This window comes from Phaethon aethereus, assembly GCF_964289735.1.
Source record: "Phaethon aethereus genome assembly, contig: HAP1_SCAFFOLD_108, whole genome shotgun sequence".
Lineage (NCBI taxonomy): Eukaryota > Metazoa > Chordata > Aves > Phaethontiformes > Phaethontidae > Phaethon > Phaethon aethereus.
In genome coordinates, this window is record NW_028113960.1 from 1,098,561 (window position 1) to 1,344,507 (window position 245,947).

A 245,947-nucleotide genomic window follows, 5' to 3' on the forward strand; every position below is an offset into this window, starting at 1 on the left:
GATCAGCTCAGAGGCTCGACTGTGCAGCCATTGAGCGATGCAAAGCATTCGATGTGAGTATTTGACTGAATTCCAGGGGGATATTGAATAGGTACCTTGGTACATCTCTCTCTCTTTTCTCTAGATCTCTTTATGGGTCTCTGTCTCTACACCTATAGGTGTGTGTGTGATTAAGGACTTCTAAGTTTCAGTGGATTATGCTGCTAAGTTTTATATGATTTGATACTGTGACTTATCTCGGCATTGTTAGTGAATGTGATTGCTGCTATTTTGTATTGGATAAATTGCCATTTTTAAGTTACAGGAAGCACAAAATCATAGTCTGTATCACTACACCAGAATCCCCGATACCCTGTCCCTTTAGTCATAAACTGTTGACCAAATCTGGGAATAGGAGTGGATTCAGTCGCACCTAGACTCCTCTCTGAAAACGACTTTAGAAAGCATGGGGGTCCTCTCTGAACCTCGTGACTCAATGGGAGGGTCTCTCCTACTTTCCCTCCTGAAATATACACATTAACTCGATTTGATAGACGAGTAAATCATTCCAGTTTAATTGTTCTATCTGCACAGCTTTTCCACCTTGAATAAGGAATAGAGTGGACCTTGCCATCGCCTTCTGTTAAGTCATCCTTTTTACAAATCTAGATTAAAATCATGCGCTTTCTGGTATCTTTGGTGGTGATTCTTCAAGCAGCCTAAATTATCCATTCGTGACAGCCCAGGAAGCAGGGAGGGATGGGGGGGATATGTTTTAAGATTTCGTCTTATTTCTCATTATCCTACTCTGATTTTGGTTGGCAAGAATTTAAAATAATTTTCCCAAGTTGAGGCTGTTTAGCCTCTGATTGTAATTGCTGAATGACCTCTCCCTGTCCTCTGCTCTGAGTTGGTTTCTTTTGGATAGTCTTTCTTTGCCTGTTCCTCCACGACTGGTCTAGTTTCTGGGTGATCTTCTGTCACTTTTGGATGAATTTTCTGTGGGGTACCAAGAGTCTTCGCATCCTTTTGAGAGGAAGATGTTTAAACATTGTCTGTCTTTGGCATGTCCTCCTTCACTTGTTTCACAGGAGGTTCCATTTGAGGAGATTTTTCACGCTCGCTGTCCACCTTCACTTGGGAAGCTTTAGCTGGTTTTCTTCTCTTGTCTTTCTGAGGAGGAACAGCCACTTCTACTTCCCGCTTTGTCTTGCCAGGTTTTGCTTTTCGCTCATCCTTCTCTTTCTTCTTTTTAGACCCTGGCTTGAAAGCCATAGAATCTGCTCCCAAATGCTCATCCCTCATCTCAGGGGTGGCATCATCTCTGCTTGGGAGCATGAACAATGAGTCCCTTTGAACGACTTCTCCTGTAACTGGCTCTCTTGGTTTTCTCGCACCTTCTAGCAACTCAGCATTGAGAAAGCCTTCATTCGCATCCTCTTTCCTTCTCTCCTGGTGTTTTTTAGATTTATTTCCTTTGTCATCTCCACGTGGATTTTGCATCTCCCTCTCTTTGTTGCCACGGCTCTCTCTTCCGGAAGGTTGTTCAGGGTAATTTCCAGCTCTATTACAGCTGTGCTGCCTATGCCCCACAGGATAATCCTCCCTATGTCCCCGAGCATATGGCGAATACTCTCGTCTGGTCCCAGGTGGACCAAAGCAGTCTGGAGAAAAGTTCCCTCTCTTTACTGGAGGATGAAGTTGAGCACCAACACCATTGCCCTTGTAAAACTTTTCACACCACTCTCTGTAGTTCCTTTCCCATTCTCCGTATCCTTGCTCTCCAAATGGATCTCCAAAGTCAATAGATCTGCCATCGGAAGCTTTCATATCATACGGTGGAACTTGTCTGTATCGGTTAAAATACTCCCTTCCTCCTTCCCCTTGAGGTATAGTCCATTTCCTGGGAGATTGGCCTCGGACTACTGGAGACCTTGACCGTGAATGGTGTCTTCTGTGTGGGGGTGACTTTGACCTCGACCGGTGATAACCATGTGGCCTTGACCAGGAATGATAGTTCTTGTGACTCTTCCCTTTGCCTCTGCTTGGATATGGTGGTGATCGTGAGTAGGAGCGAGAATGGGAACGACTAAATGATCGAGAGTACGAGCAAGAGTAGGAAGAACCTGTTCTTGACTTGGAGTAGGTATGCGAACTTGTAGAGGAAGATGAAGTACTACAGGGAGAGTTGGACCTTAAAAAAAACACAACACAAAAAAATTGATCAAGTTAATTCAAAACAGTTACTCTCCTCAGCTTTTTGGAGAGTTGGACCTTAAAAAAACCAGAACACAAAAAACCAGATGAAGTTAATTCAAAACAGTGACTCTCCCAAGCTTTTTTCCTCCCAGATTTCCTTTGGCTATTGATTGATTTAAGGTGCTGTATACTGGCCTCTACTGGGACATGAACGTGCACATTTTTCACTCCTCAACCACTACACGCAGTGCAAATCCCTTTTGTTGCAGTCAGATGCAAAAAGAGCAAGTCTTCATGGCTACCGTGCAGTATCAAACATCGAGAGAACACGATGTAGCATTAATACAGTAAAGATCAATGTTAAAATACTGCTTGGACTATTTAACTTCACTACTTCTTTGGCAATTTGTATGGGATGCAAAATTCTTACGTCCAGTTGTCATTAATCAACACTTCTGGCCAGATGTGCTAGCAAAATCTTACACATACCTCTAGCTCTAACCAGGGATAGTGACTGCATTTCAAGAGAAATCATCTCGAAAAGCTTCTGAACTCAGCCTCGACTAGGATGACTCAATGCCATTACTCTAGGACAGATACTGGCAGCATGAGCAAGAGAGAGCTTTTCAGCACTCCTGCCCAAGTGACTTTTGGGGATAGAAAACATCAGCTACCCTGAGGTTTTTCTTCACAAGGAGTTCTTTTATTATTTTTTAAAGAACCCTTTCGCATCATTCCGCAGACGTTCATGAGCATCTTCCCTCCTCTATAAGTCCTTCAGCAATTCAAGATTTCCTTACAAACAAGTCTGAGTCATGAGACAAATTTTACAAGGTCAAAACCATACTAGCATAAGCCACCAGTTTGCAGTCCAGCTTGAAATCTCTCTGTGTTCCCACATGTGGTAAACAGAAGAGGAGATGAAGACAACGTCTCTCACAGATCTCCTCCAAAGTGCTTTGAGGAAATGGTTACAAGCAGAATAGGGAGATGCAGAAAATCCAGCAACTACACCTCTTCAATTTCTGGCCTCCTCAAGGCTGTCAGGCGGTGAAGGATGCCATTACAGAGAAGCTTTACTAAAAGAGAAACCTGTTCCTGAACAGCTGTTGCCAAATTATAACTGCCAGTCAACTGTAATCTCTGCCCTATTTAAGCTAGGAATGCACACATGAAATTCCTGTCGCTGCTAATCCCTGGGATCATCCCATCCGTCTAGCAACAGAGCGGTGGAGTGGAATGCCTCCTGATTCTTCCAGACAATCTGCTTCTCCATAATGGACATGTAAAGCACGTACCTGGAAACCGAACGCTCCTTTCGAGCCTTGTTATATTCCATCACTTCCTTAGCAAACTCATCCTTTGTAAACTCATCAGGTTTGGACTTTTTCTTGTCCCTGTGAAAACAAGTTTGACCTTTACTACCATTGTAGTTTGACCTTCGTTACCAAAAGACATCAAGAAACACAACATGGCCACTAGGAGAAAATGCCTACTGCATGCAAATGCAAAAGGTGAACAGCTAACATCGAAGGAAGACCAGTTTAGAATACCTACAACTTTTAGCCAATATTTTAGAACTACATTTGTCTTGTCTCAGTTTTGCATGTTTACCCTTTGCAAAGAAAAAGGACATGACATTATGACACCGTGACGATTCTTGCATTTTGTTGATGTCAGGTGCACTGTGGTGTAACTGCAGTCTGATATGCTACTGAAATACAACAACGAAAACCAAGGCAACTTCATTGAGCCAAATACTTACTCCTCTTGCAGTCTCTGCTGTTCTCGGTAAAACTCCTCCCTTGATAAAGGAGGTGCTTGTGTCATGAAGATGGTATTTGCATGAGCCCTTGGCACTGCTGTTGCTACCCAAGCTGATGACATGTTGGCAGGAGCTGGAGGATATCCTGGAGGGGGAACAGCGTACCCAGCAGATGGAGGCTGACCAGGTGGAAAGTGAAGAGGAGACTGTGCTGGTGGTAGCCCTGAAGGAAGTGCATGGGGTGGTGGAGGGTATGAGGGAGCTGGAGTCACAGGCACGACGACGGATGTTGATGCTGCTTCTGTTGGGGCATGAGTCCTTTGGGAACGTCCACTGCGCAGGCGTCCTCGATTTGAACTTCTGAAGAAACCCAAAAACATGTGTCACTCTTTGTCACACTCTGCCCTGATTGTAAAGAGGAAAGCGAATGAAGCGGCAGCCTGGTGGCGAGCACTTCCTACCCTCAACTTCAGCATTTTTCTCCCTGCTTTCCCTTCACTTGAGACTACACTCCCTTCTTGATCCTCATGCTTGCCTTCCAGACCCTCGCCCCCAACAGCTCCCGCAGTCTTCTCCCCTTATACTCCGCTTTGTGACCGTGGATGGAGGCTGCCCGTGCTTAAAAGACACTCCCATGTCCCATGTGCCAAGCGCCCACCGCTCCTCTGCCACTCCTTGATGTACTTACTGCTTATACTTACTACTGAAGATCACACTTCTGATCCTCAAAGTACTGCACAAATATTAACTAATCTTCTCTCAAACTTCTTTTAGCTTCTTCCACAGGCATCACCTGTGGTCTTGCCTCATGATGATGTCTTTGGCCTGTTCTTGTCCCTGAATTGTTATTTTCTTGCTTACTAAATTTGAGAGTTTTAGGAAATCTGTGGAATCATCCTGGCTTTTGTTGTGCTTTATCTTTAAGACATTATAAACACAATGCACGCTTACAACCGATCTCTAACAAAGGCGTACCAAAAGGAAGGACTAACTTGACACGGCAATAATAGATCAAACAAACGCCTCTCTCTCCCACTGAGAGAAAGCACCTTGGCTTGTTGAGATGAGAACATTGAAGAAATTCAAAATTGTCATCAAATAACAGCCTTGACTTTTCCAAGAATTTGCTCCACCAGTATCCGCTAAGTTGTGAAATAAAGAATGTTGGAGGCTGATTTGTATTGGGGAATCAATGTCTTCAGGTCTGTTCAGCCAGTAATCAAAAGGGTGGCTTTCCACCCAATCCTTTAGTTATATTTCATTTTTAGATGTACTGCTGGTTCCCTCAAAAACTGTTCCTTTTTCAGAGTCCTCTTTTCAATCACGTAGTGGAGTTTTACTTTAAATACTCTACTGCAAGCACAGATCCCCTTTGTCAAAGCCAAATCAAATTAAGCCCTTTAAAAATTAATCACCGCTTCTATTCTCCACAACTATCTGGGCATACTTACTCCATTATAAATCAGCTGTAGTCTAAGTTAAGTGTTACGGCCTCGTTGAACAGGTTACGGGTCGTAATATACCGGATTTCTGTAGAATACTTACCGTTGCCAGCCTGGTCTGCCACCAGCTGAGCCAACTGTGCTGCCTGTGATTGCATGAGCTTTTGGCGTAGGGAGAGGAAAAAGAGAAAAATCCCATTTAGTTTATCTCAGGACAGCTTTTTAAAAGAAATTCTAAAGTTATAGTGACTTACCGGTTGAGGGTACTGATTGCCCTTGGGGGCCCAGAAGCCTTGGGATCGCTGGTTGCCTTAGTGCAGGAACGTGATCGCCCTTGTCAATACATGCAAACAGATAGAAATTAAGCTCCACTAAAAGGCAACAGTCACTGCATCATTTGAAAGAAAACTGACCTCCTCTTCCAACAAGCTGCTGGTTGACAGAGAGGGAAATTTCAGAAGTTCAGTAGCAGTCACCAGAGCAGCAGGAGGTAACACAGTATCAGCATCACTACAAAAAAAAAAAAAAAAGTTATTATTCAAACAGCGTTTTCAAGTGCTACTGGAAATAGCAAGTCCAAGGTGAGAAAAGGCTGACTACTGTAAACAGGAAAAAAAAATTTAAAAATCTTCATCAGATTTACAGATGTGAAGTTGGCCCATTCTTAATGAAGACTGGAAAGAAGTCGATTTGGACTACTGGCATGCCAAGAGAAAGCTCACTGGAAAAATATCTTCTTAAGCTAGCTGCACGTGAAAGGGTTAGAGCACATACAAGTCACACACTGAATCTCAGTTTTGGAAGACGCAAGAACTGAAATTCTATGAGGAAATGTTTATGTGCGAGTGCAGAGGCTGCCTTAGAGGTTCTTCTGAATTGCGGTTCTTTGCATTCAACGCTACAGCTGAGCCTGACAGTCTTCTGGACAGAGAGGCTATTTGCAGCCCAGGCATAAAGCTGAAAGGCCACAAGCCCTAAACAACCGTACCGATCTTTCACGTCTTTTCATGTGACTTCACCGGGCTGCAAACTCAGACTTTCATGTTTGTAAATACTTCAAAGTTACGGCGTTTCAGCGTTTATTAGCCAGGTCAGCACGCGTCACCGACTGCCCTTTGTGTTACTGAGGATGACTCTGACTTATTGTAAGATTGATGGTAGAAATACCGTAGAAAAAAGTAATAGGAAAACACCTGCTCAGTTTTAGCTCTAATTGTGCTTTTACAGGTTTCATGAAACTGTTGCTTCCTCCGTACTAGAGAGAAATTAATGCACTCAAGAAGCTTTGACATAACTAGAGGGCTCCTTTAGGAATTGCTAGCCACATAAAACCAAAGGGCCCCTGGGCAAAATGTGCCTCTTTCAGGGTAAAACTCATAGACAATGACTGATAAGGGAACTGAGCAAGAAATACTTCTGAGAAAATCCTTGCATGAGACACACTTCCGAGTTATCAAAGTGTCCTCATTCAAAGTAAATACAAAAACCAGAACTTCCACTAGTATCGGGAACTGTCACTACCGATAGATAAATAGCTAGTGGAGAAGCTCAACAAGAAGAAGAATCTAACTTGAGCATTTTAGTGTCCTTTATATCCCTGTTGATCTACAGATTTACTTACCAAAGAGGTCCGTCCGGCTGTTCAGCACAGAGAGACAGGGACACTGCTGGAGGGAGACCAGAGGTGACGACAGAAGACGGATTTACTGGCAGCCCAACGGCCACAGAGGACTGACCAGAGGCCAACGATGACAAAGCAGCAGCAGAATGAGGAGCCAGGGATGCTAATGGAGTCATTAGTGGGTCCTGCTGTCTGGAAACTGCTGGCCGGAGCTGAGGCTGCATGTTGTGCGCTCTTGTTTGTCTCGTTAGTGGTGGTGGAGGTGGTGGAGGTGGCGGCTGCTGCTCATGTTGCTGCTGAATCTGCTCTCTGTAGCCAGTTCCATTATTGAAGTTGTTCACAGCCTAGAGGCAGAAAAACACATAGAGAAAGGCACTATGAAACTTCAGTAGATGTACGAACAAAAGCCTCCCCAGAGCAAAATTACTTGTGTGTTCCTGTAAACATTATCAATCCTAAAATCAATCAACATACAGGTATAGGAAGACATCAGGTGAAACACTGACCCTAACGATGGGTAACGCAGAGTATCTCTATTTACAGTACCTCAGTGTTAACACCAAATTTGAAAGTGAGGCAATCACGTTAAGCAAAAGTGTGACCTGAATTTGCCAGATTCTCTCTAAAGAGTTGTAAGCTTCTCTAACACCAGATAACGGCTCTGAAAAGTAAATTTAGCCTTATTCCATTTAGCCTTGCTTAAGGAGATGTAAACGAGTATTTTCTTCCCTTTCAGCTTTTCGCAAATAGACCTGTCTAACAAACAGTTTACATAAATGTCAGCATGTCACCTGGCGTAACAACTTGTTGGCAGTTAAAGCATCGGGAGAAACGTCTGTTTGATGACACGTTGGGCATGTATGTTCCTCAGATTCCAGTAACGCTGTTCTAATACCTGTGAATAACGAGAACCGTCAAAAGAGTTTTCAGCAAAACTAAGGAAAATGTTGGGGTTCTAATCAATTATAAAAACACGTATATGATTAATGGGTGAATACGGTCTTGAACTGAGAGCCTGAAGCGGTAAATGTCCAATAGTGTAAAAAATGTCCAGCATGCAGCAAATAACTAAGCAGTGTTGATATTTCACTGTTGTTACTTGGAAGCTGTAGAGTAGGCTGTGTCTTGATGTTTGGACTGGTCTTTCCACTGTGCAGGACAGTGAGAAGTCACCAACCTCAAGGTTGATGAATAAAACACATCTCAAAAAACCGTTCATAGATTCAAGTTCTGAAGGATTTCACCAACTCTCCTGTGGAGAAGAATGTGGATTAAACGCCCAACTCTCCGTTTGTTGCAGACCACAATAAGTCACCAGAGCAGGCTATAGAATTTTGCATGAGAGAAAGGGCTGGGGACAAACTAAATGCATTCAGTATCTCATACTGTAATCACCTGCACGGTTACACATTCTTCTCAGAGTCATCCTTCCACATGTACAGAGGGTTTAACTAGACACGTAACCAGGGAAAAAAGCTTTCTGCCTTTTTTTTCTGCCCTTTGCATAAGAAGGGTCCTCTCCCGTTCTGGGTATACTCAGGTATCAAACAGAACGGGTAACCAAGTAATTTCGTTCTCACCCAGTTCTGCCTTCGGAAGGTCAGATGCCATGTTTTGAGTTAACAACCGTGGGAGTAAGACTTACATTCGTCACAGTAACTGTTTCCACAGCAGGGAGTAACAGCTGCGTCACTCATGACCTCTTTGCAAATGAGACATAACAACTCCTCTGGAACAGGAGCGTCTGAAGAGGAGGAGGAGGACGGCTCCTCTGGTGAAAAGGGAGGCTTTTCCTTCTTTCCTCTAGCATACGCTTCCCTGGAGGCGGGGCGGGGAAGGAAAAACAACAAGTGAAAGATGGGCAAAGGAGAACTTTTCCAAGCTTTGGATTTTCCGCAAGGAAGGTAAAATAGATGGCATTCTTCTCACTGCACATTAGCCTTCTAAAGCGTAGGCATTTAGTTTCAACTACTTCTCTTTGGCCACCACACCAGAAGAGGGAGGGGGAACAATTTTCCTTCTGCAGAACTCTCCCATTCATGGGATCAACTAAGAGATTGGCTCAGACTAGAAAAATCATTTTTCGACATCCAGAAATCAGCTGAAATGAATCCCACCTCTCCTCTGCCAGAGGGTCAATGTAAATTGCAGGCTCAGGATCAAGTGAGTCTCCGATTAAATACACTTTATGAATAAAAGAAAACTATGTCTCAGCTTCTACACAAGGAGATCCATGACAGCCACAAACAGAAGTGCTATCAAGTGCATTTCTTCTCAGCCACTCTTGTCACCACACAGTAGGATTTTCTTAGGGTAAAGCAAAACAGGAAAACATCCATCTGGTTCACACATGAGATTTGATCAAAGCCAGAGGGGGAGGAAATCTCAGTCACACAGCTATTTGCTAAATTGGGCAAGAAGCCTTTGAAACGTCAAAGAGAAGCAAAACGAGCTTTCAAGGAGAATGACTCCAACGGTAAGCACTAGTGAAATCTTTTGCAGACCTACAGATTCTAGGTGTACCACAAGTTGAACCAACTTCCAGGGGTGTGAACAGCAGGACCAGTCTATTTCCATATTAGAAAGTATCACAGATTTTAAGGCAACGATACAATGACGGTGCTTCCTCCCTCGTAATTACAGATGCTGGCCAACTTGCTTGCATTGCCACTCAAACACACACGCATGGTTTCTCTCGTTCCCTTTCTGCTCAGTCCCATTAATCCCATACTTACGCACTAATAATTGGTATGGCGTATTTCCCAGTGCTTGTCAGCATAGCGCCCTTTATACTGGGATCTTTCACCTCCATCAGGAAACTCCTCGGAATTCCTGTGCTCCTTTTAATTCTGGGAACAGACTCAAAATTTCTGTCCTGTTAAGAAAAGAAGTGCAGATATCTCTCATCTTAAGACCCACCCTTAAAAGGACATTTCAATGATGATTTTCAGCAGCAAAAGCCTTTAATCCTCTCCTTTTACCCAGCATAAGGCTTGCTCAACTAAAATACCCTTCTCCCTAAAGGAATATAGCCAGGATGTCCCAAAGGCTCGAGCAGCATTTTGAACTCAGTCGACATCCTTTGGCTTAATGTCAAGTTCCTTAAGGGTGAAATATCCCTTGGCTCACCATCCACTCGGAGAGGAGACACAACCCCGCTCCTCCTCCAAAGTGCAGTTCAGAGTGAGAGCTTAACTCGGTGCTCTGAATCCGACACTGAGAAACTGAGATTCACCTTCTCTAGTGAAGGTGGAATTCGTATCTCACGCATATACATTCAGCAACTGATGTCAAATGGCATGGCTACTCAGCCAGGTGCTTGTGTAACTAAAACACGCAAACATTGAACGGATGTCGATAGAAACATCTTGGGTTTTTACAAAATACTGAAAACTGTGAACTGTCATTAAAAAGCATTGAAACCAGAAAAATTTCCAATAAAATTGAAATGTATAAAATATGCATGACAGTGTGTGGAGAAAGATCTATGGACATATGTAATGAATTGTAAAGGGCTTTGCAACATTGCCACATGACCTCTGCGTTTCACCCCAAAAGAAACAATTCTTAACATGAGTATTCATGTATTTGTTACGGAACTGCCAAGGGAAAACAATTTAAAAGTAAGTCACACCAGAAGTCCCCTGCAATCTTACCCCCTTTGTTGGGCAGTTCTTTACACAGTGGCCAGGTTTTCCACAACCAAAGCAAGTATATGATGTTGGAGGTGGACCCAAGGCTTTCTTCGTGTAACTGAAGGTGTTTTGGGGAAAAAAAAGAAAAAGGATGCATGTGTTAAATCCATGTTTGTTAAAACCAACAAGTTTACAGGTTTTCCATCGTCGCCAAAGATCGGATTTGACATTATCCACACTTACTTGGCTGGATCATATTCACGGCAAGACTGGATCATCATGGCTTTTATTTTATCTTCTTCGGCAGCATTGGCTTCAGCCAGATTGGCAGTCTGTTGTTTAACAAGTAATCGTTTGAGAGGCACATTAGAAACACAGCCAAAGACAACACCACTCACCCAAGCCTGTACAGAGCAGCACAACACTAGCTGAGGTTGCCTGAAAACAGTTGCTTATATAAAAAATAGTTGTGCTGAAAGTGTTCTGGGGAGTCCTTACACCATGAAATGATGCTTATGTGCCTGTTAACCTACTTGAAAAGAGCATTCTTGGGCACTCAAAACCTTAGGCTCAGGTTGGACCTTATAAAGACTTGTGCACCTACTCCAGTTTTCTTCCAAGTGGACTGAAGCTATGCACAGAAAAAGTTAGACCTGCCGCTATTATTAAAGGGATCTTTAAGCTCCAGTCTATTTGAAGGAGAAGACAGCCACTGTACATTGAATTGAGAAAGATGAAGGCAAGTACCATTGTTTACATTTGCAGCATCAGAAGGATACACAACTTAAAGGTCAGGGAAGTTGGTTTTGCTTGCTGAAATTCAGCTTCACACACAGAAGCATTACAGAGATTCAAGCTTTTTAGAGCCCCTCAGCAAGACAAAAGACTCTTTTCAGTAGAAATTGGACCACTCGTGCTGTAGGCAGTCCAAACTGCACGTTCCCCCCTGCTAAATTCTTCATATCAACTGATGTAACTAGGAACATTTGCACAATCTACACTGTCTGTGCCCCAACAAATTAGACCGTGTTGTCCACTCTAGATATACTGCAATTTATGAAATTGTGCAGCATTCCAAGAACGGATCTATAACTATAATGACTAGAAATTCAAAAATAGCCATGCCATTGCCCATGCGACAGAAACGCTTCTACTTTGGCTGTTGCAACCCCCCCCAAGATGTCCATAACCAACAGCCAATTCAATTCTTTTGTGAACATTGTGTTCGTTTCCAGTGTAAACCTAACGAAATGTGTGAACAAGTCAACAGCTTCTGCAGGGCTGCTGCTTTGTGTCTTGAAGCTGAGTCATACTGCAACACTATGTGGAGGCTGATAAGGTGCTCCCCTTCGATCTTCCCAAAGTGGGAACTGCTCTTCACAGGATACTATCAACAGCTACACAGGCTTTAAAGTTAAAATAAATAAATTATTAAAAACTACATTAAAGTTTTCTTCCCATTACAACAGTCATCCTGCTATAGATCACAGTGTACAATTTAAAAATTTGAAGCAAACACTTTTTTTTTAATGTATTTGACAGGAAAAAAAAATATATATACCTTAATCAGCTGGGCCAGAGAAAGAGGTGCAGAAGAGTCATCACTCTGTTCACAAAAAATTAAAAACATCTTTAAGTTTTACAATCAAAACCTAGCAATAGTTAACCTCTACGGTAGTCGGAAATTCTGCACTATATCCTCTGAGCATCACTGAAATAGGCATTTCCAACCTAGTGTCATTTGCCTGTGTTCAAAACAAAGTCCAAACCCACGACAGCTTAGGAGTGCCTATGTGGTTAAGGAGAAGAAACTAAAACAACCAAAGACGCTTGAGATTACGTATTGCTCCAGAATGTCTCAGCCTTGTCAAATGCTCACAACTGCTTAAAAGTCCAAGGGGTAAGGAAGCTGTCAACTGTCCGCTAAAAGGGATTCTAAAACAATATTTATGTTTCTTGGGGAAGGAAGCATCACTACAGGAAACTTATTTTCAGTGTAGTTTGTAAATCAATCAGTTAGCGTCTCATCATTTATAAATGCACACAGCTATGCCTTTATGAACACAGCCTAGTTGCCTGTCAAAATCAAGCATGGGCACATCAGCTCTGAAACAGGAACTCTGCCTCTCCTCTCCATAAGTTTAAAAATGCCAGGCTCACCACACCCCACAAAACCCAAATGCAAACACCACTCCAAAGCATCCGCCAAAAAAGTAACCCACCACTTTATCAAGAAAAAAAATAAGCTGCTCAAATTATTGAAATTAAGGTGTCTGCCATGACAGAGTAGCCTATAAACACTGAGAAAATGGATTTCTTGTCGTGTATTAGACCGCAGGCCACACTACGCAAATTAGTTTGGGAAGTGTGAGAATTTAATATTCTTCTCCTTGCCAGCAGACCAAAACCAAGTCTTAATGATGACGAAAACATGGATTCAGAGCACAATCCTGGGATTTTTTTTTTTCTCCTTTGCAACCACACTCCTCCCTCCCAGCTACCTCCTGCAACAGCTTGCAGGAATGAAGTCCTCAGGCCATCAGTCAGCAACGGACTGCGGCATTTACTGGGAACTAAGATGACATGCGGTTTTTCCACAAGTCAAAAGGGTAGCTCTCATCTGGTTCCTTTTCCGGGATATTGAATTCTATGATGCCACAAGCAGCAGTTAAGCTGACACTAGTAAAACATCATCAGAAAGACATCCGAATCACTGCTTAGTTTTTTAGAAACGTAGAATAAAATTTCTATGATGCTGAATCAAATACATTGTACATACAGCATCTATGTTTTAGTGGAAAATATATTAGGTTAATGTCGGGGAAATTAACACAAGGCTACATTGATTGGAATTAAGTGCAGTGTGTAGAAAAAAGTGTGAGATGGTGTTTTACATACGCCTCTTGATATTCCACTCACTGGCTCAGTTTGACATCTGGAAGAAGAAATAAAAGTGATCAGAACTTAAAAGAAAGCCCTTGTGCCCAACATACAGCAGTGACAACAGATTACAGAACTTGAACATCAAAACGTGATGTGCTGATAGTCTAGTGCATGTGGAAACGTATTCATATACATAAACGGCTCTCTCTTGGTACCTTCAGTGCAACTAAAAAAACCCCCAGAAGCCCATTTCTACTTTGTCAGAAAATTACTCTAAGACTTACAGAAATAGAACACCAAAGTGCCTCAGATATTTTGTCTCTGCTACGAAAGTATCAAAAATATGAAGTCTGTACTACAGTTTTGTGTCTTAAACATGGTGACTAAAAATAGTAGTAGAAATGTCACCTGAAGGCAGTGCCTAGGATTTTCTGCGATTTAGGAGTCCTGTAGGGAAATAAAAAAAAAAAAAAAGGGACTTAATTGCCAGAATTTGCTTTAAGATAACCTTGAAAATGCTACAGTATTTGGGGAAATATTTATTACATCTGGGAACTCGCTGAGATTCCACATACTCATTGATCTGTATCTGTATGTAGATCATCATGAATGAGACATGCAGCCATCGATGTAGTTAACAAATTATTCCAGCATCATCCCAAGTGTCCCATCAGCAGAGCTGGCAACCCTTGGTCTTTCCCTTCTAGCTAGTATGCAAAAACACCAGATTTGGGGCATAAGGATACCTGCCATATGCCACCCCCCCTGCCCCAAATGCAAAGAATAGACGGATTCGCAGAAACACTGAGAATCAGACTCTTCTGAGATGGGAACAAATTCTAAGTTTACACTCCAGTGCGTACCTGTCTTCACTCTAAAAGCAAGACAAGCAAACACGTGTAACAAGGAATCTCTCCACGTAGAGGAAACAGCATCGAAAACTTGGCGCTCAGAAAAAACAACCCCAAGATCAAACCAAATAGAATCATTCTTAACAGTTACCGTTGTTGGAGTTTGAACCCCATGTCCCAGCAGGCCGAAAAGCATAAGTTTACTTTGGGACAGGAACAATAAAATCTACCCCATTACAACAAAAAGTAACAGCAGCTTTAACCAGAAAGATACAATCTGAGTGCCTCTGGAAATGAACATCAATTAGAAAAGGTAACACACCCAAACCACTAACACAGAACACAGTGCTTTATGGATACCTACAGAACGTATGTTTTGCTGGTAGCTTTAACTGCTCCGACAGGGATTCTTCTCACAATTACTGATGAGTTCTTAGGAATCAGGGCATTAGCCTCTGTGTATTCTGAAAACAACATAAATGCAGAAAAAAACATTAGTCAATTCATAAGAATGTATATGAATATGTAATTACACAGCGCGGCAGAGAGGGAAGCCCTTTGCAGATAGAAAAGCCAGATTTCAGATGTAACGGTGCATTTTTATCGTCTCAGCACACTAGCAGTACATTCCAAGAAATCTTCAGGTTTGAGAACCAAACGCAAGCAGCACAATCTTTTCCAGTTTTTTTTGAGAGAGCGTGAATGCCAACAGCAAAATGCTCCCAAAGGTCACTAAAGGAGAGTCTGCTAGCGCATGAGGTTCTGTCCTGATCTAGCTTAAGTGGCTTTTGCTTCTGTTAGGCTACAAAACCAAGGGATCTTTGGAGAAAAACAAAGCACAGCCAAGTCTCACCTGTGTAAAGCAGATCTGAAGTCAGACAAGCTTGCCCTGCAACAAAACAGGCCCTTAGCTAAAGCATGAAATCTCTGCGCCGTTGCTTTCATAGCTGTTCACTAAAAGCGATTCGGCCACGCTACTGGTGCTCAAGGCCGACAGAACACAGAAGACAGCCTCCCACCTCTGTCTATGGCTTGCAGCTTAAGACTGCAGACTTAAGACTTAAGGGATGTGGTACCAGTGGCTTTAATACATTTCTATTTCCTTTGCCTCGATTAATTGAATTCATTTTGGTTGATGGCACCTTAATAAAGGTGAAGTCAAACAACGCAGACTAAAAAGTTAACTTTCTTTTTCTTCTTTTAATAGGAAAGGATTAAAGCTGGAGCACTATTCCTGAAGTGCCTGGAAATTTTTGTTTGCTTGATTTGAATTTAACAGATGCCAGCTTAGTCTAGCAGCTCTCGGACAAAACTGGCATCTCCCAGCAGGAACCTTTTCCTCCTGGGCAGCAATATCCCCGAGCAGAGACATGGCAACAAATCTTTCTATTTCTGAAAAGTCACACCCCAAGGCCTGTAATCACATTCAAACCTGTCAAGACAGCAAGAAATATCATACTAAGTACCACGAAACCATTATCATCTCTGAGAATCAAGCACCACTTTTTAGGTTTAAAAGAATTTGTATAGATTCAAGACCGCTTGCCTTGGAAAAGGAAAGGAATGTGAAGAGGCCACTTTAAACTGGTCACTACAGGGGCTGTCAAAGCTAACGCCGCTTTCCTTCAAGATTCGTTTCTCACCCTCCTGGCCCCCACTTCCCTGCGAGCACTTCACGGGCTGTAATGGGCTGTCACCGACACCAGACTTAAACACGACTGTTTGGTTTGGGAGAGATCTTTGCTCTTGATATACTTCTTCTACACTGACAGACATGAGAATGATTTCTAAACCAACACATTGACACTGGCAATAAAAATGATACTGTTTTTATCAGTCCCAAAAGCTTGCTGGGATTTCTGAAGGCTGAAGACAGCAGATGATTCATTTTGCCAGCTGACACTAGCCTGTGCTTCAGAGGAACCGCCTTGGCAGTAAAGATCTACTGGCCACCCAAAAGCCCCATCCACCTTCGCACCAGAGGGGAGAGCACTAAAGACCTGCAAAATCGGCTGGGACTGTAGACACTTACCTCTTGTCCTGTGGTGATGTCCATCGCCATGTAAACAGTTCCTGACGCCCTAGAAGCAAAACAGCAGCAAAGAAAGGAGCACTTTAGTCCCTAGGAGTGAAAGCAAGCCCAGACAGGAGATCGTTGCTGCCTGTAGGGTTTAAAAAACACCTTTGTTCACCCACTTCTTCAGGCAGCAGCGCACAGCGCAGCAGCCCACCAGCCCTCTGCCACGCAGGGTATCCAAGAGAAAACTTATGCCCAACGTGAAGAACAAGGGATGTCCAACATGAGGAAAGGATCCACACACAGCTTTCTCCAGCATAGCAAAGCAAGGAAACTATTCTCCAGCCATCCTACAAGGTCACAGCTAGAGCAGGTTAAGGCATGTTGTGCTCCAAACACGGGATCCTTAGACAGCTTCTTTAGGTGTCAAGAGCCATCAGCAGCTGCTTCTGTTAGGTGCACCGGACACGTGAAGGACTCTTCATGGTATCTGTATTTTCCTCCTGTGGCAGACACGGGTTGTGTTGTAGAGCCACCAGAAAGAAATGGTGCTCTCATCTGCGGACTAGGCAGTGTGGCGTTTTGTTTGCCATCTGCCTCTTGTTAAAAGAGGTTCTTCCCCTGTAATGATGTGAAGGGCCTGAAAGGCCACGGTCAGAGGAAACCCCTTTGGGTTTAAAGTAACTGCAGGCTTGTAAACCCCATTAGTGTTCCTTCTGAGCTAAGCACAGGTTTACACTGCCATCATGTCAAAGCTGACGTCTGCACGGACAGTGAGGCAACGGAGAGCCAGCGAGGGAATTCTGAGAAGTGGGAACACCCATCCGGCAAGTGTCCCACTGACTGACAATGCCAAAATCAGTTTGCTCCTTTTCACCTGATCCCCTGGCTTGTTTGTGTACCTGCAGGCTGAAATATGTCTGAAGCACTGCTATCCAACAGGCACCAGGGACGATTTTTTTCTGGAGGATTTTTCCCCATCACTACAAATTGACCTGCAGCATGACAGTCACGAGCTGGTGATGGCAGCACGCTCACTGCTCTGTAAGAAGGGCGTGCCATCTTCAGGCTGCACTAAAAGCTGGAGGAAATCAGTTCAGAGACCCTTTCAGGCCAGATATTAGCCACTTCTCTTCCCACCAGCTGCTGAGGCACCTTTGTACAAGCTCACTCCTAGGATGGGCAAAACAAAAGACGGTGAGGGCGATGGTCATACTGTCACGGTCACACGTGCGTCACACGCATGTTTCTTCTGGCTCTCACTTCTTCAGTCGACACATATCTTGTGAGAGCCTGGCACAGCTCTAAGTGTCCACTGACATTTTACAAATGACAATGAGAACCAAAACTTCGGGTACAACGCAAGCGGCAATCCCAGAAAGGGTTTTTATACAACGAATGGAGCAGAAACACCTTCCCACAAGTGCCCCACCAAACAAGAAGTGTCTACGATAAAGCCTGCCAGAGAAAGAGCGTGAGTGCGTCTGGCTTTCTGCAGCATCTATCAGTTCTAGGTCAGCAACGTGCTACCCTGACTCCAAACCTCACAAGCAGTCACGGTTTCTTTACAAACACTAAGGTCACCTGCCTTAACAGGCAGGAAAACATCTCCCGATGTCAGTGAACAGCTTCTGTCAGACACTGACAGCAGCATGATCCTGGTGCTACACAATGGCGCTGGCCCTCCCGGAACTACGACACAGCCACGGAAACTTTGACCGAGCAGGGAGTCTGTCTGTATTTAAAACGCAAGTCAGGTACCTAGTTTTGATGCCATTTCTTCTTGCCTCCTCACATCGGAACCATTTCAAATCAATCCTAGTTACAGTAAGCATGGTTGGGCTTCAAAGGGAAATAGCCTGATGGGTTTTTTTCTGTAAACTCCTAAAACCTGCAGGATCCACAAGTGGTCTGCCATCAGGCAGATGATGCATGTTCTCATCAAGTACTTTGTGCTTTAACTCTCTGTTTATTACTGAATTTTTGTTCTTTTCTGCCTCTGCTAGAAAAGAGAGCTTATTATTTAATCTCTGCGTTCTGTTGCTAAACTATGTGGTTATAATCCAGATCACTGAATATCTTTTTAGAGCAAAATATTCGAAAGAAATGGTATTGAGAACTGGTATCTATCTCACAACTAGCAGGTGCTAAGTGGCTCTTTTAGGCAACAAAGTTTTTTCGCCATTCTTTAGCGTGGCCAGATTATTTTGCGACATACAAAAAACTATTCCCCCTTCTCCCCCTAAGAACATAAGCAAATAGGGGCCACACACTTGAGGGACAGTAGACCTTGCCGGTCCTGCTCCTTGCTGCAGACAAGACATTGGCTCCACCAGGTTGTCTTTGGCCGTGCCTTCCGACCGCACTTATAAATTTGATCGGTACTGAGAGACAGGAGAATCTAAATCCAGGGTTGTCTGAACATGTCTGGAGCTTGCCTGACTTCACTCTTGATATTACACCAGCAAAATACCTGGCCCATTTTTCGTGTCAGTAACTGTGGTCGGACTTACCCTTGGCCAATTTGCTCCAATTCAGTATATTTCTTCTTAGGATCTCCCATGCTCACAACGCTCCCTGAAAGAAACAAAATTAAAGATGCTCACTGCAAACTGGAGATACCAACTTCCAGCAGGTCAGAAATGCAGCTCCACTGTCTGGGCTTGTCAGTCGTTTGTAGCCACTTGGGTAACAACAACAACAACAACTTCGTCATACAGGCAGCTCCACAGCACAGACAGCCTCCACAAAGACGGATTTTCTACAGTCCTTTGGAGAGTTACCTTGACAGCAAACTAAGAGCATGGAGAAACATTCACAGCAGACAGGTATGTCCTGGTTTCAGCCAGGATAGAGCTGGTTTTCCTCACAGAAGCTAGTGTGAGACTGTGTTTTGGATTTGGGATGAGGAACTGTTGATAACGTGCTGATGTTTTGGGTTGTTGCTGAGCCGTCAAGGACAGTCCAGCTTCTTGTGCTGGCCGGCCAGCAAGCAGGCTGGGGGTGCACGGGGAGCTGGGAGGGGACACAGCCGGGACAGCTGACCCAGACTGGCCAAAGAGATATTCCCTACCATCCGACGTCATGCCCAGTACATAAACTGGAGTTGGCCGGGGGGGCGGAAATCGCTGCTCGGGGACGGGCTGTCGATCATGGGGTGGTGAGCAATTTCTGTATTGGGCCTCACTTGTTCTTGTACATTCCTTTGTTGGTATTATCATTATTGTTCCCTTCTTTCTTTCTGTCCTATTAAACCGTGTTTATCTCAACCCACGAGGTTTTTCCTAATTCTCTCCCCCGTCCCACTGCGGGAGGGGAGTGAGCGAGCGGCTGCGTGGTGCTTAGTTGCCGGCTGGGGCTAAACCACGACAGTCCTTTTTGGCGCCCAACGTGGGGCCCGAGGCTTGAGATAATAACGGTTGCAGGTCACAATATCAGTTTATTTGATTTGCATCATGCTCTCGTCTTTGCTGTACATGTTAAGGATCGGTGTTGGTTTCTGCGGGCTGCTGTACTCTGCAATGATTAGTAATGTCTCGCCTGTGAATTTTGTTTTTAGAGCACTGACCTTGAGCTTAATGTGGTATCATCTGAGCTCTGTACTAAAGCCGTTACTGTATTTTGGCTACAGTTTTGTGGAGACGATTAGCAATTATACTTCTGCCTCTGAAAGGTTTTTTATGGAGGAAATGCAGAATGGTACCTTTGCTACCCTCTATCATAACATTTCCTCCTTCATCACAATAATTTTTCAGTATTTTGAACACCCTTGGCTGGTTAAAATACCTCTATTGCTACTTCTGGGGAACATTGTTTCGGTTTTGTCTAAGGTTGGCAAGCAATTTAAGAATATCACCCGGAGATTTGCCCCAAGGCTGGATAGTTATGAAAGGCAGGGCGTGTGGAACAGCATGGGCAGATGCCTGGGGCGGTGGGCACCTCCGGTGTTTTGGAGCTTCACTCCCGAACAAGTGCAGAATCCTGATAAACTAGCAGAATATCTGGAAGAAGTATGCTGTCAGCCTGGCACCTCCAAGGAGACACAAATCATTGCCATGTGCTGGGGCCTGGCCCATGCCTACCGAACCCTATTTAACACTGTGCAAAGGGGAGAGAGGCTCTCTGGGTCTGATGGCAATGTGGCAGGCACTGTGACTACTCCAACCCCTGTGGCAGGCACTTTCACTACTCCAACTCCCACGGCGGGCACTGTAGCTACTCAGACTGTTGCAGCTGAACCAGAGAACCAGCCCATCCCGGTATCAGTTGCCCCTGTACAAAAGAAGAAATCTTGGAAGCGGAAGTCAGCTCGTTTAGTAAGGGAGGAGGAAGATTCTGCTAAGAAGGAGCCAGAGGAAGAGAGTGAGGAGGCAGAGTGCTCTGAAGCAGGGCCATCACAAGCACGGAAGAGGGAAGAGAGCGAGTCATCACTTGAAGAGGAGGAAGAGGAAGAACTTATAAAAGAGACGGTAACTACCCGATCTCTATCCCTGAGTGAATTGCGAGATATGCGAAAGGATTTCAGCCGTCGTCCAGGTGAGCACATTGTCACCTGGCTGCTCCGATGCTGGGATAATGGGGCCAGTAGCCTGGAATTAGAGGGTAGGGAAGCCAAGCAGCTGGGATCCCTTTCTAGGGAAGGGGGCATTGACAAAGCAATTGGAAAAGGTGCACAAGTCCTCAGCCTCTGGAGACGACTCCTGTCGGGTGTGAAGGAAAGGTATCCCTTCAAGGAAGATGTTCTATGTCACCCAGGCAAGTGGACCACCATGGAGAAAGGTATCCAGTACCTGAGGGAGCTAGCGGTGCTGGAAGTGATTTATGGTGACTTGGACAATGGACAATCATCCAAAGATCCAGATGAAGTCAATTGCACGCAACCTATGTGGCGGAAGTTTGTACGGAGTGCACCATCATCATATGCCAACTCATTAGCAGTAATGGCCTGGAAGGACGGAGAGAGACCAACGGTGGATGAATTGGCTGGCCAACTCCGGCAATACGAAGAAAGTCTCTCTTCCTCCCTACGGGCCTGCGTCTCTGCTATAGAGAAACTGTCCCGAGAGTTCCGGCAATTCAAAGAGGATATGCCCTACCCTCCACCCATACGGACCAGTGTCTCAGCCATTAGGAGTAAGCGCTCTTCTGTTCAAGAGAGAAGATACAGAGGATACACACCACGAGCCACCCTGTGGTTTCAATTGCGTGACTACGGAGAGGACATGAGGAGGTGGGATGGAAAACCTACCTCGACCCTAGAGGCACGAGTACGCGAGCTGCAAGGAAAAACAATTACAAAAGGGGGTTCAGGTTCCTCGAGGAAAATCGTCGCTCCACTTTCCAGTGGGCAGCTTCCCAGAAAGAATAGAAGAGCTGATCTCACCTCTGATCCTCTTGAAGGGACTTCTGATTCCTATTTACAAGAAGTGGGTAATGACTACTATGAGCAGGATTAGAGGGGCCCTGCCTCCAGCCAGGCGGAGGAGAGGGACAACCGAGTTTATTGGACTGTGTGGATTAGATGGCCTGGCACATCAGACCCACAGGAATATAAGGCTTTAGTGGACACCGGTGCACAATGTACCCTGATGCCATCAAGCCATATAGGGGCAGAACCCATCTGTATTTCCGGAGTGACAGGGGGATCCCAACAGCTGACTGTGCTGGAGGCCGAAGTGAGCCTAACTGGGAATGAGTGGCAGAAGCACCCCATTGTGACTGGCCCGGAGGCTCCATGCATCCTGGGCATAGACTACCTCAGCAGAGGGTATTTCAAGGACCCAAAAGGGTACCGGTGGGCTTTTGGTATAGCTGCCTTGGAGACAGAAGAAATTAAACAGCTGTCCACCTTGCCTGGTCTCTCAGAGGACCCTTCTGTGGTGGGGTTGCTCAGGGTCAAAGAACAACAGGTGCCGATCGCTACCACAACAGTGCACCGGTGGCAATATCACACCAACAGAGACTCCCTGATCCCCATCCATGAGTTGATTCGTCGGCTGGAGAGCCAAGGAGTGATCAGCAAGACTCGCTCACCCTTTAACAGCCCCATATGGCCAGTGTGAAAGTCTAATGGAGAGTGGAGACTGACAGTAGACTATCGTGGCCTGAATGAAGTCACGCCGCCATTGAGCGCTGCCGTGCCGGACATGCTAGAACTTCAATATGAACTGGAGTCAAAGGCAGCCAAGTGGTACGCCACCATTGATATTGCTAACGCATTTTTCTCAATCCCTTTGGTGGCAGAGTGCAGGCCACAGTTTGCTTTCACTTGGAGGGGTGTCCAATACACCTGGAATCGACTTCCCCAGGGGTGGAAACACAGCCCTACCATTTGCCATGGGCTGATACAAACTGCACTGGAACAGGGTGAAGCTCCAGAGCATCTGCAATACATTGATGACATCATCGTATGGGGCAACACAGCAGAAGAAGTTTTCGAGAAAGGGAAGAAAATAATTCAAGTCCTTCTGAAAGCTGGTTTTGCTATAAAACAAAGTAAAGTCAAGGGACCTGCACAAGAGATCCAGTTTTTAGGAATAAAATGGCAAGATGGACGTCAACAGATCCCAACGGATGTGATCAACAAAATAACAGCTATGTCTCCACCAACTAGCAAAAAAGAAACACAAGCATTTCTGGGTGTTGTGGGTTTCTGGAGAATGCATATTCCAAATTACAGTCTGATTGTAAGCCCTCTTTATCAAGTGACCCGGAAGAAGAACGATTTTAAACGGGGCCCTGAGCAACGACAAGCCTTCGAACAAATCAAACAGGAGATAGTTCATGCCGTAGCCCTCGGGCCAGTCCGGGCAGGACAAGATGTTAAAAATGTGCTCTACACGGCAGCCGGGGAGAATGGCCCTACCTGGAGTCTCTGGCAGAAGGCACCAGGAGAGACTCGAGGTCGACCTCTAGGGTTTTGGAGTCGAGGATATAGGGGATCTGAGTTCCGCTATACTCCAACTGAAAAGGAGATATTGGCGGCATATGAAGGAGTTCGAGCTGCCTCAGAAGTGGTTGGTACTGAAGCACAGCTCCTCCTGGCACCCCGACTGCCGGTGCTGGGCTGGATGTTCAAAGGGAGGGTCCCCTCTACGCATCATGCGACTGATGCTACGTGGAGTAAGTGGGTCGCGCTTATTACACAGCGGGCTCGAATAGGAAATCTTAATCGCCCGGGAATCTTGGAAGTGATCATGGACTGGCCAGAAGGCAAAGATTTTGGAATATCACCGGAAGAGGAGGTGGCGCGTGCTGAAGAGGCTCCACCATATAATGAACTGCCAGAGAATGAAAGGCAATATGCCCTGTTTACTGATGGGTCCTGTCGTATTGTAGGCAAACATCGAAGGTGGAAAGCTGCTGTATGGAGCCCTATACGACGAGTTGCAGAAGTGGCTGAAGGACAAGGTGAATCAAGTCAGTTTGCGGAGGTGAAAGCCATCCAGCTGGCTTTAGATATTGTTGAACGAGAAAAATGGCCAGTACTCTATCTTTATACTGACTCATGGATGGTGGCAAATGCTCTATGGGGGTGGCTGCAGCAATGGAAGCAGAGCAACTGGCAACGCAGAGGCAAGCCCATCTGGGCTGCTGAATTGTGGCAAGATATTGCTGCCCGACTAGAGAATCTCGTCATAAAAGGACGTCACGTAGATGCTCACGTACCCAAGAGTCGGGCCACCGAAGAACATCAAAACAACCATCAGGTGGATCAGGCTGCTAAGATTGAAGTGGCTCGGGTGGATCTGGACTGGCAACATAAGGGTGAATTATTTATAGCTCGGTGGGCCCATGACACCTCAGGCCATCAGGGAAGAGATGCAACATATAGATGGGCTCGGGATCGAGGGGTAGACCTGACCATGGATGCTGTTGCACAGGTTATCCATGAATGTGAAACGTGTGCTGCGATCAAACAAGCCAAGCGGTTAAAGCCCCTCTGGTATGAAGGACGATGGTTGAAATATAAATATGGGGAGGCCTGGCAGATTGACTATATCACACTTCCACAAACTCGCCAAGGCAAGCGCTATGTGCTTACCATGGTGGAAGCAACCACCGGATGGCTGGAAACATACCCTGTGCCCCATGCCACCGCCCGGAACACTATCCTGGGCCTTGAAAAGCAAGTCTTATGGCGACATGGCACCCCCGAAAGAATTGAGTCAGACAATGGGACTCATTTCCGAAACAACCTCATAGACGCCTGGGCCAAAGAGCACGGCATTGAGTGGGTGTATCATATCCCCTATCATGCACCAGCTTCCGGAAAAATTGAACGATACAACGGACTGTTAAAGACTACACTGAGAGCAATGGGTGACGGGACATTCAAACATTGGGATAAACATTTAGCCAAAGCCACCTGGTTAGTCAACACTAGGGGATCTACTAATAGAGCCGGCCCTGCCCAATCAAAACTTCTACGTACTGTAGAAGGGGATAAAGTCCCTGTGGTGCATGTGAGAAACATGCTGGGGAAGAGAGTCTGGGTTACTCCTGCATTAGGAAAAGGCAAACCCGTTCGTGGGATTGCCTTTGCCCAGGGACCTGGGTGCACTTGGTGGGTAATGCGGAAGGATGGGGAAGTCCGATGTGTACCTCAAGGAGACTTGATTTTGGGTGAAAACAGTCAATGATTTGAATTGTATTATGTTAATTGTTCAGTATGACATTACTACTATGGTTGCTATCTACCATATCAATGGTATTATAGTAAGAATCACCCAGACTGATGAAGAAACCAAGCAACGTGCAGCAGTGATGAAACCAGAACTGGCTTCAGCAGCTTGCGCCCAACAAATCCCTCGAGATCGACATCTTCGACCTGCAGATCATGGACATGGACCGTGCCAGATGACAATCCAACACCACATACCATCTCCCCTGCCCTGAGAGACTGCTATGATGGATGAAGCCCAGAGTCATGGACTGACTGAACTCCATAGACATTTTAAAGTGATGGCCCATGGACTAAGAGAGTGATATCTGTGTGTATATATTAAAAGACAGGAAGAGTAATAATGAATAATTGGAATGTATTGAAAAGTATAGGACCTGGGCATGAGGTAAATGGTATGGAATAAGGGGTGGATACTGTCCTGGTTTCAGCCAGGATAGAGCTGGTTTTCCTCACAGAAGCTAGTGTGAGACTGTGTTTTGGATTTGGGATGAGGAACTGTTGATAATGTGCTGATGTTTTGGGTTGTTGCTGAGCCGTCAAGGACAGTCCAGCTTCTTGTGCTGGCCGGCCAGCAAGCAGGCTGGGGGTGCACGGGGAGCTGGGAGGGGACACAGCCGGGACAGCTGACCCAGGCTGGCCAAAGAGATATTCCCTACCATCCGACGTCATGCCCAGTACATAAACTGGAGTTGGCCGGGGGGGCGGAAATCGCTGCTCGGGGACGGGCTGTCGATCACGGGGTGGTGAGCAATTTCTGTATTGGGCCTCACTTGTTCTTGTACATTCCTTTGTTGGTATTATCATTATTGTTCCCTTCTTTCTTTCTGTCCTATTAAACTGTGTTTATCTCAACCCACGAGGTTTTTCCTAATTCTCTCCCCCGTCCCACTGCGGGAGGGGAGTGAGCGAGCGGCTGCGTGGTGCTTAGTTGCTGGCTGGGGCTAAACCACGACAAGGTATTAGAAAAGAACAAGCACCAATGCAAGTGTTTGTTGTCGAGAAACACTAGCGAGCGCTGGAACAACAGAGCCTTTATTTCCTTAGGAATAAATACTCTGTGTGATTCAACAGAAGGTTTAATACTACCAAAGATTACATGCACCTTGGGTTCTGGAATCAATTTTGATGAACAGGTGCCATTTTCAGAACAGGAAAAATACTGCAGAGTGTTTCCAGGAGGGGATCTTCTCAACCTTTCAGGGGGGTTGGACTGGACGACCTTTAAAGATCCCTTCCAACCCAAACTAGTCTATGATTCAAAGAGGTGGAGAAGGAAAAACCTGCACTGGCCTGCAGACAGAGAGAGACAGAAAAAAAGAAGCACAGGGAACAGGAAAGAGGGGCAAGAGGGAAAGTAAAGGGAGAGGGAGATGAGAGAGAAAGAGAAAGACTTGGAGAAAAGAGAAAGGGGAGGTAGGGAGCAGAGCACGGTAATAGAGGGAAACAGAACCAAAAAAAAAAAAAGTTACACAGAGGGAAAGGGGAGCGGGCAGGGAGGGACTGGGACACAGAAGAGGGGTGACATGACCCCATGGACCCAGCACTCACCGGAGTTCCTGCCCTCTGCACTGCCAGGCCAGTTAGAGAATTCAGGCACTTCTGTCTCTGTCTGCCCTTTCCTCCCTTCCTCTGCTGTAGCTCCACTCACTTGACTGTCCACCTAAGAGAACACATTGGTGCCTTACAGCTCCGACAACATGAGGCTGCCTAGATGCACAGCCACGCACCCGCACGCACGCACGCACGCACGCACCCACACCAACCCCCCCCCACCCCCCCCCGCCAACACACACTACGTGGCCGTACTGCACTTTTCCTTATTTATACAGACCCCGCGGTGCACATTGGAGATCTGGTCTGCTGAGAACTACTGAGAGGGACCCTTCCTCACCTGGAGAGGCCGGCTGTCTCTTGTCTGCAGCTGGAGGCAGCAGCTGCTGGGATCCTCTTCATCTCATTCTCCAGCTGCTTCACCTTCTGCTGAGCTCTTCAGCTTCAGCTTCAGCCACGGCAGCTCCTCTCCAGAGGCACTAAGTGTCCATCTGCCCCTCTGCATCCACGTCACCAGGAGAGCAAGGCCAGAGACAGCCCACGCAAACCCGAGCCAGATGCAGGCTGAGAGGCCCCGGCCCTCAGGGCAGCCTCGCTGCAGCTGGAGCAGAGAGACTGGGCCTCCAAGACCAAGATGGCCGCCTGGCAGCCCCGAGCCCAGGACTACAGCTCCCGGCATGCCCTGGGGCACGCCCTCCTGCTGCCTGAGCCTGCATCCCGCCCCCCAGCCAGGCCCCGCCCGCCCACAGCCTCATGGCCGTCTGCCTGGGGTTGCCCAGGCCCGGGCCCGGGCCCAGGCCCAGGCCCAGGAGGAGCAGGGAAGAGGAGGAGAGGGGCACAGAGGGGCAGAGAGGGGTGACAGAGGGATGTAGATGAGGACAGGGGGATGGAGAAGGACAGAACAGCGATGGCCTCCAGGCTTTGTCCTCATTTTAGGCCCGCTGGTTAAAGACTCACCCATGGAGCGATGTCTCAGGACCACTTCATGGCCAGTGGCGCTGCTTTCTGGATCCCCTGGTGGTGATGGGCAGAGGGCCAGGTTGTCAAGTCCCAAGGCCAGGTGCATATGTGGGATGTCAGGGTCACCCCTGCCTGGTTTTTCCCGGCGAAGCCCCAGCTGGTGCCGTCCCTGTGCTGCAGCCCTAGGGCTAAGGCTCCAGGAGCCGGGCATTTCTGCGGGCACTGCATCCTGCCGGGCCCTGCTGCCGGCTGCCCTGGGCTTCGCCCCGTTGCCTCCAGCTCTGCTTTCAGCCAGCACCGAGGGCACCGCAGATTGGCTTGCCCGCTCCCCACAGCCGTCCTGACCCACGTCTGCAGCTCGTATGTGGTGTCCACGTCACACGGCTGATTTGGGGGTGGCAAGTCTCTCTTGTGGCACCCTGGGAATGAGGGCAAAGCAAACCCATCCCTCCCTTTCGATCTTTGCCCACAGACTGAGCAAGTGGAGATGTACCCTGTGCTGGAGAGTGCCCTGCAGGGAGGAGACAGCTGCTTGCAGAGCAGTGCTGAGACCTGCCTGACAGCAAAGGTGGCCACAGAGCGGCCCAGGTGAGCTGGTTGTCTTGGAGGCTATGAAAGCAGCCTTCCTCCACCCCTGGTTTTGGTGAGATACGGAGCAGCACAGAGATGTTTCTCTGGGATCCAGGAGGGCTTCCCAGTGCCCCTGTGAGGGATCCTGCTCCCAGAAGGCGCCTCCCCATAGAGCAAAGGCCATATCCAGCCACCTGGCACTGGGTACGTCTGCCCTGAGGAGTGTCTCCAGGAGGATGGGGTCATCTGCCTGGTGGCTCTGACACAGCAAAGATGAGCTGAAGCCCCGTGGCTGTGGCTGTCTGGTTCAATGTCTCTGAGTGCCTCAGCCTTTCTCCCTGGGAGTGTTTAACCTGGGCCCGTTATTGGGGTGTGACGGATGATGTAAAGATGGATGCTGGTGACATCCCTGTGGCTCTAGTCCTGCTCCCACTTCCAAGTTGTGATGTCTGAAATCCGGGGCCACCTGAAGGTCCCGGCAGAGATTTCCAGAGAGTTTGTGTTCATTTTGTTGACATCCTAGAGCTACAATGGGCGAGGGTTATGGGAAGCTAGGGCTACAGTTTGCTAGGTTGATGGGGTGGCAGGGTTATGGCATGCCAGAGTTTCAGCGAGGTAGGATTAAAGCGTGTTCTTGCTATGGACAGAATCTGGGTTTGTTGCCCTGGGTTCCTGGGGTTAGGTTATTTCTGCCTTGCGTTGTGTTCTGTGTAGCCTTTTTTTGTGGAGAGTCCTTTTTCAGCTTGTCTTTTTAGTGGTTGGACAGGCACCTTTGGTTTGTGTACGATGTTTCTTCTGGTTGACTTTTTTGCTGCTCTGGTGGATTGTACTGTGTTTTGTGTCTTGTAAGCCACTTTTCTGGTCTAATATGTCTACAGCAGGTTGGGCAGTTTCTTGTACTAGAGTTACCAGGGTTCTCTTCCATCTGCAGTTTCTTTGAAGGCATCTCTTTAAGCCACTTGTCTGTTTTGTGAGGGGCAGTGGACTTAACGGGAGAGCTTTTCTTCCTCAGTAGTGCCTCAGAGGATTACCCGTCATTTTTGGTGGGTTTGTCTGCTTTTTATTGGCTGTACTTGATTTAAAAAGCTTATTGTAGCTCTTTGGATTTCTGTCATTAAAGGAAGTCTCTGGGCTTTCTGCCCAGGAGTGAGATGTCCAGAATGTTGTCCTTGTTCTGGGGAGGCAGGGTAAAAACGGTGTGGCCGTCACAGGCACGGCTGTCCTGGGCTGTGAGCTGTGCAAATGCTTGCAGGAAGCTCTGGGAACGCTTTTTACCTGTGCCAAAGTGTTCCTGCTGCTACCCCAAGAGTGACCCACCGGAGCCCTGACATCTGGAGACAGTGGAAGGTAGAGCTGCCTCCGGTGTGACAGGAGGCTGCCACGCTTTGGAGCAGGTGCTTTTGCTGACTTTTAGACTTCATGTGGTTCTCATGCTCATGGACAACCCCATCTCTGTTGATAGTCCTTCATAAATTCGAAGGATGCCGTGAAGTACATGAACTCTGCCCCTCCACTCCGCTGTGGCAAGACCCCAGCTGGAGTACTGTGTCAGGACCCTGCACTTGGCCATGCTGAACCTTAGAGTTTCACACGAGCCCATTCCTCGAGCTTATCCAGGTCCCTCTGGACGGCATCCCATCGCTCAGGCGTGTCAACCGCACCACTCAGCACAGTCCACAGTCCATCAAATCTCTCTCTCTCCAACTTAGAGAGAAGGCTGTTGTGGGGGACTGTCTCAAAGGCCTTACAGAACTCTGGATAGACGACGTCGGTTGCTCTTCCCTTGCCCACTAATGTGGTCGCTGCATCACAGAAGGCCAGTAGGTTGGTCAGGCAGGACTTGTCCTAGGTGAAGCCGTGCTGACTGTCTCGAATCGCCTCCCTGTCGGGAGGTAAGTTGACATCTCACTGCGAAAGAGGCAGTGTCAGGCCCCAAAATGAGTCAGACCCACGTTCAAAAATCAGGTGGTCAAGCAGCAGCCTTAAAAACTTCCACCTTGTGGAATACTCCTGAAATGAATTCTCTTTCTGCTTTTGTCCCCTAAATGGCATTGAAACTGTGACTTTTCTTCTCTTGCTTGTTTTTACAACTAAAGCAGACAGTAGATGGAGCAATCATGACCATTTTTCCGGAGAAGCATTAGTGGCCAAAGGTCATGTTTACTTTTGTTTCTTTGCATCCTTGCTCCTTCACGCTGTTCAGATTGGGGTACAGGGTATACTTGTTTTGTGCGTTTTATGAGTTATTCTTGGATCCTTTGAGCAACAGGTTATGGACCCTGAGGATTTTTTTGTGGTGTTTTGTGATAGAGGGGAATTTTCAAGGATTTCTTGCATTAGCTGTAGAGAAGATGTGGTGGGCTGACCTTGGCTAGACGCCAGGTGCCCACCAAAGCTGCTCTGTCACTCCCCCTCCTCAGCTGGACAGGGGAGAGAAAATATAAGGACAAGCCTGTGGCTCGAGATAAGGACAGGGAGAGATCATTCAGCAATTCCCATCACGGGCAAAACAGACTCAACTTGGGGAAATTTGTTTAAGTTCTTGCCAATCAAAATCAGAGTAGGATAATGGGAAATATGATGAAATCTTAAAACACCTTCCTGGCACCCCTCCCTTCGTCCTGGGCTGTCACGGATGGATAATTTAGGCTGCTTAAAGAATCACTGCCGAAGATACCAGAAAGCGAATGATTTTAATCTAGATTTGTAAAAAGCGCGAATTAACAGAAGTTGCTGGCAAGGTCCACTCTATTCCATATTCAACGTGGAAAAGCTATGCAGAGAGAAGCCAGATTACAATTAAACTCGAATGATTTACGTGTCTATCGGATCGAGTTAATGTGTATCTTGAGGAGAGAAACTAGGGGAGACCCTCCTCTTGAGACACGAGGCTCAGAGTGGACCGAAATCCACCCCTAGTCCTGGACTTGGTCAACGGTTTATGACTAAGGTTAGGTAAGGAAAGTAAAGGAATGCCCTCCCGTTGAGTCACGAGGTTCAGGGTGGACCCCCATGCTTTCTAAAGTCCTTTTCAGAGGGGAGTCTAGGTGCGACTGAATCCACTCCTAGTCCCAGACTTGGTCAACGGTTTACATGACTAAAGGGATAGAGTATCAAGGATTCTGGTGTAGTGATATAGTCCATGATTTTGTGCTTCCTGTCACTTAAAGATGGCAATTTATCCAATACAAAATAGCAGCAATCACATTCACTAACAATGCCGAGATAAGTCACAGTATCAAATCATATAAAACTTAGCAGCATAATCCACTGAAACTTACTACGAGAATTCTTTTTCAAAATATTTGTTCTGCAGTCTTTTTCTTTATTCTTTTCTAACAAGAGCTTCCATGAACTTGTGATACCTGTTTGGATAGGTACACAGTTCCACTAACAAGCTGAAAATAGCACCTGCCAGACACCCACAACACGGTGTTTTTCCTGCTGCCCAGCCCAGCCCAGGGTTACGGCAGTGGTTGGTTTAGTACTGCAGGGTCCCATGGGGATCCCTGTCTGGGGGCTGGTTAAGCTCAGCAGTGTGAGCAGGAGGGTACGCTTTCTCATCTCACGTCCCTTCTTCCAGTCAGTTACGAGGGAGTCCCAGAGTCCTCTGGGCATATTCTTCTGGACTGAAGGGTTCTTTTGTAGTGGAGACCCACCATAGAGAAACAGAAGGAAAGCTTCCTCTTACGCTATAGGTTTGAGTGAGATGAAACTACAAAACGTTAACCAGGTCCTGAAAGCGTACGGCCCTTGGCTTGGAGTCCGGACAATCCAGTTCCTCTAACCCTTGCAGGCTGGCACAGCAGGGCAGGATCACGTCAGGCTACGTGAGACTGTGTCGGCATCCTCAGGCAGGCTCCAGCCTGGGCCCCAGCCACAGGGTGCCACTCTCCAGAAACAGGCTGCTCCAGCACGGGCCTGCCACGGGGTCACGGCCTCCTTCGGGCATCCCCCTGCCCCGGCGTGGGGTCCTCCCCAGGCTGCAGGTGGACATCTGCTCCAGCGTGGAGCTGCATGGCTGCAGGGGCACAGCCTGTCTCACCATGGTCTTCACCAGGGGCTGCAGGGGAACCTCTGCTGTGGCGCCTGGAGCACCTCCTGCCCCTCCTTCCGCACTGACCTTGGTGTCTGCAGAGCTCTTTTCACATGTTCTCCTCTCTCCGGCTGCAAATGCCACGTGCCGGTTTTGTCCCCTTCTGAAATATGTTATCCCAGAGGTGCTGCCCCCGTCGCTGCCTGGCTTGGCCTTGGCCAGTGGTGGGTCCGTCTTGGAGCCAGCGGGCACGGGCTCTATGGGACACAGGGGAAGCTTCTAGCAGCTTCTCACAGAAGCCACCCCTGCAGCCCTGCTGCCACAACCTTGCCACGTAAACCCCATGCAGAGGACGAGGTTGCTGTGCATAAACTCACAAACCAACCAAGAACGGCTGCCATTGTGATGTAACAGGAACGGTGTCACAGAGGGCGAGAAGGCAGGCATAAGTGTCCCGAGCAATCTCCATAGCAGGCTCACTCCAGGAAGATCCTCGTGGTGTGGGCATTCCCGTCCAAGAGCCTGCAGATGTGATGGGGAAGTCCTTTATCCTCCTGGATGCCTAGAGTCTGCAAAATTGTGACGAATCGTTGCAAAAATGAGAGAGCAAGTTTGTGCTGCAGTTCGCGTTTTCTTTTCTTTGGCTTTTTCTGTATTGTATTTGCCAGACAGACCCTGGCTGGCCACACATGTAGCAAGTAAGTGGAGGTTTTTACTACTAGTTGGCTTCTGTATCGATGTGTTCTTTGGCTGTTCCTTAATAACGGAGTTGATTTTTGAACAAAAATTGCAGTAAGATACCATGACTTTGGTAAAGCTTCTGTCAACAGCTTCAGCTAATAAGGGGGTGTCTCTATCCCACCGGGTGTGGACAGCTTTTGGAGAGATTTACCTGCAGTGGTTCAGTTCCCCATGCCTGGTAGTGTGTGGCAGTGGGGTCTGCAATTTCCTCAGTTTGCTGGTTCAACCAGTGCAACTGCTAAAATGTGGACTGGGAGAGCTTCTGTGAGAGAGAAACTGTGAGGTTAATCTCCAGAATTTATTACTGTTTCTCTTCTTTTGAGGGAAAGCATCTTTTTTTTTTTAACTTGCATAATGAAGAGGTTTGACTGTCTAAGTTGACACTTAATGTGTGCTAAAAAAGCAATTAGTTTTGTGGTGAAATGCAAAATTCAAAACACTTTGTGTACGCTCCTGAACTCAGGAGCTGTGACTGTGGTTTGTCAGAATAGAACTGCCACAGCTAAGGTGGAATTTTGGCAAGCTTTAATGGGGGAACAGAAGCATTGACAGTTAAAGACCAATCTGCATTTTCTTGAATAAGTTTCCAATTCTTTTAGTTACTGGCAAAACAGGGCAAAAAAGAGACACAAGAAAGTGTAGAATTTTCTCTTGTCCTGTTACCCTCCTCTCTGTGTAAAATAGCTGTTGCTCCTGGAGGGATGTTGTGAAAGAAACATGTCGTCTCTTTGGATTTCCTTGTTCTGTGGGTTTCCCCACAAAAGGCATTTTTATAACAGCGTCTGGTTAATTTTCCTTTGCGCATTGCAGGTAAAATCGCCCGTGGATACGTAGAAGTCCATCCTTCGGTGAGTGTGAAAGTAACCTTTAGCTTTCCTAGCATTTAAGAATGGTGGAGCAAGCTGTGAGATTTGCCTTTTGTGACAGAGTGCCAGCCTTGCAGGCTGAAGGAAAGTCAACCGTAGCGTCTTTGCAGCAGCAGCAAAGGTTGGGGTTAAATAGGAGGGTTCTTAAACCCTTGTATTTAACCACATTCAAATAAGTAGATACCTGTTAGCTTAATTAACTGTTACCATGACTGTAGATACAATGCCAAAGCAATGAACCAGCAACTAGATGTGACTTCTAGCGATATATCCAAGCATGACATTTTGTAAAATTGGACTTTGACTAAGCATGGGCATGGATAAGTTGTTTTCAGCAAGAATGAAAAACGTCAAGACAACTTAACAAAACAGCAGGGTCATTTGTAACCTTTAAATTGTGCTGTGCCACGTGTAACTTAGCACCGGGGCCTGTAGGACTACAGGCATGTCCAGATTGGTTCCTGAAGCTGTCTGAGCAGACCCAAGTGGTGTGTAATTGTCAAAGCTCCCAAGTGCCAAAGTGGTGACTGTCGCTCATGCTCCCGTCTGTCCACAGGGCACAAAACCAGCATGTGAACCCCCACCAGCTCTGCCTGTTTCTGAAGAAGCGGATGACGGTCATGAGGAGGAGGAAGAAGGCATTGAACCTCCCCCTGTTCCCGCACCCTGGCCTGAACATACAAAACCAGTAAGTCCCAGCGCTGCATAGCACTGTATTTGGGGTAATTCAGAGCTGCATGTTTCTGGTCAGACGGCACTTGTGGGTGAAGACTCTGCGGGCCGCAGTCCTACCATGACAGTGCTTCACCCAGGCCACTGACACCCCGACAATCGGGTTTGAACTTTCCCATTTAGTCATGAGTTTCCTGTGATTCTGATAGGGTCCGTGAATTTATCTTAGTAGCAGAGAAGAGATAGCGTTGTGTCTTTTACCGCTACTGCTGTAACAGTGAGCAGCTTTGCCCAAAGTGTGTAGGCTCTCTGTCATCAGTGGAGAGAGCGGTCGTCAGGCACAGTTCACACCCTTGCAGGTGACTTGCAGGAGAAACTGTCCCCTGGAGGTCCCTGTCCCTGTGCACAGCCTGTACATGTAGAAAAGCGAGCAGCTCTAGACCATACTCAGTGAGGAACACAGTGTGCCAGTGTGACAGAGTGCCACCCTTGTAGGCTGAAGGAAAATCAACCGTAGTGTCTTTGCAACAGGCTGTATTCTACCTTACTAGTTCAGCACTTTTAAACAGATGAAAATCTGCTTTTGCAGAGAGAAGCTTGCCTATCTATAAGGTTAAGATGACTCCTCAACGGGAGGCTGGCCTGAAATAAGATGACATTGCTTATGTTTTAGCTGCACAATTTAGCACTGTCAGACCAAGCGTAGGGCCCAGTGGGAAACATAGTTCTAGGCATTTGACATGACAGGAGGGCAATTATTCCCTGCTTTATTTTTCCCTTAATCACCTTCTATCCCCAGGTAAGCAAAGTGCTAGCGATGCATGGAAAACCATGCACTGATCTAACGCATGGCAAAGGAACATTCCCCTTCCCATTAGGGCACCCCTGGCTTGAGAGAGTTGGCCCTTAATCCGACGTTCAGGATGTCTGACGTCTCGCTCCCTCCTTTGGCCAGTTCAGTACCTGTTGCACTGTTTCTCTTTACGCGTTGGGCAATGGCGCTGAGTCTCTCAGAAAAGACAGGGCGCTGTCTGTGTGCATGTGTCTCTCTGTGACAGTGTGTCCAAGTACAGGTGACTTAAGGCACATAAATTTGTGAGAAGGTGATAGAACCCCCTGCGTCTGCGTCGCAGCTGGGACTGGTGGGGGGGTTCAGCTCACCGCACTTCAAGGATCTGCACTGTAGGCTTCAGTTTACACGTAGCCAACGGATCAGCCAGACTTCCCTTGCCTGCCCCACATCTGGAGTCTGCCGGACGGTTGCCAACACCCCGGCGGTGGCTTTTATTCTCCGCTGCCTGTAACGGGAGCCTGGGTGAGCAGTCAGGATGCCTGCCTGGCAGCCCCGGGCAGGTCGGCAGGACGCGCCTTGCTGCCGAGAGGGCTGCATTCCCTCTGGGCTCCTGCTGCGGTGAGACACAGGCAAACAGGAGAAAGATCGCTGTGTGAACTTAGGAGCAGGTGAAGAGGAGGTTGGTGCTGAAAAAGGAGCTTTTAGACAGGGAAGTTGAGCACCATGGAAACAGGCAATATGATTAGCCCATGGCTAAAACAGTAAAGAAACAAATAGCCATCTCTCCAAAGGCAAATTCCCAACAAGACTAGGCAGCGGGCTTTGCCCTTTGATGTGCGTTAATTAACGTAGCCAGTAGGCACCTGTTAGCTTAATTAACTGTTACCATGTCTGTAGATACAATGCCAAAGCAATGAACCAGCAACTGGATGTGACCTCTAGCGATATATCCAGGCATGGCATTTTTTGACTAAGCACAGGCATGGATAAGTTGTTTTCAGCAAGAATGAAAAACGCCAAGACAACTTAACAAAACAGCAGGGTCATTTGTAACCTTTAAATTGTGCTGTGCCACGTGTAACTTAGCACCGGGGCCTGTAGGACTACAGGCATGTCCAGATTGGTTCCTGAAGCTGTCTGAGCAGACCCAAGTGGTGTGTAATTGTCAAAGCTCCCAAGTGCCAAAGTGGTGACTGTCGCTCATGCTCCCGTCTGTCCACAGGGCACAAAACCAGCATGTGAACCCCCACCAGCTCTGCCTGTTTCTGAAGAAGCGGATGACGGTCATGAGGAGGAGGAAGAAGGCATTGAACCTCCCCCTGTTCCCGCACCCTGGCCTGAACATACAAAACCAGTAAGTCCCAGCGTTGGATAGCACTGTATTTGGGGTGATTCAGAGCTGCATGTTTCTGGTCAGACAGCACTTGTGGGTGAAGACTCTGCGGGCCGCAGTCCTACCATGACAGTGCTTCACCCAGGCCACTGACACCCCGACAATCGGGTTTGAACTTTCCCATTTAGTCATGAGTTTCCTGTGATTCTGATAGGGTCCGTGAATTTATCTTAGTAGCAGAGAAGAGGCATCTTCGTAAGCATTTGCATTTGCAATATGACCTTAGGGGCATCTCTGCAAGCCAGCTTTCTGATACAACGCCTTTTCTTGTCACAGATCTACTCATGCTCTGTAACTGAACCTGCCGCTGCGCTGGCACCAGCTAAAGTGGCCACCACTCTGCAATGTGGACAATCAAACGCTTTGTCCAGAAACACAGACGGGCAGGAGACAAAATCTGGGCTGACAGATGAGGAGATCCTAGAGAAACTGAGTACGTATTCGGTATTTCTTTCTGTCCCATGCCCTGTGCCAGATGTGCCGGCCCTGCCTTCCCGCTGCTGCAGCGCAGAGCTGCCGGGAGGCGGCAGCACCCCATCTGGCCTGGCTTCTGAGCCTTACTGCTGGAATGATCAGCATCTCGTTTGTGCAGCTGCCTGTGTAACGCGGCAGCCTGAGGAATAATGCTGTTCGTGCTGTCCACCACGGCTGTGCTTATTTGTGAATAAGCATAATATTGGCAGACAGTAAGTTATCCATGGGACAGCACTGTGCCCTGGTGGCCAAGAGGGCCAATGGTATCCTGGGGTGCATTAAGAAGAGTGTGGCCAGCAGGTCGAGAGAGGTTATCCTCCCCGTCTACTCTGCGCTGGTGAGGCCTCATCTGGACTATTGCGTCCGGTTGTGGGCTCCCCAGTTCAAGAGAGACAGGGAACTCCTGGAGCGAGTCCAACGGAGGGCTACGAGGATGATTAAGGGACTGGAACATCTCTTGTATGAGGAAAGGCTGAGAGACCTGGGGCTGTTTAGTCTGGAGAAGAGAAGACTGAGAGGGGACCTTTTCAATGTTGTCGTGGTTTAGCCCCAGCCGGCAACTAAGCACCACGCAGCCGCTCGCTCACTCTCCCTCCCACAGTGGGACGGGGGAGAGAATTAGGAAAAACCTCGTGGGTTGAGATAAACACGGTTTAATAGGACAGAAAGAAAGAAGGGAACAACAATGATAATACCAACAAAGGAATGTACAAGAACAAGTGAGGCCCAATACAGAAATTGCTCACCACCCCGTGATCGACAGCCCGTCCCCGAGCAGCGATTTCCGCCCCCCGGCCAACTCCAGTTTATGTACTGGGCATGACGTCGGATGGTAGGGAATATCTCTTTGGCCAGCCTGGGTCAGCTGTCCCGGCTGTGTCCCCTCCCAGCTCCCCGTGCACCCCCAGCCTGCTTGCTGGCCGGCCAGCACAAGAAGCTGGACTGTCCTTGACGGCTCAGCAACAACCCAAAACATCAGCACATTATCAACAGTTCCTCATCCCAAATCCAAAACACAGTCTCACACTAGCTTCTGTGAGGAAAACCAGCTCTATCCTGGCTGAAACCAGGACAGTATCCACCCCTTATTCCATACCATTTACCTCATGCCCAGGTCCTATACTTTTCAATACATTCCAATTATTCATTATTACTCTTCCTGTCTTTTAATATATACACACAGATATCACTTTCTTAGTCCATGGGCCATCACTTAAAATGTCTATGGAGTTCAGTCAGTCCATGACTCTGGGCTTCATCCATCATAGCAGTCTCTCAGGGCAGGGGAGATGGTATGTGGTGTTGGATTGTCATCTGGCACGGTCCATGTCCATGATCTGCAGGTCGAAGATGTCGATCTCGAGGGATTTGTTGGGCGCAAGCTGCTGAAGCCAGTTCTGGTTTCATCACTGCTGCACGTTGCTTGGTTTCAGTGGAGCTCATTCTTCATCAGTCTGGGTGATTCTTACTATAATACCATTGATATGGTAGATAGCAACCATAGTAGTAATGTCATACTGAACAATTAACATAATACAATTCAAATCATTGACTGTTTTCACCCAAAATCAAGTCTCCTTGAGGTACACATCGGACTTCCCCATCCTTCCGCATTACCCACCAAGTGCACCCAGGTCCCTGGGCAAAGGCAATCCCACGAACGGGTTTGCCTTTTCCTAATGCAGGAGTAACCCAGACTCTCTTCCCCAGCATGTTTCTCACATGCACCACAGGGACTTTATCCCCTTCTACAGTACGTAGAAGTTTTGATTGGGCAGGGCCGGCTCTATTAGTAGATCCCCTAGTGTTGACTAACCAGGTGGCTTTGGCTAAATGTTTATCCCAATGTTTGAATGTCCCGTCACCCATTGCTCTCAGTGTAGTCTTTAACAGTCCGTTGTATCGTTCAATTTTTCCGGAAGCTGGTGCATGATAGGGGATATGATACACCCACTCAATGCCGTGCTCTTTGGCCCAGGCGTCTATGAGGTTGTTTCGGAAATGAGTCCCATTGTCTGACTCAATTCTTTCGGGGGTGCCATGTCGCCATAAGACTTGCTTTTCAAGGCCCAGGATAGTGTTCCGGGCGGTGGCATGGGGCACAGGGTATGTTTCCAGCCATCCGGTGGTTGCTTCCACCATGGTAAGCACATAGCGCTTGCCTTGGCGAGTTTGTGGAAGTGTGATATAGTCAATCTGCCAGGCCTCCCCATATTTATATTTCAACCATCGTCCTTCATACCAGAGGGGCTTTAACCGCTTGGCTTGTTTGATCGCAGCACACGTTTCACATTCATGGATAACCTGTGCAACAGCATCCATGGTCAGGTCTACCCCTCGATCCCGAGCCCATCTATATGTTGCATCTCTTCCCTGATGGCCTGAGGTGTCATGGGCCCACCGAGCTATAAATAATTCACCCTTATGTTGCCAGTCCAGATCTACCCGAGCCACTTCAATCTTAGCAGCCTGATCCACCTGATGGTTGTTTTGATGTTCTTCGGTGGCCCGACTCTTGGGTACGTGAGCATCTACGTGACGTCCTTTTATGACGAGATTCTCTAGTCGGGCAGCAATATCTTGCCACAATTCAGCAGCCCAGATGGGCTTGCCTCTGCGTTGCCAGTTGCTCTGCTTCCATTGCTGCAGCCACCCCCATAGAGCATTTGCCACCATCCATGAGTCAGTATAAAGATAGAGTACTGGCCATTTTTCTCGTTCAACAATATCTAAAGCCAGCTGGATGGCTTTCACCTCCGCAAACTGACTTGATTCACCTTGTCCTTCAGCCACTTCTGCAACTCGTCGTATAGGGCTCCATACAGCAGCTTTCCACCTTCGATGTTTGCCTACAATACGACAGGACCCATCAGTAAACAGGGCATATTGCCTTTCATTCTCTGGCAGTTCATTATATGGTGGAGCCTCTTCAGCACGCGCCACCTCCTCTTCCAGTGATATTCCAAAATCTTTGCCTTCTGGCCAGTCCATGATCACTTCCAAGATTCCCGGGCGATTAAGATTTCCTATTCGAGCCCGCTGTGTAATAAGCGCGACCCACTTACTCCACGTAGCATCAGTCGCATGATGCGTAGAGGGGACCCTCCCTTTGAACATCCAGCCCAGCACCGGCAGTCGGGGTGCCAGGAGGAGCTGTGCTTCAGTACCAACCACTTCTGAGGCAGCTCGAACTCCTTCATATGCCGCCAATATCTCCTTTTCAGTTGGAGTATAGCGGAACTCAGATCCCCTATATCCTCGACTCCAAAACCCTAGAGGTCGACCTCGAGTCTCTCCTGGTGCCTTCTGCCAGAGACTCCAGGTAGGGCCATTCTCCCCGGCTGCCGTGTAGAGCACATTTTTAACATCTTGTCCTGCCCGGACTGGCCCGAGGGCTACGGCATGAACTATCTCCTGTTTGATTTGTTCGAAGGCTTGTCGTTGCTCAGGGCCCCGTTTAAAATCGTTCTTCTTCCGGGTCACTTGATAAAGAGGGCTTACAATCAGACTGTAATTTGGAATATGCATTCTCCAGAAACCCACAACACCCAGAAATGCTTGTGTTTCTTTTTTGCTAGTTGGTGGAGACATAGCTGTTATTTTGTTGATCACATCCGTTGGGATCTGTTGACGTCCATCTTGCCATTTTATTCCTAAAAACTGGATCTCTTGTGCAGGTCCCTTGACTTTACTTTGTTTTATAGCAAAACCAGCTTTCAGAAGGACTTGAATTATTTTCTTCCCTTTCTCGAAAACTTCTTCTGCTGTGTTGCCCCATACGATGATGTCATCAATGTATTGCAGATGCTCTGGAGCTTCACCCTGTTCCAGTGCAGTTTGTATCAGCCCATGGCAAATGGTAGGTCTGTGTTTCCACCCCTGGGGAAGTCGATTCCAGGTGTATTGGACACCCCTCCAAGTGAAAGCAAACTGTGGCCTGCACTCTGCCGCCAAAGGGACTGAGAAAAATGCGTTAGCAATATCAATGGTGGCGTACCACTTGGCTGCCTTTGACTCCAGTTCATATTGAAGTTCTAGCATGTCCGGCACGGCAGCGCTCAATGGCGGCGTGACTTCATTCAGGCCACGATAGTCTACTGTCAGTCTCCACTCTCCATTAGACTTTCGCACTGGCCATATGGGGCTGTTAAAGGGTGAGCGAGTCTTGCTGATCACTCCTTGGCTCTCCAGCCGACGAATCAGCTCATGGATGGGGATCAGGGAGTCTCTGTTGGTGTGATATTGCCACCGGTGCACTGTTGTGGTAGCGATCGGCACCTGTTGTTCTTTGACCCTGAGCAACCCCACCACAGAAGGGTCCTCTGAGAGACCAGGCAAGGTGGACAGCTGTTTAATTTCTTCTGTCTCCAAGGCAGCTATACCAAAAGCCCACCGGTACCCTTTTGGGTCCTTGAAATACCCTCTGCTGAGGTAGTCTATGCCCAGGATGCATGGAGCCTCCGGGCCAGTCACAATGGGGTGCTTCTGCCACTCATTCCCAGTTAGGCTCACTTTGGCCTCCAGCACAGTCAGCTGTTGGGATCCCCCTGTCACTCTGGAAATACAGATGGGTTCTGCCCCTATATGGCTTGATGGCATCAGGGTACATTGTGCACCGGTGTCCACTAAAGCCTTATATTCCTGTGGGTCTGATGTGCCAGGCCATCTAATCCACACAGTCCAATAAACTCGGTTGTCCCTCTCCTCCGCCTGGCTGGAGGCAGGGCCCCTCTAATCCTGCTCATAGTAGTCATTACCCACTTCTTGTAAATAGGAATCAGAAGTCCCTTCAAGAGGATCAGAGGTGAGATCAGCTCTTCTATTCTTTCTGGGAAGCTGCCCACTGGAAAGTGGAGCGACGATTTTCCTCGAGGAACCTGAACCCCCTTTTGTAATTGTTTTTCCTTGCAGCTCGCGTACTCGTGCCTCTAGGGTCGAGGTAGGTTTTCCATCCCACCTCCTCATGTCCTCTCCGTAGTCACGCAATTGAAACCACAGGGTGGCTCGTGGTGTGTATCCTCTGTATCTTCTCTCTTGAACAGAAGAGCGCTTACTCCTAATGGCTGAGACACTGGTCCGTACGGGTGGAGGGTAGGGCATATCCTCTTTGAATTGCTGGAACTCCCGGGACAGTTTCTCTATAGCAGAGACGCAGGCCCGTAGGGAGGAAGAGAGACTTTCTTCGTATTGCCGGAGTTGGCCAGCCAATTCATCCACCGTTGGTCTCTCTCCGTCCTTCCAGGCCATTACTGCTAATGAGTTGGCATATGATGATGGTGCACTCCGTACAAACTTCCGCCACATAGGTTGCGTGCAATTGACTTCATCTGGATCTTTGGATGATTGTCCATTGTCCAAGTCACCATAAATCACTTCCAGCACCGCTAGCTCCCTCAGGTACTGGATACCTTTCTCCATGGTGGTCCACTTGCCTGGGTGACATAGAACATCTTCCTTGAAGGGATACCTTTCCTTCACACCCGACAGGAGTCGTCTCCAGAGGCTGAGGACTTGTGCACCTTTTGCAATTGCTTTGTCAATGCCCCCTTCCCTAGAAAGGGATCCCAGCTGCTTGGCTTCCCTACCCTCTAATTCCAGGCTACTGGCCCCATTATCCCAGCATCGGAGCAGCCAGGTGACAATGTGCTCACCTGGACGACGGCTGAAATCCTTTCGCATATCTCGCAATTCACTCAGGGATAGAGATCGGGTAGTTACCGTCTCTTTTATAAGTTCTTCCTCTTCCTCCTCTTCAAGTGATGACTCGCTCTCTTCCCTCTTCCGTGCTTGTGATGGCCCTGCTTCAGAGCACTCTGCCTCCTCACTCTCTTCCTCTGGCTCCTTCTTAGCAGAATCTTCCTCCTCCCTTACTAAACGAGCTGACTTCCGCTTCCAAGATTTCTTCTTTTGTACAGGGGCAACTGATACCGGGATGGGCTGGTTCTCTGGTTCAGCTGCAACAGTCTGAGTAGCTACAGTGCCCGCCGTGGGGGTTGGAGTAGTGGCAGTGCCCGCCGTGGGAGTTGGAGTAGTGACAGTGCCTGCCACAGGGGTTGGAGTCGTCACAGTGCCTGCCACATTGCCATCAGACCCAGAGAGCCTCTCTCCCCTTTGCATAGTGTTAAATAGGGTTCGGTAGGCATGGGCCAGGCCCCAGCACATGGCAATGATTTGTGTCTCCTTGGAGCTGCCAGGCTGACAGCATACTTCTTCCAGATATTCTGCTAGTTTATCAGGATTCTGCACTTGTTCGGGAGTGAAGCTCCAAAACACCGGAGGTGCCCACCGCCCCAGGCATCTGCCCATGCTGTTCCACACGCCCTGCCTTTCATAACTATCCAGCCTTGGGGCAGATCTCCGGGTGATATTCTTAAATTGCTTGCCAACCTTAGACAAAACCGAAACAATGTTCCCCAGAAGTAGCAATAGAGGTATTTTAACTACCCAAGGGTGTTCAAAATACTGAAAAATTATTGTGATGAAGGAGGAAATGTTATGATAGAGGGTAGCAAAGGTACCACTCTGCATTTCCTCCATAAAAAACCTTTCAGAGGCAGAAGTATAATTGCTAATCGTCTCCACAAGACTGTAGCCAAAATACAGTAACGGCTTTAGTACAGAGCTCAGATGATACCACATTAAGCTCAAGGTCAGTGCTCTAAAAACAAAATTCACAGGCGAGACATTACTAATCATTGCAGAGTACAGCAGCCCGCAGAAACCAACACCGATCCTTAACATGTACAGCAAAGACGAGAGCATGATGCAAATCAAATAAACTGATATTGTGACCTGCAACCGTTATTATCTCAAGCCTCGGGCCCCACCTTGGGCACCAAAAAGGACTGTCGTGGTTTAGCCCCAGCCGGCAACTAAGCACCACGCAGCCGCTCGCTCACTCTCCCTCCCACAGTGGGACGGGGGAGAGAATTAGGAAAAACCTCGTGGGTTGAGATAAACACGGTTTAATAGGACAGAAAGAAAGAAGGGAACAATAATGATAATACCAACAAAGGAATGTACAAGAACAAGTGAGGCCCAATACAGAAATTGCTCACCACCCCGTGATCGACAGCCCGTCCCCGAGCAGCGATTTCCGCCCCCCAGCCAACTCCAGTTTATGTACTGGGCATGACGTCGGATGGTAGGGAATATCTCTTTGGCCAGCCTGGGTCAGCTGTCCCGGCTGTGTCCCCTCCCAGCTCCCTGTGCACCCCCAGCCTGCTTGCTGGCCGGCCAGCACAAGAAGCTGGACTGTCCTTGACGGCTCAGCAACAACCCAAAACATCAGCACATTATCAACAGTTCCTCATCCCAAATCCAAAACACAGTCTCACACTAGCTTCTGTGAAGAAAACCAGCTCTATCCTGGCTGAAACCAGGACAATGTCTATCAATATCAGCAGGGTGGCTGTCAGGAGGATGGAGCCAGTCTCTTTTCAGTAGTGCCCAGTGACAGGACGAGGGGCAATGGGCATAAACTGCAGCACAGGAGTCCCACCTCAGCATGAGGAAAAACTTCTTTACTGTGAGGGTGATGGAGCACTGGAACAGGCTGCCCAGAGAGGTTGTTGGAGGCTCCTTCTCTGGAGACCTTCCAAACCCGACTGGACACGTTCCTGTGCAAGCTGCCCTCGGTGATCCTGCCTTGGCAGGGGGGTTGGACCAGATGATCTTCAGAGGTCCCTTCCAACCTCTACCATTCTGTGATTCTGTGGAGATCAACATGCGTGCAGTGTTGAGAGTGCAGGACAAGTGCGTGTCAATCCCAGTCAGGTTGCAGACAAGCAGTGTGGTTCTTAGAGTGGCATAAGCAAGGTCTTCAGAACTTAGCCTGGTAATGAGTGGATGATGGTGATAGTTCTTAAAACCCCATCATTCCTGGTGAATGAACATGAGAAGCTGTTCTTTAAAAACATAAAGGCATTCTTCCGGCAAACTGCTGAAAGGTTGAGAAGATCCCCTCCTGGAAACACTGCAGTATTTTTCCTGTTCTGAAAATGGCACCTGTTCATCAAAATTGATTCCAGAACCCAAGGTGCATGTAATCTTTGGTAGCATTAAACCTTCTGTTGAATCACACAGAGTATTTATTCCTAAGGAAATAAAGGCTCTGTTGTTCCAGTGCTCGTTAGTGTTTCTCGACAACAAACACTTGCATTGGTGCTTGTTCTTTTCTGATACCTGTCTGCTGTGAATGTTTCTCCATGCTCTTAGTTTGCTGTCAAGGTAACTCTCCAAAGGACTGTAGAAAATCCGTCTTTGTGGAGGCTGTCTGTGCTGTGGAGCTGCCTGTATGACGAAGTTGTTGTTGTTGTTGCCCAAGTGGCTACAAACGACTCAGAAGCCCAGACAGTGGAGCTGCATTTCTGACCTGCTGGAAGTTGGTATCTCCAGTTTGCAGTGAGCATCTTTAATTTTGTTTCTTTCAGGGAGCGTTGTGAGCATGGGAGATCCTAAGAAGAAATATACTGAATTGGAGCAAATTGGCCAAGGGTAAGTCTGACCACAGTTACTGACACGAAAAATGGGCCAGGTATTTTGCTGGTGTAATATCAAGCGTGAAGTCGGGCAAGCTCCAGACATGTTCAGACAACCCTGGATTTAGATTCTCCTGTCTCTCAGTACCGATCAAATTTATAAGTGCGGTCGGAAGGCACGGCCAAAGACAACCTGGTGGAGCCAATGTCTTGTCTGCAGCAAGGAGCAGGACCGGGAAGGTCTACTGTCCCTCAAGTGTGTGGTCCCTATTTGCTTATGTTCTTAGGGGGAGAAGGGGGAATAGTTTTTTGTATGTCGCAAAATAATCTGGCCACGCTAAAGAATGGCGAAAAAACTTTGTTGCCTAAAAGAGCCACTTAGCACCTGCTAGTTGTGAGATAGATACCAGTTCTCAATACCATTTCTTTCGAATATTTTGCTCTAAAAAGATATTCAGTGATCTGGATTATAACCACATAGTTTAGCAACAGAACGCAGAGATTAAATAATAAGCTCTCTTTTCTAGCAGAGGCAGAAAAGAACAAAAATTCAGTAATAAACAGAGAGTTGAAGCACAAAGTACTTGATGAGAACATGCATCATCTGCCTGATGGCAGACCACTTGTGGATCCTGCAGGTTTTAGGAGTTTACAGAAAAAAAACCATCAGGCTATTTCCCTTTGAAGCCCAACCATGCTTACTGTAACTAGGATTGATTTGAAATGGTTCCGATGTGAGGAGGCAAGAAGAAATGGCATCAAAATTAGGTATCTGACTTGCGTTTTAAATACAGACAGACTCCCTGCTCGGTCAAAGTTTCCGTGGCTGTGTCGTAGTTCCGGGAGGGCCAGCGCCATTGTGTAGCACCAGGATCATGCTGCTGTCAGTGTCTGACAGAAGCTGTTCACTGACATCAGGAGATGTTTTCCTGCCTGTTAAGGCAGGTGACCTTAGTGTTTGTAAAGAAACCGTGACTGCTTGTGAGGTTTGGAGTCAGGGTAGCACGTTGCTGACCTAGAACTGATAGATGCTGCAGAAAGCCAGACGCACTCACGCTCTTTCTCTGGCAGGCTTTATCGTAGACACTTCTTGTTTGGTGGGGCACTTGTGGGAAGGTGTTTCTGCTCCATTCGTTGTATAAAAACCCTTTCTGGGATTGCCGCTTGCGTTGTACCCGAAGTTTTGGTTCTCATTGTCATTTGTAAAATGTCAGTGGACACCTAGAGCTGTGCCAGGCTCTCAAAAGATATGTGTCAACTGAAGAAGTGAGAGCCAGAAGAAACATGCGTGTGACGCACGTGTGACCGTGACAGTATGACCATCGCCCTCACCGTCTTTTGTTTTGCCCATCCTAGGAGTGAGCTTGTACAAAGGTGCCTCAGCAGCTGGTGGGAAGAGAAGTGGCTAATATCTGGCCTGAAAGGGTCTCTGAACTGATTTCCTCCAGCTTTTAGTGCAGCCTGAAGATGGCACGCCCTTCTTACAGAGCAGTGAGCGTGCTGCCGTCACCAGCTCGTGACTGTCATGCTGCAGGTCAATTTGTAGTGATGGGGAAAAATCCTCCAGAAAAAAATCGTCCCTGGTGCCTGTTGGATAGCAGTGCTTCAGACATATTTCAGCCTGCAGGTACACAAACAAGCCAGGGGATCAGGTGAAAAGGAGCAAACTGATTTTGGCATTGTCAGTCAGTGGGACAGTTGCCGGATGGGTGTTCCCACTTCTCAGAATTCCCTCGCTGGCTCTCCGTTGCCTCACTGTCCGTGCAGACGTCAGCTTTGACATGATGGCAGTGTAAACCTGTGCTTAGCTCAGAAGGAACACTAATGGGGTTTACAAGCCTGCAGTTACTTTAAACCCAAAGGGGTTTCCTCTGACCGTGGCCTTTCAGGCCCTTCACATCATTACAGGGGAAGAACCTCTTTTAACAAGAGGCAGATGACAAACAAAACGCCACACTGCCTAGTCCGCAGATGAGAGCACCATTTCTTTCTGGTGGCTCTACAACACAACCCGTGTCTGCCACAGGAGGAAAATACAGATACCATGAAGAGTCCTTCACGTGTCCAGTGCACCTAACAGAAGCAGCTGCTGACGGCTCTTGACACCTAAAGAAGCTGTCTAAGGATCCCCTGTTTGGAGCACAACATGCCTTAACCTGCTCTAGCTGTGACCTTGTAGGATGGCTGGAGAATAGTTTCCTTGCTTTGCTATGCTGGAGAAAGCTGTGTGTGGATCCTTTCCTCATGTTGGACATCCCTTGTTCTTCACGTTGGGCATAAGTTTTCTCTTGGATACCCTGCGTGGCAGAGGGCTGGTGGGCTGCTGCGCTGTGCGCTGCTGCCTGAAGGAGTGGGTGAACAAAGGTGTTTTTTAAACCCTACAGGCAGCAGCGATCTCCTGTCTGGGCTTGCTTTCACTCCTAGGGACTAAAGTGCTCCTTTCTTTGCTGCTGTTTTGCTTCTAGGCCGTCAGGAACTGTTTACATGGCGATGGACATCACCACAGGACAAGAGGTAAGTGTCTACAGTCCCAGCCGATTTTGCAGGTCTTTAGTGCTCTCCCCTCTGGTGCGAAGGGTGGATGGGGCTTTTGGGTGGCCAGTAGATCTTTACTGCCAAGGCGGTTCCTCTGAAGCACAGGCTAGTGTCAGCTGGCAAAATGCATCATCTGCTGTCTTCAGCCTTCAGAAATCCCAGCAAGCTTTTGGGACTGATAAAAACAGTATCATTTTTATTGCCAGCGTCAATGTGTTGGTTTAGAAATCATTCTCTTGTCTGTCAGTGTAGAAGAAGTATATCAAGAGCAAAGATCTCTCCCAAACCAAACAGTCGTGTTTAAGTCTGGTGTCGGTGACAGCCCATTACAGCCCGTGAAGTGCTCGCAGGGAAGTGGGGGCCAGGAGGGTGAGAAACGAATCTTGAAGGAAAGCGGCATTAGCTTTGACAGCCCCTGTAGTGACCAGTTTAAAGTGGCCTCTTCACATTCCTTTCCTTTTCCAAGGCAAGCGGTCTTGAATCTATACAAACCCTGCCTGAAAATGTGGCTAGAAACCCAGGAATGGGAGCGGAGGGGTGGTCTCTTTCGTGCCATGTTGAGAGCAGGACTAGACAGAGGCGCTTTATAACTGCTCTTAGGTAGAGGTCTAGCCCTGCTTAGAACCCAGGGTGTATCCATCAAATGACATAGAATGGATTATTTTTTTGAAACCCTCAAAGTAATTGCCAATCTGAACTGTGTTAAGGAATGTGTATTTCGAGTTGCAAAATCAAGATTCAAGAAGCTAGGAAGTGCCAGGTGTAGACAGCTAGGGTCTGGTGGCCGGAAGATATCGCGCTGTACGTAAAGTTAGGGCCCCTCTCCTGAAAGCCAATAGCGTTTAATTTATGATGCAAGCAGACGGAAGTGAGGTTAGAAACCTAAGCTATATAACGCCGTGTCACACACTAATAAACGCCATTTGCCATCTACCACATTGCTGTCAGCGAGCTGATGGCCCGAGCGGCCTGGGGTTGGTCTCCGTGCCGTTCCTGAACCAGGTCGCCACGCCTGCGAAGGCAACAGCCAGGACTGTATTTTTTGTGTGTGTAACCTTAATGATTGTTTTAGTATGGCTTTTGAAATGTAATGTACGTCTGTGTTTTCTCTCTGTTATGCCGTCAAGTCAAGAGTAACAGCAGTTGCTGAAATAATGATGACAAATCGTACAATTACTAAAGCATTACCAGCAGTTTTTGTGTATCTTGGCAGTAACAAAATCACTTCCTGCTTGCAAACTGTGCATCAACAATAATAGTGGTGGTAAACTAAGAGCATCTGAGAAGAATGTCGGTCCAGAGAGTGTTGTTAGAGATGCGTGCTTGATAGTTTAAAGAGCATTTGTACAGATTTTACAAGACAAAATATATATGGCCCTGTGTCCTGTAACTAGCACCCAGGCTAGCAGAGAAATTGGGTGTTGCAATATAAGTTACTGAGCTCTTTGGTCTGATACCAAGACAGTTTGGCACAGCTCTGCTATGTCATTCCAAAAACACGCGCTCCATGTTCATTGGGACCTTGTGCAACAGGCTACTCAAGTTAATGGCTTTCCCTGTCGTTTTAGGTGGCCATAAAGCAAATTAATCTCCAACAACAGCCCAAAAAGGAGCTAATAGTTAACGAAATCCTCATCATGAGAGAAAACAAGAGCTCCAATATTGTGAACTATTTAGAGAGGTGAGTAGTTCTGGTATGATCACGTGAATGTTCATTTACATGCTGCAAGCCAAACCTTTTTAAAAACCCCTTTGGTCGCTGGCAGAAAATTGACCTCTATTGTTTATCTACTCATAGCCAGTGTATGGGAGGAGACTGCATTTTGTCTGCATTAATCTTTTCTGGCATATATTGCTTAAGACTGTTTTCAAGGACCTGGCACAGCCATCTCAGCCTACCTCCATGTTGTTTTGTTGTTGGCTTGATTGGTTTTGTGGTTAAGTTGATCATGATTTCTGTGTCTTATCATAAGTGCTGGTAAATCCTCCTTGAAATTACTTCCTTTGGGCTGTTCCTGCTCTTTTCCATTGCTGTGGATATCAGGAAGGTGAAGTTCTTGTTTGCAGAAACACGTAATTTGCCACTTTTTAAATTGTTTCTCCTGTTCCTGGATGTATTTTCTGGTAGGTTTTCCAAACTGTTGACCAATTCCTGTCCTCACTGGTACACATCCTCCTGGTCCAAGATTTATCTTTGCCATTACTGAACTTCAATTTTTCACTTGCTTGCCAACTCGGACGTCTAATTGTTCACTTATGGGCCTTCCTCATTTAGACCGCACAGGTTCTAAGTCCTGTATAGCCTAGAGGGAATGTCTATTCATGTTGTCCTGTCCTCCTGTAAGAATGACTTGGAAACAAAATCAGCTGTAGCCTTTTTCCAGAGGTAATTTAGCCGTGCACACTCATCTCAGTGCCATTGTTTTCTTCTTTCAGCTACCTCGTCGGTGACACACTGTGGGTGGTTATGGAATACCTAGCTGGAGGCTCTTTAAATGATGTTCTTGAGGAGACATGTATGGATGAAGGACAGATAGCAGCTGTCTGTAGGGAGGTAAGGGATCCCGCCTGTGCTTCCCATTACTGGGACAGGATGGTACTTCTAAGCAGGTGGTAAGAAGATGAGAGGTTTCATGTTCAGAGCTTTGTTTCTGTGTTGCTTTTATGATACGGAGAAGAAAGAGCATCTTAAGTGAACTGCCTGCCAGTATCGCTGCACTTATTACACTCTGTTGTTTTACTCATAGAATTTTATTGTACTATTTCTTTTTTTGTTGTTTTTAGTTTTACTCTTCTCAACTTTGCCTCTCTAAACCTTTGCCTGGAGCATGCCTGTACTGCATTCCTTTCGTGTACAAGCAAATATGCTGGTGGCAGAATTTTAAAATACCAACAAAGAAAAATAGGGGCTCCTTCATCCCAGTCCTCGGCTTAAAAGAATAGCACTCCACCCAAAACGGTGGTTGCTCCTGAAAAATGCCTAACACGCTATTTCCAGATCTGCTGTCAAGCCTAACAATAAAATCTTTCTCATGCGACCTCCGACTCAAAAGTGATCCATCTTATACCGAAGGAAGGGACTTTTTGGTTTTTGGCAAACCATAGTTTGTCACCTGGGTGGAGATAGCACATTCCCTGCAGCAGCAGTCATTCCGTGCGTGCTTTCAGGGGACACTCTGTGGCAAGAATTGACATTTCTGTTTCAAAAGCTACTACGCCTTTGTTTAGGAAGTTATTACTCTGTGTTGAAGCAGCAAGCTCTTCCTCTTGAGAGCACAATATTCTGCCATTACTCTCAATTCAACTAGAAATTAAATCCTTTCGAGCCATTTCTTTTCTTGTGTGATGAAATCTGGTCACTAAGTAAGTTTTACCCTCATGTTTGTTTTTGATCTATGAGTGCCTACAAGCTCTGGATTGCCTTCATTCCAACCAAGTGATCCACAGAGACATCAAAAGCGACAATATCCTCCTCGGAATGGATGGATCTGTCAAACTGAGTAGGTATCTTTGGTCAGGTGCAGCATTCCCAGGATGTGGTGTGGGGCTGCTTTTGACTGACTGCCTGTTACCCAAAAGCGATGCCTGTGGTAGTGCACTGGCAGACCACTGCTGCGAGCTAAGAGCACAGTGCCAATGTCCAGGGAGGTACAGAAAGGAAAAAGGTGTAAAGAGTGGTTTTGGTTTGTGTAGGTCCCTTCCAGAAGGGATAGTAATAAAGAATAATCTAAAGCTTTAAGTGAATAAAAGCCACTGCATGAAACTTGAGGGGTTTTTAAGTGGCCACTTCAGTATTTCCTTGGCTCGAGCACTGAGTAAACAGAGCATGGCCGCTTTACCAGATAGATTCAACAACGCCTTCTGAGGCATCTGGAAGGGATTTCTTTTGCTTGGTTTCATAAATCAAGCTGCCTTTAAGAGTACTTGTTTTTCTCCTCAGCTGATTTTGGCTTGTGTGCTCAGATCACCCCTGAGCAGAGTCAACGGAGCACGATGGTCGGGTCTCCTTACTGGATGGCACCAGAAGTGGTGTCGGGAAACGCATACGGGCCCAAAGTGGACATCTGGTCGCTTGGGATCACGGCAATTGAAATGGCGCAAGGAGAACCTCCTTACGTTAATGCTCATCCTCTCAGGGTAAGGTGCGAATAAAACCAGAGACCACCGTCTTTCTAACCTGCCCCATGTTTTGTCTCCCATGAGACAAAATCCCAGTTACACCAGCTTGAACTAGTTCCACCAAGGGCTGCTTCTAAATATGTCGCTGGAGCATATCGGCATATATTGTAGCTGTCGTTATGTCAATAGGGGGACCTTAAAAGAGAAGTGACATGTAGACTGTTCAGAAATGTGTCATTTTTGCCCTCAACCACGCTTGAGATTTCTCATGTGCTTTTAGAACTCTCTTTGAGCTGTATCTCTGAATGACAAGAATTTTTCAGCAGCAAGATCCTCCAGCTGGGGAATTTTTATGAAAAATATTTCAACTGTACGTGCAGGAGAAGTCTTTCCAAACTCAGATCAGTGCCGATTGCTCACCTGCGCCTTTCAGGAAGTGTCACTGGTTCTAGTAATGCCATAATCACTTCTTAGCAAATGCTTTTCTACAAGTCTGTTTTGGCACAGGTACTTGTAGTACACTAGTGTATTTTGATGTTTTGAAGTTTCCAGTTTTGTCCTAATTCCTTAAAATGAAATGACCAGTTCTTATACCAAAGGAGCGTGTCATAGTGGAGGAATGTCTGCCAAGATAACACCTCATGACTGAGAGCTGAAACAGAGCTCAATGCTGCACAGTTAATTACTGACAGGATGCAGGAATTCAGGAGGAAATTAAGTTTGCTCTATGCGTATACATACGCAATTCTTATTAAGGCTAGAATTAAAATAGAGCCTGACCTTTAGCTTTTCTCATAGCAGTAAGGCTGCGCTCTCTCTGGTCTGTGGCACCCCGACCGCGTACTGCAGACTGAAAGAAGAAACAAGAGAATGGTCAGGAAATACCCCCGGCCAAGCAAAGAGAGGAGCCCACACTCCACCTGCTTCCCTGGGAGACCCTTGCAAAAAATGCATTTGCCTTGCATAAGGCAGCAAAAACCCGTGAAGAGCATTAGCGTGACTGGTCGGGATGCTGAAGGTTCCCTGCCTCCTTAACCTCAAATGCTGATTAGGGCTCCTTGAGAAGCCTCAGGTCAACTGTTTGTTAGAAAGATCACTGGATTTCTTCTCTCTGACCAAACTCAGCTCTTCCTGCCCTCACCCAGATTCTTTGAGATGCTCTTTTTCTCCATATATGCCTCATCTCCTGCTGGAGATACGATCAGCTTGGACACTTAGAGCTTCAAGGCATCTTCAGGTGTCTTAGTAAAACTGTGGTAGACGAAAATCAGGCACCTGAAGTTGCTTCCATCTGCATTGGCTTCCTGGGCTCTTTTTCAGCGGTTGTTGCCCCTGAGCTAGGAACAGTGAACAGCCTGTGATGGACTGCCTGAAGTTCCCCAGTTATCAGCTAGTTTTATTAAGGTCAATCAACCCCGACAGGATTGATTTGTTTTTTATGAAGGATTGTTTTAATAATGGAAGGCACACAGGAGCTTCCGTTACTTAAACACCTAAATAAATTGTAAGGGCATGAAAGGCTCATTAGTCCTAGAGTTAGCAGCAGTCTTCATGTAGATGCAGTGGTGTTTTCCACGTGTAGAGCAGGCGCATCCCATGCTGCTCACGTTCTTTCCAGCTGATGCAGAACTCACAGGAATGAACAATTTTCGAGCCATGTGTGTCTTGGATGTGTCTGTGATGGTATTTGTTTCCTCTCACTGTGATTTCCTTCCATCCGGCACATGCCGAGGGCCTGGGGGACAAACACTGGTGTGATAAAAACCCTTTGAAATTCAGGTTGGACCTCCTCCTGATTTCAATTAAAAAAAAAAACAAACAGAAAACCACAGAAACAAAACAAAGCCTTAAGCATTTCTTTTTCATTTCTTAACCACAGCGCATCAATTTGTCTCAAAACTGTAGCATTTTTTTCAAATGCTGCACATCTTCTACAGTTTCAGGCTTCTTAATCATCTGTATGTTGTTCTGTCACGTATCTGGGTGGCCTGGATACCTTTAGGATCTTGCTTTCACAGACTGCAGCTGTAATGGTCTGCTGAAGCCTTTCTTGTTTCTTGGCATGTGAAACAAATTAATGAGCTTATTGCCCCTTTGCAGCTACTGCGAACGCTCCTTTCCTTTGTACCGTACTTGCTTTTCTTTGCCAGCTGCATATCATAGGAGACCAAAAGATATGTGATAAGAAGGTACTTCAGCTTCCCGTAGACCTTTCCCTGTTCTGGTGGAAATACTGAAAAGGGGACGTACTGAGCTGAAGATGACTCTTCTTTGGGATTCATGTTCTGAGAAGAAACAAGTAACTAAAAGAGCTCCATTTGTCCTGGCACTCCTGTTTCACACTCAGGTGAATGTGGCTGCAGTAAAATCCCCAAAGCTGCCGTTGGTGCTGTAGTCCTTTCCCGCAGGAGAAGTATCATTCCTCGGGTAGCGCAATTGAAGCGTAGTGAGGACAGGCACTCCAGCTCACCACTGTGTCCGGTGGCTGAGGTCAGCTGCAGATGGACAGGATCAGACTGATTTTGTGACATTTATGTTGTGGGAAAAGGAAAGAAGCTTCCTTTTATTGTTTTTACTCTAGGATCGTTTCTTTGCCTTTTTAGGCTTGGAAATTGTCCTCTGTATTTAAGAGGACAATAGCAAAGTCAATGTGGTCCCGGTCTAGTTAAGTGCCAGTAGAACAGAGCTGTTGTAATGGCAGACGTTTTAATGGAAGACCCCATGGCCTATTTCTATCATTATTGCTGTGTAGTTTAGACGTATTCTGGAAGTTTATGTCTGAATAGTTCAAAAGGTTTGTCTTCCGTTTCTACATAACATCTTGCAAAAGCGCAATGAACTCATCTCGCTGGCTTCTCAGCATGTTAGACCTTGGTTACAAGCGAACCACACTGGATACTGCTCACCCTGTGTTTTGCAAAATGACGTTGTACTCCCTTGGCCTGAGGAATATCAGGAAGACTTGCTCAGCTGCATGAACTCCGTCAGCTGCTTGACAGTGAACATCCTTGGCTTTGCTTAGGAAACTTGAGCTTAGCTTTGGCTGGATGCTGTTGAAGAGGAGAAAGGCTGGAATTTTCAAGTGTTTGGCTAGGCTTGTGTGCACAGAATGACTGTGCATTCAGATGAGCAGCTGGACATTTATGCACAACATGGAGGGGAATCCACAGAGGACTCAACCCTTAACACAGGTGAATACTCCCAATTCTGAGGTAGCGGAGTGTTACCATAGCGATGGAATTACTCGTTTTTCTGATAGCAAGCATTAAACGTTTTCTTCTTAACACATAAGTGACGCTGATCTGGAATTTGGAGACTGCTGAAAGACGTTGTTGCAGCTTGGCTCCCATCTGCCCAAAGATGCATTTTCTTCATAAGATATTTGTGCATGCAACTTATGTGCCTGTGTTGAAAAAAAGGTTCCCAATGTTTCTGTTTCTTTATCCAAGGACTAAGCTGATGGATTTCCTTTTTTCCCATCTGGTTACCATTTTTATCAAGAGCAGAGCAAAAAACTTGGCTACCTTTGCTTTATGGAAGCTGTACTTTAGGGAACAGTGAGCCCCGCCGAGATGCATTTTCAGTAGTAATCCTCAGAAATAATAGCGTTAGGCCAAATTCACTCTTTAAAAGAGGCTGTAAACTGTCACTGTCACAAGCCTGTCACTACTTGGAGAAGCAAAATGTGCTTTTGCCGATGTAGTTCATACTAACCAGGTCAGTCCGTGAAATCAGCTGTCAAGGCAAGATCATTTTGATATTGGAAGAGCTGTGGCTGCCTCAAGGTTTTTTATGTAGCTATAGAAAAATCCTGTCTGACCCCCTGCCAGGGAAGAAACTGCCACTGGAGACTGAACCTTAAAAAATGGGGTCTATCTGGGCAGTTATGGATATGAAGGAAACAGGTGGAGTCTCATGTTCCCTTTTTCTCTAGGCGCTGCATCTGATCGCTACGAACGGGACACCAGAGCTGCAGAACCCTGAGCGATTGTCCGCGGTGTTTCGCGACTTTCTGAGCTGCTGCCTGGAGGTGGATGTGGACAGGCGAGGGTCTGCCAAGGAACTTCTGCAGGTAAAAGGGGACACGGCTGCAAGCGGAACAGCTGTTCTATGTAATGGTTTTCTCACCAGCTAAACTCAAAGGCATGAGACGGAACCCCCTCATATTAGTCTCCAGTCTTGGTGCTTTTCAAAAGGAAAAGAAGTGGAATCATAGAACGGTTTGGGTTGGAAGGGATCTTTAAAGGTCCTCTAGTCCAACCCCCGTACACTGATCAGGGACATCTTCGACTAGAGCAGGTTGCTCAGAGCCCCGTCCAACCTGGCCTGGAATGTTCCCAGGGATGGGGCATCTACCACCTCTCTGGGCAACCTGTGCCAGTGTTTCACCACCTCATTGCAAAAAAATTCTTCCTTAGATCCAGCCTGAATCTACCCTCTTGTCGTTTAAAACCATGACCCCTTGTCCTGTTGCAAGAGACCCTGCTAAAAAACCTGTCCCCATCTTTCTTTAGAAGCCCCCTTTAAGTACTGGAAGGCTGCAAAAAGGTCTCTCCGGAGCCTCGTCTTCTCCAGACTGCACAACCCCAAGTCTCTCAGCCTGTCCTCCTAGGAGAGGTGTTCTGTCCCTCTGATCATTTTTGCGGCCCTGTGTTGAATTTTGGTAGTATATTCAGCTTTACATAGTGGCAAATGGGATGGTAGCCACTGCTCTCGCTGCAAGCCAGAGCTGAGTCCATCAGCGCTCTGTCACTGGTGTCCCTGCTCTTGTCTTGGTGCTGAAAACCTGTACCTCCGTGGCCTTCAGAAGAACACATGGGCCTAAATACTCCTGGCATAAACATTTCCTAGAGGTATTGGAGTTCCCTAAGGAACGGCTTATGCCTCTGATCTTTTCTGACAACTCAGATAGCCCATGTCTTTAGAAAACAGGAACCTAAGTAAGTAACTTGCGTTTCCTGAAAGGAACAAGGCCCTGGGAGAGCAAACAGCACTCCCAGAGTGCTGGCAGGGCAGAAATGCCAGCACGCTGAAGACAACTTGATAAAGGGATTAATGGGATTTTGGGCCCTGTTTGCCTGTGATAGCAAGGTACTGGACATGAAGACGCAGGTGCAGATGGTCCCCTCAGTCCTGTTTCAGCGTATTCCCCATAACCAGAGAAATGCTGCTTGAGGCTGTGAGTACCTGAGTTTGGAAAGTAATGGTTCATTTCTTTTTTTCCTTTGCACAGCATCCATTCCTAAAATTAGCCAAGCCTCTCTCCAGCCTGACGCCGCTGATCACGGAAGCAAAGGAAGCGAATAAGAACGGCAGCAGCCACTAGTGCTTCAAGCCGGCTTTCTCCCATGCCAGCTCAGAGCAGGACTGAGAATAAAACTCTATAGAACCTCAACGCTTGTGCTGTGGGACAGGTGGATGGATAAAGAAGCCAATGGTCACAGTCATGGTGGTAGGAGGGAGAACAACCCAGCCCCTCAAGGAGTAAAATATGACCGTTTCTCTTCTTCCTGCCTTCTGGCTCCTGAATTTATTTTGAAGATGAAACAGGGCTTAAGACAGAGAGGTAACGACCACAAATGCTTGCCTGCCTCAGCCATTTCCAAGGGAAAGCAAATTCATTTGGAAGGTCCCCTTCCTTCTCACCCTGTGAATAAGGTGTACACTCACTTTGAAATTGTGACAGTCAAAAGAGCAAGTGAAGCAACAGCCACCCAGTGTTAAAAAAAAAAAAAAAAAAAGGAAAAAACCCCCCTGTAAAACAGCTTAGCGCTGTAGTCTTCATGTCTAGGCCTGGTCCTGCAAAGGGCTAAGTAGCCTTTAAGGTATGAACCACCGTCCTGTTTTGGCAGTAGGAAGGCAGGATGCTTGGGTTGTTCTTGGATTAGGCCATTGGCTTGTTTGGCTTTGGCTTCTTGTTTAGTTCCAGTCTTTGTGTTGCCACTGTCATTCATACCTCAACTGACCTACTCTCGCTCGCTCTGTCCGTCCCAGTGTCCTCGGCTGAGGCAACGGACGGATGCAATGCTGATGGACGGCAGCAGTGAGCACAGCTGTGGGAGGTGCGCCCAGGGAGAGGAAATCTTCCACGTAGTGACCGAGCTGCGGGAGGAGGTGACTAGGTTGAGGCTATCAGGGAGAGCGAGCAAGCGAGAGACTCTTGGAACTGCACCCTGCCTTCCCTGGGACAGGCCCACCAGGCAGACGGGACGCATCATATGGGGGATTCCCTATCCTCTGCCCAGCTGGCTGAACACAGTGACTCCAGTATGCCCTCCGGAAGTCCAAAGGGGCAGTTCTGCTGTGGTTTCTAACACATCAATAACCCTTGCGTCTTTGCTGTCACACAGCTCTCCATCCTCCCTACCTCCACTGAGCTGGCAGACTGCAGCACCTCGCTAGCACCATCCCTCAAACATCGGCGTGCCGCCCCCAGGCTCATCTCTAGCGAGCCGGGTTTTATCCCCTTCCCCCTTCGAATCTAGTTTAAGGCTCTTTCATGGAGCCCTGCTAAGTCCTGTGCAAAGACCCTTTTCCCCCTTTGAGACACGTGTACCCCACCTGTCACCAGCAGGCCTGGTGTCGTGTGGACCAGCTCATGATCAAAAACCTCCCAATTCTGCCGGTGTCACCGGGCTCAAGCTGCTGGCTCTTCCTGTTCCTTCCGTCAGCATTCCTGCAACTGGAAGGACCGAGGAGAACCTACTTGTGCTCCTGATCCCTTAGCCAGTCGTGCCAAGGCCCCGAAGTCTCTCTTGATTGCCCTTGGACTTCTTACTGCAACTTTGTCACTACCTACATGAAAAATCAATAATGGAGAATAATCTGAGGCCGTACCAGGGTAGGAAGCTTATTCTTCACAGCTTTAACTGGGGCCCCAGGGAGGCAGCAGACTTCCCTAAGAAGTGGGTCCGGTCTGCATATGGGGCCTTCTGTGCCCTTCAGAAGGGAGTCTCCTCTGACAATGACCTGTCGTCTTCTTTTTGTGGAAGCGGTACCAGTACAAGCAGATGGGTTTATGGCAATAACCATCAATGGCCATTGGCTCTTTGACCGAACTTCCCGTAAATGCAAGAAGAGACACTCGGACACCCTGAGATGTCCCCTCCCTTCGCTGGGCCTGGGCACGGGCAGCCAAGTGCCGCACGGCAAAGCCCACTGCATCTTCCCCAGGCTGTCTTGTCCTGGCCGGCTGCTGCCAGGAGGGGACAGCGGGTGGTGACAGCCTGGGGGTGACAGGAGGGACAGCAGGCGGTGACAGGCCTTCGGGGTGACAGGAGGGTCACCACAGGCCTGGGGTGTGAAAGGACACCGGGCAGTGACTGCCCAGGGGGGTGACAGGAGGGACACCACAGGCCTGGGGTGTGACAGGACACCAGGCAGTGGCAGGCCCAGGGGGGTGACAGGAGGGACACCACAGGCCAGGTGAGGCGCGGGGGGGTGCAGTGTTCCGTTGGGCACGCGCAGTGATGCGATCAGGGCAGCCCCTGCGGCTGGCGTCCGTTAAACCCCCAACGGAACGCTGAGGCAGAGGTGCCCGAGTGCCCACAGCGAGTGGTTGGGCCTGGGAGCGCTGCGTGAGAGAGGGAGCAGAGGCCGAGCCGGGGCCGCGGGGGCCTCTCCCCGTCATCCGCCCGCCTGCCCGTCGCTGAGGGCCGCAGGCCGGACTTGTTGCGGGGGTGAGCTCAGTCCCCTCGGTCCGCTGTAGTAGACGCCGTCGGGGAGCAGGCCCCGACCATGTCGTGCGTCCACTACAAGTTCTCCTCCAAGCTGAGCTATGACACGGTCACCTTCACCGGCCTCCACATCTCCCTGTGCGACCTCAAGCGCCAGATCATGGGCCGGGAGAAGCTGAAGGCGGCCACCTGTGACCTGCAGATCACCAACGCCCAGACCAAAGAAGGTGCGTGGGGGCGGCGGGCGTGGGGGCTCGGGGACTGCCCGGCTGGCAGTGTCACAGACCACCCTGTGATGGCCATGGCCTGTGGGAGCCACGCTCTGCTCTTTGTGGCTCGTCCCCACGTAGCCTGAGTCAGCCTGAGGCCCATCTTGCCGGCCTGCGGGGGGACTGGGAGGGCAAGCGGCGCGGGGGCTTACATGGGGTGGGAAGCCATAATGTGATTCGGCCACGCTCGGTAGCTGTGGCTTGTGTTGGGGGCCTCAGGGCTGTTCTTTTGTAGTTGCTGTTCTGACAACTACCTTCAGATCTGTGCTTTGGGCGCGGAGCAGGCATAGAAGAATGTGTGGTTGATGTGTGATGTACAGGGCTTAGAAATTTTTGCTTTCCTGGAATTCTGCTAGGTAAAATGATAAGGAAATATGGGAGGATATCTTATATTAATAACCTCTCCAGATGTCTTGGAAATCAGGTGGAGAAAGCTGAAAGGGATGGGAAGAGAACAGGTGGCTACTTTGAAGAAATAAATTGTCTTTGGTGACTTCGTTTTGTGATCACCTTGCTTTACTCCACTGCACTGGAAAACTGGCTTGGTGGCTGTTGCAGCAACTGCTCGCTAGCAACACTTTGGATCAAGAGGGTAGCTGTGAGTTACCATCTGTGCAGACCCTCTAATGGCTCCTCTGCCATGGATGTTCTCCGTATCTAAATGACACCTTGGAATTTCTTGTTAATATCGCTTCTTTTCTACACCAAAGACATTGTCGTTCAGGTGCTATCGAGCATCATTTCACCATATGTCTCTAAGCATTTTTTTTCCCTGGTACTACGTGTGAACCGTATCAGGGCACTACTGAAGTTTTCCGGCAGAACATTTATGGTGACTATACGTAAGAAACGTTCTTAGAGAAGTCATAAATTCTTTTAAACCTAAAAAGTGGTGCTTGTTTCTCAGAGATGATAATGGTTTCGTGGTACTTAGTATGATATTTCAGTTTGGTAAGCTGCTGTCTTGAGAAGTTTGAATGTGATTACAGGCCTTGGGGTGTGACTTTTCAGAAATAGAAAGATTTGTTGCCAAGTCTCTGCTTGGGGATATTGCTGCCCAGGAGGAAAAGGTTCCTGCTGGGAGATGCCAGTTTTGTCCGAGAGCTGCTAGACTAAGCTGGCATCTGTTAAATTCAAATCAAGCAAACAAAAATTTCCAGGCACTTCAGGAATAGTGCTCCAGCTTTAATCCTTTCCTATTAAAAGAAGAAAAAGAAAGTTAACTTTTTAGTCTGCGTTGTTTGACTTCACCTTTATTAAGGTGCCATCAACCAAAATGAATTCAATTAATCGAGGCGAAGGAAATAGAAATGTATTAAAGCCAACTGGTACCACATCCCTTAAGTGTTAAGTCTGCAGTCTTAAGCTGCAAGCCATACGCAGAGGTGGCCGGCTGTCTTCTGTGTTCTGTCGGCCTTGAGCACCAGCAGCGTGGCCGAATCGCTTTTAGTGAACAGCTATGAAAGCAACGGCGCAGAGATTTCATGCTTTAGCTAAGGGCCTGTTTTGTTGCAGGGCAAGCTTGTCTGACTTCAGATCTGCTTTACACAGGTGAGACTTGGCTGTGCTTTGTTTTTCTCCAAGGATCCCTTGGTTTTGTAGCCTAACAGAAGCAAAAGCCACTTAAGCTAGATCAGGACAGAACCTCATGCGCTAGCAGACTCTCCTTTAGTGACCTTTGGGAGCATTTTGCTGTTGGCATTCACGCTCTCTCAAAAAAAACTGGAAAAGATTGTGCTGCTTGCGTTTGGTTCTCAAACCTGAAGATTTCTTGGAATGTACTGCTAGTGTGCTGAGACGATAAAAATGCCCCGTTACATCTGAAATCTGGCTTTTCTATCTGCAAAGGGCTTCCCTCTCTGCCGCGCTGTGTAATTACATATTCATATACATTCTTATGAATTGACTAATGTTTTTTTCTGCATTTATGTTGTTTTCAGAATACACAGAGGCTAATGCCCTGATTCCTAAGAACTCATCAGTAATTGTGAGAAGAATCCCTGTCGGAGCAGTTAAAGCTACCAGCAAAACATACGTTCTGTAGGTATCCATAAAGCACTGTGTTCTGTGTTAGTGGTTTGGGTGTGTTACCTTTTCTAATTGATGTTCATTTCCAGAGGCACTCAGATTGTATCTTTCTGGTTAAAGCTGCTGTTAGTTTTTGTTGTAATGGGGTAGATTTTATTGTTCCTGTCCCAAAGTAAACTTATGCTTTTCGGCCTGCTGGGACATGGGGTTCAAACTCCAACAACGGTAACTGTTAAGAATGATTCTATTTGGTTTGATCTTGGGGTTGTTTTTTCTGAGCGCCAAGTTTTTGATGCTGTTTCCTCTACGTGGAGAGATTCCTTGTTACATGTGTTTGCTTGTCTTGCTTTTAGAGTGAAGACAGGTACGCACTGGAGTGTAAACTTAGAATTTGTTCCCATCTCAGAAGAGTCTGATTCTCAGTGTTTCTGCGAATCCGTCTATTCTTTGCATTTGGGGCAGGGGGGGTGGCATATGGCAGGTATCCTTATGCCCCAAATCTGGTGTTTTTGCATACTAGCTAGAGGGGAAAGACCAAGGGTCACCAGCTCTGCTGATGGGACACTTGGGATGATGCTGGAATAATTTGTTAACTACATCGATGGCTGCATGTCTCATTCATGATCATCTACATGCAGATACAGATCAATGAGTATGTGGAATCTCAGCGAGTTCCCAGATGTAATAAATATTTCCCCAAATACTGTAGCATTTTCAAGGTTATCTTAAAGCAAATTCTGGCAATTAAGTCCCTTTTTTTTTTTTTTTATTTCCCTACAGGACTCCTAAATCGCAGAAAATCCTAGGCACTGCCTTCAGGTGACATTTCTACTACTATTTTTAGTCACCATGTTTAAGACACAAAACTGTAGTACAGACTTCATATTTTTGATACTTTCGTAGCAGAGACAAAATATCTGAGGCACTTTGGTGTTCTATTTCTGTAAGTCTTAGAGTAATTTTCTGACAAAGTAGAAATGGGCTTCTGGGGTTTTTTTAGTTGCACTGAAGGTACCAAGAGAGAGCCGTTTATGTATATGAATACGTTTCCACATGCACTAGACTATCAGCACATCACGTTTTGATGTTCAAGTTCTGTAATCTGTCGTCACTGCTGTATGTTGGGCACAAGGGCTTTCTTTTAAGTTCTGATCACTTTTATTTCTTCTTCCAGATGTCAAACTGAGCCAGTGAGTGGAATATCAAGAGGCGTATGTAAAACACCATCTCACACTTTTTTCTACACACTGCACTTAATTCCAATCAATGTAGCCTTGTGTTAATTTCCCCAACATTAACCTAATATATTTTCCACTAAAACATAGATGCTGTATGTACAATGTATTTGATTCAGCATCATAGAAATTTTATTCTACGTTTCTAAAAAACTAAGCAGTGATTCGGATGTCTTTCTGATGATGTTTTACTAGTGTCAGCTTAACTGCTGCTTGTGGCATCATAGAATTCAATATCCTGGAAAAGGAACCAGATGAGAGCTACCCTTTTGACTTGTGGAAAAACCGCATGTCATCTTAGTTCCCAGTAAATGCCGCAGTCCGTTGCTGACTGGTGGCCTGAGGACTTCATTCCTGCAAGCTGTTGCAGGAGGTAGCTGGGAGGGAGGAGTGTGGTTGCAAAGGAGAAAAAAAAAAATCCCAGGATTGTGCTCTGAATCCATGTTTTTGTCATCATTAAGACTTGGTTTTGGTCTGCTGGCAAGGAGAATAATATTAAATTCTCACACTTCCCAAACTAATTTGCGTAGTGTGGCCTGCGGTCTAATACACGACAAGAAATCCATTTTCTCAGTTTTTATAGGCTACTCTGTCATGGCAGACACCTTAATTTCAATAATTTGAGCAGTTTATTTTTTTTCTTGATAAAGTGGTGGGTTTCTTTTATGGCGGATGCTTTGGAGTGGTGTTTGCATTTGGGTTTTGTGGGGTGTGGTGAGCCTGGCATTTTTAAACTTATGGAGAGGAGAGGCAGAGTTCCTGTTTCAGGGCTGATGTGCCCATGCTTGATTTTGACAGGCAACTAGGCTGTGTTCATAAAGGCATAGCCGTGTGCATTTATAAATGATGAGACGCTGATTGATTTACAAACTACACTGAAAATAAGTTTTCTGTAGTGATGCTTCCTTCTCCAAGAAACATAAATATTGTTTTAGAATCCCTTTTAGCGGACAGTTGACAGCTTCCTTACCCCTTGGACTTTTAAGCAGTTGTGAGCATTTGACAAGGCTGAGACATTCTGGAGCAATACGTAATCTCAAGCGGCTTTGGTTGTTTTAGTTTCTTCTCCTTAACCACATAGGCACTCCTAAGCTGTCGTGGGTTTGGACTTTGTTTTGAACACAGGCAAATGACACTAGGTTGGAAATGCCTATTTCAGTGATGCTCAGAGGATATAGTGCAGAATTTCCGACTACCGTAGAGGTTAACTATTGCTAGGTTTTGATTGTAAAACTTAAAGATGTTTTTAATTTTTTTTGAACAGAGTGATGACTCTTCTGCACCTCTTTCTCTGGCCCAGCTGATTAAGGTATATATATTTTTTTTTCCTGTCAAATACATAAAAAAAAAAAGTGTTTGCTTCAAATTTTTAAATTGTACACTGTGATCTATAGCAGGATAACTGTTGTAATGGGAAGAAAACTTTAATGTAGTTTTTAATAATTTATTTATTTGAACTTTAAAGCCTGTGTAGCTGTTGATAGTATCCTGTGAAGAGCAGTTCCCACTTTGGGAAGATCGAAGGGGAGCACCTTATCAGCCTGCACATAGTGTTGCAGTATGACTCAGCTTCAAGACACAAAGCAGCAGCCTTGCAGAAGCTGTTGACTTGTTCACACATTTCGTTAGGTTTACATTGGAAACGAACACAATGTTCACAGAAGAACTGAATTGGCTGTTGATTATGGACATCTTGGGGGGGGTTGCAACAGCCAAAGTAGAAGCGTTTCTGTCGCATGGGCAATGGCATGGCTATTTTTGAATTTCTAGTCATTATAGTTATAGATCCGTTCTTGGAATGCTGCACAATTTCATAAATTGCAGTATATCTAGAGTGGACAACACGGTCTAATTTGTTGGGACACAGACAGTGTAGATTGTGAAAATGTTCCTAGTTACATCAGTTAATATGAAGAATTTAGCAGGGGGGAACGTGCAGTTTGGACTGCCTACAGCACATGAGTGGTCCAATTTCTACTGAAAAGAGTCTTTTGTCTTGCTGAGGGGCTCTAAAAAGCTTGAATCTCTGTAATGCTTCTGTGTGTGAAGCTGAATTTCAGCAAGCAAAACCAACTTCCCTGACCTTTAAGTTGTGTATCCTTCTGATGCTGCAAATATAAACAATGGTACTTGCCTTCATCTTTCTCAATTCAATGTACAGTGGCTGTCTTCTCCTTCAAATAGACTGGAGCTTAAAGATCCCTTTAATAATACCGGCAGGTCTAACTTTTTCTGTGCATAGCTTCAGTCCACTTGGAAGAAAACTGGAGTAGGTGCACAAGTCTTTATAAGGTCCAACCTGAGCCTAAGGTTTTGAGTGCCCAAGAATGCTCTTTTCAAGTAGGTTAACAGGCACATAAGCATCATTTCATGGTGTAAGGACTCCCCAGAACACTTTCAGCACAACTATTTTTTATATAAGCAGCTGTTTTCAGGCAACCTCAGCTAGTGTTGTGCTGCTCTGTACAGGCTTGGGTGAGTGGTGTTGTCTTTGGCTGTGTGCGCTTCAATGTGTTTCTAATGTGCCTCTCAAACGATTACTTGTTAAACAACAGACTGCCAATCTGGCTGAAGCCAATGCTGCCGAAGAAGATAAAATAAAAGCCATGATGATCCAGTCTTGCCGTGAATATGATCCAGCCAAGTAAGTGTGGATAATGTCAAATCCGATCTTTGGCGACGATGGAAAACCTGTAAACTTGTTGGTTTTAACAAACATGGATTTAACACATTCATCCTTTTTCTTTTTTTTCCCCAAAACACCTTTAGTTACACGAAGAAAGCCTTGGGTCCACCTCCGACATCATATACTTGCTTTGGTTGTGGAAAACCTGGCCACTGTGTAAAGAACTGCCCAACAAAGGGGGTAAGATTGCGGGGGACTTCTGGTGTGACTTACTTTTAAATTGTTTTCCCTTGGCAGTTCCGTAACAAATACATGAACACTCATGTTAAGAATTGTTTCTTTTGGGGTGAAACGCAGAGGTCATGTGGCAATGTTGCAAAGCCCTTTACAATTCACGGGAAACCTGGAGTTATAAATGTAACATTTTCTTCCTTCTAGGCCATGGACATTACATATGTCCATAGATCTTTCTCCACACACTGTCATGCATATTTTATACATTTCAATTTTATTGGAAATTTTTCTGGTTTCAATGCTTTTTAATGACAGTTCACAGTTTTCAGTAGTTTGTAAAAACCCAAGATGTTTCTATCGACATCCGTTCAATGTTTGCGTGTTTTAGTTACACAAGCACCTGGCTGAGTAGCCATGCCATTTGACATCAGTTGCTGAATGTATACGCGTGAGATATGAATTCAACCTTCACTAGAGAAGGTGAATCTCAGTTTCTCAGTGTCGGATTCAGAGCACCGAGTTAAGCTCTCACTCTGAACTGCGCTTTGAAGGAGGAGCGGGGTTGTGTCTCTTCTCCGAGTGGATGGTGAGCCAAGGGATATTTCACCCTTAAGGAACCTGACGTTAAGCCAAAGGATGTTGACCGAGTTCAAAACACTGCTCAAGCCTTTGGGACACCCTGGCTATATTCCTTTAGGAAGAAAGGTATTTTAGTCGAGCAAGCCTTACACTGGGTAAAAGCAGAGGATTAAAGGCTTTTGCTGCTGAAAATCATCATTGAAATGTCCTTTTAAGGGTGGGTCTTAAGATGAGAGATATCTGCACTTCTTTTCTTAACAGGACAGAATTTTTGAGTCTGTTCCCAGAATTAAAAGGAGCACAGGAATTCCGAGGAGTTTCCTGATGGAGGTGAAAGATCCCAGTATAAAGGGCGCTATGCTGACAAGCACTGGGAAATACGCCATACCAATTATTAGTGCGTAAGTATGGGATTAATGGGACTGAGCAGAAAGGGAACGAGAGAAACCATGCGTGTTTGTCCGAGTGGCAATGCAAGCAAGTTGGCCAGCGTCTGTAATTATGAGGGAGGAAGCACCGTCATTGTATCGTTGCCTTAAAATCTGTGATACTTTCCAATATGGAAATAGACTGGTCCTGCTGTTCACACCCCTGGAAGTTGGTTCAACTTGTGGTACACCTAGAATCTGTAGGTCTGCAGAAGATTTCACTAGTGCTTACCGTTGGAGTCATTCTCCTCGAAAGCTCGTTTTGCTTCTCTTTGACGTTTCAAAGGCTTCTTGCCCAATTTAACAAATAGCTGTGTGACTGAGATTTCCTCCCCCTCTGGCTTTGATCAAATCTCATGTGTGAACCAGACAGATGTTTTCCTGTTTTGCTTTACCCTAAGAAAATCCTACTGTGTGGTGACAAGAGTGGCTGAGAAGAAATGCACTTGGTAGCACTTCTGTTTGTGGCTGTCATGGATCTCCTTTTGTAGAAGCTGAGACATAGTTTTCTTTTATTCATAAAGTGTATTTAATCGGAGACTCACTTGATCCTGAGCCTGCAATTTACATTGACCCTCTGGCAGAGGAGAGGTGGGATTCATTTCAGCTGATTTCTGGATGTCGAAAAATGATTTTTCTAGTCTGAGCCAATCTCTTAGTTGATCCCATGAATGGGAGAGTTCTGCAGAAGGAAAATTGTTCCCCCTCCCTCTTCTGGTGTGGTGGCCAAAGAGAAGTAGTTGAAACTAAATGCCTACGCTTTAGAAGGCTAATGTGGAGTGAGAAGAATGCCATCTATTTTACCTTCCTTGCGGAAAATCCAAAGCTTGGAAAAGTTCTCCTTTGCCCATCTTTCACTTGTTGTTTTTCCTTCCCCGCCCCGCCTCCAGGGAAGCGTATGCTAGAGGAAAGAAGGAAAAGCCTCCCTTTTCACCAGAGGAGCCGTCCTCCTCCTCCTCCTCAGACGCTCCTGTTCCAGAGGAGTTGTTATGTCTCATTTGCAAAGAGGTCATGAGTGACGCAGCTGTTACTCCCTGCTGTGGAAACAGTTACTGTGACGAATGTAAGTCTTACTCCCACGGTTGTTAACTCAAAACATGGCATCTGACCTTCCGAAGGCAGAACTGGGTGAGAATGAAATTACTTGGTTACCCGTTCTGTTTGATACCTGAGTATACCCAGAACGGGAGAGGACCCTTCTTATGCAAAGGGCAGAAAAAAAAGGCAGAAAGCTTTTTTCCCTGGTTACGTGTCTAGTTAAACCCTCTGTACATGTGGAAGGATGACTCTGAGAAGAATGTGTAACCGTGCAGGTGATTACAGTATGAGATACTGAATGCATTTAGTTTGTCCCCAGCCCTTTCTCTCATGCAAAATTCTATAGCCTGCTCTGGTGACTTATTGTGGTCTGCAACAAACGGAGAGTTGGGCGTTTAATCCACATTCTTCTCCACAGGAGAGTTGGTGAAATCCTTCAGAACTTGAATCCATATATGAACGGTTTTTTGAGATGTGTTTTATTCATCAACCTTGAGGTTGGTGACTTCTCACTGTCCTGCACAGTGGAAAGACCAGTCCAAACATCAAGACACAGCCTACTCTACAGCTTCCAAGTAACAACAGTGAAATATCAACACTGCTTAGTTATTTGCTGCATGCTGGACATTTTTTACACTACTGGACATTTACCGCTTCAGGCTCTGTTCAAGACCGTATTCACCCATTAATCATATACGTGTTTTTATAATTGATTAGAACCCCAACATTTTCCTTAGTTTTGCTGAAAACTCTTTTGACGGTTCTCATTATTCACAGGTATTAGAACAGCGTTACTGGAATCTGAGGAACATACATGCCCAACGTGTCATCAAACAGACGTTTCTCCCGATGCTTTGACTGCCAACAAGTTCTTACGCCAGGTGACATGCTGACATTTATGTAAACTGTTTGTTAGACAGGTCTATTTGCGAAAAGCTGAAAGGGAAGAAAATACTCGTTTACATCTCCTTAAGCAAGGCTAAATGGAATAAGGCTAAATTTACTTTTCAGAGACATTATCTGGTGTTAGAGAAGCTTACAACTCTTTAGAGAGAATCTGGCAAATTCAGGTCACACTTTTGCTTAACGTGATTGCCTCACTTTCAAATTTGGTGTTAACACTGAGGTACTGTAAATAGAGATACTCTGCGTTACCCATTGTTAGGGTCAGTGTTTCACCTGATGTCTTCCTATACCTGTATGTTGATTGATTTTAGGATTGATAATGTTTACAGGAACACACAAGTAATTTTGCTCTGGGGAGGCTTTTGTTCGTACATCTACTGAAGTTTCATAGTGCCTTTCCGTACGTGTTTTTCTGCCTCTAGGCTGTGAACAACTTCAGTAATGGAACTGGCTACAGAGAGCAGATTCAGCAGCAACGTCAGCAGCAGCCGCCACCTCCACCACCTCCACCACCACTAACGAGACAAACAAGAGCGCACAACATGCAGCCTCAGCTCCGGCCAGCAGTTTCCAGACAGCAGGACCCACTAATGACTCCATTAGCATCCCTGGCTCCTCATTCTGCTGCTGCTTTGTCATCGTTGGCCTCTGGTCAGTCCTCTGTGGCCGTTGGGCTGCCAGTAAATCCGTCTTCTGTCGTCACCTCTGGTCTCCCTCCAGCAGTGTCCCTGTCTCTCTGTGCTGAACAGCCGGACGGACCTCTTTGGTAAGTAAATCTGTAGATCAACAGGGATATAAAGGACACTAAAATGCTCAAGTTAGATTCTTCTTCTTGTTGAGCTTCTCCACTAGCTATTTATCTATCGGTAGTGACAGTTCCCGATACTAGTGGAAGTTCTGGTTTTTGTATTTACTTTGAATGAGGACACTTTGATAACTCGGAAGTGTGTCTCATGCAAGGATTTTCTCAGAAGTATTTCTTGCTCAGTTCCCTTATCAGTCATTGTCTATGAGTTTTACCCTGAAAGAGGCACATTTTGCCCAGGGGCCCTTTGGTTTTATGTGGCTAGCAACTCCTAAAGGAGCCCTCTAGTTATGTCAAAGCTTCTTGAGTGCATTAATTTCTCTCTAGTACGGAGGAAGCAACAGTTTCATGAAACCTGTAAAATCACAATTAGAGCTAAAACTGAGCAGGTGTTTTCCTATTACGTTTTTCTACGGTATTTCTACCATCAATCTTACGATAAGTCAGAGTCATCCTCAGTAACACAAAGGGCAGTCGGTGACGCGTGCTGACCCGGCTAATAAACACTGAAACGCCGTAACTTTGAAGTATTTACAAACATGAAAGTCTGAGTTTGCAGCCCGGTGAAGTCACATGAAAAGACGTGAAAGATCTGTACGATTGTTTAGGCCTTGTGGCCTTTCAGCTTTATGCCTGGGCTGCAAATAGCCTCTCTGTCCAGAAGACTGTCAGGCTCAGCTGTAGCGTTGAATGCAAAGAACCGCAATTCAGAAGAACCTCTAAGGCAGCCTCTGCACTCGCACATAAACATTTCCTCATAGAATTTCAGTTCTTGCGTCTTCCAAAACGGAGATTCAGTGTGTGACTTGTATGTGCTCTAACCCTTTCACGTGCAGCTAGCTTAAGAAGATATTTTTCCAGTGAGCTTTCTCTTGGCATGCCAGTAGTCCAAATTGACTTCTTTCCAGTGCTTCCTTAAGAATGGGCCAACTTCACATCTGTAAATCTGATGAAGATTTTTTTTAATTTTTTTTCCCGTTTACAGTAGTCAGCCTTTTCTCACCTTGGACTTGCTATTTCCAGTAGCACTTGAAAACGCTGTTTGAATAATAACTTTTTTTTTTTTTTGGTAGTGATGCTGATACTGTGTTACCTCCTGCTGCTCTGGTGACTGCTACTGAACTTCTGAAATTTCCCTCTCTGTCAACCAGCAGCTTGTTGGAAGAGGAGGTCAGTTTTCTTTCAAATGATGCAGTGACTGTTGCCTTTTAGTGGAGCTTAATTTCTAACTGTTTGCATGTATTGACAAGGGCGATCACGTTCCTGCACTAAGGCAACCAGCGATCCCAAGTCTTCTGGGCCCCCAAGGGCAATCAGTACCCTCAACCGGTAAGTCACTATAACTTTAGAATTTCTTTTAAAAAGCTGTCTTGAGATAAACTAAATGGGATTTTTCTCTTTTTCCTCTCCCTACGCCAAAAGCTCATGCAATCACAGGCAGCACAGTTGGCTCAGCTGGTGGCAGACCAGGCTGGCAACGGTAAGTATTCTACAGAAATCCGGTATATTACGACCCGTAACCTGTTCAACGAGGCCGTAACACTTAACTTAGACTACAGCTGATTTATAATGGAGTAAGTATGCCCAGATAGTTGTGGAGAATAGAAGCGGTGATTAATTTTTAAAGGGCTTAATTTGATTTGGCTTTGACAAAGGGGATCTGTGCTTGCAGTAGAGTATTTAAAGTAAAACTCCAGTACGTGATTGAAAAGAGGACTCTGAAAAAGGAACAGTTTTTGAGGGAACCAGCAGTACATCTAAAAATGAAATATAACTAAAGGATTGGGTGGAAAGCCACCCTTTTGATTACTGGCTGAACAGACCTGAAGACATTGATTCCCCAATACAAATCAGCCTCCAACATTCTTTATTTCACAACTTAGCGGATACTGGTGGAGCAAATTCTTCGAAAAGTCAAGGCTGTTATTTGATGACAATTTTGAATTTCTTCAATGTTCTCATCTCAACGAGCCAAGGTGCTTTCTCTCAGTGGGAGAGAGAGGCGTTTGTTTGATCTATTATTGCCGTGTCAAGTTAGTCCTTCCTTTTGGTATGCCTTTGTTAGAGATCGGTTGTAAGCGTGCATTGTGTGTATGATGTCTTAAAGATAAAGCACAACAAAAGCCAGGATGATTCCACAGATTTCCTAAAACTCTCAAATTTAGTAAGCAAGAAAATAACAATTCAGGGACAAGAACAGGCCAAAGACATCATCATGAGGCAAGACCACAGGTGATGCCTGTGGAAGAAGCTAAAAGAAGTTTGAGAGAAGATTAGTTAATATTTGTGCAGTACTTTGAGGATCAGAAGTGTGATCTTCAGTAGTAAGTATAAGCAGTAAGTACATCAAGGAGTGGCAGAGGAGCGGTGGGCGCTTGGCACATGGGACATGGGAGTGTCTTTTAAGCACGGGCAGCCTCCATCCACGGTCACAAAGCGGAGTATAAGGGGAGAAGACTGCGGGAGCTGTTCTGGGCGAGGGTCTGGAAGGCAAGCATGAGGATCAAGAAGGGAGCGTAGTCTCAAGTGAAGGGAAAGCAGGGAGAAAAATGCTGAAGTTGAGGGTAGGAAGTGCTCGCCACCAGGCTGCCGCTTCATTGGCTTTCCTCTTTACAATCAGGGCAGAGTGTGACAAAGAGTGACACATGTTTTTGGGTTTCTTCAGAAGTTCAAATCGAGGACGCCTGCGCAGTGGACGTTCCCAAAGGACTCATGCCCCAACAGAAGCAGCATCAACACCCGTCGTCGTGCCTGTGCCTCCAGCTCCCTCATACCCTCCACCACCCCATGCACTTCCTTCAGGGCTACCACCAGCACAGTCTCCTCTTCACTTTCCACCTGGTCAGCCTCCATCTGCTGGGTACGCTGTTCCCCCTCCAGGATATCCTCCAGCTCCTGCCAACATGTCATCAGCTTGGGTAGCAACAGCAGTGCCAAGGGCTCATGCAAATACCATCCTCATGACACAAGCACCTCCTTTATCCAGGGAGGAGTTTTACCGAGAACAGCAGAGACTGCAAGAGGAGTAAGTATTTGGCTCAATGAAGTTGCCTTGGTTTTCGTTGTTGTATTTCAATAGCATATCAGACTGCAGTTACACCACAGTGCACCTGACATCAACAAAATGCAAGAATCGTCACGGTGTCATAATGTCATGTCCTTTTTCTTTGCAAAGGGTAAACATGCAAAACTGAGACAAGACAAATGTAGTTCTAAAATATTGGCTAAAAGTTGTAGGTATTCTAAGCTGGTCTTCCTTCGATGTTAGCTGTTCACCTTTTGCATTTGCATGCAGTAGGCATTTTCTCCTAGTGGCCATGTTGTGTTTCTTGATGTCTTTTGGTAACGAAGGTCAAACTACAATGGTAGTAAAGGTCAAACTTGTTTTCACAGGGAAAAGAAAAAGTCCAAACCTGATGAGTTTACAAAGGATGAGTTTGCTAAGGAAGTGATGGAATATAACAAGTCTCGAAAGGAGCGTTCGGTTTCCAGGTACGTGCTTTACATGTCCATTATGGAGAAGCAGATTGTCTGGAAGAATCAGGAGGCATTCCACTCCACCGCTCTGTTGCTAGACGGATGGGATGACCCCAGGGATTAGCAGCGACAGGAGTTTCATGCGTGCATTCCTAGCTTAAATAGGGCAGAGATTACAGTTGACTGGCAGTTATAATTTGGCAACAGCTGTTCAGGAACAGGTTTCTCTTTTAGTAAAGCTTCTCTGTAATGGCATCCTTCACCGCCTGACAGCCTTGAGGAGGCCAGAAATTGAAGAGGTGGAGTTGCTGGATTTTCTGCATCTCCCTATTCTGCTTGTAACCATTTCCTCAAAGCACTTTGGAGGAGATCTGTGAGAGACGTTGTCTTCATCTCCTCTTCTGTTTACCACATGTGGGTACACAGAGAGATTTCAACCTGGACTGCAAACTGGTGGCTTATGCTAGTATGTTTTTGAGCTTGTAAAATTTGTCTCATGACTCAGACTTGTTTGTAAGGAAATCTTGAATTGCTGAAGGACTTATAGAGGAGGGAAGATGCTCATGAACGTCTGCGGAATGATGCGAAAGGGTTCTTTAAAAAATAATAAAAGAACTCCTTGTGAAGAAAAACCTCAGGGTAGCTGATGTTTTCTATTCCCAGAAGTCACTTGGGCAGGAGTGCTGAAAAGCTCTCTCTTGCTCATGCTGCCAGTATCTGTCCTAGAGTAATGGCATTGAGTCATCCTAGTCGAGGCTGAGTTCAGAAGCTTTTCGAGATGATTTCTCTTGAAATGCAGTCACTATCCCTGGTTAGAGCTAGAGGTATGTGTAAGATTTTGCTAGCACATCTGGCCAGAAGTGTTGATTAAAGACAACTGGACGTAAGAATTTTGCATCCCATACAAATTGCCAAAGAAGTAGTGAAGTTAAATAGTCCAAGCAGCATTTTAACATTGATCTTTACTGTATTAATGCTACATCGTGTTCTCTCAATGTTTGATACTGCACGGTAGCCATAAAGACTTGCTCTTTTTGCATCTGACTGCAACAAAAGGGATTTGCACTGCGTGTAGTGGTTGAGGAGTGAAAAATGTGCACGTTCATGTCCCAGTGGAGGCCAGTATACAGCACCTTAAATCAATCAATAGCCAAAGGAAATCTGGGAGGAAAAAAGCTGGGGAGAGTCACTGTTTTGAATTAACTTCATCTGGTTTTTTGTGTTCTGGTTTTTTTAAGGTCCAACTCTCCAAAAAGCTGAGGAGAGTAACTGTTTTGAATTAACTTGATCAATTTTTTTGTGTTGTGTTTTTTTTAAGGTCCAACTCTCCCTGTAGTACTTCATCTTCCTCTACAAGTTCGCATACCTACTCCAAGTCAAGAACAGGTTCTTCCTACTCTTGCTCGTACTCTCGATCATTTAGTCGTTCCCATTCTCGCTCCTACTCACGATCACCACCATATCCAAGAAGAGGCAAAGGGAAGAGTCACAAGAACTATCATTCCTGGTCAAGGCCACATGGTTATCACTGGTCGAGGTCAAAGTCACCCCCACACAGAAGACACCATTCACGGTCAAGGTCTCCAGTAGTCCGAGGCCAATCTCCCAGGAAATGGACTATATCTCAAGGGGAAGGAGGAAGGGAGTATTTTAACCGGTACAGACAAGTTCCACCGTATGATATGAAAGCTTCCGATGGCAGATCTATTGACTTTGGAGATCCATTTGGAGAGCAAGGATACGGAGAATGGGAAAGGAACTACAGAGAGTGGTGTGAAAAGTTTTACAAGGGCAATGGTGTTGGTGCTCAACTTCATCCTCCAGTAAAGAGAGGGAACTTTTCTCCAGACTGCTTTGGTCCACCTGGGACCAGACGAGAGTATTCGCCATATGCTTGGGGACATAGGGAGGATTATCCTGTGGGGCATAGGCAGCACAGCTGTAATAGAGCTGGAAATTACCCTGAACAACCTTCCGGAAGAGAGAGCCGTGGCAACAAAGAGAGGAAGATGCAAAATCCACGTGGAGATGACAAAGGAAATAAACCTAAAAAACACCAGGAGAGAAGGAAAGAGGATGTGAATGAAGGCTTTCTCAATGCTGAGTTGCTAGAAGGTGCGAGAAAACCAAGAGAGCCAGTTACAGGAGAAGTCGTTCAAAGGGACTCATTGTTCATGCTCCCAAGCAGAGATGATGCCACCCCTGAGATGAGGGATGAGCATTTGGGAGCAGATTCTATGGCTTTCAAGCCAGGGTCTAAAAAGAAGAAAGAGAAGGATGAGCGAAAAGCAAAACCTGGCAAGACAAAGCGGGAAGCAGAAGTGGCTGTTCCTCCTCAGAAGGACAATATAAGAAAACGAGCTAAAGCTTCCCAAGTGAAGGTGGACAGCGAGCGTGAAAAGTCTCCTCAAATGGAACCTCCTGTGAAACAAGTGAAGGAGGACATGCCAAAGACAGACAATGTTTAAACATCTTCCTCTCAAAAGGATGCGAAGACTCTTGGTACCCCACAGAAAATTCATCCAAAAGTGATAGAAGATCACCCAGAAACTAGACCAGTCGTGGAGGAAAAGGCAAAGAAAGACTATCCAAAAGAAACCAACTCAGAGCAGAGGACAGGGAGAGGTCATTCAGCAATTACAATCACAGGCTAAAGAGCCTCAACTTGGGAAAATTATTTTAAATTCTTGCCAACCAAAATCAGAGTAGGATAATGAGAAATAAGACGAAATCTTAAAACATATCCCCCCCATCCCTCCCTGCTTCCTGGGCTGTCACGAATGGATAATTTAGGCTGCTTGAAGAATCACCACCAAAGATACCAGAAAGCGCATGATTTTAATCTAGGTTTGTAAAAAGCATGAGTTAGCAGAAGGCGATGGCAAGGTCCACTCTATTCCTTATTCAAGGTGGAAAAGCTGTGCAGATAGAACAATTAAACTGGAATGATTTACTCGTCTATCAAATCGAGTTAATGTGTATATTTGAGGAGGGAGAGTAGGAGAGACCCTTCCATTGAGTCACGAGATTCAGAGAGGACCCCCATGCTTTCTAAAGTCCTTTTCAGAGAGGAGTCTAGGTGCGACTGAATCCACTCCTATTCCCAGATTTGGTCAACAGTTTATGACTAAAGGGACAGGGTATCGGGGATTCTGGTGTAGTGATACAGACTATGATTTTGTGCTTCCTGTAACTTAAAGATGGCAATTTATCCAATACAAAATAGCAGCAATCACATTCACTAACAATGCCGAGATAAGTCACAGTATCAAATCATATAAAACTTAGCAGCATAATCCACTGAAACTTAGAAGTCCTTAATCACACACACACCTATAGGTGTAGAGACAGAGACCCATAAAGAGATCTAGAGAAAAGAGAGAGAGATGTACCAAGGTACCTATTCAATATCCCCCTGGAATTCAGTCAAATACTCACATCGAATGCTTTGTGTCGCTCAATGGCTGCAGTCGAGCCTCTGAGCTGATCGTGAACTTGAGGGTTCACGGGCTCTGAGAGGCGTCCCACTCAGAAGGAGGTGCTAGTTGCAGCCCGCTGCGGTCCAGGAGAGCTCAAAGGGTCTCACTTGGGACCACTCTTTATAGGACTGGGAGATGACTGTCTTTAGGCATCAGTGAGTTTCCACAATGCAGGCAGGTGATTTCTGAAGGTTTTGACGTTACCGCTGCCAGGATTGTCTGGAGATAATTGATTAGTTCTGTTCATGTCCTGTACCTTGTTCAGGTGATTGCGTCCCTGATACCCTCAGTGCCATTCTCCTCCTCGTCTACACAAGAGCGCCTGGTACAGCTGAGGGCCTCTCTCTGCCAAACCCTTTGTTCAGAGGCGGAGGCTGGTCAGGCAATTTAGAGTGGCCCAGGTTCAAGGGAGGGATGTGCACCAGCACACGGGCTCAGCTTTGCTCCGGATGTCTTTTCCGCAGGTCCTGCCAGGATCCTGCTGCAGCGCGGGTGTCCCACGGGGTTACGGCCTCCTTCGGGCATCCCCCTGCCCCGGCGGGGGGTCCTCCCCGGGCTGCAGGTGGAGATCTGCTCCAGCGTGGAGCTGCATGGCTGCAGGGGCACAGCCTGCCTCACCATGGTCTTCAGCAGGGGCTGCAGGGGAACCTCTGCTGCGGCGCCTGGAGCACCTCCTGCCCCTCCTTCCGCACGGACCTTGGTGTCTGCAGGGCTGTTTTCACATGTTCTCCTCTCTCCGGCTGCAAATGCCACGTGCCGGTTTTGTCCCCTTCTGAAATATGTTATCCCAGAGGTGCTGCCCCCGTCGCTGCCTGGCTTGGCCCCGCCGGGCACGGGCTCTATGGGACACAGGGGAAGCTTCTAGCAGCTTCTCACAGAAGCCACCCCTGCAGCCCTGCTGCCACAACCTTGCCACGCAAACCCCATGCAGAGGACGAGGTTGCTGTGCATAAACTCGCAAACCAACCCGGAACGGCTGCCATTGTGATGTAACAGGAACGGTGTCACAGAGGGCGAGAAGGCAGGCATAAGTGTCCCGAGCAATCTCCATAGCAGGCTCACTCCAGGAAGACCCTCGTGGTGTGGGCATTCCCGTCCAAGAGCCTGCAGATGTGATGGGGATGTCCTTTATCCTCCTGGATGCCTAGAGTCTGCAAAATTGTGACCTATCGTTGCAAAAATGAGAGAGCAAGTCTGTGCTGCAGTTCGCGTTTTCTTTTCTTTGGCTTTTTCTGTATTGTATTTGCCAGACAGACCCTGGCTGGCCACACGTGTAGCAAGTAAGTGGAGGTTTTTACTACTAGTTGGCTTCTGTATCGATGTGTTCTTTGGCTGTTCCTTAATAACGGAGTTGATTTTTAAACAAAAATGCCAGTAAGATACCATGACTTTGGTAAAGCTGCTGTCAACAGCTTCAGCTAATAAGGGGGTGTCTCTATCCCACCGGGTGTGGACAGCTTTTGGGATTTAACCTGCAGTGGTTCAGTTCCCCACACCTGATCGTGTGTGGCAGTGGGGTCTGCAATTTCCTCAGTTTGCTGGTTCAACCAGTGCAACTGCTAAAATGCGGACTGGGAGAGCTTCTCGGAAGTCCTAGAAACTGTGAGGTTAATCTCCAGAATTTACTGACATTTCTCTTCTTTTGAGGGAAAGCATCTTTTTTGTTTAACCTGCATAATGAAGACATATGACTGTCTAAGTTGACACTTAATGTGTGCTAAAAAAGCAATTAGTTTTGTGGTGAAATGCAAAATTCAAAACACTTTGTGTACGCTCCTGAACTCAGGAGCTGTGACTGTGGTTTGTCAGAATAGAACTGCCACAGCTAAGGTGGATTTTCAGCAAGCTTTAATGGGGGAACAGAAGCATTGACAGTTAAAGACCAATTGGCACTTTCCTGACCAAGTTTCCAATTCTTTTAGTTACTGGCAAAACAGGGCAAAAAATAGACACAAGAAACTGTAGAAAAAAGAGTAACCCGATCTATTGTCCTGTTACCCTCCTCTCTATGTAAAATAGCTGTTTCTACTGGAGGGATGTTGTGAAAGAAACATGTCGTCTCTTTGGATTTCCTTGTTCTGTGGGTTTCCCCACAAAAGGCATTTTTATAAGAGCATCGGGTTAATTTTCCTTTGCACATTGCTGGTAAAGTCGCCCATGGATACGTAGAAGTCCATCCTTCGGTGAGTGTGAAAGTAACCTTTAGCTTTCCTAGCATTTAAGAATGGTGGAGCAAGCTGTGAGATTTGCCTTTTGTGACAGAGTGCCAGCCTTGCAGGCTGAAGGAAAGTCAACCGTAGCGTCTTTGCAGCAGCAGCAAAGGGATCACAGGCTGTTTTCTAGCTTTCTGTTTAAAAACATCAAAACAGATGAAAGTCTGTTCTTGCAGGCAGAAGTTTGCCTTAAGACTACTGCTTAATGGGAGTATGGCCTGAAATAAGATGACATTACTAATGTTTTAGTTGCACAATTTAGCACTGTCAGACCAAGCATAGGGTCCAGTGGGAAACATAGATGGCGTTGAGAAATGTGCCCTCTGGTCGGTACAGGGCATCCTTGGCCCCGGGTTGAGGTGGCTCTTCCTGGGGACACCGGTAGCGCCTGGGGTGGGGATGCTGGTGGTGGGACTGTCAGCAGCGGGACGGGGTAGACATGGCGGCTCCAGGGGTGTTGGTACCAGGCCGCGGTGGGGGGGCGGGTTCCGCGGCGGTGGTTCCTCGCAGGAACCGCCAGGTGGCGCCGCGGCTGCAGCCTCTGCCGGGCAGGGGGCGCGGCCTCCTCTGCGGGGGCGGGGCCGGTGGGGGCGCGGGGTGATGGCGGAAGCGGCGCTGGGCGGGCCCGGGGCCGGCGCCCTCATGGCGGGCAGGAGGGGCTCCCCCATCCCAGAGCGGTGCGTGCGCCTGCCCGGTCCCCACGGCAGGGAGCTGCACCGGCTGCCCCGGGACCCCCAGGGGCCCTGGCACCTCCTGCCAGACGCCGGCCTGCACCAGCTGGGAGGTGACGTGGTGGAGCTGGGCAGGCTCAGAGGACACCAGGACAGAGGGTGACACGCCGGCAGTGACCGGTGGCGGCATGGCTGGAACGGCGAAGCTCACGCCGGGCATTTGCGATGCCATCAGCAGCCGCAGAGGGAAGCTCTCTGCTGGAGGAAGCAAAAAGGGGTGGTGGGGTGAGGTATCGGCGGGCAGAGCCAGCGGGGGGTTACCTGGGGGGCAGGAGCACCGCGAGGAGCGGGAGCCGCTGCTGTACCTGCCGTGGCGGTTGGTCAGTGTGGGGTTTGTTGGGGGCAAAGAGCCTCCGTCCCCATGGCGAACATTCCACCAGTACCTGCTTCAGCCAGCCTCGCGAGGGTTTGGTTTTCATAGCACAACACCTTCCCCTCTCAGTTATTTCCCATCTGGCTGATGATTTCCTGTCCTTAATGATGGTTTCCCATCCCTACCACCCTTTCCCATCCCAGTGATGATTTCTCAGCCCTATGTTGGTTTCCTATCCCAACGGTTTCCCACCCCCACAGTTTCCCAACCCAACCATGCCTTTTGGGGGCAGGTGAGTTTCCTGTGCAAGGGGAAGGAATGGGGCCGGGACCCTGTGGCCACGATGGAGAGCTTTCACAAAAATTTGGCAACTGGCCCCTGCCCACCGAGGAGAGAGCCTGGACGCCCAGTCTAGCGTTACAGGAGGAATTGTTGCATTCCTGCACGCGAGCTGTCCCGTTCAGACTGGGGCACCCCGAATGCGGTGTCACACACGGTTCTTACACCTTTCAAGTGTTCAGGTCCAAACTGATTTGACCAATTGCTACTTAACACACACACACGCACCCCCCGCCCACGTGGGCGGCTGTTTTGCAAAGCCAGGCTAAATCTGTGGTGTTGTCATCCTTCTGCTTCTTTCTTGATCCCGGCGTCCCTGGAGTCGGTCTGGCTGCAGTTCCTTATCCCGGTGCCAGAGGAGGGGAGGGTTTCACAGAGGTGTTGGCGGGGCTGGGACACTGGTGTGATCTGGCTAGTGCAGAGCTATCCTTACTTCTCCGGGGTGGGGACTGTCCTTCTCCTCCTTCCAATGAGCTGGGGTTCTTTAGGCATGCTGAGTGACCCATGGCTGTGCAGCCGACAGTGTAAGCTAGAGGTACCTCTGTCTGTCTGTCTGTCTGTCTGTCTATCTCAAGGCACTTGATCCAATTTAATCTCGTCAAGAGGAAGTTGTGGTGGTGCATTGTTCTGTCCATCAAAACTTGGCGCATGGCCACACCAGGTTATGTTCGTGCCAAAACCTCCTCGCGTGTATAGTGTTCAATCTCATCTAATGAAATCTTCGCTGGCTACAAAGGTTCACCTTACATACATTTCCCCCTAAATTACAATTGCAATGTCATATATTACTCCATTTACAGGCACAGAGGCAAGAGGTGACCACACCACCACTCTTTGGGAAAGAGATGGACTGACTTTAGTCACGGGGGGGATTGTGGTGGTGCATCCCCTCACCCCCCCAGCTGCACCTTGTACACGGGCTGCTCTAAGTTGCCAGACAAGCCTTGGCCTCTGAACACAGTGTTTGGCCTTTGAGAACCCCTCAACCATACCAAGCGCTCTTGTGTAGCCAAGGAGGAGAATGGCACTGAGGGTATCAGGGATGTGACCATCTGAACAAGGTACAGGACATGAACAGAACTAATCAATTATCTCCAGACAATCCTAGCAGCGGTACCGTCAAAACCTTCAGAAATCACCTGCCTGCATTGTGGAAACTCACTGATGCCTAAAGACAGTCATCTCCCAGTCCTATAAAGAGTGGTCCCAAGTGAGACCCTTTGAGCTCTCCTGGACCGCAGTGAGCTGAGACCAGCACCTCCCTCTGAGTGGGACGCCTCTCAGAGCCCGTGAACCCTCAAGTTCACGATCAACTCAGAGGCTCGACTGTGCACCTGCTGAGCGACGCAAAGCATTCGATGTGAGGATTTGACTGAATTCCAGGGGGATATTGAATAGGTACCTTGGTACATCTCTCTCTCTTTTCTCTAGATCTCTTTATGGGTCTCTGTCTCTACACCTATAGCTGTGCGTGTGATTAAGGACTCGTAGTAAGTTTCCGTGGACTATGCTGCTAAGTTTTATATGATTTGATACTGTGACTTATCTCGGCATTGTTAGTGAATGTGATTGCTGCTATTTTGTATTGGATAAATTGCCATCTTTAAGTTACAGGAAGCACAAAATCATAGTCTGTATCACTACACCAGAATCCCCAATACCCTGTTCCTTTAGTCATAAACCCGTTGACCAAGTCTGGCAATAGGAGTGGATTCAGTCGCACCTAGACTCCTCTCTGAGAAGGACTTTAGAAAGCATGGGGGTCCACCCTGAACCTTGTGACCCAACAGGAGGGCACTCCTTTACTTTCCTTACCTAACCTTAGTCATAAACTGTTGACCAAGTCCGGGATTAGGGGTGGATTTTGGTCCACTCTGAACCTCGTGAATGAATGGGAGGGTCTCCCCTACTTCCTCGCCTCTATATACACATAAGCCACATTAACCCAATTCGATCCATGAGTAAATCATTCCAATTAAGTGGTAATTTGGGAGGTGTTGAATAAGGGATAGAGTGGACCTTGCCATCGAATTCTGTTAATTCATGCTTTTTACAACTTTATACTAAAATCATTTGCTTTCTGATATCTGTGGCAGTGATTCTTTAAGCGGCCTAAATTACTCATTCGTGACAGAAGTGGTTCAACAGTCAGGGAATGAGATTTTCAGAAGAGACCCCTGGGGTGCCCCTTTGTGGGGGTCCCCAGGAGGTACTTGTGGGGGGTTGGTCGTAGTGGGCTGGGGGATGCAGGCACTGGGGGCGATGGTAGCAGCGTGGGGGGGGATGCTGTTCCTGGGGATTCCGGTAGCATCCTGAGGTGGGGGGCTGGGGCGGGCGAGGGCAGCGAGGGCCTGAGCACGTGCTGGGTTGGCTCGGTGTAACTTGTGCGTCAGTCCGCGTCTGCCTGTGCTCGTTGCCTGCGTCTTTCTCTTGGAAGGGATGGTCTCCGGGAGGTTCTGCAGCACACACCTCCTCCCTCCGTCCAGGCGTCGCAGCGCGCCTGCGTTGAATGGCCGCTGTTCAACATCCTTCCCTGTCAGAGCTGCGGCCAGAGCCTCCGTCCGGAGGAGAGCTGTTTGCCTCGTGACCCCATGAAGACCATGCGAGAGCAGAAGGCAGAACTGGGCCTGGTGGTGGACCTGGCGTCCAGAACTCGCGACGGGAGGCCAGAGGTGAGTGTTGGTCTTGCTGTCGGGGAAGCGAAGCTCTGTGACGTTCACGTGCCCCTTCCTGAGGAGCAGCGGTGGGGCCGGGCCGAGGGTCTGTCCCGGGCGAGGGCAGCGTGGTGGGGCGGCGGGCAGGCGTCCTTCCCTGCGGGGTCTGCAAGTGCAAGGGCTATGCCGGCGGTTAGCACGAGCTGCAGGGAGCCTTCCGCGGCGCCCCGGCTCAGCCGGGCTCTGGCAGCGTCCCTGATGGAAGCTCAGAGTGTTGTCGGAGACAAATGAAAGATTCTGGGGGGACAGGCCAGTAGGAGACAACACAATTAAAAAAAGATTAATGGACGTGGATTTAGTGGTCAAGAAGATGAGGAAGAATTGTACTTAAGCAGTAAACCATGAAGATTGAGTTGTTCTTTCCCTCTTGAAAAATGTCGCTGTCAGGAGATCAGCAGAATCCACAGGAACTGGGGTAAAGGTAAAGCTGGCAGGGGGAGATTGCGACCACTGACTCAATTGAGGGACTATGCAAATTACACCCCCCAACTCTTTCTAGGAGCATGCGCGATAACTGTGTGTAACCAGTAATAACCAATGTGGTAATTTCTAGCCAAGGGATGTAAATTTGGGAGGTGTTCTATTGTTTTCGCTACCCGTGTAACAGAATCACAGAATCATTAAGGTTGGAAAAGACCTTCAAGATCATCAAGTCCAACCATCAACCCAACACCCCCATGCCCACTAAACCATGTCCCAAGTGCAACGTCTCCACGTTTTTTGAACACTTCCAGTGATGGTGACTCCACCACCTCCCTGGGTAGCCTGTTCCAATGCTTGACCACTCTGTAAAGAAATTTTTCCTAATACCCAATCTAAACCTCCCCTGGCACAACTTGAGTCCATTTCCTCTCATCGTGTTGCTTGTTACTTGGGAGAAGAGACCAACACCTACCTCACCACTACCCCCTTTCAGGTGGTTGTAGAGAGCGATGAGGGCTCCCCTCAGCCTCCTCTTCTCCAGACTGAACAACCCCAGTTCCCTCAGCCGCTCCTCATCAGACTTGTGCTCCAGACCCCTCCCCAGCGTTGTTGTCCTTCTCTGGACATGCTCCAGCACCTCAACGTCCTTGCAGTGAGGGGCCCAAAACTGAACACAGGATTCGAGGTGCAGCCTCACCAGTGCCGAGTACAGGGGCACGATCCCTGCCCTGCTCCTGCTGGCCACACTATTTGTGATAAGGCCAGGATGCCGTTGGCCTTCTTGGCCACCTGGGCGCACTGCCAGCTCATATTCATCCGGCTGTTTTATTCTCACTCAAGGGCTGCAATTTCCATGACAACGACATGTACTTTCCCGTCTGCACATGCGCATCCGCTTCACGCAGCTCCAGCCCCGCTCCTCACGTCACTATCACGTGACTATCACATCACTGTCACGTGACTATCGCGTGACTCCATGGTGCACGATTGGGCCTTGTAGCAACAATCGGAGGTGTCCGTGGCCCTGCAGCCATTCCCATGGCCAGCCACAGGAATTCTTGCCCAGACAAACAACCTTTGAGACAAATGCCCCATGATTTGCCCCATGGTCCAGTCTCTCACGGTTGGGTCTGGTCGTCATATTGGGCCCTCTGTTCGTTCCCCTCAGCAGGGAGTCACCTACGACAATTACCCTCCTTTTCTTCTTAACAGAGGAAGGCTTGATGTGTGGGGCTGGCTGACTCAGCCTGGGCAACCCCCCGGATGGACTTTCATCAAGGTCCTCCTGTTCCTGGCCCTCAGGTTCCAGAGCCCATGTCTGTTGTGTGAGGGCAGCTGGGACAGTGAGGGAGGCCGGGAGGGGATTCGCCTGCCGCCCCGAGCAGGGACCTGTTTCCCTTCCCCCTCGTCTCTTGGGTCCCCTCCTTCTGCCCGGCAGCAGGAGGGCAGGGGATCCCCTGCTGCTTGTGGAGCCTCCACCGGCTGCCTCTGCCTCAGGGACGGCCGGGTGCGGCTCCACCGGCCCACCTCCCTCTCGCACTCCCTGATGCCCCTCAGCCTCCCCACGGCCTCTGCCAGCTCTGCCCCAGGCTGAGCAGGTCGCTCCCCGGTCGCACCGCACGCGGGTGTTGTCTGCGCTGGCCTCCGGCACCAGCGACAGGCTCAGGCGCTGCCTGCAGCCGCGCAGCGGGACAGCCGCGTGCTTGAGCGGGAGCTCGGCCTGGGTGGCCACATTCCTTCTGGCCGCGGCTTTCGGCCGAGGGGAGGCCATGGCGGGACCTCTCCTAGGAGGGCGATGGCCACTCGTCGAGAGAGCCTCTAGTGCCGGGGGGCTGCGCCCTGCCCGCACGCCTGCCCTGCGCGCCCTGCCTGCGCCAACTGCCGCGCTGCGCCCTGCTGACGCGCCACGACCTGTTTGCCCGCCCTGTGCTCTCCCTGCGCTTTCGCCTTCGCGTTTTGCCGCGTTAGGAAGGGTCCCCCGGCGCGATCCTCTGCTCCAGAGCCCTTCGCCTCAGTGGCTTCCAGTGGGGGCAGGCGAAGAGTAAAGGCAGGACCCTGAATTGTAGGAAAGCCAAATTCCAGCTCTCCAGGGAGTCAGTCAACAGGAGCCCCTGGGAAACCGCCCTCGGGACAAGGGAGCAGAACAGAGCTGGCAGATCTTTACGGACGCTCTCCACAGAGCGCAAGAGCTCTCGATGCCCAGGTGTAAGAAATCAGGAGAGGAAGGCAAGAGGCCGGAATGGCTGAGTGGAGACCTGCTGGGCAAACCACAGGGCAAGCAGGAACTGCACAGGCAGTGGAGGCAGGGACAGGGATCCTGGGATGAGTCCAGGGACGCTGCCCGGTTCTGTAGGATGGGGTCAGGAGGGCCAAGGCGTGGCTGGAGCTGAGCTTGGCAAGGGATGCAAAGAATAATAAGAAGGGCTTCTACAGGTATGTCAGCCAGAAAAGGAAGGTCACAGAAAGCGTACCTGCCTTGGTCAGCAAGACTGGCAAACTGGCAACAACGGATGAGGAGAAGGGTGAGGTACTTAACAACGTCTTGGCCTCAGTCTTCACTGGAAGTCTCTCTTCACACATCCCTGGAGTGGATGGACTGCAAGATGGGGACGGGGGAGCAAAGTCCCTCCCACTGCAAGGGGTGATGAGGTTCGAGACCACCTGAGGAACCTGAACGTGCCCAAGTCTATGGGACCTGCAGAGATGCATCCCAGAGTCCTGAGGGAATTGGCTGATGTAGTTGCCAAGACACTCTCCATGATATTTGAAAAGTCCTGGCACCCAGGTGAAGTCCCTGGAGACTGGAAAAAGGGAAACATTGCACTCGTTTTTAAAAAAGGGAGCAAGGAGGACACTGGGAACTAGTGACCCATCAGCCTCCCCTCTGTGCATGGGAAGATCATGGAACAGATCCTCCTAGAAGCTATGCTAAGGCACGTGGAGGACAGGGAGGTGATTCGAGACAGGCAGCATGTCTTCACCAAGGCCAAGTCCTGCATGAGCAACCTAGAGGCCTTCTATGATGGAGTAACCACATCAGTGGACAAGGGAAGAGCTACTGATGTCATCTATATGGACTTCTGTAAGCCCTTTGACATGGTCCCCCACAACATCCCTCTGTCTAAAATGGAGTGATATGGATTTCATCAGTAGGCTGTGGGTTGAATGAGGAATTGGCTGGATGATCACATCCAGAGGGTAGTGGTCAACAGCTTAATGTCCAGATGGAGATCGGTGACGAGTGGTGTCCCTCAGGGGGCCATATTGGGACCAGTACTCTTTAATATCTTCATCAGTGACATAGTGGGATCGAGTGCACCCTCATCAAGTTTGCAGAGGACACCAAGCTGAGTAGCGCGGCTGACGCGCCTGATGGACAGGATGCCATCCAGAGGGACCTGGACAAGCTCAAGGAATGGGCCCGTGTGAACCTCATGAGATTAAATAAGGCCAAGTGCAGGGTCGTGCACCTGTGTTGGGGCAACCCCTGCTATCAGCAGAGGCTGGGGGATGCAGGCATGGAGAGCAGCCCTGCCCCAAAGGACTTGGGGGTACTGTGGTGCATGAAAAGCTGGACATGAGCCAGCAATGTGCGCTCACAGCCCAGAAGGCCAACCGTATCCTGGTCTGTATCCAAAGCAGCGTGGCCAGCAGGTCGAGAGAGGGGATTCTGCCCCTCTGCTCCGCTCTGGTGAGATCATCTCTGCAGTGCTACGTCCAGCTCTGGAGCCCTCAGCACAGGAAAGGCTTGGAGCTGTTGCCGCGGGTCCAGAGGAGGCCACAAAAATGAACAGAGGGCTGGAACAGCTCTGCTGTGAGGACAGGTGAGAGAGTTGGGGTTGTTCAGCCTGGAGAAGAGAAGGCTCCAGGAGACCGTATTGCAGCCCTTCAGGACTTTAAGCAGGCTTTGAAGAAAGATGGGGACAGACTTTTTAGCAGGGCCTCTTGCAACAGGACAAGGGGTAACAGTTTTAAACTAAAAGAGTAGATTTAGACTAGATAGAAGGAAGAAATTTTTCACAATGAGGGTGGTGAAACACAGGAACAGCTTGCCCGGAGAGGTGGTAGATGCCCCATCCCTGGGAACGTTCCAGGTCAAGTTGGTCGGGGCTCCGACGAAGCTGCTCTAGTTAAAGATGTCCCTGCTTATTGCAGGGGCGTTGGACTAGACAACTTGAGAAGGTCCTTTCCAACCCAAAGATTCTATGATTCTGTGATTCCCAGAGCACAAGCAGCTGAGCATGAGCCATCACTGCATGGTCTTGGCAAAGCCAACAGCTTCCTGGGCTGCATTGGGAAAAGCATTGCTGGCCGATGCAGGGAGGTGACCCTTCCCCTCTACTCGGCACTGGTGAGGTGACATCTGGGGTGCTGTGTCCGGTGCTCAGCTCCCCAGTGCAAACAAGGAAACTTGTTGACCTACTAAAGCAAGCCCAGCAAAAGGCCACAAAGGTTATTTAAGGAACTGCGGCATCTTTCATAAAAGGAGGCACTGAGAGGTCTGGACCTGTTCAGTCCGGAGAAAGAAAGGCTTGGAGGGATCTTAGTAATGTATATAAAATGCCATCTGAACCCAAGAAAACAGTATGTTCCCTAGACTGGGAGGGTTTTCAATCCCTGGTACTGGTTGCTCACAAAGGTTGTGGAGTGTCCATCCATGGAGGTATTAAAAACCCAGCTAGACAAGGTGCTGAGCAACCAGCTCTACCTGACCCTGCCTCAGCTGAGAGGCTGACCTAGATGACCTCCAGAGGTGCCTCCCAATCTCAAGATCTCCGTGATTCTGTGAGTATAAAGGAGAAAAGTAAGACAGAAAGAAATGAACGAGGCATAGCCTTGACCGCAAATATGGTGGGATCCCAAGGAAAGGACCCAGTCTGGAGCAGGGGAAAAGTGTGAGGAAGGAATGGCAGAGATGTTCCGTATTGTCTGTAACGCCCATTCACCATCCCTCCCTACTTGTCTTGGGCTTGGGTGGGTAGAAGATTTGGGAATGAAGAAGTTGTTTGAGCGTGGGGAAAAGAGTGGGGTGGGGGAATGGTCTGTAGTATTTTTGGTACAGTTTCTCAGAATCCAAATTTCTTTTTAATTGGCAATAAATTAAATTGCTCTTCCCCAAGTTAACACTTCTTTGCCGACTAATTGGTAGAGTGATGACAAAGACAGTAGTTGGTAAATAGTCTCCTTTTCTTTATCTTGACCCATAAACTTTTCTATATTTTTTTTTTCCCCACCCTTTGTCCTGTCATTTTGAGCAGGGCGAGTGAGTAAGCAGCTGGGTGGCTGCCTGGCTGCTGCTCATAGTTAACCCACCCCAGGACCACATCAGGACTGCTGTATCGAAGATGGGGTTCCCCAGCACAAGGAAGACCCTGACAGACTGGAGTGAGTCCTGCAGAGGCTGGAAGGATGGTTGGGGCCTGGAGCACATCATGGGCAAGGGGAGGCTGCAAGAGCCGGGCTTTTGAGAAATCCCTCAGAACCACACACTGGAGCACGGACCAGGCCAGTTGCTGGAGTCTCAATCAATGGAGATATTCAATATTAATCAAGACAGAGCCATGAGCACCTGGTCCAGCTGGAGCTGTCTGAGAATAGGCTTGGCTGAGGGACCAGCTGTGGCAAGAGCTCTGGGACTTGGTGTGTAATGAGTGTCAGCAGGAAACTGGTTTCCTTTTTATTAGCGCTGGTAGTGAAGTGGGGTACCACTGAGCCCCGGAGGTGGACACAAGTGAGCATGCACCAACGGTTCCTCCTCAGGGCTGGGGCTTTAAACTAGATTTGGAGGGGGGAGGGGATAAAACCAGGCTCACTAGAGTTGAGCCTAGGGGTGGCATGCCAGAGTTGAAATTGATAGCGCAGCTCAGGTGCATCTACACCAATGCACGCAGCATGGGCACCAAACAGGAGGAGCTGGAAGCCATTGTGCAGCGCGACAGCTATGATGTAGTTGCCATCACAGAAACATGGTGGGATGCTTCTCATGACTGGAGTGCTACAATGGATGGCTATAAGCTCTTCCAAAGGGATAGGCAGGGAAGGAGAGGTGGTGGGGTGGCTCTGTATGGTAGGGAGTGTTTTGATTGCATAGAAATCAAAGATTGTGAAGACCAAGTCGAGTGCTTGTGGGTAAGGATGAGGGGGAAGGCCAATGAGGCAGATATCCTGCTGGGAGTCTGTTACAGACCACCCAACCAGGACGAAGAGACAGATGAGACATTCTATAAGCGACTGGTGGAGGTCTCACATTCGCTGGCCCTTGTTCTTGTGGGGGACTTCAACCTACCGGACATCTGCTGGAAGTATAACACAGCAGAGAGGAAACAGTCTAGGAGGTTCCTGGAGTGTGTGGAGGATAACTTCCTGACACAGCTGGTGAGTGAGCCCACCAGGGGAGGTGCCTTGCTGGACCTGCTGTTTACAAACAGAGAAGGACTGGTGAGAGATGTGGTGGTCGGAGGCCGTCTTGGGCTTAGCGACCACGACATGATAGAATTCTCAGTTGTGAGCAAAGTAAGGAGAGGGGTCAGCAAAACTGCTACCATGGACTTCCGGAGGGCAGACTTTGGCCTGTTCAGGTCACTGGTTGAGAGAGTCCCTTGGGAGACAGTCCTGAAGGACAAAGGGGTCCAGGAAGGCTGGACAGCCTTCAAGAAGGAAATCTTAAAGGCGCAGGAGCAGGCGGTCCCCATGTGCTGTAAGAAGAGCTGGCGGGGAAGGCGACCGGCCTGGCTGAACAGGGAGATTTTGCTGGGACTCAGGGAAAAGAGGAGAGTTTATCACCTCTGGAAGAAGGGGAAGGCAACTCACGAAGAGTACAAGGATCTCGTTAGGTCAAGCAGGGACAAAATTAGAAAGGCAAAAGCCCAGCTAGAGCTCAGTCTGGCCACAGCCCTAAAGGATAACAAAAAATGTTTTTACAAATACATTAACAACAAAAAGAGAAGCAAGGAGAATCTCCATCCCCTCCTGGATATGGCGGGGAACATTGTCTCCAAGGACGAGGACAAGGCTGAGGTACTTAATGCCTTCTTCGCCTCAGTCTTTAATAGCCAGTCCAGGTATCCGCAGGGTATTCAGCCCCCTGAGCTGGAAGATGGGGATGGAGAGCACAATGTACTCCTCATAATCCAGGAGGAAGCAGTCAAGGACATGCTAAACCACCTGGGCACCCACAAGTCTATGGGGCCTGATGGGATCCACCTGAGAGTACTGAGAGAGCTGGCGGAGGAGCTTGCCAAGCCACTCTCCATCATTTATCAGCAGTCCTGGTTAACAGGGGAGGTCCCAGAAGACTGGAGGCTTGCCAATGTGACGCCCGTCTACAAGAAAGGCCGGAAGGAGGATCATGGGAACTACAGGCCTGTCAGCCTGACCTCTGTACCGGGGAAGATTATGGAGCGGTTGATCTTGAGAGTGCTCACAGGGCATCTGCAGGACAACCAAGGGATCAGGCCCAGCCAGCATGAGTTCATGAAAGGCAGGTCCTGCTTGACCAACCTGATCTCCTTCTATGACCAGGTGACCCGCCTAGTGGATGAGGGAAAGGCTGTGGATGTTGTCTACCTGGACTTTAGTAAAGCCTTTGACAGTGTCTCCCACAGCATTCTCCTGGAGCAACTGGCGGCTCGTGGCTTAGACAGGTTTACTCTTCACTGGGTGAGGAACTGGCTGGATGGCCGAGCCCAGAGAGTTGTGGTGAACGGCGTTAAATCCAGCTGGCGGCCGGTCACAAGTGGTGTTCCCCAGGGCTCGGTTCTGGGGCCAGTCTTGTTCAATATCTTTGTAGATGATCTGGATGAGGGAATCGAGTGCTCCCTCAGTAAGTTTGCAGATGACACCAAGCTGGGTGGGAGTGTTGATCTGCTGGAGGGCAGGAGGGCTCTGCAGAGGGATCTGGACAGGCTGGATCGATGGGCAGAGGCCAACTGTATGAGGTTTAATAAGGCCAAGTGCAGGGTCCTGCACTTTGGCCACAACAACCCCATGCAATGCTACAGGCTTGGGGAGGAGTGGCTGGAGAGCAGCCCGACGGAAAGGGACCTGGGGGTGCTGGTTGACATGAGTCAGCTGAACATGAGCCAGCAGTGTGCCCAGGTGGCCAAGAAGGCCAACAGCATCCTGGCCTGTATCACAAATACTGTGGCCAGCAGGACCAGGGCAGGGATCATGCCCCTGTACTCGGCACTGGTGAGGCCGCAGCTTGAATCCTGTGTTCAGTTTTGGGCCCGTCACTACAAGAAGGATGTTGAGGTGCTGGAGCATGTCCAGAGAAGGGCAACAAAGCTGGTGAGGGGGCTGGAGCACAAGTCTGATGAGGAGCGGCTGAGGGAACTGGGTTGTTTAGTCTGGAGAAGAGGAGGCTGAGGGGAGACCTTATCGCTCTCTACAACTACCTGAAAGGGGGTTGTGGCAAAGAGGGTGTTGGCCTCTTCTCCCATGTAACTAGTGATAGGACAAGAGGAAATGGCCTCAAGTTGTGCCAGGGGAGGTTTAGACTGGATATTAGGAAAATTTTCTTCACTGAGAGGGTGGTCAGGCATTGGAACAGGCTGCCCAGGGAGGTGGTGGAGTCGCCATCTCTGGAAGTGTTCAAAAAACGTGTGGATGTGGCGCTTCAAGACATTGTTTAGGGAACATGGTGGCGCTGGATTAATGGTGGGACTTGATGATCTTGAAGGTCCTTTCCAACCTAGTGATTCTGTGATACTGTGATTCTGTGATTCTGTATGGCCGGAGATGGAAATGGCCGGTGTGTGGGATGGGCTGGGACAATTCTCCTGGGGCAGCTTCCCCCGGGTGTCCAGGGATCACAGCCCAGACAGGGCCCCTCTCCGCTGCACCTTTGGTGCCTTGCTTCCTTCACCAGGACGCCTGGCTCTGCCCTGTGAGCACCCTGCTGTGTGCCCCCCCCGCACACACACAGCTGAGCTCCGCACGGGTCTTTTCCCCTCCCAAACACTTCCCAGCCCGGCCCCTCCCCAGCTCTCCCCACCACCCCTGCCCTCTCCCCAGCCCTGCCAAGCCCAGCAGCCCAGCCTGGGCTGGCCCCACGGCACTGCCCACCACGGGGTGCTGCAGAGCTCTGGGCACTGCCCCACAGCCCCAACCCCTCTGAAGGGCACAGCAGCTCCTGGGGGGCAGAGAGGGGTCTCAGCCTCCCCATCACCCCAGGGCTGCTGCTTGCACTAACGACACAAGGAAGCAGAGGCCGCTCATTCTCAGGCTCTCTTGCAGTCATATTGCAGGTTATCCTCAAGCCCCACGTCATTTCACCTCTTCTCTGCCCCCCACTAGCTCCACTGCCCAGGACAGCACGAGGGCCCAGGGCCCCCTCAGGCAGCTCCCGCATCTCTCCAGGCTCCCGTCCCTGTGCCTGCTGGGTCCCCACTCACTTCCCTGGAACCTCAGAGTCCTTGTTTTGGGGATACCTCAACTCAGTCTTTCATGTTTGGGGGACATCGCCCTTGAAGGTGTTTCACCTCCTGAGTCCTCATTCACCCCCTGCCCATGGCACATGGTGAGTCCCCATCCTCTCCTGACCCCTCCAAATTCATTTCTGAGAGAGACTGGTATATGCCATCAGTCCTGGCATACGGGGAGCAGCCTGAGGAGGTCATTGGGAGCCCGTGCATGATCTCCACTGCCACTGGGCACCAAGAAGAGAGCCTTTAAAACCAGGACTTTTGCTCCCATGCGACCCAGTGGTACCGTGAGCTTAACCCGCACCGCAAGGAGAACAGACCCTTTAAAAGACCAGTTCCTTAGACATTTTATTGGCAGCACCTTTGGAGGAAGAGCCCAGCCTTCAGGCACTGCAGCTGGGAGATGCCCTTTGATTGAAGAGCTGCTATCGGACAGGCCACACCTGACACAGTGTTGTGCGAGGGTCAGACACAACTGGATCACACCTCAATCCAAGGAGCATAAGCCCAGAAACATTTCTACAAGGAGGATTATCACAAGGGGAAAAAAGTAGACTCCTGGCCTAAGAGAAACTCTGGGAAATGTGGAGAGGAGATGGGCTATTGTCAGGGAAACAGCGTCCTGAGGGCATCCTTGAGCTCCTGGTTCCTCATGCTGTAGATGAGGGGGTTCACTGCTGGAGGCAGCAGCGAGTACAGAACTGCCACCACCAGGTCCAGAGCTGGGGAGGAGATGGAGGGGGGCTTCAGGCAGGCAAAGATGCCAGTGCTGACAAAGAGACAGACCACGGCCAGGTGAGGGAGGCACGTGGAAAAGGCTTTGTGCCGTCCCTGCTCAGAGGGGTTCCTCAGCACCACCATGAAGATCTGCACGTAGGACAGCAGGATGAAAACAAAACACACAAATACTAAACAGGCAGTGACCAGGAGAAACCCAACTTCCCTGAGGTAGGCATCTGAGCAGGAGAGCTTGAGGATCTGGGGGATTTCACAGAAGAACTGGTCCACAGCATTTCCTTGGCAGAGGGGTAGTGAAAATGTACTGGCCGTGTGCCCCACAGCATGGAGAAACTCACTGCCCCAGGCAGCTGCTGCCATGTGGGCACAAGCTCTGCTGCCCAGGAGGGTCCCGTAGTGCAGGGGTTTGCAGATGGCAACGTAGCGGTCGTAGGCCATGACGGTGAGAAGAAAATACTCAGCTGACATCAAAAAAGCAAACAGAAAGACCTGTGCAGCACACCCTGGGTAGGAGATGGCCCTGGTGTCCCAGAGGGAGTTGGCCATGGCTTTGGGGACAGTGGTGGAGATGGAGCCCAGGTCGAGGAGGGAGAGGTTGAGCAGGAAGAAGTACATGGGGGTGTGGAGGCGGTGGTCGCAGGCTATGGCGGTGATGACGAGGCCGTTGCCCAGGAGGGCAGCCAGGTAGATGCCCAGGAAGAGCCCGAAGTGCAAGAGCTGCAGCTCCCGCGTCTCTGCGAATGCCAGGAGGAGGAACTGGGTCATGGAGCTGCCGTTGGACATGTGCTTCCCCTTGGGATGCTTATCTGTGGAGCAGGAAAAGGCAGTGCTGAGTTAGGCCAGACTTCTCCGAGCAAAACCTCTTCCATGTCTCCTTGCATCCCCACGTTCAGGCTCTCTCTTTTCAGGAAGACCTCTCTGCCGCTGCCTCACTGCAGCTCCTGGTTTTGCTGCCTGAGGGGGCCATTGGGAGCACGGGCTCTGCAATGGGCTCCTGAGGAGCCCTTCTTGCTGTGCAGCAAGACGGAACTAGGGACGCAGGTGACCTCCAGTGAAACGTACTCGTGATATATCAAACCGCTTCTCGGCATTTTCCATTCGCCCAACTGCAGAGCGGAGCTGAGGGGATTTGGTTCTGTCTGTTTGGTTCTAGTTTCTCTTGCCACATTTAGGAGGGCTTTTGGGTGGTTGAAATCCCTGACGTTTCCAATGCCCTCCATGTGAAATCTTGTGGGTCCTGAGCGGCAAAGGGACGGTGCCGTAGTGCAGAGAGAGGAGAGCTGCTCTGCCCGTCTGCCCTGTGCTCAGCTGTGCTGTGTTGGCAGCCTGGAGCTGGGGGATGATCACACTCGGGTGTTCCCCTAACGAGAAACCGCTGGGAGCAGAGGGATCCAGGTTCAACGAGCAGATGGGCAGACCCCTCGCCTTTTCTCAAGCTGCCTGAGGAGGATTGTATCTCTCCCCTCCCAGATGGGGACATGGAGAGATCAGCTGTGCAGCTGCCCAGCAGCACTTCCACAGCCGTAGCACCGCAGTGTCTTCTCCATGGGGATCCCGGGTAGCCCAGAGACACCGTGGGAGAGCTGAGCCCTTCTGGAGGGCACCCTGCAGCCCAGCAGGACACCCGGGGAAGGAGCTGAATGTTCCACCGTTGTCTAGAGGAGACTTGCTCGCACAGACACGTCTGTACACCAGGGCCCCAAGGGTCGGTGTCTGAACAGGAGCTGACCCTGCCACCCCGACCCCCGTGCCCCGCTCTGACCCTGCAAACCCAAGGCTGAGAACACGGGCAGAACAGGCAGGAGGGGATGGCAGTGAAACACCAAGGGAGGAGGGATGTGCAAATCCGATGGGAATCGGGGGTTTGTCCTTCTCTGGCTCTGGCTGCTGCAGCGGCAGGGCATGGCCGGGACCCCCGGGCTGGGGGGCAGAGGCTCTGCTTAGGCTGGGAAAGGAGACCAGGGAGGAGTCACTCAGGGGAAGGTGTCTGTGCCTAAGGGACGGCAGGGAGGTGCCCACATCCCCCTCCCCAGCATTTCTGGCAGCAGCTCCCTCCCTCCCTGCCCGTGTCTCTGCTGCTGGGAGCTCTTCCTGCCTGGAGCATCTCCCCGTCCCCTGCTCAGCTGCCCGTCAGTGCTCACAAACCCCATCCCGCTTGCCCTGTGCTCACCTCTGCCCGCAAACACCTCCCGGGGCAGGGCACTGCCCAGGGCCGTCTCTGCCTGCGCAGGGCTGAAGACCAGACCGCAGGACGCCTGATGTGGCTGGGAAGGGGAAGCTGCTGCTGAGATGATGTCTTCCCGAGAAGTGCCCTTGGAAATGCCATGAAGCAGAAGGGAAGCTGTGAGACTCTCCGACCCTCGCAGCGCTCTCTCGACAGCAGAAGGACCATGCCCTGCCCTGCGGGGGGTGGCTCCTGCCACCCACCGCTTCCCCTGCACAGCTCTGGGGAGCTCCCTGGGCAGGCTGAGACCTGACCCTGCCGGGTGGCAGAGCCCCTGCCCCGGCACACAGCCCTGCTCTGCAGCACGTCCTCCTCCTCCTCCTCCGCACCAGAGAAAAGCCAGGAGAGCCGTCCTGACAGGTCCTGTCAGCTGTGGGTGTGCCAGGCCCAGGAGACACTTCCAGGAACTCCTCTGCACTGCCCTGCAGCCAGAGACTTACCGTGTCCAAGGGCTGTGAGGATTCCTGCCCCTGTGAGCTGTCACCTCTCCTCCCACCCCAGGCTGCCTTTCTCCTCTCTCCCACTCCTCTCCGCTCCCCTCGCTGCCTGCAGGCAGTGCCCCCAGCCCTGCTGCGCTGGGCAGAGGAGCTGCTCCTGGGCAGAGCTGTCTCTCTGCAGCGCTGCCCGCTTGCCACCAGCTCCCTCCACCCCAGCAGCCCGGCCCAGCTCCGCAGCAGAGGACCAGCCCACGGCAGCACTTTCTCTGCCCGCGCTGGGCTCCCTCCGGGTGTCCCTGGGGCTGCAGGGGAACCTGCTGGGAAACAGGCTGAAGCCATCCCTGGGGTGCCCTCCCTCACCTGGGGAGGGACACTTCTCTCCAGCAGCGTCATTCCCCTCTCAGAGACAGAGTCAGGTCAAAGATCACCTCTTCTTGTCCCACCGTGAGACGATACCCAGACAGGCAAAGGGAGGAACCTCCTGTACCTCCTGTACCCATGCAAACCACAGGGGACACTGGAGGTGCCAGAGGTGGCCCAAGACATGTGCAGGTCACTGTAAGCTCTGATGGAGCAATTCAGAGTTTGGGCAGCATCTGGAGTCGTCATTTTGGAGGCTGCTGGGGCATGTATTTGGCCAGCTGAAGTGACAGCGGATGGTCACGCTTAGGACAGTGAAGCCTGTTCCTGCTCCGTGTGTCCAGGGCAGCCTGTGGAGGTACTCCTCTGAGCAGCTGGAGTCATTGCCATCGGGAGAGCTAAGTCTCTTGCCCTTCTCCATCAGCTGTATTTACCAGATCTCCATTGACAGTCACGGCAGGTTTCTCACAGCCCTACAATGCTGAACCTAATTCATGGGGCTCTTAACTGCCAAACTCATTGCACCAAGGCCAATCCTTGATGAGAGTTTGGGCGGAATGCACCACCACACCATCACTTGTTCAGCCTTTGGGAAGACAGGAAATTAATAACAGTGACATTCCTGGTGCCAAAGATGGAATTCTCCCCCTCAGCCTCAGCTGAATCCCGTCTCCGTGGGCAGCACCGAAAGGCACAGGCTGAGATGGTTCGGTATGTGGGCAGATGCCTGAGCCTCTCTCAAGACAGCAATGGAGCAATTGCACGACACTACAGGAAATGAAAGGGGGCACTTATTTCATGGATTTGCTGCCCAGGGTAGAAAATACCCCAGCAACCATCTCAGAAACACCAAAGGAAGGTACAAAATAAGAACAGCATGGCCAATGGGGAAAGGATTAAGAGGAGTGGGAGATAAACCCCAGCCAGCACCTAAGCCCCTACCCAGTCCTTGCTCACCCACCCCCCCCAACAGCCAGATGGGGGAGAGAAGGGCAGAAGGATGGCAAAAGTGAAGAAGCTCGTGGGTTGAGATAAAGACAGTTGAACGAGTGAAGCAAAGCTGCACGTGCAAGCCAAGCAAACGAGGAATGAATTCAGTACTTCCCCCCGGCAGGCGGGAGTTCAGCCATTCCCAGGAAAGCAGGGCTGTGTCATGCCTAAGGGTTACTTGGGAAGACAGAGGCCAGAAGCACAAGTGCTGCCCCTTCCCCTTCCTTCCCCTGAGTGTTTTCTTGCACTAAAGGCCACCCCTCAACCTGGAACGAATCCACTACTCCAATCCCCCACCTCAGAATTTGCCACTAAACCGAAGCCCAAACACACAACCCCTTACCCATACTCTTACCCTGTTGATCACCGTAATCCTTTGCCCATACCCCGAGCGTTGAAATGTTGGCCTTCACCCGAGCCCTCGCTGCCGCCCTAAACAACACCCACCCCACAGCGCAAGCCCGTTCGCTAACACTGACCAGGCAGCACAACACCAAAACTACCACAGAAAACTTTGCCTGACCCCAACAGAGAACGGCGAGCTCTAATGTCTAATTGTAAGCTGAACACCCACCCCCCAAAGCCCTCCTTCCCATGCTCTACCCCCTCACCTCGGTCCCCTCTCCTAGCCCTGACTCCAGCTGTTTGGCCCCTTGGGGGCAGGGCAGGGATCGTGAGGTCCCAGGGCGCTGCCGCGGCGTTGGAAGAGGAACGTGAGGTTACCTGCGTCTGAGCAGCTCTTAGGCCACAGGGAGGAGATGGGTGGGAGGGCGATGGTGAGGTCGGCTGTGCCGCAGGCTCTCATGGCACAGCAGAACGCACGTGGCTGTGAGGTCACTTCTGTCTCTGGAGTTGAGAGGCCAGCGGCAGGAACGTGGCTGGGAAGGGGACGGTGAGGTCCCTTCTTTCGGAAGCAGCTGGGGGTCAGCCCTTGAGTCAGGGCTGGGACATGTGCTGTGAGGCTCACAGCTGCCAGTGTCTCTGACAGGCCAGCAGAGGCAGCTGGTGGGCAAGTTGGTTGTGGGACTCCCTTTCCCCGAGGACCTGCGAGGCCCACCCCGGAAGAGGGCTTGGGTAGGGGTGGCCACGTCCTCTCCACACGAGTACCTGCTGGGACGGCAGTGCGCGCACGGTGTGGGTGCTGATCCGAGAAGTTGAAAGGCCAGCAGCCGGCGTGTGCCTTGGAAGATCATGGTGAGGTTGTTCTGCCTGGTCAGCTCATGCAGCGAGTCTTGCAGATCCCATCTGTGGAAGGGTTATCCCCTTCTACAAGAATAAATTAAACTAGTCTTTCCCTGGGGACTAGCCTTTACCAAAGTTCTGTGTTCTCCAGAACACAACAGCAATGGTTAGAAGGTGCCGACTGATGTGGTGACAGCGCCCGAAAGCTTTCTTTGCAGAGCATCCAAACAGAAGCAATGACAGTATTTCTACACTCATGTCTCCAGATACGTCACTTGTGAAATAAAACAGTCATGCCACAAAGTGAATTAACAGCCACATTCTCATGAGGATATTAAGCAAAAAGTCACCATGTTTGTGCTAGTAAAAAAACCCATGAAATATTCCTCCAGTACTTATCTCCTAAACAGGACAATCACGCTCAGGGGTTTGTCTGAAAGCACAACGCAAACTCCTGTTCACAGCAAGGTATTTCAATGTGTAGAAAATTGTGAACCTTTTGCTCCCGTCATCACGTTCAGTGTTTTCTTAGAAGGGACGAAATTCGTGCCGTCATTTCTACTGCCCCCAGAAGAGGATGCTCCCGTGTGGATTGGTTGTGGCAGTTTTAGGTAAAGGTAAGGACAGTGCAGTTGGCCTACGGGTACCAGGTGGGAGCTTCCTGCAGACTGCTCATTGCCATCGACTTCCTTCTGCAGCCCAGGAATATGATCTGCAGAACACAGCCTGCAGGCCAAGCTGTACGTAGGGCACAGCACAGCTCAGGCCTGGCTTTACTCAGGAACACTCTTACATGGATCCCTAACTCCTGGAGGCACAATGGTTTTTTGGTCAGGATCGCTGAAGTGCCTGAGGAAGACTGGGAAGGTTACGAGTTGTCCTCTGGGCAGCTGGAGGAAGGCACACAGATTTAGACCCTGGTAATCACGGGGGACTTTGAAGACCACGGCCCTCTGCTAGAAGGCCTCAGTTACAGGGAAGGGGGAAGGTGATCCCTGACCTGACATGATGAGAATGCCCTCCTGGATAGGTTTTTCGCAAGATGACAAGTCAGGACTGGTGGAGGATGTGGAGGGCCGCTTTGGCTGCAGTGCCAGTGTGTTGGTATAGCAGAAAACGCTGAGCCAAGTCAGCAAGACAAAGTGTAGCAGTGCTGGGGAGACAGGACAGAGGACCTCCACCAACGCTTTGGCAGCGCTCTTCCGAAGGCAGCCCAGGATGACGTTGTCTGTCTTTGCTGCAAAGGTGCAAAGGCAGGAGAAGAGAAGGCTTTGGGGAGACCTAATCACAGCCTTCCCGTTCCTTCTTGGGTATCAGCAAGAACATGGAGCCAGGTTCTGCACTGTCATGCATGATGGGAGAAGGAGGGCCAATGGGCATCAGCTGAAACAAGGGAGGAGAAACTTTTGCCCCATCAAGACAGTCAAGCACTGAAGCAGGTTTGCAGAGAGCTCGTGTCCTCTCCATCCCTGCAGCTTTTTGAGCCCTAAATGAATAATCCCCTGAGCAACCTGCTCTGACCCCATAGCTGACCCTGCTGAGAGCAGGAGGATGGCCTAGACACATCCTGAGGTCCCTTTCAGCATGAAGGATTCTGCATTTCCATCCACAACAGGTCTTCTCTTCGTGACGGGAAGCAAAGCACTCGGGTTCCCAGTGACCACTGAAGTCAGCCACAAAGAAGTTGGGTCAGACGACCTGTGAACTTCTTGTCCCACTGCAGGCATTGTTGCTCAGATGCAGGGCTGCTTGGCAGGTCCCCCCGGGCAGCCCTGAGCATTTCCTTCACTTCACCTTTTCTTTCCTTTTTCCCTCTTTTCCTGCTCACAATTTCTTCCCCTTGGCCATCCTTGGACCCTCCCGTGCAAAGAGCCCACCTCTGTTTCCCCTTTCCTGCCTGGCCCTACTTTGGCTTCCTTTGTACCTTCCTTTGGCACTTCTGAGCGAGTCACCATCGGAATGTGTACCTTGGTCAGCAATATCATCGAACCAGTGCTTCCTTCCCTTATGCGTAGTGTCCTGCAAGTCCTGGTGCTGCTATCTTGTTAGAGGCACGTCCTGTCAACAGATTTGGTGGGCCACCTGTGCGAACACACTAAAAGGTCTCAAAACAGAGCTTCACCCCAGGGGGAGACCTTGAGAACTCTCGGATTTGGCAATAGAATCCTCATGAAATTTTACAAGGAGAAGTTGTGAGTCCTTTTCTGGGGGTAGAGTAACCCCAAACATGAGGGCAGGCTGTGACCCGAACAGCTGAGGAGTGACCCTGAGGAGGAGAAGGGCCTGGGCATTACGAGGGGTACCATATGGTGAGTGGCGCGTGCTCAAAGTTAATAAGGCCAACTGCCTACAGGGCTGCATGAGGAGGAGCGTGGCCACCCAGACAAGGGGGTTCTCATGCCCCTCGACTCAGCTCCGGTGTGGCCAGATCTGGGCTCATGTGTCACCTATGTGGGGCTCCCCAGTCTGGAGGAATGGGGAGGAACGGAAGAGGTTCTAGAGGAGATCTGCCCAGGATGGGGTTTGGGGCCTGTGTGGAGAGGCTGAGGGACCTGGGCTGCTTTAGCCTGGGGAAGTGGAGGCTTGGGGCACTACAGAAGTAGCCTGCAACATCTTGAAGGGTGCTCTCAGAGGTGGTGGAGCTTTTCTTGGTAGTGGGAAGAGAAAGAGAACTCCAAAAAGTGCAGCTTGGAAGGTTCAGACTGGAGGTGAGGCAGAAGAAACCACAATCAAAGGGCAGCCTTGTGGTGCAAGAGGGCACCCAGAGGGCATCTGGATCAGCCCATGGCTTTGTGTTTCAAGGAATGGCCAGCGAGACCAGAGAGACATCCCTGAAGGTACAGAAATGCTGGGCTGAGAGCCAGGTGGGAAAGCAAGATGGTTGTCTGCAGCCGGAAGGGAAAGAGCTGCAGGCACGGGACAGTGCAGGACAGCCTGCGGTGGAGGTGGCCAAGGGCTCTGCATAGACTAAAAGGCTCATCAGACGGAGGGCTTCATCCCCTTGGCCATGGCCACTGCCTGCACCACGGAGGCTTACCAGAGGAAACCCTCTTTGGAGGCTCTGGACATTTTTTCCCCAGCATGGGGACACCAGGAGGGGTCATAGAATTCTCCTACACTTGGCACTGCTCACCCTCACATCCACTGCCCCCAGGAAGAGCCCCGAGCCACGCCTGAGGGACAGGATCTGTGGTCCCAGGGCCTGGGGGTCAGGGCTTGGCCCTTCTGCTTCGTAAAACAGACCGAGGGTTTCCTCAGCACGACAGCCGCCTGCACAGGGCCTTTGCCTACCTGCCCTCATGGCCTCCAGCCATCTGCTCTAACGAGTCCCTGGGGAGACGTTGTCAGTGATGGCCCTCAGTGGGGCCAATTAATACTTCAAGGTACTCTGAGTGGAGCTTCAGACTTCTTGAGCACTTTCTTCACTCTTCTCTCAGTACCTGAGGATCATGGGCTCAGCACCAAACACACCATGGGGCTCATTAAAACACAGAAAGCCCTAACGAGCCATGGCTCTTCCTGTAATTTTCTTCAAGTCTTCAAGACTTGTGCAGCTAATTAGAGAGGTTTCATAGTGCAGCCAAGGAAGAAGATTTCAAAGTGCATCTAGTAAAAATTACTTTGTATTTTAAAGGGTATTTTCAATTACTTTTCAGTCTGAAGAAGAGGTGATAGAAGCATTCTGCCAGTGGTATTGACCCAGGCTGTCCCCTCAGGAGGGCTGGACAGCTGGGAGAAGCAGTCCCCTAAGACCTGACACTGTATGGACACCTTTGCTCCTCACCGCTCCCCCCTCACCATTTCTGACATCGGCCACCTGGGACTGACATCACCGTCCCTTGCACCAGACTTCTCCACTCATCTCTGCAGCTGGATGTGACAGCTCCATGGCACCATCTCCCCCCGCCCTCCTTAGAGAACTGGCTGCACACAGGCACAGAGGAATTGCTCCTATGTGTAAGGGCAGAAGAGTAAGCGTGATCAGTTCTCATAAACAATGCAACACACTCTGCAACGACGTGCTACGTACAAGCTGCCTCTCAGGAGGTCACCTGTCTACAAGGGGTAATCTCCTGAGAAATTATTTAGGTACGTACGAGAAGAGAGATATGGACATAATGAAAGAGCTGTCTAAGGAGACACTTAGACTGTTGAAAGACAGGAAAGTTTTTAACTCCCTGAAGCTCAAAGCAGCAGCTGGCAAGCTGAGAGGAATCTGAAGGAAAAAAATCCTCAAAGCATAGGATATCTCAAATAGGTTCAACAGGACATTCCCTTTGTGAGCCCATGTTGACTGTTCCTGGTGATGACATTGTCCTTCAAATGCCTTTCAACAACACCCCAAGTCACAGAATCATCGAATACCTCGGGCTGGAGGGCACCCATAAGGATCATCGTGCCAACTCCCTGCTCCTGGCAGGACTACCTAAAACTAAACCAGATGACTAAGAGCATCATCCAGACGCTCCTTGAACTCTGACAGACTTGGTGCCGTGACCACTTCTCTGGGGGGCCTGTTCCAGTGACCGACCAGCCTCTCAGTGAAGAACCTTTTCCCAATGGCCAGTGTGAACTTCCCCCGATGCAGCCTCCTTCCATTTCCTCGGGTCCTACTGCCAAGGAAAATCCCCATTGTGGATGGGGCATCCACAACTTCTTTGGGCAACCTGTTCCAATGTCTCACCACCCTCACAACAAAGCGGCAGCGCTTTGTGGCCTCCTTTGGTGTTTTGCAGATTGTGTTCATGGCAATTCCTACCTGGGTCTTGTAGAGGCCTGCAGCTCCTCATGCTGTTATCTGCTCAGACCACACCACTAGCATGGTAAGCCACCCCCACACAAATATGAACAACTGACCAAATGGAGCTTCAATCCAGAGGGACCTTGAGAATCTCAGGGACTGGGCCAACAGGAACCTCTTGAAGTTTTCAAGGAGAACTGGCCAGTCTGGCCTCAGGAGGAATAATAAACCTCTACATCAGGGCCAGCTGGGAGCTGACGTGCTGAGCGTGACTCCGAGGAGAAGGGCCTGGAGCTACGAGGGACACCATACGAGCCAGTGGTTGATGCTCACCACGAGCAAGGCCAGCATTAGGATGAGCATGTTCACCCAGACCAGGAACGTTATTATTCCCCTTGGCACAGCACTGCTAGGGACCCCCCCACAGGCGTTCGTCCCTGTATTTTGATAGAGTTGGGATGAGCTGGAGAGTGCCCAGAGGAGACCTGGCAAGGCAGGTTTGGGGCCTTAAGCAGATGCCCTGTGTAGAGCGGCTCAGAGACCTGGTCTTCTTTGGCCCAGTGGTGGAGAGGCTCAGGGCAGTATAGGAGTAGCCTGAGACGGCTTGGAGGGTGGTTTCAGAGGTGGTGGAGCTTTTCTCAAAATTGGGAAACAGCATGAGAAAGAAAAAATGCCACAAATTGCAGCTTGGGAGGTTGAGATTGGACACGAGGAGGAAGCAATGTTACTCCAAGGTCAGTTCTGTGGGACAATAGGCCACACGGAAAGAGTCTGAATTACCCAAACTTGGTATTTCAATGAACAGTCTGCGAGGATGGAGAGATATCAGTAAGGGCAGGCAGACGCTCAGGGGAGACCGGGCTTGGTAAGCAGGGGAGATGCCTCCAGAGTCCTGCCTCAAGGCGCAAAGGCTTGGTAGACCTTGCTGGACGAGCCTAAGGCAAAGAGGACAGAGAGGATCTCTGATCTATCTACACCTGCTCTTACTAAATCCTGCAGTGGCCACACATGATCTTTGGTGCTTTCTTTAGTTCTTTATGGATGCAGTAACAGCTCCTCTTGATGCCCTTGAACCTCTTGCAAGGGTCCCCACTCGGGAAGCTTTGGCTTCCCTAAAACCATCCCTATTTCTAAATTCCTCCTGCAGTCCCTGCATCCAGCTCTTGGCTGCTTTCTTTGTAATATGGAGCTTCTTGATGGGTTCCTTCTTTAGCCAAGTTGGTCTCCTGAAATGTCTCGTTGGTTTTCTGCTTATCGGTCTGGACAGTTCTCGTGCTTTTAGATGCTTTCCGAAAAGCCCAGCTGCACTGAGCTCTGCTGCCCGTGGGTGCTGCTGCCCATGGGACTACCACTGAAAGTCCCCTGAAGAGGTTAAATTTTTTTCACACTCTTTCATTATCACTGCAGCCAAGGCTGATGCCAGTTTTCACATCCCTGACCAGCACTGCCTCTTTGACAAGGACCAGATTCAGGTCAGCATCCCCTTTGTTGTCCTGGCACCGTGCAAAGGAATTGTCCCAAGAGACCCCAGACACCAGCGGGACAGTGTGCATCCTGCTGTGCTCCCCTTCCAGCGAGTGTCGGGGTCATTAAGTCCCCAAGAAGACCTGGGGCCATTCATCTGGGGACTACTTTGTCTTGCTGAAATAAACCTTTCTGCACTTCCTTGTCCTGACTGCAGCTTCTGAAGGCCTGTGGTGGAGGTGAAGCTGATCTCCAGGAAGACAAGGTGCTGCTGAAAATGTGCTGGTGTTTGGACATGTGGAGATCCAGGAACACTGTGAAAATCATTCACCTGTTCCTTGATTGTACCATCACGGGGCTGAGCAAAGGGTTTTCGAACGAAGAACCAGGAGAGTTTGGGAGTAGCCAAATGATTTGAGACCCTGGGGTGATGGGCTTCCTGTCTGCGAGCTGCTGTGCATCGGCTGAATGAACTTGAGTCAGCCCTTGCCTCACCGCAGTGGTGGGATTCAGTGGCTGGCCAACAGAAACCAAATCTGCCTGAGATGCCACCTGGGCTTGCACAGAGGAACTGAACCTGCCTGCAACGCTCTCCGGGGTGTCTGTCAGGCATCCCCTCGCAAGAGCAGTGGTTTTCCTGCAGGCCCTGTGTGGTCCCTGACAGCAGCCTGTAGGTGTGCCGGGGAGCGCTGGCATCTCACGTAGCACCCCAGGCCTGTGCTTGGCCGTTGAGCAGCTGCCCTGACTTAGGTTAAGCAGTGTGGGATGTCCATGAGACAACGGCCATTACAGTCGATGAAGGTCTAGGAACTACAGCTGATGGAGAAGCGAAGGAGAGGGACTTAGCTCCATTTGGTCAGCTGAGTACCTCTGCAGGCTGCTGTGGACATGAGGAAAAGGGAAGGTTTTAGTTGTCCAACTGTAAACATCTGCTCTCGTTTCCCTCCACCAAAGGAATTCCCCACCGGGCTCCAACGTGACCCCCCAGATGCTGCCCCGTCTCTCAGCGTTGCTCCATTAGAGCTTGCAGTCACCTGCACACATCTTGGAAAAGCGCTGGTGTCACCTCAGATGTCACCAGGTGTTCCCACCCGAACACCCTCAGTCACCATTAATTAGCACGAGAGCCGAGACGAGGAGCTGACGGGCAGGCGCCTGTTTTCTGCCCACGTGCACTGAGGCAAGGGGAATCCCCCCTGCTGTGGGTCTGTGGTCTGCACGAGAGGGAGCCGAGTCCTCTTCCAGCCCCAGGGCTTCACCCCCAGGGTGGCATTCGCTGAATGTCTCAGCCGAGTCCCTTCCCTCGGCAGGGGACAGGAGACCCCTCCCTGCCACGTTCTGCTGGTCCTGCCTAAGGACGGGACATGGAACGACAGTTCTCATGCCGAACTCTGTGTCTGAGAGGGGAAGCGACTCTGCTGGAGAGAAGTGTCCCTCCCCAGGTGAGGGAGGGCACCCCAGGGATGGCTTCAGCCTGTTTCCCAGCAGGTTCCCTGCAGCCCCAGGGACACCCGGAGGGAGCCCAGCGCGGGCAGAGAAAGTGCTGCCGTGGGCTGGTCCTCTGCTGCGGAGCTGGGCCGGGCTGCTGGGGTGGAGGGAGCTGGTGGCAAGCGGGCAGCGCTGCAGAGAGACAGCTCTGCCCAGGAGCAGCTCCTCTGCCCAGCGCAGCAGGGCTGGGGGCACTGCCTGCAGGCAGCGAGGGGAGCGGAGAGGAGTGGGAGAGAGGAGAAAGGCAGCCTGGGGTGGGAGGGTGGTGAGAGCTGAGTGTGGGGGACAGCTCTTCACAGCCCTCTGTACGGTAAGTCTGGGCGTGCCGGGCATTGAATTTGGTGATTCTGGAGGGATCTCCTCGAGCTGGCACATCCCACAGCTGTCGCATCTGCAGGAGGACTCACGGCTTCCCCAGTGTAGAAGAGGAGGACGTGCTCCTGCGCAGGGCTTCCCTGCTGCACGTCAGTGGGACAGGGAACGATGGTGTCCTTGTCCTGTGGAGGACCACAGGGACACAAAGCTGGGTGTGCGGCCAGGGCTGCCCAGGGCTGTCCTTCTGCGGGAGTCCCTGCGCCCCGGGGGATCTCTCCCTGGCTATTTCGCAGGAAACTACAAGAGGATGGAAAAAGTCGGGATTACCTGAAAGGGAAGGAGTCTGTGCTTGGAGACTGGTCCTCTTGGTTGGCTGGGGGGGAAGTGGGAGATGGGACTTTATTTTCCCCCTCTGGAGAAGGCACGGAGGTGCCCGTTCTCTTGAGGGGTCATGTGAGCTGCTCCTTTGCCCCTGTACGGACAGAGATGCCCCTGGAGCAGCTCCAGGAGGTGTTTGCAGGGCAGAGCCGGGCACCCCGTGGGTGGGATGGGGCTCTCTGTCTGTGAGCACTGACAGGGAGGAGGCTCGGGCACAGGGAAGTGGTTCCCAGCACAGACAGCGCCCAGCAGCAGAGACATTGTCCGAGCGGGAGAGGGAGGAGATCCCAGAAACGTGGTGGGAGGGGGGTTCGGGCACCTCCTGCCATCCCTGCAGTGCCGGCTCCTTCCCCAGAGCAACCCCCCGCTCTCCCCTCCCTCACACCGTTGCTCCGCACCCTCAGCCTCACAAGCACTTGGCCATCAGTTGCCTTCCCAGCAGCCCCACCAAGAAACCGGGGGTGAGGAGTCGGGTTCAGCAGAGACACCAGCGCTCTGGGTCCTCTCCTGCAGCTTCTTCCAAGGAGGAAAAGCAACCAACCCCCCTCCCACACTTTGGGGCTCTGGGCACTCCAGTGCGTGGGGCTGGAAAAGACCTGACCCTCCCTTGACGACACCCCAGCTTTGGGACAGTTGACTCTTTCCCGGGGGGTCCTGCTGGGCTGCAGGCTGCCCTCCAGAAGGGCACAACTCGCCCATGGCAAGCCTGTGTTTCCCAGGTGCCCGAGAGAGAAGCCACCGCGGGCTGAGGCCAAGGAAATCCTGCGGGAGGGCGGAATGTGGGCAGCTGCAAGGACCCTCTGTGTCCCTGGCTGCGTGGGGAGAGCTGAGATCCTCCTCAGGCACCACGAGATGGGCTGAGCGGCTGGGAGAGCTGCACGTGGAACTGGGTTCCTCTGCTCTCATCAGTGTCCGGGTTCTTTTGGGGAACAGCACAGTGTGATAGTCCTCCAGCTCAGAAAGGTGCCGGCACCGGGCAGCTGAGCCCGGGGCTGACGGACAGACCGGCTGTCCTCACGCTGCTCGAAGGGACAGTCCCTTTGCCGGCCAAGGTTTCACTTGGAGCGCAGCAGGAACGACAAAGATTTCTGCCCTAAAAGCACTCCTGCCCTCGGGTGTGGGGGGACAAGAACAGAACAAACAAAACAAAATCCCCACAGCTCTGCTCTGCCACCAGGTGAATTGGGAGCAACAAAGCTGCAAAGCTCTTTGATATCAAAAGTGAATTTAATCTGAGATCACCCCATGCTCCTCCTGACCTATGGACACAGGGCAGGACTGAGTCCTCCAGAGCCCACAGCAGAGCGTCCTGCTCCTTGGGGCATCCTCGGCCAGCACCAACCACAGCTCATGAAAGGCATCGGCCAAAGGTCTTCCCGAAAGGGGACAGTCAGTCTTGGAGGTTTCTGTGAGAAACAGCACAGATTTTGCTCAGATAAATATGTCCTTAGTGATGCATTTTCCTCCTTGGACAGGCTCCCATGCCCAGAGGAAGCAAATGTCCAACGGCAGCTCCATCACCCAGTTCCTCCTCCTGGCATTCGCAGAGACGCGGGAGCTGCAGCTCTTGCACTTCGGGCTCTTCCTGGGCATCTACCTGGCTGCCCTCCTGGGCAACGGCCTCGTCATCACCGCCATAGCCTGCGACCACCGCCTCCACACCCCCATGTACTTCTTCCTGCTCAACCTCTCCCTCCTCGACCTGGGCTCCATCTCCACCACTGTCCCCAAAGCCATGGCCAACTCCCTCTGGGACACCAGGGCCATCTCCTACCCAGGGTGTGCTGCACAGGTCTTTCTGTTTGTCTTTTTGATGTCGGCAGAGTTTTCTCTTCTCACCATCATGGCCTACGACCGCTACGTTGCCATCTGCAAACCCCTGCACTACGGGACCCTCCTGGGCAGCAGAGCTTGTGCCCACATGGCAGCAGCTGCCTGGGGCAGTGGGTTTCTCCATGCTGTGGGGCACACGGCCAGCACATTTTCACTACCCCTCTGCCAAGGAAATGCTGTGGACCAGTTCTTCTGTGAAATCCCCCCGATCCTCAAGCTCTCCTGCTCAGATGCCTACCTCAGGGAAGTTGGGCTGATTGTGGTCAGTGCCTATTTAGTATTTGTCTGTTTTGTTTTCATCCTGCTGTCCTACGTGCAGATCTTCAGGGCGGTGCTGAAGATCCCCTCTGAGCAGGGACGGCACAAAGCCTTTTCCACGTGCCTCCCTCACCTGGCCGTGGTCTGTCTCTTTGTCAGCACTGCCATCTTTGCCTACCTGAAGCCCCCCTCCATCTCCTCCCCAGCTCTGGACCTGGTGGTGGCAGTTCTGTACTCGGTGCTGCCTCCAGCAGTGAACCCCCTCATCTACAGCATGAGGAACCAGGAGCTCAAAGATGCCCTCAGGAAACTCACCCAATGGACGCTGTTTCCCTGACAATAGCCCGTCTCCTCTCCACATTTCCCAGAGTTTCTCTTAGGCCAGGAGTCTACTTTTTTCCCTTGTGATAATCCTCCTTGTAGAAATGTTTCTGGGCTTATGCTCCTTGGATTGAGGTGTGATCCAGTTGTGTCTGACCCTCGCACAACACTGTGTCAGGTGTGGCCTGTCCGATAGCAGCTCTTCAATCAAAGGGCATCTCCCAGCTGCAGTGCCTGAAGGCTGGGCTCTTCCTCCAAAGGTGCTGCCAATAAAATGTCTAAGGAACTGGTCTTTAAAAGGGTCTGTTCTCCCTGTGATGTGAGTTAAGCTCACGGTACCACTGGGTCCCATGGGAGCAAAAGTTCTGGTTTTAAAGGCTCTTGGTGCCCAGTGGTAGTGGAGATGGTGCATGGGTCAACAAGTTTCCTAGATTGCACTGGGGAGCTGAGCACCGGACACAGCACCCCAGATGTCACCTCACCAGTGCTGAGTAGAGGGCAAGGGTCACCTCCCTCCACCTGCCAGCAATGCTTTTCCTAATGCCGCCCAGGAAGCTGTTGGCCTTTACCAAGACCATGCAGTGATAGGTTATGCTCAGCTGCTTGTCCTCTGGGAATCAGAGAATCCTTGGGTTGGAAAGGACCTTCTCAGGTCATCTAGTCCAATGCCCCTGCAATAAGCAGGGACATCTCCAACTAGAGAAGGTTGCTCAGAGCCCCTTCCAACCTGACAATGAATGTTCCCAGGGCTGAGGCATCTGCCAGCTCTCTGGGTAACCTGTGCCTGTCATTCACCACCCTTACTGTGAAAAATGTCTTCCTCTGTCTAGTCTAAATCTACCCTCTTTTAGTTTAAAACTGTTACCCCTTGCTCTGTTGCTAGAGGCCCTGCTAAAAAGTCTATCCCCATCTTCCTTAGAAGCCTACTTAAAGTCCTGAAAGGCTCCAATAAGGTCTCCTGGAGCCTTCTCTTCTCCAGGCTGAACAACTCCAACTCTCTCAGCCTGTCCTCACAGCAGAGCTGTTCCAGCCCTCTGATCATCTTTGTTGCGTCCTCCTAACCTGCCCGAACAGGTCCATGTCTTTCCTGTGCTGAGGGCTCCAGAGCTGGATGCAGTGCTCCAGCTGGGGTCTCACCAGAGCGGAGCAGAGGGGCAGAATCCCTTCCCTCGACCTGCTGGCCACGCTGCTTTGGATGCAGCCCAGGATACGGTTGGCTTTCCGGGCTACAAGCGCACATTGCCGGCTCATGTCCAGCTTTCTGTCCACCAGTATCCTCAAGTCCTTCTCGGCAGGGATGCTCGCCATCCCTTCATGCCCCAGCCTGTGCTGATACTGGGGGTTGCCCCAATCCAGGTGCAGGACCCTGCACTTGACCTTGTTGAACCTCATGAGGTTCACATGGGCCCATTTCTCCAGCTTGTCCAGGTCCCTCTGGATGGCATCATGTCCCTCAGGCGTGTCAACTGCACCACTCAGCTTAGTGTCCTCTGCAAACTCACTGAGGACACACTGGATCCCACTGTCTATGTCACTGATGAATATATTAAAGAGTACTGGTGCCAGTATGGACCCCTGAGGGACACCACTCATCATCAATCTCCATCTCGACATTGTGCCATTGACCACTACCTGCTGGATGTGACCATCCAACCAATTCCTCATCCACCCAACAGTACACCCATGAAATCCATATCTCTCCATTTTAGAGAGAGGGATGTTGTGGGGGACCATGTCAAAGGCCTTACAGAATCCAGATAGATGCCATCGGTAGCTCTTCCCTTGGACAGTCCCCACGCCGGAGAAGTAAGGATAGCCCTGCACTAGCCAGATCACACCAGTGTCCCAGCCCCGCCAACACCTCTGTGAAACCCTCCCCTCCTCTGGCACCGGGATAAGGAACTGCAGCCAGACCGACTCCAGGGACGCCTGGATCAAGAAAGAAGCAGAAGGATGACAACACCACAGATTTAGCCTCGCTTTGCAAAACAGCCGCCCGCGTGGGCGGGGGGTGCGTGTGTGTGTGTTAAGTAGCAATTGGTCAAATCAGTTTGGACCTGAACACGTGAAAGGTGTAAGAACCGTGCGTGACACCGCATTCGGGGTGCCCCAGTCTGAACGGGACAGCTCGCGTGCACGAATGCAGCAATTCCTCCTGTAACGCTAGACTGGGCGTCCAGGCTCTTTCCTCGGTGGGCAGGGGTCTGTTGCCAAATTTTTGTGAAAGCTCTCCATCGTGGCCACAGGGTCCTGGCCCCATTCCTTCCCCTTGCACAGGAAATTCACCTGCCCCGAAAGTCATGGTTGGCTTGGGAAACTGTGGGGGTAGGAAACCATTGGGATAGGAAACCATCACGGGGCTGAGAAATCATCGCTGGGATGGGAAACAGTGGTGGGGATGGGAAACCATCATTAAGGACAGGAAATCATCAGCCAGATGGGAAATAACTGAGAGGGGAAGGTGTTGTGCTATGAAAACCAAACCCTCGCGAGGCTGGCTGAAGCAGGTGCTGGTGGAATGTTCGCCATGGGGACGGAGGCTCTTTGCCCCCAACAAACCCCACACTGACCAACCGCCACGGCAGGTACAGCAGCGGCTCCTGCTCCTTGCGGTGCTCCTGCCCCCCAGGTAACCCCCCGCTGGCTCTGCCCGCCGATACCTCACCCCACCATCCCTTTTTGCTTCCCCCAGCAGAGAGCTTCCCTCTGCGCCTGCTGATGGCATCGCAAGTGCCCGGCGTGAGCTTCGCCGTTCCAGCCATGCCGCCACTGGTCACTGCCGGCGTGTCACCCTCTGTCCTGGTGTCCTCTGAGCCTGCCCAGCTCCACCACGTCACCTCCCAGCTGGTGCAGGCCGGCGTCTGGCAGGAGGTGCCAGGGCCCCTGGGGGTCCCGGGGCAGCCGGTGCAGCGCCCCGCCATGGGGCAGCCTCCCTGCGGGGTGCAGATCCCCCCCATGCCTGCTGCCTGTCTCCCTGCCTACGGCTGGGGATGGCAGCTGGGGACGGGAGCGCTGGTGCCCCACCAGCCCGTGGGGCTGGGGCCAGGCACCGTGCTCCAGGGGCAGCTCCTGTACCCCACAGGCTCCTGCCCGCAGCACATCCCTGCCTGTCCAGACCCCCACCACCCCACAGCTCAGCACTGCGGGCAGGGCCCCTGCAGTGCCCCGGGGCAGCCCTGGGAGGCCCCGGGACGGGACGAGGACGCGGAGCGGTGCGGGCAGGCGTAAGGCGGGGCAGGCGCACGCACTGCTCTGGCATGGGGGGAGCCCCTTCTGCCCGCCATGAGGGCGCCGGCCCCGGGCCCGCCCAGCGCCGCTTCCGCCATCACCCCGCGCCCCCACCGGCCCCGCCCCCGCAGAGGAGGCCGCGCCCCCTGCCCGGCAGAGGCTGCAGCCGCGGCGCCACCTGGCGGTTCCTGCGAGGAACCACCGCCGCGGAACCCGCCCCCCCACCGCGGCCTGGTACCATCACCCCTGGAGCCGCCATGTCTACCCCGTCCCGCTGCTGACAGCCCCACCACCTGCGTCCCCACCGCAGGCGGTACCGGCGTTCCCAGGAAGAGCCACCTCAACCCGGGGCCAAGGATGCCCCGCACCGACCAGAGGGCACATTTCTCAACGCCATCGAGACGTCCCCCCACGGCGGGGGGGAGTGAAGGTCGTGGGGCCGGTGCACCAACCGCCCGATCCAGAGCCCCAAGCCAGCCCCAGCGTGACCCCAGGGACCTTGGTCCCCTGCCAGCAGCCCCGAGAGACAGCCCGCAGATGGCTGCCTCCAAGCCATCACCTGATGCCAAAAAGGAGACAGCATCTGCAGCGAGCAGCAATGTACACACCAGTCCATCTGCCAAACCCAGGCAGCCCAGCTGGCTGCGCCTGTCCCCCACGGGGGGCCAAACCCCACGCCAGGGGCTGCCAGAGCAGCTGCACATGCCGCCGCACGTGCCGCAGCCTCCCGCCGACTCCCTGCTATCCCTCAGGCCCTGGCGGGGCCTCACCACTGCGCCCATCCCACCGCAGGAGCAGGAGGACTCGGTGCCCATCACAGCCGAGCAGCAGCCCGAGCGGGAGCGCATGACCAGGCTGGCCCAGGAGGGGCGGGAGCGGGCGGCCCTGCAGATGCCACTGGGCCAGCTGCAGTTTTTTGTGCAGAGGGAGGCTGACATGGAGACAGCCAACGAGTATGGCTACCCCTAACCCACCGCTCCAGCAGGGTTCCCCATAGCCCCCACATGCAAAAAAGAACCAGAGACAGAGACCTGCACCCACCTGCTCCAGCCCCCACCCTCTCCCAGAACCCCATCTCTTCCTTAATTCATTACACAAGTTGGGTTTAATTCATTACACAATATTGGAGTTTGTGTTTTCCCTCATGACGAGGATTTCGGTAACAATTCGTTCCAATTTGGGCTCTTGTAGGAGATTAATTTGCTTTATGGTCACCCAAAACAAGAGACCACCCCTCCGCTCCCATTCCTGGGTTTCTAGCCACATTTTCAGGCAAGGTTTGTATAGGTTCAAGACCGCTTGCCTTGGAAAAGGAAAGGAATGTGAAGAGGCCACTTTAAATCGGCCACTACAGGGACTGTCAAAGCTAACGCCGCTTTCCTTCTGACAGCTTCAGGAACCAATCTGGACATGCCTGTAGTCCTACAGGCCCCGGTGCTAAGTTACACGTGGCACAGCACAATTTAAAGGTTACAAATGACCCTGCTGTTTTGTTAAGTTGTCTTGGTGTTTTTCATTCTTGCTGAAAACAACTTATCCATGCCCGTGCTTTGTCAAAGTCCAATTTCACAAAATGTCATGCTTGGATATATCGCTAGAGGTCACATCTAGTTGCTGGTTCATTGCTTTAGCATTGTATCTACAGACATGGTAACAGTTAATTAAGCTAACAGGTGCCTACTGGCTACGTTAATTAACGCACATCAAAGGGCAAAGCCCGCTGCATACTCTTGTTGGGAATTTGCCTTTGGAGAGATGGCTATTTGTTTCTTTACTGTTTTACCCATGGGCTAATCATATTGCCTGTTTCCATGGTTCTCAACTTCCCTGTCTAAAAGCTCCTTTTTCAGCACCAACCTCCTCTTCACCTGCTCCTAAGTTCACACAGCGATCTTTCTCCTGTTTGCCTGTGTCTCACCGCAGCAGGAGCCCAGACGGAATGCCGCCCTCTCGGCAGCAAGGCGCGTCCTGCCGACCTGCCCGGGGCTGCCAGGCAGGCATCCCGACTGCTCACCCGGGCTCCCGTTACAGGCAGCGGAGAATAAAAGCCACCGCCGGGGTGTTGGCAACCGTCCGGCAGACTCCAGATGTGGGGCAGGCAAGGGAAGTCTGGCTGATCCGTTGGCTACGTGTAAACTGAAGCCTACAGTGCAGATCCTTGAAGTGCGGTGAGCTGAACCCCCCACCAGTCCCAGCTGCGACGCAGACGCAGCGGGTTCTATCACCTTCTCACAAATTTATGTGCCTTAAGTCACCTGTACTTGGACACACTGTCACAGAGAGACACACGCACACAGACAGCGTCCTGTATTTTCTGAGAGACTCAGCGCCGTTGCCCAACGCGTAAAGAGAAACAGTGCAACAGGTACTGAACTGGCCAAAGGAGGGAGCGAGACGTCAGACATCCTGAACGTCGGATTAAGGGCCAACTCTCTCAAGCCAGGGGTGCCCTAATGGGAAGGGGAATGTTCCTTTGCCATGCGTTAGATCAGTGCATGGCTTTCGATGCATCGCTAGCACTTTGCTTACCTGGGGATAGAAGATGATTAAGGGAAAAATAAAGCAGGGAATAATCGCCCTCCTGTCATGTTAAATGCCTACAACTATGTTTCCCACTGGGCCCTATGCTTGGTCTGACAGCACTAAAGTGTGCAGCTAGAACATGGACAATGTCATCTTATTTCAGGCCAGACTCCCATTAAGCAGTAATCTTAAGACAAACTTCTGCCTGCAAGAACAGACTTTCATCTGTTTTGATGTTTTTAAACAGAAAGCTAGAAAACAGCCCGTGATCCCTTTGCTGCTGCTGCAAAGACGCTACGGTTGACTTTCCTTCAGCCTGCAAGGCTGGCACTCTGTCACAAAAGGCAAATCTCACAGCTTGCTCCACCATTCTTAAATGCTAGGAAAGCTAAAGGTTACTTTCACACTCACCGAAGGATGGACTTCTACGTATCCATGGGCGACTTTACCAGCAATGTGTGAAGGAAAATTAACCAGATGCTGTTATAAAAATGCCTTTTGTGGGGAAACCCACAGAACAAGGAAATCCAAAGAGACGACATGTTTCTTTCACAACATCCCTCCAGGAGCAACAGCTATTTTACATAGAGAGGAGGGTAACAGGACAATAGACTAGGTTACTCTTTTTTCTACAGTTTCTTGTGTCTATTTTTTGCCCTGTTTTGCCAGTAACTAAAAGAATTGGAAACTTTGTCAGGAAAGTGCCAATTGGTCTTTAACTGTCAATGCTTCTGTTCCCCCATTAAAGCTTGCTGAAAATCCACCTTAGCTGTGGCAGTTCTATTCTGAAAAACCACAGTCACAGCTCCTGAGTTCAGGAGCGTACACAAAGTGTTTTGAATTTTGCAGTTCACCACAAAACTAATTGCTTTTTTAGCACACATTAAGTGTCAGCTTAGACAGTCATATGTCTTCATTATGCAGGTTAAAAAAAAAAGATGCTTCCCCTCAAAAGAAGAGAAATGTCAGTAAATTCTGGAGATTAACCTCACAGTTTCTAGGACTTCCGAGAAGCTCTCCCAGTCCGCATTTTAGCAGTTGCACTGGTTGAACCAGCAAACTGAGGAAATTGCAGACCCCACTGCCACACACGATCATGTGTGGGGAACTGAACCACTGCAGGTTAAATCTGTCCAAAAGCTGTCCACACCCGGTGGGATAGAGACACCCCCTTATTAGCTGAAGCTGTTGACAGAAGCTTTACCAAAGTAATGGTATCTTACTGGCATTTTTGTTTAAAAATCAACTCCGTTATTAAGGAACAGCCAAAGAACACATCGATACAGAAGCCAACTAGTAGTAAAAACCTCCACTTACTTGCTACATGTGTGGCCAGCCAGGGTCTGTCTGGCAAATACAATACAGAAAAAGCCAAAGAAAAGAAAACGCGAACTGCAGCACAGACTTGCTCTCTCATTTTTGCAACGATAGGTCACTATTTTGCAGACTCTAGGCATCCAGGAGGATAAAGGACATCCCCATCACATCTGCAGGCTCTTGGACGGGAATGCCCACACCACGAGGGTCTTCCTGGAGTGAGCCTGCTATGGAGATTGCTCGGGACACTTCTGCCTGCCTTCTCGCCCTCTGTGACACCGTTCCTGTTACATCACAATGGCAGCCGTTCTGGGTTGGTTTGCGAGTTTATGCACAGCAACCTCGTCCTCTGCATGGGGTTTGCGTGGCAAGGTTGTGGCAGCAGGGCTGCAGGGGTGGCTTCTGTGAGAAGCTGCTAGAAGCTTCCCCTGTGTCCCATAGAGCCCGTGCCCGGCGGGGCCAAGCCAGGCAGCAATGGGGGCAGCACCTCTGGGATAACATATTTCAGAAGGGGACAAAACCGGCACGTGGCATTTGCAGCTGGAGAGAGGAGAACATGTGAAAACAGCCCTGCAGACACCAAGGTCCGTGCGGAAGGAGGGGCAGGAGGTGCTCCAGGCGCCGCAGCAGAGGTTCCCCTGCAGCCCCTGCTGAAGACCATGGTGAGGCAGGCTGTGCCCCTGCAGCCATGCAGCTCCACGCTGGAGCAGATCTCCACCTGCAACCCGGGGAGGACCCCCCGCCGGGGCAGGGGGATGCCCGAAGGAGGCCGTAACCCCGTGGGACACCCGCGCTGCAGCAGGATCCTGGCAGGACCTGCGGAAAAGACATCCGGAGCAAAGCTGAGCCCGTGTGCTGGTGCACATCCCAGCCCTTTGCCTTGTACCTGGGCCACTCTAAATTGCCTGACCAGCCTCGGCCTCTGAACAAAGGGTTTGGCAGAGAGAGGCCCTCAGCTGTACCAGGCGCTCTTGTGTAGACGAGGAGCAGAATGGCACTGAGGGTATCAGGGACGCAATCACCTGAACAAGGTACAGGACATGAACAGAACTAATCAATTATCTCCAGACAATCCTGGCAGCGGTAACGTCAAAACCTTGAGAAATCACCTGCCTGCATTGTGGAAACTCACTGATGCCTAAAGTCAGTCATCTCCCAGTCCTATAAAGAGTGGTCCCAAGTGAGACCCTTTGAGTTCTCCTGGACCGCAGCGGGCTGCAACTAGCACCTCCTTCTGAGTGGGACGCCTCTCAGAGCCCGTGAACCCTCAAGTTCACGATCAGCTCAGAGGCTCGACTGTGCAGCCATTGAGCGACGCAAAGCATTCGATGTATTTGACTGAATTCCAGGGGGATATTGAATAGGTACCTTGGTACATCTCTCTCTCTTTTCTCTAGATCTCTTTATGGGTCTCTGTCTCTACACCTATAGGTGTGTGTGTGATTAAGGACTTCTAAGTTTCAGTGGATTATGCTGCTAAGTTTTATATGATTTGATACTGTGACTTATCTCGGCATTGTTAGTGAATGTGATTGCTGCTATTTTGTATTGGATAAATTGCCATCTTTAAGTTACAGGAAGCACAAAATCATAGTCTGTATCACTACACCAGAATCCCCGATACCCTGTCCCTTTAGTCATAAACTGTTGACCAAATCTGGGAATAGGAGTGGATTCAGTCGCACCTAGACTCCTCTCTGAAAAGGACTTTAGAAAGCATGGGGGTCCTCTCTGAATCTCGTGACTCAATGGAAGGGTCTCTCCTACTTTCCCTCCTCAAATATACACATTAACTCGATTTGATAGACGAGTAAATCATTCCAGTTTAATTGTTCTATCTGCACAGCTTTTCCACCTTGAATAAGGAATAGAGTGGACCTTGCCATCGCCTTCTGCTAACTCATGCTTTTTACAAACCTAGATTAAAATCATGCGCTTTCTGGTATCTTTGGTGGTGATTCTTCAAGCAGCCTAAATTATCCATTCGTGACAGCCCAGGAAGCAGGGAGGGATGGGGGGGATATGTTTTAAGATTTCGTCTTATTTCTCATTATCCTACTCTGATTTTGGTTGGCAAGAATTTAAAATAATTTTCCCAAGTTGAGGCTCTTTAGCCTGTGATTGTAATTGCTGAATGACCTCTCCCTGTCCTCTGCTCTGAGTTGGTTTCTTTTGGATAGTCTTTCTTTGCCTTTTCCTCCACGACTGGTCTAGTTTCTGGGTGATCTTCTATCACTTTTGGATGAATTTTCTGTGGGGTACCAAGAGTCTTCGCATCCTTTTGAGAGGAAGATGTTTAAACATTGTCTGTCTTTGGCATGTCCTCCTTCACTTGTTTCACAGGAGGTTCCATTTGAGGAGACTTTTCACGCTCGCTGTCCACCTTCACTTGGGAAGCTTTAGCTCGTTTTCTTATATTGTCCTTCTGAGGAGGAACAGCCACTTCTGCTTCCCGCTTTGTCTTGCCAGGTTTTGCTTTTCGCTCATCCTTCTCTTTCTTCTTTTTAGACCCTGGCTTGAAAGCCATAGAATCTGCTCCCAAATGCTCATCCCTCATCTCAGGGGTGGCATCATCTCTGCTTGGGAGCATGAACAATGAGTCCCTTTGAACGACTTCTCCTGTAACTGGCTTTCTTGGTTTTCTCGCACCTTCTAGCAACTCAGCATTGAGAAAGCCTTCATTCGCATCCGCTTTCCTTCTCTCCTGGTGTTTTTTAGGTTTATTTCCTTTGTCATCTCCACGTGGATTTTGCATCTCCCTCTCTTTGTTGCCACGGCTCTCTCTTCCGGAAGGTTGTTCAGGGTAATTTCCAGCTCTATTACAGCTGCGCTGCCTATGCCCCACAGGATAATCCTCCCTATGTCCCCAAGCATATGGCGAATACTCTCGTGTGGTCCCAGGTGGACCAAAGCAGTCTGGAGAAAAGTTCCCTCTCTTTACTGGAGGATGAAGTTGAGCACCAACACCATTGCCCTTGTAAAACTTTTCACACCACTCTCTGTAGTTCCTTTCCCATTCTCCGTATCCTTGCTCTCCAAATGGATCTCCAAAGTCAATAGATCTGCCATCGGAAGCTTTCATATCATACGGTGGAACTTGTCTGTATCGCTTAAAATACTCCCTTCCTCCTTCCCCTTGAGATATAGTCCATTTCCTGGGAGATTGGCCTCAGACTACTGGAGACCTTGACCGTGAATGGTGTCTTCTGTGTGGGGGTGACTTTGACCTCGACCGGTGATAACCATGTGGCCTTGACCAGGAATGATAGTTCTTGTGACTCTTCCCTTTGCCTCTTCTTGGATATGGTGGTGATCGTGAGTAGGAGCGAGAATGGGAACGACTAAATGATCGAGAGTACGAGCAAGAGTAGGAAGAACCTGTTCTTGACTTGGAGTAGGTATGCGAACTTGTAGAGGAAGATGAAGTACTATAGGGAGAGTTGGACCTTAAAAAAAACACAACACAAAAAAATTGATCAAGTTAATTCAAAACAGTTACTCTCCTCAGCTTTTTGGAGAGTTGGACCTTAAAAAAACCAGAACACAAAAAAACAGATGAAGTTAATTCAAAACAGTTACTCTCCCCAGCTTTTTTCCTCCCAGATTTCCTTTGGCTATTGATTGATTTAAGGTGCTGTATACTGGCCTCTACTGGGACATGAACGTGCACATTTTTCACTCCTCAACCACTACACGCAGTGCAAATCCCTTTTGTTGCAGTCAGATGCAAAAAGAGCAAGTCTTTATGGCTACCGTGCAGTATCAAACATCGAGAGAACACGATGTAGCATTAATACAGTAAAGATCAATGTTAAAATGCTGCTTGGACTATTTAACTTCACTACTTCTTTGGCAATTTGTATGGGATGCAAAATTCTTACGTCCAGTTGTCTTTAATCAACACTTCTGGCCAGATGTGCTAGCAAAATCTTACACATACCTCTAGCTCTAACCAGGGATAGTGACTGCATTTCAAGAGAAATCATCTCGAAAAGCTTCTGAACTCAGCCTCGACTAGGATGACTCAATGCCATTACTCTAGGACAGATACTGGCAGCATGAGCAAGAGAGAGCTTTTCAGCACTCCTGCCCAAGTGACTTTTGGGGATAGAAAACATCAGCTACCCTGAGGTTTTTCTTCACAAGGAGTTCTTTCATTATTTTTTAAAGAACCCTTTCGCATCATTCCGCAGACGTTCATGAGCATCTTCCCTCCTGTATAAATCCTTCAGCAATTCAAGATTTCCTTTCAAACAAGTCTGAGTCATGAGACAAATTTTACAAGGTCAAAACCATACTATCATAAGCCACCAGTTTGCAGTCCAGCTTGAAATCTCTCTGTGTACCCACATGTGGTAAACAGAAGAGGAGATGAAGACAACGTCTCTCACAGATCTCCTCCAAAGTGCTTTGAGGAAATGGTTACAAGCAGAATAGGGAGATGCAGAAAATCCAGCAACTGCACCTCTTCAATTTCTGGCCTCCTCAAGGCTGTCAGGCGGTGAAGGATGCCATTACAGAGAAGCTTTACTAAAAGAGAAACCTGTTCCTGAACAGCTGTTGCCAAATTATAACTGCCAGTCAACTGTAATCTCTGCCCTATTTAAGCTAGGAATGCACACATGAAACTCCTGTCGCTGCTAATCCCTGGGATCATCCCATCCGTCTAGCAACAGAGCGGTGGAGTGGAATGCCTCCTGATTCTTCCAGACAATCTGCTTCTCCATAATGGACATGTAAAGCACGTACCTGGAAACCGAACGCTCCTTTCGAGACTTGTTATATTCCATCACTTCCTTAGCAAACTCATCCTTTGTAAACTCATCGGGTTTGGACTTTTTCTTGTCCCTGTGAAAACAAGTTTGACCTTTACTACCATTGTAGTTTGACCTTCGTTACCAAGACATCAAGAAACACAACATGGCCACTAGGAGAAAATGCCTACTGCATGCAAATGCAAAAGGTGAACAGCTAACATCGAAGGAAGACCAGTTTAGAATACCTACAACTTTTAGCCAATATTTTAGAACTACATTTGTCTTGTCTCAGTTTTGCATGTTTACCCTTTGCAAAGAAAAAGTACATGACATTATGACACCGTGACGATTCTTGCATTTTGTTGATGTCAGGTGCACTGTGGTGTAACTGCAGTCTGATATGCTATTGAAATACAACAACGAAAACCAAGGCAACTTCATTGAGCCAAATACTTACTCCTCTTGCAGTCTCTGCTGTTCTCGGTAAAACTCCTCCCTGGATAAAGGAGGTGCTTGTGTCATGAGGATGGTATTTGCATGAGCCCTTGGCACTGCTGTTGCTACCCAAGCTGATGACATGTTGGCAGGAGCTGGAGGATATCCTGGAGGGGGAACAGCGTACCCAGCAGATGGAGGCTGACCAGGTGGAAAGTGAAGAGGAGACTGTGCTGGTGGTAGCCCTGAAGGAAGTGCATGGGGTGGTGGAGGGTATGAGGGAGCTGGAGGCACAGGCACGACGACGTATGTTGATGCTGCTTGTGTTGGGGCATGAGTCCTTTGGGAACGTCCACTGTGCAGGCGTCCTCGATTTGAACTTCTGAAGAAACCCAAAAACATGTGTCACTCTTTGTCACACTCTGCCCTGATTGTAAAGAGGAAAGCCAATGAAGCGGCAGCCTGGTGGCGAGCACTTCCTACCCTCAACTTCAGCATTTTTCTCCCTGCTTTCCCTTCACTTGAGACTACGCTCCCTTCTTGATCCTCATGCTTGCCTTCCAGACCCTCGCCCCCAACAGCTCCCGCAGTCTTCTCCCCTTATACTCCGCTTTGTGACCGTGGATGGAGGCTGCCCGTGCTTAAAAGACACTCCCATGTCCCATGTGCCAAGCGCCCACCGCTCCTCTGCCACTCCTTGATGTACTTACTGCTTATACTTACTACTGAAGATCACACTTCTGATCCTCAAAGTACTGCACAAATATTAACTAATCTTCTCTCAAACTTCTTTTAGCTTCTTCCACAGGCATCACCTGTGGTCTTGCCTCATGATGATGTCTTTGGCCTGTTCTTGTCCCTGAATTGTTATTTTCTTGCTTACTAAATTTGAGAGTTTTAGGAAATCTGTGGAATCGTCCTGGCTTTTGTTGTGCTTTATCTTTAAGACATTATAAACACAATGCACGCTTACAACCAATCTCTAACAAAGGCGTACCAAAAGGAAGGACTAACTTGACACGGCAATAATAGATCAAACAAACGCCTCTCTCTCCCACTGAGAGAAAGCACCTTGGCTCGTTGAGATGAGAACATTGAAGAAATTCAAAATTGTCCTCAAATAACAGCCTTGACTTTTCCAAGAATTTGCTCCACCAGTATCCGCTAAGTTGTGAAATAAAGAATGTTGGAGGCTGATTTGTATTGGGGAATCAATGTCTTCAGGTCTGTTCAGCCAGTAATCAAAAGGGTGGCTTTCCACCCAATCCTTTAGTTATATTTCATTTTTAGATGTACTGCTGGTTCCCTCAAAAACTGTTCCTTTTTCAGAGTCCTCTTTTCAATCACGTACTGGAGTTTTACTTTAAATACTCTACTGCAAGCACAGATCCCCTTTGTCAAAGCCAAATCAAATTAAGCCCTTTAAAAATTAATCACCGCTTCTATTCTCCACAACTATCTGGGCATACTTACTCCATTATAAATCAGCTGTAGTCTAAGTTAAGTGTTACGGCCTCGTTGAACAGGTTACGGGTCGTAATATACCGGATTTCTGTAGAATACTTACCGTTGCCAGCCTGGTCTGCCACCAGCTGAGCCAACTGTGCTGCCTGTGATTGCATGAGCTTTTGGCGTAGGGAGAGGAAAAAGAGAAAAATCCCATTTAGTTTATCTCAAGACAGCTTTTTAAAAGAAATTCTAAAGTTATAGTGACTTACCGGTTGAGGGTACTGACTGCCCTTGGGGGCCCAGAAGACTTGGGATCGCTGGTTGCCTTAGTGCAGGAACGTGATCGCCCTTGTCAATACATGCAAACAGTTAGAAATTAAGCTCCACTAAAAGGCAATAGTCACTGCATCATTTGAAAGAAAACTGACCTCCTCTTCCAACAAGCTGCTGGTTGACAGAGAGGGAAATTTCAGAAGTTCAGTAGCAGTCGCCAGAGCAGCAGGAGGTAACACAGTATCAGCATCACTAAAAAAAAAAAACAAAAAAGTTATTATTCAAACAGCGTTTTCAAGTGCTACTGGAAATAGCAAGTCCAAGGTGAGAAAAGGCTGACTACTCTAAACGGGAAAAAAAATTTAAAAAATCTTCATCAGATTTACAGATGTGAAGTTGGCCCATTCTTAATGAAGACTGGAAAGAAGTCGATTTGGACTACTGGCATGCCAAGAGAAAGCTCACTGGAAAAATATCTTCTTAAGCTAGCTGCACGTGAAAGGGTTAGAGCACATACAAGTCACACACTGAATCTCCGTTTTGGAAGACGCAAGAACTGAAATTCTATGAGGAAATGTTTATGTGTGAGTGCAGAGGCTGCCTTAGAGGTTCTTCTGAATTGCGGTTCTTTGCATTCAACGCTACAGCTGAGCCTGACAGTCTTCTGGACAGAGACGCTATTTGCAGCCCAGGCATAAAGCTGAAAGGCCACAAGCCCTAAACAATCGTACAGATCTTTCACGTCTTTTCATGTGACTTCACCGGGCTGCAAACTCAGACTTTCATGTTTGTAAATACTTCAAAGTTACGGCGTTTCAGTGTTTATTAGCCAGGTCAGCACGCGTCACCGACTGCCCTTTGTGTTACTGAGGATGACTCTGACTTATCGTAAGATTGATGGTAGAAATACCGTAGAAAAAAGTAATAGGAAAACACCTGCTCAGTTTTAGCTCTAATTGTGCTTTTACAGGTTTCATGAAACTGTTGCTTCCTCCGTACTAGAGAGAAATTAATGCACTCAAGAAGCTTTGACATAACTAGAGGGCTCCTTTAGGAATTGCTAGCCACATAAAACCAAAGGGCCCCTGGGCAAAATGTGCCTCTTTCAGGGTAAAACTCATAGACAATGACTGATAAGGGAACTGAGCAAGAAATACTTCTGAGAAAATCCTTGCATGAGACACACTTCCGAGTTATCAAAGTGTCCTCATTCAAAGTAAATACAAAAACCAGAACTTCCACTAGTATCGGGAACTGTCACTACCGATAGATAAATAGCTAGTGGAGAAGCTCAACAAGAAGAAGAATCTAACTTGAGCATTTTAGTGTCCTTTATATCCCTGTTGATCTACAGATTTACTTACCAAAGAGGTCCGTCCGGCTGTTCAGCACAGAGAGACAGGGACACTGCTGGAGGGAGACCAGAGGTGACGACAGAAGACGGATTTACTGGCAGCCCAACGGCCACAGAGGACTGACCAGAGGCCAACGATGACAAAGCAGCAGCAGAATGAGGAGCCAGGGATGCTAATGGAGTCATTAGTGGGTCCTGCTGTCTGGAAACTGCTGGCCGGAGCTGAGGCTGCATGTTGTGCGCTCTTGTTTGTCTCGTTAGTGGTGGTGGAGGTGGTGGAGGTGGCGGCTGCTGCTCATGTTGCTGCTGAATCTGCTCTCTGTAGCCAGTTCCATTATTGAAGTTGTTCACAGCCTAGAGGCAGAAAAACACATACAGAAAGGCACTATGAAACTTCAGTAGATGTACGAACAAAAGCCTCCCCAGAGCAAAATTACTTGTGTGTTCCTGTAAACATTATCAATCCTAAAATCAATCAACATACAGGTATAGGAAGACATCAGGTGAAACACTGACCCTAACGATGGGTAACGCAGAGTATCTCTATTTACAGTACCTCAGTGTTAACACCAAATTTGAAAGTGAGGCAATCACGTTAAGCAAAAGTGTGACCTGAATTTGCCAGATTCTCTCTAAAGAGTTGTAAGCTTCTCTAACACCAGATAACGTCTCTGAAAAGTAAATTTAGCCTTATTCCATTTAGCCTTGCTTAAGGAGATGTAAACGAGTATTTTCTTCCCTTTCAGCTTTTCGCAAATAGACCTGTCTAACAAACAGTTTACATAAATGTCAGCATGTCACCTGGCGTAACAACTTGTTGGCAGTTAAAGCATCGGGAGAAACGTCTGTTTGATGACACGTTGGGCATGTATGTTCCTCAGATTCCAGTAACGCTGTTCTAATACCTGTGAATAACAAGAACCGCCAAAAGAGTTTTCAGCAAAACTAAGGAAAATGTTGGGGTTCTAATCAATTATAAAAACACGTATATGATTAATGGGTGAATACGGTCTTGAACAGAGCCTGAAGCGGTAAATGTCCAGTAGTGTAAAAAATGTCCAGCATGCAGCAAATAACTAAGCAGTGTTGATATTTCACTGTTGTTACTTGGAAGCTGTAGAGTAGGCTGTGTCTTGATGTTTGGACTGGTCTTTCCACTGTGCAGGACAGTGAGAAGTCACCAACCTCAAGGTTGATGAATAAAACACATCTCAAAAAACCGTTCATATATGGATTCAAGTTCTGAAGGATTTCACCAACTCTCCTGTGGAGAAGAATGTGGATTAAACGCCCAACTCTCCGTTTGTTGCAGACCACAATAAGTCACCAGAGCAGGCTATAGAATTTTGCATGAGAGAAAGGGCTGGGGACAAACTAAATGCATTCAGTATCTCGTACTGTAATCACCTGCACGGTTACACATTCTTCTCAGAGTCATCCTTCCACATGTACAGAGGGTTTAACTAGACACGTAACCAGGGAAAAAAGCTTTCTGCCTTTTTTTTCTGCCCTTTGCATGAGCAGGGTCCTCTCCCGTTCTGGGTATACTCAGGTATCAAACAGAACGGGTAACCAAGTAATTTCGTTCTCACCCAGTTCTGCCTTCGGAAGGTCAGATGCCATGTTTTGAGTTAACAACCGTGGGAGTAAGACTTACATTCGTCACAGTAACTGTTTCCACAGCAGGGAGTAACAGCTGCGTCACTCATGACCTCTTTGCAAATGAGACATAACAACTCCTCTGGAACAGGAGCGTCTGAGGAGGAGGAGGAGGACGGCTCCTCTGGTGAAAAGGGAGGCTTTTCCTTCTTTCCTCTAGCATACGCTTCCCTGGAGGCGGGGCGGGGAAGGAAAAACAACAAGTGAAAGATGGGCAAAGGAGAACTTTTCCAAGCTTTGGATTTTCCGCAAGGAAGGTAAAATAGATGGCATTCTTCTCACTCCACATTAGCCTTCTAAAGCGTAGGCATTTAGTTTCAACTACTTCTCTTTGGCCACCACACCAGAAGAGGGAGGGGGAACAATTTTCCTTCTGCAGAACTCTCCCATTCATGGGATCAACTAAGAGATTGGCTCAGACTAGAAAAATCATTTTTCGACATCCAGAAATCAGCTGAAATGAATCCCACCTCTCCTCTGCCAGAGGGTCAATGTAAATTGCAGGCTCAGGATCAAGTGAGTCTCCGATTAAATACACTTTATGAATAAAAGAAAACTATGTCTCAGCTTCTACACAAGGAGATCCATGACAGCCACAAACAGAAGTGCTATCAAGTGCATTTCTTCCCAGCCACTCTTGTCACCACACAGTAGGATTTTCTTAGGGTAAAGCAAAACAGGAAAACATCCGTCTGGTTCACACATGAGATTTGATCAAAGCCAGAGGGGGAGGAAATCTCACTCACACAGCTATTTGTTAAATTGGGCAAGAAGCCTTTGAAACGTCAAAGAGAAGCAAAACGAGCTTTCGAGGAGAATGACTCCAACGGTAAGCACTAGTGAAATCTTCTGCAGACCTACAGATTCTAGGTGTACCACAAGTTGAACCAACTTCCAGGGGTGTGAACAGCAGGACCAGTCTATTTCCATATTAGAAAGTATCACAGATTTTAAGGCGACGATACAATGACGGTGCTTCCTCCTTCGTAATTACAGACGCTGGCCAACTTGCTTGCATTGCCACTCGGACACACACGCATGGTTTCTCTCGTTCCCTTTCTGCTCAGTCCCATTAATCCCATACTTACGCACTAATAATTGGTATGGCGTATTTCCCAGTGCTTGTCAGCATAGCACCCTTTATACTGGGATCTTTCACCTCCATCAGGAAACTCCTCGGAATTCCTGTGCTCCTTTTAATTCTGGGAACAGACTCAAAATTTCTGTCCTGTTAAGAAAAGAAGTGCAGATATCTCTCATCTTAAGACCCACCCTTAAAAGGACATTTCAATGATGATTTTCAGCAGCAAAAGCCTTTAATCCTCTCCTTTTACCCAGCATAAGGCTTGCTCAACTAAAATACCCTTCTCCCTAAAGGAATATAGCCAGGATGTCCCAAAGGCTTGAGCAGCATTTTGAACTCAGTCAACATCCTTTGGCTTAATGTCAAGTTCCTTAAGGGTGAAATATCCCTTGGCTCACCATCCACTCGGAGAGGAGACACAACCCCGCTCCTCCTCCAAAGCGCAGTTCAGAGTGAGAGCTTAACTCGGTGCTCTGAATCCGACACTGAGAAACTGAGATTCACCTTCTCTAGTGAAGGTGGAATTCATATCTCACGCATATACATTCAGCAACTGATGTCAAATGGCATGGCTACTCAGCCAGGTGCTTGTGTAACTAAAACACGCAAACATTGAACGGATGGGGTCGACCGAAACATCTTGGGTTTTTACAAAATACTGAAAACTGTGAACTGTCATTAAAAAGCGTTGAAACCAGAAAGATTTCCAATAAAATTGAAATGTATAAAAATATGCATGACAGTGTACAGAGAAAGATCTATGGACATATGTAATGTCCATGGCCTAGAAGGAAGAAAATGTTACATTTATAACTCCAGGTTTCCCGTGAATTGTAAAGGGCTTTGCAACATTGCCACATGACCTCTGCGTTTCACCCCAAAAGAAACAATTCTTAACATGAGTATTCATGTATTTGTTACGGAACTGCCAAGGGAAAACAATTTAAAAGTAAGTCACACCAGAAGTCCCCCGCAATCTTACCCCCTTTGTTGGGCAGTTCTTTACACAGTGGCCAGGTTTTCCACAACCAAAGCAAGTATATGATGTCGGAGGTGGACCCAAGGCTTTCTTCGTGTAACTGAAGGTGTTTTGGGGAAAAAAAAGAAAAAGGATGCATGTGTTAAATCTATGTTTGTTAAAACCAACAAGTTTACAGGTTTTCCATCATCGCCAAAGATCGGATTTGACATTATCCACACTTACTTGGCTGGATCATATTCACGGCAAGACTGGATCATCATGGCTTTTATTTTATCTTCTTCGGCAGCATTGGCTTCAGCCAGATTGGCAGTCTGTTGTTTAATAGGTAATCATTTGAGAGGCACATTAGAAACACATTGAAGCGCACACAGCCAAACACAACACCACTCACCCAAGCCTGTACAGAGCAGCACAACACTAGCTGAGGTTGCCTGAAAACAGCTGCTTATATAAAAAATAGTTGTGCTGAAAGTGTTCTGGGGAGTCCTTACACCATGAAATGATGCTTATGTGCCTGTTAACCTACTTGAAAAGAGCATTCTTGGGCACTCAAAACCTTAGGCTCAGGTTGGACCTTATAAAGACTTGTGCACCTACTCCAGTTTTCTTCCAAGTGGACTGAAGCTATGCACAGAAAAAGTTAGACCTGCCAGTATTATTAAAGGGATCTTTAAGCTCCAGCCTATTTGAAGGAGAAGACAGCCACTGTACATTGAATTGAGAAAGATGAAGGCAAGTACCATTGTTTACATTTGCAGCATCAGAAGGATACACAACTTAAAGGTCAGGGAAGTTGGTTTTGCTTGCTGAAATTCAGCTTCAGACACAGAAGCATTACAGAGATTCAAGCTTTTTAGAGCCCCTCAGCAAGACAAAAGACTCTTTTCAGTAGAAATTGGACCACTCGTGCTGTAGGCAGTCCAAACTGCACGTTCCCCCCTGCTAAATTCTTCATATTAACTGATGTAACTAGGAACATTTTCACAATCTACACTGTCTGTGCCCCAACAAATTAGACCGTGTTGTCCACTCTAGATATACTGCAATTTATGAAATTGTGCAGCATTCCAAGAACAGATCTATAACTATGACTAGAAATTCAAAAATAGCCATGCCATTGCCCATGCGACAGAAACGCTTCTACTTTGGCTGTTGCAACCGCCCCCAAGATGTCCATAACCAAGAGCCAATTCAGTTCTTCTGTGAACATTGTGTTCGTTTCCAATGTAAACCTAACGAAATGTGTGAACAAGTCAACAGCTTCTGCAAGGCTGCTGCTTTGTGTCTTGAAGCTGAGTCATACTGCAACACTATGTGGAGGCTGATAAGGTGCTCCCCTTCGATCTTCCCAAAGTGGGAACTGCTCTTCACAGGATACTATCAACAGCTACACAGGCTTTAAAGTTAAAATAAATAAATTATTAAAAACTACATTAAAGTTTTCTTCCCATTACAACAGTCATCCTGCTATAGATCACAGTGTTCAATTTAAAAATTTGAAGCAAACACTTTTTTTTTTATGTATTTGACAAGAAAAAAAAAATATATACCTTAATCAGCTGGGCCAGAGAAAGAGGTGCAGAAGAGTCATCACTCTGTTCACAAAAAATTAAAAACATCTTTAAGTTTTACAATCAAAACCTAGCAATAGTCAACCTCTATGGTAGACGGAAATTCTGCACTATATCCTCTGAGCATCACTGAAAGAGGCATTTCCAACCTAGTGTCATTTGCCTGTGTTCAAAATAAAGTCCAAACCCACGACAGCTTAGGAGTGCCTATGTGGTTAAGGAGAAGAAACTAAAACAACCAAAGCCGCTTGAGATTATGTATTGCTCCAGAATGTCTCAGGGAGGGAGCCTTGTCAAATGCTCACAACTGCTTAAAAGTCCAAGGGGTAAGGAAGCTGTCAACTGTCCGCTAAAAGGGATTCTAAAACAATATTTATGTTTCTTGGAAAAGGAAGCATCACTACAGAAAACTTATTTTCAGTGCAGTTTGTAAATCAATCAGCGTCTCATCATTTATAAATGCACACGGCTATGCCAGTATGAACACAGCCTAGTTGCCTGTCAAAATCAAGCATGGGCACATCAGCCCTGAAACAGGAACTCTGCCTCTCCTCTCCATAAGTTTAAAAATGCCAGGCTCACCACACCCCACAAAACCCAAATGCAAACACCACTCCAAAGCATCCGCCATAAAAGAAACCCACCACTTTATCAAGAAAAAAAATAAGCTGCTCAAATTATTGAAATTAAGGTGTCTGCCATGACAGAGTAGCCTATAAAAACTGAGAAAATGGATTTCTTGTCGTGTATTAGACCGCAGGCCACACTACGCAAATTAGATTGGGAAGTGTGAGAATTTAATATTCTTCTCCTTGCCAGCAGACCAAAACCAAGTCTTAATGATGACAAAAACATGGATTCAGAGCACAATCCTGGGATTTTTTTTTTTCTCCTTTGCAACCACACTCCTCCCTCCCAGCTACCTCCTGCAACAGCTTGCAGGAATGAAGTCCTCAGGCCACCAGTCAGCAACGGACTGCGGCATTTACTGGGATCTAAGATGACATGCGGTTTTTCCACAAGTCAAAAGGGTAGCTCTCATCTGGTTCCTTTTCCAGGATATTGAATTCTATGATGCCACAAGCAGCAGTTAAGCTGACACTAGTAAAACATCATCAGAAAGACATCCGAATCACTGCTTAGTTTTTTAGAAACGTAGAATAAAATTTCTATGATGCTGAATCAAATACATTGTACATACAGCATCTATGTTTTAGTGGAAAATATATTAGGTTAATGTCGGGGAAATTAACACAAGGCTACATTGATTGGAATTAAGTGCAGTGTGTAGAAAAAAGTGTGAGATGGTGTTTTACATACGCCTCTTGATATTCCACTCACTGGCTCAGTTTGACATCTGGAAGAAGAAATAAAAGTGATCAGAACTTAAAAGAAAGCCCTTGTGCCCAACATACAGCAGTGACAACAGATTACAGAACTTGAACATCAAAACGTGATGTGCTGATAGTCTAGTGCATGTGGAAACGTATTCATATACATAAACGGCTCTCTCTTGGTACCTTCAGTGCAACTAAAAAAACCCCAGAAGCTCATTTCTACTTTGTCAGAAAATTACTCTAAGACTTACAGAAATAGAACACCAAAGTGCCTCAGATATTTTGTCTCTGCTACATAAGTATCAAAAATATGAAGTCTGTACTACAGTTTTGTGTCTTAAACATGGTGACTAAAAATAGTAGTAGAAATGTCACCTGAAGGCAGTGCCTAGGATTTTCTGCGATTTAGGAGTCCTGTAGGGAAATAAAAAAAAAAAAAAAGGACTTAATTGCCAGAATTTGCTTTAAGATAACCTTGAAAATGCTACAGTATTTGGGGAAATATTTATTACATCTGGGAACTTGCTGAGATTCCACATACTCATTGATCTGTATCTGCCTGCAGATCATCATGAATGAGACATGCAGCCATCGATGTAGTTAACAAATAATTCCAGCATCATCCCAAGTGTCCCATCAGCAGAGCTGGCAACCCTTGGTCTTTCCCCTCTAGCTAGTATGCAAAAACACCAGATTTGGGGCATAAGGATACCTGCCATATGCCACCCCCCCTGCCCCAAATGCAAAGAATAGACGGATTCGCAGAAACACTGAGAATCAGACTCTTCTGAGATGGGAACAAATTCTAAGTTTACACTCCAGTGCGTACCTGTCTTCACTCTAAAAGCAAGACAAGCAAACACGTGTAACAAGGAATCTCTCCACGTAGAGGAAACAGCATCGAAAACTTGGCGCTCAGAAAAAACAACCCCAAGATCAAACCAAATAGAATCATTCTTAACAGTTACCGTTGTTGGAGTTTGAACCCCATGTCCCAGCAGGCCGAAAAGCATAAGTTTACTTTGGGACAGGAACAATAAAATCTACCCCATTACAACAAAAAGTAACAGCAGCTTTAACCAGAAAGATACAATCTGAGTGCCTCTGGAAACGAACATCAATTAGAAAAGGTAACACACCCAAACCACTAACACAGAACACAGTGCTTTATGGATACCTACAGAACGTATGTTTTGCTGGTAGCTTTAACTGCTCCGACAGGGATTCTTCTCACAATTACTGATGAGTTCTTAGGAATCAGGGCATTAGCCTCTGTGTATTCTGAAAACAACATAAATGCAGAAAAAAACATTAGTCAATTCATAAGAATGTATATGAATATGTAATTACACAGCGCGGCAGAGAGGGAAGCCCTTTGCAGATAGAAAAGCCAGATTTCAGATGTAACGGGGCATTTTTATCGTCTCAGCACACTAGCAGTACATTCCAAGAAATCTTCAGGTTTGAGAACCAAACGCAAGCAGCACAATCTTTTCCATTTTTTTTTGAGAGAGCGTGAATGCCAACAGCAAAATGCTCCCAAAGGTCACTAAAGGAGAGTCTGCTAGCGCATGAGGTTCTGTCCTGATCTAGCTTAAGTGGCTTTTGCTTCTGTTAGGCTACAAAACCAAGGGATCTTTGGAGAAAAACAAAGCACAGCCAAGTCTCACCTGTGTAAAGCAGATCTGAAGTCAGACAAGCTTGCCCTGCAACAAAACAGGCCCTTAGCTAAAGCATGAAATCTCTGCGCCGTTGCTTTCATAGCTGCTCACTAAAAGCGATTCGGCCACGCTGCTGGTGCTCAAGGCCGACAGAACACAGAAGACAGCCGGCCACCTCTGTCTATGGCTTGCAGCTTAAGACTGCAGACTTAAGACTTAAGGGATGTGGTACCAGTTGGCTTTAATACATTTCTATTTCCTTCGCCTCGATTAATTGAATTCATTTTGGTTGATGGCACCTTAATAAAGGTGAAGTCAAACAACGCAGACTAAAAAGTTAACTTTCTTTTTCTTCTTTTAATAGGAAAGGATTAAAGCTGGAGCACTATTCCTGAAGTGCCTGGAAATTTTTGTTTGCTTGATTTGAATTTAACAGATGCCAGCTTAGTCTAGCAGCTCTCGGACAAAACTGGCATCTCCCAGCAGGAACCTTTTCCTCCTGGGCAGCAATATCCCCAAGCAGAGACTTGGCAACAAATCTTTCTATTTCTGAAAAGTCACACCCCAAGGCCTGTAATCACATTCAAACTTCTCAAGACAGCAGCTTACCAAACTGAAATATCATACTAAGTACCACGAAACCATTATCATCTCTGAGAAACAAGCACCACTTTTTAGGTTTAAAAGAATTTATGACTTCTCTAAGAATGTTTCTTACGTATAGTCACCATAAATGTTCTGCCGGAAAACTTCAGTAGTGCCCTGATACGGTTCACACGTAGTACCAGGGAAAAAAAATGCTTAGAGACATATGGTGAAATGATGCTCGATAGCACCTGAACGACAATGTCTTTGGTGTAGAAAAGAAGCGATATTAACAAGAAATTCCAAGGTGTCATTTAGATACGGAGAACATCCATGGCAGAGGAGCCATTAGAGGGTCTGCACAGATGGTAACTCACAGCTACCCTCTTGATCCAAAGTGTTGCTAGCGAGCAGTTGCTGCAACAGCCACCAAGCCAGTTTTCCAGTGCAGTGGAGTAAAGCAAGGTGATCACAAAACGAAGTCACCAAAGACAATTTATTTCTTCAAAGTAGCCACCTGTTCTCTTCCCATCCCTTTCAGCTTTCTCCACCTGATTTCCAAGACATCTGGAGAGGTTATTAATATAAGATATCCTCCCATATTTCCTTATCATTTTACCTAGCAGAATTCCAGGAAAGCAAAAATTTCTAAGCCCTGTACATCACACATCAACCACACATTCTTCTATGCCTGCTCCGCGCCCAAAGCACAGATCTGAAGGTAGTTGTCAGAACAGCAACTACAAAAGAACAGCCCTGAGGCCCCCAACACAAGCCACAGCTACCGAGCGTGGCCGAATCACATTATGGCTTCCCACCCCGTGTAAGCCCCCGCGCCGCTTGCCCTCCCAGTCCCCCCGCAGGCCGGCAAGATGGGCCTCAGGCTGACTCAGGCTACGTGGGGACGAGCCACAAAGAGCAGAGCGTGGCTCCCACAGGCCATGGCCATCACAGGGTGGTCTGTGACACTGCCAGCCGGGCAGTCCCCGAGCCCCCACGCCCGCCGCCCCCACGCACCTTCTTTGGTCTGGGCGTTGGTGATCTGCAGGTCACAGGTGGCCGCCTTCAGCTTCTCCCGGCCCATGATCTGGCGCTTGAGGTCGCACAGGGAGATGTGGAGGCCGGTGAAGGTGACCGTGTCATAGCTCAGCTTGGAGGAGAACTTGTAGTGGACGCACGACATGGTCGGGGCCTGTTCCACAACGGCGTCTACTACAGCGGACCGACGGGGCTGAGCTCACCCCCGCAACAAGTCCGGCCTGCGGCCCTCAGCGACGAGCGGGCGGGCGGATGACGGGGAGAGGCCCCCGCGGCCCCGGCTCGGCCTCTGCTCCCTCTCTCACGCAGCGCTCCCAGGCCCAACCACTCGCTGTGGGCACTCGGGCACCTCTGCCTCAGCGTTCCGTTGGTGGTTTAACGGACGCCAGCCGCAGGGGCTGCCCTGATCGCATCACTGCGCGTGCCCAACGGAACACTGCACCCCCCCACGCCTCACCTGGCCTGTGCTGTCCCTCCTGTCACCCCCCTGGGCCTGCCACTGCCTGGTGTCCTGTCACACCCCAGGCCTGTGGTGTCCCTCCTGTCACCGCCCTGGGCCTGCCACTGCCTGGTGTCATGTCACACCCCAGGCCTGTGGTGTCCCTCCTGCCACCCCCCTGGGCAGTCACTGCCCGGTGTCCTGTCACACCCCAGGCCTGTGGTGACCCTCCTGTCACCCCGAAGGCCTGTCACCGCCTGCTGTCCCTCCTGTCACCCCCAGGCTGTCACCACCCGCTGTCCTCTCCTGGCAGCAGCCGGCCAGGACAAGACAGCCTGGGGAAGATGCAGTGGGCTTTGCCGTGCGGCACTTGGCTGCCCGTGCCCAGGCCCAGCGAAGGGAGGGGACATCTCAGGGTGTCCGAGTGTCTCTTCTTGCATTTACGGGACGTTCGGTCAAAGAGCCAATGGCCATTGATGGTTATTGCCATAAACCCATCTGCTTGTACTGGTACCGCTTCCACAAAAAGAAGACGACAGGTCATTGTCAGAGGAGACTCCCTTCTGAAGGGCACAGAAGGCCCCATATGCAGACCGGACCCACTTCTTAGGGAAGTCTGCTGCCTCCCTGGGGCCCCAGTTAAAGGTGTGAAGAATAAGCTTCCTACCCTGGTACGGCCTCAGATTATTCTCCATTATTGATTTTTCATGTAGGTAGTGACAAAGTTGCAGCAAGAAGTCCAAGGGCAATCAAGAGAGACTTCGGGGCCTTGGCACGACTGGCTAAGGGATCAGGAGCACAAGTAGGTTCTCCTCGGTCCTTCCAGTTGCAGGAATGCTGACGGAAGGAACAGGAAGAGCCAGCAGCTTCAGCCCGGTGACACCGGCAGAATTGGGAGGTTTTTGATCATGAGCTGGTCCACACGACACCAGGCCTGCTGGTGACAGGTGGGGTACACGTGTCTCAAAGGGGGAAAAGGGTCTTTGCACAGGACTTAGCAGGGCTGAATGAAAGAGCCTTAAACTAGATTCGAAGGGGGAAGGGGATAAAACCAGGCTCGCTAGAGATGAGCCTGGGGGCGGCACGCCGATGTTTGAGGGATGGTGCTAGCGAGGTGCTGCAGTCTGCCAGCTCAGTGGAGGTAGGGAGCATGGAGAGCTGTGTGACAGCAAAGACGCAAGGGTTATTGATGTGTTAGAAACCACAGCAGAACTGCCCCTTTGGACTTCCGGAGGGCATACTGGAGTCACTGTGTTCAGCCAGCTGGGCAGAGGATAGGCAATCCCCCATATGATGCGTCCCGTCTGCCTGGTGGGCCTGTCCCAGGGAAGGCAGGGTGCAGTTCTAAGAGTCTCTCGCTTGCTCGCTCTCCCTGATAGCCTCAACCTAGTCACCTCCTCCCGCAGCTCGGTCACTACGTGGAAGAGTTCCTCTCCCTGGGCGCACCTCCCACAGCTGTGCTCACTGCTGCCGTCCATCAGCATTGCATCCGTCCGTTGCCTCAGCCGAGGACACTGGGACGGACAGAGCGAGCGAGAGTAGGTCAGTTGAGGTATGAATGACAGTGGCAACACAAAGACTGGAACTAAACAAGAAGCCAAAGCCAAACAAGCCAATGGCCTAATCCAAGAACAACCCAAGCATCCTGCCTTCCTACTGCCAAAACAGGATGGTGGTTCATACCTTAAAGGCTACTTAGCCCTTTGCAGGACCGGGCCTAGACATGAAGACTACAGCGCTAAGCTGTTTTACAGGGGGGTTTTTTCCTTTTTTTTTTTTTTTTAAACACTGGGTGGCTGTTGCTTCACTTGCTCTTTTGACTGTCACAATTTCAAAGTGAGTGTACAGCTTATTCACAGGGTGAGAAGGAAGGGGACCTTCCAACTGAATTTGCTTTCCCTTGGAAATGGCTGAGGCAGGCAAGCATTTGTGGTCGTTACCTCTCTGTCTTAAGCCCTGTTTCGTCTTAAAAATAAATTCAGGAGCCAGAAGGCAGGAAGAAGAGAAACGGTCATATTTTACTCCTTGAGGGGCTGGGTTGTTCTCCCTCCTACCACCATGACTGTGACCATTGGCTTCTTTATCCATCCACCTGTCCCACAGCACAAGCGTTGAGGTTCTATAGAGTTTTATTCTCAGTTCTGCTCTGAGCTGGCATGGGAGAAAGCCGGTTTGAAGCACTAGTGGCTGCTGCCGTTCTTATTCGCTTCCTTTGCTTCCGTGATCAGCGGCGTCAGGCTGGAGAGAGGCTTGGCTAATTTTAGGAATGGATGCTGTGCAAAGGAAAAAAAGAAATGAACCATTACTTTCCAAACTCAGGTACTCACAGGCTCAAGCAGCATTTCTCTGGTTATGGGGAATATGCTGAAACAGGACTGAGGGGACCATCTGCACCTGCGTCTTCATGTCCAGTACCTTGCTATCACAGGCAAACAGGGCCCAAAATCCCATTAAGCCCTTTAACAAGTTGTCTTCAGCGTGCTGGCATTTCTGCCCTGCCAGCACTCTGGGAATGCTGTTTGCTCTCCCAGGGCCTTGTTCCTTTCAGGAAACGCAAGTTACTTACTTAGGTTCCTGTTTTTTAAAGACATGGGCTATCTGAGTTGTCAGAAAAGAGCAGAGGCATAAACCGTTCCTTAGGGAACTCCAATACCTCTAGGAAATGTTTATGCCAGGAGTATTTAGGCCCATGTGTTCTTCTGAAGGCCACGGAGGTACAGGTTTTCAGCACCAAGACAAGAGCAGGGACACCAGTGACAGAGCGCTGACGGACTCAGCTCTGGCTTGCAGCGAGAGCAGTGGCTACCATCCCATTTGCCACTATGTAGAGCTGAATATACTACCAAAATTCAACACAGGGCCGCAAAAATGATCAGAGGGACAGAATACCTCTCCTATGAGGACAGGCTGAGAGAGTTGGGGTTGTTCAGCCTGGAGAAGAGGAGGCTCCGGAGAGACCTTTTTGCAGCCTTCCAGTACTTAAAGGGGGCTTCTAAAGAAAGATGGGGACAGGTTTTTTAGCAGGGTCTCTTGCAACAGGACAAGGGGTCATGGTTTTAAACGACAAGAGGGTAGATTCAGGCCGGATCTAAGGAAGAATTTTTTTGCAATGAGGTGGTGAAACACTGGTACAGGTTGCCCGGAGAGGTGGTAGATGCCCCATCCCTGGGAACATTCCAGGCCAGGTTGGACGGGGCTCTGAGCAACCTGCTCTAGTCGAAGATGTCCCTGATCACTGTACGGGGGTTGGACTAGAGGACCTTTAAAGATCCCTTCCAACCCAAACCGTTCTATGATTCCACTTCTTTTCCTTTTGAAAAGCACCAAGACTGGAGACTAATATGAGGGGGTTCCGTCTCATGCCTTTGAGTTTAGCTGGTGAGAAAACCATTACATAGAACAGCTGTTCCGCTTGCAGCCGTGTCCCCTTTTACCTGCAGAAGTTCCTTGGCAGACCCTCGCCTGTCCACATCCACCTCCAGGCAGCAGCTCAGAAAGTCGCGAAACACCGCGGACAATCGCTCAGGGTTCTGCAGCTCTGGTGTCCCGTTCGTAGCGATCAGATGCAGCGCCTAGAGAAAAAGGGAACATGAGACTCCACCTGTTTCCTTCATATCCATAACTGCCCAGATAGACCCCATTTTTTAAGGTTCAGTCTCCAGTGGCAGTTTCTTCCCTGGCAGGGGGTCAGACAGGATTTTTCTATAGCTACATAAAAAACCTTGAGGCAGCCACAGCTCTTCCAATATCAAAATGATCTTGCCTTGACAGCTGATTTCACGGACTGACCTGGTTAGTATGAACTACATCAGCAAAAGCACATTTTGCTTCTCCAAGTAGTGACAGGCTTGTGACAGTGACAGTTTACAGCCCCTTTTAAAGAGTGAATTTGGCCTAACGCTATTATTTCTGAGGATTACTACTGAAAATGCATCTCGGCGGGGCTCACTGTTCCCTAAAGTACAGCTTCCATAAAGCAAAGGTAGCCAAGTTTTTTGCTCTGCTCTTGATAAAAATGGTAACCAGATGGGAAAAAAGGAAATCCATCAGCTTAGTCCTTGGATAAAGAAACAGAAACATTGGGAACCTTTTTTTCAACACAGGCACATAAGTTGCATGCACAAATATCTTATGAAGAAAATGCATCTTTGGGCAGATGGGAGCCAAGCTGCAACAACGTCTTTCAGCAGTCTCCAAATTCCAGATCAGCGTCACTTATGTGTTAAGAAGAAAACGTTTAATGCTTGCTATCAGAAAAACGAGTAATTCCATCGCTATGGTAACACTCCGCTACCTCAGAATTGGGAGTATTCACCTGTGTTAAGGGTTGAGTCCTCTGTGGATTCCCCTCCATGTTGTGCATAAATGTCCAGCTGCTCATCTGAATGCACAGTCATTCTGTGCACACAAGCCTAGCCAAACACTTGAAAATTCCAGCCTTTCTCCTCTTCAACAGCATCCAGCCAAAGCTAAGCTCAAGTTTCCTAAGCAAAGCCAAGGATGTTCACTGTCAAGTAGCTGACGGAGTTCATGCAGCTGAGCAAGTCTTCCTGATATTCCTCAGGCCAAGGGAGTACAACGTCATTTTGCAAAACACAGGGTGAGCAGTATCCAGTGTGGTTCGCTTGTAACCAAGGTCTAACATGCTGAGAAGCCAGCGAGATGAGTTCATTGCGCTTTTGCAAGATGTTATGTAGAAACGGAAGACAAACCTTTTGAACTATTCAGACATAAACTTCCAGAATACGTCTAAACTACACAGCAATAATGATAGAAATAGGCCATGGGGTCTTCCATTAAAACGTCTGCCATTACAACAGCTCTGTTCTACTGGCACTTAACTAGACCGGGACTACATTGACTTTGCTATTGTCCTCTTAAATACAGAGGACAATTTCCAAGCCTAAAAAGGCAAAGAAACGATCCTAGAGTAAAAACAATAAAAGGAAGCTTCTTTCCTTTTCCCACAACATAAATGTCACAAAATCAGTCTGATCCTGTCCATCTGCAGCTGACCTCAGCCACCGGACACAGTGGTGAGCTGGAGTGCCTGTCCTCACTACGCTTCAATTGCGCTACCCGAGGGATGATACTTCTCCTGCGGGAAAGGACTACAGCACCAACGGCAGCTTTGGGGATTTTACTGCAGCCACATTCACCTGAGTGTGAAACAGGAGTGCCAGGACAAATGGAGCTCTTTTAGTTACTTGTTTCTTCTCAGAACATGAATCCCAAAGAAGAGTCATCTTCAGCTCAGTACGTCCCCTTTTCAGTATTTCCACCAGAACAGGGAAAGGTCTACGGGAAGCTGAAGTACCTTCTCATCACATATCTTTTGGTCTCCTATGATATGCAGCTGGCAAAGAAAAGCAAGTACGGTACAAAGGAAAGGAGCGTTCGCAGTAGCTGCAAAGGGGCAATAAGCTCATTAATTTGTTTCACATGCCAAGAAACAAGAAAGGCTTCAGCAGACCATTACAGCTGCAGTCTGTGAAAGCAAGATCCTAAAGGTATCCAGGCCACCCAGATACGTGACAGAACAACATACAGATGATTAAGAAGCCTGAAACTGTAGAAGATGTGCAGCATTTGAAAAAAATGCTACAGTTTTGAGACAAATTGATGCGCTGTGGTTAAGAAATGAAAAAGAAATGCTTAAGGCTTTGTTTTGTTTCTGTGGTTTTCTGTTTGTTTTTTTTTTTAATTGAAATCAGGAGGAGGTCCAACCTGAATTTCAAAGGGTTTTTATCACACCAGTGTTTGTCCCCCAGGCCCTCGGCATGTGCCGGATGGAAGGAAATCACAGTGAGAGGAAACAAATACCATCACAGACACATCCAAGACACACATGGCTCGAAAATTGTTCATTCCTGTGAGTTCTGCATCAGCTGGAAAGAACGTGAGCAGCATGGGATGCGCCTGCTCTACACGTGGAAAACACCACTGCATCTACATGAAGACTGCTGCTAACTCTAGGACTAATGAGCCTTTCATGCCCTTACAATTTATTTAGGTGTTTAAGTAACGGAAGCTCCTGTGTGCCTTCCATTATTAAAACAATCCTTCATAAAAAACAAATCAATCCTGTCGGGGTTGATTGACCTTAATAAAACTAGCTGATAACTGGGGAACTTCAGGCAGTCCATCACAGGCTGTTCACTGTTCCTAGCTCAGGGGCAACAACCGCTGAAAAAGAGCCCAGGAAGCCAATGCGGATGGAAGCAACTTCAGGTGCCTGATTTTCATCTACCACAGTTTTACTAAGACACCTGAAGATGCCTTGAAGCTCTAAGTGTCCAAGCTGATCGTATCTCCAGCAGGAGATGAGGCATATATGGAGAAAAAGAGCATCTCAAAGAATCTGGGTGAGGGCAGGAAGAGCTGAGTTTGGTCAGAGAGAAGAAATCCAGTGATCTTTCTAACAAACAGTTGACCTGAGGCTTCTCGAGGAGCCCTAATCAGCATTTGAGGTTAAGGAGGCAGGGAACCTTCAGCATCCCGACCAGTCACGCTAATGCTCTTCACGGGTTTTTGCTGCCTTATGCAAGGCAAATGCATTTTTTGCAAGGGTCTCCCAGGGAAGCAGGTGGAGTGTGGGCTCCTCTCTTTGCTTGGCCGGGGGTATTTCCTGACCATTCTCTTGTTTCTTCTTTCAGTCTGCAGTACGCGGTCGGGGTGCCACAGACCAGAGAGAGCGCAGCCTTACTGCTATGAGAAAAGCTAAAGGTCAGGCTCTATTTTAATTCTAGCCTTAATAAGAATTGCGTATGTATACGCATAGAGCAAACTTAATTTCCTCCTGAATTCCTGCATCCTGTCAGGAATTAACTGTGCAGCATTGAGCTCTGTTTCAGCTCTCAGTCATGAGGTGTTATCTTGGCAGACATTCCTCCACTATGACACGCTCCTTTGGTATAAGAACTGGTCATTTCATTTTAAGGAATTAGGACAAAACTGGAAACTTCAAAACATCAAAATACACTAGTGTACTACAAGTACCTGTGCCAAAACAGACTTGTAGAAAAGCATTTGCTAAGAAGTGATTATGGCATTACTAGAACCAGTGACACTTCCTGAAAGGCGCAGGTGAGCAATCGGCACTGATCTGAGTTTGGAAAGACTTCTCCTGCACGTACAGTTGAAATATTTTTCATAAAAATTCCCCAGCTGGAGGATCTTGCTGCTGAAAAATTCTTGTCATTCAGAGATACAGCTCAAAGAGAGTTCTAAAAGCACATGAGAAATCTCAAGCGTGGTTGAGGGCAAAAATGACACATTTCTGAACAGTCTACATGTCACTTCTCTTTTAAGGTCCCCCTATTGACATAACGACAGCTACAATATATGCCGATATGCTCCAGCGACATATTTAGAAGCAGCCCTTGGTGGAACTAGTTCAAGCTGGTGTAACTGGGATTTTGTCTCATGGGAGACAAAACATGGGGCAGGTTAGAAAGACGGTGGTCTCTGGCTTTATTCGCACCTTACCCTGAGAGGATGAGCATTAACGTAAGGAGGTTCTCCTTGCGCCATTTCAATTGCCGTGATCCCAAGCGACCAGATGTCCACTTTGGGCCCGTATGCGTTTCCCGACACCACTTCTGGTGCCATCCAGTAAGGAGACCCGACCATCGTGCTCCGTTGACTCTGCTCAGGGGTGATCTGAGCACACAAGCCAAAATCAGCTGAGGAGAAAAACAAGTACTCTTAAAGGCAGCTTGATTTATGAAACCAAGCAAAAGAAATCCCTTCCAGATGCCTCAGAAGGCGTTGTTGAATCTATCTGGTAAAGCGGCCATGCTCTGTTTACTCAGTGCTCGAGCCAAGGAAATACTGAAGTGGCCACTTAAAAACCCCTCAAGTTTCATGCAGTGGCTTTTATTCACTTGAAGCTTTAGATTATTCTTTATTACTATCCCTTCTGGAAGGGACCTACACAAACCAAAACCACTCTTTACACCTTTTTCCTTTCTGTACCTCCCTGGACATTGGCACTGTGCTCTTAGCTCGCAGCAGAGCTCTGCCAGTGCACTACCACAGGCATCGCTTTTGGGTAACAGGCAGTCAGTCAAAAGCAGCCCCACACCACATCCTGGGAATGCTGCACCTGACCAAGGATACCTACTCAGTTTGACAGATCCATCCATTCCGAGGAGGATATTGTCGCTTTTGATGTCTCTGTGGATCACTTGGTTGGAATGAAGGCAATCCAGAGCTTGTAGGCACTCATAGATCAAAAAGAAACATGAGGGTAAAACTTACTTAGTGACCAGATTTCATCACACAAGAAAAGAAATGGCTCTAAAGGATTTAATTTCTAGTTGAATTGAGAGTAATGGCAGAATATTGTGCTCTCAAGAGGAAGAGCTTGCTGCTTCAACACAGAGTAATAACTTCCTAAACAAAGGCGTAGTAGCTTTTGAAACAGAAATGTCAATTCTTGCCACAGAGTGTCCCCTGAAAGCACGCATGGAATGACTGCTGCTGCAGGGAATGTGCTATCTCCACCCAGGTGACAAACTATGGTTTGCCAAAAACCAAAAAGTCCCTTCCTTCGGTATAAGATGGATCACTTTTGAGTCGGAGGTCGCATGAGAAAGATTTTATTGTTAGGCTTGACAGCAGATCTGGAAATAGCGTGTTAGGCATTTTTCAGGAGCAACCACCGTTTTGGGTGGAGTGCTATTCTTTTAAGCCGAGGACTGGGATGAAGGAGCCCCTATTTTTCTTTGTTGGTATTTTAAAATTCTGCCACCAGCATATTTGCTTGTACACGAAACGAATGCAGTACAGGCATGCTCCAGGCAAAGGTTTAGAGAGGCAAAGTTGAGAAGAGTAAAATGAAAAACAACAAAAAAAGAAATAGTACAATAAAATTCTATGAGTAAAACAACAGAGTGTAATAAGTGCAGCGATACTGGCAGGCAGTTCACTTAAGATGCTCTTTCTTCTCCGTATCATAAAAGCAACACAGAAACAAAGCTCTGAACATGAAACCTCTCATCTTCTTACCACCTGCTTAGAAGTACCATCCTGTCCCAGTAATGGGAAGCACAGGCGGGATCCCTTACCTCCCTACAGACAGCTGCTATCTGTCCTTCATCCATACATGTCTCCTCAAGAACATCATTTAAAGAGCCTCCAGCTAGGTATTCCATAACCACCCACAGTGTGTCACCGACGAGGTAGCTGAAAGAAGAAAACAATGGCACTGAGATGAGTGTGCACGGCTAAATTACCTCTGGAAAAAGGCTACAGCTGATTTTGTTTCCAAGTCATTCTTACATGAGGACAGGACAACATGAATAGACATTCCCTCTAGGCTATACAGGACTTAGAACCTGTGCGGTCTAAATGAGGAAGGCCCATAAGTGAACAATTAGACGTCCGAGTTGGCAAGCAAGTGAAAAATTGAAGTTCAGTAATGGCAAAGATAAATCTTGGACCAGGAGGATGTGTACCAGTGAGGACAGGAATTGGTCAACAGTTTGGAAAACCTACCAGAAAATACATCCAGGAACAGGAGAAACAATTTAAAAAGTGGCAAATTACGTGTTTCTGCAAACAAGAACTTCACCTTCCTGATATCCACAGCAATGGAAAAGAGCAGGAACAGCCCAAAGGAAGTAATTTCGAGGAGGATTTACCAGCACTTATGATAAGACACAGAAAAGATGATCAACTTAACCACAAAACCAATCAAGCCAACAACAAAACAACATGGAGGTAGGCTGAGATGGCTGTGCCAGGTCCTTGAAAACAGTCTTAAGCAATATATGCCAGAAAAGATTAATGCAGACAAAATGCAGTCTCCTCCCATACACTGGCTATGAGTAGATAAACAATAGAGGTCAATTTTCTGCCAGTGACCAAAGGGGTTTTTAAAAAGGTTTGGCTTGCAGCATGTAAATGAACATTCACGTGATCATACCAGAACTACTCACCTCTCTAAATAGTTCACAATATTGGAGCTCTTGTTTTCTCTCATGATGAGGATTTCGTTAACTATTAGCTCCTTTTTGGGCTGTTGTTGGAGATTAATTTGCTTTATGGCCACCTAAAACGACAGGGAAAGCCATTAACTTGAGTAGCCTGTTGCACAAGGTCCCAATGAACATGGAGCGCGTGTTTTTGGAATGACATAGCAGAGCTGTGCCAAACTGTCTTGGTATCAGACCAAAGAGCTCAGTAACTTATATTACAACACCCAATTTCTCTGCTAGCCTGGGTGCTAGTTACAGGACACAGGGCCATATATATTTTGTCTTGTAAAATCTGTACAAATGCTCTTTAAACTATCAAGCACGCATCTCTAACAACACTCTCTGGACCGACATTCTTCTCAGATGGTCTTAGTTTACCACCACTATTATTGTTGATGCACAGTTTGCAAGCAGGAAGTGATTTTGTTACTGCCAAGATACACAAAAACTGCTGGTAATGCTTTAGTAATTGTACGATTTGTCATCATTATTTCAGCAACTGCTGTTACTCTTGACTTGACGGCATAACAGAGAGAAAACACAGACGTACATTACATTTCAAAAGCCATACTAAAACAATCATTAAGGTTACACACACAAAAAATACAGTCCTGGCTGTTGCCTTCGCAGGCGTGGCGACCTGGTTCAGGAACGGCACGGAGACCAACCCCAGGCCGCTCGGGCCATCAGCTCGCTGACAACAATGTGGTAGACGGCAAATGGCGTTTATTAGTGTGTGACACGGCGTTATATAGCTTAGGTTTCTAACCTCACTTCCGTCTGCTTGCATCATAAATTAAACGCTATTGGCTTTCAGGAGAGGGGCCCTAACTTTCCGTACAGCGCGATATCTTCCGGCCACCAGACCCTAGCTGTCTACACCTGGCACCTCCTAGCTTCTTGAATCTTGATTTTGCAACTCGAAATACACATTCCTTAACACAGTTCAGATTGGCAATTACTTTGAGGGTTTCAAAAAAATAATCCATTCTATGTCATTTGATGGATACACCCTGGGTTCTAAGCAGGGCTAGACCTCTACCTAAGAGCAGTTATAAAGTGCCTCTGTCTAGTCCTGCTCTCAACATGGCACGAAAGAGACCACCCCTCCGCTCCCATTCCTGGGTTTCTAGCCACATTTTCAGGCAGGGTTTGTATAGATTCAAGACCGCTTGCCTTGGAAAAGGAAAGGAATGTGAAGAGGCCACTTTAAACTGGTCACTACAGGGGCTGTCAAAGCTAACGCCGCTTTCCTTCAAGATTCGTTTCTCACCCTCCTGGCCCCCACTTCCCTGCGAGCACTTCACGGGCTGTAATGGGCTGTCACCGACACCAGACTTAAACACGACTGTTTGGTTTGGGAGAGATCTTTGCTCTTGATATACTTCTTCTACACTGACAGACAAGAGAATGATTTCTAAACCAACACATTGACGCTGGCAATAAAAATGATACTGTTTTTATCAGTCCCAAAAGCTTGCTGGGATTTCTGAAGGCTGAAGACAGCAGATGATGCATTTTGCCAGCTGACACTAGCCTGTGCTTCAGAGGAACCGCCTTGGCAGTAAAGATCTACTGGCCACCCAAAAGCCCCATCCACCCTTCGCACCAGAGGGGAGAGCACTAAAGACCTGCAAAATCGGCTGGGACTGTGGACACTTACCTCTTGTCCTGTGGTGATGTCCATCGCCATGTAAACAGTTCCTGACGCCCTAGAAGCAAAACAGCAGCAAAGAAAGGAGCACTTTAGTCCCTAGGAGTGAAAGCAAGCCCAGACAGGAGATCGCTGCTGCCTGTAGGGTTTAAAAAACACCTTTGTTCACCCACTCCTTCAGGCAGCAGCGCACAGCGCAGCAGCCCACCAGCCCTCTGCCACGCAGGGTATCCAAGAGAAAACTTATGCCCAACGTGAAGAACAAGGGATGTCCAACATGAGGAAAGGATCCACACACAGCTTTCTCCAGCATAGCAAAGCAAGGAAACTATTCTCCAGCCATCCTACAAGGTCACAGCTAGAGCAGGTTAAGGCATGTTGTGCTCCAAACAGGGGATCCTTAGACAGCTTCTTTAGGTGTCAAGAGCCGTCAGCAGCTGCTTCTGTTAGGTGCACCGGACACGTGAAGGACTCTTCATGGTATCTGTATTTTCCTCCTGTGGCAGACACGGGTTGTGTTGTAGAGCCACCAGAAAGAAATGGTGCTCTCATCTGCGGACTAGGCAGTGTGGCGTTTTGTTTGTCATCTGCCTCTTGTTAAAAGAGGTTCTTCCCCTGTAATGATGTGAAGGGCCTGAAAGGCCACGGTCAGAGGAAACCCCTTTGGGTTTAAAGTAACTGCAGGCTTGTAAACCCCATTAGTGTTCCTTCTGAGCTAGGCACAGGTTTACACTGCCATCATGTCAAAGCTGACGTCTGTATGGGCAGTGAGGCAAGGGAGAGCCAGCGAGGGAATTCTGAGAAGTGGGAACACCCATCCGGCAAGTGTTCCACTGACTGACAATGCCAAAATCAGTTTGCTCCTTTTCACCTGATCCCCTGGCTTGTTTGTGTACCTGCAGGCTGAAATATGTCTGAAGCACTGCTATCCAACAGGCACCAGGGACGATTTTTTTCTGGAGGATTTTTCCCCATCACTACAAATTGACCTGCAGCATGACAGTCACGAGCTGGTGACGGCAGCACGCTCACTGCTCTGTAAGAAGGGCGTGCCATCTTCAGGCTGCACTAAAAGCTGGAGGAAATCAGTTCAGAGACCCTTTCAGGCCAGATATTAGCCACTTCTCTTCCCACCAGCTGCTGAGGCACCTTTGTACAAGCTCACTCCTAGGATGGGCAAAACAAAAGACGGTGAGGGCGATGGTCATACTGTCACGGTCACACGTGCGTCACACGCATGTTTCTTCTGGCTCTCACTTCTTCAGTTGACACATATCTTTTGAGAGCCTGGCACAGCTCTAGGTGTCCACTGACATTTTACAAATGACAATGAGAACCAAAACTTCGGGTACAACGCAAGCGGCAATCCCAGAAAGGGTTTTTATACAACGAATGGAGCAGAAACACCTTCCCACAAGTGCCCCACCAAACAAGAAGTGTCTACGATAAAGCCTGCCAGAGAAAGAGCGTGAGTGCGTCTGGCTTTCTGCAGCATCTATCAGTTCTAGGTCAGCAACGTGCTACCCTGACTCCAAACCTCACAAGCAGTCACGGTTTCTTTACAAACACTAAGGTCACCTGCCTTAACAGGCAGGAAAACATCTCCTGATGTCAGTGAACAGCTTCTGTCAGACACTGACAGCAGCGTGATCCTGGTGCTACACAATGGCGCTGGCCCTCCCAGAACTACGACACAGCCACGGAAACTTTGACCGAGCAGGGAGTCTGTCTGTATTTAAAACGCAAGTCAGATACCTAATTTTGATGCCATTTCTTCTTGCCTCCTCACATCGGAACCATTTCAAATTAATCCTAGTTACAGTAAGCATGGTTGGGCTTCAAAGGGAAATAGCCTGATGGTTTTTTTTCTGTAAACTCCTAAAACCTGCAGGATCCACAAGTGGTCTGCCATCAGGCAGATGATGCATGTTCTCATTAAGTACTTTGTGCTTCAACTCTCTGTTTATTACTGAATTTTTGTTCTTTTCTGCCTCTGCTAGAAAAGAGAGCTTATTATTTAATCTCTGCGTTCTGTTGCTAAACTATGTGGTTATAATCCAGATCACTGAATATCTTTTTAGAGCAAAATATTCGAAAGAAATGGTATTGAGAACTGGTATCTATCTGACAACTAGCAGGTGCTAAGTGGCTCTTTTAGGCAACAAAGTTTTTTCGCCATTCTTTAGCGTGGCCAGATTATTTTGCGACATACAAAAAACTACTCCCCCTTCTCCCCCTAAGAACATAAGCAAATAGGGGCCACACACTTGAGGGACAGTAGACCTTCCCGGTCCTGCTCCTTGCTGCAGACAAGACATTGGCTCCATCAGGTTGTCTTTGGCCGTGCCTTCCGACCGCACTTATAAATTTGATCGGTACTGAGAGACAGGAGAATCTAAATCCAGGGTTGTCTGAACATGTCTGGAGCTTGCCCGACTTCACTCTTGATATTACACCAGCAAAATAGCTGGCCCATTTTTCGTGTCAGTAACTGTGGTCAGACTTACCCTTGGCCAATTTGCTCCAATTCAGTATATTTCTTCTTAGGATCTCCCATGCTCACAACGCTCCCTGAAAGAAACAAAATTAAAGATGCTCACTGCAAACTGGAGATACCAACTTCCAGCAGGTCAGAAATGCAGCTCCACTGTCTGGGCTTCTGAGTCGTTTGTAGCCACTTGGGCAACAACAACAACAACAACTTCGTCATACAGGCAGCTCCACAGCACAGACAGCCTCCACAAAGACGGATTTTCTACAGTCCTTTGGAGAGTTACCTTGACAGCAAACTAAGAGCATGGAGAAACATTCACAGCAGACAGGTATCAGAAAAGAACAAGCACCAATGCAAGTGTTTGTTGTCGAGAAACACTAACGAGCACTGGAACAACAGAGCCTTTATTTCCTTAGGAATAAATACTCTGTGTGATTCAACAGAAGGTTTAATACTACCAAAGATTACATGCACCTTGGGTTCTGGAATCAATTTTGATGAACAGGTGCCATTTTCAGAACAGGAAAAATACTGCAGAGTGTTTCCAGGAGGGGATCTTCTCAACCTTTCAGCAGTTTGCCGGAAGAATGCCTTTATGTTTTTAAAGAACAGCTTCTCATGTTCATTCACCAGGAATGATGGGGTTTTAAGAACTATCACCATCATCCACTCATTACCAGGCTAAGTTCTGAAGACCTTGCTTATGCCACTCTAAGAACCACACTGCTTGTCTGCAACCTGACTGGGATTGACACGCACTTGTCCTGCACTCTCAACACTGCACGCATGTTGATCTCCACAGAATCACAGAATGGTAGAGGTTGGAAGGGACCTCTGGAGATCATCTGGTCCAACCCCCCTGCCAAGGCAGGATCACCGAGGGCAGCTTGCACAGGAACGTGTCCAGTCGGGTTTGGAAGGTCTCCAGAGAAGGAGCCTCCAACAACCTCTCTGGGCAGCCTGTTCCACTGCTCCATCACCCTCACAGTAAAGAAGTTTTTCCTCATGCTGAGGTGGGACTCCTGTGCTGCAGTTTATGCCCATTGCCCCTCGTCCTGTCACTGGGCACTACTGAAAAGAGACTGGCTCCATCCTCCTGACAGCCACCCTGCAGATATTGATAGACATTGTCCTGGTTTCAGCCAGGATAGAGCTGGTTTTCTTCACAGAAGCTAGTGTGAGACTGTGTTTTGGATTTGGGATGAGGAACTGTTGATAATGTGCTGATGTTTTGGGTTGTTGCTCAGCCGTCAAGGACAGTCCACCTTCTCGTGCTGGCCGGCCAGCAAGCAGGCTGGGGGTGCACGGGGAGCTGGGAGGGGACACAGCCGGGACAGCTGACCCAGGCTGGCCAAAGAGATATTCCCTACCATCCGACGTCATGCCCAGTACATAAACTGGAGTTGGCCGGGGGGCGGAAATCGCTGCTCGGGGACGGGCTGTCGATCACGGGGTGGTGAGCAATTTCTGTATTGGGCCTCACTTGTTCTTGTACATTCCTTTGTTGGTATTATCATTGTTGTTCCCTTCTTTCTTTCTGTCCTATTAAACCGTGTTTATCTCAACCCACGAGGTTTTTCCTAATTCTCTCCCCCGTCCCACTGTGGGAGGGAGAGTGAGCGAGCGGCTGCGTGGTGCTTAGTTGCCGGCTGGGGCTAAACCACGACAGTCCTTTTTGGCGCCCAACGTGGGGCCCGAGGCTTGAGATAATAACGGTTGCAGGTCACAATATCAGTTTATTTGATTTGCATCATGCTCTCGTCTTTGCTGTACATGTTAAGGATCGGTGTTGGTTTCTGCGGGCTGCTGTACTCTGCAATGATTAGTAATGTCTCGCCTGTGAATTTTGTTTTTAGAGCACTGACCTTGAGCTTAATGTGGTATCATCTGAGCTCTGTACTAAAGCCGTTACTGTATTTTGGCTACAGTCTTGTGGAGACGATTAGCAATTATACTTCTGCCTCTGAAAGGTTTTTTATGGAGGAAATGCAGAGTGGTACCTTTGCTACCCTCTATCATAACATTTCCTCCTTCATCACAATAATTTTTCAGTATTTTGAACACCCTTGGGTAGTTAAAATACCTCTATTGCTACTTCTGGGGAACATTGTTTCGGTTTTGTCTAAGGTTGGCAAGCAATTTAAGAATATCACCCGGAGATCTGCCCCAAGGCTGGATAGTTATGAATGGCAGGGTGTGTGGAACAGCATGGGCAAATGCCTGGGGCGGTGGGCACCTCCGGTGTTTTGGAGCTTCACTCCCGAACAAGTGCAGAATCCTGATAAACTAGCAGAATATCTGGAAGAAGTATGCTGTCAGCCTGGCAGCTCCAAGGAGACACAAATCATTGCCATGTGCTGGGGCCTGGCCCATGCCTACAGAACCCTATTTAACACTATGCAAAGGGGAGAGGGGCTCTCTGGGTCTGATGGCAATGTGGCAGGCACTGTGACTACTCCAACCCCTGTGGCAGGCACTGTCACTACTCCAACTCCCACGGCGGGCACTGCCACTACTCCAACCCCCACGGCGGGCACTGTAGCTACTCAGACTGTTGCAGCTGAACCAGAGAACCAGCCCATCCCGGTATCAGTTGCCCCTGTACAAAAGAAGAAATCTTGGAAGCGGAAGTCAGCTCGTTTAGTAAGGGAGGAGGAAGATTCTGCTAAGAAGGAGCCAGAGGAAGAGAGTGAGGAGGCAGAGTGCTCTGAAGCAGGGCCATCACAAGCACGGAAGCGGGAAGAGAGCGAGTCATCACTTGAAGAGGAGGAAGAGGAAGAACTTATAAAAGAGACGGTAACTACCCGATCTCTATCCCTGAGTGAATTGCGAGATATGCGAAAGGATTTCAGCCGTCGTCCAGGTGAGCACATTGTCACCTGGCTGCTCCGATGCTGGGATAATGGGGCCAGTAGCCTGGAATTAGAGGGTAGGGAAGCCAAGCAGCTGGGATCCCTTTCTAGGGAAGGGGGCATTGACAAAGCAATTGGAAAAGGTGCACAAGTCCTCAGCCTCTGGAGACGACTCCTGTCGGGTGTGAAGGAAAGGCATCCCTTCAAGGAAGATGTTCTGTGTCACCCAGGCAAGTGGACCACCATGGAGAAAGGTATCCAGTACCTGAGGGAGCTAGCGGTGCTGGAAGTGATTTATGGTGACTTGGACAATGGACAATCATCCAAAGATCCAGATGAAGTCAATTGCATGCAACCTATGTGGCGGAAGTTTGTACGGAGTGCACCATCATCATATGCCAACTCATTAGCAGTAATGGCCTGGAAGGACGGAGAGAGACCAACGGTGGATGAATTGGCTGGCCAACTCCGGCAATACGAAGAAAGTCTCTCTTCGTCCCTACAGGCCTGCGTCTCTGCTATAGAGAAACTGTCCCGGGAGTTCCAGCAATTCAAAGAGGATATGCCCTACCCTCCACCCATACGGACCAGTGTCTCAGCCATTAGGAGTAAGCGCTCTTCTGTTCAAGAGAGAAGATACAGAGGATACACACCACGAGCCACCCTGTGGTTTCAATTGCGTGACTACGGAGAGGACATGAGGAGGTGGGATGGAAAACCTACCTCGACCCTAGAGGCACGAGTACGCGAGCTGCAAGGAAAAACAATTACAAAAGGGGGTTCAGGTTCCTCGAGGAAAATCGTCGCTCCACTTTCCAGTGGGCAGCTTCCCAGAAAGAATAGAAGAGCTGATCTCACCTCTGATCCTCTTGAAGGGACTTCTGATTCCTATTTACAAGAAGTGGGTAACGAGTACTATGAGCAGGATTAGAGGAGCCCTGCCTCCAGCCAGGCGGAGGAGAGGGACAACCGAGTTTATTGGACTGTGTGGATTAGATGGCCTGGCACATCAGACCCACAGGAATATAAGGCTTTAGTGGACACCGGTGCACAATGTACCCTGATGCCATCAAGCCATATAGGGGCAGAACCCATCTGTATTTCCGGAGTGACAGGGGGATCCCAACAGCTGACTGTGCTGGAGGCCGAAGTGAGCCTAACTGGGAATGAGTGGCAGAAGCACCCCATTGTGACTGGCCCGGAGGCTCCATGCATCCTGGGCATAGGCTACCTCAGCAGAGGGTATTTCAAGGACCCAAAAGGGTACCGGTGGGCTTTTGGTATAGCTGCCTTGGAGACAGAAGAAATTAAACAGCTGTCCACCTTGCCTGGTCTCTCAGAGGACCCTTCTGTGGTGGGGTTGCTCAGGGTCAAAGAACAACAGGTGCCGATCGCTACCACAACAGTGCACCGGTGGCAATATCGCACCAACAGAGACTCCCTGATCCCCATCCATGAGCTGATTCGTCGGCTGGAGAGCCAAGGAGTGATCAGCAAGACTCGCTCACCCTTTAACAGCCCCATATGGCCAGTGCGAAAGTCTAATGGAGAGTGGAGACTGACAGTAGACTATCGTGGCCTGAATGAAGTCACGCCGCCATTGAGCGCTGCCGTGCCGGACATGCTAGAACTTCAATATGAACTGGAGTCAAAGGCAGCCAAGTGGTACGCCACCATTGATATTGCTAACGCATTTTTCTCGATCCCTTTGGCGGCAGAGTGCAGGCCACAGTTTGCTTTCACTTGGAGGGGTGTCCAATACACCTGGAATCGACTTCCCCAGGGGTGGAAACACAGCCCTACCATTTGCCATGGGCTGATACAAACTGCACTGGAACAGGGTGAAGCTCCAGAGCATCTGCAATACATTGATGACATCATCGTATGGGGCAACACAGCAGAAGAAGTTTTCGAGAAAGGGAAGAAAATAATTCAAGTCCTTCTGAAAGCTGGTTTTGCTATAAAACAAAGTAAAGTCAAGGGACCTGCACAAGAGATCCAGTTTTTAGGAATAAAATGGCAAGATGGACGTCAACAGATCCCAACGGATGTGATCAACAAAATAACAGCTATGTCTCCACCAACTAGCAAAAAAGAAACACAAGCATTTCTGGGTGTTGTGGGTTTCTGGAGAATGCATATTCCAAATTACAGTCTGATTGTAAGCCCTCTTTATCAAGTGACCCGGAAGAAGAACGATTTTAAATGGGGCCCTGAGCAACGACAAGCCTTCGAACAAATCAAACAGGAGATAGTTCATGCCGTAGCCCTCGGGCCAGTCCGGGCAGGACAAGATGTTAAAAATGTGCTCTACACGGCAGCCGGGGAGAATGGCCCTACCTGGAGTCTCTGGCAGAAGGCACCAGGAGAGACTCGAGGTCGACCTCTAGGGTTTTGGAGTCGAGGATATAGGGGATCTGAGTTCCGCTATACTCCAACTGAAAAGGAGATATTGGCGGCATATGAAGGAGTTCGAGCTGCCTCAGAAGTGGTTGGTACTGAAGCACAGCTCCTCCTGGCACCCCGACTGCCAGTGCTGGGCTGGATGTTCAAAGGGAGGGTCCCCTCTACACATCATGCGACCGATGCTACGTGGAGTAAGTGGGTCGCGCTTATTACACAGCGGGCTCGAATAGGAAATCTTAATCGCCCGGGAATCTTGGAAGTGATCATGGACTGGCCAGAAGGCAAAGATTTTGGAATATCACCGGAAGAGGAGGTGGCGCGTGCTGAAGAGGCTCCACCATATAATGAACTGCCAGAGAACGAAAGGCAATATGCCCTGTTTACTGATGGGTCCTGTCGTATTGTAGGCAAACATCGAAGGTGGAAAGCTGCTGTATGGAGCCCTATACGACGAGTTGCAGAAGTGGCTGAAGGACAAGGTGAATCAAGTCAGTTTGCGGAGGTGAAAGCCATCCAGCTGGCTTTAGATATTGCTGAACGAGAAAAATGGCCAGTACTCTATCTTTATACTGACTCATGGATGGTGGCAAATGCTCTATGGGGGCGGCTGCAGCAATGGAAGCAGAGCAACTGGCAACGCAGAGGCAAGCCCATCTGGGCTGCTGAATTGTGGCAAGATATTGCTGCCCGACTAGAGAATCTCGTCATAAAAGTACGTCACGTAGATGCTCACGTACCCAAGAGTCGGGCCACCGAAGAACATCAAAACAACCATCAGGTGGATCAGGCTGCTAAGATTGAAGTGGCTCAGGTAGATCTGGACTGGCAACATAAGGGTGAATTATTTATAGCTCGGTGGGCCCATGACACCTCAGGCCATCAGGGAAGAGATGCAACATATAGATGGGCTCGGGATCGAGGGGTAGACCTGACCATGGATGCTGTTGCACAGGTTATCCATGAATGTGAAACGTGTGCTGCGATCAAACAAGCCAAGCGGTTAAAGCCCCTCTGGTATGAAGGACGATGGTTGAAATATAAATATGGGGAGGCCTGGCAGATTGACTATATCACACTTCCACAAACTCGCCAAGGCAAGCGCTATGTGCTTACCATGGTGGAAGCAACCACCGGATGGCTGGAAACATACTCTGTGCCCCATGCCACCGCCCGGAACACTATCCTGGGCCTTGAAAAGCAAGTCTTATGGCGACATGGCACCCCCGAAAGAATTGAGTCAGACAATGGGACTCATTTCCAAAACAACCTCATAGACGCCTGGGCCAAAGAGCACGGCATTGAGTGGGTGTATCATATCCCCTATCATGCACCAGCTTCCGGAAAAATTGAACGATACAACGGACTGTTAAAGACTACACTGAGAGCAATGGGTGACGGGACATTCAAACATTGGGATAAACATTTAGCCAAAGCCACCTGGTTAGTCAACACTAGGGGATCTACTAATAGAGCCGGCCCTGCCCAATCAAAACTTCTACGTACTGTAGAAGGGGATAAAGTCCCTGTGGTGCATGTGAGAAACATGCTGGGGAAGAGAGTCTGGGTTACTCCTGCATTAGGAAAAGGCAAACCCGTTCATGGGATTGCCTTTGCCCAGGGACCTGGGTGCACTTGGTGGGTAATGCGGAAGGATGGGGAAGTCCGATGTGTACCTCAAGGAGACTTGATTTTGGGTGAAAACAGTCAATGATTTGAATTGTATTATGTTAATTGTTCAGTATGACATTACTACTATGGTTGCTATCTACCATATCAATGGTATTATAGTAAGAATCACCCAGACTGATGAAGAATGAGCTTCACTGAAACCAAGCAACGTGCAGCAGTGATGAAACCAGAACTGGCTTCAGCAGCTTGCGCCCAACAAATCCCTCGAGATCGACATCTTCGACCTGCAGATCATGGACATGGACCGTGCCAGACGACAATCCAACACCACATACCATCTCCCCTGCCCTGAGAGACTGCTATGATGGATGAAGCCCAGAGTCATGGACTGACTGAACTCCATAGACATTTTAAGTGATGGCCCATGGACTAAGAAAGTGATATCTGTGTGTATATATTAAAAGACAGGAAGAGTAATAATGAATAATTGGAATGTATTGAAAAGTATAGGACCTGGGCATGACGTAAATGGTATGGAATAAGGGGGGGATACTGTCCTGGTTTCAGCCAGGATAGAGCTGGTTTTCCTCACAGAAGCTAGTGTGAGACTGTGTTTTGGATTTGGGATGAGGAACTGTTGATAATGTGCTGATGTTTTGGGTTGTTGCTGAGCCGTCAAGGACAGTCCAGCTTCTTGTGCTGGCCGGCCAGCAAGCAGGCTGGGGGTGCACGGGGAGCTGGGAGGGGACACAGCCGGGACAGCTGACCCAGGCTGGCCAAAGAGATATTCCCTACCATCCGACGTCATGCCCAGTACATAAACTGGAGTTGGCCGGGGGGCGGAAATCGCTGCTCGGGGACGGGCTGTCGATCACGGGGTGGTGAGCAATTTCTGTATTGGGCCTCACTTGTTCTTGTACATTCCTTTGTTGGTATTATCATTGTTGTTCCCTTCTTTCTTTCTGTCCTATTAAACCGTGTTTATCTCAACCCACGAGGTTTTTCCTAATTCTCTCCCCCGTCCCACTGTGGGAGGGAGAGTGAGCGAGCGGCTGCGTGGTGCTTAGTTGCCGGCTGGGGCTAAACCACGACAACATTGAAAAGGTCCCCTCTCAGTCTTCTCTTCTCCAGACTAAACAGCCCCAGGTCTCTCAGCCTTTCCTCATACAAGAGATGTTCCAGTCCCTTAATCATCCTCGTAGCCCTCCGTTGGACTCGCTCCAGGAGTTCCCTGTCTCTCTTGAACTGGGGAGCCCACAACCGGACGCAATAGTCCAGATGAGGCCTCACCAGCGCAGAGTAGACGGGGAGGATAACCTCTCTCGACCTGCTGGCCACACTCTTCTTAATGCACCCCAGGATACCATTGGCCCTCTTGGCCACCAGGGCACAGTGCTGTCCCATGGATAACTTACTGTCTGCCAATATTATGCTTATTCACAAATAAGCACAGCCGTGGTGGACAGCACGAACAGCATTATTCCTCAGGCTGCCGCGTTACACAGGCAGCTGCACAAACGAGATGCTGATCATTCCAGCAGTAAGGCTCAGAAGCCAGGCCAGATGGGGTGCTGCCGCCTCCCGGCAGCTCTGCGCTGCAGCAGCGGGAAGGCAGGGCCGGCACATCTGGCACAGGGCATGGGACAGAAAGAAATACCGAATACGTACTCAGTTTCTCTAGGATCTCCTCATCTGTCAGCCCAGATTTTGTCTCCTGCCCGTCTGTGTTTCTGGACAAAGCGTTTGATTGTCCACATTGCAGAGTGGTGGCCACTTTAGCTGGTGCCAGCGCAGCGGCAGGTTCAGTTACAGAGCATGAGTAGATCTGTGACAAGAAAAGGCTTTGTATCAGAAAGCTGGCTTGCAGAGATGCCCCTAAGATCATATTGCAAATGCAAATGCTTACGAAGATGCCTCTTCTCTGCTACTAAGATAAATTCACAGACCCTATCAGAATCACAGAAAACTCATAACTAAATGGGAAAGTTCAAACCCGATTGTCGGGGTGTCAGTGGCCTGGGTGAAGCACTGTCATGGTAGGACTGCGGCCCGCAGAGTCTTCACCCACAAGTGCTGTCTGACCAGAAACATGCAGCTCTGAATCACCCCAAATACAGTGCTATCCAACGCTGGGACTTACTGGTTTTGTATGTTCAGGCCAGGGTGCGGGAACAGGGGGAGGTTCAATGCCTTCTTCCTCCTCCTCATGACCGTCATCCGCTTCTTCAGAAACAGGCAGAGCTGGTGGGGGTTCACATGCTGGTTTTGTGCCCTGTGGACAGACGGGAGCATGAGCGACAGTCACCACTTTGGCACTTGGGAGCTTTGACAATTACACACCACTTGGGTCTGCTCAGACATCTTCAGGAACCAATGTGGACATGCCTGTAGTCCTACAGGCCCCGGTGCTAAGTTACACGTGGCACAGCACAATTTAAAGGTTACAAATGACCCTGCTGTTTTGTTAAGTTGTCTTGGCGTTTTTCATTCTTGCTGAAAACAACTTATCCATGCCTGTGCTTAGTCAAAAAATGCCATGCCTGGATATATCGCTAGAGGTCACATCCAGTTGCTGGTTCATTGCTTTGGCATTGTATCTACAGACATGGTAACAGTTAATTAAGCTAACAGGTGCCTACTGGCTACGTTAATTAACGCATATCAAAGGGCAAAGCCCGCTGCCTAGTCTTGTTGGGAATTTGCCTTTGGAGAGATGGCTATTTGTTTCTTTACTGTTTTACCCATGGGCTAATCATATTGCCTGTTTCCACGGTGCTCAACTTCCCTGTCTAAAAGCTCCTTTTTCAGCACCAACCTCCTCTTCACCTGCTCATAAGTTCACACAGCGATCTTTCTCCTGTTTGCCTGTGTCTCACCGCAGCAGGAGCCCAGAGGGAATGCAGCCCTCTCGGCAGCAAGGCGCGTCCTGCCGACCTGCCCGGGGCTGCCAGGCAGGCATCCCGACTGCTCACCCGGGCTCCCGTTACAGGCAGCGGAGAATAAAAGCCACCGCCGGGGTGTTGGCAACCGTCCGGCAGACTCCAGATGTGGGGCAGGCAAGGGAAGTCTGGCTGATCCGTTGGCTACGTGTAAACTGAAGCCTACAGTGCAGATCCTTGAAGTGCGGTGAGCTGAACCCCCCACCAGTCCCAGCTGCGACGCAGACGCAGCGGGTTCTATCACCTTCTCACAAATTTATGTGCCTTAAGTCACCTGTACTTGGACACACTGTCACAGAGAGACACACGCACACAGACAGCGTCCTGTATTTTCTGAGAGACTCAGCGCCGTTGCCCAACGCGTAAAGAGAAACAGTGCAACAGGTACTGAACTGGCCAAAGGAGGGAGCGAGACGTCAGACATCCTGAACGTCGGATTAAGGGCCAACTCTCTCAAGCCAGGGGTGCCCTAATGGGAAGGGGAATGTTCCTTTGCCATGCGTTAGATCAGTGCATGGCTTTCCATGCATCGCTAGCACTTTGCTTACCTGGGGATAGAAGGTGATTAAGGGAAAAATAAAGCAGGGAATAATTGCCCTCCTGTCATGTCAAATGCCTAGAACTATGTTTCCCACTGGGCCCTACGCTTGGTCTGACAGTGCTAAATTGTGCAGCTAAAACATAAGCAATGTCATCTTATTTCAGGCCAGCCTCCCGTTGAGGAGTCATCTTAACCTTATAGATAGGCAAGCTTCTCTCTGCAAAAGCAGATTTTCATCTGTTTAAAAGTGCTGAACTAGTAAGGTAGAATACAGCCTGTTGCAAAGACACTACGGTTGATTTTCCTTCAGCCTACAAGGGTGGCACTCTGTCACACTGGTACACTGTGTTCCTCACTGAGTATGGTCTAGAGCTGCTCGCTTTTCGACATGTACAGGCTGTGCACAGGGACAGGGACCTCCAGGGGACAGTTTGTCCTGCAAGTAACCTGCAAGGGTGTGAACTGTGCCTGACGACCGCTCTCTCCACTGATGACAGAGAGCCTACACACTTTGGGCAAAGCTGCTCACTGTTACAGCAGTAGCGGTAAAAGACACAACGCTATCTCTTCTCTGCTACTAAGATAAATTCACGGACCCTATCAGAATCACAGGAAACTCATGACTAAATGGGAAAGTTCAAACCCGATTGTCGGGGTGTCAGTGGCCTGGGTGAAGCACTGTCATGGTAGGACTGCGGCCCGCAGAGTCTTCACCCGCAAGTGCTGTCTGACCAGAAACATGCAGCTCTGAATTACCCCAAATACAGTGCTATCCAACGCTGGGACTTACTGGTTTTGTATGTTCAGGCCAGGGTGCGGGAACAGGGGGAGGTTCAATGCCTTCTTCCTCCTCCTCATCACCTTCATCCGCTTCTTCAGAAACAGGCAGAGCTGGTGGGGGTTCACATGCTGGTTTTGTGCCCTGTGGACAGACGGGAGCATGAGCGACAGTCACCACTTTGGCACGTGGGAGCTTTGACAATTACACACCACTTGGGTCTGCTCAGACAGCTTCAGGAACCAATCTGGACATGCCTGTAGTCCTACAGGCCCCGGTGCTAAGTTACACGTGGCACAGCACAATTTAAAGGTTACAAATGACCCTGCTGTTTTGTTAAGTTGTCTTGGCGTTTTTCATTCTTGCTGAAAACAACTTATCCATGCCCATGCTTAGTCAAAGTCCAATTTTACAAAATGTCATGCTTGGATATATCGCTAGAAGTCACATCTAGTTGCTGGTTCATTGCTTTGGCATTGTATCTACAGTCATGGTAACAGTTAATTAAGCTAACAGGTATCTACTTATTCGAACGTGGTTAAATACAAGGGTTTAAGAACCCTCCTATTTAACCCCAACCTTTGCTGCTGCTGCAAAGACGCTACGGTTGACTTTCCTTCAGCCTGCAAGGCTGGCACTCTGTCACAAAAGGCAAATCTCACAGCTTGCTCCACCATTCTTAAATGCTAGGAAAGCTAAAGGTTACTTTCACACTCACCGAAGGATGGACTTCTACGTATCCACGGGCGATTTTACCTGCAATGCGCAAAGGAAAATTAACCAGACGCTGTTATAAAAATGCCTTTTGTGGGGAAACCCACAGAACAAGGAAATCCAAAGAGACGACATGTTTCTTTCACAACATCCCTCCAGGAGAAACAGCTATTTTACACAGAGAGGAGGGTAACAGGACAATAGAAAATTCTACACTTTCTTGTGTCTCTTTTTTGCCCTGTTTTGCCAGTAACTAAAAGAATTGGAAACTTATTCAAGAAAATGCAGATTGGTCTTTAACTGTCAATGCTTCTGTTCCCCCATTAAAGCTTGCCAAAATTCCACCTTAGCTGTGCCACTTCTATTCTGACAAACCACAGTCACAGCTCCTGAGTTCAGGAGCGTACACAAAGTGTTTTGAATTTTGCATTTCACCACAAAACTAATTGCTTTTTTAGCAAACATTAAGTGTCAACTTAGACAGTCAAACCTCTTCATTATGCAAGTTAAAAAAAAAAAGATGCTTTCCCTCAAAAGAAGAGAAACAGTAATAAATTCTGGAGATTAACCTCACAGTTTCTCTCTCACAGAAGCTCTCCCAGTCCGCATTTTAGCAGTTGCACTGGTTGAACCAGCAAACTGAGGAAATTGCAGACCCCACTGCCACACACTACCAGGCATGGGGAACTGAACCACTGCAGGTAAATCTCTCCAAAAGCTGTCCACACCCGGTGGGATAGAGACACCCCCTTATTAGCTGAAGCTGTTGACAGAAGCTTTACCAAAGTCATGGTATCTTACTGGCATTTTTGTTCAAAAATCAACTCCGTTATTAAGGAACAGCCAAAGAACACATCGATACAGAAGCCAACTAGTAGTAAAAACCTCCACTTACTTGCTACATGTGTGGCCAGCCAGGGTCTGTCTGGCAAATACAATACAGAAAAAGCCAAAGAAAAGAAAACGCGAACTGCAGCACAGACTTGCTCTCTCATTTTTGCAACGATTCGTCACAATTTTGCAGACTCTAGGCATCCAGGAGGATAAAGGACTTCCCCATCACCTCTGCAGGCTCTTGGACGGGAATGCCCACACCACGAGGGTCTTCCTGGAGTGAGCCTGCTATGGAGATTGCTCGGGACACTTATGCCTGCCTTCTCGCCCTCTGTGACACCGTTCCTGTTACATCACAATGGCAGCCGTTCTGGGTTGGTTTGCGAGTTTATGCACAGCAACCTCGTCCTCTGCATGGGGTTTGCGTGGCAAGGTTGTGGCAGCAGGGCTGCAGGGGTGGCTTCTGTGAGAAGCTGCTAGAAGCTTCCCCTGTGTCCCATAGAGCCCGTGCCCGCTGGCTCCAAGACGGACCCACCACTGGCCAAGGCCAAGCCAGGCAGCGACGGGGGCAGCACCTCTGGGATAACATATTTCAGAAGGGGACAAAACCGGCACGTGGCATTTGCAGCCGGAGAGAGGAGAACATGTGAAAAGAGCTCTGCAGACACCAAGGTCAGTGCGGAAGGAGGGGCAGGAGGTGCTCCAGGCGCCGCAGCAGAGGTTCCCCTGCAGCCCCTGGTGAAGCATGCTGTGCCCCTGCAGCCATGCAGCTCCACGCTGGAGCAGATGTCCACCTGCAGCCTGGGGAGGACCCCACGCCGGGGCAGGGGGATGCCCGAAGGAGGCCGTGACCCCGTGGCAGGCCCGTGCTGGAGCAGCCTGTTTCTGGAGGGTGGCACCCCGTGGCTGGGGCCCAGGCTGGAGCCTGCCTGAGGATGCCGACACAGTCTCACGTAGCCTGACGTGATCCTGCCCTGCTGTGCCAGCCTGCAAGAGTTAGAGGAACTGGATTGTCCGGACTCCAAGCCAAGGGCCGTATGCTTTCAGGACCTGGTTAACGTTTTGTAGTTTCATCTCACTCAAACCTATAGCGTAAGAGGAAGCTTTCCTTCTGTTTCTCTATGGTGGGTCTCCACTACAAAAGAACCCTTCAGTCCAGAAGAATATGCCCAGAGGACTCTGGGACTCCCTCGTAACTGACTGGAAGAAGGGACGTGAGATGAGAAAGCGTACCCTCCTGCTCACACTGCTGAGCTTAACCAGCCCCCAGACAGGGATCCCCATGGGACCCTGCAGTACTAAACCAACCACTGCCGTAATCCTGGGCTGGGCTGGGCAGCAGGAAAAACACCGTGTTGTGGGTGTCTGGCAGGTGCTATTTTCAGCTTGTTAGTGGAACTGTGTACCTATCCAAACAGGTATCACAAGTTCATGGAAGCTCTTGTTAGAAAAGAATAAAGAAAAAGACTGCAGAACAAATATTTTGAAAAAGAATTCTCGTAGTAAGTTTCAGTGGATTATGCTGCTAAGTTTTATATGATTTGATACTGTGACTTATCTCGGCATTGTTAGTGAATGTGATTGCTGCTATTTTGTATTGGATAAATTGCCATCTTTAAGTGACAGGAAGCACAAAATCATGGACTATATCACTACACCAGAATCCTTGATACTCTATCCCTTTAGTCATGTAAACCGTTGACCAAGTCTGGGACTAGGAGTGGATTCAGTCGCACCTAGACTCCCCTCTGAAAAGGACTTTAGAAAGCATGGGGGTCCACCCTGAACCTCGTGACTCAACGGGAGGGCATTCCTTTACTTTCCTTACCTAACCTTAGTCATAAACCGTTGACCAAGTCCAGGACTAGGGGTGGATTTCGGTCCACTCTGAGCCTCGTGTCTCAAGAGGAGGGTCTCCCCTAGTTTCTCTCCTCAAGATACACATTAACTCGATCCGATAGACACGTAAATCATTCCAGTTTAATTGTAATCTGGCTTCTCTCTGCATAGCTTTTCCACGTTGAATATGGAATAGAGTGGACCTTGCCAGCAACTTCTGTTAATTCGCGCTTTTTACAAATCTAGATTAAAATCATTTGCTTTCTGGTATCTTCGGCAGTGATTCTTTAAGCAGCCTAAATTATCCATCCGTGACAGCCCAGGACGAAGGGAGGGGTGCCAGGAAGGTGTTTTAAGATTTCATCATATTTCCCATTATCCTACTCTGATTTTGATTGGCAAGAACTTAAACAAATTTCCCCAAGTTGAGTCTGTTTTGCCCGTGATGGGAATTGCTGAATGATCTCTCCCTGTCCTTATCTCGAGCCACAGGCTTGTCCTTATATTTTCTCTCCCCTGTCCAGCTGAGGAGGGGGAGTGACAGAGCAGCTTTGGTGGGCACCTGGCGTCTAGCCAAGGTCAGCCCACCACATCTTCTCTACAGCTAATGCAAGAAATCCTTGAAAATTCCCCTCTATCACAAAACACCACAAAAAAATCCTCAGGGTCCATAACCTGTTGCTCAAAGGATCCAAGAATAACTCATAAAACGCACAAAACAGGTATACCCTGTACCCCAATCTGAACAGCGTGAAGGAGCAAGGATGCAAAGAAACAAAAGTAAACATGACCTTTGGCCACTAATGCTTCTCCGGAAAAATGGTCATGATTGCTCCATCTACTGTCTGCTTTAGTTGTAAAAACAAGCAAGAGAAGAAAAGTCACAGTTTCAATGCCATTTAGGGGACAAAAGCAGAAAGAGAATTCATTTCAGGAGTATTCCACAAGGTGGAAGTTTTTAAGGCTGCTGCTTGACCACCTGATTTTTGAACGTGGGTCTGACTCATTTTGGGGCCTGACACTGCCTCTTTCGCAGTGAGATGTCAACTTACCTCCCGACAGGGAGGCGATTCGAGACAGTCAGCACGGCTTCACCTAGGACAAGTCCTGCCTGACCAACCTACTGGCCTTCTGTGATGCAGCGACCACATTAGTGGGCAAGGGAAGAGCAACCGACGTCATCTATCCAGAGTTCTGTAAGGCCTTTGAGACAGTCCCCCACAACAGCCTTCTCTCTAAGTTGGAGAGAGAGAGATTTGATGGACTGTGGACTGTGCTGAGTGGTGCGGTTGACACGCCTGAGCGATGGGATGCCGTCCAGAGGGACCTGGATAAGCTCAAGGAATGGGCTCGTGTGAACCTCTAAGGTTCAGCATGGCCAAGTGCAGGGTCCTGACACAGTACTCCAGCTGGGGTCTTGCCACAGCGGAGTGGAGGGGCAGAGTTCATGTACTTCACGGCATCCTTCGAATTTATGAAGGACTATCAACAGAGATGGGGTTGTCCATGAGCATGAGAACCACATGAAGTCTAAAAGTCAGCAAAAGCACCTGCTCCAAAGCGTGGCAGCCTCCTGTCACACCGGAGGCAGCTCTACCTTCCACTGTCTCCAGATGTCAGGGCTCCGGTGGGTCACTCTTGGGGTAGCAGCAGGAACACTTTGGCACAGGTAAAAAGCGTTCCCAGAGCTTCCTGCAAGCATTTGCACAGCTCACAGCCCAGGACAGCCGTGCCTGTGACGGCCACACCGTTTTTACCCTGCCTCCCCAGAACAAGGACAACATTCTGGACATCTCACTCCTGGGCAGAAAGCCCAGAGACTTCCTTTAATGACAGAAATCCAAAGAGCTACAATAAGCTTTTTAAATCAAGTACAGCCAATAAAAAGCAGACAAACCCACCAAAAATGACGGGTAATCCTCTGAGGCACTACTGAGGAAGAAAAGCTCTCCCGTTAAGTCCACTGCCCCTCACAAAACAGACAAGTGGCTTAAAGAGATGCCTTCAAAGAAACTGCAGATGGAAGAGAACCCTGGTAACTCTAGTACAAGAAACTGCCCAACCTGCTGTAGACATATTAGACCAGAAAAGTGGCTTACAAGACACAAAACACAGTACAATCCACCAGAGCAGCAAAAAAGTCAACCAGAAGAAACATCGTACACAAACCAAAGGTGCCTGTCCAACCACTAAAAAGACAAGCTGAAAAAGGACTCTCCACAAAAAAAGGCTACACAGAACACAACGCAAGGCAGAAATAACCTAACCCCAGGAACCCAGGGCAACAAACCCAGATTCTGTCCATAGCAAGAACACGCTTTAATCCTACCTCGCTGAAACTTTGGCATGCCATAACCCTGCCACCCCATCAACCTAGCAAACTGTAGCCCTAGCTTCCCATAACCCTCGCCCATTGTAGCTCTAGGATGTCAACAAAATGAACACAAACTCTCTGGAAATCTCTGCCGGGACCTTCAGGTGGCCCCGGATTTCAGACATCACAACTTGGAAGTGGGAGCAGGACTAGAGCCACAGGGATGTCACCAGCATCCATCTTTACATCATCCGTCACACCCCAATAACGGGCCCAGGTTAAACACTCCCAGGGAGAAAGGCTGAGGCACTCAGAGACATTGAACCAGACAGCGACAGCCACGGGGCTTCAGCTCATCTTTGCTGTGTCAGAGCCACCAGGCAGATGACCCCATCCTCCTGGAGACACTCCTCAGGGCAGACGTACCCAGTGCCAGGTGGCTGGATATGGCCTTTGCTCTATGGGGAGGCGCCTTCTGGGAGCAGGATCCCTCACAGGGGCACTGGGAAGCCCTCCTGGATCCCAGAGAAACATCTCTGTGCTGCTCCGTATCTCACCAAAACCAGGGGTGGAGGAAGGCTGCTTTCATAGCCTCCAAGACAACCAGCTCACCTGGGCCGCTCTGTGGCCACCTTTGCTGTCAGGCAGGTCTCAGCACTGCTCTGCAAGCAGCTGTCTCCTCCCTGCAGGGCACTCTCCAGCACAGGGTACATCTCCACTTGCTCAGTCTGTGGGCAAAGATCGAAAGGGAGGGATGGGTTTGCTTTGTCCTCATTCCCAGGGTGCCACAAGAGAGACCTGCCACCCCCAAATCAGCCGTGTGACGTGGACACCACATACGAGCTGCAGACGTGGGTCAGGACGGCTGTGGGGAGCGGGCAAGCCAATCTGCGGTGCCCTCGGTGCTGGCTGAAAGCAGAGCTGGAGGCAACGGGGCGAAGCCCAGGGCAGCCGGCAGCAGGGCCCGGCAGGATGCAGTGCCCGCAGAAATGCCCGGCTCCTGGAGCCTTAGCCCTAGGGCTGCAGCACAGGGACGGCACCAGCTGGGGCTTCGCCGGGAAAAACCAGGCAGGGGTGACCCTGACATCCCACATATGCACCTGGCCTTGGGACTTGACAACCTGGCCCTCTGCCCATCACCACCAGGGGATCCAGAAAGCAGCGCCACTGGCCATGAAGTGGTCCTGAGACATCGCTCCATGGGTGAGTCTTTAACCAGCGGGCCTAAAATGAGGACAAAGCCTGGAGGCCATCGCTGTTCTGTCCTTCTCCATCCCCCTGTCCTCATCTACATCCCTCTGTCACCCCTCTCTGCCCCTCTGTGCCCCTCTCCTCCTCTTCCCTGCTCCGCCTGGGCCTGGGCCTGGGCCTGGGCCTATGCAGCCCCGGGCAGGCGGCCATGAGGCTGTGGGAGGGCGGGGCCTGGCTGGGGGGCGGGATGCAGGCTCAGGCAGCAGGAGGGCGTGCCCCAGGGCATGCCGGGAGCTGTAGTCCTGGGCTCGGGGCTGCCAGGCGGCCATCTTGGTCTTGGAGGCCCAGTCTCTCTGCTCCAGCTGCAGCGAGGCTGCCCTGAGGGCCGGGGCCTCTCAGCCTGCATCTGGCTCGGGTTTGCGTGGGCTGTCTCTGGCCTTGCTCTCCTGGTGACGTGGATGCAGAGGGGCAGATGGACACTTAGTGCCTCTGGAGAGGAGCTGCCGTGGCTGAAGCTGAAGCTGAAGAGCTCAGCAGAAGGTGAAGCAGCTGGAGAATGAGATGAAGAGGATCCCAGCAGCTGCTGCCTCCAGCTGCAGACAAGAGACAGCCGGCCTCTCCAGGTGAGGAAGGGTCCCTCTCAGTAGTCCTCAGCAGACCAGATCTCCAATGTGCACCGCGGGGTCTGTATAAATAAGGAAAAGTGCAGTACGCCCACGTAGTGTGTGTTGGCGGGGGGGGGTGGGGGGGGTTGGTGTGGGTGCGTGCGTGCGTGCGTGCGTGCGGGTGCGTGGCTGTGCATCTAGGCAGCCTCATGTTGTCGGAGCTGTAAGGCACCAATGTGTTCTCTTAGGTGGACAGTCAAGTGAGTGGAGCTACAGCAGAGGAAGGGAGGAAAGGGCAGACAGAGACAGAAGTGCCTGAATTCTCTAACTGGCCTGGCAGTGCAGAGGGCAGGAACTCCGGTGAGTGCTGGGTCCATGGGGTCATGTCACCCCTCTTCTGTGTCCCAGTCCCTCCCTGCCCGCTCCCCTTTCCCTCTGTGTAATTTTTTTTTTTTTGGTTCTGTTTCCCTCCTCTATTACCGTGCTCTGCTCCCTACCTCCCCTTTCTCTTTTCTCCAAGTCTTTCTCTTTCTCTCTCATCTCCCTCTCCCTTTACTTTCCCTCTTGCCCCTCTTTCCTGTTCCCTGTGCTTCTTTTTTTCTGTCTCTCTCTGTCTGCAGGCCAGTGCAGGTTTTTCCTTCTCCACCTCTTTGAATCATAGACTAGTTTGGGTTGGAAGGGATCTTTAAAGGTCGTCCAGTCCAACCCCCCTGAAAGGTTGAGAAGATCCCCTCCTGGAAACACTCTGCAGTATTTTTCCTGTTCTGAAAATGGCACCTGTTCATCAAAATTGATTCCAGAACCCAAGGTGCATGTAATCTTTGGTAGTATTAAACCTTCTGTTGAATCACACAGAGTATTTATTCCTAAGGAAATAAAGGCTCTGTTGTTCCAGCGCTCGCTAGTGTTTCTCGACAACAAACACTTGCATTGGTGCTTGTTCTTTTCTAATACCTTGTCGTGGTTTAGCCCCAGCCAGCAACTAAGCACCACGCAGCCGCTCGCTCACTCCCCTCCCGCAGTGGGACGGGGGAGAGAATTAGGAAAAACCTCGTGGGTTGAGATAAACACGGTTTAATAGGACAGAAAGAAAGAAGGGAATAATAATGATAATACCAACAAAGGAATGTACAAGGACAAGTGAGGCCCAATACAGAAATTGCTCACCACCCCGTGATCGACAGCCCGTCCCCGAGCAGCGATTTCCGCCCCCCCGGCCAACTCCAGTTTATGTACTGGGCATGACGTCGTATGGTAGGGAATATCTCTTTGGCCAGTCTGGGTCAGCTGTCCCGGCTGTGTCCCCTCCCAGCTCCCCGTGCACCCCCAGCCTGCTTGCTGGCCGGCCAGCACAAGAAGCTGGACTGTCCTTGACTGCTCAGCAACAACCCAAAACATCAGCACATTATCAACAGTTCCTCATCCCAAATCCAAAACACTAGCTTCTGTGAGGAAAACCAGCTCTATCCTGGCTGAAACCAGGACAGTATCCCCCCCTTATTCCATACCATTTACGTCATGCCCAGGTCCTATACTTTTCAATACATTCCAATTATTCATTATTACTCTTCCTGTCTTTTAATATATACACACAGATATCACTCTCTTAGTCCATGGGCCATCACTTTAAAATGTCTATGGAGTTCAGTCAGTCCATGACTCTGGGCTTCATCCATCATAGCAGTCTCTCAGGGCAGGGGAGATGGTATGTGGTGTTGGATTGTCATCTGGCACGGTCCATGTCCATGATCTGCAGGTCGAAGATGTCGATCTCGAGGGATTTGTTGGGCGCAAGCTGCTGAAGCCAGTTCTGGTTTCATCACTGCTGCACGTTGCTTGGTTTCTTCATCAGTCTGGGTGATTCTTACTATAATACCATTGATATGGTAGATAGCAACCATAGTAGTAATGTCATACTGAACAATTAACATAATACAATTCAAATCATTGACTGTTTTCACCCAAAATCAAGTCTCCTTGAGGTACACATCGGACTTCCCCATCCTTCCGCATTACCCACCAAGTGCACCCAGGTCCCTGGGCAAAGGCAATCCCACGAACGGGTTTGCCTTTTCCTAATGCAGGAGTAACCCAGACTCTCTTCCCCAGCATGTTTCTCACATGCACCACAGGGACTTTATCCCCTTCTACAGTACGTAGAAGTTTTGATTGGGCAGGGCCGGCTCTATTAGTAGATCCCCTAGTGTTGACTAACCAGGTGGCTTTGGCTAAATGTTTATCCCAATTTTTGAATGTCCCGTCACCCATTGCTCTCAGTGTAGTCTTTAACAGTCCATTGTATCGTTCAATTTTTCCGGAAGCTGGTGCATGATAGGGGATATGATACACCCACTCAATGCCGTGCTCTTTGGCCCAGGTGTCTATGAGGTTGTTTTGGAAATGAGTCCCATTGTCTGACTCAATTCTTTCGGGGGTGCCATGTCGCCATAAGACTTGCTTTTCAAGGCCCAGGATAGTGTTCCGGGCGGTGGCATGGGGCACAGGGTATGTTTCCAGCCATCCGGTGGTTGCTTCCACCATGGTAAGCACATAGCGCTTGCCTTGGCGAGTTTGTGGAAGTGTGATATAGTCAATCTGCCAGGCCTCCCCATATTTATATTTCAACCATCGTCCTTCATAACAGAGAGGCTTTAACCGCTTGGCTTGTTTGATCGCAGCACACGTTTCACATTCATGGATAACCTGTGCAATAGCATCCATGGTCAGGTCCACCCCTCGATCCCGAGCCCATCTATATGTTGCATCTCTTCCCTGATGGCCATGGTGTCATGGGCCCACCGAGCTATAAATAATTCACCCTTATGTTGCCAGTCCAGATCCACCCGAGCCACTTCAATCTTAGCAGCCTGATCCACCTGATGGTTGTTTTGATGTTCTTCGGTGGCCCGACTCTTGGGTACGTGAGCATCTACGTGACGTACTTTTATGACGAGATTCTCTAGTCGGGCAGCAATATCTTGCCACAATTCAGCAGCCCAGATGGGCTTGCCTCTGCGTTGCCAGTTGCTCTGCTTCCATTGCTGCAGCCACCCCCATAGAGCATTTGCCACCATTCATGAGTCAGTATAAAGATAGAGTACTGGCCATTTTTCTCGTTTGGCAATATCTAAAGCCAGCTGGATGGCTTTCACCTCCGCAAACTGACTTGATTCACCTTGTCCTTCAGCCACTTCTGCAACTCGTCGTATAGGGCTCCATACAGCAGCTTTCCACCTTCGATGTTTGCCTACAATACGACAGGACCCATCAGTGAACAGGGCATATTGCCTTTCGTTCTCTGGCAGTTCATTATATGGTGGAGCCTCTTCAGCACGCGCCACCTCCTCTTCCGGTGATATTCCAAAATCTTTGCCTTCTGGCCAGTCCATGATCACTTCCAAGATTCCCGGGCGATTAAGATTTCCTATTCGAGCCCGCTGTGTAATAAGCGCGACACACTTACTCCACGTAGCATCGGTCGCATGATGTGTAGAGGGGACCCTCCCTTTGAACATCCAGCCCAGCACCGGCAGTCGGGGTGCCAGGAGGAGCTGTGCTTCAGTACCAACCACTTCTGAGGCAGCTCGAACTCCTTCGTATGCTGCCAATATCTCCTTTTCAGTTGGAGTATAGCGGGACTCAGATCCCCTATATCCTCGACTCCAAAACCCTAGAGGTCGACCTCGAGTCTCTCCTGGTGCCTTCTGCCAGAGACTCCAGGTAGGGCCATTCTCCCCGGCTGCCGTGTAGAGCACATTTTTAACATCTTGTCCTGCCCGGACTGGCCCGAGGGCTACGGCATGAACTATCTCCTGTTTGATTTGTTCGAAGGCTTGTCGTTGCTCAGGGCCCCATTTAAAATCGTTCTTCTTCCGGGTCACTTGATAAAGAGGGCTTACAATCAGACTGTAATTTGGAATATGCATTCTCCAGAAACCCACAACACCCAGAAATGCTTGTGTTTCTTTTTTGCTAGTTGGTGGAGACATAGCTGTTATTTTGTTGATCACATCCGTTGGGATCTGTTGACGTCCATCTTGCCATTTTATTCCTAAAAACTGGATCTCTTGTGCAGGTCCCTTGACTTTACTTTGTTTTATAGCAAAACCAGCTTTCAGAAGGACTTGAATTATTTTCTTCCCTTTCTCGAAAACTTCTTCTGCTGTGTTGCCCCATACGATGATGTCATCAATGTATTGCAGATGCTCTGGAGCTTCACCCTGTTCCAGTGCAGTTTGTATCAGCCCATGGCAAATGGTAGGGCTGTGTTTCCACCCCTGGGGAAGTCGATTCCAGGTGTATTGGACACCCCTCCAAGTGAAAGCAAACTGTGGCCTGCACTCTGCCGCCAAAGGGATCGAGAAAAATGCGTTAGCAATATCAATGGTGGCGTACCACTTGGCTGCCTTTGACTCCAGTTCATATTGAAGTTCTAGCATGTCCGGCACGGCAGCGCTCAATGGCGGCGTGACTTCATTCAGGCCACGATAGTCTACTGTCAGTCTCCACTCTCCATTAGACTTTCGCACTGGCCATATGGGGCTGTTAAAGGGTGAGCGAGTCTTGCTGATCACTCCTTGGCTCTCCAGCCGACGAATCAGCTCATGGATGGGGATCAGGGAGTCTCTGTTGGTGCGATATTGCCACCGGTGCACTGTTGTGGTAGCGATCGGCACCTGTTGTTCTTTGACCCTGAGCAACCCCACCACAGAAGGGTCCTCTGAGAGACCAGGCAAGGTGGACAGCTGTTTAATTTCTTCTGTCTCCAAGGCAGCTATACCAAAAGCCCACCGGTACCCTTTTGGGTCCTTGAAATACCCTCTGCTGAGGTAGCCTATGCCCAGGATGCATGGAGCCTCCGGGCCAGTCACAATGGGGTGCTTCTGCCACTCATTCCCAGTTAGGCTCACTTCGGCCTCCAGCACAGTCAGCTGTTGGGATCCCCCTGTCACTCCGGAAATACAGATGGGTTCTGCCCCTATATGGCTTGATGGCATCAGGGTACATTGTGCACCGGTGTCCACTAAAGCCTTATATTCCTGTGGGTCTGATGTGCCAGGCCATCTAATCCACACAGTCCAATAAACTCGGTTGTCCCTCTCCTCCGCCTGGCTGGAGGCAGGGCTCCTCTAATCCTGCTCATAGTACTCGTTACCCACTTCTTGTAAATAGGAATCAGAAGTCCCTTCAAGAGGATCAGAGGTGAGATCAGCTCTTCTATTCTTTCTGGGAAGCTGCCCACTGGAAAGTGGAGCGACGATTTTCCTCGAGGAACCTGAACCCCCTTTTGTAATTGTTTTTCCTTGCAGCTCGCGTACTCGTGCCTCTAGGGTCGAGGTAGGTTTTCCATCCCACCTCCTCATGTCCTCTCCGTAGTCACGCAATTGAAACCACAGGGTGGCTCGTGGTGTGTATCCTCTGTATCTTCTCTCTTGAACAGAAGAGCGCTTACTCCTAATGGCTGAGACACTGGTCCGTATGGGTGGAGGGTAGGGCATATCCTCTTTGAATTGCTGGAACTCCCGGGACAGTTTCTCTATAGCAGAGACGCAGGCCCGTAGGGAGGAAGAGAGACTTTCTTCGTATTGCCGGAGTTGGCCAGCCAATTCATCCACCGTTGGTCTCTCTCCGTCCTTCCAGGCCATTACTGCTAATGAGTTGGCATATGATGATGGTGCACTCCGTACAAACTTCCGCCACATAGGTTGCGTGCAATTGACTTCATCTGGATCTTTGGATGATTGTCCATTGTCCAAGTCACCATAAATCACTTCCAGCACCGCTAGCTCCCTCAGGTACTGGATACCTTTCTCCATGGTGGTCCACTTGCCTGGGTGACATAGAACATCTTCCTTGAAGGGATGCCTTTCCTTCACACCCGACAGGAGTCGTCTCCAGAGGCTGAGGACTTGTGCACCTTTTGCAATTGCTTTGTCAATGCCCCCTTCCCTAGAAAGGGATCCCAGCTGCTTGGCTTCCCTACCCTCTAATTCCAGGCTACTGGCCCCATTATCCCAGCATCGGAGCAGCCAGGTGACAATGTGCTCACCTGGACGACGGCTGAAATCCTTTCGCATATCTCGCAATTCACTCAGGGATAGAGATCGGGTAGTTACCGTCTCTTTTATAAGTTCTTCCTCTTCCTCCTCTTCAAGTGATGACTCGCTCTCTTCCCTCTTCCGTGCTTGTGATGGCCCTGCTTCAGAGCACTCTGCCTCCTCACTCTCTTCCTCTGGCTCCTTCTTAGCAGAATCTTCCTCCTCCCTTACTAAACGAGCTGACTTCCGCTTCCAAGATTTCTTCTTTTGTACAGGGGCAACTGATACCGGGATGGGCTGGTTCTCTGGTTCAGCTGCAACAGTCTGAGTAGCTACAGTGCCCGCCGTGGGAGTTGGAGTAGTGAAAGTGCCTGCCACAGGGGTTGGAGTAGTCACAGTGCCTGCCACATTGCCATCAGACCCAGAGAGCCTCTCTCCCCTTTGCATAGTGTTAAATAGGGTTCGGTAGGCATGGGCCAGGCCCCAGCACATGGCAATGATTTGTGTCTCCTTGGAGGTGCCAGGCTGACAGCATACTTCTTCCAGATATTCTGCTAGTTTATCAGGATTCTGCACTTGTTCGGGAGTGAAGCTCCAAAACACCGGAGGTGCCCACCGCCCCAGGCATCTGCCCATGCTGTTCCACACGCCCTGCCATTCATAACTATCCAGCCTTGGGGCAGATCTCCGGGTGATATTCTTAAATTGCTTGCCAACCTTAGACAAAACCGAAACAATGTTCCCCAGAAGTAGCAATAGAGGTATTTTAACCAGCCAAGGGTGTTCAAAATACTGAAAAATTATTGTGATGAAGGAGGAAATGTTATGATAGAGGGTAGCAAAGGTACCACTCTGCATTTCCTCCATAAAAAACCTTTCAGAGGCAGAAGTATAATTGCTAATCGTCTCCACAAGACTGTAGCCAAAATACAGTAACGGCTTTAGTACAGAGCTCAGATGATACCACATTAAGCTCAAGGTCAGTGCTCTAAAAACAAAATTCACAGGCGAGACATTACTAATCATTGCAGAGTACAGCAGCCCGCAGAAACCAGCACCGATCCTTAACATGTACAGCAAAGACGAGAGCATGATGCAAATCAAATAAACTGATATTGTGACCTGCAACCGTTATTATCTCAAGCCTCGGGCCCCACGTTGGGCGCCAAAAAGGACTGTCGTGGTTTAGCCCCAGCCGGCAACTAAGCACCACGCAGCCGCTCGCTCACTCTCCCTCCCACAGTGGGACGGGGGAGAGAATTAGGAAAAACCTCGTGGGTTGAGATAAACACGGTTTAATAGGACAGAAAGAAAGGGAACAACAATGATAATACCAACAAAGGAATGTACAAGAACAAGTGAGGCCCAATACAGAAATTGCTCACCACCCCGTGATCGACAGCCCGTCCCCGAGCAGCGATTTCCGCCCCCCGGCCAACTCCAGTTTATGTACTGGGCATGACGTCGGATGGTAGGGAATATCTCTTTGGCCAGCCTGGGTCAGCTGTCCCGGCTGTGTCCCCTCCCAGCTCCCCGTGCACCCCCAGCCTGCTTGCTGGCCGGCCAGCACAAGAAGCTGGACTGTCCTTGACGGCTCAGCAACAACCCAAAACATCAGCACATTATCAACAGTTCCTCATCCCAAATCCAAAACACAGTCTCACACTAGCTTCTGTGAAGAAAACCAGCTCTATCCTGGCTGAAACCAGGACAATGTCTATCAATATCTGCAGGGTGGCTGTCAGGAGGATGGAGCCAGTCTCTTTTCAGTAGTGCCCAGTGACAGGACGAGGGGCAATGGGCATAAACTGCAGCACAGGAGTCCCACCTCAGCATGAGGAAAAACTTCTTTACTGTGAGGGTGATGGAGCACTGGAACAGGCTGCCCAGAGAGGTTGTTGGAGGCTCCTTCTCTGGAGACCTTCCAAACCCGACTGGACACGTTCCTGTGCAAGCTGCCCTCGGTGATCCTGCCTTGGCAGGGGGGTTGGACCAGATGATCTTCAGAGGTCCCTTCCAACCTCTACCATTCTGTGATTCTGTGGAGATCAACATGCGTGCAGTGCTGAGAGTGCAGGACAAGTGCGTGTCAATCCCAGTCAGGTTGCAGACAAGCAGTGTGGTTCTTAGAGTGGCATAAGCAAGGTCTTCAGAACTTAGCCTGGTAATGAGTGGATGATGGTGATAGTTCTTAAAACCCCATCATTCCTGGTGAATGAACATGAGAAGCTGTTCTTTAAAAACATAAAGGCATTCTTCCGGCAAACTGCTGAAAGGTTGAGAAGATCCCCTCCTGGAAACACTCTGCAGTATTTTTCCTGTTCTGAAAATGGCACCTGTTCATCAAAATTGATTCCAGAACCCAAGGTGCATGTAATCTTTGGTAGTATTAAACCTTCTGTTGAATCACACAGAGTATTTATTCCTAAGGAAATAAAGGCTCTGTTGTTCCAGCGCTCGTTAGTGTTTCTTGACAACAAACACTTGCATTGGTGCTTGTTCTTTTCTGATACCTGTCTGCTGTGAATGTTTCTCCATGCTCTTAGTTTGCTGTCAAGGTAACTCTCCAAAGGACTGTAGAAAATCCGTCTTTGTGGAGGCTGTCTGTGCTGTGGAGCTGCCTGTATGACGAAGTTGTTGTTGTTGTTGTTGCCCAAGTGGCTACAAACGACTCAGAAGCCCAGACAGTGGAGCTGCATTTCTGACCTGCTGGAAGTTGGTATCTCCAGTTTGCAGTGAGCATCTTTAATTTTGTTTCTTTCAGGGAGCGTTGTGAGCATGGGAGATCCTAAGAAGAAATATACTGAATTGGAGCAAATTGGCCAAGGGTAAGTCTGACCACAGTTACTGACACGAAAAATGGGCCAGGTATTTTGCTGGTGTAATACCAAGAGTGAAGTCGGGCAAGCTCCAGACATGTTCAGACAACCCTGGATTTAGATTCTTCTGTCTCTCAGTACCGATCAAATTTATAAGTGCGGTCGGAAGGCACGGCCAAAGACAACCTGATGGAGCCAATGTCTTGTCTGCAGCAAGGAGCAGGACCGGGAAGGTCTACTGTCCCTCAAGTGTGTGGCCCCTATTTGCTTATGTTCTTAGGGGGAGAAGGGGGAGTAGTTTTTTGTATGTCGCAAAATAATCTGGCCACGCTAAAGAATGGCGAAAAAACTTTGTTGCCTAAAAGAGCCACTTAGCACCTGCTAGTTGTCAGATAGATACCAGTTCTCAATACCATTTCTTTCGAATATTTTGCTCTAAAAAGATATTCAGTGATCTGGATTATAACCACATAGTTTAGCAACAGAACGCAGAGATTAAGTAATAAGCTCTCTTTTCTAGCAGAGGCAGAAAAGAACAAAAATTCAGTAATAAACAGAGAGTTGAAGCACAAAGTACTTAATGAGAACATGCATCATCTGCCTGATGGCAGACCACTTGTGGATCCTGCAGGTTTTAGGAGTTTACAGAAAAAAAACCATCAGGCTATTTCCCTTTGAAGCCCAACCATGCTTACTGTAACTAGGATTGATTTGAAATGGTTCTGATGTGAGGAGGCAAGAAGAAATGGCATCAAAACTAGGTACCTGACTTGCGTTTTAAATACAGACAGACTCCCTGCTCGGTCAAAGTTTCCGTGGCTGTGTCGTAGTTCCGGGAGGGCCAGTGCCATTGTGTAGCACCAGGATCACGCTGCTGTCAGTGTCTGACAGAAGCTGTTCACTGACATCGGGAGATGTTTTCCTGCCTGTTAAGGCAGGTGACCTTAGTGTTTGTAAAGAAACCGTGACTGCTTGTGAGGTTTGGAGTCAGGGTAGCACGTTGCTGACCTAGAACTGATAGATGCTGCAGAAAGCCAGACGCACTCACGCTCTTTCTCTGGCAGGCTTTATCGTAGACACTTCTTGTTTGGTGGGGCACTTGTGGGAAGGTGTTTCTGCTCCATTCGTTGTATAAAAACCCTTTCTGGGATTGCCGCTTGCGTTGTACCCGAAGGTTTGGTTCTCATTGTCATTTGTAAAATGTCAGTGGACACTTAGAGCTGTGCCAGGCTCTCACAAGATATGTGTCGACTGAAGAAGCGAGAGCCAGAAGAAACATGCGTGTGACGCACGTGTGACCGTGACAGTATGACCATCGCCCTCACCGTCTTTTGTTTTGCCCATCCTAGGAGTGAGCTTGTACAAAGGTGCCTCAGCAGCTGGTGGGAAGAGAAGTGGCTAATATCTGGCCTGAAAGGGTCTCTGAACTGATTTCCTCCAGCTTTTAGTGCAGCCTGAAGATGGCACGCCCTTCTTACAGAGCAGTGAGCGTGCTGCCGTCACCAGCTCGTGACTGTCATGCTGCAGGTCAATTTGTAGTGATGGGGAAAAATCCTCCAGAAAAAAATCGTCCCTGGTGCCTGTTGGATAGCAGTGCTTCAGACATATTTCAGCCTGCAGGTACACAAACAAGCCAGGGGATCAGGTGAAAAGGAGCAAACTGATTTTGGCATTGTCAGTCAGTGGGACACTTGCCGGATGGGTGTTCCCACTTCTCAGAATTCCCTCGCTGGCTCTCCCTTGCCTCACTGCCCATGCAGACGTCAGCTTTGACATGATGGCAGTGTAAACCTGTGCTTAGCTCAGAAGGAACACTAATGGGGTTTACAAGCCTGCAGTTACTTTAAACCCAAAGGGGTTTCCTCTGACCGTGGCCTTTCAGGCCCTTCACATCATTACAGGGGAAGAACCTCTTTTAACAAGAGACAGATGGCAAACAAAACGCCACACTGCCTAGTCCGCAGATGAGAGCACCATTTCTTTCTGGTGGCTCTACAACACAACCCGTGTCTGCCACAGGAGGAAAATACAGATACCATGAAGAGTCCTTCACGTGTCCGGTGCACCTAACAGAAGCAGCTGCTGAGGGCTCTTGACACCTAAAGAAGCTGTCTAAGGATCCCCTGTTTGGAGCACAACATGCCTTAACCTGCTCTAGCTGTGACCTTGTAGGATGGCTGGAGAATAGTTTCCTTGCTTTGCTATGCTGGAGAAAGCTGTGTGTGGATCCTTTCCTCATGTTGGACATCCCTTGTTCTTCACGTTGGGCATAAGTTTTCTCTTGGATACCCTGCGTGGCAGAGGGCTGGTGGGCTGCTGCGCTGTGCGCTGCTGCCTGAAGGAGTGGGTGAACAAAGGTGTTTTTTAAACCCTACAGGCAGCAGCGATCTCCTGTCTGGGCTTGCTTTCACTCCTAGGGACTAAAGTGCTCCTTTCTTTGCTGCTGTTTTGCTTTTAGGGCGTCAGGAACTGTTTACATGGCGATGGACATCACCACAGGACAAGAGGTAAGTGTCCACAGTCCCAGCCGATTTTGCAGGTCTTTAGTGCTCTCCCCTCTGGTGCGAAGGGTGGATGGGGCTTTTGGGTGGCCAGTAGATCTTTACTGCCAAGGCGGTTCCTCTGAAGCACAGGCTAGTGTCAGCTGGCAAAATGCATCATCTGCTGTCTTCAGCCTTCAGAAATCCCAGCAAGCTTTTGGGACTGATAAAAACAGTATCATTTTTATTGCCAGCGTAAATGTGTTGGTTTAGAAATCATTCTCATGTCTGTCAGTGTAGAAGAAGTATATCAAGAGCAAAGATCTCTCCCAAACCAAACAGTCGTGTTTAAGTCTGGTGTCGGTGACAGCCCATTAACAGCCCGTGAAGTGCTCGCAGGGAAGTGGGGGCCAGGAGGGTGAGAAACGAATCTTGAAGGAAAGCGGCGTTAGCTTTGACAGCCCCTTTAGTGACCAGTTTAAAGTGGCCTCTTCACATTCCTTTCCTTTTCCAAGGCAAGCGGTCTTGAATCTATACAAACCCTGCCTGAAAATGTGGCTAGAAACCCAGGAATGGGAGCGGAGGGGTGGTCTCTTTCGTGCCATGTTGAGAGCAGGACTAGATAGAGGCGCTTTATAACTGCTCTTAGGTAGAGGTCTAGCCCTGCTTAGAACCCGGGGTGTATCCATCAAATGACATAGAATGGATTATTTTTTTGAAACCCTCAAAGTAATTGCCAGTCTGAACTGTGTTAAGGAATGTGTATTTCGAGTTGCAAAATCAAGATTCAAGAAGCTAGGAAGTGCCAGGTGTAGATAGCTAGGGTCTGGCGGCCGGAAGATATCGCGCTGTACGGAAAGTTAGGGCCCCTCTCCTGAAAGCCAATAGCGTTTAATTTATGATGCAAGCAGACGGAAGTGAGGTTATAAACCTAAGCTATATAACGCCGTGTCACACACTAATAAACGCCATTTGCCATCTACCACATTGGTGTCAGCGAGCTGATGGCCCGAGTGGCCTGGGGTTGGTCACCGTGCCGTTCCTGAACCAGGTCGCCACGCCTGCGAAGGCAACAGCCAGGACTGTATTTTTTGTGTGTGTAACCTTAATGATTGTTTTAGTATGGCTTTTGAAATGTAATGTACGTCTGTGTTTTCTCTCTGTTATGCCGTCAAGTCAAGAGTAACAGCAGTTGCTGAAATAATGATGACAAATCGTACAATTACTAAAGCATTACCAGCAGTTTTTGTGTATCTTGGCAGTAACAAAATCACTTCCTGCTTGCAAACTGTGCATCAACAATAATAGTGGTGGTAAACTAAGACCATCTGAGAAGAATGTCGGTCCAGAGAGTGTTGTTAGAGATGCGTGCTTGATAGTTTAAAGAGCATTTGTACAGATTTTACAAGACAAAATGTATATGGCCGTGTGTCCTGTAACTAGCACCCAGGCTAGCAGAGAAATTGGGTGTTGTAATATAAGTTACTGAGCTCTTTGGTCTGATACCAAGACAGTTTGGCACAGCTCTGCTATGTCATTCCAAAAACACACGCTCCATGTTCATTGGGACCTTGTGCAACAGGCTACTCAAGTTAATGGCTTTCCCTGTCGTTTTAGGTGGCCATAAAGCAAATTAATCTCCAACAACAGCCCAAAAAGGAACTAATAGTTAACGAAATCCTCATCATGAGAGAAAACAAGAGCTCCAATATTGTGAACTATTTAGAGAGGTGAGTAGTTCTGGTATGATCACATGAATGTTCATTTACATGCTGCAAGCCAAACCTTTTTAAAAACCCCTTTGGTCACTGGCAGAAAATTGACCTCTATTGTTTATCTACTCATAGCCAGTGTATGGGAGGAGACTGCATTTTGTCTGCATTAATCTTTTCTGGCATATATTGCTTAAGACTGTTTTCAAGGACCTGGCACAGCCATCTCAGCCTACCTCCATGTTGTTTTGTTGTTGGCTTGATTGGTTTTGTGGTTAAGTTGATCATCTTTTCTGTGTCTTATCATAAGTGCTGGTAAATCCTCCTCGAAATTACTTCCTTTGGGCTGTTCCTGCTCTTTTCCATTGCTGTGGATATCAGGAAGGTGAAGTTCTTGTTTGCAGAAACACGTAATTTGCCACTTTTTAAATTGTTTCTCCTGTTCCTGGATGTATTTTCTGGTAGGTTTTCCAAACTGTTGACCAATTCCTGTCCTCACTGGTACACATCCTCCTGGTCCAAGATTTATCTTTGCCATTACTGAACTTCAATTTTTCACTTGCTTGCCAGCTCGGACGTCTAATTGTTCGCTTATGGGCCTTCCTCATTTAGACCGCACAGGTTCTAAGTCCTGTATAGCCTAGAGGGAATGTCTATTCATGTTGTCCTGTCCTCCTGTAAGAATGACTTGGAAACAAAATCAGCTGTAGCCTTTTTCCAGAGGTAATTTGGCCGTGCACACTCATCTCAGTGCCATTGTTTTCTTCTTTCAGCTACCTCGTCGGTGACACACTGTGGGTGGTTATGGAATACCTAGCTGGAGGCTCTTTAAATGATGTTCTTGAGGAGACATGTATGGATGAAGGACAGATAGCAGCTGTCTGTAGGGAGGTAAGGGATCCCGCCTGTGCTTCCCATTACTGGGACAGGATGGTACTTCTAAGCAGGTGGTAAGAAGATGAGAGGTTTCATGTTCAGAGCTTTGTTTCTGTGTTGCTTTTATGATACGGAGAAGAAAGAGCATCTTAAGTGAACTGCCTGCCAGTATCGCTGCACTTATTACACTCTGTTGTTTTACTCATAGAATTTTATTGTACTATTTCTTTTTTTGTTGGTTTTCGTTGTACTCTTCTCAACTTTGCCTCTCTAAACCTTTGCCTGGAGCATGCCTGTACTGCATTCCTTTCGTGTACAAGCAAATATGCTGGTGGCAGAATTTTAAAATGCCAGCAAAGAAAAATAGGGGCTCCTTCATCCCAGTCCTCGGCTTAAAAGAATAGCACTCCACCCAAAACGGTGGTTGCTCCTGAAAAATGCCTAACACGCTATTTGCAGATCTGCCGTCAAGCCTAACAATAAAATCTTTCTCATGCGACCTCCGACTCAAAAGTGATCCATCTTATACCGAAGGAAGGGACTTTTTGGTTTTTGGCAAACCATAGTTTGTCACCTGGGTGGAGATAGCACATTCCCTGCAGCAGCAGTCATTCCATGCGTGCTTTCAGGGGACACTCTGTGGCAAGAATTGACATTTCTGTTTCAAAAGCTACTACGCCTTTGTTTAGGAAGTTATTACTCTGTGTTGAAGCAGCAAGCTCTTCCTCTTGAGAGCACAATATTCTGCCATTACTCTCAATTCAACTAGAAATTAAATCCTTTAGAGCCATTTCTTTTCTTGTGTGATGAAATCTGGTCACTAAGTAAGTTTTACCCTCATGTTTCTTTTTGATCTATGAGTGCCTACAAGCTCTGGATTGCCTTCATTCCAACCAAGTGATCCACAGAGACATCAAAAGCGACAATATCCTCCTCGGAATGGATGGATCTGTCAAACTGAGTAGGTATCCTTGGTCAGGTGCAGCATTCCCAGGATGTGGTGTGGGGCTGCTTTTGACTGACTGCCTGTTACCCAAAAGCGATGCCTGTGGTAGTGCACTGGCAGACCACTGCTGCGAGCTAAGAGCACAGTGTCAATGTCCAGAGAGGTACAGAAAGGAAAAAGGTGTAAAGAGTGGTTTCGGTTTGTGTAGGTCCCTTCCAGAAGGGATAGTAATAAAGAATAATCTAAAGCTTCAAGTGAATAAAAGCCACTGCATGAAACTTGAGGGGTTTTTCAGTGGCCACTTCAGTATTTCCTTGGCTCGAGCACTGAGTAAACAGAGCATGGCCGCTTTACCAGATAGATTCAACAACGCCTTCTGAGGCATCTGGAAGGGATTTCTTTTGCTTGGTTTCATAAATCAAGCTGCCTTTAAGAGTACTTGTTTTTCTCCTCAGCTGATTTTGGCTTGTGTGCTCAGATCACCCCTGAGCAGAGTCAATGGAGCACGATGGTCGGGTCTCCTTACTGGATGGCACCAGAAGTGGTGTCGGGAAACGCATACGGGCCCAAAGTGGACATCTGGTCGCTTGGGATCACGGCAATTGAAATGGCGCAAGGAGAACCTCCTTACGTTAATGCTCATCCTCTCAGAGTAAGGTGCGAATAAAACCAGAGACCACCGTCTTTCTAACCTGCCCCATGTTTTGTCTCCCATGAGACAAAATCCCAGTTACACCAGCTTGAACTAGTTCCACCAAGGGCTGCTTCTAAATATGTCGCTGGAGCATATCGGCATATATTGTAGCTGTCGTTATGTCAATAGGGGGACCTTAAAAGAGAAGTGACATGTAGACTGTTCAGAAATGTGTCATTTTTGCCCTCAACCACGCTTGAGATTTCTCATGTGCTTTTAGAACTCTCTTTGAGCTGTATCTCTGAATGACAAGAATTTTTCAGCAGCAAGATCCTCCAGCTGGGGAATTTTTATGAAAAATATTTCAACTGTACGTGCAGGAGAAGTCTTTCCAAACTCAGATCAGTGCCGATTGCTCACCTGCGCCTTTCAGGAAGTGTCACTGGTTCTAGTAATGCCATAATCACTTCTTAGCAAATGCTTTTCTACAAGTCTGTTTTGGCACAGGTACTTGTAGTACACTAGTGTATTTTGATGTTTTGAAGTTTCCAGTTTTGTCCTAATTCCTTAAAATGAAATGACCAGTTCTTATACCAAAGGAGCGTGTCATAGTGGAGGAATGTCTGCCAAGATAACACCTCATGACTGAGAGCTGAAACAGAGCTCAATGCTGCACAGTTAATTCCTGACAGGATGCAGGAATTCAGGAGGAAATTAAGTTTGCTCTATGCGTATACATACGCAATTCTTATTAAGGCTAGAATTAAAATAGAGCCTGACCTTTAGCTTTTCTCATAGCAGTAAGGCTGCGCTCTCTCTGGTCTGTGGCACCCCGACCGCGTACTGCAGACTGAAAGAAGAAACAAGAGAATGGTCAGGAAATACCCCCGGCCAAGCAAAGAGAGGAGCCCACACTCCACCTGCTTCCCTGGGAGACCCTTGCAAAAAATGCATTTGCCTTGCATAAGGCAGCAAAAACCCGTGAAGAGCATTAGCGTGACTGGTCGGGATGCTGAAGGTTCCCTGCCTCCTTAACCTCAAATGCTGATTAGGGCTCCTCGAGAAGCCTCAGGTCAACTGTTTGTTAGAAAGATCACTGGATTTCTTCTCTCTGACCAAACTCAGCTCTTCCTGCCCTCACCCAGATTCTTTGAGATGCTCTTTTTCTCCATATATGCCTCATCTCCTGCTGGAGATACGATCAGCTTGGACACTTAGAGCTTCAAGGCATCTTCAGGTGTCTTAGTAAAACTGTGGTAGATGAAAATCAGGCACCTGAAGTTGCTTCCATCCGCATTGGCTTCCTGGGCTCTTTTTCAGCGGTTGTTGCCCCTGAGCTAGGAACAGTGAACAGCCTGTGATGGACTGCCTGAAGTTCCCCAGTTATCAGCTAGTTTTATTAAGGTCAATCAACCCCGACAGGATTGATTTGTTTTTTATGAAGGATTGTTTTAATAATGGAAGGCACACAGGAGCTTCCGTTACTTAAACACCTAAATAAATTGTAAGGGCATGAAAGGCTCATTAGTCCTAGAGTTAGCAGCAGTCTTCATGTAGATGCAGTGTTGTTTTCCACGTGTAGAGCAGGCGCATCCCATGCTGCTCACGTTCTTTCCAGCTGATGCAGAACTCACAGGAATGAACAATTTTCGAGCCATGTGTGTCTTGGATGTGTCTGTGATGGTATTTGTTTCCTCTCACTGTGATTTCCTTCCATCCGGCACATGCCGAGGGCCTGGGGGACAAACACTGGTGTGATAAAAACCCTTTGAAATTCAGGTTGGACCTCCTCCTGATTTCAATTAAAAAAAAAAACAAACAGAAAACCACAGAAACAAAACAAAGCCTTAAGCATTTCTTTTTCATTTCTTAACCACAGCGCATCAATTTGTCTCAAAACTGTAGCATTTTTTTCAAATGCTGCACATCTTCTACAGTTTCAGGCTTCTTAATCATCTGTATGTTGTTCTGTCACGTATCTGGGTGGCCTGGATACCTTTAGGATCTTGCTTTCACAGACTGCAGCTGTAATGGTCTGCTGAAGCCTTTCTTGTTTCTTGGCATGTGAAACAAATTAATGAGCTTATTGCCCCTTTGCAGCTACTGCGAACGCTCCTTTCCTTTGTACCGTACTTGCTTTTCTTTGCCAGCTGCATATCATAGGAGACCAAAAGATATGTGATGAGAAGGTACTTCAGCTTCCCGTAGACCTTTCCCTGTTCTGGTGGAAATACTGAAAAGGGGACGTACTGAGCTGAAGATGACTCTTCTTTGGGATTCATGTTCTGAGAAGAAACAAGTAACTAAAAGAGCTCCATTTGTCCTGGCACTCCTGTTTCACACTCAGGTGAATGTGGCTGCAGTAAAATCCCCAAAGCTGCCGTTGGTGCTGTAGTCCTTTCCCGCAGGAGAAGTATCATCCCTCGGGTAGCGCAATTGAAGCGTAGTGAGGACAGGCACTCCAGCTCACCACTGTGTCCGGTGGCTGAGGTCAGCTGCAGATGGACAGGATCAGACTGATTTTGTGACATTTATGTTGTGGGAAAAGGAAAGAAGCTTCCTTTTATTGTTTTTACTCTAGGATCGTTTCTTTGCCTTTTTAGGCTTGGAAATTGTCCTCTGTATTTAAGAGGACAATAGCAAAGTCAATGTGGTCCCGGTCTAGTTAAGTGCCAGTAGAACAGAGCTGTTGTAATGGCAGACGTTTTAATGGAAGACCCCATGGCCTATTTCTATCATTATTGCTGTGTAGTTTAGACGTATTCTGGAAGTTTATGTCTGAATAGTTCAAAAGGTTTGTCTTCCGTTTCTACATAACATCTTGCAAAAGCGCAATGAACTCATCTCGCTGGCTTCTCAGCATGTTAGACCTTGGTTACAAGCGAACCACACTGGATACTGCTCACCCTGTGTTTTGCAAAATGACGTTGTACTCCCTTGGCCTGAGGAATATCAGGAAGACTTGCTCAGCTGCATGAACTCCGTCAGCTACTTGACAGTGAACATCCTTGGCTTTGCTTAGGAAACTTGAGCTTAGCTTTGGCTGGATGCTGTTGAAGAGGAGAAAGGCTGGAATTTTCAAGTGTTTGGCTAGGCTTGTGTGCACAGAATGACTGTGCATTCAGATGAGCAGCTGGACATTTATGCACAACATGGAGGGGAATCCACAGAGGACTCAACCCTTAACACAGGTGAATACTCCCAATTCTGAGGTAGCGGAGTGTTACCATAGCGATGGAATTACTCGTTTTTCTGATAGCAAGCATTAAACGTTTTCTTCTTAACACATAAGTGACGCTGATCTGGAATTTGGAGACTGCTGAAAGACGTTGTTGCAGCTTGGCTCCCATCTGCCCAAAGATGCATTTTCTTCATAAGATATTTGTGCATGCAACTTATGTGCCTGTGTTGAAAAAAAGGTTCCCAATGTTTCTGTTTCTTTATCCAAGGACTAAGCTGATGGATTTCCTTTTTTCCCATCTGGTTACCATTTTTATCAAGAGCAGAGCAAAAAACTTGGCTACCTTTGCTTTATGGAAGCTGTACTTTAGGGAACAGTGAGCCCCGCCGAGATGCATTTTCAGTAGTAATCCTCAGAAATAATAGCGTTAGGCCAAATTCACTCTTTAAAAGGGGCTGTAAACTGTCACTGTCACAAGCCTGTCACTACTTGGAGAAGCAAAATGTGCTTTTGCTGATGTAGTTCATACTAACCAGGTCAGTCCGTGAAATCAGCTGTCAAGGCAAGATCATTTTGATATTGGAAGAGCTGTGGCTGCCTCAAGGTTTTTTATGTAGCTATAGAAAAATCCTGTCTGACCCCCTGCCAGGGAAGAAACTGCCACTGGAGACTGAACCTTAAAAAATGGGGTCTATCTGGGCAGTTATGGATATGAAGGAAACAGGTGGAGTCTCATGTTCCCTTTTTCTCTAGGCGCTGCATCTGATCGCTACGAACGGGACACCAGAGCTGCAGAACCCTGAGCGATTGTCCGCGGTGTTTCGCGACTTTCTGAGCTGCTGCCTGGAGGTGGATGTGGACAGGCGAGGGTCTGCCAAGGAACTTCTGCAGGTAAAAGGGGACACGGCTGCAAGCGGAACAGCTGTTCTATGTAATGGTTTTCTCACCAGCTAAACTCAAAGGCATGAGACGGAACCCCCTCATATTAGTCTCCAGTCTTGGTGCTTTTCAAAAGGAAAAGAAGTGGAATCATAGAACGGTTTGGGTTGGAAGGGATCTTTAAAGGTCCTCTAGTCCAACCCCCGTACAGTGATCAGGGACATCTTCGACTAGAGCAGGTTGCTCAGAGCCCCGTCCAACCTGGCCTGGAATGTTCCCAGGGATGGGGCATCTACCACCTCTCCGGGCAACCTGTACCAGTGTTTCACCACCTCATTGCAAAAAAATTCTTCCTTAGATCCGGCCTGAATCTACCCTCTTGTCGTTTAAAACCATGACCCCTTGTCCTGTTGCAAGAGACCCTGCTAAAAAACCTGTCCCCATCTTTCTTTAGAAGCCCCCTTTAAGTACTGGAAGGCTGCAAAAAGGTCTCTCCGGAGCCTCCTCTTCTCCAGGCTGAACAACCCCAACTCTCTCAGCCTGTCCTCCTAGGAGAGGTGTTCTGTCCCTCTGATCATTTTTGCGGCCCTGTGTTGAATTTTGGTAGTATATTCAGCTCTACATAGTGGCAAATGGGATGGTAGCCACTGCTCTCGCTGCAAGCCAGAGCTGAGTCCGTCAGCGCTCTGTCTCTGGTGTCCCTGCTCTTGTCTTGGTGCTGAAAACCTGTACCTCCGTGGCCTTCAGAAGAACACATGGGCCTAAATACTCCTGGCATAAACATTTCCTAGAGCTATTGGAGTTCCCTAAGGAACGGTTTATGCCTCTGCTCTTTTCTGACAACTCAGATAGCCCATGTCTTTAAAAAACAGGAACCTAAGTAAGTAACTTGCGTTTCCTGAAAGGAACAAGGCCCTGGGAGAGCAAACAGCATTCCCAGAGTGCTGGCAGGGCAGAAATGCCAGCACGCTGAAGACAACTTGATAAAGGGATTAATGGGATTTTGGACCCTGTTTGCCTGTGATAGCAAGGTACTGGACATGAAGACGCAGGTGCAGATGGTCCCCTCAGTCCTGTTTCAGCGTATTCCCCATAACCAGAGAAATGCTGCTTGAGGCTGTGAGTACCTGAGTTTGGAAAGTAATGGTTCATTTCTTTTTTTCCTTTGCACAGCATCCATTCCTAAAATTAGCCAAGCCTCTCTCCAGCCTGACGCCGCTGATCACGGAAGCAAAGGAAGCGAATAAGAACGGCAGCAGCCACTAGTGCTTCAAGCCGGCTTTCTCCCATGCCAGCTCAGAGCAGGACTGAGAATAAAACTCTATAGAACCTCAACGCTTGTGCTGTGGGACAGGTGGATGGATAAAGAAGCCAATGGTCACAGTCATGGTGGTAGGAGGGAGAACAACCCAGCCCCTCAAGGAGTAAAATATGACCGTTTCTCTTCTTCCTGCCTTCTGGCTCCTGAATTTATTTTGAAGATGAAACAGGGCTTAAGACAGAGAGGTAACGACCACAAATGCTTGCCTGCCTCAGCCATTTCCAAGGGAAAGCAAATTCATTTGGAAGGTCCCCTTCCTTCTCACCCTGTGAATAAGGTGTACACTCACTTTGAAATTGTGACAGTCAAAACAGCAAGTGAAGCAACAGCCACCCAGTGTTAAAAAAAAAAAAAAAATGGAAAAAACCCCCCTGTAAAACAGCTTAGCGCTGTAGTCTTCATGTCTAGGCCTGGTCCTGCAAAGGGCTAAGTAGCCTTTAAGGTATGAACCACCGTCCTGTTTTGGCAGTAGGAAGGCAGGATGCTTGGGTTGTTCTTGGATTAGGCCATTGGCTTGTTTGGCTTTGGCTTCTTGTTTAGTTCCAGTCTTTGTGTTGCCACTGTCATTCATACCTCAACTGACCTACTCTCGCTCGCTCTGTCCGTCCCAGTGTCCTCGGCTGAGGCAACGGACGGATGCAATGCTGATGGACGGCAGCAGTGAGCACAGCTGTGGGAGGTGCGCCCAGGGAGAGGAACTCTTCCACGTAGTGACCGAGCTGCGGGAGGAGGTGACTAGGTTGAGGCTATCAGGGAGAGCGAGCAAGCGAGAGACTCTTGGAACTGCACCCTGCCTTCCCTGGGACAGGCCCACCAGGCAGACGGGACGCATCATATGGGGGATTCCCTATCCTCTGCCCAGCTGGCTGAACACAGTGACTCCAGTATGCCCTCCGGAAGTCCAAAGGGGCAGTTCTGCTGTGGTTTCTAACACATCAATAACCCTTGCGTCTTTGCTGTCACACAGCTCTCCATCCTCCCTACCTCCACTGAGCTGGCAGACTGCAGCACCTCGCTAGCACCATCCCTCAAACATCGACGTGCCGCCCCCAGGCTCATCTCTAGCGAGCCTGGTTTTATCCCCTTCCCCCTTCGAATCTAGTTTAAGGCTCTTTCATTCAGCCCTGCTAAGTCCTGTGCAAAGACCCTTTTCCCCCTTTGAGACACGTGTACCCCACCTGTCACCAGCAGGCCTGGTGTCGTGTGGACCAGCTCATGATCAAAAACCTCCCAATTCTGCCGGTGTCACCGGGCTCAAGCTGCTGGCTCTTCCTGTTCCTTCCGTCAGCATTCCTGCAACTGGAAGAACCGAGGAGAACCTACTTGTGCTCCTGATCCCTTAGCCAGTCGTGCCAAGGCCCCGAAGTCTCTCTTGATTGCCCTTGGACTTCTTACTGCAACTTTGTCACTACCTACATGAAAAATCAATAATGGAGAATAATCTGAGGCCGTACCAGGGTAGGAAGCTTATTCTTCACACCTTTAACTGGGGCCCCAGGGAGGCAGCAGACTTCCCTAAGAAGTGGGTCCGGTCTGCATATGGGGCCTTCTGTGCCCTTCAGAAGGGAGTCTCCTCTGACAATGACCTGTCGTCTTCTTTTTGTGGAAGCGGTACCAGTACAAGCAGATGGGTTTATGGCAATAACCATCAATGGCCATTGGCTCTTTGACCGAACGTCCCGTAAATGCAAGAAGAGACACTCGGACACCCTGAGATGTCCCCTCCCTTCGCTGGGCCTGGGCACGGGCAGCCAAGTGCCGCACGGCAAAGCCCACTGCATCTTCCCCAGGCTGTCTTGTCCTGGCCGGCTGCTGCCAGGAGGGGACAGCGGGTGGTGACAGCCTGGGGGTGACAGGAGGGACAGCAGGCGGTGACAGGCCTGGGGGGTGACAGGAGGGTCCCCACAGGCCTGGGGGGTGACAGGACACTGGGCAATGAGCAGCCAGGGGGATAACAGGAGGGACAGCACAGGCCTGGGGTGTGACAGGACACCAGGCAGTGGCAGGCCCAGGGGGGCGACAGGAGGGACAGCACAGGCCTGGGGTGTGACAGGACACCAGGCAGTGGCAGGCCCAGGGGGGTGTCAGGAGGGACACCACAGGCCTGGGGTGTGACAGGACACCAGGCAGTGGCAGGCCCAGGGGGGTGACAGGAGGGACACCACAGGCCTGGGGTGTGACAGGACACCAGGCAGTGGCAGGCCCAGGGGGGTGACAGGAGGGACACCACAGGCCAGGTGAGGCGCGGGGGGGTGCAGTGTTCCGTTGGGCACGCGCAGTGATGCGATCAGGGCAGCCCCTGCGGCTGGCGTCCGTTAAACCCCCAACGGAACGCTGAGGCAGAGGTGCCCGAGTGCCCACAGCGAGTGGTTGGGCCTGGGAGCGCTGCGTGAGAGAGGGAGCAGAGGCCGAGCCGGGGCCGCGGGGGCCTCTCCCCATCATCCGCCCGCCCGCCCGTCGCTGAGGGCCGCAGGCCGGACTTGTTGCGGGGGTGAGCTCAGCCCCCTCGGTCCGCTGTAGTAGACGCCATCGGGGAGCAGGCCCCGACCATGTCGTGCGTCCACTACAAGTTCTCCTCCAAGCTGAGCTATGACACGGTCACCTTCACTGGCCTCCACATCTCCCTGTGCGACCTCAAGCGCCAGATCATGGGCCGGGAGAAGCTGAAGGCGGCCACCTGTGACCTGCAGATCACCAACGCCCAGACCAAAGAAGGTGCGTGGGGGCGGCGGGCGTGGGGGCTTAGGGACTGCCCGGCTGGCAGTGTCACAGACCACCCTGTGATGGCCATGGCCTGTGGGAGCCACGCTCTGCTCTTTGTGGCTCGTCCCCACGTAGCCTGAGTCAGCCTGAGGCCCATCTTGCCAGCCTGCGGGGGGACTGGGAGGGCAAGCGGCGCGGGGGCTTACATGGGGTGGGAAGCCATAATGTGATTCGGCCACGCTCGGTAGCTGTGGCTTGTGTTGGGGGCCTCAGGGCTGTTCTTTTGTAGTTGCTGTTCTGACAACTACCTTCAGATCTGTGCTTTGGGCGCGGAGCAGGCATAGAAGAATGTGTGGTTGATGTGTGATGTACAGGGCTTAGAAATTTTTGCTTTCCTGGAATTCTGCTAGGTAAAATGATAAGGAAATATGGGAGGATATCTTATATTAATAACCTCTCCAGATGTCTTGGAAATCAGGTGGAGAAAGCTGAAAGGGATGGGAAGAGAAAAGGTGGCTACTTTGAAGAAATAAATTGTCTTTGGTGACTTCGTTTTGTGATCACCTTGCTTTACTCCACTGCACTGGAAAACTGGCTTGGTGGCTGTTGCAGCAACTGCTCGCTAGCAACACTTTGGATCGAGAGTGTAGCTGTGAGTTACCATCTGTGCAGACCCTCTAATGGCCCCTCTGCCATGGATGTTCTCCGTATCTAAATGACACCTTGGAATTTCTTGTTAATATGGCTTCTTTTCTACACCAAAGACATTGTCGTTCAGGTGCTATCGAGCATCATTTCACCATATGTCTCTAAGCATTTTTTTTCCCTGGTACTACGTGTGAACCATATCAGGGCACTACTGAAGTTTTCCGGCAGAACATTTATGGTGGCTATACGTAAGAAACGTTCTTAGAGAAGTCATAAATTCTTTTAAACCTAAAAAGTGGTGCTTGATTCTCAGAGATGATAATGGTTTCGTGGTACTTAGTATGATATTTCAGTTTGGTAAGCTGCTGTCTTGACAAGTTTGAATTTGATTACAGACCTTGGGGTGTGACTTTTCAGAAATAGAAAGATTTGTTGCCAAGTCTCTGCTCGGGGATATTGCTGCCCAGGAGGAAAAGGTTCCTGCTGGGAGATGCCCGTTTTGTCCGAGAGCTGCTAGACTAAGCTGGCATCTGTTAAATTCAAATCAAGCAAACAAAAATTTCCAGGCACTTCAGGAATAGTGCTCCAGCTTTAATCCTTTCCTATTAAAAGAAGAAAAAGAAAGTTAACTTTTTAGTCTGCGTTGTTTGACTTCACCTTTATCAAGGTGCCATCAACCAAAATGAATTCAATTAATCGAGGCGAAGGAAATAGAAATGTATTAAAGCCAACTGGTACCACATCCCTTAAGTCTTAAGTCTGCAGTCTTAAGCTGCAAGCCATACGCAGAGGTGGCCGGCTGTCTTCTGTGTTCTGTCGGCCTTGAGCACCAGCAGCGTGGCCGAATCGCTTTTAGTGAACAGCTATGAAAGCAACGGCGCAGAGATTTCACGCTTTAGCTAAGGGCCTGTTTTGTTGCAGGGCAAGCTTGTCTGACTTCAGATCTGCTTTACACAGGTGAGACTTGGCTGTGCTTTGTTTTTCTCCAAAGATCTCTTGGTTTTGTAGCCTAACAGAAGCAAAAGCCACTTAAGCTAGATCAGGACAGAACCTCATGCGTTAGCAGACTCTCCTTTAGTGACCTTTGGGAGCATTTTGCTGTTGGCATTCACGCTCTCTCAAAAAAAAATGGAAAAGATTGTGCTGCTTGCGTTTGGTTCTCAAACCTGAAGATTTCTTGGAATGTACTGCTAGTGTGCTGAGACGATAAAAATGCCCCGTTATATCTGAAATCTGACTTTTCCATCTGCAAAGGGCTTCCCTCTCTGCCGCGCTGTGTAATTACATATTCATATACATTCTTATGAATTGACTAATGTTTTTTCTGCATTTATGTTGTTTTCAGAATACACAGAGGCTAATGCCCTGATTCCTAAGAACTCATCAGTAATTGTGAGAAGAATCCCTGTCGGAGCAGTTAAAGCTACCAGCAAAACATACATTCTGTAGGTATCCATAAAGCACTGTGTTCTGTGCTAGTGGTTTCCATGTGTTACCTTTTCTATTTGATGTTCATTTCCAGAGGCACTCAGATTGTATCTTTCTGGTTAAAGCTGCTGTTACTTTTTGTTGTAATGGGGTAGATTTTATTGTTCCTGTCCCAAAGTAAACTTATGCTTTTCGGCCTGCTGGGACATGGGGTTCAAACTCCAACAACGGTAACTGTTAAGAATGATTCTATTTGGTTTGATCTTGGGGTTGTTTTTTCTGAGCGCCAAGTTTTCGATGCTGTTTCTCTACGTGGAGAGATTCCTTGTTATACGTGTTTGCTTGTCTTGCTTTTAGAGTGAAGACAGGTACGCATTGGAGTGTAAACTTAGAATTTGTTCCCATCTCAGAAGAGTCCGATTCTCAGTTTTTCCGCGTCTATTTGGGGCAGGGGGGGTGGCATATGGCAGGTATCCTTATGCCCCAAATCTGGTGTTTTTGCATACTAGCTAGAGGGGAAAGACCAAGGGTTGCCAGCTCTGCTGATGGGACACTTGGGATGATGCTGGAATTATTTGTTAACTACATCGATGGCTGCATGTCTCATTCATGATGATCTGCAGGCAGATACAGATCAATGAGTATGTGGAATCTCAGCAAGTTCCCAGATGTAATAAATATTTCCCCAAATACTGTAGCATTTTCAAGGTTATCTTAAAGCAAATTCTGGCAATTAAGTCCTTTTTTTTTTTTTTTATTTCCCTACAGGACTCCTAAATCGCAGAAAATCCTAGGCACTGCCTTCAGGTGACATTTCTACTACTATTTTTAGTCACCATGTTTAAGACACAAAACTGTAGTACAGACTTCATATTTTTGATACTTATGTAGCAGAGACAAAATATCTGAGGCACTTTGGTGTTCTATTTCTGTAAGTCTTAGAGTAATTTTCTGACAAAGTAGAAATGAGCTTCTGGGGTTTTTTTAGTTGCACTGAAGGTACCAAGAGAGAGCCGTTTATGTATATGAATACGTTTCCACATGCACTAGACTATCAGCACATCACGTTTTGATGTTCAAGTTCTGTAATCTGTTGTCACTGCTGTATGTTGGGCACAAGGGCTTTCTTTTAAGTTCTGATCACTTTTATTTCTTCTTCCAGATGTCAAACTGAGCCAGTGAGTGGAATATCAAGAGGCGTATGTAAAACACCATCTCACACTTTTTTCTACACACTGCACTTAATTCCAATCAATGTAGCCTTGTGTTAATTTCCCCGACATTAACCTAATATATTTTCCACTAAAACATAGATGCTGTATGTACAATGTATTTGATTCAGCATCATAGAAATTTTATTCTACGTTTCTAAAAAACTAAGCAGTGATTCGGATGTCTTTCTGATGATGTTTTACTAGTGTCAGCTTAACTGCTGCTTGTGGCATCATAGAATTCAATATCCTGGAAAAGGAACCAGATGAGAGCTACCCTTTTGACTTGTGGAAAAACCGCATGTCATCTTAGATCCCAGTAAATGCCGCAGTCCGTTGCTGACTGGTGGCCTGAGGACTTCATTCCTGCAAGCTGTTGCAGGAGGTAGCTGGGAGGGAGGAGTGTGGTTGCAAAGGAGAAAAAAAAAAATCCCAGGATTGTGCTCTGAATCCATGTTTTTGTCATCATTAAGACTTGGTTTTGGTCTGCTGGCAAGGAGAAGAATATTAAATTCTCACACTTCCCAATCTAATTTGCGTAGTGTGGCCTGCGGTCTAATACACGACAAGAAATCCATTTTCTCAGTTTTTATAGGCTACTCTGTCATGGCAGACACCTTAATTTCAATAATTTGAGCAGCTTATTTTTTTTCTTGATAAAGTGGTGGGTTTCTTTTATGGCGGATGCTTTGGAGTGGTGTTTGCATTTGGGTTTTGTGGGGTGTGGTGGGCCTGGCATTTTTAAACTTATGGAGAGGAGAGGCAGAGTTCCTGTTTCAGGGCTGATGTGCCCATGCTTGATTTTGACAGGCAACTAGGCTGTGTTCATAAAGGCATAGCCGTGTGCATTTATAAATGATGAGACGCTAACTGATTGATTTACAAACTACACTGAAAATAAGTTTTCTGTAGTGATGCTTCCTTTTCCAAGAAACATAAATATTGTTTTAGAATCCCTTTTAGCGGACAGTTGACAGCTTCCTTACCCCTTGGACTTTTAAGCAGTTGTGAGCATTTGACAAGGCTCCCTCCCTGAGACATTCTGGAGCAATACATAATCTCAAGCGTCTTTGGTTGTTTTAGTTTCTTCTCCTTAACCACATAGGCACTCCTAAGCTGTCGTGGGTTTGGACTTTGTTTTGAACACAGGCAAATGATACTAGGTTGGAAATCCCTCTTTCAGTGATGCTCAGAGGATATAGTGCAGAATTTCCGTCTACCATAGAGGTTAACTATTGCTAGGTTTTGATTGTAAAACTTAAAGATGTTTTTAATTTTTTGTGAACAGAGTGATGACTCTTCTGCACCTCTTTCTCTGGCCCAGCTGATTAAGGTATATATATTTTTTTTTCCTGTCAAATACATAAAAAAAAAAGTGTTTGCTTCAAATTTTTAAATTGAACACTGTGATCTATAGCAGGATGACTGTTGTAATGGGAAGAAAACTTTAATGTAGTTTTTAATAATTTATTTATTTTAACTTTAAAGCCTGTGTAGCTGTTGATAGTATCCTGTGAAGAGCAGTTCCCACTTTGGGAAGATCGAAGGGGAGCACCTTATCAGCCTCCACATAGTGTTGCAGTATGACTCAGCTTCAAGACACAAAGCAGCAGCCTTGCAGAAGCTGTTGACTTGTTCACACATTTCGTTAGGTTTACATTGGAAACGAACACAATGTTCACAGAAGAACTGAATTGGCTGTTGGTTATGGACATCTTGGGGGGGGTTGCAACAGACAAAGTAGAAGCGTTTCTATCGCATGGGCAATGGCATGGCTATTTTTGAATTTCTAGTCATTATAGTTATAGATCCGTTCTTGGAATGCTGCACAATTTCATAAATTGCAGTATATCTAGAGTGGACAACACGGTCTAATTTGTTGGGACACAGTGTAGATTATGAAAATGTTCCTAGTTACATCAGTTAATATGAAGAATTTAGCAGGGGGGAACGTGCAGTTTGGACTGCCTACAGCACGAGTGGTCCAATTTCTACTGAAAAGAGTCTTTTGTCTTGCTGAGGGGCTCTAAAAAGCTTGAATCTCTGTAATGCTTCTGTGTCTGAAGCTGAATTTCAGCAAGCAAAACCAACTTCCCTGACCTTTAAGTTGTGTATCCTTCTGATGCTGCAAATGTAAACAATGGTACTTGCCTTCATCTTTCTCAATTCAATGTACAGTGGCTGTCTTCTCCTTCAAATAGGCTGGAGCTTAAAGATCCCTTTAATAATACTGGCAGGTCTAACTTTTTCTGTGCATAGCTTCAGTCCACTTGGAAGAAAACTGGAGTAGGTGCACAAGTCTTTATAAGGTCCAACCTGAGCCTAAGGTTTTGAGTGCCCAAGAATGCTCTTTTCAAGTAGGTTAACAGGCACATAAGCATCATTTCATGGTGTAAGGACTCCCCAGAACACTTTCAGCACAACTATTTTTTATATAAGCAGCTGTTTTCAGGCAACCTCAGCTAGTGTTGTGCTGCTCTGTACAGGCTTGGGTGAGTGGTGTTGTCTTTGGCTGTGTGCGCTTCAATGTGTTTCTAATGTGCCTCTCAAACGATTACCTATTAAACAACAGACTGCCAATCTGGCTGAAGCCAATGCTGCCGAAGAAGATAAAATAAAAGCCATGATGATCCAGTCTTGCCGTGAATATGATCCAGCCAAGTAAGTGTGGATAATGTCAAATCCGATCTTTGGCGATGATGGAAAACCTGTAAACTTGTTGGTTTTAACAAACATGGATTTAACACATGCATCCTTTTTCTTTTTTTTCCCCAAAACACCTTCAGTTACACGAAGAAAGCCTTGGGTCCACCTCCGACATCATATACTTGCTTTGGTTGTGGAAAACCAGGCCACTGTGTAAAGAACTGCCCAACAAAGGGGGTAAGATTGCAGGGGACTTCTGGTGTGACTTACTTTTAAATTGTTTTCCCTTGGCAGTTCCGTAACAAATACATGAACACTCCTGTTAAGAATTGTTTCTTTTGGGGTGAAACGCAGAGGTCATGTGGCAATGTTGCAAAGCCCTTTACAATTCACGGGAAACCTGGAGTTATAAATGTAACATTTTCTTCCTTCTAGGCCATGGACATTACATATGTCCATAGATCTTTCTCTGCACACTGTCATGCATATTTTTATACATTTCAATTTTATTGGAAATCTTTCTGGTTTCAACGCTTTTTAATGACAGTTCACAGTTTTCAGTATTTTGTAAAAACCCAAGATGTTTCGGTCGACCCCATCCGTTCAATGTTTGCGTGTTTTAGTTACACAAGCACCTGGCTGAGTAGCCATGCCATTTGACATCAGTTGCTGAATGTATATGCGTGAGATATGAATTCCACCTTCACTAGAGAAGGTGAATCTCAGTTTCTCAGTGTCGGATTCAGAGCACCGAGTTAAGCTCTCACTCTGAACTGCGCTTTGGAGGAGGAGCGGGGTTGTGTCTCCTCTCCGAGTGGATGGTGAGCCAAGGGATATTTCACCCTTAAGGAACTTGACATTAAGCCAAAGGATGTCGACTGAGTTCAAAACGCTGCTCAAGCCTTTGGGACATCCTGGCTATATTCCTTTAGGAAGAAAGGTACTTTAGTCGAGCAAGCCTTATGCTGGGTAAAAGGAGAAGATTAAAGGCTTTTGCTGCTGAAAATCATCATTGAAATGTCCTTTTAAGGGTGGGTCTTAAGATGAGAGATATCTGCACTTCTTTTCTTAACAGGACAGAATTTTTGAGTCTGTTCCGAGAATTAAAAGGAGCACAGGAATTCCGAGGAGTTTCCTGATGGAGGTGAAAGATCCCAGTATAAAGGGCGCTATGCTGACAAGCACTGGGAAATACGCCATACCAATTATTAGTGCGTAAGTATGGGATTAATGGCACTGAGCAGAAAGGGAACGAGAGAAACCATGCGTGTGTGTCCGAGTGGCAATGCAAGCAAGTTGGCCAGCGTCTGTAATTACGAAGGAGGAAGCACCGTCATTGTATCGTTGCCTTAAAATCTGTGATACTTTCTAATATGGAAATAGACTGGTCCTGCTGTTCACACCCCTGGAAGTTGGTTCAACTTGTGGTACACCTAGAATCTGTAGGTCTGCAGAAGATTTCACTAGTGCTTACCGTTGGAGTCATTCTCCTTGAAAGCTCGTTTTGCTTCTCTTTGACGTTTCAAAGGCTTCTTGCCCAATTTAGCAAATAGCTGTGTGACTGAGATTTCCTCCCCCTCTGGCTTTGATCAAATCTCATGTGTGAACCAGACGGATGTTTTCCTGTTTTGCTTTACCCTAAGAAAATCCTACTGTGTGGTGACAAGAGTGGCTGAGAAGAAATGCACTTGATAGCACTTCTGTTTGTGGCTGTCATGGATCTCCTTGTGTAGAAGCTGAGACCTAGTTTTCTTTTATTCATAAAGTGTATTTAATCGGAGACTCACTTGATCCTGAGCCTGCAATTTACATTGACCCTCTGGCAGAGGAGAGGTGGGATTCATTTCAGCTGATTTCTGGATGTTGAAAAATGATTTTTCTAGTCTGAGCCAATCTCTTAGTTGATCCCATGAATGGGAGAGTTCTGCAGAAGGAAAATTGTTCCCCCTCCCTCTTCTGGTGTGGTGGCCAAAGAGAAGTAGTTGAAACTAAATGCCTACGCTTTAGAAGGCTAATGTGGACTGAGAAGAATGCCATCTATTTTACCTTCCTTGCGGAAAATCCAAAGCTTGGAAAAGTTCTCCTTTGCCCATCTTTCACTTGTTGTTTTTCCTTCCCCGCCCCGCCTCCAGGGAAGCGTATGCTAGAGGAAAGAAGGAAAAGCCTCCCTTTTCACCAGAGGAGCCGTCCTCCTCCTCCTCCTCAGACGCTCCTGTTCCAGAGGAGTTGTTATGTCTCATTTGCAAAGAGGTCATGAGTGACGCAGCTGTTACTCCCTGCTGTGGAAACAGTTACTGTGACGAATGTAAGTCTTACTCCCACGGTTGTTAACTCAAAACATGGCATCTGACCTTCCGAAGGCAGAACTGGGTGAGAACGAAATTACTTGGTTACCCGTTCTGTTTGATACCTGAGTATACCCAGAACGGGAGAGGACCCTGCTCATGCAAAGGGCAGAAAAAAAAGGCAGAAAGCTTTTTTCCCTGGTTACGTGTCTAGTTAAACCCTCTGTACATGTGGAAGGATGACTCTGAGAAGAATGTGTAACCGTGCAGGTGATTACAGTATGAGATACTGAATGCATTTAGTTTGTCCCCAGCCCTTTCTCTCATGCAAAATTCTATAGCCTGCTCTGGTGACTTATTGTGGTCTGCAACAAACGGAGAGTTGGGCGTTTAATCCACATTCTTCTCCACAGGAGAGTTGGTGAAATCCTTCAGAACTTGAATCCATATATGAACGGTTTTTTGAGATGTGTTTTATTCATCAACCTTGAGGTTGGTGACTTCTCACTGTCCTGCACAGTGGAAAGACCAGTCCAAACATCAAGACACAGCCTACTCTACAGCTTCCAAGTAACAACAGTGAAATATCAACACTGCTTAGTTATTTGCTGCATGCTGGACATTTTTTACACTACTGGACATTTACCGCTTCAGGCTCTGTTCAAGACCGTATTCACCCATTAATCATATACGTGTTTTTATAATTGATTAGAACCCCAACATTTTCCTTAGTTTTGCTGAAAACTCTTTTGGCGGTTCTCGTTATTCACAGGTATTAGAACAGCGTTACTGGAATCTGAGGAACATACATGCCCAACGTGTCATCAAACAGACGTTTCTCCCGATGCTTTAACTGCCAACAAGTTGTTACGCCAGGTGACATGCTGACATTTATGTAAACTGTTTGTTAGACAGGTCTATTTGCGAAAAGCTGAAAGGGAAGAAAATACTCGTTTACATCTCCTTAAGCAAGGCTAAATGGAATAAGGCTAAATTTACTTTTCAGAGACATTATCTGGTGTTAGAGAAGCTTACAACTCTTTAGAGAGAATCTGGCAAATTCAGGTCACACTTTTGCTTAACGTGATTGCCTCACTTTCAAATTTGGTGTTAACACTGAGGTACTGTAAATAGAGATACTCTGCGTTACCCATCGTTAGGGTCAGTGTTTCACCTGATGTCTTCCTATACCTGTATGTTGATTGATTTTAGGATTGATAATGTTTACAGGAACACACAAGTAATTTTGCTCTGGGGAGGCTTTTGTTCGTACATCTACTGAAGTTTCATAGTGCCTTTCTGTACGTGTTTTTCTGCCTCTAGGCTGTGAACAACTTCAATAATGGAACTGGCTACAGAGAGCAGATTCAGCAGCAACGTCAGCAGCAGCCGCCACCTCCACCACCTCCACCACCACTAACGAGACAAACAAGAGCGCACAACATGCAGCCTCAGCTCCGGCCAGCAGTTTCCAGACAGCAGGACCCACTAATGACTCCATTAGCATCCCTGGCTCCTCATTCTGCTGCTGCTTTGTCATCGTTGGCCTCTGGTCAGTCCTCTGTGGCCGTTGGGCTGCCAGTAAATCCGTCTTCTGTCGTCACCTCTGGTCTCCCTCCAGCAGTGTCCCTGTCTCTCTGTGCTGAACAGCCGGACGGACCTCTTTGGTAAGTAAATCTGTAGATCAACAGGGATATAAAGGACACTAAAATGCTCAAGTTAGATTCTTCTTCTTGTTGAGCTTCTCCACTAGCTATTTATCTATCGGTAGTGACAGTTCCCGATACTAGTGGAAGTTCTGGGTTTTGTATTTACTTTGAATGAGGACACTTTGATAACTCGGAAGTGTGTCTCATGCAAGGATTTTCTCAGAAGTATTTCTTGCTCAGTTCCCTTATCAGTCATTGTCTATGAGTTTTACCCTGAAAGAGGCACATTTTGCCCAGGGGCCCTTTGGTTTTATGTGGCTAGCAATTCCTAAAGGAGCCCTCTAGTTATGTCAAAGCTTCTTGAGTGCATTAATTTCTCTCTAGTACGGAGGAAGCAACAGTTTCATGAAACCTGTAAAAGCACAATTAGAGCTAAAACTGAGCAGGTGTTTTCCTATTACTTTTTTCTACGGTATTTCTACCATCAATCTTACGATAAGTCAGAGTCATCCTCAGTAACACAAAGGGCAGTCGGTGACGCGTGCTGACCTGGCTAATAAACGCTGAAACGCCGTAACTTTGAAGTATTTACAAACATGAAAGTCTGAGTTTGCAGCCCGGTGAAGTCACATGAAAAGACGTGAAAGATCTGTACGATTGTTTAGGCCTTGTGGCCTTTCAGCTTTATGCCTGGGCTGCAAATAGCCTCTCTGTCCAGAAGACTGTCAGGCTCAGCTGTAGCGTTGAATGCAAAGAACCGCAATTCAGAAGAACCTCTAAGGCAGCCTCTGCACTCGCACATAGACATTTCCTCATAGAATTTCAGTTCTCGCGTCTTCCAAAACTGAGATTCAGTGTGTGACTTGTATGTGCTCTAACCCTTTCACGTGCAGCTAGCTTAAGAAGATATTTTTCCAGTGAGCTTTCTCTTGGCATGCCAGTAGTCCAAATCGACTTCTTTCCAGTCTTCATTAAGAATGGGCCAACTTCATATCTGTAAATCTGATGAAGATTTTTAAATTTTTTTTTCCTGTTTACAGTAGTCAGCCTTTTCTCACCTTGGACTTGCTATTTCCAGTAGCACTTGAAAACGCTGTTTGAATAATAACTTTTTTTTTTTTTTTTGTAGTGATGCTGATACTGTGTTACCTCCTGCTGCTCTGGTGACTGCTACTGAACTTCTGAAATTTCCCTCTCTGTCAACCAGCAGCTTGTTGGAAGAGGAGGTCAGTTTTCTTTCAAATGATGCAGTGACTGTTGCCTTTTAGTGGAGCTTAATTTCTATCTGTTTGCATGTATTGACAAGGGCGATCACGTTCCTGCACTAAGGCAACCAGCGATCCCAAGGCTTCTGGGCCCCCAAGGGCAATCAGTACCCTCAACCGGTAAGTCACTATAACTTTAGAATTTCTTTTAAAAAGCTGTCTTGAGATAAACTAAATGGGATTTTTCTCTTTTTCCTCTCCCTACGCCAAAAGCTCATGCAATCACAGGCAGCACAGTTGGCTCAGCTGGTGGCAGACCAGGCTGGCAACGGTAAGTATTCTACAGAAATCCGGTATATTACGACCCGTAACCTGTTCAACGAGGCCGTAACACTTAACTTAGACTACAGCTGATTTATAATGGAGTAAGTATGCCCAGATAGTTGTGGAGAATAGAAGCGGTGATTAATTTTTAAAGGGCTTAATTTGATTTGGCTTTGACAAAGGGGATCTGTGCTTGCAGTAGGAGTATTTAAAGTAAAACTCCAGTACGTGATTGAAAAGAGGACTCTGAAAAAGGAGCAGTTTTTGAGGGAACCAGCAGTACATCTAAAAATGAAATATAACTAAAGGATTGGGTGGAAAGCCACCCTTTTGATTACTGGCTGAACAGACCTGAAGACATTGATTTCCCAATACAAATCAGCCTCCAACATTCTTTATTTCACAAGTTAGCGGATACTGGTGGAGCAAATTCTTGGAAAAGTCAAGGCTGTTATTTGATGACAATTTTGAATTTCTTCAATGTTCTCATCTCAACGAGCCAAGGTGCTTTCTCTCAGTGGGAGAGAGAGGCGTTTGTTTGATCTATTATTGCAGTGTCAAGTTAGTCCTTCCTTTTGGTACGCCTTTGTTAGAGATCGGTTGTAAGCGTGCATTGTGTTTATAATGTCTTAAAGATAAAGCACAACAAAAGCCAGGACGATTCCACAGATTTCCTAAAACTCTCAAATTTAGTAAGCAAGAAAATAACAATTCAGGGACAAGAACAGGCCAAAGACATCATCATGAGGCAAGACCACAGGTGATGCCTGTGGAAGAAGCTAAAAGAAGTTTGAGAGAAGATTAGTTAACATGTGTGCAGTACTTTGAGGATCAGCAGTGTGATCTTCAGTAGTAAGTATAAGCAGTAAGTACATCAAGGAGTGGCAGAGGAGCGGTGGGCGCTTGGCACATGGGAGATGGGAGTGTCTTTTAAGCACAGGCAGCCTCCATCCACGGTCACAAAGCGGAGTATAAGGGGAGAAGACTGCGGGAGCTGTTCTGGGCGAGGGTCTGGAAGGCAAGCATGAGGATCAAGAAGGGAGCGTAGTCTCAAGTGAAGGGAAAGCAGGGAGAAAAATGCTGAAGTTGAGGGTAGGAAGTGCTCGCCACCAGGCTGTCGCTTCATTCGCTTTCCTCTTTACAATCAGGGCAGAGTGTGACAAAGAGTGACACATGTTTTTGGGTTTCTTCAGAAGTTCAAATCGAGGACGCCTGCGCAGTGGACGTTCCCAAAGGACTCATGCCCCAACACAAGCAGCATCAACATCCGTCGTCGTGCCTGTGCCTCCAGCTCCCTCGTACCCTCCACCACCCCATGCACTTCCTTCAGGGCTACCACCAGCACAGTCTCCTCTTCACTTTCCACCTGGGCAGCCTCCATCTGCTGGGTACGCTGTTCCCCCTCCAGGATATCCTCCAGCTCCTGCCAACATGTCATCAGCTTGGGTAGCAACAGCAGTGCCAAGGGCTCATGCAAATACCATCCTCATGACACAAGCACCTCCTTTATCAAGGGAGGAGTTTTACCGAGAACAGCAGAGACTGCAAGAGGAGTAAGTATTTGGCTCAATGAAGTTGCCTTGGTTTTCATTGTTGTATTTCAATAGCATATCAGACTGCAGTTACACCACAGTGCACCTGACATCAACAAAATGCAAGAATCATCACGGTGTCGTAATGTCATGTCCTTTTTCTTTGCAAAGGGTAAACATGCAAAACTGAGACAAGACAAATGTAGTTCTAAAATATTGGCTAAAAGTTGTAGGTATTCTAAACTGGTCTTCCTTCGATGTTAGCTGTTCACCTTTTGCATTCGCATGCAGTAGGCATTTTCTCCTAGTGGCCATGTTGTGTTTCTTGAAAACTTTTGGTAATGAAGGTCAAACTACAATGGTAGTAAAGGTCAAACTTGTTTTCACAGGGAAAAGAAAAAGTCCAAACCTGATGAGTTTACAAAGGATGAGTTTGCTAAGGAAGTGATGGAATATAACAAGGTTCGAAAGGAGCGTTCGGTTTCCAGGTACGTGCTTTACATGTCCATTATGGAGAAGCAGATTGTCTGGAAGAATCAGGAGGCATTCCACTCCACCACTCTGTTGCTAGACGGATGGGATGATCCCAGGGATTAGCAGCGACAGGAGTTTCATGTGTGCATTCCTAGCTTAAATAGGGCAGAGATTACAGTTGACTGGCAGTTACAATTTGGCAACAGCTGTTCAGGAACAGGTTTCTCTTTTAGTAAAGCTTCTCTGTAATGGCATCCTTCACCGCCTGACAGCCTTGAGGAGGCCAGAAATTGAAGAGGTGCAGTTGCTGGATTTTCTGCATCTCCCTATTCTGCTTGTAACCATTTCCTCAAAGCACTTTGGAGGAGATCTGTGAGAGACATTGTCTTCATCTCCTCTTCTGTTTACCACATGTTGATACACAGAGAGATTTCAAGCTGGACTGCAAACTGGTGGCTTATGCTAGTATGGTTTTGAGCTTGTAAAATTTGTCTCATGACTCAGACTTGTTTGAAAGGAAATCTTGAATTAGTGAAGGACATTTGGAGGAGGGAAAATGCTCATGAACGTCTGTGAAATGATGTGAAAGTGTTCTTTAAAAAATAATACTCCTTGTGAAGAAAAACCTCAGGGTAGCTGATGTTTTCTATCCCCAAAAGTCACTTGGGCAGGAGTGCTGAAAAGCTCTCTCTTGCTCATGCTGCCAGTATCTGTCCTAGAGTAATGGCATTGAGTCATCCTAGTCGAGGCTGAGTTCAGAAGCTTTTCGAGATGATTTCTCTTGAAATGCGGTCACTATCCCTGGTTAGAGCTAGAGGTATGTGTAAGATTTTGCTAGCACATCTGGCTAGAAGTGTTGATTAAAGACAACTGGACGTAAGAATTTTGCATCCCTTACAAATTGCCAAAGAAGTAGTGAAGTTAAATAGTCCAAGCAGCATTTTAACATTGATCTTTACTGTATTAATGCTACATCGTACTCTCTCGATGTTTGATACTGCACGGTAGCCATGAAGACTTGCTCTTTTTGCATCTGACTGCAACAAAATAGATTTTGCACTGCGTGTAGAGGTTGAGGAGTGAAAAATGTGCACATTCATGTCCCAGTGGAGGCCAGTATACAGCACCTTAAATCAATCAATAGCCAAAGGAAATCTGGGAGGAAAAAAGCTGGGGAGAGTAACTGTTTTGAATTAACTTCATCTGTTTTTTTGTGTTCTTGTTTTTTTAAGGTCCAATTCTCCAAAAAGCTGGGGAGAGTAACTGTTTTGAATTAACTTGATCAATTTTTTTGTGTTGTGTTTTTTTTAAGGTCCAACTCTCCCTATAGTAATTCATCTTCCTCTACAAGTTCGCATACCTACTCCAAGTCAAGAACAGGTTCTTCCTACTCTTGCTCCTACTCTCGATCATTTAGTCGTTCCCATTCTCGCTCCTACTCACGATCACCACCATATCCAAGCAGAGGCAAAGGGAAGAGTCACAAGAACTATCATTCCTGGTCAAGGCCACATGGTTATCACCGGTCGAGGTCAAAGTCACCCCCACACAGAAGACGCCATTCACGGTCAAGGTCTCCAGTAGTCCGAGGCCAATCTCCCAGGAAATGGACTATATCTCAAGGGGAAGGAGGAAGGGAGTATTTTAAGCGATACAGACAAGTTCCACCGTATGATATGAAAGCTTCCGATGGCAGATCTATTGACTTTGGAGATCCATTTGGAGAGGAAGGATACGGAGAATGGGAAAGGATCTACAGAGAGTGGTGTGAAAAGTTTTACAAGGTCAATGGTGTTGGTGCTCAACTTCATCCTCCAGTAAAGAGAGGGAACTTTTCTCCAGACTGCTTTGGTCCACCTGGGACCAGACGAGAGTATTCCCTATATGCTCAGGGACATAGGGAGGATTATCCTGTGGGGCATAGGCAGCGCAGCTGTAATAGAGCTGGAAATTACCCTGAACAACCTTCCGGAAGAGAGAGCCGTGGCAACAAAGAGAGGGAGATGCAAAATCCACGTGGAGATGACAAAGGAAATAAACCTAAAAAACACCAGGAGAGAAGGAAAGAGGATGCGAATGAAGGCTTTCTCAATGCTGAGTTGCTAGAAGGTGCAAGAAAACCAAGAGAGCCAGTTACAGGAGAAGTCGTTCAAAGGGACTCATTGTTCATGCTCCCAAGCAGAGATGATGCCACCCCTGAGATGAGGGATGAGCATTTGGGAGCAGATTCTATGGCTTTCAAGCCAGGGTCTAAAAAGAAGAAAGAGAAGGATGAGCGAAAAGCAAAACCTGGCAAGACAAAGCGGGAAGCAGAAGTGGCTGTTCCTCCTCAGAAAGACAAGAGAAGAAAACCAGCTAAAGCTTCCCAACTGAAGGTGGACAGCGAGCGTGAAAAATCTCCTCAAATGGAACCTCCTGTGAAACAAGTGAAGGAGGACATGCCAAAGACAGACAATGTTTAAACATCTTCCTCTCAAAAGGATGAGAAGACTCTTGGTACCCCACAGAAAATTCATCCAAAAGTGACAGAAGATCACCCAGAAACTAGACCAGTCATGGAGGAAAAGTCAAAGAAAGACCATCCAAAAGAAACCAACTCAGAGCAGAGGACAGGGAGAGGTCATTCAGCAATTACAATCACAGGCTAAACAGCCTCAACTTGGGAAAATTATTTTAAATTCTTGCCAACCAAAATCAGAGTAGGATAATGAGAAATAAGACGAAATCTTAAAACATATCCCCCCCATCCCTCCCTGCTTCCTGGGCTGTCACGAATGGATAATTTAGGCTGTTTGAAGAATCACCACCAAAGATACCAGAAAGCGCATGATTTTAATCTAGATTTGTAAAAAGGATGACTTCACAGAAGGCGATGGCAAGGTCCACTCTATTGCTTATTCAACGTGGAAAAGCTGTGCAGATAGAACAATTAAACTGGAATGATTTACTCGTCTATCAAATCGAGTTAATGTGTATATTTGAGGAGGGAAAGTAGGAGAGACCCTTCCATTGAGTCACGAGATTCAGAGAGGACCCCCATGCTTTCTAAAGTCCTTTTCAGAGAGGAGTCTAGGTGCGACTGAATCCACTCCTATTCCCAGATTTGGTCAACAGTTTATGACTAAAGGGACAGGGTATCGGGGATTCTGGTGTAGTGATACAGACTATGATTTTGTGCTTCCTGTAACTTAAAGATGGCAATTTATCCAATACAAAATAGCAGCAATCACATTCACTAACAATGCCAAGATAAGTCACAGTATCAAATCATATAAAACTTAGCAGCATAATCCACTGAAACTTAGAAGTCCTTAATCACACACACACCTATAGGTGTAGAGACAGAGACCCTTAAAGAGATCTAGAGAAAAGAGATAGAGATGTACCAAGGTACCTATTCAATATCCCCCTGGAATTCAGTCAAATACTCACATCGAATGCTTTGCGTCGCTCAATGGCTGCACAGTCGAGCCTCTGAGTTGATCGTGAACTTGAGGGTTCACGGGCTCTGAGAGGCGTCCCACTCAGAGGGAAGTGCTAGTTGCAGCCCGCTGTGGTCCAGGAGAGCTCAAAGGGTCTCACTTGGGACCACTCTTTATAGGACAGGGAGATGACTGACTTTAGGCATCAGTGAGTTTCCACAATGCAGGCAGGTGATTTCTCAAGGTTTTGATGTTACCGCTGCCAGGATTGTCTGGCGATAATTGATTAGTTCTGTTCCTGTCCTGTACCTTGTTCAGGCGATTGCGTCCCTGATACCCTCAGTGCCATTCTCCTCCTCGTCTACACAAGAGCGCCTGGTACAGCTGAGGGCCTCTCTCTGAACCCTTTGTTCAGAGGCCGAGGCTGGTCAGGCAATTTAGAGTGGCCCAGGTACAAGGGAGGGATGTGCACCAACACACGGGCTCAGCTTTACTCCAGATGTCTTTTCCGCAGGTCCTGCCAGGATCCTGCTGCAGCGCGGGTGTCCCACGGGGTTACGGCCTCCTTCGGGCATCCCCCTGCCCCGGCGTGGGGTCCTTCCCGGGCTGCAGGTGGAGATCTGCTCCAGCGTGGAGCTGCATGGCTGCAGGGACACAGCCTGCCTCACCATGGTCTTCACCAGGGGCTGCAGGGGAACCTCTGCTGCGGCGCCGGGAGCACCTCCTGCCCCTCCTTCCGCACGGACCTTGGTGTCTGCAGGGCTGTTTTCACATGTTCTCACTCCTCTCTCTGGCTGCAAATGCCACGTGCCGGTTTTGTCCCCTTCTGAAATATGTTATCCCAGAGGTGCTGCCCCCGTCGCTGCCTGGTTTGGCCTTGGCCAGTGCTGGGTCCGTCTTGGAGCTGGCGGGCACGGGCTCTATGGGACACAGGGGCAGCTTCTAGCAGCTTCTCACAGAAGCCACCCCTGCAGCCCTGCTGCCACAACCTTGCCACGCAAACCCCATGCAGAGGACGAGGTTGCCGTGCATAAACTCGCAAACCAACCCAGAACAGCTGCCATTGTGATGTAACAGGAACGGTGTCACAGAGGGCGAGAAGGCAGGCATAAGTGTCCCGAGCAATCTCCATAGCAGGCTCACTCCAGGAAGACCCTCGTGGTGTGGGCATTCCCGTCCAAGAGCCTGCAGAGGTGATGGGGATGTCCTTTATCCTCCTGGATGCCTAGAGTCTGCAAAATTGTGACCTATCATTGCAAAAATGAGAGAGCAAGTCTGTGCTGCAGTTCGCGTTTTCTTTTCTTTGGCTTTTTCTGTATTGTATTTGCCAGACAGACCCTGGCTGGCCACACATGTAGCAAGTAAGTGGAGGTTTTTACTACTAGTTGGCTTCTGTATCGATGTGTTCTTTGGCTGTTCCTTAATAACAGAGTTGATTTTTAAACAAAAATGCCAGTAAGATACCATGACTTTGGTAAATCTTCTGTCAACAGCTTCAGCTAATAAGGGGGTGTCTCTATCCCACCGGGTGTGGACAGCTTTTGGGATTTAACCTGCAGTGGTTCAGTTCCCCACGCCTGGTAGTGTGTGGCAGTGGGGTCTGCAATTTTCTCAGTTTGTTGCTTTGACCAGTACAACTGCTAAAACGGAGACTGGGAGAGCTTCTCGGAAGTCCTAGAAACTGTGAGGTTAATCTCCAGAATTTACTGACATTTCTCTTCTTTTGAGGGAAAGCATCTTTTTTTTTTTAACCTGCATAATGAAGACACATGACTGTCTAAGTTGACACTTAATGTGTGCTAAAAAAGCAATTAGTTTTGTGGTGAAATGCAAAATTCAAAACACTTTGTGTACGCTCCTGAACTCAGGAGCTGTGACTGTGGTTTGTCAGAATAGAACTGCCACAGCTAAGGTGGATTTTCAGCAAGCTTTAATGGGGGAACAGAAGCATTGACAGTTAAAGACCAATTGGCACTTTCCTGACCAAGTTTCCAATTCTTTTAGTTACTGGCAAAACAGGGCAAAAAATAGACACAAGAAACTGTAGAAAAAAGAGTAACCTAATCTATTGTCCTGTTACCCTCCTCTCTATGTAAAATAGCTGTTTCTACTGGAGGGATGTTGTGAAAGAACCATGCTGTCTCTCTGGATTTCCTTGTTCTGTGGGTTTCTCCACAACAGGCAGTTTTCTAACAGCATCTGGTTAATTTTCCTTCACACATTGCTGGTAAAGTCGCCCATGGATACGTAGAAGTCCATCCTTCGGTGAGTGTGAAAGTAACCTTTAGCTTTCCTAGCATTTAAGAATGGTGGAGCAAGCTGTGAGATTTGCCTTCTGTGACAGAGTGCCAGCCTTGCAGGCTGAAGGAAAGTCAACCGTAGCGTCTTTGCAGCAGCAGCAAAGGGATCACGGGCTGTTTTCTAGCTTTCTGTTTAAAAACATCAAAACAGATGAAAGTCTGTTCTTGCAGGCAGAAGTTTGCCTTAAGATTACTGCTTAATGGTAGCCTGGCCTGAAATAAGATGACATTGTCCATGTTCTAGCTGCACACTTTAGTGCTGTCAGACCAAGCGTGGAGCCCAGTGGGAAACATAGTTCTAGGCATTTGACATGACAGGAGGGCAATTATTCCCTGCTTTATTTTTCCCTTAATCACCTTCTATCCCCAGGTAAGCAAAGTGCTAGTGATGCATGGAAAGCCATGCACTGATCTAACGCATGGCAAAGGAACATTCCCCTTCCCATTAGGGCACCCCTGGCTTGAGAGATTTGGCCCTTAATCCGACGTTCAGGATGTCTGACGTCTCGCTCCCTCCTTTGGCCAGTTCAGTACCTGTTGCACTGTTTCTCTTTACATGTTGGGCAACGGCGCTGAGTCTCTCAGAAAATACAGGACGCTGTCTGTGTGCGTGTGTCTCTCTGTGACAGTGTGTCCAAGTACAGGTGACTTAAGGCACATAAATTTGTGAGAAGGTGATAGAACCCGCTGCGTCTGCGTCGCAGCTGGGACTGGTGGGGGGTTCAGCTCACTGCACTTCAAGGATCTGCACTGTAGGCTTCAGTTTACACGTAGCCAACGGATCAGCCAGACTTCCCTTGCCTGCCCCACATCTGGAGTCTGCCGGACGGTTGCCAACACCCCGGCGGTGGCTTTTATTCTCCGCTGCCTGTAACGGGAGCCCGGGTGAGCAGTCGGGATGCCTGCCTGGCAGCCCCGGGCAGGTCGGCAGGACGCGCCTTGCTGCCGAGAGGGCTGCATTCCCTCTGGGCTCCTGCTGCGGTGAGACACAGGCAAACAGGAGAAAGATCGCTGTGTGAACTTAGGAGCAGGTGAAGAGGAGGTTGGTGCTGAAAAAGGAGCTTTTAGACAGGGAAGTTGAGCACCATGGAAACAGGCAATATGATTAGCCCATGGCTAAAACAGTAAAGAAACAAATAGCCATCTCTCCAAAGGCAAATTCCCAACAAGACTACGCAGCGGGCTTTGCCCTTTGATATGCGTTAATTAACGTAGCCAGTAGGCACCTGTTAGCTTAATTAACTGTTACCATGTCTGTAGATACAATGCCAAAGCAATGAACCAGCAACTAGATGTGACCTCTAGCGATATATCCAGGCATGACATTTTTTGACTAAGCACGGGCATGGATAAGTTGTTTTCAGCAAGAATGAAAAACGCCAAGACAACTTAACAAAACAGCAGGGTCATTTGTAACCTTTAAATTGTGCTGTGCCACGTGTAACTTAGCACCGGGGCCTGTAGGACTACAGGCATGTCCACATTGGTTCCTGAAGATGTCAGAAGGAAAGCGGCGTTAGCTTTGACAGTCCCTGTAGTGGCCGATTTAAAGTGGCCTCTTCACATTCCTTTCCTTTTCCAAGGCAAGCGGTCTTGAACCTATACAAACCCTGCCTGAAAATGTGGCTAGAAACCCAGGAATGGGAGCGGAGGGGTGGTCTCTTTCGTGCCACGTCGAGAGCAGGACTAGACAGAGGCACTTTGTAACTGCCCTTAGGTAGAGGTCTATATGGGGTCTAAAAGCCCTAAGCTCTGCTTAGAGCCCAGGATGTATCCATAAAATGCCATACAATGGATTAGTTTTTTCAAACCCACAAAGTAATTGCCAATCTAAACTGTGTTAGGGAATGTATTTTTCAAATTGCAAAATCAAAATTCAATAAGCTAGGAAGTGCTACGGTTGTATTTTTTTTTGTTTCTGTAACCTTAATGATCTTTTCAGTACGGCGTTTTATACGTAATGTACGTCTGTGTTTTCTCTCTGTTATGCAGTCAAGTCCAGAATAACAGCAGTTGCTGAAATAATGGTCAGAAATCATATAATTACTAAAGCATTACCAGCTGTTTTTATGTGTTTTCACAGTAACAAAATCACTTCCTGCTTCCAAAACGTGCATGAACAAGACTTCTCAAGTTAATGGTTTTCCCTGTTGTTTTGGGTGACCATAAAGCAAATTAATCTCCTACAAGAGCCCAAATTGGAACGAATTGTTACCGAAATCCTCGTCATGAGGGAAAACACAAACTCCAATATTGTGTAATGAATTAAACCCAACTTGTGTAATGAATTAAGGAAGAAATGGGGTTCTGGGAGAGGGTGGGGGCTGGAGCAGGTGGGTGCAGGTCTCTGTCTCTGGTTCTTTTCTGCATTTGGGGGCTATGGGGAACCCTGCTGGAGCGGTGGGTTAGGGGTAGCCGTACTCGTTGGCTATCTCCATGTCAGCCTCCCTCTGCACAAAAAACTGCAGCTGGCCCAGTGGCATCTGCAGGGCCGCCCGCTCCCGCCCCTCCTGGGCCAGCCTGGTCATGCGCTCCCGCTCGGGCTGCTGCTCGGCTGTGATGGGCACCGAGTCCTCCTGCTCCTGCGGTGGGATGGGCGCAGTGGTGAGGCCCCGCCAGGGCCTGAGGGATAGCAGGGAGTCGGCGGGAGGCTGCGGCACGTGCGGCGGCATGTGCAGCTGCTCTGGCAGCCCCTGGCGTGGGGTTTGGCCCCCCGTGGGGGACAGGCGCAGCCAGCTGGGCTGCCTGGGTTTGGGACGTGCACCAGTGCGTGCCTTGCTGCTCAGTGCCACTGCCAGTGCCGACTCCTTCTTGCCATGAGTTGGGGTCTCGGGGCTGCTGGCAGGGGACCAGGGTCCCTGGGGTCACGCTGGGGCTGGCTTGGGGCTCTGGATTGGGCGGTTGGTGCACCGGCCCCACGACCTTCACGCCTCACCCCCGTGGGGGGATGTCTCGATGGCGTTGAGAAATGTGCCCTCTGGTCGGTGCGGGGCATCCTTGGCCCCGGGTTGAGGTGGCTCTTCCTGGGAACGCCGGTACCGCCTGGGGTGGGGATGCTGGTGGTGGGGCTGTCAGCAGCGGGACGGGGTAGACATGGCGGCTCCAGGGGTGTTGGTACCAGGCCGTGGTGGGGGGGCGGGTTCCGGGGCGGTGGTTCGTCGCAGGAACCGCCAGGTGGCGCCGCGGCTGCAGCCTCTGCCGGGCAGGGGGCGCGGCCTCCTCTGCGGGGGCGGGGCCGGTGGGGGCGCGGGGTGATGGCGGAAGCGGCGCTGGGCGGGCCCGGGGCCGGCGCCCTCATGGCGGGCAGAAGGGGCTCCCCCCATGCCAGAGCGGTGCGTGCGCCTGCCCCGCCTTACGCCTGCCCGCACCGCTCCGCGTCCTCGTCCCGTCCCGGGGCCTCCCAGGGCTGCCCCGGGGCACTGCAGGGGCGTGCGGCCTGGTGCTGCCGGGATGCGCGGGGCGCGGCGAGTCCCTGACGCCGGCAGCCGGCAGCGCGGTGTCGCCTGTTCCGGTGAACGTAGCGCAGCCCCCGGCAGTGGGGAGCCGTAGCTTAGAGTGCGGGGGTCTGGGGGGACCGGGGTGGGCAGGGTGTGGAGCACAGGGGGGCCCTGCCTGCAGTGCTGAGCTGTGGGGTGGTGGGGGTCTGGACAGGCAGGGATGTGCTGCGGGCAGGAGCCTGTAGGGTACAGGAGCTGCCCCTGGAGCACGGTGCCAGGCCCCAGCCCCACGGGCTGGTGGGGCACCAGCGCTCCCGTCCCCAGCTGCCGTCCCCAGCCGTAGGCAGGGAGACAGGCAGCAGGAATGGAGGGGAGCTGCACCCCGCAGGGAGGCTGCCCCATGGCGGGGAGCTGCCCCGGGACCCCCAGGGGCCCTGGCACCTCCTGCCAGACGCCGGCCTGCACCAGCTGGGAGGTGACGTGTGGAGCTGGGCAGGCTCAGAGGACACCAGGACAGAGGGTGACACGCCGGCAGTGACCGGTGGCGGCATGGCTGGAACGGCGAAGCTCACGCCGGGCACTTGCGATGCCATCAGCAGCCGCAGAGGGAAGCTCTCTGCTGGAGGAAGCAAAAAGGGGTGGTGGGGTGAGGTATCGGCGGGCAGAGCCAGCGGGGGGTTACCTGGGGGGCAGGAGCACCGCAAGGAGCGGGAGCCGCTGCTGTACCTGCCGTGGCGGTTGGTCAGTGTGGGGTTTGTTGGGGGCAAAGAGCCTCCGTCCCCATGGCGAACATTCCGCCAGCACCTGCTTCAGCCAGCCTCGCGAGGGTTTGGTTTTCATAGCACAACACCTTCCCCTCTCAGTTATTTCCCATCTGGCTGATGATTTCCTGTCCTTAATGATGGTTTCCCACCCCCACCACTGTTTCCCATCCCAGCGATGATTTCTCAGCCCCATGATGGTTTCCTATCCCAACGGTTTCCTACCCCCCCAGTTTCCCAACCCAACCATGACTTTTGGGGGGAGGTGAATTTCCGGTGCAAAGGGAAGGAATGGGGCCAGGACCCTGTGGCCACGATGGAGAGCTTTCACAAAAATTTGGCAACTGGCCCCTGCCCACCGAGGAGAGAGCCTGGGACGCCCAGTCTAGCGTTACAGGAGGAATTGTTGCATTCGTGCACGCGAGCTGTCAGGTTCAGACTGGGGCACCCCGAATGCGGTGTCACACACGGTTCTTACACCTTTCAAGTGTTCAGGTCCAAACTGATTTGACCAATTGCTACTTAACACACACACACGCACCCCCCACCCACGCGGGCGGCTGTTTTGCAAAGCGAGGCTAAATCTGTGGTGTTGTCATCCTTCTGCTTCTTTCTTGATCCCGGCGTCCCTGGAGTCGGTCTGGCTGCAGTTCCTTATCCCGGTGCCAGAGGAGGGGAGGGTTTCACAGAGGTGTTGGCGGGGCTGGGACACTGGTGTGATCTGGCTAGTGCAGGGCTATCCTTACTTCTCCGGCGTGGGGACTGTCCAAGGGAAGAGCTACCAATGTCATCTATCTGGATTCTGTAAGGCCTTTGACATGGTCCCCCACAACATCCCTCTCTCTAAAGTGGAGAGATATGGATTTCATGGTTGGACTGTTGGGTGGATGAGGAATTGGTTGGATGGTCACATCCAGCGGGTAGTGGTCAATGGCGCAATGTCCAGATGGAGATTGGTGATGAGTGGTGTCCCTCAGGGGTCCATACTGGCACCAGTACTCTTTAATATCTTCATCAGTGACATAGACAGTGGGATCCAGTGTGTCCTCAGTGAGTTTGCAGAGGACACCAAGCTGAGTGGTGCAGTTGACACGCCTGAGGGACATGATGCCATCCAGAGGGACCTGGACAAGCTGGAGAAATGGGCCCATGTGAACCTCATGAGGTTCAACAAGGTCAAGTGCAGGGTCCTGCACCTGGGTTGGGGCAACCCCCCAGTATCAGCACAGGCTGGGGCATGAAGGGATGGCGAGCATCCCTGCCGAGAAGGACTTGAGGATACTGGTGGACAGAAAGCTGGACATGAGCCGGCAATGTGCGCTTGTAGCCCGGAAAGCCAACCGTATCCTGGGCTGCATCCAAAGCAGCGTGGCCAGCAGGTCGAGGGAGGGGATTCTGCCCCTCTGCTCCGCTCTGGTGAGACCCCAGCTGGAGCACTGCATCCAGCTCTGGAGCCCTCAGCACAGGAAAGACATGGACCTGTTCGGGCAGGTTAGGAGGAGGCAACAAAGATGATCAGAGGGCTGGAACTTTTTTCACAGTAAGGGTGTTGAATGACAGGCACAGGTTACCCAGAGAGCTGGCAGATGCCCCATCCCTGGGAACATTCATTGTCAGGTTGGAAGGGGCTCTCAGGAACCTTCTCTAGTTGGAGATGTCCCTGCTTATTGCAGGGGCCTTGGACTAGATGACCTGAGAAGGTCCTTTCCAACCCAAGGATTCTATGATTCCCAGAGGACAAGCAGCTGAGCATAACCTATCACTGCATGGTCTTGGTAAAGGCCAACAGCTTCCTGGGCGGCATTAGGAAAAGCATTGCTGGCAGGTGGAGGGAGGTGACCCTTCCCCTCTACTCAGCACTGGTGAGGTGACATCTGGAGTGCTGTGTCCGGTGCTCAGCTCCCCAGTGCAATCTAGGAAACTTCTTGACCCATGCACCATCTCCACTACCACTAGGCACCGAGAGCCTTTAAAACCAGAACTTTTGCTCCCATGGGACCCAGTGGTACCGTGAGCTTAACTCACATCACAGGGAGAACAGACCCTTTAATAGACCAGTTCCTTAGACATTTTATTGGCAGCACCTTTGGAGGAAGAGCCCAGCCTTCAGGCACTGCAGCTGGGAGATGCCCTTTGATTGAAGAGCTGCTATCGGACGGGCCACACCTGACACAGTGTTGTGCGAGGGTCAGACACAACTGGATCACACCTCAATCCAAGGAGCATAAGCCCAGAAACATTTCTACAAGTAGGATTATCACAAGGGAAAAAAAGTAGACTCCTGGCCTAAGAGAAACTCTGGGAAATGTGTAGAGGAGACGGGCTATTATTGGGGAAACAGCGTCCATTGGGTGAGTTTCCTGAGGGCATCCTTGAGCTCCTGGTTCCTCATGCTGTAGATGAGGGGGTTCACTGCTGGAGGCAGCACCGAGTACAGAACTGCCACCACCAGGTCCAGAGCTGGGGAGGAGATGGAGGGGGGCTTCAGGTAGGCAAAGATGGCAGTGCTGACAAAGAGACAGACCACGGCCAGGTGAGGGAGGCACGTGGAAAAGGCTTTGTGCCGTCCCTGCTCAGAGGGGATCCTCAGCACCGCCCTGAAGATCTGCACGTAGGACACAACGATGAAAACAAAACAAATACTAAACAGACACTGACAACAATCAGCCCAACTTCCCTGAGGTAGGCATCTGAGCAGGAGAGCTTGAGGATCGGGGGGATTTCACAGAAGAACTGGTCCACAGCATTGCCTTGGCAGAGGGGTAGTGAAAATGTGCTGGCCGTGTGCCCCACAGCATGGAGAAACCCACTGCCCCAGGCAGCTGCTGCCATGTGGGCACAAGCTCTGCTGCCCAGGAGGGTCCCGTAGTGCAGGGGTTTGCAGATGGCAACGTAGTGGTCGTAGGCCATGATGGTGAGAAGAAAATACTCAGCTGCCATCAAAAAGGCAAACAGAAAGACCTGTGCAGCACACCCTGGGTAGGAGATGGCCCTGGTGTCCCAGAGGGAGTTGGCCATGGCTTTGGGGACAGTGGTGGAGATGCAGCCCAGGTCGAGGAGGGAGAGGTTGAGCAGGAAGAAGTACATGGGGGTGTGGAGGCGGTGGTCGCAGGCTATGGCGGTGATGACGAGGCCGTTGCCCAGGAGGGCAGCCAGGTAGATGCCCAGGAAGAGCCCGAAGTGCAAGAGCTGCAGCTCCCGCGTCTCTGTGAATGCCAGGAGGAGGAACTGGGTGATGGAGCTGCCATTGGACATTTGCTTCCTCTGGGCATGGGAGCCTGTCCAAGGAGGAAAATGCATCACTAAGGACATATTTATCTGAGCAAAATCTGTGCTGTTTCTCACAGAAACCTCCAAGACTGACTGTCCCCTTTCGGGAAGACCTTTGGCCGGTGCCTTTCATGAGCTGTGGTTGGTGCTGGCCGAGGATGCCCCAAGGAGCAGGACGCTCTGCTGTGGGCTCTGGAGGACTCAGTCCTGCCCTGTGTCCGTAGGGCAGGAGGAGCACGGGGTGATCTCAGATTAAATTCACTTTTGATATCAAAGAGCTTTGCAGCTTTTTTGCTCCCAATTCACCTGGTGGCAGAGCAGAGCTGTGGGGATTTTGTTTTGTTTGTTCTGTTCTTGTCCCCCCACACCCAAGGGCAGGAGTGCTTTTAGGGCAGAAATCTTTGTCGTTCCTGCTGCGCTCCAAGTGAAACCGTGGCCGGCAAAGGGACTGTCCCTTCGAGCAGCGTGAGGACAGCCGGTCTGTCCGTCAGCCCCGGGCTCAGCTGCCCGGTGCCGGCACCTTTCTGAGCTGGAGGACTATCACACTGCGCTGTTCCCCAAAAGAACCCGGACACTGCTGAGAGCAGAGGAACCCAGTTCCACGTGCAGCTCTCCCAGCCGCTCAGCCCATCTCGTGAGGAGGATCTCAGCTCTCCCCGCCCAGCCAGGGACACAGAGGGTCCTTGCAGCTGCCCACATTCCGCCCTCCCGCAGGATTTCCTTGGCCTCAGCCCGCGGTGGCTTCTCTCTCGGGCACCTGGGAAACACAGGCTTGCCATGGGCGAGTTGTGCCCTTCTGGAGGGCAGCCTGCAGCCCAGCAGGACCCCCCGGGAAAGAGTCAAGTGTCCCAAAGCTGGGGTGTCGTCAAGGGAGGGTCAGGTCTTTTCCAGCCCCACGCACTGGAGTGCCCAGAGCCCCAAAGTGTGGGAGGGGGGTTGGTTGCTTTTCCTCCATGGAAGAAGCTGCAGGAGAGGACCCAGAGCGCTGGTGTCTCTGCTGAACCCGACTCCTCACCCCGGTTTCTTGGTGGGGCTGCTGGGAAGGCAACTGATGGCCAAGTGCTTGTGAGGCTGAGGGTGCGGAGCAACGGTGTGAGGGAGGGGAGAGCGGGGGGTTGCTCTGGGGAAGGAGCCGGCACTGCAGGGATGGCAGGAGGTGCCCGAACCCCCCTCCCACCACGTTTCTGGGATCTCCTCCCTCTCCCGCTCGGACAATGTCTCTGCTGCCGGGCGCTGTCTGTGCTGGGAACCACTTCCCTGTGCCCGAGCCTCCTCCCTGTCAGTGCTCACAGACAGAGAGCCCCATCCCACCCATGGGGTGCCCGGCTCTGCCCTGCAAACACCTCCTGGAACTGCTCCGGGGGCATCTCTGTCCGTACAGGGGCAAAGGAGCAGCTCACATGACCCCTCAAGAGAACGGGCACCTCCGTGCCTTCTCCAGAGTGGGAAAATAAAGTCCCATCTCCCGCTTCCCCCCAGCCAATCAAGAGGACCAGTCTCCAAGCACAGATTCCTTCCCTTTCAGGTAATCCCGACTTTTTCCATCCTCTTGTAGTTTCCTGCGAAATAGCCAGGGAGAGATCCCCCGGGGCGCAGGGACCCGCGCAGAAGGACAGCCCTGGGCAGCCCTGGCCGCACACCCAGCTTTGTGTCCCTGTGGTCCTCCACAGGACAAGGACACCGTCATTCCCTGTCCCACTGACGTGCAGCAGGGAAGCCCTGCGCAGGAGCACGTCCTCCTCTTCTACACTGGGGAAGCCGTGAGTCCTCCTGCAGATGCGACAGCTGTGGGATGTGCCAGCTCGAGGAGATCCCTCCAGAATCACCAAATTCAATGCCCGGCACGCCCAGACTTACCGTACAGAGGGCTGTGAAGAGCTGTCCCCCACACTCAGCTCTCACCACCCTCCCACCCCAGGCTGCCTTTCTCCTCTCTCCCACTCCTCTCCGCTCCCCTCGCTGCCTGCAGGCAGTGCCCCCAGCCCTGCTGCGCTGGGCAGAGGAGCTGCTCCTGGGCAGAGCTGTCTCTCTGCAGCGCTGCCCGCTTGCCACCAGCTCCCTCCACCCCAGCAGCCCGGCCCAGCTCCGCAGCAGAGGACCAGCCCACGGCAGCACTTTCTCTGCCCGCGCTGGGCTCCCTCCGGGTGTCCCTGGGGCTGCAGGGAACCTGCTGGGAAACAGGCTGAAGCCATCCCTGGGGTGCCCTCCCTCACCTGGGGAGGGACACTTCTCTCCAGCAGCGTCGCTTCCCCTCTCAGACACAGAGTTCGGCATGAGAACTGTCGTTCCATGTCCCGTCCTTAGGCAGGACCAGCAGAACGTGGCAGGGAGGGGTCTCCTGTCCCCTGCCGAGGGAAGGGACTCGGCTGAGACATTCAGCGAATGCCACCCTGGGGGTGAAGCCCTGGGGCTGGAAGAGGACTCGGCTCCCTCTCGTGCAGACCACAGACCCACAGCAGGGGGGATTCCCCTTGCCTCAGTGCACATGGGCAGAAAACAGGCACCTGCCCGTCAGCTCCTCGTCTCGGCTCTCGTGCTAATTAATGGTGACTGAGGGTGTTCGGGTGGGAACACCTGGTGACATCTGAGGTGACACCAGCGCTTTTCCAAGATGTGTGCAGGTGACTGCAAGCTCTAATGGAGCAACGCTGAGAGACGGGCAGCATCTGGGGGGTCACGTTGGAGCCCGGTGGGGAATTCCTTTGGTGGAGGGAAACGAGAGCAGATGTTTACAGTTGGACAACTAAAACCTTCCCTTTTCCTCATGTCCACAGCAGCCTACAGAGGTACTCAGCTGACCAAATGGAGCTAAGTCCCTCTCCTTCGCTTCTCCATCAGCTGTAGTTCCTAGACCTTCATCGACTGTAATGGCCGTTGTCTCATGGACATCCCACACTGCTTAACCTAAGTCAGGGCAGCTGCTCAACGGCCAAGCACAGGCCTGGGGTGCTACGTGAGATGCCAGCGCTCCCCGGCACACCTACAGGCTGCTGTCAGGGACCACACAGGGCCTGCAGGAAAACCACTGCTCTTGCGAGGGGATGCCTGACAGACACCCCGGAGAGCGTTGCAGGCAGGTTCAGTTACTCTGTGCAAGCCCAGGTGGCATCTCAGGCAGATTTGGTTTCTGTTGGCCAGCCACTGAATCCCACCACTGCGGTGAGGCAAGGGCTGACTCAAGTTCATTCAGCCGATGCACAGCAGCTCATGAACAGGAAGCCCATCACCACAGGGTCTCAAATCATTTGGCTACTCCCAAACTCTCCTGGTTCTTCATTCGAAAACCCTTTGCTCAGCCCCGTGATGGTACAATCAAGGAACAGGTGAATGATTTTCACAGTGTTCCTGGATCTCCACACGTCCAAACACCAGCACATTTTCAGCAGCACCTTGTCTTCCTGGAGATCAGCTTCACCTCCACCACAGGCCTTCAGAAGCTGCAGTCAGGACAAGGAAGTGCAGAAAGGTTTATTTCAGCAAGACAAAGTAGTCCCCAGATGAATGGCCCCAGGTCTTCTTGGGGACTTAATGACCCCGACACTCACTGGAAGGGGAGCACAGCAGGATGCACACTGTCCCGCTGGTGTCTGGGGTCTCTTGGGACAATTCCTTTGCACGGTGCCAGGACAACAAAGGGGATGCTGACCTGAATCTGGTCCTTGTCAAAGAGGCAGTGCTGGTCAGGGATGTGAAAACTGGCATCAGCTTTGGCTGCAGTGATAATGAAAGAGTGTGAAAAAAATTTAACCTCTTCAGGGGACTTTCAGTGGTAGTCCCATGGGCAGCAGCACCCACGGGCAGCAGAGCTCAGTGCAGCTGGGCTTTTCGGAAAGCATCTAAAAGCACGAGAACTGTCCAGACCGATAAGCAGAAAACCAACGAGACATTTCAGGAGACCAACTTGGCTAAAGAAGGAACCCATCAAGAAGCTCCATATTACAAAGAAAGCAGCCAAGAGCTGGATGCAGGGACTGCAGGAGGAATTTAGAAATAGGGATGGTTTTAGGGAAGCCAAAGCTTCCCGAGTGGGGACCCTTGCAAGAGGTTCAAGGGCATCAAGAGGAGCTGTTACTGCATCCATAAAGAACTAAAGAAAGCACCAAAGATCATGTGTGGCCACTGCAGGATTTAGTAAGAGCAGGTGTAGATAGATCAGAGATCCTCTCTGTCCTCTTTGCCTTAGGCTCGTCCAGCAAGGTCTACCAAGCCTTTGCGCCTTGAGGCAGGACTCTGGAGGCATCTCCCCTGCTTACCAAGCCCGGTCTCCCCTGAGCGTCTGCCTACCCTTACTGCTATCTCTCCATCCTCGCAGACTGTTCATTGAAATACCAAGTTTGGGTAATTCAGACTCTTTCCGTGTGGCCTATTGTCCCACAGAACTGACCTTGGAGTGACATTGCTTCCTCCTCGTGTCCAATCTCAACCTCCAAGCTGCAATTTGTGGCATTTTTTCTTTCTCATGCTGTTTCCCTATTTTGAGAAAAGCTCCACCACCTCTGAAACCACCCTCCAAGCCGTCTCAGGCTACTCCTATACTGCCCTGAGCCTCTCCACCACTGGGCAGAAGGGCCAAAGAAGACCAGGTCTCTGAGCCGCTCTACACAGGGCATCTGCTTAAGGCCCCAAACCTGCCTTGCCAGGTCTCCTCTGGGCACTCTCCAGCTCATCCCAACTCTATCAAAATATAGGGACGAACGCCTGTGGGGGGGTCCCTAGCAGTGCTGTGCCAAGGGGAATAATAACATCCCTGGTCTGGGTGAACATGCTCATCCTAATGCTGGCCTTGCTCGTGGTGAGCATCAACCACTGGCTCGTATGGTGTCCCTCGTAGCTCCAGGCCCTTCTCCTCAGAGTCACGCTCAGCACGTCAGCTCCCAGCTGGCCCTGATGTAGAGGTTTATTATTCCTCCTGAGGCCAGACTGGCCAATTCTCCTTGAAAACTTCAAGAGGTTCCTGTTGGCCCAGTCCCTGAGATTCTCAAGGTCCCTCTGGATGGAAGCTCCATTTGGTCAGTTGTTCATATTTGTGTGTGAGTGGCTCACCATGCTAGTGGTGTGGCCTGAGCAGATAACAGCATGAGGAGCTGCAGGCCTCTACAAGACCCAGGTAGGAATTGCCATGAACACAATCTGCAAAACACCAAAGGAGGCCACAAAGCGCTGCCGCCTCATTGTGAGGGTAGGGAGACATTGGAACAGGTTGCCCAAAGAAGTTGTGGATGCCCCATCCACAATGGGGATTTTCCTTGGCAGTAGGACCCGAGGAAATGGAAGGAGGCTGCATCAGGGGAAGTTCACACTGGCCATTGGGAAAAGGTTCTTCACTGAGAGGCTGGTCGGTCACTGGAACAGGCCCCCCAGAGAAGTGGTCACAGCACCAAGCCTGTCAGAGTTCAAGGAGCGTCTGGATGATGCTCTTAGTCATCTGGTTTAGTTTTAGGTAGTCCTGCCAGGAGCAGGGAGTTGGCACGATGATCCTTATGGGTGCCCTCCAGCCTGAGGTATTCGATGATTCTGTGACTCGGGGCGCTGTTGAAAGGCATTTGAAGGACAATGTCATCACCAGGAAGAGTCAACACGGGTTCACAAAGGGAACGTCCTGTTGAACCTATTTGAGATATCCTATGATTCGAGGATTTTTCCTTCAGATTCCTCTCAGCTTGCCAGCTGCTGCTTTGTTCTTCAGGGAGTTAAAAGCTTTCCTGTCTTTCAACAGTCTAAGTGTCTCCTTAGACAGCTCTTTCATTATGTCCACATCTCTCTTCTCGTACGTACCTAAATCATTTCTCAGGAGATTACCCCTTGTAGACAGGTGACCTCCTGAGAGGCAGCTTGTACGTAGCACGTCGTTACAGAGTGTGTTGCATTGTTTATGAGAACTGATCACGCTTACTCTTCTGCCCTTACACATAGGAGCAATTCCTCCGTGCCTGTGTGCAGCCAGTTCTCTAAGGAGGGCGGGGGGAGATGGTGCCATGGAGCTGTCACATCCAGCTGCAGAGATGAGTGGAGAAGTCTGGTGCAAGGGACGGTGATGTCAGTCCCAGGTGGCCGATGTCAGAAATGGTGAGGGGGGAGCGGTGAGGAGCAAAGGTGTCCATACAGTGTCAGGTCTTAGGGGACTGCTTCTCCCAGCTGTCCAGCCCTCCTGAGGGGACACCCTGGGTCAATACCACTGGCAGAATGCTTCTATCACCTCTTCTTCAGACTGAAAAGTAATTGAAAATACCCTTTAAAATACAAAGTAATTTTTACTAGATGCACTTTGAAATCTTCTTCCTTGGCTGCACTATGAAACCTCTCCAATTAGCGGCACAAGTCTTGAAGACTTGAAGAAAATTACGGGAAGAGCCATGGCTCGTTAGGGCTTTCTGTGTTTTAATGAGCCCCATGGTGTGTTTGGTGCTGAGCCCATGATCCTCAGGTACTGAGAGAGGAGTGAAGAAAGTGCTCAAGAAGTCCGAAACTCCACTCAGAGTACCTTGAAGTATTAATTGGCCCCACTGAGGGCCATCACTGACAACGTCTCCCCAGGGACTCGTTAGAGCAGATGGCTGGAGGCCATGAGGGCAGGTAGGCAAAGGCCCTGTGCAGGCGGCTGTCGTGCTGAGGAAACCCTCGGTCTGTTTTACAAAGCAGAAGGGCCAAGCCCTGACCCCCAGGCCCTGGGACCACAGATCCTGTCCCTCAGGCGTGGCTCGGCGCTCTTCCTGGGGGCAGTGGATGTGAGGGTGAGCAGTGCCAAGTGTAGGAGAATTCTATGACCCCTCCTGGTGTCCCCATGCTGGGGAAAAAATGTCCAGAGCCTCCAAAGAGGGTTTCCTCTGGTAGGCCTCCATGGTGCAGGCGGTGGCCATGGCCAAGGGGACGAAGCCCTCCGTCTGATGAGCCGTTTAGTCTATGCAGAGCCCTTGGCCACCTCCACCGCAGGCTGTCCTGCACTGTCCCGTGCCTGCAGCACTTTCCCTTCCAGCTGCAGACAACCATCTTGCTTTCCCACCTGGCTCTCAGCCCAGCATTTCTGTACCTTCAGGGATGTCTCTCTGGTCTTGCTGGCCATTCCTTGAAACACAAAGCCATGGGCTGATCCAGATGCCCTCTGGGTGCCCTCTTGCACCACAAGGCTGCCCTTTGATTGTGGTTTCTTTTGCCTCACCTCCAGTCTGAACCTTCCAAGCTGCACTTTTTGGAGTTCTCTTTCTCTTCCCACTACCAAGAAAAGCTCCACCACCTCTGAGAGCACCCTTCAAGATGTTGTAGGCTACTTCTGTAGTGCCCCAAGCCTCCACTTCCCCAGGCTAAAGCAGCCCAGGTCCCTCAGCCTCTCCACACAGGCCCCAAACCCCATCCTGGGCAGATCTCCTCTAGAACCTCTTCCGTTCCTCCCCATTCCTCCAGACTGGGGAGCCCCACATAGGTGACACATGAGCCCAGATCTGGCCACACCGGAGCTGAGTCGAGGGGCATGAGAACCCCCTTGTCTGGGTGGCCACGCTCCTCCTCATGCAGCCCTGTAGGCAGTTGGCCTTACTAACTTTGAGCACGCGCCACTCACTCATATGGTACCCCTCATAACGCCCAGGCCCTTCTCTCCTCAGGGTCACTCCTCAGCTGTTCGGGTCACAGCCTGCCCTCATGTTTGGGGTTACTCTACCCCCAGAAAAGGACTCACAACTTCTCCTTGTAAAATTTCATGAGGATTCTATTGCCAAATCCGAGAGTTCTCAAGGTCTCCCCCAGGGGTGAAGCTCTGTTTTGAGACCTTTTAGTGTGTTCGTACAGGTGGCCCACCAAATCTGTTGACAGGACGTGCCTCTAACAAGATAGCAGCACCAGGACTTGCAGGACACTACGCATAAGGGAAGGAAGCACTGGTTCGATGATATTGCTGACCAAGGTACACATTCCGATGGTGACTCACTCAGAAGCGCCAAAGGAAGGTACAAAGGAAGCCAAAGCAGGGCCAGGCAGGAAAGGGGAAACAGAGGTGGGCTCTTTGCACGGGAGGGTCCAAGGATGGCCAAGGGGAAGAAATTGTGAGCAGGAAAAGAGGGAAAAAGGAAAGAAAAGGTGAACTGAAGGAAATGCTCGGGGCTGCCCGGGGGGAGCTGCCAAGCAGCCCTGCATCTGAGCAACAATGCCTGCAGTGGGACAAGAAGTTCACAGGTCGTCTGACCCAACTTCTTTGTGGCTGACTTCAGTGGTCACTGGGAACCCGAGTGCTTTGCTTCCAGTCACGAAGAGAAGACCTGTTGTGGATGGAAATGCAGAATCCTTCATGCCGAAAGGGACCTCAGGATGTGTCTAGGCCATCCTCCTGCTCTCAGCAGGGTCAGCTATGGGGTCAGAGCAGGTTGCTCAGGGGCTTATTCATTTAGGGCTCAAAAAGCTGCAGGGATGGAGAGGACACGAGCTCTCTGCAAATCTGCTTCAGTGCTTGACTGTCTTGATGGGGCAAAAGTTTCTCCTCCCTTGTTTCAGCTGATGCCCATTGGCCCTCCTTCTCCCATCATGCATGACAGTGCAGAACCTGGCTCCATGTTCTTGCTGATACCCAAGAAGGAACGGGAAGGCTGTGATTAGGTCTCCCCAAAGCCTTCTCTTCTCCTGCCTTTGCACCTTTGCAGCAAAGACAGACAACGTCATCCTGGGCTGCCTTCGGAAGAGCGCTGCCAAAGCGTTGGTGGAGGTCCTCTGTCCTGTCTCCCCAGCACTGCTACACTTTGTCTTGCTGACTTGGCTCAGCGTTTTCTGCTATACCAACACACTGGCACTGCAGCCAAAGCGGCCCTCCACATCCTCCACCAGTCCTGACTTGTCATCTTGCGAAAAACCTATCCAGGAGGGCATTCTCATCATGTCAGGTCAGGGATCACCTTCCCCCTTCCCTGTAACTGAGGCCTTCTAGCAGAGGGCCATGGTCTTCAAAGTCCCCCGTGATTACCAGGGTCTAAATCTGTGTGCCTTCCTCCAGCTGCCCAGAGGACAACTCGTAACCTTCCCAGTCTTCCTCAGGCACTTCAGCGATCCTGACCAAAAAACCATTGTGCCTCCAGGAGTTAGGGATCCATGTAAGAGTGTTCCTGAGTAAAGCCAGGCCTGAGCTGTGCTGTGCCCTACGTACAGCTTGGCCTGCAGGCTGTGTTCTGCAGATCATATTCCTGGGCTGCAGAAGGAAGTCGATGGCAATGAGCAGTCTGCAGGAAGCTCCCACCTGGTACCCGTAGGCCAACTGCACTGTCCTTACCTTTGCCTAAAACTGCCACAACCAATCCACACGGGAGCATCCTCTTCTGGGGGCAGTAGAAATGACGGCACGAATTTCGTCCCTTCTAAGAAAACACTGAACGTGATCACAGGAGCAAAAGGTTCACAATTTTCTACACATTGAAATACCTTGCTGTGAACAGGAGTTTGCGTTGTGCTTTCAGACAAACCCCTGAGCGTGATTGTCCTGTTTAGGAGATAAGTACTGGAGGAATATTTCATGGGTTTTTTTACTAGCACAAACATGATGACTTTTTGCTTAATATCCTCATGAGAATGTGGCTGTTAATTCACTTTGTGGCATGACTGTTTTATTTCACAAGTGACGTATCTGGAGACATGAGTGTAGAAATACTGTCATTGCTTCTGTTTGGATGCTCTGCAAAGAAAGCTTTCGGGCGCTGTCACCACATCAGTCGGCACCTTCTAACCATTGCTGTTGTGTTCTGGAGAACACAGAACTTTGGTAAAGGCTAGTCCCCAGGGAAAGACTAGTTTAATTTATTCTTGTAGAAGGGGATAACCCTTCCACAGATGGGATCTGCAAGACTCGCTGCATGAGCTGACCAGGCAGAACAACCTCACCATGATCTTCCAAGGCACACGCCGGCTGCTGGCCTTTCAGCTTCTCGGATCAGCACCCACACCGTGGTCGCACTGCCGTCCCAGCAGGTACTCGTGTGGAGAGGACGTGGCCACCCCTACCCAAGCCCTCTTCCGGGGTGGGCCTCGCAGGTCCTCGGGGAAAGGGAGTCCCACAACCAACTTGCCCACCAGCTGCCTCTGCTGGCCTGTCAGAGACACTGGCAGCTGTGAGCCTCACAGCACATGTCCCAGCCCTGACTCAAGGGCTGACCCCCAGCTGCTTCCGAAAGAAGGGACCTCACCGTCCCCTTCCCAGCCACGTTCCTGCCGCTGGCCTCTCAACTCCAGAGGCAGAAGTGACCTCACAGCCACGTGCGTTCTGCTGTGCCATGAGAGCCTGCGGCACAGCCGACCTCACCATCGCCCTCCCACCCATCTCCTCCCTGTGGCCTAAGAGCTGCTCAGACGTGGGTAACCTCACGTTCCTCTTCCAACGCCGCGGCAGCGCCCTGGGACCTCACGATCCCTGCCCTGCCCCCAAGGGGCCAAACAGCTGGAGTTAGGGCTAGGAGAGGGGACCGAGGTGAGGGGGTAGAGCATGGGAAGGAGGGCTTTGGGGGGTGGGTGTTCAGCTTACAATTAAACATTAGAGCTCGCCGTTCTCTGTTGGGGTCAGGCAAAGTTTTCTGTGGTAGTTTTGGTGTTGTGCTGCCTGGTCAGTGTTAGCGAACGGGCTTGCACTGTGGGGTGGGTGTTGTTTAGGGCGGCAGCGAGGGCTCGGGTGAAGGCCAACATTTCAACGCTCGGGGTATGGGCAAAGGATTACGGTGATCAACAGGGTAAGAGTATGGGTAAGGGGTTGTGTGTTTGGGCTTTGGTTTAGTGGCAAATACTGAGGTGGGGGATTGGAGTAGTGGATTCGTTCCAGGTTGAGGGGTGGCCTTTAGTGCAAGAAAACACTCAGGGGAAGGAAGGGGAAGGGACAGCACTTGTGGTTCTGGCCTCTGTCTTCCCAAGTAACCCTTAGTCAGGACACAGCCCTGCTTTCCTGGGAATGGCTGAACTCCCGCCTGCCAGGGGGAAGTACTGAATTCATCCTCGTTTGCTTGGCTTGCACGTGCAGCTTTGCTTCACTCGTTCAACCGTCTTTATCTCAACCCACGAGCTTCTTCACTTTTGCCATCCTTCTGCCCTTCTCTCCCCCATCTGGCTGTTGGGGGGGGGCGGGTGAGCAAGGACTGGGTAGGGGCTTAGGTGCTGGCTGGGGTTTATCTCCCACTCCTCTTAATCCTTTCCCCATTGGCCATGCTGTTCTTATTTTGTACCTTCCTTTGGTGTTTCTGAGATGGTTGCTGGGGTATTTTCTACCCTGGGCAGCAAATCCATGAAATAAGTGCCCCCTTTCATTTCCTGTAGTGTCGTGCAATTGCTCCATTGCTGTCTTGAGAGAGGCTCAGGCATCTGCCCACATACCGAACCATCTCAGCCTGTGCCTTTCGGTGCTGCCCACGGAGACGGGATTCAGCTGAGGCTGAGGGGGAGAATTCCATCTTTGGCACCAGGAATGTCACCGTTATTAATATCCTGTCTTCCTAAAGGCTGAACAAGTGATGGTGTGGTGGTGCATTCCGCCCTGCCCTTGCTCCTGAAACTCTCATCAAGCATTGGCCTTGGTGCAATGAGTTTGGCAGTTAAGAGCCCCGTGAATTAGGTTCAGCATCGTAGGGGTGTCTGTGACAAACCTGCCGTGACTGTCAATGGAGATCTGGTAAATACAGCTGATGGAGAAGGGCGAGAGACTTAGCTCTCCCGATGGCAATGACTCCAGCTGCTCAGAGGAGTACCTCCACAGGCTGCCCTGGACACACGGAGCAGGAACAGGCTTCACTGTCCTAAGCGTGACCATCCGCTGTCACTTCAGCTGGCCAAATACATGCCCCAGCAGCCTCCAAAATGACGACCCCAGACGCTGCCCTGTCCCTCTGAATTGCTCCATCAGAGCTTACAGTGACCTGCACATGTCTTGGGCCACCTCTGGCACCTCCAGTGTCCCCTGTGGTTTGCATGGGTACAGGAGGTACAGGAGGTTCCTCCCTTTGCCTGTCTGGGTGTCCTGTCTCACGGTGGGGCAAGAAGAAGTGATCTTTGACCTGACTCTGTCTCTGAGAGGGGAATGACGCTGCTGGAGAGAAGTGTCACTCCCCAGGTGAGGGAGGGCACCCCAGGGATGGCTTCAGCCTGTTTCCCAGCAGGTTCCCTGCAGCCCCAGGGACACCCGGAGGGAGCCCAGCGCGGGCAGAGAAAGTGCTGCCGTGGGCTGGTCCTCTGCTGCGGAGCTGGGCCGGGCTGCTGGGGTGGAGGGAGCTGGTGGCAAGCGGGCAGCGCTGCAGAGAGACAGCTCTGCCCAGGAGCAGCTCCTCTGCCCAGCGCAGCAGGGCTGGGGGCACTGCCTGCAGGCAGCGAGGGGAGCGGAGAGGAGTGGGAGAGAGGAGAAAGGCAGCCTGGGGTGGGAGGGTGGTGAGAGCTGAGTGTGGGGGACAGCTCTTCACAGCCCTCTGTACGGTAAGTCTGGGCGTGCCGGGCATTGAATTTGGTGATTCTGGAGGGATCTCCTCGAGCTGGCACATCCCACAGCTGTCGCATCTGCAGGAGGACTCACGGCTTCCCCAGTGTAGAAGAGGAGGACGTGCTCCTGCGCAGGGCTTCCCTGCTGCACGTCAGTGGGACAGGGAACAACGGTGTCCTTGTCCTGTGGAGGACCACAGGGACACAAAGCTGGGTGTGCGGCCAGGGCTGCCCAGGGCTGTCCTTCTGCGGGAGTCCCTGCGCCCCGGGGGATCTCTCCCTGGCTATTTCGCAGGAAACTACAAGAGGATGGAAAAAGTCAGGATTACCTGAAAGGGAAGGAATCTGTGCTTGGAGACTGGTCCTCTTGGTTGTCTGGGGGGAAGTGGGAGATGGGACTTTATTTTCCCCCTCTGGAGAAGGCACGGAGGTGCCCGTTCTCTTGAGGGGTCATCTGAGCTGCTCCTTTGCCCCTGTACGGACAGAGATGCCCCCGGAGCAGCTCCAGGAGGTGTTTGCAGGGCAGAGCCGGGCACCCCGTGGGTGGGATGGGGCTCTCTGTCTGTGAGCACTGACAGGGAGGAGGCTCGGGCACAGGGAAGTGGTTCCCAGCACAGACAGCGCCCGGCAGCAGAGACATTGTCCGAGCGGGAGAGGGAGGAGATCCCAGAAACGTGGTGGGAGGGGGGTTCGGGCACCTCCTGCCATCCCCTGCAGTGCCGGCTCCTTCCCCAGAGCAACCCCCCGCTCTCCCCTCCCTCACACCGTTGCTCCGCACCCTCAGCCTCACAAGCACTTGGCCATCAGTTGCCTTCCCAGCAGCCCCACCAAGAAACCGGGGTGAGGAGTCGGGTTCAGCAGAGACACCAGCGCTCTGGGTCCTCTCCTGCAGCTTCTTCCATGGAGGAAAAGCAACCAACCCCCCTCCCACACTTTGGGGCTCTGGGCACTCCAGTGCGTGGGGCTGGAAAAGACCTGACCCTCCCTTGACGACACCCCAGCTTTGGGACACTTGACTCTTTCCCGGGGGGTCCTGCTGGGCTGCAGGCTGCCCTCCAGAAGGGCACAACTCGCCCATGGCAAGCCTGTGTTTCCCAGGTGCCCGAGAGAGAAGCCACCGCGGGCTGAGGCCAAGGAAATCCTGCGGGAGGGCGGAATGTGGGCAGCTGCAAGGACCCTCTGTGTCCCTGGCTGGGCGGGGAGAGCTGAGATCCTCCTCAGGTACCACGAGATGGGCTGAGCGGCTGGGAGAGCTGCACGTGGAACTGGGTTCCTCTGCTCTCATCAGTGTCCGGGTTCTTTTGGGGAACAGCGCAGTGTGATAGTCCTCCAGCTCAGAAAGGTGCCGGCACCGGGCAGCTGAGCCCGGGGCTGACGGACAGACCGGCTGTCCTCACGCTGCTCGAAGGGACAGTCCCTTTGCCGGCCACGGTTTCACTTGGAGCGCAGCAGGAATGACAGATTTCTGCACTAAAAGCACTCCTGCCCTTGGGTGTGGGGGGACAAGAACAGAACAAACAAAACAAAATCCCCACAGCTCTGCTCTGCCACCAGGTGAATTGGGAGCAACAAAGCTGCAAAGCTCTTTGATATCAAAAGTGAATTTAATCTGAGATCACCCCGTGCTCCTCCTGCCCTACGGACACAGGGCAGGACTGAGTCCTCCAGAGCCCACAGCAGAGCGTCCTGCTCCTTGGGGCATCCTCGGCCAGCACCAACCACAGCTCATGAAAGGCACCGGCCAAAGGTCTTCCCGAAAGGGGACAGTCAGTCTTGGAGGTTTCTGTGAGAAACAGCACAGATTTTGCTCAGATAAATATGTCCTTAGTGATGCGTTTTCCTCCTTGGACAGGCTCCCATGCCCGGAGGACGCAAATGTCCAACGGCAGCTCCATCACCCAGTTCCTCCTCCTGGCATTCGCAGAGACGCGGGAGCTGCAGCTCTTGCACTTCGGGCTCTTCCTGGGCATCTACCTGGCTGCCCTCCTGGGCAACGGCCTCGTCATCACCGCCATAGCCTGCGACCACCGCCTCCACACCCCCATGTACTTCTTCCTCCTCAGCCTCTCCCTCCTCGACCTGGGCTGCATCTCCACCACTGTCCCCAAAGCCATGGCCAACTCCCTCTGGGACACCAGGGCCATCTCCTACCCAGGGTGTGCTGCACAGGTCTTTTTTTTTATCTTCTTGATCTCAGCTGAGTATTTTCTTCTCACCGTCATGGCCTACGACCGCTACGTTGCCATCTGCAAACCCCTGCACTACGGGACCCTCCTGGGCAGCAGAGCTTGTGCCCACATGGCAGCAGCTGCCTGGGGCAGTGGGTTTCTCAATGCTGTGGGGCACACGGCCAGCACATTTTCACTACCCCTCTGCCAAGGCAATGCTATGGACCAGTTCTTCTGTGAAATCCCCCCGATCCTCAAGCTCTCCTGCTCAGATGCCTACCTCAGGGAAGTTGGGCTGATTGTGGTCGGTGCCTATTTAGTATTTGTCTGTTTTGTTTTCATCGTTGTGTCCTACGTGCAGATCTTCAGGGCGGTGCTGAAGATCCCCTCTGAGCAGGGACGGCACAAAGCCTTTTCCACGTGCCTCCCTCACCTGGCCGTGGTCTGTCTCTTTGTCAGCACTGCCATCTTTGCCTACCTGAAGCCCCCCTCCATCTCCTCCCCAGCTCTGGACCTGGTGGTGGCAGTTCTGTACTCGGTGCTGCCTCCAGCAGTGAACCCCCTCATCTACAGCATGAGGAACCAGGAGCTCAAGGATGCCCTCAGGAAACTCACCCAATGGACGCTGTTTCCCTGACAATAGCCCGTCTCCTCTCCACATTTCCCAGAGTTTCTCTTAGGCCAGGAGTCTACTTTTTTTCCCTTGTGATAATCCTTCTTGTAGAAATGTTTCTGGGCTTATGCTCCTTGGATTGAGGTGTGATCCAGTTGTGTCTGACCCTCGCACAACACTGTGTCAGGTGTGGCCTGTCCGATAGCAGCTCTTCAATCAAAGGGCATCTCCCAGCTGCAGTGCCTGAAGGCTGGGCTCTTCCTCCAAAGGTGCTGCCAATAAAATGTCTAAGGAACTGGTCTATTAAACGGTCTGTTCTCCTTGTGGTGCGGGTTAAGCTCACGGTACCACTGGGTCCCATGGGAGCAAAAGTCCTGGTTTTAAATGCTCTTGGTGCCCAGTGGTAGTGGAGATGGTGCATGGGTCAAGAAGTTTCCTAGATTGCACTGGGGAGCTGAGCACCGGACACAGCACTCCAGATGTCACCTCACCAGTGCCGAGTAGAGGGGAAGGGTCACCTCCCTCCACCTGCCAGCAATGCTTTTCCTAATGCAGCCCAGGAAGCTGTTGGCCTTTACCAAGACCATGCAGTGATAGGTTATGCTCAGCTGCTTGTCCTCTGGGAATCAGAGAATCCTTGGGTTGGAAAGGACCTTCTCAGGTCATCTAGTCCAATGCCCCTGCAATAAGCAGGGACATCTCCAACTAGAGAAGGTTGCTCAGAGCCCCTTCCAACCTGACCATGAATGTTCCCAGGGCTGGGGCATCTGCCAGCTCTCTGGGTAACCTGTGCCTGTCATTCACCACCCTTACTGTGAAAAATGTCTTCCTCTGTCTAGTCTAAATCTACCCTCTTTTAGTTTAAAACTGTTACCCCTTGCTCTGTTGCTAGAGGCCCTGCTAAAAAGTCTGTCCCCATCTTCCTTAGAAGCCTACTTAAAGTCCTGAAAGGCTCCAATAAGGTCTCCTGGAGCCTTCTCTTCTCCAGGCTGAACAACCCCAACTCTCTCAGCCTGTCCTCGCAGCAGAGCTGTTCCAGCCCTCTGATCATCTTTGTTGCCTCCTCCTAATCTGCCCGAACAGGTCCATGTCTTTCCTGTGCTGAGGGCTCCAGAGCTGGATGCAGTGCTCCAGCTGGGGTCTCACCAGAGCGGAGCAGAGGGGCAGAATCCCCTCCCTCGACCTGCTGGCCACGCTACTTTGGATGCAGCCCAGGATACGGTTCGCTTTCCGGCCTACAAGCGCACATTGCCGGCTCATGTCCAGTTTTCTGTCTACCAGTATCCTCAAGTCCTTCTCGGCAGGGATGCTCGCCATCCCTTCATGCCCCAGCCTGTGCTGATACTGGGGGTTGCCCCAACCCAGGTGCAGGACCCTGCACTTGACCTTGTTGAACCTCATGAGGTTCACATGGGCCCATTTCTCCAGCTTGTCCAGGTCCCTCTGGATGGCATCATGTCCCTCAGGCGTGTCAGCTGCACCACTCAGCTTGGTGTCCTCTGCAAACTCACTGAGGACACACTGGATCCCACTGTCTATGTCACTGATGAAGATATTAAAGAGTACTGGTGCCAGTATGGACCCCTGAGGGACACCACTCATCACCAATCTCCATCTCGACATTGTGCCATTGACCACTACCCGCTGGATGTGACCATCCAACCAATTCCTCATCCACCCAACAGTCCAACCATGAAATCCATATCTCTCCACTTTAGAGAGAGGGATGTTGTGGGGGACCATGTCAAAGGCCTTACAGAATCCAGATAGATGACATTGGTAGCTCTTCCCTTGGACAGTCCCCACGCCGGAGAAGTAAGGATAGCCCTGCACTAGCCAGATCACACCAGTGTCCCAGCCCCGCCAACACCTCTGTGAAACCCTCCCCTCCTCTGGCACCGGGATAAGGAACTGCAGCCAGACCGACTCCAGGGACGCCTGGATTAAGAAAGAAGCAGAAGGTTGACAACACCACAGATTTAGCCTCGCTTTGCAAAACAGCCGCCCACGTTGACGGGGGGTGCGTGTGTGTGTGTTAAATAGCAATTGGTCAAATCAGTTTGGACCTGAACACTTGAAAGGTGTAAGAACCGTGCGTGACACCGCATTCGGGGTGCCCCAGTCTGAACCTGACAGCTCGCGTGCACGAATGCAACAATTCCTCCTGTAACGCTAGACTGGGCGTCCCAGGCTCTCTCCTCAGTGGGCAGGGGCCAGTTGCCAAATTTTTGTGAAAGCTCTCCATCGTGGCCACAGGGTCCTGGCCCCATTCCTTCCCCTTGCACAGGAAATTCACCTGCCCCGAAAAGGCATGGTTGGGTTGGGAAACTGTGGGGATGGGAAACCGTTGGGATAGGAAGCCATCATGGGGCTGAGAAATCATCGCTGGGATGGGAAACGGTGGTAGGGGTGGGAAACCATCATTAAGGACAGGAAATCATCAGCCAGATGGGAAATAACTGAGAGGGGAAGGTGTTGTGCTATGAAAACCAAACCCTCGCGAGGCTGGCTGAAGCAGGTGCTGGCGGAATGTTCGCCATGGGGACGGAGGCTCTTTGCCCCCAACAAACCCCACACTGACCAACCGCCACGGCAGGTACAGCAGCGGCTCCCGCTCCTCGCGGTGCTCCTGCCCCCCAGGTAACCCCCCGCTGGCTCTGCCCGCCGATACCTCACCCCACCCCACCATCCCTTTTTGCTTCCTCCAGCAGAGAGCTTCCCTCTGCGGCTGCTGATGGCATCGCAAGTGCCCGGCGTGAGCTTCGCCGTTCCAGCCATGCCGCCACTGGTCACTGCCGGCGTGTCACCCTCTGTCCTGGTGTCCTCTGAGCCTGCCCAGCTCCACCACGTCACCTCAGAGCCGGTGCAGGCCGGCGTCTGGCAGGGGGTGCCAGGGCCCCTGGGGGTCCCGGTGCAACTCCCCGCCATGGGGCAGCCTCCCTGCGGGGTGCAGCTCCCCCCCATTCCTGCTGCCTGTCTCCCTGCCTACGGCTGGGGATGGCAGCTGGGGACGGGAGCGCTGGTGCCCCACCAGCCCGTGGGGCTGGGGCCTGGGACCGTGCTCCAGGGGCAGCTCCTGTACCCCACAGGCTCCTGCCCGCAGCACATCCCTGCCTGTCCAGACCCCCACCACCCCACAGCTCAGCACTGCAGTCAGGGCCCCCCTGTGCCCCACACCCTGCCCGGCAGTGCCCAGCAGCTGTCGGAGGCCTCCAGCAAAGACGGGGCGGCCACTGAGGACAGTGACCCTGCCGCCAGCCCCCACCAGACCACCCTGACTCTGCTGACCAGCAGAACCACGACAAAGCCAAAAGGTGAGTTTTGGGGACTGGCAGAGCCTGCAGGTGGGTGGCCAAGCGGAGGAAAACTTGCACCACCCCGGGTTTGGCTTGGCTTTTTCAGCAGTGGTAACCACCCCAGCGGCCCCAGGGATGCCCGCGCATCGGCTTGCTCAGGGGGCAGCCGTATTCGCTGAGGCCTTTCCTGGGCAGGCAGAGGAAGCCAGCATCAACCAGATGCTCACCTGGCTCGACACCGTCCCCAACAGCCTCGACAGCCCCAGCTTTACCACCTTCCTCTCTGAGCTCCCTGACCTCTCTGAGTACGTGGCAGAGGGCGGCTGCCCCAAGGAGCAAGCGGCAGCGGCAGGGCTGGGAAACAGCGACGACGTGTTCCCGGATGTCCCTGACTTGACTGACCTCCTCAGTGAGCTCCCCGACCTCTTCGAGTACGTGGCAGAGGGTGGCTGCCCCAGGAGTCAGTGGTAGTGGGAGGACAGCTAGGACACCGTCCCTGATGTACTTGATTTCCCCAACAGCCTTTGCAGCACCGCCTCCTTCAACCAAGTCCCGAACTTCTTGGAGGACGGGGCAGCGGGCGACTGCCCCAAGGAGCCAGTGGCAGCGACGGAGCTGGGGTACAGCAAGGACACCATCCCTCATGTCCCCGACCTGACTGACCTCCTCAGTGAGCTCCCCGACATCTTGGAGTATGTTGCAGAGGGTGGCTGCCCCAGGAGCCACTGCTGGTGGTGGGGTGGGGGGACAGCTAGAACACTGTCCCTGATGTCCTTGATTTCCCCAACAGCCTTTGCAGCACCGCATCCTTCAACCAAGTTCCCAGCTTCTTGGAGGACAGGGCAGAGGGCAACTACCTTGAGGACCACCTGGTGGTGGCAACGCTGGGGGACACCAATCCCTCCTGGGGGGTCGCAGCCTACCCTTTGCAGGACCCCAAGGGGAAGCAGTGTGAGGTGGCAGAAGACCTCCCCACCGGGCAGCCAGTGAGACCCGTGGAGACTTCTGAGGAGAGCTCTGCAGGCAGTTCTGCGCAGAGTCCTCCAGAGACCGCAGAGGAGACTTCAGAGAACAGGCCTGGGGAGAGTCCCAACAAGGATCCCCTGAAGGGTCCTCCGGAGAGTCCCCTGCTGAGCCCCCTGCAGATCCCACTGCCCAGAGCCCTGGCAGGGTTCCCGGCTGCCCCCCAGCATCATCTGCCCCAGATGGGCCAACTGGCGGAGGGGGCATTGCAGATGCAGCCCCGGGTGTGTTCAAGCTCCTTGCTGCTGCCCCCAGGCACCATCTCCTGCCGGGTGGTGCCCAGACGGGGAGACGAGCACAGCAAGAAGGCCAAGCGCCCCGCGCCAGCCAGTGCCTCCACGATGCCAGAGACCTCCCCGCAGGACAGCATGCCCCCAACGAAAAAGAAGATGGTGGTGCACCAGGTGGCCTAACACTCGAAAACCCTCTGGAGGGGAAGCGGGAAGGGGACGGCGTGGCAGCAGGTGGCAGCGGGCAGGAAGCAGCGAGCAGAGAGCTTCCACGGGCAGCAACGTGCCAGCCAAGCGCCCGAGGACCCGGCAGGAGGCCAGCGGGCAAAGGGCCTTTGCGCAGCGGGAGGGGACAGGTTTAATGCAGCCGGCCCACTGAAGCCCTGCCGCACGGAGACCTTAAACGGCTGGCTCGGGGCTGCGGCCCCACGCCCGGCCCAGGGACCCTCGCCCACCCCGGTCCCCCCAGACCCCCACACTCTAAGCTACGGCTCCCCACTGCCAGGGGCTGCGCTACGTTCACCGGCACAGGCGACACCGCGCTGCCGGCTGCTGGCGTCAGGGACTCGCCGCGCCCCGCGGCTCCCGGCAGCACCAGGCCGCACACCCCTGCAGTGCCCCGGGGCAGCCCTGGGAGGCCCCGGGACGGGACGAGGACGCAGAGCGGTGCGGGCAGGCGTAAGGCGGGGCAGGCGCACGCACCGCTCTGGCATGCGGGGAGCCCCTTCTGCCCGCCATGAGGGCGCCGGCCCCGGGCCCGCCCAGCGCCGCTTCCGCCATCACCCCGCGCCCCCACCGGCCCCGCCCCCGCAGAGGAGGCCGCGCCCCCTGCCCGGCAGAGGCTGCAGCCGCGGCGCCACCTGGCGGTTCCTGCGAGGAACCACCGCCGCGGAACCCGCCCCCCCACCGCGACCTGGTACCATCACCCCTGGAGCCGCCATGTCTACCCCGTCCCGCTGCTGACAGCCCCACCACCAGCATCCCCACCGCAGGCGGTACCGGCGTCCCCAGGAAAAGCCACCTCAACCCGGGGCCAAGGATGCCCCGCACCGACCAGAGGGCACATTTCTCAACGCCATCGAGACATCCCTCCACGGGGGTGAGGAGTGAAGGTCGTGGGGCCGGTGCACCAACCGCCCAATCCAGAGCCCCAAGCGTGCCCCCCAGGGACCCTGGTCCCCTGCCGGCAGCCCCGAGACCCCACCTCATGGCAAGAAGGAGTCGGCACCGGCAGAGGCATTGAGCAGCAAGGCACGCACTGGTGCACGTCCCAAACCCAGGCAGCCCAGCTGGCTGCGCCTGTCCCCCACGGGGGGCCAAACCCCACGCCAGGGGCTGCCAGAGCAGCTGCACATGCCGCCGCACGTGCCGCAGCCTCCCGCCGACTCCCTGCTATCCCTCAGGCCCTGGCGGGGCCTCACCACTGCGCCCATCCCACCGCAGGAGCAGGAGGACTCGGTGCCCATCACAGCCGAGCAGCAGCCCGAGCGGGAGCGCATGACCAGGCTGGCCCAGGAGGGGCGGGAGCGGGCGGCCCTGCAGATGCCACTGGGCCAGCTGCAGTTTTTTGTGCAGAGGGAGGCTGACATGGAGACAGCCAACGAGTACGGCTACCCCTAACCCACCGCTCCAGCAGGGTTCCCCGTAGCCCCCACATGCAGAAAAGAACCAGAGACAGAGACCTGCACCCACCTGCTCCAGCCCCCACCCTCTCCCAGAACCCCATTTCTTCCTTAATTCATTACACAAGTTGGGTTTAATTCATTACACAATATTGGAGTTTGTGTTTTCCCTCATGACGAGGATTTCGGTAACAATTCGTTCCAATTTGGGCTCTTGTAGGAGATTAATTTGCTTTATGGTCACCCAAAACAACAGGGAAAACCATTAACTTGAGTAGTCTTGTTCATGCACGTTTTGGAAGCAGGAAGTGATTTTGTTACTGTGAAAACACATAAAAACAGCTGGTAATGCTTTAGTAATTATATGATTTCTGACCATTATTTCAGCAACTGCTGTTATTCTGGACTTGACTGCATAACAGAGAGAAAACACAGACTAACGCCGCTTTTATTCTGACATCTTCAGGAACCAATGTGGACATGCCTGTAGTCCTACAGGCCCCGGTGCTAAGTTACACGTGGCACAGCACAATTTAAAGGTTACAAATGACCCTGCTGTTTTGTTAAGTTGTCTTGGCGTTTTTCATTCTTGCTGAAAACAACTTATCCATGCCCATGCTTAGTCAAAGTCCAATTTTACAAAATGTTATGCTTGGATATATCGCTAGAAGTCACATCTAGTTGCTGGTTCATTGCTTTGGCATTGTATCTACAGTCATGGTAACAGTTAATTAAGCTAACAGGTATCTACTTATTCGAACGTGGTTAAATACAAGGGTTTAGGAACCCTCCTATTTAACCCCAACCTTTGCTGCTGCTGCAAAGACGCTACGGTTGACTTTCCTTCAGCCTGCAAGGCTGGCACTCTGTCACAAAAGGCAAATCTCACAGCTTGCTCCACCATTCTTAAATGCTAGGAAAGCTAAAGGTTACTTTCACACTCACCGAAGGATGGACTTCTACGTATCCATGGGCGACTTTACCAGCAATGTGTGAAGGAAAATTAACCAGATGCTGTTAGAAAACTGCCTGTTGTGGGGAAACCCACAGAACAAGGAAATCCAGAGAGACAGCATGGTTCTTTCACAACATCCCTCCAGTAGAAACAGCTATTTTACATAGAGAGGAGGGTAACAGGACAATAGACTAGGTTACTCTTTTTTCTACAGTTTCTTGTGTCTATTTTTTGCCCTGTTTTGCCAGTAACTAAAAGAATTGGAAACTTGGTCAGGAAAGTGTCAATTGGTCTTTAACTGTCAATGCTTCTGTTCCCCCATTAAAGCTTGCTGAAAATCCACCTTAGCTGTGGCAGTTCTATTCTGACAAACCACAGTCACAGCTCCTGAGTTCAGGAGCGTACACAAAGTGTTTTGAATTTTGCATTTCACCACAAAACTAATTGCTTTTTAAGCACACATTAAGTGTCAACTTAGACAGTCATGTGTCTTCATTATGAAGATTAAAAAAAAAAAGATGCTTTCCCTCAAAAGAAGAGAAATGTCAGTAAATTCTGGAGATTAACCTCACAGTTTCTAGGACTTCCGAGAAGCTCTCCCAGTCTGCGTTTTAGCAGTTATACTGGTCAAAGCAACAAACTGAGAAAATTGCAGACCCCACTGCCACACACGATCATGCGTGGGGAACTGAACCACTGCAGGTTAAATCCCAAAAGCTGTCCATACCTAGTGGGATAGAGACATCCCCTTATTAGCTGAAGCTGTTGACCGAAGCTTTACCAAAGTCATGGTATCTTACTGGCATTTTTGTTTAAAAATCAACTCCGTTATTAAGGAACAGCCAAAGAACACATCGATACAGAAGCCAACTAGTAGTAAAAACCTCCACTTACTTGCTACATGTGTGGCCAGCCAGGGTCTGTCTGGCAAATACAATACAGAAAAAGCCAAAGAAAAGAAAACGCGAACTGCAGCACAGACTTGCTCTCTCATTTTTGCAACGATAGGTCACAATTTTGCAGACTCTAGGCATCCAGGAGGATAAAGGACATCCCCATCACATCTGCAGGCTCTTGGACGGGAATGCCCACACCACGAGGGTCTTCCCGGAGTGAGCCTGCTATGGAGATTGCTCGGGACACTTATGCCTGCCTTCTCGCCCTCTGTGACACCGTTCCTGTTACATCACAATGGCAGCCGTTCTGGGTTGGTTTGCGAGTTTATGCACGGCAACCTCGTCCTCTGCATGGGGTTTGCGTGGCAAGGTTGTGGCAGCAGGGCTGCAGGGGTGGCTTCTGTGAGAAGCTGCTAGAAGCTTCCCCTGTGTCCCATAGAGCCCGTGCCCGCTGGCTCCAAGACGGACCCACCACTGGCCAAGGCCAAACCAGGCAGCGACGGGGGCAGCACCTCTGGGATAACATATTTCAGAAGGGGACAAAACCGGCACGTGGCATTTGCAGCCGGAGAGAGGAGTGAGAACATGTGAAAACAGCCCTGCAGACACCAAGGTCCGTGCGGAAGGAGGGGCAGGAGGTGCTCCCGGCGCCGCAGCAGAGGTTCCCCTGCAGCCCCTGGTGAAGACCATGGTGAGGCAGGCTGTGCCCCTGCAGCCATGCAGCTCCACGCTGGAGCAGATCTCCACCTGCAGCCTGGGAAGGACCCCACGCCGGGGCAGGGGGATGCCCGAAGGAGGCCGTAACCCCGTGGGACACCCGCGCTGCAGCAGGATCCTGGCAGGACCTGCGGAAAAGACATCTGGAGTAAAGCTGAGCCCGTGTGCTGGTGCACATCCCTCCCTTGTACCTGGGCCACTCTAAATTGCCTGACCAGCCTTGGCCTCTGAACAAAGGGTTTGGCAGAGAGAGGCCCTCAGCCGTACCAGGCGCTTTTGTGTAGACGAGGAGGAGAATGGCACTGAGGGTATCAGAGACGCAATCGCCTGAACAAGGTACAGGACAGGAACAGAACTAATCAATTATCGCCAGACAATCCTGGCAGCGGTAACGTCAAAACCTTGAGAAATCACCTGCCTGCATTGTGGAAACTCACTGATGCCTAAAGTCAGTATTGGATAAATTGCCATCTTTAAGTTACAGGAAGCACAAAATCATAGTCTGTATCACTACACCAGAATCCCCGATACCCTGTCCCTTTAGTCATAAACTGTTGACCAAATCTGGGAATAGGAGTGGATTCAGTCACACCTAGACTCCTCTCTGAAAACGACTTTAGAAAGCATGGGGGTCCTCTCTGAACCTCGTGACTCAATGGGAGGGTCCCTCCTACTTTCCCTCCTCAAATATACACATTAACTCGATTTGATAGACGAGTAAATCATTCCAGTTTAATTGTTCTATCTGCACAGCTTTTCCACGTTGAATAAGCAATAGAGTGGACCTTGCCATCGCCTTCTGTGAAGTCATCCTTTTTACAAATCTAGATTAAAATCATGCGCTTTCTGGTATCTTTGGTGGCGATTCTTCAAACAGCCTAAATTATCCATTCGTGACAGCCCAGGAAGCAGGGAGGGATGGGGGGATGTCTTTTAAGATTTCGTCTTATTTCTCATTATCCTACTCTGATTTTGGTTGGCAAGAATTTAAAATAATTTTCCCAAGTTGAGGCTGTTTAGCGTGTGATTGTAATTGCTGAATGACCTCTCCCTGTCCTCTGCTCTGAGTTGGTTTCTTTTGGATGGTCTTTCTTTGACTTTTCCTCCATGACTGGTCTAGTTTCTGGGTGATCTTCTGTCACTTTTGGATGAATTTTCTGTGGGGTACCAAGAGTCTTCTCATCCTTTTGAGAGGAAGATGTTTAAACATTGTCTGTCTTTGGCATGTCCTCCTTCACTTGTTTCACAGGAGGTTCCATTTGAGGAGATTTTTCACGCTCGCTGTCCACCTTCAGTTGGGAAGCTTTAGCTGGTTTTCTTCTCTTGTCTTTCTGAGGAGGAACAGCCACTTCTACTTCCCGCTTTGTCTTGCCAGGTTTTGCTTTTCGCTCATCCTTCTCTTTCTTCTTTTTAGACCCTGGCTTGAAAGCCATAGAATCTGCTCCCAAATGCTCATCCCTCATCTCAGGGGTGGCATCATCTCTGCTTGGGAGCATGAACAATGAGTCCCTTTGAACGACTTCTCCTGTAACTGGCTCTCTTGGTTTTCTCGCACCTTCTAGCAACTCAGCATTGAGAAAGCCTTCATTCGCATCCTCTTTCCTTCTCTCCTGGTGTTTTTTAGGTTTATTTCCTTTGTCATCTCCACGTGGATTTTGCATCTCCCTCTCTTTGTTGCCACGGCTCTCTCTTCCGGAAGGTTGTTCAGGGTAATTTCCAGCTCTATTACAGCTGTGCTGCCTATGCCCCACAGGATAATCCTCCCTATGTCCCTGAGCATATAGGGAATACTCTCATCTGGTCCCAGGTGGACCAAAGCAGTCTGGAGAAAAGTTCCCTCTCTTTACTGGAGGATGAAGTTGAGCACCAACACCATTACCCTTGTAAAACTTTTCACACCACTCTCTGTAGATCCTTTCCCATTCTCCGTATCCTTCCTCTCCAAATGGATCTCCAAAGTCAATAGATCTGCCATCGGAAGCTTTCATATCATACGGTGGAACTTGTCTGTATCGCTTAAAATACTCCCTTCCTCCTTCCCCTTGAGGTATAGTCCATTTCCTGGGAGATTGGCCTCGGACTACTGGAGACCTTGACCGTGAATGGTGTCTTCTGTGTGGGGGTGACTTTGATCTCGACCGATGATAACCATGTGGCCTTGACCAGGAATGATAGTTCTTGTGACTCTTCCCTTTGCCTCTGCTTGGATATGGTGGTGATCGTGAGTAGGAGCGAGAATGGGAACGACTAAATGATCGAGAGTAGGAGCAAGAGTAGGAAGAACCTGTTCTTGACTTGGAGTAGGTATGCGAACTTGTAGAGGAAGATGAAGTACTATAGGGAGAGTTGGACCTTAAAAAAAAGACAACACAAAAAAATTGATCAAGTTAATTCAAAACAGTTACTCTCCCCAGCTTTTTGGAGAGTTGGACCTTAAAAAAACCAGAACACAAAAAAAAAGATGAAGTTAATTCAAAACAGTTACTCTCCCCAGCTTTTTTCCTCCCAGATTTCCTTTGGCTATTGATTGATTTAAGGTGCTGTATACTGGCCTCCACTGGGACATGAACGTGCACATTTTTCACTCCTCAACCTCTACACGCAGTGCAAAATCTATTTTGTTGCAGTCAGATGCAAAAAGAGCAAGTCTTCATGGCTACCGTGCAGTATCAAACATCGAGAGAGTACGGTGTAGCATTAATACAGTAAAGATCAATGTTAAAATGCTGCTTGGACTATTTAACTTCACTACTTCTTTGGCAATTTGTAAGGGATGCAAAATTCTTACGTCCAGTTGTCTTTAATCAACACTTCTAGCCAGATGTGCTAGCAAAATCTTACACATACCTCTAGCTCTAACCAGGGATAGTGACCGCATTTCAAGAGAAATCATCTCGAAAAGCTTCTGAACTCAGCCTCGACTAGGATGACTCAATGCCATTACTCTAGGACAGATACTGGCAGCATGAGCAAGAGAGAGCTTTTCAGCACTCCTGCCCAAGTGACTTTTGGGGATAGAAAACATCAGCTACCCTGAGGTTTTTCTTCACAAGGAGTTCTTTTATTATTTTTTAAAGAACACTTTCACATCATTTCACAGACGTTCATGAGCATTTTCCCTCCTCCAAATGTCCTTCACCAATTCAAGATTTCCTTTCAAACAAGTCTGATTCATGAGACAAATTTTACAAGCTCAAAACCATACTAGCATAAGCCACCAGTTTGCAGTCCAGGTTGAAATCTCTCTGTGTACCCACATGTGGTAAACAGAAGAGGAGATGAAGACAATGTCTCTCACAGATCTCCTCCAAAGTGCTTTGAGGAAATGGTTACAAGCAGAATAGGGAGATGCAGAAAATCCAGCAACTGCACCTCTTCAATTTCTGACCTCCTCAAGGCTAAAAGAGAAACCTGTTCCTTAACAACTGC

General features: G+C 49.4%; 10 protein-coding genes and 1 pseudogene across 11 annotated transcripts; 6 read left to right on the forward strand and 5 right to left on the reverse strand.

Annotated features, from left to right (window-relative positions):
• Positions 1-837: 837 nt before the first annotated feature.
• LOC309416447 (E3 ubiquitin-protein ligase RBBP6-like) lies at positions 838-135,608 on the reverse strand (the record flags this gene model as incomplete). The annotated part of the gene is given in 18 exon segments (XM_082015995.1): positions 838-1,023; positions 1,027-2,173; positions 3,477-3,575; positions 3,944-4,303; positions 5,489-5,546; positions 5,640-5,718; positions 5,799-5,895; positions 7,007-7,350; positions 7,798-7,901; positions 8,652-8,824; positions 9,742-9,881; positions 10,663-10,759; positions 10,885-10,973; positions 12,203-12,247; positions 13,540-13,576; positions 13,933-13,971; positions 14,740-14,839; positions 135,168-135,608. Coding segments are annotated over 18 exon segments (3,360 nt in total). The 5' UTR covers positions 135,334-135,608.
• Positions 28,690-59,491, forward strand: LOC309416423 (serine/threonine-protein kinase PAK 3-like; the record flags this gene model as incomplete). Its single annotated transcript, XM_082015974.1, has 12 exons — positions 28,690-28,774; positions 33,747-33,784; positions 36,490-36,621; positions 36,937-37,093; positions 45,567-45,630; positions 48,080-48,128; positions 49,718-49,830; positions 50,586-50,703; positions 51,550-51,649; positions 52,090-52,286; positions 56,203-56,340; positions 57,502-59,491. The coding sequence occupies 12 exons, from the start codon at positions 28,690-28,692 to the stop codon at positions 57,592-57,594; spliced, it is 1,284 nt and encodes a 427-aa protein (XP_081872100.1). The 3' UTR covers positions 57,595-59,491.
• Positions 59,837-76,223, forward strand: LOC309416424 (E3 ubiquitin-protein ligase RBBP6-like; the record flags this gene model as incomplete). Its single annotated transcript, XM_082015975.1, is given in 18 exon segments — positions 59,837-60,171; positions 62,154-62,253; positions 63,022-63,060; positions 63,416-63,452; positions 64,741-64,785; positions 66,032-66,120; positions 66,246-66,342; positions 67,177-67,316; positions 68,234-68,406; positions 69,159-69,262; positions 69,710-70,053; positions 71,166-71,262; positions 71,343-71,421; positions 71,515-71,572; positions 72,758-73,117; positions 73,486-73,584; positions 74,888-76,034; positions 76,038-76,223. Coding segments are annotated over 18 exon segments (3,360 nt in total). The 5' UTR covers positions 59,837-60,005.
• LOC309416457 (olfactory receptor 14J1-like) lies at positions 93,755-95,043 on the reverse strand. Its single transcript, XM_082016003.1, has one exon. The coding sequence runs from the start codon at positions 94,725-94,727 to the stop codon at positions 93,813-93,815; it is 915 nt and encodes a 304-aa protein (XP_081872129.1). The 5' UTR covers positions 94,728-95,043; the 3' UTR covers positions 93,755-93,812.
• Positions 108,995-110,008, forward strand: LOC309416394 (olfactory receptor 14J1-like). The gene has a single exon (XM_082015950.1). It carries the CDS (start codon positions 109,022-109,024, stop codon positions 109,949-109,951), a length of 930 nt encoding a protein of 309 aa, XP_081872076.1. The 5' UTR covers positions 108,995-109,021; the 3' UTR covers positions 109,952-110,008.
• On the reverse strand, positions 119,114-122,597 carry LOC309416425 (E3 ubiquitin-protein ligase RBBP6-like; the record flags this gene model as incomplete). Its single annotated transcript, XM_082015976.1, is given in 5 exon segments — positions 119,114-119,299; positions 119,303-120,172; positions 120,176-120,449; positions 121,753-121,851; positions 122,218-122,597. Coding segments are annotated over 5 exon segments (1,809 nt in total).
• Positions 135,609-136,501: 893 nt separating the features above from the next.
• On the reverse strand, positions 136,502-165,472 carry LOC309416448 (serine/threonine-protein kinase PAK 3-like; the record flags this gene model as incomplete). The annotated part of the gene is made up of 12 exons (XM_082015996.1): positions 136,502-137,900; positions 139,062-139,199; positions 143,116-143,312; positions 143,753-143,852; positions 144,699-144,816; positions 145,572-145,684; positions 147,274-147,322; positions 149,772-149,835; positions 158,314-158,470; positions 160,916-161,047; positions 161,622-161,659; positions 165,415-165,472. 12 exons carry the CDS (start codon positions 165,470-165,472, stop codon positions 137,808-137,810), a joined length of 1,257 nt encoding a protein of 418 aa, XP_081872122.1. The 3' UTR covers positions 136,502-137,807.
• A 2,121-nt stretch (positions 165,473-167,593) lies between these two features.
• Positions 167,594-190,254, forward strand: LOC309416449 (serine/threonine-protein kinase PAK 3-like; the record flags this gene model as incomplete). Its single annotated transcript, XM_082015997.1, has 9 exons — positions 167,594-167,807; positions 177,203-177,266; positions 179,716-179,764; positions 181,355-181,467; positions 182,223-182,340; positions 183,187-183,286; positions 183,727-183,923; positions 187,840-187,977; positions 189,139-190,254. 9 exons carry the CDS (start codon positions 167,594-167,596, stop codon positions 189,229-189,231), a joined length of 1,086 nt encoding a protein of 361 aa, XP_081872123.1. The 3' UTR covers positions 189,232-190,254.
• A 1,581-nt stretch (positions 190,255-191,835) lies between these two features.
• LOC309416450 (E3 ubiquitin-protein ligase RBBP6-like) lies at positions 191,836-208,039 on the forward strand (the record flags this gene model as incomplete). Its single annotated transcript, XM_082015998.1, is given in 18 exon segments — positions 191,836-192,001; positions 193,983-194,082; positions 194,834-194,872; positions 195,228-195,264; positions 196,565-196,609; positions 197,849-197,937; positions 198,063-198,159; positions 198,998-199,137; positions 200,055-200,227; positions 200,980-201,083; positions 201,531-201,874; positions 202,986-203,082; positions 203,163-203,241; positions 203,335-203,392; positions 204,579-204,938; positions 205,307-205,405; positions 206,704-207,850; positions 207,854-208,039. Coding segments are annotated over 18 exon segments (3,360 nt in total).
• Positions 208,040-217,637: 9,598 nt separating this feature from the next.
• Positions 217,638-218,593, reverse strand: LOC309416451 (olfactory receptor 14C36-like; annotated as a pseudogene). Its single transcript has one exon. The product of its transcript is annotated as an olfactory receptor 14C36-like (transcript).
• A 14,280-nt stretch (positions 218,594-232,873) lies between these two features.
• On the forward strand, positions 232,874-233,803 carry LOC309416452 (olfactory receptor 14J1-like; the record flags this gene model as incomplete). Its single annotated transcript, XM_082015999.1, has 1 exon — positions 232,874-233,803. The coding sequence occupies one exon, from the start codon at positions 232,874-232,876 to the stop codon at positions 233,801-233,803; it is 930 nt and encodes a 309-aa protein (XP_081872125.1).
• Positions 233,804-245,947: the final 12,144 nt, after the last annotated feature.

Coding starts and splice junctions, on each gene's coding strand:
- LOC309416394 (XM_082015950.1), top strand. CDS start 109,022: ATGTCCAACGGCAGCTCCATCACCCAGTTCCTCCTCCTGGCATTCGCA.
- LOC309416457 (XM_082016003.1), bottom strand. CDS start 94,727: ATGTCCAACGGCAGCTCCATGACCCAGTTCCTCCTCCTGGCATTCGCA.